Source organism: Oenanthe melanoleuca, chromosome 15, assembly GCF_029582105.1.
Source record: "Oenanthe melanoleuca isolate GR-GAL-2019-014 chromosome 15, OMel1.0, whole genome shotgun sequence".
Classification (NCBI taxonomy): domain Eukaryota; kingdom Metazoa; phylum Chordata; class Aves; order Passeriformes; family Muscicapidae; genus Oenanthe; species Oenanthe melanoleuca.
In genome coordinates, this window is record NC_079349.1 from 9,642,776 (window position 1) to 9,887,324 (window position 244,549).

Sequence of the window (244,549 nt, forward strand, 5' to 3'; positions counted from 1 at the left end):
TTTGAAGCTGTTTCCAACACGAAACGTCTCGTCAGAGGAAAAAAACATTATACTAAATAATCTTTTTTCATTTCCTCTCCTCATTGTCAGACCTGGGAGAGGTGAGGGATGTGGCTGCTCCCACATGAACCGAGCAGCAGAAGAGAAAAGGCAAACCAGGATTCAGCTTAGCAGCCGAGGAGGAAGCTGCTCGTGCCGGGTGGGGTGGGAGGAGTTGTGCTGGAGACATCCTTCCCAGGAGCACAGTTGTTCCTCAGTGTCTCAGAACGGGAGAAAACCCTGAGCTGGGGAGCACCAGCCATCTCCCAGGGGTGGGGAATGGCCCCATCCCAAGGGAGGAGAGGACATCCCTCAGACTGCTGCTCCCAGGAGACAAAATCACAGCTCCTCTGGATGCTCTTGGGAATCAGCTGTGGGCTCAGCATTCTGAACATCCTCCAGGAGTTTCTCTCCTAAGAGCTTGCCCAGTTTCCTCTCAATCCATTCAGGAGTTCTGGAGATAACTGCTTGCAAGAAGCACAGTTTGTCTTAAATCTCACTTCTGCCACCTTCACCTGAAGGCATGAAATGGGGTTTGGTCCCCCCTGTCTGCTTGGAAATGCTGCCAAAGACATCACAGAACCTCAGAAAGGAGGCACAAAACTCCTGAGGTCAGCCAAGACATTCCCCTGGGAATGCACAAGTGCACCTTTCCATCCTGCAGCAGCCCTGCATGGGGAGGGAACTGGGAATCACCCCAGGTGAGGGCACAGGGACAGAGCCCTCGGCTTGTGGCCACCAGGCCACTCCTCAGCCCCCATCCCAGTCCCTGAGGCACTGCCCTGGTCCTGTAAACCCATCCCTGGATCCCTCTGCTCTCCGGATTTCTGATGCCCGGTGCTGGGTTGTCTCTTCTCCCACGGCTCTCAGGTGACTCCCTTCTCATGAGGGACAAACTGAAGTTCATCCAGTTATTCCTGGTTTTCCACTGGATAATGCCTTTTGTTCCTTTCCCACATGTTCAGCAGTAGACACAGGGTGATGTTCCTGCAAAAAATCTACTTTCAACTGGCTTCTGCTTTAAAACTTGAGTAGGAAGTTGGATTCAGGCTCATGCCAGGGGATTTGCAGAAAGGCTGGGGAGCCACTGGTTTTGGGGCTGGCACCCCAATAAAAGGCACTGATCAGGATGGGAGGGCAATGGGGGACAGAGCTGCTGTCCCCAAAATCGGGGGCAGAGGGGAAAACAAAAGGGACAAACCCCTGCAGGAAGGCAAACTCAGCATCTGATCCTGGCTCACTTTTCAATGAGGTTTTGCCAGGGATTTGGGGATCAGAGGTGGTTTGAATGATAATTACCCATCTTCAGCTGTCACCCAGGAGGTGTTTATGTGAAGAATTGTTGTGACCATAATATAGGACTTTCAGCTCTTTTTATTTCGTTGATTTAGTGGATTTTCATTCTCTTTTATTTTCTGGAAGCACTATAAACCCAAAGTCCTCCAGCATCACCCCTCTCTGCAAAATGCAGATTTATTTTTTATTTTAAACAAAGACTAAAGCTGAAGTGCTTACAGGCAGGGAATCACCCAAAATTTGAACACTTGCCAGGTACCATTTCTACCCTTAAGAAGTACCAATCCTTTTTCCAGATGACATTCCAGGACATTGATTTTTTTTTTCTTTTCTCCAACATCTCTGCTACTTCAACAAAAGGGAGAAAATGGGTTTTCTTATACAGAGGCAACCCAAGAGGTGGAAAGCTGGATGTACACAAGCTGAGCTTTGAAATTAAAATCTGCCCTTTTCAGATTAACGAGGAGAGTGATAAAACAAGGGGACGAATTTACAGAGGGAGACATCAACCCTCAGCTGGCAGGCGGCCACAGGGGAGGCTGCTGCCTGCCCACAGGTTGTGGGGCAGGATGCAAAAATCACCCCCAGCTCACACTCCATGGGAGGTCAGGCTCCACACTCGCTGGGGTCCCTTCTGGCCCTAAAATCTATGAATCTATTGAGGCTCTGAGGCTTAAAAAGCAGCAGCTGCTCCTACGCAGCACCTAGTTCTCATAAGCATTTGGAATAATGGATCCATATTGTGCCAATGCATACTAATGTTAATATACATTTGCAGCACACAATGTGAAGGCTTTGGAGACACCCAGGTGTCAGATGGAATCAGTGTCACTGCCACACCGTACCAGGACTCTGCCCCAGGTCCCTGTTGGCTTCTCCAGGGGAAAGCTTTTGCTTCTTGGAAATTATTGTGTTTATCTCTCATGTTTCTGTAGGGGAAAAAAAAAAATTAAAAATTGTAAAGGAATTGTACCAGGCCCACGGCAGGATTGGTGCTGAGGTTTGCAGCCAGCCAAAGGCTTGCACGGGGTTTGGGATGGGGATGGGAGGGAAAACAAGGAGAGGAGCTGTACCAGGTGTGCCCAAGGAGTTCAGAGGTGCAGCCTTCTGCTCTCCCTGGTAATCTCCTCGCAGGCACCAATGTGAAGAAATTCGGAGCTGGGGCTGGGCTGCTCCCAGCTCTGTCCCTGCTGAAGTCTGGAGAAGTTGTACAAAGCATTTGAGAGCCAAAGACCTGAGCCCGGGTTTAACCCCTCCAGGTGTCCAGTGCAGGCTCAGGTCAGACCCTGCAAAGGGGAAATGGGTCTGTAGTTGGTGCTTTGGGATTGTGGGGGCCCAGGAGGAGCAGGGTCCCCCTCCAGCCCCACTCCCTCCACACAAGCCCTGTGTGGGTGTGCGAGTGAAGCACTCTGAGTGTGGGGGTGTCAGGGGCAGCTTTGCAGCCCAGACCTGCCCTGGGTGCTTTGTGAGGGTTTAGGGCATGTGTGGAACACCTTCACATCCATACATACCCACAGATACCTCTTCTTCTCATCATTAGCATCAGCCTGCCCTAAAATCCCTGCTCAAACTCCCTTGTCCTGCTGATATGAGCCCACACAGGAAGCTGCCCATTTCTTTGGGGGAACTCAGGACAGCAGCACAGCACCCAGCAAGCCCTCAACTGTTTGAGTGCTCATTATTCCAGTTGTCCAGTCAGTCCCAGTGCTCGGGACAAGGGGATTTTGTCATCACCCAGGCACTGCAAGGGTTAAGGCTGACCCTGCCTTGGGGCTCACCCAGGCTGGACTGATCCTTGGCCATCCCTTTCTCCCTTTGTGAGTAATTACTTCCAATGGAAAAGCTAAACCTATGTCCTTCTCCTACTGGTTTGGTTTTTTATTTTCTCCTTGGTATTAAAAAAAAAAAAAAAAAAAAAAAAAAAAAAAAAGTAAAACCTATCAGAAATATTTTTTTAAAAAATTAAAAAAAAAAAAAAAAAATAAACCAACAGCATCCCAAATCCCTAGGGACTCGGATCCCTTTTAAACCCTGCACAGCCCCACAGAGTACCCTGCTTCTGGATCTTCTCTCCTGTCTTCCAAACGCCCTGGGAAGCCCGAGATATCCAGGTATCATTGGGGTACCCCCTCAATCAGAGCATGCGGAGCTGTTTCCGTGGTCCTGATTAAAGGAGGCAGGTGTGCATTTCCAGCGAGGACCTGTCAGCAGAAGGGAGCGGGGATGGCGGAGGGGAACGGGGGAGAGAGAAGGCAGCGTGGCCCTGTGCCCAGGTGACAGTGGCAGCCCGAGCACAGCCAGCACAACTGCACATTAGGCAGCTGATGAGGTTAGGGAGGTCCTGTGCAGCCTTCCCGTTCCCCGAGGCAATGGAGGAATTATCCCATCCCTGCCCAGCACCAGGCGCTCCTGCCCCGGCTTCTCAGCCGGGCTGTGAAAGCGGTGTTGGAGCGATCCAGGCCAAACTCTCAGCCCCATTCCCGGTCCCAGGACAGCCCCAGAAAGGGCTCTGTCCTCTGACCCGCACAGAAGAGAAAAACCTCATCCCCCGACAGCAAAAGATGGGGCTGAGGGATGGTTCAGCTCCCCCGGAGCCTGGGTACGTCAGAGAAGGCAGGGCCACTGCGATGGGTGTTGCAGGGGGAATGTGCGTGTGCAAGGGCTGGTTTTGTGTGTAACGTGGCACAGGGATGTGCTGCCGAGGATTTGGGGCGCGCAGGGAGCGCGGGTGTGAGCAGGGGCCGTGCACACGCGTGGACACGCCTGAAGGAATGCGGGGAACGTGCGGGGCGGGCGGCGAGCGCAGGGAAAGGAGATGCGGGAGAGGACGAGGCAGACAAAGAGCTCTGCGGGCGGGCAGGGGGACACTTGGGGACACCCCAAGCCCTTCCCCGGTGGGGGGACACCCCGCAGGAGGCCCCTGCTCGCTGTCCGGGGGTGCTTTGGGTGTGTGAGCGTGTAAGGACAGGAGGTTTGCACAAGTGCCCGCGGGTCGCCTCTCCATGACACTCGGATTTCGCTGCTTCGTTTTCCCCCATGGGGTTCCCCCCCTGCGCAGGCACCGCTTGGGGAGGGCCCCTCGGCTTTTGGGGGGTCGTTTTTAATCGCAGCTGCTGTAAAGCGAAAAAAAACCCGCGCTGAGATCCCGCCTGCGGGGTCCTGGGCAGCGCAGCCCGCTCCCCTCGGGATGCAGGACTGGGGGATCACTGCGGGGGCCCAGGGGGTGTCTGATAATTTAATCGAGGTGTCGGCAAAATTTCCTGATTTTCTGGCCCAGGCGGTTTTCTGTGGGAGAAGGGAAACGGGAACTGAGAGAAAAAGAGAGAGGGACAGAGAGATCGGAAGGGAATGTGTGGGGTATGAGAGGGGAAAACGAAAAATAGAGCTGCAGAGGTTGTGGGGAGGGAGAAAAGAAAAGAGAGAAAGGGAGAAAGAATGGAGAGAGGAAAAGAGAAAGAATTGAGGGAGGAAAACGACAAGGAGACAAATAAAAAAGAAAATTAGAGGAAACAAAAGCAGAGAAACAAAAAAATTAAATGAGAAAAGCACAGGAAAAAATATGAGAGAAATAGGCGGGAAAAGAAGGAAAATAATAACAACAAAAATAAATACAAGAGAAAAACCGTGGAAACAGAAAAACAGAGAAATAGAGAAAATCAGGAGAAATAAAGGAAAAAAAAAAATAAACAAAAAGAAAAAAGAGAACGACAAAAAAAAATTAAAAGGGGATAAAAAAGAAAATAAAAGCAAGGACGAGAAGATCGAGGCGGAGAGGACGAAGGCGATGGAGAACAGGGCAGGGTGGCGGGGCAGCCGTGCCCAGAGCCCGCAGGACGAGGCGGGGCGCGGGGCCGGGCCCGGCGGGGCCGCGCGGTTCAGCACCCTGGAGAGCTCCGGAGGGACAGCGGGGACACCGAGGGGACACGGCGGGGACACCGAGGGGACACGGCGGGGACACCGAGGGGACACGGCGGGGCCGGGAAGGGCTCGGGGCCGCGATCCCAGCAGTGCTCCTGCACCCCGGGCTCTGCCCTGCCGAAGGCATCGCTGTCAGACCCGTCCTGGCTGCTTCCACTCGGGACGTGGAAGGCAGGGAGCGCCGCTCCTGCTCAGCTTTCCCCCTGGAAACGGCCCCCTCGCCCCTCCCGTGCCGCTGCTCCCCCTCCTTTGCCGGCCCCCCTGGCTCCGTGTGGCTTCGGGGCGCGCTCAGCCCCCCCGTGTGTCCCCCCGTGTCCCCCCTGTCCCCCCGTGTGGCCCCGCGAGGTGTGAGCGCTGCGCTCCCCTCATCCCGCCCGCAGGTGCGGGCCGAGAGCTCCCCCCTCCCTAATTCCCAAACAAACCCCAGGGAGGGAGGAGCACCCAGAGGGGCGCAGATCCCACTCCCCGACAGCTTTGGGGGTACCCGGGGTGAGCCCCCTGCCAGTGCCTGCTCAGCCACGACCCCCGAGGGGAGCAGTGCGGCGAGCTCCTTCCCCTCGCAGCTCGCCACCAGCCCCATGGCCAGCCCTGCCCCCCGTGTGCCCCCCGGCCCCCCCGCTCCGGGGGTTTCTCCCACCAGGGCGGGCTCCCCACGCACCGGCTCGCTCCGTCCCGCCGCTGCTGTGCGGAGCTCCGCGGTTGCCGCCGGCTTTTCTCATGCAGATTCCCTCTTTCACACCTCCCAAACAAAAGCAAACGGGGGCATCGCCTCGCCGTGTCAACACACACGCTCATTAGCGGGGAGGCGGCGGGGGGAGCGGCTGGGAACGGCTCGAGCAGCCCCTCCGGGGGGGCGGGCGCATCGACGGGAGGCTGGAGCGGGCCGGGGATCACCCGAGGAAATTTGGAACGAGTTCTTTGCCGCATCCCCCTCAAGTCACTAAGTTTCCGAAGGTCTGGGTTTGCCCGTCTCCGGCTCGTTCCTATCGACACGCTCTGCTCGCGGCCGTGCTTTGCCCACCCGCGGTTCGGTAGCCGAGCGGGACCCCGAGCCAGGGCCGGCTTAACTCCGGGGAACCCTCGGGGAGGTGGGAATGAGTCCCGGGATCGTGCTGGAGACAGGAAAGGCTAGGGGTGCAATTAAAGCTTCGCCAATTACGGCAAGCCGCAGGAAAAAACCAAAATAGGATGGTTAAAATGGCTGTGGAGAAGGTAGGGGTGGCTGTGGAAAGGTCGAGGGGAGCAGGGAGAAGCGGCCCCAGACCAGGCCGGGGTCCCCCGGGGTCTCGGGGCGCTCCGGGGACCGAGCCGCGCAGCGAGCTCGCACCGACGGCTCTCCGAGCCCCGGCGGCACCCGCTGCTCTGCCCCCGCTCGAGATTTTATACCTTCACATTGGTTTGGAATTTATTTTCCGGTTTTTGGTTTTTGGGGTTTTTTTTTTTTGTTTTTTGGGTTTTGTTTTGTTTTGTTTTGTTTTGTTTTGTTTTGTTTTTGTTGTTGTTGTTGTTGTTGTTGTTTTCTTTTTTTCCTGGTGGTGTGGTTTTGTTTCCCTTTTTTCCCGTTAAACCGCCTCAACAGAGCGCGGTCCCGCGGCCGTTCTCCTCTCCCGGGGCTTCTCCCTGCCGCCGGCATCGCCGCTCGTTTTGTGCCTTTTCTTCCACCGAAACCCCTTGCCGAGGCTCGGAGGGAAGAAAACAAAATTCGTTAAAATGAAGTAAAAGGGGTAAAAACCCGAATTGAAAATCCCCCGGTTGTTCGTTTGCATTTGGGCTGCGGTGCGGCGGGAGGGCTTGATTTGTTTGTTTTCTTTTTCTTTTTCACACCCCGCGGCGATTCCAGCAACACCCGTGGGGAGCGAAGAGCTGGGGCATCCCCTGTCCCCCCGCCACCTTCCTGGAGCCCCTTTTGCGGGATGGGGAGGAGAAGGAGCCGTGGGTGGGGGCCCGGCTGGCTTTGTGCCGGGCGGGGGGCCCGCATTGTTCACCGGCGCTGTGCCCGCTCGCACTCACACTCACACTCACCTCGGGTCCCCCCCGCCCCAATAACACGGAAATTTCCATGTCCCAGCTGCCTTCCCCTTTTAACCTTGGTATTAATTTAGGACGGATCTTTTTAAACAGCCCTATAATGCATTCAGACGCTGCTGGAGGTTTATCTTTTTTTTTTTCTTTTCTTTTTTTTTTTTTTTTCTTTTTTTTTTTTTTTTTTTTTTTTTTGTACCGTGGGTTATATTTACACCCAAAACAAAATAATTACACTTTTGTTGGCGAGAGAAAGCTGGTGATTAGACTGTGGCTCTTTGCAGCAAACCCTTTCTCAGTGGTACACCAGGACAATTTTTCACGGCTGGGTGAAATCAGACGCGGGAGGTAATGAATCCTGTGAGCTATTTAAATTTACAATTTGTAACGCAGTCACTCAGAAACGCCTATGGCCCGGCGAGGAGATGCTTGCTGGGTTTGTTTAATGTTAAAACCTGCCCCGTCCCCCCTCTTACCAGGGGAAAGGAGGGGAGCGCGGGGGGAGCGGCCCCGCGGAGGAGCCGCCGCCTCCCACCGCGCCCGGGCTCGGCATCCCCGGCCCAGCCCGGCCCCGCTCCGCGCTCCTTCCCCGGCGTGATCACCGCCTACAACCCCAAAAATAGTTGGGAATATCTACAAAGTCGGCGGCGGAGCATCCGAACGGATAGATAATTAATTACAAAACACAGGGGGAATATGCAAACCGCGTATTACAAATTCTACAGGGCTTAACTGATTGGAAACAGATTATTATCTTGTTTGTCTTTTGTCTGTTTCACTTATCCCTCTGCCGTCTGTTGTGTTGTAAGTTGATACACTTTATTCTTGAAAGGGGATTTTTTTTTTCTCCTTTAATAATATAGTAAATTCCATCAACATCTTGTATAAGCGACGCTGCTTCTCCACGCATTACCCTGTTAAAACACAAAAGGTTTATTAGTTACATATAGGCGGTCTTATGGGCCCTGAATTACCATCTGTTACCATAGGGGAATGTGGCTGGGGGGAGTTTCTTGGGGCTCGGGGTGGTTTTTCCCCTCCTCCCTTTCCTCTCGGATTTATTTATTCCTTGACTTTCAAACGAAAAAGGAGCCGAGGGCGACCGCGGGGAGCTGGGGTCCCCAGCTTGGGGTGGCGGCTGGGTGGGGAGGAGCAGAGGGTGGCCGGGAGGGACCCACTGGGGTGTGCGGGCACCAACAGCAGCGCGGGAGCCGCTCCCGCAGCCCGCACGGACTGTGCACGGGGCCCAGATCATCCGTGGGTTTATCCACTCGGGACACACAGAGCGCACATCCTCCCCCGGGACACGCGGCTCTCCATCTCTTCCACATCCCGGATTTCTCCGCCGTGCCGGGAGCGGGGCCTGCCCCCTGCTCCCCATGCCCTGGCCCCGCTCCCGCCCTGGATCCTGCCCCCAAATCCGTGGACGATGCGGTGGGAACCGGCTCCGCTCATCCCGCACATCCCGCACATCCCGCACATCCCGCACATCCCGCACATCCCCGCACATCCCGCACATCCCGCTCATCCCGCACATCCCTCACATCCCGCACATCCCGCACATCCCGCACATCCCGCACATCCCTCCCATCCCCGCACATCCCGCACATCCCGCACATCCCCGCACATCCCGCACATCCCCGCACAACCCCGCACATCCCGCACATCCCGCACATCCCCGCACATCCCGCACATCCCGCTCATCCCGCTCATCCCGCACATCCCGCACATCCCTCACACCCCGCACATCCCGCACATCCCGCACATCCCGCTCATCCCGCACATCCCGCACATCCCGCTCATCCCGCACATCCCGCTCATCCCGCACATCCCGCACATCCTGCACATCCCGCTCATCCCGCACATCCCCGTCATCCCGTACATCCCCGCACATCCCGCACATCCCGCACATCCCGCTCATCCCGCTCATCCCGCACATCCCGCACATCCCGCTCATCCCGCACATCCCCGTACATCCCGCACATCCCGTACATCCCGCACATCCCGCTCATCCCGCACATCCCGCACATCCCGCACATCCCGCACCGCTCCGCGGCTCCCGAATTCCTCTGAAGCGCTCAGGGAATGCCGCAAACTCTGGCAGAGCGGCGGGAGCGCGGCCGCGATCCTTCCCGTGCCTTCCCTCCTGCTCCTTCCCGTGCCTTCGCCTTTCCTGCTCGTTTCTCCTCTTTTTAACTCGCTGCAGTTTTCATTTCCTTTCTTCTCTCTTCCCTTTTTTTTTTTTTTCCTTCTGTCTTTGTTTTCTTTTCTTACTCTTCCTCTTCTTTGCCCCCTCGCCCTTCCCTCTTGATTTCCATTTTTTTCTATTCTCACCGTTCTTTTTGTCTTTTTATTTCTTTCCTTCGTTTATTTTTCCTTTTCCCTTCTTTTTCCTTCATTTTCCCCCATCTTCTTCCTTGCCTTCTTTATTTCAGTGTATTTTTTTCTTTCGTTCATTCATTTCTTCTTTCTTTGCTTCTTTACCTTTCTCTTATTTTTTCTTCGTCTTTCTGTGTTTTTCCTGTCTTCTTAGTTCCTTCCTTTTTCTTTTCCGTTAATTTATTTTTCCTCACTATCTCTCTTTTCCTTTCCCTTTCTCTATCTCTTTTTTTCCCTGCATATATTTTTCCCTTTCCTCCTGCGCTTTTTCATTTTTTTATTTCCCTTTTCCTTCTCTTTTATTTTTTCTCCCTGAATCCCTTTTCTCTATGTATTTTCTTATTTCGATTCTCACTCTTTGCAGAGACATGGCTACACACAAAACCTCCACTTCCCGCCGATGCCCTCGTGCCGTGGCAGATTTGTTGGGATTTTGAGATGGGGGTTTTTGAGGGATTTTTGTTGGGGCTTTTTGCCGCTCTCAGGAGCATTTCCCAGCACTAAGATGCTCCGCAGCCACGGGTTATTTCGGGCTAGAGAGAGGGAAAATAAAAAATAAAAATAAAAATAAAAAATTAAAAAGGTATATTATTTTAATATAAAAATTCAGGGATTTTGGCTGAAAGAAACTACGGGGAATGGGAAAGAAGGTTCGGCTTTCACCTGCCCCGCCGCTTTCCTCCTCCTCCCCTCATAGCCAGACCCCAGTGCTGCCTCGACCCCTCCTGAAATCCCCAGGAAACACAGGGACCCTGCAGCAGCCCCCGGCCCCGGGCTGGATCTTCGTCCCCAAAACCCTCCCTGACCCCAGGCCGGGGCCGCTCCTGCCCCCGTCCCTCCCGCGGGGTCTCAGCTCCGCCGCACCTGGAATTAAAGAGAAAACTCAGTGTGGGGAGGGGGAGCGGCCGCCGCCCCCCGGGACGCCCCGGGCCCGGGGGACAAAGGCCGGGGGTTCGGGGGGGCCGCATACCTCCGGGGGAACTTTTCATCCCGCTCCGCTGCGGGAAGGAGCCCCCGGCCTCCTCCCCATCCCCACCAACCCCTCCCCCTTCCCAAATACATCCCCCTCCTCTTCTTTATCCCACTTGTTGCTCTTCCAGACAAAAGCATCTCTTCCCCTTGTGCAAAACATAAAAACCCCCAAAAACCAGATGATGCTGTCTCCTAAAGCAACTCGGGCCCCCCAACTCCTCCCCGAGCATCCCTTGAAAAGAAAGAAACGCCAATTAAAATTAAAATTAAAGGAAAAACGGTGGGCCAGCGGTTTTTTCGGCCGTGCCCCCCCGGCCCCCCAGCCAGGTGCGTACTCACTTCTCGGCCCAGGTACAAGCCACCCTCAACAATAGAGGCGCGTTGTTTTTTTCCCTCTGTGCCAAGCACAAGGCTGGAGCCAATTTAGATATGCTATAAATTAAGAGGTTGCCATGGTTACCTTCCTCCCATTGGCCGCATCGCGGGTGACGCTGCCCTCGGCGTCACCAAATCTGAATAAGGATGCGCGAATTACTAAGGCGGGGGACAAAGCTGGCGATGGGGACAGCATGAGAGTGGCGGCGCGGCGGCGGCGGAGCACAGCGAGGCACCGGGGCTGCCGGCTGCAGGGGGGGTTCATGCACCCCTCCCGCCGCACAGCCCGCCGCCGCAGAGCTCCGCCGGCCCCCGGGCCGCTCCGCAGAGCCACTTCGGGGGGCGCTTCGTCTTATTGTTGTTATTATTTCTCGGGGTTGGTTCGGATTATTTTTTTGGGGGGGGCATCGTTTTTTTCCCTCCCGTCGTCGAGGCTGCGGAGAGAAGAGGGGGAAGAACTTGACAGCCGCCCCGCTGCCCTCCCCTGAATTTTTTGTTATTCCGTTTTCTATATTTTGTTAGTTTTTATTTTATTTCGTTCGATTTTATTACCTTTGGCGGTTTTTTATTTTTATTTTATTTTTATTCTCCTTTATTTTGTTCCGTTTTAATTTATTTTATTTCTTTCCATTCGATTTCACTTGATTTGATTTTATTATTAATTTTTCCTGCCTTTTTTCCCCTTTTTTTATTTTATTTTTGCATTATTTTTCCTTGCTTTTTTTTTGTTTGTTTGTTTCGGTGGGTTTTATTTGTTTTCTTTTTGCTTGTTTGTTTTGGGATAGTTTTTTTTTTATTATTTGCTTTGTTTTCTGGGTGTTTTTTTTTTTTTTTTTATCCATTCTTTTTTTGCCGCCGCCGTGTGCCGGCGCGGGGCTGGCTTCTCCTTTTGAGCGTCTCCATCCCCCGGCGGAGGTTATGATGGTGCATTGTGCGGGCTGCGAGAGGCCGATTTTGGACCGCTTCCTACTGAACGTCTTGGACAGGGCATGGCACATCAAATGCGTCCAGTGCTGCGAGTGCAAGTGCAACCTGACCGAGAAATGCTTCTCCAGGGAAGGAAAACTCTACTGCAAAAATGACTTTTTCAGGTGAGTCCTCACTCCCACCGCAGCGGGGAGCGGAGGGTGCCTGGCTGGGTGTCCCCGGCGTTTTGGGGAGCTCAGGGGTGTCTCGGGGTCTCTGCGGCCGCTGCTGCAGCCTGAGGTGGGGGCGGCGAGGCTGTGCCCCCCTCCCCATCACCCCATCACCTTCCCCATCGGGGGACCCGCTGTATGCCCGGCTCTGGGCCCAGCCTGGCGCCCCCATCTCCCCTCCCAGCACCGCAGGCCCCGCTTAAAATCGGTGGCCAAAACCTTCCCCCCATCCCCCCTGGGGGCCCCGCACCTTAAACGCCCCTAATGACCGCGATAAGGTGCCGCGAGGAAATTAGGGGCCGGCATGGCCAAGGGGGGCCGTGACTTATGGCTCCTAATTCCCGCACTACATCAACGTCAGGGCAGCGCCAGGGGGGCACAAGTTGGGAGGGGAAAAAAGGGGGGACCCTGCGTGGGCGCCCCGCGGCCTGGGAGCCCCCGGGGACCTCGGGGACCCGGCGGCGACAGCCCCCGCTCCCTGCTCTGGAGGCAGAATTTTTGTTTCTCTAGAGTTTTTTATTTATTTCGAGGGATTTGGTTTTATTTTTGTTTGTTTGTAATTTTTTTTTCTTTTATCATATAATTTTCTTTTTTGTTTTTCGTTTGGTTTGGGGGTTTTGTTGAAAAATTTTGTTTTATTTCGCTGTGGGTTTTATGTTTTGTTTTTCATGGGTTTTTTTGTTGCTTTTTTTTTTTGTGGGGATTTGGGGTTTTTTTTGTGGGGTTTGTGACAGGTTTTGGTTATTTCGTTTTGTTTCTTTTTCTTTTTCTTTTTTTCCCTTGGGAGATTGTTCCCAGCCGATAGGGATTTCTCAGAATTTTTTTTCTTTCTTCCTTTCTTTCTTCTTTTCTTTTATTTTTTTTTTTTTTTTTTTTTTTAATGAATTTAAATCTCCTGGGGAAAAAAAAAAAAAAAAACAACAAAAAAAAAACAACCAAGAACAAAAACACACCTAAACCCAGACCCGCTCTGGGAAGGAAAGGAAACCCGGAGATTTACAAAACACTCTTCCCACCTGGAAAAATTCCCCCCTCGGGAGAGAGGGACGGGCTGGGGATCGGGTGCGGGGCTTGGGACCATGGGACGCTTTGGGGAGCGCAGCCTCCTCCGCCGCTCGTTGTTCTCATCCCCGCACTCGCCGCTCCCTTTTTCCGTCTCTCTGGCCGTGATCAGCCCCGTTTTCCCCAAGGGAATTTTCAGGCCGGAGCTCCGCGTTCTCCTCCCGGGCTGAAATGAAATCCTGCCCCTCGTAGTGCGGAGGGGACCCCTGGCCACTCTCCCCACCCGCGCGTCCCTTCTGGGGCCAAATCCGGGCGAGGATGCTCGTGCGTGTCCCCCGCGGGTGGGGACACCCCAAACTCGCGCTTTGCCCGCAGCCCAGCGCCAGGGCTGCGCGGGGATGAAGGCTCTCCTCATCCTCATCCCGAAATGCGGTTCTCCCGCTCCCCCAAATCTTCCATCGGGAGGTGCTGGAGAATCAGGGATTTGAGGAGGGGGCTCGGTACAGCACGCGCACACAGCCCATCTTTGCCGGGGCTCCAGCTCTCGCTTTTCTCCCCCTTCCCAGGAGGTTTGGTACCAAATGCGCCGGCTGCTCCCAAGGGATCTCTCCCAGTGACCTCGTCCGGAAAGCCCGGAATAAAGTCTTTCACCTGAACTGTTTCACCTGCATGGTCTGCAACAAGCAGCTCTCCACGGGCGAGGAACTCTATATCATCGACGAAAACAAATTTGTTTGCAAAGAGGATTATTTGAACTCTCCCGGTTTGAAGGAAGGCAGCCTCAACTCAGGTACGAGCGGCTCAGCCCGCCCACCGATCCGTCCCCGCCGTCGGTTCTTCCCGGCGGCGCCTCCCAGGTTTGGATTTGTGGGGTGAGGGGCTGCACCCCGCGGCCAGCCCGACCCCCGGCATCCCTGCTAGCGGCGCCCGCAGCAGCGGGCAGCGCCCGGAGCGCCGGGCACAAGCCCCGAGCTGCCGGTACCTCCCGCTGGAGGCACCTCCCGGCCGGGCAGGAGGTTTGGATTTGTGGGGCTACGGGCTGCATCCCGCAGCCAGTTGATCCTTCCGGGGAGGGAGTGATTTGGGGTGAAAGCCTCCGTGACACCCGCCCGTGGAACGCGGACACGCGTGGGATGAGTTCCCCTCTCCAGCCTTGGCTCCTGCCCCGCGCACGGCCCCTCCGGCAGCGGGGATGGGGACGGGGGGAGCCAGGATCCCCTCCAGGCTGCCTCGGGAGCCCCTCACTCCCCAGAGCCCCCTCTGCGAGTGTGCCCGGTCCCCCCGCGCCGTGGGCCTGATCCTTCGCCTCCTTTCACCCAGAGGCAAAGCTCCCATTTGACTTCCTTGGAAGCTGTCTCTGCGTCAGGAGAGCAGGGCCAGGCCCCCTCCTGCTGTCCCAGCCATGCCGGGCGCCCCTGCTCACCCCCTTCCGTGGGCTCTCTCTCCGTCCAGCACCCGGGGCCGGATCCTGCCACGCCAGTCAGTGGGGCCGCTGCTGTGAGCGAGGCGAGTAGAGCTTGGCCTTGGGGGGGTGCTGGCTGCAGGGTCCCCGGGGGGAACACGGTGGCTGGGGGCGGGGGGTGAGCCAGGCCCGAGGCAGTGACCGGGGCACTCCTCAAACCCCGACGGGGACCGGTTGCACTTTTTCCCAGTGGCGCATCCCGCTTCCCGGCACGGGGGGTAGAGGGGGAGCGCGGGGGGCAGCGGTGGGCATGGGGGTCACCCCCTCCCCAGCTCCCCGCGGCCGGCACCGCACGGGGCACAGCGCTGGAGCTCCGCGTGGTGTTGGGGGTGATGCTCTAGGGGAACCAGCGGGGTCGGCACCCCTTGCTGCTCTCCAGCACCCCCCAACCCCTCTCCTGGAAAGCAGGCGGGCCGGGTGGGCTGGGGAGGACACAGGAGAGGGGGGTCAATCTCGCCCCTAAGTCATCCACCCCCCCTTTCCTCTCTGGGTCTCCTTTACAGTGTCCTCATGTACAGACAGGAGTTTGTCCCCGGATCTCCAGGACCCCATGCAGGACGACACCAAGGAAACGGACAACTCGACCTCCTCGGACAAGGAGACCACCAACAACGAGAACGAGGAGCAGAACTCGGGCACCAAGCGGAGGGGGCCCCGCACCACCATTAAAGCCAAGCAGCTGGAGACCCTCAAAGCCGCCTTCGCCGCCACCCCCAAACCCACTCGCCACATCCGGGAGCAGCTGGCCCAGGAGACCGGCCTCAACATGAGAGTCATCCAGGTAGGACAGTCCGAGCCCGGCGGCAGGGAGGAGAAGGGGTCCCGATAGGAGCACAGACGGTTCAGGGCTGTGAGAGTCTCCCCCAGGTGCCGGGAAGGGGTTGGGACACCGAGCTTGGTCCCTTAAGGAACGGGAACCGACCAACCCCGTTTGTCCCTTCAGGCCACGCTCTCATGGGTGAGCGGGGATCCCGCAGCCCACGGGAAGGGATGAAGACTATTCCCAAAATAATGAGGCAGCCTGGTTTTGCGCGGGGCCGAGCGGGATCCCCGGCGCGGCCGGAGATGGATGCTCCAGCCTTGCGGAAGCGAGGAGCATCCACGGCGCTCTGCAGGCTGCCGGCATCTCCTCGCCGCACTGCCCCCGAGAAGAAAATCCCTGCGGAAATGGAGGGATTATTGGGCTTTAATAGAGGCATTAATAGGGGAGGACTCTCCGGCTTTGCCGGGAGCGGAACTGCGATTCCCGTCTCCTGGCGGAGGGGAGCACAAGTCCCGCAGGAGAGCGCCGTGCTCGTATCCCTGAGCTGCCCCATCCCTGGGGGAGTGACACAATTATCCAGACGACCCACCAGGCGTGCGGTTCGGAAGAGGCAATGCCCGCGGAGAGGCATCTCCCCTTTCCCTTTTATTCCTATCCTCACCGCCGGCTGCTCTGACTCCCTGCCTGCTGCCCTAGGTGCTCATCCCCCCGCTCCCCTCTTTCTGCCTGCCTCTGCCATGATGCAGAGTCCTACCCCCCTTTTCCTTCTCACGTTTCCTCCCTTCTTTCCCCTCTCCATAGGGGAAATTTCTGCCTCCTGTATTTTCCAGCTGCAGGGACAGAGAGGCTGAGGATGTGCATGAGGAGATGCTGCCGGGGGAAGGAGGGGCAGGATTTTAAACAATTATTATACGATTATTTGAGGGGTGCGGTGTTCCCATGTTCTTTCTGAGGTAGCAGCAGCAGGAAGCGAGGGGGTCGGTATCGGTAAAAAAAAACACCCAAATATTGGAAAACCCGTGTGGGTGCTAGATTTCCCCGCGCAGATTTTGGGGGGCTGGGATGTCGCTGACCCAGAGGGGTCCCTGCTCGCCCATCCGCGGTGGGCGCTGACACCAGCCCGGCCACAGGTGTGGTTCCAGAACCGTCGGTCGAAGGAGCGGCGGATGAAGCAGCTGAGCGCGCTGGGCGCCCGGCGGCACGCGTTCTTCCGCAGCCCCCGCAGGATGCGGCCCCTCGGCGGCCGCCTCGACGAGTCCGAGATGCTCGGCTCCACGCCCTACACCTACTACGGAGGTGAGGGCGGCCCGCGGGGTCCCGCCTCTGTCCCCCCCGTTTCTCCTTTGTTCCGTTCTCCGCGGCTTTCCCCCTTTCCCCCCGCCCGTGCACACACGCGTGCCCACAGCCCGCTCCACGCACCCCCACGCCCCCCCGGCATTGCGGGGCCCCTCTACCGCGAACAAAGCCCCAGCTGCGGGGCTTTTGTCCCCCTTTCAGGCCGCATTTGTTCCAATTACCTCCCGGGCCCGCAGCATATGGGAGGTCAGTGCGGCCCGACGGGACGGGATGGGCGCAGTGGGGCGGCCCCGCGCCTCCCCTGTCCCCCCGCTCCCCGCACAGCCCCCCCAAAAGCCGCATTTCCAAAGCCTCCCGTCTGACCAGGGGCTTCCCAGGCACCCCTTGTTGCCCTGCAGTTAGTTTCTAGATCCCTTCCGAGCTAATTAAACACATACATGAATCCCACGTTATATATATATATTATGTATTTTCCCTATTATATATAATTTCCCCAATGTACATATATATTTTCTCATTATATACATTTTTCCTGTTAGATATTCATTTTTGCCCTTTCTTTTTGTATCTATCTTTCCCCCATTCCCTTTTTATATACATATACATAAATAGATGCATGGGGGTTTTTTCCCCCATTAATCAAGCACTAACCTGAGCCCATTCTCTCAGCCCCCTCACCTCTCCCAGCCCGGATTTCTCATCCTCCTTCAGTCCAGAATGGGCAAAGAGAGGGTGACGGGCAGTGCAGCTCTTAGGACGGGCTCCTTTCTCTCAGGTTGGGCTCAAATCCCACCTGCCCTTTGGAACGTTTTGGATGGGACAGTGCAGGGCTGGTTTGGGGCGCAGCGAGATTTCGGGAGGTTTTTAGCCCCAGGAGACAAGATCCATCCTTTTCCCCTCCCTCCCCACAGATTACCAAGGTGACTACTACGGGCCGGGAGGCAACTATGACTTTTTCCCCCACGGGCCGCCCTCCCAAGCCCAGTCCCCGGCCGACTCCAGCTACCTTCAGAACTCAGGACCCGGCTCCACACCCCTGGGACCCTTGGAGCCCCCCCTAAGCGGACACCACTCCTCAGAAAACCAAAGGTACACGGATATGATCTCGCACCCCGACACCCCCAGCCCCGAGCCGGGGATGACGGGCTCTCTGCACCCCATTCCGGGGGAGGTCTTCAGCGGGGGGCCCAGCCCGCCCTTCTCCATGTCCAGCAATAGCGGCTACAGCGGCGCTCTGTCGCACCCCAACCCGGAGCTCAGCGAGGCGGCGGTCTGGTAGGCCCGGCCTGGGCACGCGTGTGCGTGTGCGCAGGGGGAAACAAACCCCCCCTGGTCCCCCCAGCCCACGCGTGTCCCCCCGAGCCCCACAGCAGGGCGCCGTGGCCGGACCGAGCCCCTCAGCCCGATGCCAAAACGCATCCCGGCATCGCCCGTCCTCCCCGTCCCCGCACGCCCCGGGACTTTGGGGCCACCCCGCTACCTCCCCCCACTCCCGGCACCTTCCCCCGCACTTTCTGGGGGGCAATGAAAGGTGCCCAGCCCCGCAGAGCCCGCCGGCGTCGGGACCATCGCCTCTCGGACCAAAGCTGAACTCGCCTGGACACAGGTCCCACCGCGGAGGGGGGCTGCGGCAGGGCTCGCCCCTGCTAATTAGCATCCTTTTTAATTATCCCCTACCACAGGAATAGGGGGGGGGGAATGGGGAATAGCAGGAATAACCCCCCCGCGGCCCTTCCCTGCCCTCGTTTTTATTGTTCCCGTTTTACCCCCGAGGAGAAGGTGGGTTCGGAGCCGGTTTTTGGCGGTGGGGAGGAGGGGGCTGTGCGGGGGGCTGCCCCACTGCCCGGCTGGGATTGGGCTCCCAAGTGGTGGAACAGACACCAGAAAGAGGCAGAAACAGGAAAAAAAAACCCACAACAACAACAAAATAAAACCCCAAACAAACAATAAACCCCAGAACTAAACCGACCCAACCACAACAGCAGAAATTTCACCCGAGCCTCGACGCCGAGTCCCACCCCAACGATTCTCAGAGGCTCCGCCAATTTAAGGATGTATTATAGTTTTTGCTTCTAGTTTCTTTATTTTGTATAAAGGAGAAACAAATAAAGTATGTTTTTGTGTTTACTGATTATTTATTGTACTTTAGTCATCGGAGGCTCCGAAGTTTTCTATTTTGAAGGCAGGGAGGGGATGGCACCGGGGAGGGGGGTGAGAGCATAGAGAGAGGGGGGGAATAAAAGGAAGGAGAATGGAAAAGGAAAGGAAAAAAAAGTTGTTTTCTGAAAGCGTCGTGGGTTTCCTGTCCCCGCTGCCTCTTGCGGAGGCTGTTAGTGTGAATGGCTCTTGTTGTTCAATGTGAATAAAAAACCTTTTAGTTACCTACTGTTCGGTCACCTGGTCCCTTTCATTTTATTTTATTTTAATTTGTTTTAACACAAGCCCGTGAGAAATGCTGGCCGGGCTCCCCCACTGTCCCCCAGCCCTGCGTGGGGTCTGGGAGAGCAACTCCCAGCGCTCATCTGGGTGAGAGATATGCTGCATCCCCCGGCACCCCAGTGCTCCCCTTTTCCCCCCAGTCCCACAGCTCTCTGGCACTGGGAAGGGCACATTACCCAGCCCCTTCCCCCACAGCAGACAGCACAATGCACGATTTCTTTCTGCTGGGGGGCACCCAAGACCCTCCCAGAGCAGCCCAGGGGCACCTGCAGCCCTGCTGGCAGAGCAGCCCCAAGGGGCAGCTTTGGGGGACACCAAGTGGGGGTTCAGCAGTGCCACCAGCAGCTTTTGCCCCATTTTCCCTGGGCATACTGGGGGCAGGAAGGGGGGGCCTCCTCCCCAGCACCCCAGCACCTCCCTTCTCTCTCCTGCTTTCGATCCCTTGAGATACAAAAATAAAAGGTCCCAGGCAGACTGCAGCTCTGAACTAATATTTAAAATGCAAAATCATGGCAGAGTTTTTCACCCCCCCTCCTTCCCCCTGCTCCTTGTCTTGCAGTAAAACGATATAAACAGAATAAATTACCTTCCCTTGCTGGCTTACGAGAGTCCCTCTCTCCTGACCTGAATTTTAAGTCCTGGCTCGGTTGTAGCACGGAGCACCGATGATTTATGGAAAGCCAGCCACTTCTCTGCATATTTTCTCTGTTCAGCCAAGTGGTGGAATTTATCCTTCCTATACCATTACTGGCACTAATAACGGGGTGGCCAAGGAGCCAGGCCAAGCCCCGAGGGAGCCCTCAGCCCCGAGCTGGGGCCAGCACAGACACTGGTGTCCCCTCAGCCCCCCAAGGAAAACACTCCTCCCCTTTTCACAAATGGGGAAACTGAGGCAGGAGAACAGCTGGCTGCCTCTCTGGGCTTCAGCACCTCCAGGCTGCCGGTGTCAGCAGATAACAGGGACTTCTTATATGGACAGGGAGATGTGCTGGTAAATAGCCCCCTCACAGCATCATTTTGAGGAGTATAAAATGGTCAATCACTGGGGGACCACTGGTTGCTATTGTTATTATTATTAATAATAATTCAAAAGACAAAGGCGTAGAGCTGAGGCTTGTTTTTAGGCTGCTGGGACATCCCATCTCTGAGACCAGGAGAGAAGAGGCTGCGGGAGGGATTGGGGATGATGCTCCAGGCTGGAGGCTTGCAGGAGGACGGGACTCAGCAGGAACAGCCACCAAAGCAGGGATGATCCCAAGCAATAATCCCGTGGCACAGAGGAGCTCTGCAACTCCGAGCTGGGTGCAGGAACCAAACCTGGGTCCTCATCACCCCAGAGGTCCGGGGAAGGCAGCAGCACTCAGGATTGCTGCCTGTCTCCAGCTGCAGAGTGAGCACAGGTCACAGGGCTGTCCCCAGCCACCCTGCACCTCACATCCCTGCCAGGGGCATCCAAAGTAATGCCCCGGCTGGCACCCAAGTGCCCAGTCATGAAGGCAAGGAGGGGAAAAGCTCCCTGTGCACCCCAAACCCCACAGTCACGGCCATGTCACCACCAGCAATGACCCTTCTGTGGGACCGTGCTGAGGAATCACCGTCCTGACCTCCTGACTCCCCTGACCCCACCCCGAGCAGAATCGCGGGAATAAATTCCTTTTTAAAAGCTCTTGGGCAAACATCAACGCTATTCGTTTTCTTTTTTTTTTTTTTTGTTTGTTTGTTTTCCTGACCTTCTTGCCTCTTTTTTTTTTTTTTTTTTTTTTTTTTTTTTTTTTTTTTTTTTTTTTCGGAAGGGGAAGGTCTGCAGAAGGTGGAAAGTAATCAGGTTTTGGACCTGGGATAAAAAATAGCTGGAGTAGGTTGGGCTGACTCTTTATAATTAATAGTGTGCCTCGTAATAGGATTCTCCAGCCTTCGGTGCTCCCTGGAAACACCTTTTTACATAAGATATTGCTCACGATGGAGTGGCAGAGTTTTGATTTATGGGGGTTTGGGCTCCACGAAGCACCTGGGGAGGTGTCCTGGCCGGTGGGAGGTGTGGGGCAAGGGGCTGAGGGCAGGGAGGGGGTTCTGGGGGTTGGCAGCCAGGTCGGGAAAGGGCTTTGTGGGGGATGGGGGTGAGCTGGCCCTTCTGCTCCAAAAGGGAGGAGGATGAGAGGGTTTTGGGGACAGCAAAAGGCTCCTCTCCCTGCCCAACATCACAGCTCACAAGGCACAGGCTCAGCAAGGGAAACCAGATGGGGCTGGGGAGCAGCAGCAGGAGCAAAACCCCGCATCACCCGGAGTGGGAGGAAGGAGAGGGGAGAAATGTTGGGAGGATACAAAAAAAAAAAACCCCAGGAGGCGCCACAGCAAAGGGCTAAGAGCGAACACAGCACTACAGAGTGGAAATGTGGGAGAGCAGGAAAGCTAGGGGAAAGGGAGAATGGAAAGAAGAGTGGGATGGGGGGAAAAGGGATCTTAGGGGTCTGGGATGGGGTATATCCCCTCCACAATGCAGAGCACCTCGGTGTTAAACCCGGCCGGGGATCCCCGTGGATAAATCACTGTAACGAGCGTTGTTCTCGTCTGGCCACAGCCAATGTGGCAGGAACGGGAGAAGATTGTATTAATTAATAATCATTACAATAATAACGCATAAAGACAGTAGCAAAGCAATTAGTCAGAGAGGGAGCGTTTGCTAATTGAGGCGGGGAGCTGCAGCCCAAACAGCCCGGGGAGGAGCAGGGGGAGGGATGTAGGGGTGTTGTAGGGAAAAGTGGGGTGTCGGCACCCTAGTCCCGCCCTCGGCACAGGCAGCACCCAAACTCCCTCCCTACCCGCAGTGCGACCCCCTGCCTCAGTTTCCCCACCCCTGCATCCCTGCGTGCTGGAAAAGGCTACGTGAGGAGCCCGGCCCCGCGTCCCCAGGCTTTATTTTGGTTATTTCGAGCAGGGTGTGCCAGCCGGGCTCTGTCGCACGCCCTGCCACACCCGGGCGGGGTCACTCCATGCCCAGCTGGCTCTTCAGGGCCCGCAGCTGGGCCATGTGCGTGTTGCTGCCCCCGCACACCACGAGCACCACGGAGTCCAGCGGGGTCCGCAGCCGCCCCTCCTGCTGCAGCCGCTGCAGCCGCCCCGAGTAGAGCACGGCCAGGGGCGCCCCGCACGCCGACTCCACCAGCAGCCGCTCGTCATCTGCGCCACCAGAGCAGGGCGACATCGTGGCCATCAGAGCTACAGCTCGCCCAGCAGCCTGACCCAGAGACCGCCAGGGTCAGCCCCGCTCACCCAGGAACTGCTCCACAGCGCGCACGGCCTCCGCGTCCTGCACCACCTGCGAGATCACCGCGCACTCCCGGGCGCACTCCAGCGCCCGCGCCGCCACCGTCTTGGCTCCCAGGCAGGTGGCCACGCTGGCACACGGGACAGGGCGGTCAAGGCCCTGGGTGGGCCAAGGACACCCCAGCGAGCGCTGCCAGCTCTCCGCACGCCTGGCTGCTCACCTGGTGATGTCGGGCAGGGTGACGAGCCGGCCAGCCTTGAGCGCCTCGTGGAAGCTGTGGGCTCCCAGCGTCTCGGCGGCGATGATGGGGACATCCTGCCAGCCCACCTGCTGCAGGCCGGCCACCACACCGGCCAGCAGCCCCCCGCCACCCACCGCCACCACCACGGCGCCTGGTTTGGCCTCCAGAGAGTCCTTCAGCTCCCGGACCAGGCTGGAGTGACCCTCCCTGCGGGGTGAGGGGCAGCAGGATGCAGTCTGGGGGCTCCCCGGGCCAGCCTGGACCCCGGGAGCGGGGGCAGGAGCTGAGTCTGGCAGCACTCACCACACCAAGGGGTGATCGAAGGGGGGGATGTTGACCCAGCCCTCTGTCCTAGCCAGCTCCTGGGCTCTCCTGTTGGCATCATCCCACACCTGGGTGGGGTAAGGGGGCGCTCAGCAGGGCTCCACAACCCCATGATGTGTGTCCCCTGTCACTGCGGGGCTGGGGGACGCCCGAACGGGTGAGGGTTCCAGGTGACCCTGCTGTGACGTGCAGGGGATGCAGGAGGGGGACATTTCGGGATGGGGTTTGCCAAGCACCGATGAGCAGCTGAGGTCAGGCTCAGCCCCCTCTGGAGCCCCCAGACCCCTCGTTTGGGGGTACCTTGCCATAGACCTCGACTGTGGCCCCCAGTTCCTCCAGTTTGCGCACGGGGGTGGGGCCGCTGCTGCTGGGGACCACCACGGTGATGGGCAGCCCCAGCTCCCGAGCTGCGTACGCCGCTGCCAGACCCGCGTTTCCTCCTGGGGAAAGGCAGGGCTCAGGCGGGGCTCGACCCTCTGCACATCCCCAGATTCCTCAGGAGCATCCCCCCAGCTCGGGACGGAGTTACCTGAGGAGCACACGAAGTGGTGGCAGCCCTTCTTGGCAGCCTGAAAGGCAGGAGAGAGAGAAGGGAGGGGACGGCTGTGTCTCCCCAGTGTGCCCCCCATGAGGGCAGGAACAGCCCCCTGCACACGCCATGCCCACACTCACATCCTGGCACAAGTGCCCGATGCCCCGGATCTTGAAGGATCCCGAGGGCTGGACGTTCTCCAGCTTCATGAAGACCTTGGTGCCCACGGCCTTGGAGAGGGGCAGGCTCTCCAGAACGGGTGTAACGACGTGGAAGGGCTTCTGTGCCCTGACAGGCTGGACTGCCATGGCCTGACAATGGAACCTGTGCCAGGGAGAGGCGGGGGAGTCACCACGGGTCCCCCCGGAGCCCGATACTCCGGGCTCGGCGCGGAGCACAGGAGATTCCGGGGAGGGACAGGGCTGTCCCCAGTGTCCCCTCCCATCTCTAGGACGCGGCAGCATCGATGGGCTCTCCCTGGAATATCCCAGGACAGGCTGTGCCACCCCCTCCTCCATCCTGCCGGTCCCCGCAGCCGCTGTGTCCCCAGGTGTCCCCTGCCCTGTAACCCTGTCAGGATGGGGAAATGGGGAATACCTGCTGTCCTGCGGGCTCACTGCCTGTCCTCAGCTCCGCCGAGCCTGCGGGACACGGGAGGCAGAGGTGACGTCCGGCGGACCGTGCCGGTGTCCCCAGGTCCCCGTGCTCAGTCACGCAGCAGGGCAAGGGGCAGGGGTCGGACATTGCCCCGCGGGGCTGTTTGCTCGCCCTGGGCGGGTTTTACAGTCCGGGGCTGGACTGCAGCCGAAGGCGGCTGGCCACGGCCGGGCACGCTGCCGGGGACCGGCGGGGACACGTGTGGCCCCGCCAGCCAGATCCCAGCAGCTTTCACATGCCCGGGAGATGGGATGTGGGCTCCCAGGAGATGGGAGAAGAGGAAAGGCAGCTCATAAATTATTTTAGGGATCCTCGAGTGTTTGCACTGGATATTAGTCCAATCAAAAAGTCCAGTCAAAAACATGTACCGGCAGATTTTAGGATTTTGTCCCTGAATGCCTGGTGTAGCCAGGACAGCCCCAACTCCCCAGCCAAGACACTCCTCACTGCCTCCAAACGAGCCGTCACACCCCTCTGCTCACCCTGCCAAGCCCCCGCCCCATGGCAGCCCTTGGATCCTCTCCAAGTTTCACATCCCAGGGGGCTCAGCCCCTCCAGCTGGAGGGGACCCTCAAGATGAGCTCCCCCCACTCCAGCTGGCCATGCCAGGCACCCCATGGAGAAAAAGCACCCCTTGGAGAGGGGCTGTCCCAGACCCCAGCTCCAGCAGCCCCCAGGCAAAGCAGCAGAGCCCCCTCCTTTCCTCTGGGACCCCTCCTTGTCACTCGGCCCTGGTGACACCCCCAGGGGAAAGGTCCTACCTCTGCTCTGAGGAGCTGGTTCTGTCCACAGCAGGCAGAGAGGAGGAGGAAGGTGGGATCTGGAGGAAGGAGCAGCCCTGGCCCGCGGCCCCGCAGCCGCAGAAGGCTCCTCTGCTGCTCTGGTCAAGCTGGAAGCAGAGGGCACAGGGAGTCCCGAGGGGGGGACACTGCACTGGAACCAACACACACCAAACAGGGTGCACTGGGAACCCCACACTGTGCCCAGCTCTGCCCCAGTGCCAGGCAGTGAAACCAAAGTACGGAATTTCAGTTCCCTGACTCCAAACTGTGCTGCAAAACCCCCCAGAGCCCCACTGCTGGCAGGGGGAGAGCTCTGGAGCTGCTCTTTGGTGCCAACAAAGCATCCCTGCCTCCCACACCATCCTTGGCCTCCCGAGTGACCGGCACAGAGCACAGCACTGCACCTCTGCACAGAGCCACGCTGCTTTTGGGATACTGGGGCCTGGAAAGAAGGGGAATGAGGAGGATTTCTTGGATGGGGGCATCGGGAGGGACACAGCTTCTGTCCCTCTGGAGTCCCTTCTGGTCCCTTTGGAGGGACCCCCATCACCTCACAGTAGGCAGAGACTGCAGCCACTTCCATGAAGGTGGGACAGTAGCAAGAGCTGGGAAAGAGGTGCAAGAAGCCTCCCCCAGCTCACAGGGATGAGGCTGGAGATCCCCTCGGGGAGGACACCACATCTCAGCTCAGCCCTGGGGTGCTCCAGGCCCCTTTCCACCCCATACTCACCTCCCTGTCCCCTCTTCTGTTTCCCTTTTGGCTCCACCCCTGCCATGAGGAAGGTGTGCCAGGCTGTCACCTGGTCACTTCCCTTGGCCAGAGTCCCTGGCTGACACTGTGGCAGCAGCTGGGATGATATTTAACAACTTTTTGTTTTTCCGCTTTTAAGGAAACAAAAAACGGGAATCAGCAGCACTGTGGCATTTCCAGTGTGCCCTGTTCCTCCTTGCTGCTCCCTCAGCCTTTGATGGTGATCTGGGGAAACTGAGGCACGGGGACCCCAAAAGTAGCCCACAGACCATGGGGACATGAGGGGACACAGGCTCTGCCATCCCTAACTCACCTGCAATCTGTTACAGAACAACAGGGTATGGACACCCCCCACCTCCCCCAGGACACCCATCCCAGCTTTTGGGGTGCCAGCACCCCAACAGCCCAGCTCTGCTCCCTCCCACCCCCCGCAGCCCTCGGGGAGCCCCAGGGGCCCCAGCCCCGGTGGGAACCTGGCGCCTTCAAAGCGCTGCCGAGCCGCAGCCCATTAATCCCCCAGTAATGACCTCGTTACTCCTAACGAGGCAGAGCGGATCAAGGGAGTGCCTAAGAGGATTTTGCACCGCGGGTTTTGGGGACGGGGCACACAGGTGCCAGAGGAAAGGAGGACAAAAGGCATGAGGATGGTCTGCCTCTCCTGGGGGGTGAGCAGTGGGGCTCCAGCAGCAGAGAACCCCTCACAGCTTGCACCCCAAAAGCCTCACTGGCTTCACAGCCTCCCACCAGCAAAGCAGATCACCCTGTTAATGGGGAGGGGGCAAGACCCCTGCGTGAGCCCAACCCTAACAGAAGCCACCAGAGAACCTCAGCAGACAGCAAAGCACAGCCACCAGCACAGAGCACTTTATTTACCACAGCCAAACCAGCTCACTGCCCTCCTGTCTGTGCCCCAGCCTCCCAGGATGCCCCCTTTTCTGGGAAGAGCCCCCCCAAACCAGGCATCAGCACCCAGGGATAGTCCTGGGATTGGGACTGGGATTGGAGAGCCCCATGGCAGGGAGGAGCCACGCTGGGCTCAGCCCCTTGTGCAGCACAGCCAGGACCCTGAGAGGCAGAAAGAGCAGGGGGTGGGTGTGTTACAGAGCTGAGACCCCCCACACGCAGCTGCCCCCACAGAGGGATCCCCCAGGACAGACGCCCACGGATGGACGGACGGACAGACGGGACCAGCGCCTGCTCAGTCCCAGTGGACCTTGACTGGGGGGAAGGTCCAGAGGTCGGGGTGGCCCATGTGGAGCAGGGAGCTGCAGGGGGACGTGCTCCAGCGGAAGGGGGGCACGTCGTCCCAGGCGGGGCCGCTGACTGCCACCAGCCCGAAGGTGGGCACCATGGCCGAGGAGGTGACCTGCAGGTGGGGACACAGAACAGGGGGTCAGCACCAGGAATGGGCTGTACAGCCCAGCAGAGATGCTGGGGGGTGTATCCTGTCTTGGGTTGCAATATAGGATGTGGTCAGAAACGTGTATTCTGTCACCATCTGTTGGAGCTGGGTGGGGCAGTGACCCTGATCTCCATGGCACATATTATCTGCTAATGGCCATCTTTAAACCAGCTGGGGCAATCATCTTGATCTTTCCCACAACCCACCCTCCCTCCAGGAAGATATCATCTGCTGCTGGCCCACTGAGTCCCACTGCATGACTGATAAAATTACATCATCCCACTGGGAGATGCTCCAGCCAGGGGGAGGAGCCAAGCCTTTCCTACCTAGATAAAAACTGAGATTTTGGACACCAATATATCATCTTTCCACTGCATTCCAGAGGAAAACCCAACCTTCTACATCATCCCTGGACCTTCACAGGGAAACTGCACCTTCTCCAGGAGCACTGCTCCAGCTGAACCACATCTGCCCCTGCAGGAGGATGCAGCCACCATTGAATGGGACTGCTGCCAACACCCTGACTGACTGACGGGTGTCAGCTTGGATTCTGACTCTGGCAGTGTTGGGATTGTTCTTTGTAATACTGCATTTCTATTTTAATTTTCCTAGTAAAGAACTGTTATTCCTAATTCCCATATCTTTGCCTGAGAGCCCCTTAATTTCAAAATTATAACAATAATTTGGAGGAAGGGGGTTTACATTCTCCACTTCAAAGACAAGCTCCTGCCTGTACTGGCAGACACCCATCCTTCAAAGCAGGACAAAGGGGAGCCCCTGCAGGGCTGGCTGTCCCACCTTCGTGTCGATGCCGCCGTGGCAGCGCTGGCGCAGCGCAGGGAAGGGGTAGGTGCCGTTGGCAGGGTTGAGGTCGGAGCGGGCGGAGATGGCGTTCTCGGCGTTCTGGGGGGGGTCACAGCCCTTGCACCACGACAGGGGGTCCTGCAGGTAGTTGTTGGACCTGGAAGGGTTGGGAGAGAGGCAGGGTGAAGCAGCCCATGGATCACAGAAAACGGAACAGCCGTGTCTGGTGCCCAGCACGCACCGCATCAGGCGGATCATGGAGTCCAGGTCCTGCACCAGCGTCTGGTTCCGCCGGAAGATCTGGGCACGTGGGTTCTTGTCGTAGGTGAACCAGTCCCCGTATTTCCTCACCAGCTCCAGGTTCCCACTGGCATTGAAGATCTCCTCGAAGTACCTGGGTGGGGAAACCCAGCAAGGTGGCACCAAGGGGGTGCAAGGTGAGCACTGCTGCCCCTCTTCCAGGGCAGGCCACAGGGAGAGGTGGCACTCACGGCACGTTGTAGCTGGCCCAGTAGCCCTGCTGGTACAGCAGCTCTGTCTGATCAGCCACCACCACCAGGCCCCTGTGCCAGGAGGAAGAGCACTGGTCAGAGCAGAGAGGGAAAAAGCCACTGGGGATAGTGGGGGACATGCTGGGCTGGGGGGAACACATGCTGGGGTGGGCACACCCCTCAGTACCAGCATCCCCAAAGCCTTTAGCCACAGACACACCCCATCACCACTGGGCTGGGCAGGCACCACCCTCAGGGCTTTCCCAAACCCAAAGGGATGGGAGAGGAGACAGCAGGGGCTCAGGGAGGAACGGAGCCACTCACGGGATCTGCTCCAGCACTGTCAGCACGCCCGGTGCCGGGCTCGCTCTGCCCGGTGTGAAGGCCTTGTAGTCCACCACCATCCACTGGTTGTTGTACCTGGCATGGAGAGCCAGGAATGCATCCCTCTGGCAGCCTGGGCACCCTCCATCCATCCCACCCCCCCCAGAACCAGCTCCCAGCCCCACCCCACCGCACTCACGTGCCGCTGTTGAAGCGCCGGAACACGGTGGCCCACTCGGGCCCGCTGCGGGCCAGCCGGTTGGCCACAATGTTCCTCAGCCACTCCAGGACGCTGCCCTGGGGCTCCAGGTACTTCCACAGGGCTGGGTTGTTGTTGCCAATGGTGGTTTCCAGTGCAACCTGCAGGGCAGGCAGTGATGGGGAGGGCGGCAGGGCCGGGCAGAGGCCCCTGAGGAGCAGCCCCACTCACCAACCCGCTGCTGAGGATGTAGAAGTCATCCATGGAGAAGATGGTGCCAGGGTAGGAGGAGAACACCTGGATGCTGCCAGGGATCTGGGACCTGCCTGGAGGGGGATGCAGAGGGATCAGGAGGGGGGTGTGAGGCGCAGCCCCCCCAGCCCAGCGCACGCACCGCCGGCCGAGGTGCGGAAGGGCAGCGTGTACTTCTTGATGATGCGCAGCATGGCCTGGTAGGAGCTCCAGGTGTCATGGGCCACCAGCAGGTCCTGCTGGCCTGGCAGCAGCTTCACCAGAGCCGAGCAGGAGCCTGAGCCCAGCACACGCTGCGGGGATGAGCGGTTCAGGGCAGACTCCAGGTCCTCCAGGTCACCCCCCAGCTGCAGCAGCCTGGAGGAAGCAAGGTGTAAGATGTCAGCTGAGGGATGTCCCAGGCCTGGAGCCAAGCTGGCTCAGAGCTCTCTGCCTGTCTGTTCATCTCCACCACACCCCAGTGCAGGCACTTGGGCTGGGAGCCGCCTGGTAGCATGAGCAGGGAGGAAAGGGGGAGCACAGCAGTGGGGAAAATGAGGCAGGGGCAGTGGGGGGAACCTATCACCCAGCCCATGGGGTGGGGAAGAGGACAACCTGCCTTGGCTCCGTCCTGCCCCAGCAGCAGAAGACAAGTACCCAGAAAAGGTGGACAAATTGAACTGACTGTTCTTGGAATGCAGGAATTGTCCCCACAGCACTCCAAACACTGGGACAACCACCCCCCACCCTCCACCACGTCTGAGAAGGAGCTCACAAGAAGCCGAAGGGTGCCAGGGTGATCCTGCCCCTGGGGAAGTCCAGGCGCCCGTTGTAGCTGTCCTCCAGCCCCTTCAGCTGCAGCAGGGCCAGGCGCACCTGGGGACAGGGGACAGAGCTGGCACCCGGCTGAGAGGTTTTGGGGGACAGGCTCCCTCATTCCCCCAGGGGACAGAGCAGTTCAGCTGGGTCTCAGCGCTGCTGCAGAGGCACAGGGGGTTAGTGTCACTGTCAGCAAGGTCATGACTCAGCACCCATGGCCGAGGGTGACAAAGCCATGTCCCGTGCACCCCAACTGCAGCACGTGAGGCTCTGGCGAGGAGAAAGTCATGAGTCACCCCAGCAAGGAGGATGACCACATCCCTGCCATCCCACCTGGAGCTGGGCCAGCACAGCTCGCTGCCCTGTACTGTCCTGTGCATTAAAGGCCCAGCAGGATCCAGGGGGTTCCCTAGGATGGGGGTTCCCCATCCTCACCTGGTGCCAGTACTCGGTGTCCTGCCCTTTCGCCATCTGCTCCTCCATCCAGGCCAGGTTGGCCTCCAGGTAGTCCCGCAGCTTCTGGCAGTACTCGCTCTCGTACTTGAAGGGGCCGCAGTATCCCACCATGGTGTTCATCCAGTGCATGTACATCAGCTGGGGGACAGGCCCGCGGTGTCAGCGCCGGGACAGTCCGGGGGGCACTTGTGGAGGGGTGCCCCTTACCTGCTCGGTGACAGCAGCCTCGGCGAGCCCGGCAGCGTAGGCCTGCAGGCTGTCATTGTACGAGGCGTTGGTGGCCACCTCCAGGAAGGCCCAGCTGTGGGGACACGGGCACGGCGGGTCACGGACACGGCTGTCCCCGCCGCGGCCACCCCAGCCCCGCTGGGCTCCGTGCGGCCCCGGCCCGCCCCGCCCGGGCCGTACCCGACGTGCGGGATGCGGTCATCGAGGCTGGCCCAGGCCACGGCCCCGGGGTGGCGGCCGGGGAGGACGCGCAGGCGCTCGGAGCCGGGCTCCAGCAGCACGGAGACATTGCGGGGAACCGGGGACGGGGCTGAGCCGGCCGGGACGGCGGAGAGCAGCGGGGAGAGCAGCGGGGAGAGCAGGGGGGAGAGCAGCGGGGACAACAGCGGGGACAGCAGCGGGGACAGGAGCCCGGCCACCAGCAGCGCCCCCGGAGCCGCCATGGCGGGGACACCGAGGGACGGGGACGCCGAGGGGCGGGGACGCCGAGGGGCGGGGCGGGGCAAGGGCGCGTGGGAATGACGGGACTGGGGCGGGGCTTCTCAGTGACCACGCCCCCCAAGGTGCCCGGTTATATTAGATGGAGAGGGTTGGGATTGGGGCGGAGCGATGGTGTGGCCACGCCCCCGGCGGTACTGGCGCGCACCAATGGGATAGGTTGGTTTGGGGGCGGGGGCGTGGGCTTGGCCACGCCCCTCAGAGCTGACATATATTAACGCCTCTCATGGGGCGGGGCTTATGGAGCGGCCACGCCCCCACTCACCCTGAGGCCGTGAGGACCCCCTACAGCACCCCCGTGCCCCCCTGGTACCCCAGACCCCCGCTCGTATCCGCGCCCCCATCTCGCCTCTCCCAGCGCACGTTCCTGCTCCCCACACCTTCCTGAAACACGCGTGGAGCCCTGGCGTGAGCAGCCGGGCCCCTGGCGGGTCCCTGTGTTCGGGGGTGCTGGTGCTTCCCTTGGGCCCCAGACCCGCGGCAGCCCCGGCCCTGCTCAACTCCTTCCACCTCTCTCCGCGAAGAGCAGAATGTAGCTTCGGGGAGAAACTGGCCGCGGTGGGAAATAGGTCCTTGAATCCCATCAGGATCCCGGGCCTCCGGCCATGAGGGCCACCCTGCTCCCCGCAAACAGGGCATGGCGCTTGCACGGGACGCGGCTGAGGCTGGGCTGTCCTGGAGCTGGGGACACCGGCGCGGAGAGGGGCACGGCCGCTGTGTGGGGTGTGGGACCACCGGCACGGGGTCTGTACAGCCCCGGTGTAGGAGCACCGGCACGGGGTCTGTACAGCCCCGGTGTGGGACCACCGGCACGGGGTCTGTATAGCCCCGGTGTAGGAGCACCGGCACGGGGATCTGTACAGCCTCAGTGTGGGGTGTGGGAGCACCGGCACGGGGATCTGTACAGCCTCAGTGTGGGGTGTGGGAGCACCGGCACGGGGATCTGTACAGCCTCAGTGTGGGGTGTGGGAGCACCGGCACGGGGTCTGTACAGCCCCGGTGTGGGAGCACCGGCACGAGGGTCTGTACAGCCCCGGTGTGGGGTGTGGGAGCACCGGCACGAGGGTCTGTACAGCCCCGGTGTGGGGTGTGGGACCACCGGCACGGGGGTCTGTCTGTACAGCCCCGGTGCCGAGGCTGCCCCATCCCGGGACACCATCCCCGGCTGGGCGGCGCTGAGCTCCCCGTTCTCAGAGGGTCACCCCAAAGCGGCTGTCGGTGGGCACAGCCCGCAGGGCGCTGCTGAGAGCAGCGTGTGTCCCCTCTCCGCGGCCAGCCGCCAGCCGCGCGGGGAAGTGTCGCTGTCGCTTTAAGGGCGGAGGGCGGCGGCCCCTTTAAGGCGGGGGGGCGGCGGGATCAGCTGCCCGCGCACGGAGCGGGGCCGCGCCGACACGGTGGGGCCCGGGTACCCCCATCCACCCCCGCACCCCCCCGGGATCCCCCACATCCCCCCGGGCTCCCCGTCCCCACCCGCACCAAGCCTCTCTGTCCCCCCCTGCCCTCGGGGGTGCCCCCAGGTCCCCTGCTCCCTTCTCCCTCTCCGCTCTGGGTGACCCCGGGCTGAACCCCCCCGGCGGGGACGTGGCGCGGGTAGCTCTGCTTTTTACCCGTTTTATTATTTTTAGCATTAATTCTATTTTCCAATTTTATTATTAATTTTTAACCCCTCTTCGCCCGCCCGGGCGGCGCGGGATGGGGGTCCGGGGGCAGCCCCCGCTCTGTGTCCCCGGGCGGTAGGTGTCCCCTCGCGGGGCCATGGGGCAGGGGGCCGGGGTGCTCAGCCCGGCCGGGGCGCTGCCGGCCGGGACCCCGCTGCTGCCGGACCTGGGGCACACGCTGCCTCCCGGGGAGGATGCTCTGAGCCACGGACCGGGCCTGGATGTGAGTCTGGGGGTGCTGCCGGGGTGGAGGGGTCCCGTCCCGTCCCTGCTGCCCTGTCCCCGCCATCGCAGCGGGGATCTCTCCGGGATTTCCTCCGCTGCTGGGTTTCTCCTCTGCAAACCTCGCCGCTTGCCAGGCCCGCGGTGGGTTTGGGCTGTGTGGGGACACGGATGGGCTGGGGACAAGGGTGTCCCCCTCTGCGGGCCCTGGCACTGCCCTCGGCCCACGCACATGGAGCACGGGCGGGGAAACTGAGGCAGGGGTGAGAGCGACCTGCCAAAAACAGCCCCACGGCAGAGCTTGTGGGGACAGGAGGTGCTCGGGGTGAGCAGTGTCCCCTCGGGGTGTCCATAGCAGCCCTTGGGGACAGGGGGTGCTCGGGGTGAGCAGTGTCCCCTCGGGTGCCCCATGGCAGTCCCCATGGGGGCAGGGGTTGCTCGGGGGTCCCGCCCAAGCAGCTTCCCCTCTGCCCCGCAGTGCTGGGAGGTTCGGGAGCACAACAGCTCTGAATGGTGTCACTTCATCCGGAGCAACCCCGACTGCCAGCTGGACGGGGGCTTCCTCGACTACCTCGATGGGGTCTTTTGTGTCTTCCCGCCGCGGCTGCTGCCCCTGGCTGTCACCCTCTATGTAAGGACTGGAAAGGGCGGTGCTGGGGATGCTCTGCTGCAGGGCAGGGACCCCACTGACCCCTCTCTGTGCCCCCCCGACCCCACAGGCTCTCTGGCTCCTGTATCTGTTCATCATCCTCGCTGTGACAGCAGAGAAGTTGTGAGTGACCCTGCAGAGGAGGGGACTGTCCCCAGACTGACCCGTGGTCGCCAAGTAGCCCCATCACCTCTCTCTGTCTCCTTTTCACCCTTCCAGCTTCTGCCCCAATTTATCAGCCATCTCCACCAACCTGAAGCTGTCCCACAACGTGGCAGTATCCTTGGAAATCACAGGAGCCCTCAGCCAGGAGGGATGTGGGGACAGGCAGGGGAGGTGGCCATGACAGGGTCACTTTGTGTCCCCTCGGCACCGTGCCAGGAGAAACCAGTTCTGGGGGAGAGCTGGAGGTGAGAGCAGGACATGTGCTGGCACTGGACAGGAGCACACAGCACCCATGTCCCCACGGGGAGGGGACACCAGGTGTTCTCCTTGACGTGCCCTCTCCATGGTGTCACCTTCCTGGCCTTTGGGAATGGGGCACCTGATGTCTTCAGCGCTGTGGTGGCCTTCTCCGACCCCCGGACAGCGGGGCTGGCCATCGGGGCCATCTTTGGTAAGGGCAGCCACTGCCACATCCTCATGGTGCTGCTGTGGGGCTGTGGGATGTTCCCTGTCCCCAGACAGCCCCGCTGTCTTGGCAGGTGCTGGTGTGTTTGTCACCACTGTGGTGGCCGGGGGCATCGCCCTGGTCAAGCCCTTCACGGCCGCCTCCAGGCCCTTCCTCAGGGACGTCATCTTCTACATGGTGGCCGTGTTCCTCACCTTCGTGGTGCTCTACTTGGGCAGGATCAGGCTGGGAGAGGCTCTGGGTGAGCACAGTGGGGTTGGGGATGGTGGGGGCAGCCTGGGAATGGTGGAGCAGCCTGGGGGTGCTGTGACCCCCCCTGTCACTCCCCCTCTCAGGTTACCTGGGGCTCTACGTGTTCTACGTGCTCACCGTGGTGCTCTGCACCTGGATCCACCGGCGGCAGCGGGGGGACGGGCTGGCCCCTCCCAGCCCCTGGGAGCCAGGTAAGGGCTGCCCAGCTGGGAGGGGATCCCCGGGGTGTTGGGGTCCCCTTCCACTGCCTCTTCCCCGCAGAGATGCCGACAGATGTGGAAGAGCCGGAGCCCTCCGGCACAAACAGTGGGGACTATGGTACGTTGTTCCCTGTGGGCTCAGGGCTGGCTCTGCTCCGTCCTCAGGGCTGCCAGAGCCCCCAGGCCGCTGCAGGTGTCACTGAGCCGGGGGATGGCCGAGCCCATGGGGCAGGGGGAGTCCCCAGGGACGCACACCTGGAAGGGATGGGGAGCACAGGGAGCCCCCACCCCGCTCAGCGCCGTGGCTCCTCACAGGAGAGGAGTACCGGCCCCTGCTGCCCTCCCAGGAGAGCTCCCTGCGCATCCTCACCACGGCCCTGAGCCCCCTGGACTACCGCAGGTGGAGGAGGAAGCCCTGGTACTGGCGGCTCTTCAAAGCCTTCAAGGTGAGCAGGGGGAGCAGAAGCCAGGAGGAGCCCCCGAGGGGCATCCCCATCCCCCTGTCCCCGGGGCTTTGCAGTGGGGATGGTGGCAGCAGGTCGTGGGGCACTCGCAGGGTGTCCCTGACGGGTGTCCCCTGTGCCAGGTGCCCGTGGAGCTAGTGCTGCTGCTCACTGTTCCTGTTGTGGACCCCGACAAGGATGACCTGAACTGGAGAAGACCCCTCAACTGCCTGCACATTCTCACCAGCCCCCTGCTCTGCGTCCTCACCCTCAAGTCAGGCACCTGTAAGAGCCTGGGGCAGTCCCAGCTTCCAGAAGGGGACAGGACTGAGATGGCCACCACACCCTGGGGAGTGCAGGAGCCTATCAGAGCTGGCTCCCCATCGTGGGGAGGAGGGACGGGCAGGAAGAGCCAAGCACCCCAAGGGTGGGGGGCTTGGGCCCCCCAGCATCCAGGTCCTGGGGGGGAAATGGAGTTTCCCTGCCTGGGGAAACTGAGGCACAGAGGGGAGTGGCTCTGTGGGGGTGTAGGGTAGAGGTGGCTTTAGATGACAAGGCTTTACCTCCTACCTCAAGCCTGGTGGGATCCTGTCCCAGCCTCTCTGATGCCTTCTCTCCCCACCACATGCAGATGGGCTGTACCAGATCCAGGGCATCTTCCCAGTCTGGGGACTGGTCACACTGGTTGCCTCTGCCCTGGCCCTCACTGTCTTCATCACCACAAGCAACGAGGAGCCACCCAAGTATCACTGTGTAAGGTGTCCCCCAGCCCTGGGCACCCAGCAGGGACCAGCACAGCCTGATCCGGGCTGGGCTGAGGCTCCTGGGGCAGAGCAGGAAGCTGGACCTCTCGCAGTTCCCAGTGTCCCCAGGAGGGATGCCAGGAGGTGTGCAGGGTCCTGTGGGATGCACACAGGGACCAGCTTGCTGCTCTTCCTGTCAGGTGTTTGCCTTCCTTGGGTTTTTGGCCAGTGCCATGTGGATCAATGCCGCGGCCACGGAGCTGGTGAACATCCTGCGGACCCTGGGCATCATCTTCCAGCTCAGCAACACCGTGCTGGGCCTGACCCTGCTGGCCTGGGGCAACAGCATTGGTGGTGAGGGCTGTGCTGCTCCCCAGTGTCTCCCTGGCACAGCCTGGGGTGGCCCTGCCATCCTCAGGGTCTCCTTTTGTCCCTGCAGACACCTTCTCTGACCTCACCATGGCGCGCCAGGGCTACCCCCGCATGGCCTTCTCCGCCTGCTTCGGGGGCATCATCTTCAGTATCCTCTGGTGGCACGTGGGGCAGGAGCTGCCCGAGTGTCCCTGCCTGCAGGGAGAGCCCCTTGTGCAGGATCCCTGGAGAGGAGCTGGGCAGGATCCATCCCAGAGTCCCTCCAACGCTGGCAAACCCCACAGTGCTCCCACAGTGCAAGGGACAGGGACAGAGCCAGCAGCATTCCCCTGTCCCCACAGCTGCCCAGCTGGGTGGGAACGTGGGCTGGAGTGTGGCAGGTTTGGGATTTGCCAAAGGGAAGAAAGGGAGGGGGCCCTGGGTGGGTTTTGAGTGCTGAAGCCTCTCCAGGAGTGCTCAGGGTTGTATTCAGCACAGAGAGAATGCTGTAGCAAGGAGGAGGAAGGGGCAGAGGGAAGTGCTCAGTGCTGTGTGTGTGTCCATCCTGAACGTGCTCCAGACATCCTGGTGGGCGTGGGCCTGGGCTGCCTGCTGCAGATGAGCAGCAGCCAGCCGCTGGTGAAGGTAAGGCTGTGGTGGCACGGGCACACGGGCCAGGCTGGCAGCAGGGTGCCAGTGTCACCCACAGGCCCTGCTGTCCCCGCAGCTGGAGCCTGACAGCCCGCTGGTGTGGGTGCTGGCCGGGGCGCTGGGGCTGAGCCTGGTGTTCTCCTTCGTGGCGGTGCCAGCGCAGTGCTTCCAGCTGGGAAGGGCCTATGGCGCCTGCCTGCTCACCTACTACCTGCTGTTCCTGTGCGTGGCCCTGCTCACCGAGTTCAGGGTCATCCACTTCCCCACCCCCTGACGGCCCCAGCACATCCAGCCCTGGGTCTCACTCGCCACCCTTCCCTGTCCCTGGCAGGGGCACAGGGCACCTCGGCTCACCGTGCTGCCAGAGGTGCCAGCCCAGCCCTGCTGTCCTTTGGGGAAGGACTGCCACTGCCCACATCCTCTCCTCACTCTTTAACCTAATTTAAGGAACTCTGGGCAGGAGCAACATGAAACCTCAGCTGTGTCTGGTGGCAGTGGCAGGGCCAGAGGATGGGGAAGCTCCAGCAGGAGAGGTTTTGCCCCCTCAGTTCCATGTGGGGACAGAGCTGGGGCAGTTCTGCTGCATAGGATGACATCTGTCCTTGGGAAGGACTGTCCCTGTTGGCACCATGGGCTGGAACAGCAGACAGGGCACAGCCACACAGGGTAAAGGGGACACAGTGCTCCAGGGACGCAATGGGCTTAGTGCAAGCAAAGCCTGAGGGAAAAACAAACACCAAACCAAGGGAGGCTGGTTTCCCCTGCTTTTTTTAGAAATGTTTTTCAACCTGAGTTTCAGATCCTACTTTTCTCCTCCTCCTGGGGTGGGCAGAGCTGTAGGAAAGGACTTGGAGGTTTCCACACACAGTGTTGACCTCTGGCAGGACTAGATTTAGGCACTGTAAAAAAATTGCAATAAAAAAAAAAACAACAAACAAAAAACCCCATAAACCCAACCTTGACTTTTGCCTGCTGCAAAGGCCACTCCTCCTGCTCTGTGCTGGTGTGACAGCCCTTACTCAGCACAGAGCCTGTGGAGGGGAGAGGGAACAGCCAGGGCTGAGGACCTGGACAGCCAGCGGGGTTTTTCCCCAGGGAGTGGGGAAGTGGTTTCCAGCCTGATGTCCCCAGAGCAGTCACGTGCTGTCACACTGGGAACAACCACAGCATGGGGTCAGCACGGCTCCTCCTGGGGACAGGGAATCCTGCAGGGCCCACAGTGCCAGGAGAGTGGAAGGGGTGGGCTGGTGGTTCTGCTCTCAGCTGGAGGGTCCACAGGACAGGCTGGAAAGCAAACTGTCACTCCAGAGGGACACCCACATCCCTGCCCCACGGGAGAGGGGGTGTTGTGCAAACAGCACAACTGTCAGACCTGCTTCCTCCTCTTCTCCTGGGCCTGGACCATTTCTCCTTTTTCTAACAGACACCAGCAGCTTTCACAAAAAAGAACACTCCCTTGTGCCTGCAGCCACTGGCTCTGCCCAGACCTTCCTGCAGCTGCCAGAATGACCCGGGACACAACACCCACTTCCTGCCACAAGCAGGGCTAGAGCAACCAAACCCCAGCCAAGGTCCCAGCACTGAGGGGCAGGGTCAAACACCCCTTCTGGCCTCACCACTGCACCAGGGCAGCTTTAAAAAAACCTAACTCTGAAAGCCTTATCTTGATGTTTAGGGAAAGGGGGAAGGGTGAAGGGAAGGCTTTGCAATGTCCTGGAACAGGAATGTGGAACAGCTCAGCAAAACACACACTCAAAATATTCCCAACTTGCCACTGGAGAGGGCAGGCAGGCTCCTCTTCAAACACTGGAAATGCTCCAGCTTGGCCAAACCCCACCTCTGGAATAACACAGGAAGGAGGAAAGGAAGCTGCTCCTTTACGAAGCCGAGGATGCTCTTTATTAGTGCGCCTGAAAAAAATCTAGAGAACATCTGACAGACACGTCCATAAAATCGGGTTTTTTTATAAACAAAACGCCAGCATACAAAATCCTGCAGTGCTTCCTCCCGTGCTCCCTACAAAATGATTGTCTCCGTCAGTCTGTGTGTTGGGGGAGGGAGAGGAGGATAAATAGAAGGGGATGCCCCGTACTCAAACTTTGTTTCCTTCCAAAGTCATATGGAAGAAGCAAACTCCTGCCACCTTCCTTGGTTCTATAAAAATAATGAACACAGGGGGTGTGTGGGGGAGGATCAACACCTTGGAGGCTGCACCCTGACCCCCAGCCCTCCAGGGAGCCCTTTATTGCATGGTCAGTGGTCAGTGCCTTCCTCAACACAGCTTAAAGCCACAGCTCCTTTCACACCCAGAAAACACCCCAAAAAAGTCACTGACAACCCTGCCAGGAAAAATCAGCTGTAAGGGAATGTGGAGATTAAACACAGCCACATTTTTTTCCCCCACTAACCTTCATAATGCTCATTCATGCTGCCCACAACTTAAAGCACAACAAACACCATCTCCTGCAGCCCCAGGGCTAATCTGGATCAACCTCCTGGGCTGCCACTCCACACAGAGCAACTGCAAGAGCAACAACTGCACTGCTCCTTAATATGTAGCTGAATTTATGGTTTGGAAAACAGCCCTTTAAGGTCCTTCACGGGTCAGCTCAGAAGTAGTTTCATACCTGCAAGTATCCAGAAAGGAAACAAAGAGTTGCTGTGAGGCACCCGGGGAATTTGGCAGGGGTTGGGAGCAGCCACTGGTGTGTGTGTGTGCAGCTCTCCCCCTCCTTCCAAGTGCTCCCACTGTGCCATGGAGGGAGAGATTTCCAGAAACAGCTCTGTCTTGCCTCCCCCTGAAAGTCTCACCCACCCAGGAAATGCTCCTGAGCTGCCTGGGTAGGATCAGCCCTCTCCTGCTGTCCTGGGGCCACCAAGGAACAGACAGCCATGTGGGACAAAGGGGATGGGGACACATCTCCCACTGCCTGCTGCACCTGGAGGAAGGGGGGAAACCTCCCCAGGAAGCTCCACTCTTAGTCTGAACCCGAGGAAAGATCAAACAGTGAGAGGTGAGGGATCTTCCAGCCCTGACAGGGAAAAGAGGGACTTGGAGAGACAAACGATGACAATGGATGACACAAAGCCACAACCCCACAAACAGAGCTGGGAAAGGAGCCCTTTTCCCCCTTCCTCCTCGTCCCTCAGCTCTCAGGTGCAGACAAGCAGACAGGTGAGAAGAATCCTCTTCCACATTCTTCCTGCATCCAAAACCAAGGGAACAGCAGAGCTCTTCAGTGGATCTTCCAAGATCTGACTGAGCTGATGTTTTCCAGCCTGAGCAGCACTCCTGCCAGGGAGGAGCCCCATTCTGTGCTGGGATTTTCTGGACTGAGGGCTGACCAGCAGGACTGTGTGATGCCCAGGAGTTCTCCAGGCAGAAAAAAGCCAGATATGGAACTGCCAAACCTTCTACTCTTCTTCCCAGTCATTTATCTGAGCTAAGGACTGGCCAGAGAGGTTTTCCAGAGCAGGTGGCCACGTGGCAGAGCCTAGCAGCCATGCCACCCTGCAGAATGCCCCTCCCTGAACAGACACAGGGGCTCTGGGGTTTGCAGAGGTGACCCAAGCCCAGGCAGTGACAGGGGCAGGATGACCAGCAGTGATGCAGATACAGCAGAGACAGTGTCTCCAAACCCTGTCCCACCTACAGCCATAACATGATGAGGCACTGGTGCTCAGAACTGCTCAGGGACAGTGAAATTCAGCAATCAGAGCTGGAGCTACTACTGGGAGTGCATCTAGGAGTGCCAAAAAGGAGGGGGAGGGCAGGCTGCCCTTCTAAAAGTGCTGAGATTTCACAACACCTCCCCTTTCTTTGTATAAGGAAGGTGGAGAAGAAACAAAAACTCACTCCCTGATCTTTGTCCCTAGGTTCATGGTACCCTTTGAGCAACAGGGATCTTCCCAAGGTTTTACAGTGAAACAGGTGACTTCAGTGAATTCCCTGCTGTTAATGGGTTACACATCCCTTTCCCCAAGGTCTGTTAGTGGTGAGACAAGCAGCAGGAGCTGGAGCTTGGGAAGGGGCTCAGAGGGACCAGGGCTGGGCTCTGCCCAGATGTGCTGAGCATCACACTCAGCCTGTGTGCTGTAGCCTTCCCCAGAGCCCCTGGGCCTCTGGCTTCTCAGCAACCTCTGCTGGGGGAGAGCTGGATCCCTACACTGGTACACAGATCTATATACACCCTCCCAAAATACAGCCTGGGGAGGAATACTCTAGGTTATTGCATAGAAGGTGGCTTGCATTAGCTAGGCCTAAATGACAGTCTGGGAGCGCTGCCGGAGGCTCAGGGGCTTCAGAGAGCTGCTGGGAGCAGGTGCAGGCTCTTGCAGAGGTGTCTGAGATTCTTCTTTCCTGGAGTGCTCCTCGTACCATTCCTGCAGCAGGGAGTAAACAGGCAGGATCAGGCTGTGCCCCACACACCTCAAAAGGGCAGAGCCTTCTGTCTCTGCCATGTGAGGGCACATTGTGAGGCACAGAGGGCTCTTTCCAAAGCCCTGGACACAGCTTAACCTCCTGCAACAACCCAGCTGACTGCAGCACGGCTCTGCTGGATGCACTGAGACCCAAGGAAACTTCTCTCCCTCAGGATGTCCCTCTTGAACACCCAGGGCTTGAGTACAGCTGTTCCCATGATGTCTGGGACTTGAGGGCTGGGTAGCACCCAGGGTGTCCCAGGATGTCACATCCCTCAGTCACAGACCAAGCAGAACAAGCAGGGAGTTTCTCTGCAGATGACCCAGCCCCATGGTAAATAATGTGCATTTTCCTTAGGGGACTCAAGGCTCATCCCCAGTCTGTATGCTCTGGGGACAAAGGACACATTCAAATGGCTACAAGATTAATTCTTTCAGCACTAATCATTACATTAGACCACGACCTTCAACTACCTTTGGCAGGACAGTGACCAAACCCATGGCAGAAAGCTTTTCACCATGGATGGCACTGGCAGGAAGGTGCTAAAACTCCAGGGAATCTGCTGATTGACTTGTCTCCCACCTTGCTCAGCCTGCAAACCAGGCAGCCCTGCCTGGGACATGCCTTGGTTTTTGTGTCAGACAGACACGCCTAAGCTCAAACACAACCACATTCCAGAGGTTTAAGAGCTCTGTGCTCAGCAGCCAAGCCCAGGCAGCACCACACTGTGCTCACAGCCCCAGCAGACACATCAGGGCAGCTCAGCAGAGCCCGGGCACACCCCCAGTGTGGTTACTGTGACTGGCCTGGCACACCTGCAGCACCGAGGAGCTCTGCTGTGCTCTGTGGTTTAACAAGGTCTCAGAGGAGAGCAGTCCCCAGTGTTCTCACCACAGGCTTGGTGGCAGCTCCAGCTCAGGCCCACATACCTGTATCTCCTCCTCATACATCTTCATACTCAGATCACTCTTGGTCCTCGACCTGCGTCCCAGAAACACTGTTGACATTTGCTAAAGAGTTGGAGAAAACATCAAAAAAAGACAATAATCAGTCACTGAGCAGCTGGATCTGTCCTGGAGCTTCAGGCATCCTCCCTGTGGACATCCATCACCCAGTGAAGAGCTCAGACTACCCCAGTTCCTCCTGCTGTCCCCTGAGAGGCTGCAGCACCTGCTCTGGGCCATGGTGACACAGGGGTATCATGGCCACGATTAAAACAACCACTTCAGCTCTTCCCAGATGCATGAGACAACAGTGCTGAGACAAGAGCTCATTTTCCCAATTCAGAGTCTTTTAGAATGGAAGCATAAGCAGTGGAGAAAGGAAGGACCTGGAGTCAATGCCATCATATTGCTGCATCATGCTCCAGAACTGTCCAAGCCTCAGAGTATCATGGCACAGAGAGAGGCAGGAGAATATGGGATAGTGGCTTCCTTAGTGGAAAAATAAATGTGAATTTTTTCTGTTTGCAGTCAGCACAGGGCCAGGACAGCTCTAACAGAAGTCTGCAGGCAGCAGGGACCAGCCTTTGTCAAGACTATGCAAGGAGCAGCTGCTGCTTTTCTAGAGCAGCAAAATTTTGTGATGCTGCAGAGTCCCCTCCAGCACTGAGCTGAGCCCTCAACACTACAGAGGCAGGTGGATGTTGTCTCTCCAGACAGACAAAGTGGCCCTGCACACCTCCCTCTCCTCAAGGAGAGAACTCACAGTGGTTCCTCTTACCCCGTATTTGTCCATCTGCAACACGATCTTCTGCAGCTGAGCTGTTTCAGGGGCAGCTGAAATCCTCTTGTACAGCTCAATTATGCCTATCACCTCCTCCTTGGAGATCTCCTTCTCCAGCACAATGCCATTATCTTCTGGAGAGGCAAGAAACAGAAAGAGGAAAAAAAAAAAAAAGTCTTCAAGGTGAGCATTACTTCAACAGCTGCTATGATAACCCTGGAAAGCAAAGCCTAAAGCACACAGGAACAAGCCAGAGGTCAGGTGCAGTCTGGACCAGCTTTTGTGACTAGAACATGGATATGCTTGACCCCCAACAAGGCAGGGAGAAAGTAAACTGGTGTGTAGGGCCAGCAAACCTTCTGACTCAAACTATTCTCATCAGGCTCCTTGGTATCTTAAAAAAACAAAACAAACCTTGTAGCTTTTTTCCTGGCCTGTAAATTAAGAAATCAAATAAACACACAGAAGTTGCTGCCTTTTGACCTTCACCTATAAGAGCTTGGGAGTCCAGGGCTAACCAAAGTCCTTCACTGCTCCCTTCAAAGTCCCTTCAAACTCAAGTGTTTCCCTAATTAACAGCTCCTGGGCCAAACAAATTTGATTTTCTGGCACTTAAAAAACAGGGGGCTGGGGCCTTCACCTGAAGCAATACAGGAGAAGGGCTGTAAGCCATTAGTGTGGCTTTGGCACCTGAATTAGCAGGTCAGGAAGGTGCCTGCAGTTCCAGACCCCCCAGCTCAGGAGGAAAAGGACAGTGAGTAAGTGATGAGGGGATGGAGAGCCCAGTCACTGCCAGTTCCTAGAGGGAAAGGCATGTCCAAAACGAGCACAGAGTCAGCAGCCTAAGCACATCCAGAAAATGTGGAAGAACTGGACAGGCAGTGTTTGTGGTCCCCCAGGTCGTGGCAAAAAGTCCTGGCAAATCACCTTGGAGACACATCCTGCCACCAGTGAGTGCATTAGTGAGGAAGTTGGTTTAAAAAAAAATTACCAATCTTCTCTTCCTGTAAGTCCTCGTTGAGCTTTGCTACATCATTGCTGCAATGTTTCCTAGAAACCTTGCATGAAATGCACACAGACTTCCTATTTTCAAAGAATTTGGTTGAAACAGCTCAAGTGGTTGAAGTTGGTATGTGTATGTGCACATAAACACATAGACATCTATAAAACCCACATAAATACACCCACACATGCTTTTTGGGGAATTCTGGGGCAAAGATGAAGGGCAGAGCAGAAAAAGGCCAGACAGAAATATCACATAAAAGAATTAGCTCAGGATGTCAGGCAAAAAAAAAAAAAAAAAAAAAAAAAAAAAAAAAAAAAAAAAAAAGAAAGAAAAAATTCTGTTTTATCCTGGTCAATCATTCATTCTGTCCTAGACACATGAAGCACCAGGGAGAGAGGACACAACACTGAGGCCAGGCAGGCCCCAGGTCTGACCTTCTGAATCCTGGTTCTTGCGAGTGTAGTTCATGCGGAAGACAAAAGCGTCCAGGATGAAAGCCACGATGATGGTCATCACCACCATGGTCACAATGTAGAAGATCATGAAGTACAGACGGCTCCAGTGAGTGGTTTGGGAGGTCACCCCTTCCTAAAGAGGAGAGGGAAGAAGTGAGCAGTGCACAAAAGAAGGGAGAGGCACCGTTAAGTCAACAGCACAAAGCAGCATGAACACTCTGGCCCCAGGGACTGCTCAAAGCCCCAACAGGTCCTTGCAGCTAAAATGAGATGTTCCTACAGCTAAACACACAGAACATCCAAAGCTGGTCGCTGTAAGAGCCACTGTGCCACAGAACACAGCTTGGACAGCAGGGTAACAAACTGGAGCACAGGGTTAATTCATTTGTCCAGCCTGTGAAGCCTGAAAACATGCCCAGCAGCATGGCAGGGTCAAATGCCTCCCAACAGCCAGGACCAAAAGATAACCTGGCAACAAAGTCACCATGGGAAGCAAGCAGAGGTGAGGGGAAGGTGTGCCTGAGCTGAGTCTGTGCTGCCTGCAGGGCTCACTCACCATGATGATGTACCAGTCATTGACCACCGTCAGCTCAAACAGAGTCACTGCACACAAGAGGGAGAGAACACACACAGGTCATTGTTTTATCCATCCTCACCTGTTTTACAGGTTTAGACAAAGTGTTTGACAGGGAAGACTGACACATGACAGCAAAGTTTGAATAAAGGCAGCAAATCCACAGAGAATGCAAACCCTCCCCACTGCAATTCCTTCAGACAAAGGGGGTCAGACCCACAGAACCTGCAGCATGGCTTCATCTCTGTTTCTTAAAGAAACCAGACCTGTCTCTTCACCAGAGAGCATGGAGCCCTCTGAAATCTCCAGGAGATAAGCATTCTGCTCACACATTAAGAAAAATCACAGAGAGTAATCAACACATTCAAATTATTCTTCATCAGAGGATTTAAAGAGAAGCATTGCTGTCGGTTCTTTAGGAGAGCAATGACTTAATGCCCTCCTTAAACACCTCTGCTCTGATCACCAGCCAGAACAGATCTGCTGGCTTCCAGCTGGCTCTGAGAGACCTCTGCTTACCCTGCAAAGCAGCCCTGGCACAATTAGTCAGCTGGAGCTCTCCAGACAGAAAGAGCAGGATGCTGAGTGAGGTGCATTAGCAGGACACCCTGGGAGAGTCCCAGGCTCACATGAGCATTACAGCATTACAGAGATATCCAGCTCTGCAGGAACACAGGATAATCTTTCCTAAGGACAAAAGTGCCCTTACCAAAGCTGTTCAGAATGTTGTCAAAGTTGTTGAGATAGTAATAACCTTCTTCCACAACTGTTTTGTTGCCAACTGTGTGGTTCACCCAGCGGTAGGAATCTGCAACTGTGCTTGTGCTGGTTGGAGAAAACAGGACAAAAAAAAAAAAAAAAATCAGCAGAGACTGGGAAAGCAAGGAAAATTTAAAAAGTTATAAATACCAGCCCCTCCAGAAGGTGGTAAGAGGAGTGGCAATTTCTACCTCTTGGCCAACACTTGAAGGAATCCTCTCTCCACAGCTCAGCACAAGCCCAGGAAGCACATGGAGTCTTTCCAATCATTCAGCAAATATTATACCAGAGAAACTGAGAGTTTGAGTTCCTTGGCTCACACCCTTCAAGCCTGGCATTTCCAAGTGGTCTGTCATCATTAAAGGTGAAAAGAGCACAGGACTGCTTAGAGTCCAGGACCAGGTGAATTTATGTTGGGTGAATTTGCTGCTGGACAAGCAACTCTGGCATCATAGAAACAGAATGGTTTGGATAGCAAAGAACCTTAAACTCATCCAGTTCCACCCCCTGCCAGGGGCCAGGGACCCCTTCCACCATCCCAGGCTGCTCCAAGCCTCATCCAGCCTGGCCTGGGACACTTCCAGGCACGGGGCAAGAGAAATGAAGTATCTCCTGGATTTTTGCCACATGTTGCCTTAGCTACAAAACCCCATCCAGCCCCATCCTCTGGCCACTTCTCCACAGGGAAATGGAGCTGCCAGAGCTCCCTGCTGCTGGCTGAGCACCAAAAGCACTTTTGGGGAGGCTGGATTTGAGGTACTCACTTGCAGCAGTTGGGATAGACCACGCCAGCGAAGAACTCCATGCCAACGATGGCAAAGCAATAGTAGAAGATCAGCAGGGTTAAACCCAGGCTGGAGGCAGAAACAGAAAGAGTTCTGTGCTGCTGGAGAGTTGCTAAGGCAGGGAAACACAAAGTGCTAGGCTGGTTGCTCTGGGGGCAATCTCCAAGGGATGGGAAGCAGCAGTAGGAAGCCCAGCCCACCCTCGGTGCTGCTGGGGCTCTGCAGATCCTGGCCTGCTCTTGTTCAGGGAGTTCTTGGACAAGGAGCTTGCCACTCACTGCAGAGAGAAACCACAGAGCAGCCTGGATTCCCTCCCAGCCTGTCCTTTTCTGTTAAATAAACGTCTCTCCACAGTTCCTTTTATAAAGAACACCACACACTGTGCGTGCCCTCTCCACATCCTTGGATGCAGGGACTGTGCCAAGAGCAGGGCTCTCCAGCCAGCCCAGGCCTCCTGCAAGGGAAGCAGGGCTGAGGGGGCCCCATTTAAGCACCAGAAACTCCTTGCACCCCACCATTTCACAATAATGCTCTCTGGGGGATTTGCTGAGGACAGGGGAACAGCTGGGGATTCCTGTCATGTTCTTCCCACTGGGCTTTGCCTCTCTACAAGAGCTGGGATGGGGCAGAAAAATTAAAACAGGCAGGGACTCTGAGTTTTCCTCAACACAAAAGCAGGAGGAGGCCCAGGGTGCTGGGAGTGCTGCTGCTCCAAGGAAATGCTAGATGAACTCTCCACTGGTTAAGAAGAATCAGTAGCTACCCCTGACAGATCAGAGCACAAATCCCTTCAGCAGGTTGCACAGGTCCCTCTCCTGACCCCAAACCCTCACTCCCCACTCCCTGCCAGCACCCAAAGAGCAGGAGCTGGTACCTGGCCATGCGAGGGAACAGCTCAAACATGGTGTCCAGCACGTTCCTGTAGCGCTTCTTCAGCTTGAACAGCCTGAAAGGAGAGGCCAGGAGTCACCTCACCCTGCAGCTTTCCTGGTGCTGGGAGAGAGCTAAAAGGAGATGCCAGCTCTCTCTGCCTCACAGGTCAATGCCAGTGAGGGTTCCTGACACCTCACTGCCCTTGCTCAAGGTCTCTGCTCACCTCCCAGTGTCCTGCTGTCCCATCTGAATGTTTATGACACCTTCAACTGGCTGTCTTTTACATGGCATAATCAGCTATTTAAAACTCCTAAAAACTGTAAGAACTTACACTAGTCCCGTGTACAGGGTTAGGATTCAATCCTGCTTCCCACAGACACAAGCTTTTCTGTGTTTCCCCCATGACCCAGTAAAAATTGATGAAAGAAAACTGCACTGTGCCTGCTAATTTAAGATTTGGCAACCCCATCAGCCTTTACAGAGAAACACAGCTGCCAAACAGGCTTGGCCAGGGGAGGAACAGAGAAAACATTATTTTTTTTTTCCCTCTTGAGTGTCATGAAGTGTTCTTAAAATCCTCACTGAAGAGCTAAATTACATTAGCTTGTTTTTAATGAAACATTTTGCCTCAAATCCCTTCCCCCTGTGGCTCTGGAGGTGTTTGTGAGGGGGTTAATCAGCCCCAGCTCCCTGAACTGCAGACAGGGTACAAGCCATGGTCTTGCTCAAAGTGTGAGATGCAGTGAGAGCAGGGCAGTACTTCACCCTAGAAAGCTGCATCCTTTGAAAACTGCAATTTCTGGTAATTCAATGGAAATTATTAAACTGGCTCAGACCATCTCACCCTGCCAGAAAAGCTTTTCTCTGAACAGCATCAGACAATTTAGAGGAGGTGTAAGAACCCCACGAAGGCAGACACAGGATAATCTGCCCCCAGTAAATCCCTTGATCTCTCTTAGAGATCAGCTTAAGCTCCAAAGCACGGGGTTTTCATATCCCATCCCAAGTTTTTGTTATCGCTCATTTTGATAACTCGGGCTAATCTCATTACCCCACGCAATTCCTCTTGGCCATGGTCACATTCCCACAGAGCAATCCCTGCCCTCTCCTGCTAAGGAGATCAGTCCCCAGTGGGGCTGATGGAAAACAAGCCTGTTTTCTCTCTGGAATCCCCCTTTCCCACCTCACCTCAGCAGCTGGAGGGGGCGCAGGACCACGATGAAGTAGAAGGGCTCCATATTAAATGCCAGTGCCATGAGCCCCAAAAATGCAAACAGGGTGACTGAGAAGTCAAAGCTGGAAAGAAACAAAAATGAAATAAATGTTAGAGCAATGATTTATCAGTATGCTTCAGCAGAGGGGAGGGATTGGTGCTGCTCCAGCCTAAGAAGATGCATGAAGCCAGGGCAGAAGAACTGTAGGAGCTGGCTGATGGCCTTCTCTCTACAGGCCTGGCTCAGAAGTTGGTGTTTCCAACCCAAAAAGATGAATGTGCACTCACAGATTCCAGCCTGAGGACAGGTACTCCACAGGCCCCAGCCCAGTGGTCTTCAGGAGCAGCTCCACACCATAGACTGCAAAACAAGGGGGGTCAGGAGTGAGCAGCATCACTGTCAAGGCTCATGGCAAGGTTTGCCCTCCTGGACCTGTGGTGGTTTTAAAGGATTTCTGACCCCACCCATCCTCCTCATTCTCACTGAGGTGCCAAAGAGAACTTCCCCCTCCAAATCAACACATTTTCCTGTGCTCATGGAGATTTCTCTCTGGAAAAGCCTACAAAACAATCCCTGCCAGGCACAGCATTGTTCTGGATGGAGGCTCTACACCCATGGTTAAGTTATAACTTCAGTTCCCTTCACAGCTCCTCAGGAAATGACACAGCTCTGTTGGGAAGCATCAGCTTACTTGTGAGGAAGACTATGTAGCTCCATGGGACATTCCTGGAGAAGAAATTCCCTCCTGCAAGACACAAGAACAGCTTTCTCAACTCTTTCCTTTTTTCCAATCCCCCAGCACCACAGTCAAGGAACAAGCTGTAATGTTTCCTACCTTGCAACATGAAGGTTTCAACAAGAATCCAAATTCCATTCACAGCCACCACAGTGTCTGGAAAACAAAGGATATACCCATAGCAAAACCACTCCTGGATATCCATTTATTGGGCCAACAAAAAGAGTACAACATAGGACAAGTGGCAAGGTCATTGGTTCCAACTGAATGAACAAACTGAACTCAAAAATTTGGAGTCTTCCCCCATGTCTTTCTCCAGGTCTTTAACAGATGCAGTGCCTTTATGTTCAAAAAGAATCAAAACTAAAAAGAAAAACCAGCCAAGCCCCAAATTACTGAGCAGGAATAGATTATTTAGCAGGCAGCAGGCAGCACCAGGAGGAAGCATTCCTTCTCCTCTAGAGGAGAGAAGCACAGACTCCCTCTCACAGGCAGCTCAGTTGCCAAGCAATCCCTCCAGCAGTGAGGACGAGCTCACAGCTCCTCAAGAGCAAACAGAATGTGGCTGACTGGCAAGGCACCTCCTTATCCAGCATCCTTCAGCTGCAAGATAAACCCCCAAAGGTTTGGGAAAGCTGATCACCAACCCACCTAAATGCAACAAGGACCAGCCCCACAGGGGTGTGCAGTGAGCCAGGGAGCCTCTCCAGAAGGAGAGCTGAGAGCCCAGGCTGGTGGCACAATGAAGCAGTTCCCTCCCTCTCCACTAAAACTCCCAAATTTGTCCATGAACCACAGCTCAGGCCCCACCAAGTCCTTGGAGGGCTGGCAGGCACAGCACACCAGACCCACATGAACAAGCAGAGACAGCTACTATTCCTACTCACACATAGTGTACTGGAACACACGGGATTTCACCAGGATGTTGATGCCTGTGTGAAGGAAAGGATGACAAAATAAATGTTTACACCACCCTCCACACACACATCCTCTATCTTCTCCTTAGAGACATTCTCCATACCAATCCTTGGCACAGAAGCTAAACAGATCAGCAGATGATTAACTTTTACTTTTGAGGAACAAGTTTATATATCCTTTAGAATTTTAGCAGCAATGAAGTCATTATCCTTAGCCCCCAAGATGTTCTATGTGCTAATTCTGGGGTGGGGACAGGGGTAAATGCAGCTGCTGAAGCATGGTCTGTGTTTGGAACAAGGAGGGCTGGGAGCATCAGCAGAGCTCTGAGGGCTCCTGTGGCAGCTGTATTTGGATCACAGCTGTTCCCCAGGAGCACACAACACCTCAGAAGAGCTGCAGGTTCTTAATTCTGAATGGCTACATCTAGTCAGGGAACTCGGGACACAGGAGGTAAATTGGCAAGATTTTACTCTGATGGTTTCAAGCCCCTTTCCCTCCCCAAACTGCTGCCCTTGACCTGAACAGGAGCTGCAACCACATCTTGGGACCAGGCAGCCTAACAGCTTTTGTGCCAACCCAAATCCCACTCCACAGTCACTGCAGGAATGGTTACAGGACAGCAATCTTCCCTGGAGACTCTGAATGCAAGCCTCTGGATACACAGGGAGCTGGTTAGAAGGCTTTCCCTCAGGTCTTTGTCAGGGACATAAGAGAAAGCCCCTGCAGAGTGTCCTGTCTTTGTCCTGTCAGCTGAGCACAGGCTGCCATGAAATAGAGTGTCACCTTTGAAAATAAGGAATGCAGTCCGTGGCAGGTCATCAAACCAGTGCTCGCGGTTCCGTTTTGCCTGGAAGCAGAACAGCCACGTCAGCAGCAGCCAGAGAAAAAAAAACAAGGCAGGGATGGAGACCCACCTCACCCCCATCACCTGCTTTTCTTGGATTGCCTTTGTTTCTTACCCAGCTCCTCTCCAACCACTCCTTTTCTCTCCCTCCCACACAAAATTCCCTTCTCCTCCACCCAACAAACTCTTACCTTCCATTTTAAGCCAACAACTTCATAGAAATTGTAAAAGTCCTTTAGACTGCAAAACAGAAAGAAACATCTGATCAGAGCCTTGAGGGTGACCAGATCCTTAATAGTCCTTGTCACCAGTGGAGAGTTTCTGTAAGTTATTAACTCCTCATCAGAACTGCAGCCACAGCTGACAGAACTCCCCAGTGACCTCTTCCCAGCCTGGCCAAAGGTTCCTGACTGACAATAGCCAGAATCTCCTTTCTATAATGCTTCAGCCTAAAGGGAAACTCTGACTCTACTGAACTCCAGAACTTTACCACTGAGAGGAAAGACCTGAGGCTTAGATGCCAACTCCAAGGGATGGAGATTGCACCGCTCTTCATGAAGTCTTAATTACTCGTACAGTCCTTTTCTAACATCTTTGCACATTTTCTTTTCAAGGTGAAAATGAAGTTTGAAAAAGGACACGAAAGCGAAGAAACTCACAGAACTTGAGTGCCTGTCTAGGTGCTCAGGGTCAGGCCTGTAACAGGTTTTATGTGTCTGAAAGTGAGGATGCTGAACTTCTCAGACTCTTACTGGTCACATCAGTGCCTAAATTTCACAACTCAGTCTTTCTCCCTGTGCCATTTCCAATACTTCTCTGTGGCACTTGACTTCAAGGAGAAGCATCAGCACTAGTTTCATAGGAGAGTCACTTGGAACCTGTCTGTGGCCAGAACAAAGGAAAAGGAAGAGAAGGTCTCCTGCTCTAATTCCCTCTGCTCCCTTGCTGGCTGGAGATCGCTGCACCCACCCCCCACCAGAATGGCAATTCTCTGCCTCATAACACAGAGGATGGCAGCCCTGAAAGCACCAGCAGAACCAAATTTTAATTAACAAAACCCTGGGGGGGACAGCCAGCTGTTGGAAAAAAGCAAAACTTGTTAAGCTGCGAGGCTGTGCTGTGTGTGAAGTGCTCCTGGCAGGCTGCAGCACTGCTCCCCAGCCCTGGCTCTGCTGTGGCAGGGCACTGGGAAGCACAACCAGCCTGGGAGAGCCAGCACAGTGCTGAAACCACAAGGGGGCACGCAGCAACTCCAGCACCTCCCAAGGAAATCCTCAGCTCTCAGGGCACCCTCCCAGAAAAACCCTTCCTGTGACACACAACGCCCATTCCATAAACACAGAGCACAGCCCAGCTGCAGGCAGTGCAGCAGCAGCACAGTCCTACCTGACTAAAGGGGTATTGCTCTGGTTCAGTGCTTTGAAGGTGAGATATCTCTCCCTGGCACACATCCGAGGCTTGTAGAACCGCAGCAGCCCTTCGAAGTGCTTGAAGGAAATTCCAGACGGCCTCTGGCAACAAAGGAAGGCTGTCAGAAGCAGCAGCATCAGGCAGGAATGCACAGAGGCTTTTAATTCTCACTCTGGATTTGTTTTAAGCAGGATTTCATATATTATAACTGAGCCTCCTAAGTACCCAGAGCTATTACTTTAACATACCAAGCTGATCCCAGGACACAGAGATCAGAAAGCCTTCCTGGCAATTGGTCCCTCCAGCAAAGGCAGAACTGTTCCCTGTTGCCCCATCACCTGAAAACTGTCCAACCAGACACCCCAAGCAGAGTTCAACCCCTCTTCTTGGGAAATTAGCAGGCAGCCTAACAGATCCCACTATGGCACTTTTTAAAGACCATCAGCCATGTGCACTAAACATGAACTAATCTTCTACAAGTGGGTTAGTTATTTCTGGGTCTGATTTCTCTAGCTGCTCCAACAAGTTAAGCAAGAAACCAACCTTCTCCCCACAGTGCTTGTCCCTCTAAAAAGTTCTTTGTAGGTGAATTTCTTCTGTCTCTGCACTGTTCATTTGTGCAGGATCTAGAAAATGGACTCTATGTTCAATTGTATGACCCATCCCTCCTCTCAGTAGTGATGCTTGGAAAGCCAAACGAGTCCTCAAGTGACCCAGACTGATTCAGGGAGCAATCAATGATCACATGCACTCCAGAACAAATTCCCCTCATTTTACCAAGCCACAACCTCACACAGGGCTGAAATTCAGAGCGCTCTGCTTTTTTTCTGCGAAGGTGAACAAGTTAAACGAATGAAACAACCAGCAGGCTGTGGTGAGTCTGATGACAATCAAGAGATGAATCCCCTGTTTTTGGAGGGGCAGTTGGAGCAGCCCAGCCCAGGCTGGCTGACACAGCTGTACCTGTTTGGTGACCAGCAGCCGGTACGCGTGCTGGATGGCCGTGCGCTTGTGCAGCAGCAGCGACTTGAACTTCCTCTTCTCAATGTCATTGAAAGTGTCAAACACAACAGCCAGAAGCTGAGAAGACAGGAAAAAAAATTGCTGGTTTGACCCTTATACTCTGCAGGGTTTCAGGGAAGCAAGGAGAGGAATGCTGATGGAGGCAGGACAGAGTTGGTGAGGTTATAATGGCAGGAGGGATCCCACAAAGGGATCCTCAAGCTCACAGCTCTGATCCACTTTTTGGAGGAGGTCCAGATGCTCCTGGCCTCTCAACACTTGCTAGAGGGTTTTAAGAGCTGCAGCTAAACCACACAAATGCCAGAAGAAAACCAGATCAAAAGATTTATTCAAATGCCCTGATGTGTTCCTGGAAAGCAGGGTTTGGGGGCTGCTCTCTGCATTCACCCTTCCTGGGAGCTTTGGCTACACATAGCAGACCTAATCCTCCATCTGGGAAGGCAGTGAAATCCAACCACGAGCATCAAATCCCTCCCCTTGGGCTGCAGAATTCCTCAGCTCCTTTGGCAAGCCCTTTTCCAGCACTCACATCCTCCCCTGGGCAGCCATGCTCTCACTCTGCAGTGATCAGCACTGCAGTCCTGCCATATACTCAGTAATTCCTTCCCCTTCAAACTGATTTACAAAGTATTTCGGGCAAGTCCAGATAATAAAATGCCATTTTATGATAAATAATTAAGACAGAGAAGGATAATAAATTTCATGCAACTGAGTATGTCACTCCAAGCATGATATTAATGGGAGAGCAGTTGAAAGATGCTCATATAATTTGGTTTTCTGTGATTTAGTTCAATTCCTCGTGGTTAGACATTAAAAGAGTTCTATCTGTAGCCAAGCTGCCATTTCTAGAAGTATTCTGCCAAAGGGTCTGAGATGATTGCAGAGCAGTTTTGGGAATGGGGAAGGCTCTGCTGAGCAATGAGCTCCAAAAGCAGGCAGAGGGAAGTGAAGTGCTGCCCTGGGGACTCACCAGGTTCATGATGAAGTAGAGCTCGATGGAGAGGTACACGATGAAGAAGACACAGGACCAGGGGTTCCGGGCGTAGGATGGCATCATCACATCAGGGAAGCTGCACCCAAAGGACACAAGGGAAACACCAATAACTCATGGCACACATCCCACTGCGCAGGCAGGAGGCACAGGGCACACCTAAGTATTTGCACATTTGTGGAAAACTCGTGGAAGAAAAATAAACATCACACATCCCAAACACCAAACAGGATTTGTGCTGTGGTTAAGGGCTATGCTTTGATACTTAACAGCAGTACAGCCTCATGCAGGTGTTACAACCTCAGATTTATTCTATCCTTTGCTAATTTCCTAATCCTCAGGGCTCTCCTTGACAGCAGATCAATATTTACTCACTGCTGCTATCCAAATTTCCTAGCAGACAGGTGAACTGCAGCACAGGAATAGGAAGTTATTTCTCAACAGCGAGGTGCTGGCTGACAAAGGAGCACAAACACAAATTTTCCCTTCTTGGACCAAGGCCTAACAAAGCTGTTTCCCCCTTACTGCCCTCACAGTGATGAAGATGTCTGAGTCCTTAGAGATAACTCTGCAGCTGAGGTCACACTGTCCTAAAGGAAAATGAAATACCAGTTCTTCCCATGCAGGCTGACCCTGGACATCTCTCTCTGTCAGGCAGAGGAAAGCAGTCACACATTTGGAGACAGAGCATTCCTGCAGATAAACTCTTGGCTCTGCCAGACTCCTTTGGGACTAAGGGAAAGACTGAGATAGAAGAGCATGAACTTACTTTGAAGTGGTCAGAAGCACAAAGAGATTCACCAGGCTGTTCTCTAAGGTATTGAAGTACTGGAAGAAATAATTCCCACAATAAAATGTAAGCAGGAATTCATAGGGACATTTTGTTCAATAAAACAACCAGTCCTGTTCCCCTCCACTTTGGATAAAGGCACTCCCACAATCCCCTGATGCCTTCCCCAGGGAAAAGTACTTCATCATTGGTCCTTTTTAAAGCACCCTGAGAAATGCTGTGTGAAGGGTTAAAACAAAAGCACATTTTTAGAAGTACTTTCTCCCAGCCAGCCACAGCCTGGCAGGAACCAGTGGCTGTGACCACAGCAGTGGAAGTGGCCAAGCTTTGCCCCAGATACCTCCTCCCCTGGGGACAGTGGCAGGTGGCTTTTCTGACTGAACTAAGGCATCAAGAACAAGGAACAACTGTGAGAATGTTCCCTTTGGGACATCCTGTCTTGGAGGAAGCTCCTTCCAGAGTGTTCCTCCCCAGCAGAGGGTAAAACAGGATGACACTGCAGCCTTGGAGCAGGCAGCACTTGGTCTCACATGGAATAAACTATGACTGCACTGCCATGTTGGATTCTTAATGAAGGAATCAAGATACTCACTGGATCCGAGTGGTTAGGAGAAAACAAGTAAAAACCTAAAGAGGCAGCAGAGAAAATAGAGGAAGAGGGAAAGGAGAAAGAACAAACAAAAATAAAGTCAGTTCAATGTCGAGCAGTGGAGCAGCTCCCAAAGGGAAGGTCCCACTAACAGTAAATCCTCTCTGACACCATGAAGATTGGAGTACCTGGAAGATTTTCTCCACAGAGATTTGCCAATAGGTGTCATTGGCATTTCTCTGTTCCTTTTGGAAAATAAACTTTCTGGGGATGGTTTGGACTGTAGCAGGTACACTCCAGACATGTATTTGTGGGGATGCACAGTAAACTGACAACACTGAGGAAGAGTTGGTGGAACCAGAGCTTGAAAACGCCACTGACTGTGCTCTGGAAAAGGTCAAAAGGACTTTTATCTCAAAATCAAATACCCAGCTTTCAGATAATTTGGATGTTTTAACTCTGCCTTCCACATGACTGTAGATTAAATGGGACAAATGGAAGATCCTGGCAACACTGAATATGATCAGCTTTCTATTCATCCAGGCTGTTCACATTGCTTTTGGACAATCACTGTTTAAGAGCATCACTTCTCCATCCATAAATACAACTCACCCAGAATAGCAAAAATCACCATGAAGAAAAGCAGGAGGAGAAGGATGTCAATAAATGGTGGGAGGGACTGGAAGATCTGTCGCAGATTTCTGAAAAATCAGAAAACATTAATAAACTAAAATTTGCACGTTCACTCCTCCAGGTTGTCAGGGGAAAGAAAAAAATCCCACCACCACCACCCCACACTTGAGGGCTTTCTTCCCACTCCCTCCAAGGATTAAAAGTAGAAAGCTTGCTAAATTAAGATCATTTCCAAGCTCCCCATCTGCTCTTTGCAGTCAGCTCTCAGGTACTGCAAACAACACTAAAGTCATGCTGTGACTTTCCTTCTCCAAAGACCAGCCCTGATTCACTGTGCAGCTCCCAGGCCAGCCAAGGAGCAGAGCCAAAGCAGCCACACCCCTGTGCTGCCTCTCCGAGGTGCTTCACACACCCAAACCCCGCGCACCACCAGCACATCCACACTTAGGTCACCATGGAACCAACACAAACACCAGTGAAAGACACTGATTTTCCTGGGATGCCTGCAGGATCCGAGTGCCTCCCTCCAGCCCAGCCCCAGGAAGGAGGCAGAGCCCCAGCATCACCTTCTGACAGCCCCGCAGTAGCGGCAGTCGACGAGGAAGATGCAGCGCAGGGCGCGGGTGATGCGCACGTGCGAGGTCTGGCGCACCAGCACCACGATGGCCTCCACGAACTGCACCAGCAGCACACACGTCTGCAACAAAGGGGGAGCACAGATCAGCCTCAACACCTCTTTGGCTGCATGTCTGAAGGGTGGGAGGTGTCCCTGAGTGTTTAAGGATCTCATGTGAATCATCTGGCAGCTGGGACATAGTGGCTACGTCACCCCTGCTGCAGGGCAGGCCAGTGTTTAATCTGGCTCTTTGGAGAAACCCTGACAACCAAGTAGATGAAACACTAATCTTAGAAAATTAGGATTTTAGTTACCTTGCTGAAAATAATTTAAAGTTAGAAGTTAGAAGGGAGTAGTTATTGAAACTTAAATAATTGATTGTCTGTCATTTTATGTTTGCTCAGCTGCGCTTACAATGGGAAAAGATGAAACTAGTGAGCAGATCCAAAGAAATATAGACAATGCAACTAGAAACCCATTCTGTGAAAAACTGGACTATCCCCAGAAATCATTTGTATTATCATTGATAGAAAAGGTCAAGAGTTTAGGGTGAGGAAGACTCGCCTTACTTCCTCCTATTAAGACCCTTCCCCATGAAAACAAATACAACCCCAGACTTAATTTAAGAAGTCAATCAATGCTTAATAGCTATCAAGCTAATTACCATAAGAAGCAGGGGATAGGAGGGGCTGTTATAATGAATATGTATTTGTTTGAATCCTTTGCCAATAAATAGACTCTGTGATCACCTGTGATTTTGCAGAGTGTATTAGAGGATTACCTCATGCTGAATAAACACACTTTGTAACTTTAAATTGTTAGAGAGTCTTTTGTCCGTACAGTTGAGTATCAGTATTAGACCAATACTCTTATTTTGGTAAATCACAGATAACTCACCTTGACCATAGTCCTTTTGTGCCTGATAAAGGTTTGGAAGCCCAGCCACCTCATCTTCATGGAGAGCTCAAAGACGACCACGATTAACGCGAACAGCTCCAGGGTTGCGTGGACCTGTCAGAGCACAGGTGAGAACAGCAGCACAGCACAGCCCACACTCCTGCCCCTCCTTTTGCAAGGAGCAGGTGGGCTTGACAGAGGGCTGAGCATCACCTTGTGGCATGCAGGAAAACCCCAAGCCACTCTTTTACTGCACTGTTTTTCAAAATTTCTATATCTATTGCTTTGTGCTTTTATTAAAACCTATAAAAGTGCAATTTTCCTCAAATACCAAGCCAAAATTCCCTGAAATCCATGCCCCTTCTGGGCTTGAGCAACACAGAAAAAAACTTATTGATACATTTGAAACAAAAGGCCAAGGCATCAACAACTTGAGCAGAAACACTTTGAAAAAAGATGGAGACTATATTTTTTCAGTGAAACACAGGAGAGAGAGCTGCTGGACAGAGAGAAGGGTTTTCTCTTGAATTTATCATTCTGGACAATCACAGAGGATCCTGATCTGTGTTCCAGGAACCAGTGGTGGTTCTGGGGTAATGGCACCAGCCATGACAAAAACTTTGAAACCACCCCATCAAAGCACACAGACTGCTAAATTATCTCACAAAAAAGGGAAAAAACACCCCTTTCTGTTACAAATGAAGAACTGCACAAACTGATAACATGAAATGAGTGTCACTTTCATTGTGGTCTGCTTAGATCAGATGGAAAAAGGAAGCTCTGCTGTCTGGCCTATCTGCTCTCAACCATTTACAGAACAAGCCAGGTGGATTTTTTCCTTTTACTGCCTCGTCCTTCCTCTCTGTTTGGCCATTTGCTGTCAGCCACACTGCAGAGCAAGCAGAGCTCCTCCTGAAGCCCCCAGGTACTCACAAAGATGCCCAGACGGAGCATGGGGACCGCTGGAGCCTCGCAGAGGGACAGCAGCAGCAGCAGCAGGGCTGTGCTCAGCTCCATCAGGTAGAAAAGGTGGTTGTGTGCAAAGAGGTAGGCAGCGAGTGCTTTGGCATTTTTGGGGTGAGTGAAGAACTTGTCATTGTTTTCTCCTTCCTAGGACAGCAGGAATGAAGAAGGGACCAGCATCAGTGACTCTCAGTACTATAAAAGAGTGAAGAGTGCAGACTTTTATAGGGATTAGATACAATTCCCAACAGGCTATTCCCATTTTCAGCCTTTTGTTGATGTGTTTATTGAGGAGTGGATTCTGCACACATGGGACGTCCCCTTCTGCTCATAACCACATTTCAGTAATGAAACTCTTTAATATGTACAAACTCCTGCTTCAGAAACCCCTGAGCCTTTTCACAATGAGGCAGAGAGCTGGGAGAGTTTATAAAGGCAGGCAGAGAAACTCCAGCCAACATCCCAACATAAACACAGCACTTCATTTACTTGCAACTACTTCCACACGTTTACAGACTTATTTGATTAAACTTCTCCAGGACAGAACACAAAAACACCCAGATAAGCTCCAGGGCACCGGCTGACAGTTGTTCCTCCTTATCTTGGCCTTGCAAAATGTCTGGGAGAAAACACTGGAGCACACACAGTGTTTTCTGCTTCAGGAATGTAAGACAGACTCCATGAAAAATTAACAAGGCTCTTTGCTGATTTGTCACTCCCTCTTAACTAGAAAGCTTAATTAACATTAAAAGGTCAAATACTCCATCTTAACACTTTGCCTACAACTGATTTTCAAACAGCTACATCGTGACTATCTTTACCCCTAGGATGAAACTTAGTTTGGGGAGATTTTAAAGGGTTTTCATGCAGAACCACCCAACAGCTTCTCTCTTTCTCGAGTCAACAGTTTTGGCAAGGGAGCTTTTGTCACTCACAGGAAACTTGCTGCCCCTTGGGAACTGTCTTAAGAGATCACTTTCCCCCAGCAAGGCCACATGGGTGCACAAGTGGTGAGGTTTTATTTAAATTAACATCTTTCCAGGCAGGCAATTGCTGCAAGGACAGAGGAGCTATTGCTATCAAAGCAGAATAGCTGTGATTGCAAATGGGTAACGAGGTCAGGGAACTCTCCTTTAGCAAGTGAAGACTTGCTCAGGGGAGGGTTCCCAACGTTTCTCACTCACTCCAGCTCACACTGGGATTCAGAACAAACACTGGTTGGTCAGAACTGGGCTGGAACAGGACAGAGCCAGCCCTGCAGAGAGCCCAGGCTGAGATCAGCAGGGTCATTCCCATCCACGCCTGGCAGAACACACTTGTGGAATGACAAACAGCCTAATCCTGCCTCTTGGGAGCCAAGCAATTCCAAACCTGCCTGGACAGCAAAGCCCTCTTATCCAGACCCAGCACTTGCCTGCAGCCACTGCTCACAAAGCTCTCTTTAAGTGATTCTACCTTATTTCAAGGACAGTGTCATCGTGGCCATTGGTCCAGGCAGCAGCAACAATCATCCCCATGCAAAGGGCCAGGCCTGCTGTGTCCATTACCATCAGACTGCAGCAGCTCAATGAACCCCTGCAGAGCTGCTCCAATAATCAGCAGTTTAAACAACAGCCTGGGAGAGAGGCTGGAGCCACCCTGCCATTGTCAGGGCTGCCCCAGCACACCATGGAGCTAAAGTGCTGCCAAGGTCTAGCCTACACTGTTTTAAAAAGATTTAATTTTAATTTTTTTTAAATAAAATTTAGAAAACTTCTCACTGAGAAGTGAGATTTCCCATTCCTGTGGAGTCAGAGCAGAGAGGAACAAATCGTTTCTGTCACCTTGCAGTGGCTTAAACAAAAAAAACCAACCCAACTGGGTCCAAAGCTGTAAAAGGGAACAAAGAGAAGGAAGGATGGACAGTAACAGAACCACAACCATTTCAGACTGGACAGCTCTGGGAGAAGCTCAGTTTTGGTGGCTAATTCCTCACACCAGATGTACAGCAACCTCAAAAACACAAATACTTTGTTGCAGTAAGGATGGTGTTTCTGGTAATTGAAGCATGGGTGGAGTTTGATTCTTCGTTGTTTTAAATGTGATAAATTTTGCTCCTGGGCTGATTCTAATCCCAGCATCCTTTAATCCTGTAGAAATCAAGACCTGTGCTTTCTCTAGTACCTCACATGACTGACACTAACTGGGCCACCCACCCACCCCATGGCCAAAGCAGGAGTGGGACCTGCACTTCCAAAACAGGAGACATCCCCAGGAGAGCACTGAGTGTCAAGATGAAACAACCATCCATGACTATCCTCAAAAACCTGTTCTGACTGTAGAGATGAAATAACTATCTATGACTATCCTCAAAAACCTGTTCTGACTGTAGAGATGAAATAACCATCTGTGACCAGCTACAGAAATCTGTACTGACTGTAGAGATGAAATGACCATCTATGACCAGTTAGAAAAACCTCCATGCTGACGTGGCAGAGCTGTGCACGTGCTGAATCCCCAACCACTCCAGTCCTTGGGAGAGGCTATTGGCTATTCTGTTGTTCATTTGTTCCAAATGGCTTCCTAAGCCTATCTGGAGGTGCCTCCAGCACCACCCCACTCCTGAAGCAGAACCCTTGGCAAGGCACTGAATTTTCAGCCTTTAGAGGAGAAGCTGCTTGTTTCCCAAAACCAGGAAGCACTGTGGTTCCTGCAGACCATTCCCCCCCACCCAGCAGGGCTCACCTGGAGGTAGATGGCTGCCTCTTGGTAGTTCATCTCCCAGTTGTGGCGGGCAGAGCTCTGCTGGGCACAGCACTCCCTGGCTGCGGGGCTGGAGGCATCGTTCACAACGTCATAGCTGCCTCCATCTGCACCAGAGAAACACACAGGGACCATCAGGAATGCTGGGATGGAGCAGGAGGCTCTGGGATCACACACAGACATCGTTCACAACGTCATAGCTGCCTCCATCTGCACCAGAGAAACACACAGGGACCATCAGGAATGCTGGGATGGAGCAGGAGGCTCTGGGATCACACACAGGCAGAGTAGCTGGGAAAGTGGCAGCTGTACACTGACAAATTGACTCCTGGCAGGCAGGAGCTTTAAAGAGACACTCAAAGCCAGCACTTCCACACGGGAACGCTCCTGGAAGATCATCAAAAGAGACAGCTTCCCATTCAGTCCAGCAGCAGCTCTCCTGGCTCAGAGGTGTGTGCTGTCATGCCTGAAGCTTGCTCTCAGCATCAGGAGCTATCAGGTAACAGCCAGCAGCCTCCCAGGATGCCCAGCCCAGTGAAGAAAAGAGGGTTTGCTGAAGGAGCAAGAAGCTTTAGCACATGTCCTTGGAGCAGAGGCCATGGAAGGATGGACACAGCACTGCCCCTGCCACGGGGAACAATGCCAGGAGAGGAGCTGTCAGTACTCTGAGCAGAAAGCCCCATTTCTCACATTTCAGAGGCACTAAATAACACATTTTCACAACACTCTGAGGTGCTGCTAAGTACCAACACCCCTCTGATGCAAACAAACTGCAAGATGAATTTTCTGTTCACGCTCCACACATTAATTCTGAAATTTCTGAGCGCCTGTCCTTCTCACCAGCAAAGAACTATAGAATAATGCCACACTGAACATTTGAATCAGATTCTGTAAGTAAAGATTTTGTTTTAAAAAAACCCAGAACAATTCAACTGCAATAAAGCAACTCCCAAGCAGAGCTACACATACACAGTGCCATTCCCATGGGAGAGTCACACAGGACATGTATGTGAACTCCAAAATAATTGCCATTTTTGCATTCTGCAGCCTCAGTGCTGTTAGGACAGATGAAAACAAAGCAAGAAGACAATTACTGTACAAAAAGGGAATGTCACTTGGTTTCTTCTTCTGGGACTGGGAGTTTTATTTTACCTTTGACAAAGAACACTGAGCAGAGAACCCACAGCAGTGAGATCTGCTTAGGGCCTGTGGTGGAGCTAGCCACACTCTCAGTTCTCCAGAGTTTCAAACATTTCCCACATCACATGGCTGTTCCTGCTCTCAGAAGAGACTCCCCTCCTCCAGTGCCTCATGTTCCCAAAGTGGGTACATGTAAAACTGAGCTTGCCAGCACAACAGTGCTGATTTCCCCCGTTTTTTATGAGCACAGGAGCTGTGGTGTGGCAGCTCTTTCTCTGAGTGTTCCAAGTTGTTATCTGAGAGTGGGCAAAAAGCACCAGGAGGTTCTTTTCCCCTCTCATGACAGCCTGCTGAAGATTTGCTGTGACAAAATAATCCTGGATGAATTACTGATTCAGTCTCTCCAGAACACCCTCTGGAGTGGAGAGGGAGCCCATGCCAAAAACTCTGCACCCGCCAAGAGAAATGGCACCATGTGCTCCTGGCAGAGGCATGGAGTGGGAAGAAATCAGAACCCCTTCACCAGAGCACAGCCACAGCTGCCTCTTCCACCCCCAAATCAAATCAAGATAACATTTCTCTGGGGTTTGTGAAGACCTTCCAGATTGCACACTCAGGTTGCTGAGCATTCTGCAGCACGAAGCCTGTTTCTCTTCCTTGCTTCCCCCACACCCTTAAAATACCACTCAAAATCTGGACAAATGTTTGAATGAGGCCGGTTCCTCCCCCACACCCCTTGATTTAGCACAGATCTTGGAAAAAAAAAACTGAATGATGGAGTTTTTATTTATCCACGGAGCTGGAATGGCAGCCTTCTGGTTTGTCTGCTTTTTAACTAAGAGATGACAGCCATATGCAAAAATCAGAAGCGTTATATAGCAAGCTCTAAAAAGTTCTTAAATGTTATTATTTACAGAGCTTTTGCTGGGGATGTGTCTCAAAAAGACAGACTCCCTCAAACTGCATCCTGAGAGCAAAACCTTTTCACATTTGATGCTTGACAGTTACAGGAGGAGTATCTCTCATCAGAACCTGGACTTTACGTTACAGAATATATAAAATTTAAGAGAATCAAAACAGCAAAGGTTTGTAGCATTAACCTAAACACCAACACACTGGACCCTGCCAAAAGATGCCAAAATCACCTTTAACCCTGAAGCAACTCTTTTGCAAAAATTTACCTCTCTGGAAAGGATCACACTAGGAAAAGACACACCCCAACAAAAACCCAGGACAGGATCCCGCTCTGTGCTGTCCCAGCTCTGAGACCAAGGTTGCAAACACAGAACAGCACTCAGAGATGCAAATCAGAACCAAGAAACAGCTCTAGAAATCAAGATGCTTCCCTGCTGTCTAAACCAGACAACAGAAAAAGCACTGGAGTGCTCCAGTGGGGAGCTGCATTTTGTGGATCAGCTCCCTCCCCATCAGGTACCAGAAGGTTGATCTAGCATCCCCGAGGCAACAGCATCATCTGGGTCATAAATAATAATAAAAATAATAATAAATTTGAAGAGCAGCCCTCTGACTGTGTGCTTGGCAGCCCTCCAGCGAGCTAATTTCCTCAGCTGCTCCCATGATAACAATGACACAGACTAATGCAAGCTGGGCTCGGCTCGTGCTGCACGACATCCCCGCCGGCGTTTACCATCAGTATGGAGCTCAATGAGATAGGAGGATCTCTCCACAGGGCTCCCAGGCTCCTCCAAGTAGATGGCAGGCAGCTCTCTCCACTGCATGGCAGCCGCTGGTGCTCGCAGATTCCCTCCCTTCCCAAAGCTGCTCCTGGATTTCGCGGCTCCCTCAAGGGAAAGCTCCGCACAAAAGGCTCCGCTCTGCTGCCTGCAGAGCCGAGCAGCTTCTCCCCTCCCCTCCCCTGGGAGGAAGGTGGCTCAGAGCTCAGGGAGATCCTTTCCCTGGGTGTTTCCGAGGGTGAGCTTTTGGAAGGAGCTGCCAGGCACACGCGTGCTGCCGGAGCGCCGATTCGTGTGCTGCGCTCTCGTGTTCTGGCATTTAGAACAACTTGCTCACCAGCAAGCACGATGAGCTAAAGGGAGAGGAGGCAAAGTGCTGAGCAGGCACAGCAAGGGAAGGCACAGCAAGGGATCTCCAGCACGAAAAAAAAAAAAAAAAAAAAAAAAAAAAAAAAAAAAAGAAAGCGGAGATTTTGTGAAGTTCGCAGCGCGAGGGGCACGCCAAAGGAAGTGAACTGGGCTGGTCACAGATGGCAAAGCTTCCTTCCTTACACTTGTGTAACTTATCCCAGTCATTCCCTGAAAAGAGAGAGAGGGAGGGAGGCAGGGGAAAAAAGAAAAGAAGGGGGGAAAAAAAAGAAAAAGCAAAACCAGCTGGCTGCTTCCACAAGGCATCCGGAACGAGACTGCCGGGACTCCAGCATTTCCATTCAGTGCAGTGGAGCATGCTCCTGTGTAAATAGTTTCCATATGTCATCATTACAATAAAAAACAAAAAAACAAGGAAGAAAGAGAAGGAGCATAAACTTTCCAGAGCCCAAACCTCTCCCTCTGCAAAACAAATTCCCTGCTTAGGGGAAGGAAAAACTCTCCATGGGCCGAGAGCAAACAAACTCCTCTCATTTGGAGAAGCTCATGCAGCCATGGGGGATCTCCACGGCAGAGCTGAGAGGAGAGTAAGGGACAGAAAACATCCACAGGAGGCTGGGATAAATCACCCTTCCCAGCCAGGTATTATATATCAAACTCAAGTCACCCTGAAATTCCATTGTGGTGTTTGCACTTCTTTAAATAAATAATAAAATTTTAAAAATTCCAACAAACTACTACAAATTCAAAGAGTTATAAACCAACCTACAGGGCAGCTCTTCCATTTGCCTCAGAGTTCCCCCAGTCTGGCTCTCATTAGACAGTTTGCCAGATGTTCTGTTTTCCAGATAGCACACACTTTTTATGGCCCTGCACTGAAAACAGCCTGAGATTCCTGAACTGGCTCACTGCCTGGCTCCAAAGCCTGTGCTGGACTTACCAGGGCTTTCTCCTAAATGGCTGAGGATGGTTTGGATGTTAGTTCCCACCCTGCCCAGATACTGCTATTTTAGCAACTGCACCTGTGATGACAGAACACTGCAGAATATGTGAAGGCAGAAGTGACTCAAATCAGAAAAACCATCCTTATTCTGTCATTCATACTGTTCACACATCACGTGTGGAGTCAGTGTAAGTTGCAATAGGCAAGTTGCTCCAGTGAGTTCCATGTGTGAGTGACATTTCTCTTGACAGGCAAAAAAAGAAATGCTGAGGACACACGGACACACCTTCATTCACATGGCCTTGCAACTCACCAAAAGAGGGAAGAGGAAGGAAGGCATCACCTCCTGCACTGGGGAAAGGTCAACCTGTCCAGGGCACATGGTCTGGGCAGCTCCAGCCACCAGTGTGTTCAGGTGTTCAGGGCTGGATGGGGCTTGGAACAACCTGTTCTAGTGGAGTGTGCCTGTTCCTTCCCATCCAAAGCATTCTGTGATTTTACCATTCTACCATTCAGTTGGAGCCATTTTTTTCAGGCTTTCCATTCCTCAGTGCCATAACCCCCTCTATTTCTCACATCCTCCATCCTCACTGGATCTGTAATTCCCAAACTCAGCCACAGAGCCCAAGCTTTACAAACATAACCAGGCATCCCACAGCACTGAACATGAGCCCATGGAAGAAGGCAGATCCCAGCAGGATCAAAGGTTCTCTTGGTGTTCCTGGATCTCCTGAGCTCACATCCAAGACCTGTCCCAGTGCAAGATTCCTATGCTGGCTGAGGTTCCTGGCTCTCTCAGACATTGCTCCCTAAGGCTGTACTGAGGATGGACAGGAGAAGGAGGAGAAGGGGGAGAAGGGGGAGAAGGAGAGCACTTTTCTCTTGGAAAGCCTCCTCAGCTGAACCAAGGGAACAGTAACTACAGAAGGTGCAAATCCATAAAAAAACATGGAAACAAGGTAGATGCCCCACCCTTCCTCAACACAATATGTGCAGGCATCTTCCCAAAGCCAGGATTTTAGTCAAGTATTGGAGTTGTCCCAGCACCAGTGATGACATTTTCCTTTCCAAAGGCTCACAGGCCATGTAGCCTCACCTCCAGAGGATTATCCTTCTCTCCCTCCCCCAAGGAGGCTGATAGGAAACTGCTCCTTCCAAGCACTGAGGCACAAACACACAGGCACTCGACTCTTCAAGGCCAGGCTCACCTACCCGGCAGAAAAAAAGCTGGAAGCTGTCTGGAAAGCACAGCTGGTCTGGCACTTGGCCACACATCTCAGAGGTGAGACAGACAGACAGACAGGGAAATCACTGCCTTTGCTGCCTGATTGCCAGTTCAGTGCCATGCCAACGGGAGCATGGCACGGCTGCTCTGTGCAGCCCAGAATGTCTCGGTGCCTGCCCTGTTCCAGGGGACACTGTGGGAAGGAACAGAACTGCCATGGGGAAGTCTAAACAATTTGCTGTCAGTTTGTTGCCTAGGAAAAAAGGGCATCTCTAACAGAGAGCAGTGCCAAGCCCTTCTGCTACAAGAGAAATAATCTACTTCAGAATATTTCCAGCCAGCGTAACTGAGTCATGCTCTTCCTCGGAGACAACGGCACAGCAGAAACATATGCAAAGGCCTCGGGGCTCTTTGTGTTACTGTACTCTCACAGCACTCACTTGCTGTGAAGCTCAACAAATAAAGTCACTTCAGCTTCCTATTTAACACAGGAAAGATTTTTTAAAAAATACGGATGTTGCCACTTCCTGTTAGTGGTAAAAGGCGACTTGACTCGAGGATGCAGCGAGTTCCTCCAGCACCAACACAAGCTCACATCATGCCTCCATCACTACGGGGAGCTGAATCCTGCTGAAGGAGGAGCAGATGTCCCTCAGCATGGTAAGTCACATTTTATATATCACTGCCTCTCCTCAGTCTCTGGAAGACAGCTTATGCCCAGCGCTGTTTAATTAGGGGAGCGCTGCATCCTTGCTAACATCTGCACTGCACACATGTAAAACCCCCGTGCACAAGCTGAACACGATGCCAGCAGAGCCAAAGTGTGCTAGGAAATGGTTTAGCCCCAGCAGAAAGCCTGGCTCCATCCAGCTCTTGCTCTGAGTCAGGCAGAGCCAGTTAACCCTTTGCTCTGTGGCTCGGGAGAAGAGCCACGGTGGTTCACTTGGATATTCACTTCCTGCACCACCTCCTGGGGACAGAGACATTTGTAAAGAACAACCAAAAGAAAAAATAAAATTAAAGACTTCCAGGAAAATAAGGATGAGGATCATTTTACCCATCTACAGCAGCCAAGCTTGGTTGGTTGGAGATCCTCATCTGTGCAGTTCACTGCCTCGTCTCCCCAGGACACCTGCTCTCCTCTGATCTCATCCCTGAGTCACTCTTTTTTTTTTCTCCTCTTGAAATATTATGTGGGAAGTTTTGGCCCGGAACTGGGATAACTTTCACTCCTGAATACACAGCAGCAAGAGGCAGAGGGGCAGATCCCTCCTTTTTGGGATGTCTGGGATCCATAATTAGGTTAGCAAGATTTCAGGGGCTGAACAGATGCAAACCACCCCCGTGTCTAAGCCCTGTTCCACAAAGCTGCCCCCTGACAGATGTGGGATTAAATCCTCCTGCATTGCAGAGTCCATGAAATATCACAGGGAGAGCTGGAACCAGGCACTCCTTCAATATAAAACTGGGGGACACAGGAGTTCCTGCTTCTTAACAGAGCTGCAAAGTCCAATCCAAAGCATTTTTATTCAGCAGAAGTCCCACAAAATTAAAGGTTGCATTAGGAAGCTATAATTAAGAATCTCACTTGTGTCAAGCCAAATTGCTGCCAGCTTCATATCCTTTATTCTTATCTTAACAAATGAACCACAACACCACAAAAAGGAAAAGCCAAAGCCACAACAGAAGGATCACCTACAACTCACATTATCCATCCTTTCAGCAGCCAATATGCTCCAAAACCTCATCAGTCTGATCGTATCACAGCAACAAAGGCTTTACACACACTGAGATAAAATTATCCCATAACTGGAATCAAATATCTGAGTCATTGAGGGGCTCTATGCAACAGCTAATGAATGGAAAAAACAACTGGAAATAGTTAAGGTTTTGCTGAACCAAACCAAAAACGGAAAACAGAAAAGACAACTCTGCCTAAGGCAGAGAGAAAGGCCAGACATGAAATACACACACACATTTTTAATTCAGAATTTTTGAGGAAGTAATGGAAGGAGACAATATCAGAGTCCCTCAGCTATAGCATTTCTTTAACATATCCTGTTACACAGAGGAATTTCCTCTTTTTGTTCCAAAAAGGGAAACCAGTGTCTCCTGCTTTTAACACATAAAGATCTGCTTTGGCTCTGGTAACAACACAATGTCAGCAGTTTGAGAGCACGTTCCTCATTTCAATTCTCCAAAGCAGAGCCTTTGGATTTCCCTGATGCAGTTTGGAAAGATGTTTGATTAAGCTGCAATCTGGCCTTTTTAACGAGAGCAGTGTGCTGCCAGGACTGACTGCCAGCTCCAGCCACCAGGGCTCTCCAGGGAAGTCACAAAGTCAGCACTGGGAAGCACAGAGGAAGCTCTTCCCTTTGGGAGAAACCAGGATTAATTTGGGTAACAAACCTCCAGCATGGCCAAAGCAGCACTAGAATAAGAAGCAATAATAAGGTATGTGCCTTACTGACCTTTTTTTTTCCCTGAGGAAAGAGGGATAGCAGGAAAACAACATAAATTTAAAAGTTAAATAACAAACTCTCAACATCTTACCACAACAGGCTGAGACCAATTAAAGTTATTTGTTGTGGTGCAGCAATGATAAGGAGGTAATTGTGTTTTGCAGTGTTAGAACACGACTCCTCCACACTGATTCCTTTGAAATCCAACACTGCCTTGTCCTTCAGACAGGAAAGGGAAGCTGCCAACTTCAGAGGAAGACATGTGTAAAGGAGCAGGGAAAAGCCCAGCCCCAAGTGCTGGAGCTGTTCTCCATTAAGAAAAAAGGCTTCTGCACATTTGGTGGAAACCACTGCTGGCAGGAACTGGAGTTTGCATTTAATGGCTGGAGAGGAAGGAAGGAGTTAAACATTAATGTGACATCTGCCAAACAGCTGATTTTCCCTCAGCTGGTCCTTACTTCAAGTCCTACAGCCCTTACACAGAACCATATCTTTAATGAAAATGGACAACTTTGACTTCAAAAGTCTTCCACACACAAAAAGATTGTTCTTTGAATCCAGATTTCAGAAGAGCTACTGCTGGTTTCCCATTGTTTTCCTGGAAATCTTGGCTGGCTGGCCTGCAATATCCTGCCTGGTGCAAAACACCTTCTGGGGCTGGGAGAAAGTCACTCTCACAGCCATGTACAGACTGCCTCAGCTGCTGCCTTAAAATCAAAAGTCATCTGCTGATTTTTAAATGCCAGCCTTTAGAATCAGCTGTTTAATCTCTATTTACTGTGGGGATGGAAGAATAGGTCATACAATGATTGTGTCATCTGGCTTTTCAGCAAATATAGAATACATTCAGTATTTCTTGAGCTTCCCTGCAGAACTATTGGAGTGTTAAACCCTCAACTCCTGACAGGCTGCAATCATTTAATATGTTTTTTTATTTCTCAAGTCCTTTAGAGCACCTTTAACTCTGCTGACCACATTTCTCTTCAGGATTTTCCTCCACACCCAGGTGGAGGAAAATTCCTTCATTTGATATAAATTCCTTCATTTGATATAAATTTGTCTACATATCCCTATATCTTTAGTGTTAGCCAGCCCAGGCATGCTGGCACTGTGATTTTTTGCTGCCTCTCCAACAGCTTTAAAGTTTCCATGAACATTTCTGTTTTCTATGCATTTGTGCTGCCTCAAAGTATAGAAAATTCTGAATGTTTAAGTTTTCTTCTTTGCAATCACTAGAGATAAGGCTGCCACTAGCCTTGTATTTGAAAGGAAAAGGCTTTGACTTGGTCACTTCATCCCTCTGACCCAAATGTCAAAATTTTCCTCAGTGCTCCCACTTCCAAGATTGATCACTTAGTCCTAATTCTACAGGTATTTCTTCATTTGGTTACTAAAGACCAGGAACATATTTGTGCATTCTAGTGAAATCCACTTTGCTTTTGTGCCATAAACTTTCCCAAATCTATGGGGGATAGTGAAAATGCTCTCTCTCTGCAAAATGGTTATAGCTGGAATAAAACACAGGCATTCCCAAGTGGCAATACAGAAACACACATGTTAAGGTGAAAAACACAAGTGTAGCTGAAATGTCCAGCCCCACAGAACCAGGGGGTTTAACACAGCTGTGCACAGAGATACACCCCCAATTTTCTAAACACATAAACATCCCAAATCCCCACACATAAGCAGGATTAGAAAAGCCTTTTGTTCCAAACAGACATCACCAGATCGTGGCTGTAAAAGCAGCACAGGATGCTCCAAAGCAGCACAGGATGCTCCAGACCCCCACAGCACGATTCAAACCGTGCAGTCTCCTCTTGCCACGCTCAGGATGTGTCCCCAAGGCCAGGGTGCTGCTGTGACTGAACGTGAGCTCAGCTCTGCTGTCCCTGTCCCCCAGGTGAGGCTCAGGTGCCCGAGATCCCGCAGAACCGCTCACGGCGAGCAGATGGCCCCAACCCCAACCCCAACAGCTCCTGCAGCTCCCCATAAAGAAAGCAGCCATGTGAAACCCAGCCTTCTTCTCCACATGCAAAAAGCAATTATGCTAAAGACACAGAGAGAGCCCTGCGAGGTCCAGATCAAAAGCCAGAGACATGGGAGGCAGGAGAAAAGACCGATCTAATTCACCGCGCTTTCCCCAGCTTAAGGATCAGAAATGGAGCGTTCTGGCTCATAAATTCTACTTCCAGCAAATTCAAGCCTAAATCCCCTGAAGGCAATAAGGAAAAGGCAATCAACAACAACTCTAACCACTTCACAGATGCTCCTGTTTAGTTTATACAGCACTTCTTACAGCACTGAAATGGGTAAAATGGGATTTCAACGCAGGGGGGCTGACGGCAGCAGGCAGGATTCCTCAGTGAAGATACCAAGGGCAAAGGAAGTTCTGAGAAGCATCATATTGGTTATGATGAGTGAACTCAGCGTGCTCAGCCTTTGCTCATTTTAATCTGCCAGTACGCAGGCTTGGCTAAACTGAACATCCTGCATCTACAGTGCCTTAAAAATCCACAGGAGCCACAAAATGAGGGGGGAAACGAACAAACTGATGCATTCCCTGGGAAGCCATGAAAAAACTAATCACTATTTGTTTCCAACTGTTGTTCCGCTTCCTGAGCCAAATGTTTCCAAGTCAGCTGTGGTGGCTGAGGAGTGACCGGTTCGAGCTGGAAAGTTGTCAATTTAAAATTGCAGCTCAAACATTTTCAAACTCCTTAACATCTTTTATAATTCCAGGACCACCTGTTCAAAAAAGCAGAGCCCTCTGATGACACGACACATGCCCTTATCACACATTTTCCAAATAAAGCAGTCAGCTCAGGGGGGAAACACCTAAGACTACCCTGTTTTCTCAGCCCAAAAAGATGGGAGTTGTGCTGGAGAAGAGATACACAAAGACACTCCCTCCCTCAAAGCATCAAGGTCATCATTCCCATCTTCAGGAAGGGAATGTGGAGCTTCCAAACTCCTTGCCCCACTCTGCAGTATCCCCCCTGGATTTACAGTGTGAGATGATCTCTATCCCCAGTGCTCCAGGAGATGACAAAGGAGAAAGAACCATTTGACTCCAGGATAATGGAACACTAACCCAAGTCTTCTCTACCTTGTAGACGCAGTTACCAGCTCAGATTTGAACAGCATGGGGCATTCAAGACAAAAATCACTGGGATTTTTCTGTTTTTCGCTGCGTGAAAGAGTCAACAGTGGCGAGACTCTGTTTGACAGAGCATCCTACTGTGAGACACACAACGTGTGCATTGTGCAAACCGCTCTCCTGCAGAGCTCAGAAAACAAGGCAGGCTTGGAAAAAATACCCACAATGACTGCAGCCCTGATACCTCCCGGTACTTTACTGTGCTTGGGGCTCTTCCTCTGCAGGCACCACGCTCACAGAGAATGTGAGAATGTCTCCACACAAATGCTTGTGAGTTTTGGGCAGCACAGGGCTCTTTCTCATGAAAGAAAGGCAACAGCTCCACCCAAGTATTTAAGGACAGCCCTGCCTTAAAACCTGAATTCTCAGGACAAGGACATTCTCCAAACCAGAGGATAGATCAGAGCAGAAACATATTTTTCACTATTTCTAACATCATAGCAAAAGATCCCCAACATCTTCTAAAAAGCAGCATTTCCCTCCTTCCTCTGGGCTTCCAGAGCTCATCACCCAGGGAAACGAATTGTACTGAAGGAGAAAACAATAATCTCCTTATGTTTTGGGTGTTCGTTTCCCTTTCCAAGATTTTCACCCCTCACTCATCTCAGAGGCAGTTTTGCTTCGCTTTGCTTGCTTAAAACATTCATTTTAAGTCATCTAGGCCAGGAAAGGATTAGAGGAGCCCTGGCAGAAGTTGCAGAATGCAGGGCTGTTAGGTCAGAGAAATGAGACTTTCAGAGGCATAACCAACAATCCTCCACAAAACCACCACTTGTGCTTTGGAAAAAATCCCTCTCTCGATAAATTTTAAGCAGGTGCATATTAAGAAAAATGAATCATGCACAGCAATGCAAAGCAGCATCTCTCATAACAAAGGAATGAAGTGAAGCCTACCTGTCCACTCCCACCCAGGAGTAATCAGCACTTCCCAGGTGAGATTGTGACCTACAATGACATTACCTGACTTACCCCAGGTGCAAGGAGGAGCTGCTCCAGCAGCAGAACCAGACTGATCCCCAAAATGAGATCCCAGTCCTGTGCTCTGGCCCTGCCTCACCTCTAAAGGCAGCAGCAGAAGCGCTGCTGCTGGAACTAATTAAAGGCAAATTGGTAGAACTAGGGGCCATGATGTGAGAAAATATCCTGCAAAGCATCCAAGAAAGCCACCAGATAATCCAAAAGGCTGTTTAAGAGCCTGGCTGTCAGAAATCTTGGAACCTGCCAGGTCCAATGCAAGCAGTTGCTTGTTCCCTCATCCCCTTCATTCCTTCACCTTAATTAGCTACAGCATTTCATACCCAAACAGCCACCTCTGAAACCCTTGCTTCCACACAGGACCAAAACCTACAGATCCTGAAGGATTTATTCAATCTACCAGGGGGCTGACATTTGAAATCCCTCTTCTCCTCCAAAGGTAGCAAAACCAGAATGCCTCCCCAGCAGTTCAGTTCCACAAGAAGCACAGGTCCCAGCAGCTGGTGTGGTTGCAGCATTTTCCCAAAGGCCAGGTGTTTATTCTCTGCTTCCTCAGCCCTCCAGGAATTGTTTAACACCTGGAAACCTCACCCATAGCAGGACGGTGGAATAGGATGAGTTTGCAGGCCCCTCCAACCCAAACCATTCCAGGATTCTCTGAGATGATTCCTTGACCAGATGGGTTGAAGCTGTGAACTGCATGGACAGACTTAACTCTCTCACTGCCAATACAAACATGTTCTGGAACCAGACCCAACACAGAAGAGATTTCTGTCACTTTGGGCTGCATTGGCTACTAAGCACATCAAAATCCAGGTAATTCACATGCCTCAAAAAGAACACTAACTGCCACAAATCCCCTAACCTGGGGCTTAGTAAAGGATTTTGTTTTTTTAATTTTAAAGATGAGTTTGGTGTCTAGAACATCCATTAATGGTGTAATTAGACTCTGTGCTCAGAACCAGCACCTGAGTCTCCACAGCCAGTTACAAAAGGAGCAGCTCTGCTGAAGGCTCCTTCCCACACTCATCAGGGAACTGTCCCAAAAGGGCAGAGGGTCCCTTCCAGCACACCCCACACTCTGTTCTACAGGCACAACCAACAGGCCCTGGGCTTTCCTCCCCCAGAATGTCTGGGGCAGCCCCTCCAACCTCACCAACAGAGAAATCTCCTTTTCTTCACACACCTGCTCATTCCCAGCAGTGCCAGGCACATATTCACCTTCCCAAAAGGCCAGGCTGGCTCTGGTTTTCCTGACAATTCATTTCTCAGGCAGCAGAAAGTGAGATTGCAAAGGCACCTCACTCAAAGTTATAACTTCCCATTTTCCAACAATCCTTCTAGAAAACATCGCTCTTGGCTGTTGCAGTTGCTCCCCCACCTCCCTAATAATTAGTTTTTACCTCAATAGCAGATGCAGTTGATTTCTTGTAAAAACCCAGAGTTGAAAGATGACTTCTTTCTCCCTGCCATCACCCATTGTGTGGGAAAACAGACAATATCCCATTGTTCTGTGTACAACACTCTGAGCTTTACTTTCTGCTCTGAACACACTGAAACTCTACTTGAGGCTACAGCAATTTCCATGCAGGAGGCAAAGGAGAGTCTTGTATCTGATCTAATACAGGATAAATCAATGTGCACTCATTATTGTTTATAGCTCCCATCAGCTCAAGGAGAGACACTGTCCTAGAGTTTCAAGGCTATCCATGCTGCCTTTGTAGATGGAAGAGACTTAGGAGATGTTTTGAGAGCTCTGTTCAAACATTTCCCAGGAGTTCAGGAGGGATGGGAAATCACTAAACCCTGGCAGGTTCTCATCACTCTCAGGACAGGATTTTGGGAAAGGCCACAGCCAGGTTCACATCTCCCTTCTTGCCTTCTACAGAAATACATTTCCTATCAGTCACTGCCCTCAGGCAGAGGCTGGGGAGCTGAGCTGGAGATGCTCAGATAAGATGAGCCAGGGAAGGGCAGAGTCACATTCATCAATCTGGATCCAGGTGATGCAAGAGCTTCTCCCTGGCTCTTCAGCTGCTGGAGCTGCAAAGGAAAATCACCCAGCCCCTACACAGCACAGTCAGAAAACCAGCAGCACCACATTTTTCTGGATGTGGTCTGAATTCCTGTCAACTTTGCAGGATTCTGACCCTTTGTGGTGGCTGCAGATGGGAACTCCCTGGAAGCCCTGTATCCCAGCACAAGCCAAGCAAGGCAGTTTTAATATTCCTCCCCATGCAAGTATTTTCTCTCATTAAATGCTTAAGAGCTGGAGGATTTGGGAGATTAATTTTTGCAGCTGGACATTTTCTTTAAGAATGCAATTTTCCACACAATTTTCTCCTTTAGCTCTCTTTTATTCTAACCCCAAGACACCCACTTACCCAGGAGAGGACTTTTCCGCAGGATTTGGAAAGGAATTCACTCCTGCACTTCAATCCCTTCCTTCTTTTTACATCTGCTACAGGCTTGCTTTCAGAAAACCCTGTTTCTACTTATTTCAACCTAGAAACTTGTCTCCAGTTCCAGGAAATCAACACCAAGAATCCACAACTACAAATTCATTTATCCAAAGACCTGACTGGAACAAAGCCAGACCATGGATAGGTTTTTTGGTAATTTAAAAGCACAAGAAGTTCTTTAAAAAACACAAGAGCTGATACACACTGAATCACACAGGTACACAGCACTCAGTGACATGGTTGTGACAGGCTGGAGAATGGACTACAATTTAGAGGAGTTTGTGCACAAAGGAACACAAAGCAAGAGTGAGACTTAATTATTATCAACCTCAAACATGTGATTGAACAAGGGGCAGCTATGCAGCCACTTTGTCTTTCCCCAGGTCACCTGGAAGAGGATGGTGGGAGAGGATGCAAACAGTCCCAGCCTGTTCTGGGGACACACCTCAGTAAAAGTTTTGTGTTTAACCTGTCATTGAATCCCTCAGAGTTGATGGTGGCTGTTCCTCCAAATTCTGGCTGAATATTCACATATGAGAGTTTAGGCAAAGGGAAGACAAAGCCAGAAGGAAAGACCCTCCTGACCTTCCCTGTCCCCATGTCCTCAAATTCACCCTGGCAGGCTCTCTCTCCCCTGACAAAGACTTCTCACACACTTTTTCCCTGGAAAAGAAAAGCTTCTGACTGAAAAAGTGACATCACACAGTTCTGTTAATGCCATTTCAGTGCCCAGCAGCCAAGGGGAGGGAGGCAGAGCAGAGGGGACACATTTGATTCCTCACAGCCTCCACGAGACACAACTTCACTGCATTTCACAGCAGATTTTCTGTGCAGGCAAAGAGCAAAAGCTGGACTACACGTCCTGGTTTTTAAACAAGCTTACTTTTGCCAGTGCTGGTGGCAGTGGGCTCACTCCCTGATTTAAGCTTCCCGCTTCCCAGAGATAAACCTGCCTTTCAAGTTGTTGATGCCAGCCTTCCCCTCCTAATCCTTCATCCCACCCTGACTTCAGAAGGCTCATTCCCCATTGCTTCCACAGCAAAAGCTTTATATTGCTGCAGCAAATCCCACTTTAACAGTGATTAAAACATACAAATAAGAGACATTTCATTTGAAGGATCCCAGGAAATGAGTTCTCAAAAACCACACAGCGATCCTGTAAGAAGCACAAAATTGGTCCCTAAAGAACTTCCCTGTATTTCAATGTGGAGAATTTTATTTATTAATACATTCATTCTCATGGCTGTGCTTTAACACAGTCATGCTGGCTTCAAGCAATTGTTAAGCCTCACACAACTTCTTCTTTGAAGGGATGGGAGGCGGGGGAAAGAAAGAGGGAAGAGTGATTAAAATTAGTCACAAGGAATCCTATAAATATACTTGTGGATGGAGGAAGAAATCTCTCTTCTATTTAACTTAAAAATAGAGGACTAAACTTTAAAAGACAAGCAGATGGGATGAAACAAGGATAAAAGAGAGCTTAGAGAAAGTCAACTGGGCAATTTTGTCAGGGATCTGCACTGTGGGGTGGCAGAGGAGGAGGAGGGAGGGAGAATCTTGATTATCCAAAATTAATTCCTGAGTTGGGAAGGCAAGAATGAGAAATTTAAGGGAACACATCTTACTGCAAGAGGAATCAAATCTCAGGGGCAGTATAGCACAGAGGGATAATGTGAAAAAAAAAAGGGATGCCTGGCCAGGAAATGATGCATTTGTTCCAAATGTCCAGCCTGTGGCAGCAAGGGCTGGAACAGCATCACAAGCCCTGTGTGTGTGCACCTGCAACTGGAAATCATGGGGATGTGCTGGACAAAAGTGCACAGATACATCCAGTGAGGTGTAACAGCAAGCAAAAACTCTCTGAACACACTCAGACACATGTGCTGGCCACATCCAACCTGCTGCAGGGTGAGGGCTTTAACGAAGACACACTGAGGAGGAAAGCAAAGCTGCTGAGGGATGGGGGCTGCTGTTTTCCCCCTCCCAGTGCTCACAGGCTGGCTGTGCCCCACGTGAATACATTGTCTAAAAGTACTCCGGGTTCTTTGATAAGAACACAATAAAGATGTGGAAGCGATTTATCAACACTTCCCTTCTTGCAAAAATCACAATGTAAACCAGAAACCTCACGAAGTGCAGATGTTTATGGCGCTGGGAAAGCTCCACACGAGATAACTGCAGTGGGACAGTGCCAAGGGAAGGAGACGCTCTGGGACAACGAGCAGGAAGGGGACAAAGGGCACAGGTTGCTATGGGGAAACCACAAAACTGTGAGTTAGAAAGAGCACTGGGGGGAACCTGCCCGGCCCCCAGTGTCACATAGAGCTGAGAACAACAAGCGGCACAACAAGCGGCACAAGAAATGACTCCCTGAGCTGCTTCCACCGGGCAGCGCCAGGCACGGAGCGCCAGCTCTGGGGGTCTCATAGCGTTCACCCCAAGAGACAAACAATGCAGGCAATGGCAAAGGTTCTTACTTTCGTTGGGCAGCTCCTCCCGATCCAGCTCGTCCAGAGGGGCTGAGGCGCTGCTCCCGCTGTCGTCCAGGGTGAGGATTAGGGGAACATCATCGTCCATGCTCACCGCCATGCCGTCCCTTCCGCGGCCCCTGCTCACGGAGCCTCCAGCAGCGCTTTGAGCAGCTCGGCTGGGCAGCGCGGGGCTCAGAGCCTCTCCCCGCACAGTCCCGGCCCGGGGCTGTCTGCGGGGCACAGGGGCAGGGCAGAGCGCGCAGCCATCTCCGCACAGCGCCGTCGGAGCCGCTCGCTCCCGCAGGCAGCGCAGGACACGGCACTCGATGGACGCGGGCCAAGCTCAGCTCACAGCGCGGGGCCGGCGCTGCCGATCCCGGAGCGATCCTCGGGCAGCTCCTGACCCCGCGGCACCGGCCCGGGCCGGCATGGCGCTACGTGTGCCGGTCACACATGGCTCCGAGCCCCGCCGCGCCCCGGCCCCGGCACCGCAGCTGCGGGAGAGAACGCGGGAGCGCCGCAGGCCGCCCGCAGCCCGTGCACATCAAGTTCCCGGAGGGATTTTTCAAACTGCGCGATGCCACAAGGTCACGGGTCTCTGTGGAAGGTGATGGAAAAGGCAAATGAAGCAGGCCCAGGCCAGCGCCACGGGGACACTTCACAGCCGCTGTCCCCGTCCAGGGAGAGGGACACCGGCACGGCGCTGACACCGCGAGGGGGAGGCCTGGCCCGGCGCCCTCCCCGCGCCCCCCTTCCAGCTCTGCGTGAACCTGCTCCTCACCAGCCCCCCGTGCCTGCAGCCCGGGACTCCCCGCACCCTCCGAACCCTCCCGGGACGGCCCGGCCCAGCCCGGGACCCCCGCACCCCCGGCCCGAACCAACCCCGCCGAACCGGCGCCCGCAGCGACGCGACTGCTCCGCGTCCCGCCCCTCGCCCCCCATTGGCTGCTACAGCGCGGGCGCCGCCCCAAGAGGCGGAGCCTCCCCGCTCCCGCCAATCCGCGCTCCGCGCCCGCCCCCAGTCCCTGCCTGGGGCTCCGCGTTATTCCCGCCTCCCCTCCCCGCCTCACGCACTGCGCCTCGCCATTGGATAGAAGCGCTGTCACTCAAGGCACACGGCAGTGCTAATTGGTCTGAGATGGCGGGGTGGGCTCTGGGGGAGAGAACCGCGGACTGCCATTGGCTGCTATGAGGCTCCGCCCCCGGGTCGGGGAGGAGAGGAGCGGTCACCGGGCAACGGCGGAACGCGGGCGGGAGCGGCTCGGGGACTCTGAGGGGACCCGACCCGGGACCCCAATCCATCCCGGGCGGGAGCGGTGCGGGGACCCTGAGGGGACCCGGCCCGGACCCGAATCCCTCCCGGGCGGGAGCGGCTCGGGGACTCTGAGGGGACCCGGCCCGGGACCCCAACCCCCTCGGGCGGGAGCGGCTCGGGGACTCTGAGGGGACCCGGCCCGGGACCCCAACCCCTCCCGGGCTTGGCCACCCGCGTGTCCCCGCTCCGGCCGGACACGGCGCTGTGGGCACGCCCCGCTGGCGGTAGGAATGGGTGCAACCCAGCCAGTGAGGGGTATCCAGGAGCTCTGGGTACAAAAGGTCCTGCAGGATGTGAAACCTGTTAAGGTCAGGCTGCTGCCTCCACCAGCTGAGCACCCGGCTCCTGCCAGCTGGGCTGGATTTTGGGGTGTACCTACTCCATCCCAGTGCTCTGCTGATTTCAGTGAGAAGCAGCCCTGCAGCAACACTTCAACCCCCGAGTGAGCAACAAGTAAGGGTGGAGTCGAAGGTGGAGAGTGAGATTTATGTCAGTGCTGAGCACGCAGAAAAATGAGAGCAGCAGCAGGGAGGATCCCCAGCTTGATTCAGGCCTCTGTATCATCAACTCTGGCCTGAGCTAAGCACAAGTGACACTGGACAGGGCGAGGTAGGAAACAACTGAACATTCCCCCACCTCATTTTATTCACATTTAATATAATTTTTTTTTTCCACGGGAGCACCGGTTCCAGCAGCAACAGAGCAGCTTTTGCTCTCATGCTGGGCTGCACAGCTCTGGCAGAACAGGACAGGGCAACAGTAAAGCAGCAATGTGAGTGAGCATCATGGAACAAAATGCAAACAACCAATTTATACTTAAGCAACATTGTCCGCACATATAAATAGCAAGGAAATTCCAGTTCTGACCTCCTGGAAGCCCTTGGTGACAACCTGGGCCAGTGTGGGACAGAAAGTGTGGCTGATGACATGGGCTCTAGTTTCCCCCACTGATTCCTTGGACCCCAAGCACCAGTGAGGGTAAAGTGGCCAATCCTGGCCACACAGGCTACTGTCAACTTAATTTTCAGATAAAATCCTTATTTTAAGAGGCTTCCTCTTCCAAGGACTCCAGCTCTCCAAGACTGCACTGGTTCAGTTCTCTGCTGCCTAGATTCCAGGGCAGTTCCCCCAGTTTGCTGAGGACTTGCCTGGCTGGATCTCCCACCTGCTGCTGGAGAACAGCATTTCTGCTCCTGTGTCAATCCTCAACCCTCGTGTCTCCACCTAGTGTCCAAATCACATCTGGATTCTGTCCCAGCCCAGTGATTCCTGCAGCCTTCACAGCTTGCCCATCACTGTGCCCACACCCCAAACACAGCTGATCAGGCTGGGATTGACAGCAGCACTCCCAACCCCTCCTCTGAGAAGGCCACAATTGTTTCATGTCCCTCCGATTTTCCTCCAGCTGGAGAAGAGCTGCTGGATTGTCTCAATGGGAAGCATAGGGAGAGCTCTGAGAGCTTGGAGCTAATCACTCACCTTCTCAGGTTTTTATAATGTCAGGTTATTCTTGCTTCCTATCAGGCCAGGAAATTGGCAGAAATTCCTCTCAGCTGGCTGGCTCCAGCTCCACGTGCTGGAGTGGGTCAAGGCCTGATCCTGCTGCTGCTCAAGGTGCAATAAAATAATTTCTGGGGACAGAATGATGCTCATAACATGGTTTGGTGTGTCCTTGGATGAATTTGAGTGTTCCCCTCAGCATGAGAATTGCCAAACTCTCAGTAACCTCAGCAGCTCCTCACCGCAGCCTCCCTCCCCAGAGAGCAGTGATTGCAAACCCCAAGTCCCCACCCCATATCCTTTATCCACCTCCACACAGACAAAGCTGCTCTTTCCCACCTCAGCAAAGGAAGTGGAGGAGCTTTGGAAGCGCCCAGATCACTCACAGCATCCCACAGATCCCAGATTTGTCTTGGAGCCCCTACTTGGTGACACCGTGGCACTGCTGTGAGCAGCTCACAGCCCTCAGCACCAGCCACACAATTATGGATCTACTCAGCACCTCCTCATCACCACGAGCTGCCAAAATCCCTGCAAATCCTTCTCTGTCACAAACCAAATCCAGCTTGGGACCCTCCCACTGCCAGCAGGATGCAGGGCAGTGCTTTCCTCACCTCTGTGCTCATCCTCCCTTGTCCTGCTTTGTCAGAGGAGTCCATAAGGCGTTGGTGACACAAAGCAAGGACAGCAGGGAGACACCAAGGCACATCCTGTGCATGGAGGCAGAGGGAATGGAGCTCATTTCCTGGAGAAGGGAACCTTTTGGGGGGCCTCAGAGCAGCCTCTCAATACCTGCAAAGAGGAGGTGGACGTGAGGGTTGGGCCAAAGTTTGTGCTCAGGTGCAGAGTGAGAGAACAGATACAAAATCAAACTAGAAAGGCTCTGACTGGATAAAGTGAGAATTTTCACCCTGAGGACAGTGCAGCAGAGGGAAGGAGGCCAGAGAGGCTGTGCAATCTACATTCCTAGGGGTTTCCACCACCTGACTGGACCTGCCTGCAGGGATGTTCTGCATTCCCACAGGCACAGGCAGGATGGAGCAGGACTGCTCTCACTACACGTGGTCAGCCAAAGTCCCTGTCAGGGCCCTCAGGACTCATCTGGGACCCCACCCCAGCAGCACCTCCTGTCCTGGGAGCTCCAGGGGGCTCAGCCCCTGCCTGTCCCCACAGAGCTACACTGCCCATGTACCTGTGCAGGATGGGCCCTGGACTGTGGGCATTCCTGTCTCCTGCTGCTCCAACTTCCCAGCTAGATTTCCCAGACAGCAGGAACCTCCTCTGACAGCCACTCGACACCACGGGGAGCAGCTGTTCCCACCAAGGCTGTCCCACCCTGGGGCTGTGGGGTTGTGCCCTGAAAAAGGAGGAGACTGTCCCCAGCACTGTGGTCACCTTTGGCTCCTGGCTTGTCTTCCAGCATGGAACAGCTCCATTCTTCGTTTCCAGCCATGGAAAAGCCCAGGGTCCTTGTGGGCTTGGTCCCAGGGAGGCCTCAGGTAGACTAAGGCTGTATGTACCTCCAGAGGGACACTTTGCATCACTTCCAGGGGGGTCTGGCTCTGGAGCCACCTGCTGCCTTGGCATTGTGGAGCACAGGAGATCCGGACACGCTGTTGGACCGACCCCTCACCTGAGGGCGCTGGGGGGCAGCAGGGGTGGTGGGAGCGCTCTGGTTCTTCCACCTTTCCGTGCCGAGGTTGGAAGCCAGGCGAATCCTGTCCGGGGCGGTGCTCAGCCGGCTGGCAGACTGGGAACGGCCTCTGCCAGGAGCACCCCAGCCTCTGGAGCAGGCATCGCTCCTGGGCTGCCTCCAGCCGCACAACCCCTCGGTGCGGCCGGGCTCGGGTGCGGCCGGAGGGGCAGAGGCCGGCGGGTGGACGGCTCGCAGGGGAGTGCCCGTGCAGCGCGGGGAAAGGCCCGGCTGGCTTCGGGGGGCAGGCGGGGGGCTCCAGAGCAGCGAGTGGAGCTTGGCCACATCCTCCTTCCTCATCCGCGGAGCTGCCCAGGCAGGACCCTGCGGCTTGGCACCAAACAGGGACTCGTCACAGAAGGACGGAGCGTGGCTTCGGGACCTTGGAGGGCGACAAGCGGAGAAACGTGTTGGTTACAGCGGGGAAATGAGAGCCGGCGGGGCAGCCGGGAACCGAGGGCTCCGTAGGGACACCGAGCGGAGCGAGCCCCGGAACCCGCGACAGGAGATGCGAGCAGCGCCCCGAGCCGCCGCTCACCTGCACTGAGCGCCGGGCCGGGAGCCGCCCGCTGAGGGAGCCGCCCAGGGCGGTGGGAAGGCGGGCGGCGGCGGGCGGGCCCCGGCGGGGCGGCCGAACAGCGACTCATCCACGAAGGACGGCCGCACCCGGCGGCGGCCCCGGGGAACCCGCGGAGGGCGGGCGGCGCTGCCAGCGGAGCCGCCGTGCGGGACCGGGAGCAGAGCCGGACCCGCCGCCCGCATGGCCGCGGCCCGGGGCGGGACGGGACAGGGACGGGCCCCGCCCCGCCCCTTCCGGGCCTGCCCCGACACGTGGTTCCGCCCCGGCACCGACATGGCGCCGCGCGGCCGCCGCCAGCCCCGCGGAGCGCCGGTACGGGACGGGACAGAGCGGGACGGGACGGGACGGGACGGGACGGGACGGGAGGGAGCGGAGCGGAGCGGGCCCGAGCGAGCTGTGTCCCTGCACCCCGTGCTGCTGTGCCCGGTACTGCGGCCCCGGTCTCCATGTGCCGGTGTCCACAGTGCCCGCATTCCTGGGCACTGTACGCGTGTCCCCACTATCAGTATACCAGTGTCCCAGTACCAGTGTCTCAGTACCCGTCTCCCAGTGCCGATATCCCCAGTACCCGCGGTCACCAGCACTGGTGGCCCTGCCTGCCATGCCAGATGTGCAGAGCTGCAGTGACCCTGACACAGCCATGTCCCCCGCTGTCCCCAGGTCCCCGTGACCCCACTGCCCGCCTTCCCTACCACCACTGAGGAGGATGATGATGGCGCCGATGCTGAGCTGGACACTCAGGCCATGGTGCGGGCCCAGAACCAGAAGAAGAAGAAATCTGGAGGATTCCAGTCCATGGGTGCGTGTGAGGCAGGGGACAGCTGTCCCTGGGTCAGGGACTGTCCCCTCCTGCCCATGCCCCTCACTTGTCCTGTTCCCCTAGGCCTCAGCTACCCTGTTTTCAAGGGCATCATGAAGAAGGGCTACAAGGTGCCCACGCCCATCCAGAGGAAGGTGAGCACGGGTAGCGGTGGGCCCCTTCCCCAGGGGGTGGCAGTGGGACAGTGATGGTGACAGTGGCGTCCCCCAGACCATCCCTGCCATCCTGCGGGGCCGGGACGTGGTGGCCATGGCTCGCACGGGCAGCGGGAAGACGGCGTGTTTCCTCATCCCCATGTTCGAGCGGCTGAAGGCGCCCAGCCAGGCCGGGGCACGCGCCCTCATCCTCTCGCCCACCCGGGAGCTGGCCCTGCAGACCCTCAAGTTCACCAAGGAGGTACAGGGGACATGGTGGGGAGTGGGAACATGAGGGCAATGGGATTGGTTTTACATCCCACCAAAATATTTCTTCCTCACCTTGCAGCTGGGCAAGTTCACTGGCTTGAAGACAGCCCTGATCCTGGGAGGAGACAAGTAAGCTGTCCCCATGTCCCCTACAATCCCTGTTTCCTGAGCTTCCCAAAACCTGGTGAAGGGCTGAGCTGCCTGGTGCCACCCCAGTTTCTCCCCTCTCTCACAGGATGGAGGACCAGTTTGCTGCTCTGCATGAGAACCCTGACATGTGAGTGGGGGACAGGGAGGGGATCCAGTGGGGAAATGGACGCCAGCCATCTGGGAACATCACTGGTGTTTAGAGCTGGTGTGCCTGAGGGGCATTCCTGTTCCCTCAGAGCAACTTCCTGTGGGACAACAGGGAGTCTGTTGGGTTGGATTTGGGACTGCTGCCAGGATGGTGTGGGTACACTGTCTCCCCCTTGGTCTGGTCCTGTCACCACCTCTGTCCCCACAGAATCATAGCCACCCCTGGGCGCCTGGTGCACGTGGCAGTGGAGATGAAGCTGAAGCTGCACACCGTGGAGTACGTGGTGTTCGACGAGGCCGACAGGTCAGCGGGGCTCAGGGGCGTCCCCAGGGCTGGCAGTGTCCCCACGCGGGTGAGAGGCCCAGGCAGTGGCAGGGAGGGCCCTGCCATGTGCCATCTCCCCTCCCTGCAGGCTCTTTGAGATGGGCTTTGCTGAGCAGCTGCAGGAGATCATCGCCCGGCTCCCAGACTGCCACCAGACCGTGCTGTTCTCCGCCACGCTGCCCAAGCTGCTCGTCGAGTTTGCCCGGGCTGGTGAGGAGCTAGGGCGGTGGCACTGGGGACAGGGACACAGCACAGTCCTGCAGCCAGGCTGAGCCCAGCACTGGGAAAACCAAGCTAGATTAATGCTGGGCCAGGTGAATGTCCCCAGCAGCACATCCCATGTCCTGTGTCACCACAGGCCTCACTGAGCCCATGCTGATCCGCCTGGATGTGGAGTCCAAGCTGAGTGAGCAGCTCAAGGTGAGACAGGCTGGGGGAGCTCAAGGCAGGCTTTGTGCCCCCTACCCCTGCAACCCACCAAGGAGGGGACAAGGGTGGCAGTGGTGGCACAGGGCTGAGCACTGCCCTCGTGCTGCAGCTGGTGTTCTTCCACGTGCGCGGGGACGACAAACCGGCCGTGCTGCTGCACCTGCTCCGCAGCGTGGTGAAGCCCCAGGACCAGACAGTCGTCTTTGTGGCCACCAAGCACCACACGGAGTATCTGAGGGAGGTAAGTGGCATTTGGGGGTGCCCACGTGGAGTCGGCAGCTGTGGCAGGTCCCTGCTGGAATGTCTCCCTCTGTTTCACTGGGTAGAAGGAGAAATCCCAGAATCTGTGGTCATGGAGGTGCTGGATCCATTCATCCCTCAGAGAGAGGAGGGAGCACAGTGGGATTTGAAAGTCCAGGTGGCCACCCTGGAGTCTCTTGCCCTGTCTCTGCTGAGGGCACATCCATCCAACCTCTTTTCCCTGTTCCCAGCTGCTGACAGCACAGGGCATTCGCTGCACCCACATCTACAGCTCTCTGGACCAGACTGCCCGCAAGATCAACATTGCCAAGTTCTCCCAGGGCAAGTGCCCAGTGCTGCTGGTCACTGACGTGGCCGCCCGGGGGCTGGACATCCCCATGCTGGACAACGTCATCAACTTCAGCTTCCCTGCCAAGGGCAAGCTGTTCCTGCATCGTGTCGGTGGGTGCCAGTGCCCTTGCTGTGCTGTGATACTGATGGACAGACTGGGGACAAAGCAATGTCACTGTCCCTGATGTCCCAGCTGGACTGGTACCTTCCCCTTGCCCCTTTCCCAGCTACCACAGCCCCTTGCCAGCCATACCCCTGTAGTAAATGCCATGTGTGAACTGCCGGGGCCACCAGGGAGTCCCTTGCCTGGGTAGGGCTGGCTGGGTGTGGTTGCCCATTCTCCTCTTGCCCTTGCCAGGCCGTGTGGCCCGAGCTGGCCGGAGTGGCACTGCCTACTCGCTGGTGGCTCCCGATGAGATGCCCTACGTGTTCGACCTCCACCTCTTCCTGGGGCGCCCGCTCGTCCTCGCCGGAGCCCAGGAGATGCCTGCTGGTGAGGGGGGGCTGTGTGGCCACTGGGGTGTCATCCTTGGCCAGTGCTGGAGTTTGTGGTGGGGTGTGGTGGGCTGTGATACACCCTGTGTGTGGGGGATGCTGGCTGAACGGTGCCGAGCTCCCTGCAGCCATCAGCTCTGCTCTGATAAATGCAGGGTGGGTGCTGGGCAGGTGACACGGTGTCCCCTGGGCTGCAGATGCTGGCGGGGTCCTGGGCCGTGTGCCCCAGAGCCTGGTGGATGATGAGGAGTGCCTGCTGCTGACGGACCACGAGGGCTCCCTGGAGCTGCGCAGCCTCCGCCGCGTCGCCGACAACGCCCACAAGCAGTACCTGCGCTCCCGGCCCGGCCCCTCGCCAGAGTCCATCAAGAGGGCCAAGGAGCTGGATGTGTCCCAGCTGGGCATGCACCCCCTCTTCAGTGAGTGCTGAGGGGATGCTGAGGGAGGGGACCCCACTGCCCTCCCCAGGAAACTGATCTGTGCCACTCTCCCTGCTGCCTTCCCCAGGAGCTCGCTTCGAAGACACCGAGCTGCAGAGGCTGAAGTTGGTGGATAGCATTAAAACCTACAAATCCAAGGCGGTGAGTTGGGACAGATGGGACGGGATGGGATGGGACGGGACGGGATGGGATGGGATGGGATGGGACGGGATGGGACGGGATGGGATGGGGTGGGAAGCCCATGTGGCTCACTGGGAATCATGCTCCTGCCCTGGGCACAGACCATCTTTGAGATCAACGCCACGTCCCGCACACCGGCCAGCACCGTGATGCGATCCAAGCGGCGCCACGACCACGCCCTGATCGAGAAGTTCCAGCGTGGGCAGCAGGAGAAGAAGGCAGCAGCACTTAAAGGGCAGGGGCTGTGCCCAGCTGTGCCCAAGCCCCAGGATGGGGAAGGAGAGCAGGAAGACCTCCAGGTAATGGGGTCATGGATGCAGGAACTGCTGCAGAGCTGCCTTGGCCTGGTACTGGCAGCACCAGGGCCCCCATATTGTGCTGGGGGTTGGTGCAGAGATATGTGGGGATGTTGGGGGCATGTGGCTCCTGAACTCTTCCACTGTCCCCATCCAGGATGTGTTCTCCAATGTGGGGTCCCAGAAGCGCAAATGGGGCCGAGGAGGAGAAGATGGTCCCAGGAAAAAGCCACAGCAGGTGGCACAGCAGGACGAGGACTTCTACATCCCATACCGGCCCAAGGACTTTGAGAGTGAGCGGGGGTAAGTCTGGGGGGGCTCCTGCTGCTGTCCCACCCCAGCTGTGGGTGTGTCCCACCCCCAGTGTGGGGGCTGCTCTCATCACCCCCCTTTGCAGGCTGAGTGTGGGTGGCGAGGGCAGCGCCTTCGAGCAGCAGGCGGCCGGGGCCGTGCTGGATCTCATGGGCGACGAGAACCACAACCTCAACAAGAACAAGCAGCTGCTCAAGTGGTGAGTGGGCTTTGCCCGTGGGCAGGAGGGAGAATCAGGGCTGGGGGTGGCACTGCTCAGTCCCACCACCCTTGTGTCTCGCAGGGACCGCAAGAAGAAGCGCTTTGTGGGGCAGACAGGCCAGGAGGACAAGAAGAAGGTGCGGACGGAGAGTGGGCGCTACATCAGCGGCTCCTACAAGAACAACCTGTATCCTGCCATGGGCACTGCGGGAGCAGGGCTGGCCCCACGTGTCAGGGCTCCATCCCCTGCCAGGGCAGCAGCCAGGGGAGGGAGCACAGTCAGACAGCCACAGCAGAGGCCAAGTGAGGAGTCACAGCTGTTCCCTTAACCCGCCCCTCCCAGCTATGAGAAGTGGAAGCAGAAGTACAAGGTTGACGAGCGGGATGAGGATGAGGAAGGGCCACGCAGCAGGGAGCAGTTCAGAGGGAAGCACAGGCGTGGGCACGGTGAGTAGCTGAACTGTGAGCCCTGCATTGTTCCCCTGAGCCCGGCGCTGTCCCTGAGCACAGCCTGTCCCCTGCAGGCCCCACGCAGCCCCCGGCGCAGGGCAGGGTGCGCTCGGAGCTGAAGAACAAGCAGCAGATCCTGAAGCAGCGCAAGCGGGCGGCCAAGCAGCGCTTCCTGCAGAGCGGGGGCCTGAAGCGCCTCAAGGCGCGCAACCGGCAGCGCGTGCAGGAGCTGCGGCAGATGGCCTTTGGGCGCCGGGCAGGCACGGCCAGGAAGGGCAAGCTGAGGAAGAGGATGTAGGGGACACGTCCCCTGTGCCTGGGCTGGGGAAGGGGACAGTAAATATTGACTGGTTTTGTATCCCAGCTCCTCTTTTGCCTGGAGTAATTCCTCCCCTAGAGACACAAGAACAAGCAGGTGCTGCGGCTGCACAGCTGGATGTATTTTGATGTGAAACACCTTCAGGGATGCTAACAGCAGCTCCCTCCTCCTTCTCCTCCTGCCTGGGGTGGTTTGTGCAGGAGGGAACCTCAGAAGTGCCCTGGCCCTGCCTGGGTGTGGTGCCACGCCAGTGTGCCTGTGGCACTGCCATCCATGTTGCCTCTCAGCATGGGGTTTCCAGACTTGCAGGGAATTATCTCCTTCCCCAGGGGTCCTGTGGCTCCATGCTGGCCCTGGCAGCCTCTCCCCAGCCCCAGGAGCAGGCAGGTGTCCCCAGGGTCTATTCCTGGCCCTGAAGCAGCCTGGCACTCGTGTGGTTCTGTGGGTATGTGCCCATGGCACGGATGTCAGCCAGGTCCTGCATGCAGCGCAGCACCTGTGGAGATGGGAGCCTGATGCCACAGCCATCCAGGGATGTAAATGTCCCTGTGTGTCCCCAGCCCCACTGTCCCAGGAAGAGGGTATGCTGACCATGTCCAGCTGGGCCTTCGTGTCCTCCTGGGCTCTGTCCATGGGAATCCTAAGCTGTGCAGTGGTTTGCTGGAAGAGGTTCAGCACAGCCAGCTTGATCTGCCCCAGCAGCAGGCTCTTCTGGGTGGCTGTGCTCTGGATGTGGGCCCAGCGTGACTCCTAGGGGACAGAGCGAACCCCTGACCACGGCCCTGTGTCCTTCTGCGCTTCCCAGGCCAGGCCAGGGGGAGCCAGGAGTCCTGCCTGTGTATCCTCCCCAAGCAGAGCTGCTGCTTTTTGAGCATGTGGAGATCCTCAGCTCAGCCCAGAGGATGCAGCCCAGCTTGGCACCTCCACCACACTGGGGGTGTGCAACACACCCGGGGTCTGCACTGCTGCCCCTCTGCCCAGGGGTCCTTGGGCACCCCACACATCCCTTACCCACTGCAGCACATCGTGGCGAGCAGCCTCCAGCCGTGTGTGCAGCCGGGCCAGCTCCTTCCTGGTGTCCAGGAGCTGGGTGCTGCTCTCCTGCCGGTACCGCTCGAGCTGTGCCCTGCCCTGGGCCAGCAGCTCCTGCCCGGCTTCTGCCTCCCGTGCCAGCGCTGCCCGCACCCCCGCCAGCACCCCGAAATGCTCCAGCATGGCCGGCACGTCCTGGAACTGGGCAGGGGGAGGCGGCTGAGAGGCCAGGGGCTGGAGGGATGACCGCTCCAAGGGCTTGGGGCACACAGCTCACCTGCCCCGTGATGGCCAGCACGCGCCGCAGGTAGTCCCCGAAGGGCCGGAGGCTCCGCAGGCGACGGGCCAGGCGCTCCCTGCGCCGCAGCAGCTGCTCCAGCTCCCGCTGCAGCCGGGCAGCCTCAGCCCGCTCCGCCGCCCGCTGCGAGTCCGCCCGGCGCAGCGCCCGCTCCCGCCTGGCGGCCACCGCCTGCCTGGGGCACGGGGTCAGCGGCCAGGGCCCCCTCGGCCACCCCCAGCCCGCGGGCATGGGGTCAGCGGCCACTGCCCTCCGGCCAGCCCGGCCACCATCCCCCGGCCACCCCCGCCACCCCCCTCCGGCCAGCCCGGCCCCGAACCCCCTCCCCGCACCTTAAGGAACGAGTCAAAGCTGAGCACGGCATCGCGGTGCTGCTCTTGCCTCCGGGCCAGCTGCTGCCGGCGCTGCGCCAGGCGCTGCATCCGCTGCTGGAACTCCTGTGGGATTGCCGGGTGCTTGTGCAGCCCAGGGTGCCAGCCCGTGGACAGTTGGGGACACGCTGCCAGCCGCCGTGTCCCCAAGGCACACCTGGGGCAGCCTCACCTGCCGCCGGCTCTGCAGCTCCCGCTCCAGCTCCGCCAGCTGCCGCCTCTTGAGCAGCACACGGGTGGATGATGGCAGCAGCGTGGCGGGGTCCCGCGCGGCCCCCGGGCTGCCCCGGGCTGCGAGCAGCTCGGCTGGGCTGCGGAGGGACAGCCTGGGCACGGCATGTGCCACCGCGGCACGGGCAGGGCCCCTCGGGCCAGCGCTGCCGCGGGGAGCCTGGCCCGCTCGCCCGCAGGGATTGTTCGTGTTCTTGCCCACCCCTCCCACTTCAGACCCGACTGGAGACCCCCAGCACCAAGGAAGGACAAGTCACACCACAACCTCAGCTTTCCTGTCAGAATCCAGGGAATGCCCCCGCCTCCCCCCAGTCCTTGGCTGCACTGTCCTCTCCTCCCTGGGAGCCTCGGTTGGGGACACTGCACCCACTCAGTGACACCATCCTGGCAGCGACACCCGGAGATGGGAACCCAAACCGAGCTCACGGGGCACACAGGATATGCTGGGCTGGTTGCCAGCCCTTTGGTTCACTTGCCAGGGGAGGGCAGAGGGGTCTCACTCACAGCAGCCGCAGCTTGTCCCGGAAAGTCGCTCGCAACCGCTTCTCCAGCTCCGAGTCCATCTCGGCCGGCGCCTCCTCTTCGCCCAGGGGCCGGGACAGCCGAGGTGGTGGCAGCGGCACAACAGAGTTGCCAGGGGTAGCCGGAGGCTCCCGCAGCTCCCCGGGATTTTCCTGGCTCGGCTCCGAGCGCCGCTACGAGGGCGCGGTGCTGGGACCAGGGAATGCACCAGGGCTGCTTGCAGGGAGGCTCCAGCTCTCAGCGCTCGAACCATCCCACCCTTCCACCCACACTCCGCTCCCTCCAGCCCCCAGACCCTCCGCTCAGGCTCCACGGCCCTTCCCCACCCCTCCCTGTGCCCTTCAGCCTGCTCCAGCTCACACTGTCCTGACACTGCACGGATGCTCAGACCACCTGACCTCACCCACAGCGCAAACCTGCCTCTCTCTGCGTGTCCCAGGAGTGCTTCCTTAACACTGCATGACCCATCAGATCCCCTGGGATCCCCTGTGTGCTGTCAGGTCCCCTTTGTGCCCCCATATGTGTGCTCACGTCCCCATTACCCTACACCCACACTTGTTAACTCCTGACTTGGACACAGAGCAATACTGCAGAAGGAATAGGGGAAAAATATTTATAATACAAACAATTCAGCCTCCCCAGAGTCAGTGTCACCCATGTCCTGCCCACACAGCCCTTGTTTCTTCCCTTGCCCAGGACCACTGTGGCCCCCTGGTGACTTTCTCCCACCCCAGAGTTGCTCAGGGGACTGAGCCAGAATCCCACACGGGAATTTGAGTCTGTCACAGGCATCAAAGTGAGGGGGTGTTCCCATGTTCTGCCTGTGCTGGGTGTCAACCTTGTTTTAGGGACACCCAAAACAAGGAGGAAAATGGAAGAGGAGAGAAGAAATGGAGAAACATGGCTGGGGAAGGACCAAGTGAAACTGTGGAAGGGGCAGATGGAGAGAGAGGTGGGAAGGCTCTGCCTGAAGTATCCTGGGACAGGACACTGACAGCCTGCGCTCAGCCACACACAATGAGGGCCTGCTTGATGCTGGATTCCAGCTGGAGCTCCATGTGCTTCCTCAAGGAGGGACAGAAGCTATGAGCCTCGTGTCTCTTCTCACTTCCTGCGGAGACACCCCGTCATGGAGCTCATCATCGTCACCTACACAGGGCACAGAGCAGCAGCATCTCAGCTACAACAGCCACCACGAATTCCTCCCTCCCTGAGCTGCTCTGGGAAGGCCCACAGCTCAGCAGAGGTGGCTCCTCACCTCCTGTGAGGTGGTTCAGGTGAGCAGCCTGGGCTCTGCTCCCACCGACCAGCGCCATGGCCTCGTGCTCGCTGCAGCTGCTCAGGGCCTCCTCAGACCCCTTCCCCTCCTCGTCATCTTCAGAGTCCACCAGCACCAAGACATCCCCTGAGTCTGCATTCCTGGGAACAGCAGAGCAAGCTGGATGGAAGGCTGGGGAGAGCCTGCTCCCTTGCCCTACAGGAAGGCTGAGTGGTGATGCCATAAGGGACTGGGCTGAGGAATGTCAACTCACCTGAATGCAGCACCTGAACGGGAGAGAAAAGAGAGACAGCATTTGAAACTGCCCCTCTGGGAGTGCCACTGGTTTTACTGGACTGCACAACCTCTGCCAATCCTGCCTCCACATCTGTGCCTCCCCCAGACAGTCACTGGCAGCCACATACAGATGTGGAGGTGACCTGCCCAGACATGGCACAGGCAACCCTGACTGACTCCAGCATGCAAGTGGGTTAGGGATAAAGATCACTTTAGGGCTTTTAGGGAAGGAGGAACCCAATCCCTACCTCTGAAGCACAGGAGGGGATTGTAGTACAACACAACCCCGGTGACAGTGAGGACAGTCAGGAGGGACAGGGCCACCACAGCCCCCACGACCCCAACGATGTTCACTGGCTCTGCAGAGAGGGGACACAGGTGGGTGAGGAATTCTCAGTGCAAGCCAAAGAGCAGGTACCGTGTCCCCAGGCCCTTCTGCCACAGCCCCACTCACCTTTCACCGTAAGGCACACAAAGAGCTCCCTGAGTCCCACGGGGTTCTGGGCCTTGCAGACGTAGCAGCCGCCATCAGTGCCCTGGGAGCAGTTCTGGATGGTGAGCCGGGACACGTTGCCCTCCTGGGAGATGAGGAATCTCCCCCCGGGCTGGATCTCCTCCTCGGGCTGGGCGATGTCCCTTAGCCAGCTGAGCCGAGCTGCCGGCGTGCTCTCGGTCACCCGGCAGGTCAGGGTCACGTTGTCACCCACAAAGCAGGTCTGCGGGGGATCAGATTCCAGGGAGGGGAGCTCTGAACAGCCCCGGGGGAAAGAAAACAAAAACAGGAGTCAAGGAGGGAATGGAGGCAATTAACGTAACGAGCAATCAAGCTTCTGGCTGATTAATAATCATTAACAGAAGGGAGGCAGGCAGGAGCCTGAAGTTGAGTGCTATAGGTTTGGCATCTGGCTAACTCAGGAGCCTCCCAAGGAGAAACCTGAGCAGCTTCCATGGTGCTCAGTCCCTTCGGACACCTGTCTTCCTATCCCCAGGGAAAAATGGTCTGAGGGTAAGCCAGCAGGTAGATGGCAGAGAAGAGAAGAGCAGCCCAGGCATTATGTCCCATGGGATCAGCTCTTGTGAAGCCTTGGCAACCCTTGGAGAATAAATAGCCCAGATTCTCATCAGCCACTCAGATCCCTGAGATGCCTGAAGGGCACACACAATCCTTAAACCCCATCTCAGGCTGCCCACAGCCCCCAAACCACCTCTCACTTTCACACAGGTGTGTGAAGCTTTCCATAGGTGAGAACACTGCTGGGGTGATATTTGTTAGTCCCTAAAGATGGGCCCAAAACACAGCTCACCAACAAGTCTGCCATGATGGATCTCAGCTGCAGGACATCTGTGCCTCTGCTGCACATGTGTCCTGCCATGCTTTCTCCTGGCTTCCCTCAGTGCTCTGGAGAGCACAGAGTGACCAGGGTACCCACCTGCCCCACGTTCACAGCTTCATTAGCAGTTAATGAGGCAGCAAATCCACTCACTGATCTCCACAGTGCAGGCAGGCTGCTCCTGCTTCACCACGTGGCTGCCCACACACTTGAAAACTTTTCTGTGGGAGAGGTGGGAGCTGTTCAGTGTCTCCACGTGGGTGTCCGAGGAGCTGGTGGAGCTGATGACCCAGCTGGAGTTCTCCAAATCCTGCCCCTCCTCTCTCCAGTGCAGGGTGGGGTGGGGGTACCCCCCGGGCCAGCTGCAGAACAGCTGCAGCATCTGCCCCGACGAGGTCTCAGCCCAGCACTTTGGGGTTGCCTGTGGTGGATCTATTAGCAAGGACAGCACATGGTCAGAAACACTTGCAGGGCTGGAATTCATTTGTCATCATTCCCCTTGAAAAATTTTTGCTGTTTCCCTGCAAGTCTTGCTCCCTGACCTGCATCCCACAGCCCCAGGCATGCACAGCTAGCAGGGAGCAAGAGGGGCTGTCAGAGTCCCCACAGCCAAGCCCTGAGGGAGGGAAAATATTAATGCCACAGCTTTATCTAATGGAAATGAGACAAACACAGCAGGAGAATGAAATCCCACTGCCCTGGTTCTCATGGCACCAGGGAGGGACACTGAGTCATCACTTGAGAACAAGGCACAATTCTGGCTCTCTCCCAGCTGCTCCTGCCACACACAGATCCACACACGTGCAGATTTAACAGCCAGAGGGATTCTGGACTCTGATCCAGGCAGAATTAACAGGCCATGCCCTTGTGTGTGCCTAATGCAGTGCTGAACAAGATGCCACCAAGAGATCAAAGCAAGCTGCACACCAGAGGTGTCAGAGGGGTATCTGAGGCTTACTGTGGGGAACATATATTCAGGGGACTTTGAAATGACTTGAATTAATTAAAAAAACATCATGGCAAACCCTCGTGGGAGCTGCAAGGACACCTTCCTGGGGCTTGGCTCTACAGGAACTGTACACACACCTCAGGTGATCTTTGAAACCACCCAGCTCTGGCAAGAAAGTTCTCTGCAACACTCCCTGTGTCCCTCCTCTGGGGAGGATCAAACTGTTCCCAAACCCTGGCTGTGGTTAATAGGGCATCCTGTCAGCCTGAACCAGCAGAAACTGCCTCACATCAATGGGGCACAGCCCCTCCAGGATGTTCAGGTGGACACAGACCCTCCAGGATGTCCAGCCAGAGCTGTGCTTTCTGTGCTGACCTCAGGAGCAGTCTCCTGAAGCCATTTACATCCTGAACTCCCAGGCTCTCCCAGCACAAATCTGCTCCCCCAAAGCTAACAAACCAAAAGCCTAAAAATCTCCACCCTCCCAAAACACCAGCAAAAAGGACCTGTCATGGTTTGAGCCACAAAAGTGTTTGCATCAACCCACACATGATGTGCCAATGAATCCCTGGAGGTGTGGAACTGCATGTTTCCTTCACAGGTGCTTTCCATCCAAAACAAACACAAAATCACAGCCCAAGGCAGGGCTGCACCTTTGTCCTGTCACTAGAATGTTTACTATACTTCTTGTGGTGTTTTCAAAGTGCAGTTTTAAACAAAAAGAGAACTTTTTTTGGTACCACCCTTGGGACAGGTTGAAGGCTGTCAGCTTGTTATTCCCACACAAAACCTCTACATATCCTGGGAGGCTCTTCCACAGCAGTGCCAAGTCTGTGTCCAGAATTTGCTCCAGCCCATGATAAGAAGTTCTACCAACAGGGATTGTGAAAAAACAGGGCTCTGCTACAGGTCAGAGGTTAAACTTCTCACTTTTGCTGATGCTCCTCCTGCTGACCTAAAGCATCTCCAGAAATCTTCTCACCTATCAAAGGGTATGCTAACATCACCTCTGTTGTACTTGGAAATTAGTTGACACAATTAATTCCAGACTAATTAATGAAGTTCAGAGTGCAGCAGCAACACTTAGCACCTCATAAATTTGTTTTGCTCCCGAGTGTTCTGCCCCAGTGCTCCTGATCTGGGGCTCCCCAATCCTAAGCCCAGTGCCTACATATCTATTCCCTGAAGCAGCCTGGGGTTCAATCCTTCCACACCCCATCTGCATGTTCTTTGGTGCAGGAAGAGAATTTTTATTCCTGTAAACTTTCAAAAGGTTAATCTGTACAAAACAGGTGCACTGTTTACACACAGGTAGAAGGAAGGAACACCCTGAAGGCAAACAGGTCTCATACATGGGAAGAGCAGCAAGAAAGGAAGAGGCCAAGGGAGTACAGAGGGTCAAAATGGGAAAGGCAGCAGATTTTCCCTCTTCTCAACTCTGAAAGGACTAAGAGTGGCACCAGGCATAGGACCTGGGCTCCCTGGTAATCTGGAGGGGGCTGTTCCCATGGAATACATGAGGCATCAGGGCAAAATAGTGGTTCCCTGGCAGAAGCAGGAAGGATTAACTGGCCTGAATGCTTTCCAGCCCAAACTTCCACCTGTAGTCTGAACATTTCTATGGGAATGAATGGATGAAATAGAGATGGAAAAGGGAGAGAAAGCCAGAAGACACAGAATGACTGAAAGAACTGGCCTGTGCTGATAACAGGTATGCTTTTGGGACACTGCTCTCACATAAACCTGAAGAATTTCATGCTTCTATCAATGTAAGACTCCTCAGCTGGGAAGAGCTCTCCCACTAAAGGATGGCACCGAGGAATGGCACAGCACTCCTGTCCCAAACAAAAGGGAAAGCAGAGAGCAAGAAGCACCCCCTACCCCAAGGTTTACGGAGACTCAAGTCAGCCAGATTCTGAAGCAGAGGGTCCCCCTGGAATAGCTACAGGGAATGGAAGATGTGCCCAAAAATTCATTTATCACCAGCAATGAAGAAAAGACACAGTGAAGACTTGAGAGCTGGCATTTCCTCTGCATATGCCAGATCTGTGACACACATCTTGCTGCTTGTGAGCGGATGTGAGAGAGATTCTGCACGATAAAGCACTAAGTATTATTTTTCCACCAGTGCCAGATGAATTTGGGGATGTGAAAGGCGGAGGGAGGAAGCTGAGCTGTGGGGATGACTTACTGGCCACCAGGAGCTGCACCCTGTGCTCATGGTCCGTCTTGTTCAGCACTTCCCTGCAGGTGTAGTTGCCCTCGTCCTGCACACGCAGCTCGGTGATGCTCAGGGAGCTGTTGTCCACCAGGGAAAAGCGAATGTCCGGGGGGAAGGAGACCCTCGAGGAGAAGAGAGGTGGGAAGGCGTGCGGGTCCCCTTGGAACCAGACCACCTCGGTGGCTTCCTTGGACACGTTGCGGCATAAAAGGAGGATGTTTCCTCCCACCTGCCCAAAGACCACTTCATCTGTGCCTGCAAGAGAGAAGGGACGGCGTTAGGGATGGAGGGAACGGGCAAAGCCGCCGGATATCGGATCTGTGTCAGCCCTCTGAGGTGCGTGTTAGGGGCTGCTGCGGGACGTCTGAGGTGCCTACACACAACTAGGATCGGGAGAAGGGACGCAGCTCCCTGCTCCCCCCTCAGCCCGCGCTACCTGCGGCCTCCCGGCGCGGCACCAGCCTCCAGACGCAAAGCGCGAGCAGGAGCCGCGCCGGCGGCAGCGCGCCCCGCAGCTGCATGGCCGAGTGCCGCTGCACAGCCCCGCGGAGGCGGCGCTGCCTGGGGACGGAGGGCGGGCGTGCCCGGCCGGGGGGACCCGCCCGCCAGGGCCCGTGAGGGGCCCGTGCTGGGGTCGGCCATGGGGTCCCGCCGCCTCAGGGCCGCCGGTTCGGGCGGCCGCCATCTTGGGACCCCGCAGCAGGCGCCGCCATGATGGGGTCACCTCAGTGCCCCCTCGGCGCTGGGGCTGGCACAGCGGAGCGGGACTGGGGCTGGCGGTGCCGCCCATGGGCCGGGAGGGTTTGAGCCGCGCTGAGTGGAGTTCGATGAGTGGTGAGCGACCCCCGCGTCCGGAGCTGCTCTAATCCACCCTCTTAGAGACATCCCACAGGCAGCGGGGCGGGAAGAGCAGAGATAAATGGTTATTCCTCTGTGTAACGCCACAGCAAGGGCCGTAACCACGCAACTATCGTCAGGTTTGTCCAGGACACCTTACACGTGGCAGCCTGGAAGCACAAGGCGTGCGTGAAGCAGAGCGCTGAGTCCCACAGGGCTGCCCCACTGGGCCTTGGCACATTAATTGTTAATTAACCTAATTAAAGGTACGGATAACAGTGCTGGCCCAGGTAACCGGGGCTCGGCCGGCCCCCCTCGGCTCCGCCTGGGGGCGCCATAGAGCTGGCGCAGGTGCGTCTCTACCAATGGGAGGGGAGCATAGCGGCGTCTCCACCAATGGGAGCGGAGCATAACAGCGTCTCCACCAATGGGAGCGGAGCGGGGCGGTGCCTCCGCCAAGGGGCACGGGGATCGGGCCGCCCGGAGCCGCCGCAGCCACAAACGTCGCCATGCCCGTGGATCTGGCGAAGTGGGACGGGCCGCTGAGCCTCGCCGAGGTGGAGCAGAAGCCGGCGCAGCCGCTGAGGGTCAAGTATGGCTCCGTGGAGATCGACGAGTTGGGCAAGGTGCTCACGCCCACTCAGGTGAGCCGCGCCGGGCGCTGCGCGCGGGGGTTGGCGCGGCAAAATGGCGGGATGCGGTCGGGCCTCTTGCGCTGCCGCCGGAGCTCCGCCGGGTGCGGGGGCAGAGAGAAGGGCTGAGCTTTGGGGGCGGCCTTGCTGCGGGGGCAGCCGTCCTTCGGGAGAGAAGGCGCGGGGCGGGCTGGCACGAATGGCCTTGAACCGCTCGGGTGTCGCCGCCAGCGCAGGTCGTGCTGGCACTGTGTGCAGGGCAGGCGGCCGGCGGGGACAGCGGGGCTGCCGCTAACGCTGCTGGGCATCCCTGCAGGTCCAGCATCGCCCCACCAGCATCGAGTGGGACGGCTGCGATCCCCAGAAGCTTTACACCTTGGTCCTCACAGACCCTGATGCGCCCAGTCGGAAGGACCCGAAGTTCAGGTAGCGGGGATTGGACAGCTCCGTGTTTTGCGTGGGGAAAAAGGAACATCTCTCTGAGCGAAGGCTTAAGGGGGAGGTGGGACTGTGCTCCGCCTAAGATGAAGCTATGGGGCTGTGGCTTGACATTGAAATCGTGTCCTTGCATCTCTCCCATAGCCAGGGACAGCATGGTAAGAGCATGGTTGCCAGGTAAGCATGATAAGAGCAGCTGCTTTTATCAGGGATGTTCGAAGGTCTGTTACAGCTGGAGCAACAGAGCATTTATTGCTTGCTTTAATTTAGAACATAGGAGAGTTGGAATTAAGTCTTTGCTGGTGGCAGAATCTTAAATCTGGGACCAGCTCACCTTCCTCAAGTCAGCCTCTCAGCAGTGTGTGGAATGCCCACTCTCGGAGGTCAGCTGTGGGTTTCCTGCAGCCATGTGGAGCTGGTTTTGGCAGGCTGTGCATCCCAACGAAGTTGTGCCTGCTCTGAGACTGGTGCTCTTCGGGTTTGGCAAATCAGGAATGGCAGCTGTTTGTTTACCCCATGCTGACAGCCTCATGGAGAGGCAGCAGCTTGGAGTGACAAAGGGTCTTCTTGTCTGCAGCTCTGCCGGTTTGATTGTTCTTTGCCTTCTCCTTTCAGGGAGTGGCATCACTTTCTGGTGACCAACATGAAAGGCAACAATGTGAGCAGCGGGACCGTGATGTCGGATTATGTTGGCTCCGGGCCTCCCAAGGGAACAGGTCGGTACCTGTAGCAGCTCCCACACGGTGCTGTGTGGGTCACACCCAGTGCAGAAGGGTGGGGGGGAAAGCCTGTGGAAACAATCCATGCGGGATTGCTGGGGGCTGATGTAGCAGGGATCAAGCCCAGCTAGTGCATCTTGCAGGGGGTCACCTGGGTGACGTGTCCCTCCCCGCAGGGCTGCACCGCTACGTGTGGCTGGTGTACGAGCAGCCGCAGCAGCTGGCCTGCAGCGAGCCCGTCCTGTCCAACCGCTCCGGGGACAAGCGCGGCAAGTTCAAGGTGGCCGCATTCCGCAGCAAGTACGGGCTGGGGGCGCCGGTGGCCGGCACCTGCTACCAGGCCGAGTGGGATGACTACGTGCCCAAGCTCTACGAGCAGCTCTCGGGGAAGTAGGGCCAGGGCCCTGGGGCACTGCAGCACCCGTGGGTGGGGCCGGGCACGGGGCTGTAGTTCTGTTTTGTTAATGAGTTGTTAATTGTCCCGCTCTGACCGCTGGAAATGTCACTGTCACTGTCCCTGCTCCATGTGCCGATGCTTGTGGTATCCTAGCTAGAGCTGCTGATGGGTGTCCCTGGAAGGGCCACTCCCTCCAAACTGACCTGCTTAAGGGAATCAAAAGCTTTTGTGGATTAGTGTCAGTTCAGGGGGTCTCTGCTGTCTTGGGGTGGTTTGAGGTGGCAGGGATGTGGGTACACAACCACTTTGGAGTGGGTGCTGGCTGTGGAGACTCTTTCAGGAGAGAAGAGAGCAGTTGAAGGGAAGCTTCCTCCCCTTTTTTTTTTCTTTTCTTTCTTCCTTCCTACATTTAGCCAGTGCCTCCATAACACCACTACAGTAGTGAAGGTGCAGCTCGAGGGGGAGGCAGGAGCTGACCTAGAACACTTCTTCTGTTCTCTGCTGCCCCTCAAAGCTGAGACCACTTTGTTTTGTTCAGTCCTGTGGTGACCTTCCCCGTGCACACAGTGCAATAAAAAACTTCCCAAGGCCCTTGGTGTGCTTGTTGTCTTCTTGGGGGATGAGGGCAGTGCTCAGGGAGTGGGGTGAGCAGTGGGGTGGTGCTGTGTTCCAGGGATGAGGTGGGACCCAGTGCCCAGGGCTCCCCATTCTGGGACTCACTGATGCTGGCAGGACACAGCTCAAAGCCATCATGTCTTTCTATCTTAAAAACATTCCCAGCATTCTGTTCCTTCCCAAGGGGTCTCCCCACACTCCCAGACCTGTGGAGGCTCCTTCCCTCCACAGGAGCCCCCACAGCAGATCTGACACCCCAACAGTCAGTCTGGGCTTTGACCACCAGCTTTACTGACCTGAAGCCACTTCCCAGCCCAGCTGCAGGTCCCAGGTGCTTCCTGCTCCTCCAGCAGCTTTTCGGTGAGGCCTGGAGCAGAAATGAGCCTCTGGTAGAGCCTGATGGATATAAAAAGGTGAAGCCAATGCAATTCAATTCCATGGAATCAGGAGCCTTCCCCCTTTTTTGCAAGCTGCTGTATCAAAGCTCTGCATGGTCTGACAAACAGCAATCAGCAGCATCCCTGTGAAAATTTGGGATTCCACATCCCAGGTGGATGGTGCTGCCTCAGGGCAGTTTTATCAGCCCAGCAATGAAAACATTTCAGCAGGATCAATGAATTTCCAGGAAAACATCCCCATCCTCAAGACCAAGGCCCACCAGAGTTAAGGATGGAGCAGTGCTGATCCATCCTGGGACTGCTCAGAGGACATAAAACAAATAAAAAACCCGTTGCCTAAACTCCACTGTCAGGAGACCAAGCCCTGAGGTTGCTGCAGCCCCAGGCTGAGGGACACTGGAATGGGACACCTGTGGAATGTGTCCCCTCCCCATCCCCACCTCACACCTGTGCTGGGCCACGAGCCACCCCTCCCACAATGACACAGCCAGGCATTGTGATGAACACTTTTATTTACAAATATAATTAAAAGCTCTGACAGTTATTCATGCTCTTCCCTGGAACCTGAAAAATGTTTTTGTTGTTTTGTTGGTTTTTTTGTCCTTTTTTTTGTTGGTTTTTTTTTTAAAGTGCATGCAAAAGAAGTAAAGCCTTTTTTTTTTCTCTTTTTATTGTAAGAAAATACACAGTTTGAAAGTGTGAATAATGCAATATTTATGACCAAGATCATGGGGTTGGGGGTGGACTTGGGGGAGGAACAAAAAAAAAAACAAAACCCCAAAAAATCAAATGAAAGAAAAACTGAAAAGGGCTGGGATGATCTAACAGACAGTGTTGAGCTCCAGAACAGAACTGGAGAGTGGGGGGTGGCTGGAGCAGGAAGGGAGGGAGGGAAAGAAGTAAAAAAATTTTTGATCAGAGAAACAGTTAAAATACAATATGAAAATAAGTAAAAGCTCTCCTTAAATTCCTTCTATACACAAAATACACGATTTGACAAAGCCCAATTTGTGCTACTGGGATCCTGTGGGCTCATTTAAGTGTATTCACATTCTCTGCGACAGCAGAAAATGATTTATGATACAATCAAGAATATGCCCAGGGGCCAGGGCTCGTCCCTGCTGCCCCTGGCATGGTTCTCCTAAAAATCACCACGTCATCACCCACCCCTCCCCACCCCCAAAAAAGTAATAATATGTCACCACTGATATGTACAGCACGATTAAGTTTTTTTTTCTGTAAAATGTATCAAATTTTTTTTTCAATCTTTAATAAAATTTTTTTATTATTTAATTATTCCTGATGAATAAATACCAAAAAAATAAAAATAAAATAAAATTATGCAGCAGCTAGTTAAGGTAAGGCTGCGGATTCAGTCTCTCTCCCCCTGGGATCGTAGATATCTTTTAATTATTAATATTTTTTTGCTTGTACTTTCATTGATTGGTGGTAAAATGAGTGATTGCTCAGAAGCAACATACATCCACTTGGTGGTTTTTTTTTTTAATGTTGTTTTTTTTTTTTTTTTTCTCCATTAAAACTGTCTCCAAAGTTTTCACTGAAACATTTTTAATCATTGCACAGAGACATCAATACTGTGACATACTATGGAAAAGACTGCCAGGAGCTGTCCTGCACCGGGACGTGACGGGGGAAAGGGGCCCCTGATGGATAAGAATATACAGGCACTGGTCCGACACGATGTCAGTAAGAGAGACAGAAAGAGAGAGAGCACGCCCGTCAACATGGGGAATGTTGGGTTTGCAAGTTTCATCCTTACTCTGCTTTTTGTGGTTTTTGTTGGTTGGTTTTGTTTTTGTTTGTTGTTTTTGTTTGTTTTTAAATGGCAAAGAAATTTAACCTCATCTATAGTCCTCCTTGGGATATTCTAACGAGACCAAATTCCCAAAGCCCATCCGCAGGCTCTCCATGTCAAACGTCTCAATCTCCCGCTCCTGCCTTTCCAACAGAAACTTGATCCTCTCGCTGCGTTCCTTCTGGAGGGCGGCGAGCTCCTCTTCGATCTGCAAGGAGCACAGTGAGGAGGCGGGCACAGCCCTGTCCCGAGTCACACAGCACAGCCCTGTCCCGAGTCACACAGCACAGCCCAGCCCTGCCCATGTCCCACAGCACAGCCCTGTCCCGAGTCACACAGCACAGCCCAGCCCTGCCCATGTCCCACAGCACAGCCCTGCCCCGTGTCCCACAGCACAGCCCTGTCCCGAGTCCCACAGCACAGCCCAGCCCTGCCCATGTCCCACAGCACAGCACAGCCCTGTCCCGAGTCACACAGCACAGCACAGCCCCGTGTCCCACAGCACAGCCCTGTCCCGAGTCCCACAGCACAGCACAGCCCTGCCCGTGTCCCACAGCACAGCCCTGCCCCGTGTCCCACAGCACAGCCCAGCCCTGCCCATGTCCCACAGCACAGCACAGCCCTGTCCCGAGTCCCACAGCACAGCACAGCCCTGCCCGTGTCCCACAGCACAGCCCTGCCCGTGTCCCACAGCACAGCACAGCCCTGCCCCGAGTCACACAGCACAGCACAGCCCCGTGTCCCACAGCACAGCACAGCCCTGCCCGTGTCCCACAGCACAGCCCTGCCCGTGTCCCACAGCACAGCACAGCCCTGCCCCGAGTCACACAGCACAGCACAGCCCCGTGTCCCACAGCACAGCACAGCCCTGCCCGTGTCCCACAGCCCAGCCCAGCCCTGCCCGTGTCCCACAGCACAGCACAGCCCTGCCCCGAGTCACACAGCACAGCACAGCCCCGTGTCCCACAGCACAGCCCTGTCCCGAGTCACACAGCACAGCCCCGTGTCCCACAGCACAGCACAGCCCTGCCCGTGTCCCACAGCACAGCACAGCCCTGCCCGTGTCCCACAGCACAGCACAGCCCTGTCCCGAGTCATACAGCACAGCACAGCCCTGCCCCGTGTCCCACAGCACAGCCCTGTCCCGAGTCATACAGCACAGCCCAGCACAGCCCTGCCCCGTGTCCCACAGCACAGCCCTGCCCCGTGTCCCACAGCACAGCCCTGCCCCGAGTCCCACAGCACAGCCCTGCCCTGCCCATGTCCCACAGCACAGCCCCGTGTCCCACAGCACAGCACAGCCCTGCCCCGTGTCACACAGCCCAGCCCAGCCCAGCCCTGCCCATGTCCCCACCCCGTGCTGTGACACCCACCTTCTGCTCCAGGTGTGCCCTGCGCAGCGACACCCGCTGCTCCAGCTTCTGGAGTTCCCTTTCGTGCTGTGCTTCTGTCTGCATCTTAATTTTGCTCTGGTACGCGTTGAGCAGCTCCATCTCCTGCTGGAGTTGCAGTCTCAGGGCTTGGCATTCTGCTTCCTGGGCCTCGTCCAGCCGGAGCTGTGAGAGCATCGGGAAAACAGCACTCAAACCCCCGCTGGGAATCCCTCTGCTCCCACACAAGGCACACACCACTCCTTCCCAAAGCCACTGGTGCTGGTGGCAGAGGGAGAAAGCAGCAAAGGTTTAATGAGCAGCAGCTTTGCTCACTCTGAGGCAGAGCCTCAGAAGATCCAATCCTAAACACCCCAGCACGCGAGGGGAGCAGGGGAAGGACGTGTGTTCTGCAGGACACTTACTCCAAGAGGGAAAGTGCCACCTGATGTGTTATTTAATCAGATTTTATAATTCAGTGGCTGGAGAAGTCCCCCCAGGGTGCTGCCAGGCCCCAGAGCCCCCCGGCCCCTGCACGTACTGCCTGCGAGGCCATCATCTCATTGATGCTCTGCTCGTACTGCTCGGCCAGGATGGCGAGCTTCCGTGTCTGCTCGTCCTTCAGGCTCTTCAGAATTGTCTTGTGCTCACTCTTTGGAGTTACTTCCAGCTGGTGATTCTTCAGTGCTTTGTACTGCTTAGTTTGCACTTTGCATGTGTCCTGGAACTGCTTTTTGATCTGCATTTCCATAGCCTGCCAAGGAAGGAACGATGTGAAGAGCGCGAAGGGCTTTGGGAATGGAGAGATTGTGGTAGGTCCACACGGGTGGGTGCTGGGAACCACAGCCCCCCTGTGTGTGCTTCCCACAGGGATTCAGCAGCAGCAGCAGCTCAGGCCCTGCTGCAGCCTGGCCAGGAGCAGCACCCACTCAGCCCAGGGCACTTCCTGCAGATCACCCAGCCCATCACCTGCCTCCCAAAACATACTTGCTTTTCCACAGCATCGTTCCCCTTCCACATCCTTCCCACCTCAACCTTGCACTAAGTGGAGGCTGCAGATCTGAGAACTAGCAAGGGTGTGAGTGACAGCAGTGTGCCTTCTCTCTGGTGACCAGTGACCCCAGGGAATGGCTGGAGCTGTGTCAGGGAGGTTGAGGTTGGGTATCAGGAAAGGTTCTTCCCCCAGAGGGTGCTGGGCACTGCCCAGGCAATGGGCATGGCCCTGAGGCTGCCAGAGCTCCAGCATTGGGACACCTCTCCCAGGGACAGGGTGGGATTGTTGGGATGTCTGTGCAGGGCTAGGATTTGGACTGGATGATCCCTGTGGGATCCTTCCAACTCAGGATATTCCCTGATTCTGTGACACTGGGAGGAGGACCAGAGAGCAGTTCACAGGTCTGTAACCACACTGGGATTTGCAAAGAGCTCAGCACACATTCAGAGTGCTCTGTGTTCTCACCAACCCCTCTCCTCATCACTTAACTGACACCAGCCAGGGCTTGAAGAACACACAGCTTGTCAGAAACAAGTTCTGTAATGCTTTGCTTAGGGCTGGACTATTTTACCCAACAGCCTCAATTAGCACAGCACTTAAAAAACCCTCTGTGAGCTCTAGGCTATCCCAGCCCACAACTGCTCTTATCCAGAGCTGCTCTGTGCGAAGGGAGGGGATGCAAGGGAGAGCATGGGGCGTGGAGAGCAGCGGTGCCACAGCACGGGTGGACAGAGGCTGGAGGAGGAGGGAGAAAAGCTTGCAGCACCTTCAGGTTCTTTGGTTGCTGCCGGAGCTCCATGAAATGCTTCCTGTGCAGCTCCCGCTCGCGCCGCTTGTTGTACTCCAGCTGGTTCTCGAGCTCAGTCTGGTGCTGCAGGCGGATGAGGTCCATGCGCAGCTTCTGCAGCGTGTGCAGCTGCCGGTACTCCAGCTCCCGCGTGGACTCGTCGTGCCGGATCAGCATCGCGTGCTCCATCTCCTTCTGCGTCCGCTTCTTGTTCAGCTCCTGCACACAGACAGCCCTGAGCGGGAGCTCTGCCTGTGCACACGCACACACACACACACACACAGAGCCCTGACCGAGAGGGAGCTCTGCCTGTGCGCACACACACACACAGAGCCCTGAGCGGGAGCTATGCCTGTGCACACACACACACACACACACAGACAGCCCTGAGAGGGAGCTCTGCCTGTGCACACACACACACACACAGAGACAGCCCTGAGAGGGAGCTCTGCCTGTGCACACACACACACACACAGAGACAGCCCTGAGAGGGAGCTCTGCCTGTGCACACACACACACACAGAGACAGCCCTGAGAGGGAGCTCTGCCTGTGCACACACACACACACACACAGACAGCCCTGAGAGGGAGCTCTGCCTGTGCACACGCACACACACACACACACACAGAGCCCTGACCTGAGAGGGAGCTCTGCCTGTACACACACACACACACACACAGACAGCCCTGAGAGGGAGCTCTGCCTGTGCACACACACACACACACACACACAGAGACAGCCCTGAGAGGGAGCTCTGCCTGCGCGCGCACACACACACACACACACACACAGACAGCCCTGACCTGAGAGGGAGCTCTGCCTGTGCACACACACACACACACAGACAGCCCTGAGAGGGAGCTCTGCCTGTGCGCACGCACACACACACACACACACACAGACAGCCCTGACCTGAGAGGGAGCTCTGCCTATGCACACACACACCTGAGCAGGAGTTCTGCACATACACATACACACCTGAGCAGGCAGCTCAGCACACACACACCCGAGCAGGAGCTCTGCCTGCACACACACACACACACACACACCTACCTGAGCAGGAGCTCAGCATACACACACACCTGAGCAGGCAGCTCTGCTGCAGGCTCCAGCTCCCCAGCCTGAGGGTCCTGCTTGCTGCTCTACACAACTGCAGGCCCTGCTCATGTCACAGGGAAACACCCATCCAGCAGCACACTGAGATGCTGAGTGACCACCTAGTGACCATCCATCCATCCATCCATCCATCCATCCATCCATCCCTCCCCTCCCCTGCTCCTCTGGCAGCTCTGGGATGGCCCCAGCAGTCCCCAGCAGGTGGCACCAGGACCCCACACAAGCCCTCTGTGCCTGCAGGAACTCGCATCAACTTTCAATGAACACGTCAGGGTGCTCAGGAGACAGAATCAGGGCTCTTGTCTGGTTTAAATTCCCCTGTGCCCCTGGTGGGTACTGGGAATGAGCTCCCCCACCACCTGCACTGGAGTGGCCAAAGCAGAGGTCAGTGGCTCTATCACCACCTCAGGTGAGAAAATGAATTGTCCAGGTGGGATTTGGCCCAAGGTGCAGCACTCGGGTGGAACCTGAGGCTGAGGGTTTTGCAGTGTTCACCAAGAGCTCCTGCACAGGGTGTTCACAGTCTGGATAACCTTCTCTAAGCTACAAGGAAGGGGAAGACACCAGTTTCCTCCATGATTACTGCAAATATTTGTGTCTCAAGGTGTCAGTCATATCCTGACACCAGCTGTACCCTTGCACAGTGCTGGTATATCCCTGATCCAGGCTCAGGTTACAGCCTCAGTGCTGTGCTCCTGCTGCAACAGCCAGGCACAGCAGGGCTGCCCCACCCCACACTGTGCCCAGCCCAGGAACAGCCCAGTGCTGCCCCAGCCTAACGAGTTTCTGCAGGAGAAGCAAAAAAATGTCATTATTCTGAGCTGCTGCTCACATGTACTCCTGTTGTAATGCTCCAACAGGAGCACCTGCAAACTTCAGCCTCTGGGGCTGCTACACCTGGGACAGGTTTGAGCTGAGAGGATGGGGAAGGAAACAGGGGCAGAGTTTCCTTCTGCCCTCTTGGCCCTAAGGGTGCAGCATGTGTTTACATTTAAGCAAAACTTGGTCCCTGAAAGCCAAGTTTAAAAATGACATGCACTGGTGTGCCACAATGACTTCCCATTGGCACAAAGCAGTTGGGGCACTGACCAGGCAGGCAGGGAGCTGTGGCTCATGTGCCTTCATTCCAGAATAGCTCAGCCAGCCTCTTCCAAACCCATTCCACACCTGATTTCAGTTCACACAGCATAAGCACATGCAGTCATTCCCACTTCCCTCAAATCACTTTCCCATTTGCACAAAAACAACATCTGTGGTTAGTTAAAATATGGAAAACACATTCTTAAACTGTTATTTACTTTAGGTGATCTGAGTAGTTAGTACTGGCACATTTGAATTATTAGAGATGTAATTTTCAGGGAATAAAAACTCAGATCCTTCTGAAAATTAGGTCTCTCATAAGAGCTTAAATGCAGGACGTCAGAAGTGTGTTCCTGCTTAAATGCCATGCTAGGTAACTGAACTCTGTTCTCATCCCTGCCACAGAGCTGACATGCTGTGATAAGGGTGCTTAAACCTGAATTTTTGGAGTCAATCATTTTCAGGGTGCCTGGATTGATATCTGGAACTCAGCAAAGCAGCTAAGCAACCCCAGGTACATCTGCACCCAAGGGCAGCAAAGCTCTGAACAAGTACAAAATATACTGGAAAACCTGAGGGTAGCAGGCTAAGCACAATTGGAAATTTTTGACCACTCCTCATTCAGTTTTCACTAAAACACCCTCTCATCTGACAGTCTTTAACAAAAAATAACATCAATGAAGAATTCAGATACTACAGTGATAGCCACAGCAACATCTCCAAGTGAGAACTATTTCTCCAAGGGGGTGTTTGACCACAGGCAGCCTTGAGGTAAGGGGCAAAAAACAACGAGGGGAAGCAGGCTGTGCAAAACTGCTCCTTGCCAACCCATATCTCCATCCCAGAGCTCTCCCTGGCCCTCCCCACATCCCAAACTGGGCAGGACCCCAAACCCAACACTCAGGAGCTGGGATGAGGCATCAGGCCCCGAGGAGGGGCCCACAGGGTGTTTCTGTCTGCAGTCAACACTGCCATCCCTCACCTGATCAAAGCAGCCACAGCTGCATGGAAAACAATTCCCCAAACCTTCTTTCATTTTTCTCAGCTCTATTTAGCAACTAGAAACATGAAGAGCTAACTTCAGCCAAGACACGAAGCTAAAGCAGTTAAAGAAGTGCTGGAGAGGAAGTGAGGAGTGCCATACTTCCCGAATGTTCTGCTGCTCCATCTCGTGCCTCTTGATCATCGTTTTTCTCTTGAAGAAACGGCAGTTTTTGTCGTAGTAGAGTCTCTGCTGGCTGAGAAGCTGGGCCTCCTCTTCAGCCTGTGTGTGCTGCAGGTTCTCTTTGTGTTTGGATATCCTTTCTTGCTTCTCTTTCTTGGGTGTGCTGTGGTCCTCATTCATTTCCTGCAGGGTGAAAACAAGGCTTCCCTTAGCACCACAGTGACTTGGGGACCTACCTGGCTCCTCCTCTGCATTCAGTTCATGAAAGGACACCAAAATCCCACTACAAAACCAACAGATCCACACCTATCATCTAGCCATGCTCAGCCCTGCTGCCTCTACAGCTGTACCAGGACCCACAACAAGAGCAGGAGAAAAAGTGGTCATTGAGCTCCTTGATATTCATTTTCTCACCTTTACCTTAACAGCAATATGCTGGAGGCACTACTTAAATAATGCATTTTATCACAGACAAGCTACATATGAAGTTACTTCTCTTCCTAATTTATGTAAGTGATCACAGAGCTTTTAGTCAAGGGACATTGAATGGCTGCTCTGATTACTTGGAAAAAAAAACAGATGAGGAGAAAGGGGGAGAAGAACTCTCTGTGAAGTCCCATTTTCCCTCATCACCCTTGGTTTCAAAGATTCTGCTCTACAGCAAATTGTGAAAGCACCTGTAGCCTCCCTCACAAATTGTTCTGGAAATGCTGCCAGATGCTCCCAGTTCCTGCAAATTTACTTGCTGAGAATCCAAATTCGCTTCCAAGCCTGACAGTATCCCTTAAACCTCTGGGCTGGCCCAGGTTTATCAAAACCAAAGACTGGTTCGTGTCCATTCCACACCCCTTCAGCCCCAAAAATGAGGGTTTCTTGCCTCTTTAATCTTTTCCTTGCAAAGCTTGTATTGTTTCTTCTGACTTTCTAAAAAGGTCGCCAGGTCTTTCTTTTGCTGAGCCAAAATCTGTTGCTGGAATCTCTTTTCATCTGCTGCAGCTGCCTTTGCCTGCAATGTACAGAGAGGGAAAAAATAACAATAATAAAAAAAAAGTGAGTGAGCAGGTGCAGAACCCAGCATAAATCAGTGTTGTGGTTTTTAGTCAGTCATTCTGGTGACTGTGCTAGACAAAGCCATGAGCACTCAGCCACAGAAAGCTGCTCACATAGAAAATGCTCACATAAGTCTGAGGGCTTCCTTGTGCTTCTTATCTCCCCACAAAAACATCCCAGAGGAACAACCACACAGTTTATTATGTGGATTAAAGTGCTGGTTTTTAGACTGAGTGACAGCTTTGTCACCCCTCAGATGAGGCAAAGCTCCCCCCAAGGTCCCCACAGCCCCTTTTGTGCAGCTGTGGCACTGGTGGATGCCAAGAGAGCCATCAGCCAGAAGGTGACTTGAGGCTGCTTCACCAGGGAGCACAAAGTCACAGAATCACTGGCCTGGAAGAGACCTTTAAGATCACTGAGTCCAACCCCTGCCCCAATACCTCAACTAAACCATGGCATCCAGTCTTTTTATAAACACATCCAGGGATGGTGACTCCACCACCTCCCTGGGTATTCCAGTACTTTATCACCCTTTCTGTAAAAAACTTTTCCCTAACATCCAACCTAAATTTCCCTTGGCACAGACTGTGCCCTCTCACTCTGCACCTCAGACCATGGGCTTGAGCAGCAACTCCCACAGCCCCCCTTGGAGACCCGCAATCTCCTGCCCACTCACCTCCTTCTCCATCACAGCCACTTGCTTCTTGGCCAGCTTCTCCAGCTCAATGGACGAGTTGTTGGCGTGTGTCTCCACCTCCTTCTGCAGCTTGAGGCGGTGCTCGTCCATCTCGGCCTTCAACTTGTTCTCCAGGGCGATCAGCTGCTTCTGGTGCTGGCGCCGCATCCGCTTATATCCTGACATCTGTTCCCGCAGCTCGTTCTCCTGCTCATGCTCATGGATCTGTCTTGTAACCTGGGGCACAACAGGCAACAACTGCTCCATGCACTGCTTCCACTCAAGCTCTTGCCATGCTGGCTGCTCAGTGGAAGCCAAGCCCTGCTCTCAATAATCAATCAGGGTTTTGGAGGTGCTGCTGTTCAATTTCACAAAGCCACGAGGTTTCTCTCTCCCAAATTTTAGCCCCCATCTTTTCCTGAGACTTTTATGTGCTTTCATTGACACAGCAGAAAATGCCATATTACAAATAAGGGAAGGGAAGGTTACTTATCACTCCAGGACACACTGGAGGAGATCTGGAAACAAAGGTGGCTGGTGGATAATGTTCTTCAGACACATGGGACAACCTTATTCAGACACAGGGCTCAGATCCTGAGGGTGGCATGGACTCCCAAGATGCAGCCAAAACCCCCCCCCCCCAAGCCACCTATTTTTTCCTTCCTCCTCAAGTCACCCCCATGCCAATTCAATCCCTCAACATCTATTTTCTGCTACGAGGAGCCTCCTTCAACATTTCCCCTTCAAATTCAAGATGATGGCAGACTGAGCTCGCTCCTTCCCAGAATTGAAAGTTTTCTAACAAGGGAACACTGTTCTGGAACTGTGTGCTCTTAACAAGACTGATCAGATGGTCTAAGCAGATTTTAAACTCTGCTCAGCTGAAACAAACTCACAAGTTCTACATTCATTTCCATGCCCAAGTGTATCCATGTGAAAGGAAGAAAAAAAACCCAACATGCTGTGCCAAAAATGTTCAGAAGAAAATGCAAATGGTGATGCTTCCATTTCAAAAGAAGAAAAGTGTCCAAGACTGGTTTTTATTTTTTTAAAGGCAGTTTTAGGAACTTCACTTACGAAGATCTGCTGATCATTTATACGACCTGAGAACCAAAAACCTGGTACGTGTGTGGAACTGCAGCCACTGATTCTGTGCAAGGGAATCTTTGCTTTCACATTTAAGTGTGAAGAGCTCAGTCCTTTGATCACTGAAGCTTTAAGAACCAAGAGTCCCTCCTGCAGTCTGCAAGAGCCCAGCCTTCCTGATGGGTTTACAGCAGCCCAAAAACTGGCCCCTACTTCGGCGCTGCTGTCATTTGAAGGCAGTTTTGTGGAGATTCCTGAAGTTCACATGTAGGCTGGGATACACCTACAGACCTGGGAAGGTTCAGGTTCAACAGGAGACCAGCTGCTGTAGGGAGCTGCCATCTCAGTGCACTTGCTGGCTGCAGGGCTGGGAGGTGACAGGAAACCATGGCCAAGTCAGAGCTCCAAAATCAACAGATGAACACCCTGAGGTCACCCAGGGCAGGCAGCAAGTGCCACCTGCCTCAATTCAAATGACTCCCAGCACTTGGGAGGAGTGTGGACACAAATGTAGGAAGAGCCTCCCAAAGACTGAAAAGGAAGCAAAGAACCAGCCTGACCACAGCACTGTCAGACTGGGGCTGAACACTTCAGTGAGGCTGAGAATCCACCAGGAGGTGATGATGCACAAACCTCCTCCTTCCTACAAGGAATTTCAGAATGCCATTTTGGAGTAGGCTGGATTAAATACACTTACACCTCAGCAACTGGTGTAACAGAGCAGCCTATAAATGCCTGAGACCCAAACAGATCTAAGGCAGCCACAGGAGTATGTGGGATTGTAGGAATGACCACAGAAACCCAAACACTGTGTGAGCCCTGTGTTCTGCTACAGTTCAAAAAGCTTCTGGCTTTTCCAAGAGTACCAAGGACAGCCAAACATGGAAGAAGTTGGGAAGTGTTCATAGGAAATTGCTCACTTTAGTCAAGTTCAGCCAAAAGCTTCCAGGTAAGGAAAATTTCTCTGAAAATCCAAATTAATGATAAGAGACAGATGCCAGGTAAGACAGGCAGACCCTCAACACTTCACATGTTGTCGTGGCATTGACAACATTCAGTGACATTCAGCTGGGAGAGAACAGCCTTGGTCAGGCACTTGAAGAGAAATGGAGATCTGGGAGCCACCAGCAGTACAAGATTTTCTAGGATGTGCTATTTTTGGGGCCAGGCCCTTTTGTGAGCAATGGGATGTTCTGCACGGCACACTCCGTTCCCAGACCTTGGCAGAACAAAGCAAACAGCAAGAGCCTGAGAAAAAAAATGGATCTAAGGATCTTCCAGCAACTTTGCCAGTCTCCTCTGGTCTGATCTCTAATGAGACGTAGAATGTGCACTTGTTTTATTTACAGCAAAACTCATTAACTTATATCCTTGTTTTTTCCCCTGCTCCTCTGCACCCCATTTCCAATTTTGCTCAGCTTTATCATGACAAGAATTCCATCTTGGAAAGATTTCCCATGAAATCTAGGATATTTATCCCTGACAATAGGATGCAATTGCTAATTACAAGCCTAGCTGATAAAGCCTTCCAGTCACAACAGAAGATGAGACATTAAAAAGTCAGAAGAAAACAAATGCAGTGTCTCATCCTAAAGATGAGAGAGGAGAGCAGCAGACTTGGTGGACACCTCATGGATTTAATGTCTGTGCTCAACAAGCTCATGATAAAGACTTCATTTATCACCACAATCTCCAGTCAAGTTCAACATCCCTCAGGACAGTCCTCAAAGACAAAGTCTGCACATGGTGATCTCAGGGATGGAAGAATGTGGAAGAAATGAACATTAGTGACTGAACATGTCCAGTTCAGAACCAGGGAAGTCCTTCAGACTATGAATGAAGAAAGGATTATGGTTTTAAAGACTAAGCCCCTAATGAATGAACAGCTCCAGCAACCATTTTATCAAGAAAATTTGGGGATGTTTCAGTAATCACCTTTCTGGTGTTCTTAGACAAAGACTCTTGGAACTCCATGAACAATTTGGAATATCCTGCAAGGATCATGGAGTCCAAGCCCTGTCCCTGCACAGACACCCCAACAATCCCTGGGAGAGGTGTCCCACTGCTCCTGGAGCTCTGGCAGCCCTGGGGCTGTACCATTCCCTGGGGCAGTGCCCAGCACCCTCTGTGGGAAGAGCCTTTCCTGAAATCCATCCTAAACCTCCCTGATGCAGCTCCAGCCATTCCCTGGGTCCTGTCCCTAGTCACAGAGATTGGAGCTGCTCCTCAGGAAAAAATCCACAAACATAACCCCACAGATTATCATGAGGCAAAAGGTGATAACTACAAAATTTGTTCTCCACATAACCAGGAAATGCCAGGATCTTTCACATCAGAGATCTCCCTGCAGCACACAACAATCAACCAGGCCATCAGGAGAACCAAAAACCTGTATAAGCCAGGACAGCTTTTATTAAGGTATGACATTTTCTCAGTTTCCTATCTCTCTGTATCTTTGGCACACATACACAAATGAGAACAGAGGTATCTTTTCCAACCTACTCCCACAGGCAGCTCATTTGCCATAAAATCCAAACTTTCTTTCACCCCTCCAAGATTGTAGCTTTATGTAAGGAAGTTGAGCTCACAGTTTCTCCTCCAAACCAGCAGCTGTTTAGAGTTCCCTTTTCTACACTGTTTATCCAAAATACTGCACCTCCTCCTAAAGGACAGGAATTCTCACCTCTTGATTACCAAATTTCCAAGCTCCTCTGTGCTGGAGGAAGCAGAGATCTGAGCAAAAAGCTGCCAGCTGCTTCTCACAGCAAGAGGAGATGAGAAAGAGAAAGTCCAAATTTTAGAGGAAAGGTCTAAAAAGGCAGAATCCAGATGAGTCCATTGGAAGAAACTCAACCCTCTGGAATAAAACATCAATGCCTCAGCAGCAGAGGGTACAAGGGAACAGCTCCATGTGAAGGTACCTGCTTCTGGAGCCAGGCTGCCCTGGTGCCATTTTCCTGCTCACACCCAGGGACTCCTGCTCACATGGACACAGACACTTGGCTCTGCAGGCCCTGGATGAGATCACATCATCTGCTGGCATTTGGATTTCAAAGAGAACACCAAGGCCTTTGATAGAGCCCTCACTCTCTGAACTTTCTATGAAATGAGATGTCACAGATGTGAGGGAGGAATTCTTCCCATGAGGGTGGGGAGGCCCTGGCACAGGATGCCCAGAGAAACTGTGGCTTTCCTGGATCTCTGGAAATGTCCAAGGCCAGGTTGGACAGAGCTTGGAGCATCCTGGGATAGTGGAAGGTGTCCCTGCCCATGGCAAGGGGTGGAATGAGATGAGCTTTAAGATCCTTTCCAACCCAACCCATTCTGGGATTCTATGAAGTTTTAACTACTTGATCATTGCCTTTGAAAACTGTTAAAGCAGCTGTTGAGGAGATGCACGAGGCAGGGGGGACCTAAGGGGTCAAGCTTGAAAGACACCCAGAAGTGCAGATCAATGCATCTCTGGAGAGATTCAAAAAACAGCTTTCCTTGAAAACATGGGAAAGTGTAGTCTCATCAACATGCAGAACCTCTGCCCTTCTTTTCAAACAACAGCTTGCTGAGCTTCAAGAGATTTCTGGTTGTAGCTTTTAATTAATGGATCACTAATAATCTGTGAAATAATATGGAGATGTAGGTGCTGGGTCTCCATTTCAGATGACAACTTTTACTCCAACAGCAGAAACATGCAGGGTATTTCCCATCACTGTTCCAGGTGAGTGATGGTTACTGTTACCACCCAAAATTGATGAAAAGTGTTCCAGGAAAAAAATGACTGCTAAAATTGCTGATTGAATTATGACCTGAGTTAAGCTTCTTCATCTTTCTTACCTACATTTGCTCATTTTCATTATTTTCTTTAATCTGAGCAATATTAAAGCAGCACTGCAAGACTGATATCCACAGCCTGTTTCTTTGTGGATAGTTCATGTGGTTATTTTCTCTGGAGGTCTGTCCAGTTCCCTTCATATTCACATGATGCTTTTGCAGAGTAGCAGGGCAAGGGAATCACTCTTCAAACCACTGGGTCACCCAGAGTGTTCTGATGTCTAATGTAAGTTCCTCTGTGACCTCTGCACTCCCTGAAACCGCTTCAGATTGTTTTTGGAAAGAGATCCAACCTGTAGGTTGGATTACTTTTAGGAATTGCCTCCATCTGCAATATCCTGAGCTATGGGGAGAAGAGCAAGGACTTGAGGGCCCCATATCCTGGGCTGCACCAGACTTTGTGCTTTTCTTCTAAAAACACTGCCCTGGTCTCATGTTTGGGGGTGGTTTTCAGCAAATCCCATAAAACAAAGTTTTTACACCCAAGTATCATCCCATATCATTGAATTTGGGGCCAGAACCCCAGTTTTTGATTCTCTGCACTATTGCACAACCCTTCTGTGCCCAGGCAGATGTTCCCAGCTGCTGAGAAATGGGCAGCAGCCAGAATGTAGGGAACCATCAAAATTTGGTGGTTTGCTTTTCAACCATTGAGCACCCATTCACACAGGAAAAATCTTTTCCAGCTGCCATTGAAAGAATAAATTAACATGGAGATATGAATAAAGCCTGAATTTCTGGGTTTGCACTACAAATTCCAGGTATGTTCAGCTCTCTCTCCTTGTATCAGCTCCATGACTGACCTTGCCCTCCCCACAAATTCTAGACAGGGTAGCAGGAGGAAGTTCTCCCATGGCCAGAGGAGCAGCAGCATCCAGCACCTCTCCCCACTGACACCTCCTAGGCACTGAACAGTGACAGTGATAAAAAGTGCTCCAACACAAGCACTGGCACCCAGATTCTGTGCAATGGGTTTAAACTTTTCTTGTTTCCCCTCATTTTGGAACATGAAGAGGTGATGGAACATGAATAGAAGATTATTAAAAGGAAGGCTCATCACCATGAAATATTTCTGTGGGAAACACAGGGACAGTTCTGTCCCAGCACACAACCTCAGGTGGTGTGTTGAGAACTTCCCTCTACAGTGGGGAGATGTGTGTGCATGATGGAGACAACAGAGCATGTTCCACAGAAAACCCAAAAAAGAGAAGCTCTCCAAACAGCTTTCCATCTTCCCCACCCAAAATTAATTTTATCTTTTTCATCTCTTGGCCATTGAAGCAGAGAGATTCAGCAAATCTGAGTAAGGAATTAAGGCAGACACAATCCCAGCCCCACAGGAGGCTGCCATGGGATTTAGGAGTGACCTTGGGATATCAGCTGCCTTCCCCAGAGCTCAGGGATCTGGGAATACCTCACAACCCATATTTTCACTAGCTCCCAAAGAGGCCTGGCCATGCAACCCCTTCCAGCCACCCAAGTAGCCCAAGGGGTGACATTTCCAAGGAAGACACAAGCTCTGGGCTCTGCTGCTGAAGGCAGGCCACAAGGTGCAGCAGCTTTGCACAGGGAGTAAAAGAACATGAATATATTCATCACACATATCAATTTATCAATGAAATTGTATGTCTGGAGTATGATACATGAGTCATTCATCATTTCTGCCCTCCAGCCAACCTAACTGGGTCCTACTTTCATCTGCTCAGTGCAGGCAGTAGAAGAGCTGGCACTACACTGGGTGCAAACACACACACACACAAAGGAAAAATTCCTAGGGCAGAGGGTCTCCAGGAGAGCAGGGATCCTGCCCTGTCAGGTGTGCTGCATGAAGTCCTCTAACACACACATTTCTAGGTCACTCTAAACTGGGGGGAGCAGGGGACACCAGCCTGGGGGGCACTCAGGGTATGGGCATCCAGAAATACACCTGCAAAAGATGGGATTCAGATACTCCCAGGAAGCATCTGGGCAGAAACCTGAAAGCCACAGCATCATTTTAGGTTTTAACAGCAGCAGCAGCAGCAATCACACAGAAAAATGTGGGCTGCTGGCACTGCTGCTGCAGCTTCCCTCCAGCTACAACCTTCAGCTGTGGGCACACACACACACCCCCCGTGCAGGCAGGAGTGGGAAGCGATTCTGGGGATGCAGAAATGGTGGTGTGGAAGGAGAACCCCCATGGTGGAGGCAGGAGAAGCGGGAAGGGGAGGGCTGGCTGGTGTCATTTCGGGGTTGGTCCAGGATGATGTCATAGCACTGAGCAAGTGCCATGGCCAAACCGTGGGGACTTTCTAACGCTTCCCGTCCATCTGACCTCTAATACCAGCGGGCTGAAATATTGAACAGGACATTCATTTTCCCTCTGAAGGGCCATTTTTCACCGCTTTCCCTGGAAAAGGCTGCTCCCAGCCCGGTGGATGCGGGGTGGGGGAGGCGGCACACACCAAACTCTTCCGGCACACACCCCTTTCCCTACTACAAAGGCATCCACAGCAATCACATTTGCAATAGTACAAATCTTGATGGATTCATCCCATCCCCCTCCCCTTTGTAAGCCCACAGCCCGCTGTAAACCCTCTCTCTCTCTCTCCCTTATCGCAGCCCAGCAATCCTTCCAAGGGATCAGGCTGGAAAATGCAGTCATGGTACGGTCGCTTGAAATAAATGAATGAATGAAAAAAAAAAAACAAAAAAAACCCCGAAAAAAAAATCCAGGCAGCAGCTCAGGGCGGGCAGTAGCGATCTTATTGTTCCCAAAGCCATCTGCATCTGCATCTCCATGGCATTCCAGCAGCTCTCACACACCTCACACACACTTTATGCACATGCAGATAAATATATTAACAAAAGAGACAGGTGGGAAATGGAGGGGGAGTGGGGGAATGAGATGATATTAACTTCACCCAGGAAGGTGGATTATCTCACCCTGGAAATGCACAGAGAAATTAACCATATTTCACATTTACATCTCACACACACACACAGAGGTAAAATCTCTTTCGGTGCAATATCCAGTTGCTATGCCAACAGCACCAACAGCACGGGAGGCGATGGCAGCGAGGGGCCCGAGCGGTGGGATGGGGTGGGGTGGGGTGGGGTGGGATGGGGGCTCTTACCAAAGATGCTGATTTGATTGTGGCAAAGCGCTCTCGGTTCCGGTAGTGGAGGGCCTGATTCTGCACTGACTGGGTAGGCCGCACCTCAGGCCTGCGATCCCTGTGGCCCACCTCATCCCTTATAAATACATGATCCTGCAGAAATGGATAAAAACAAGGAGAAAGTCCGGCTGTGCTCTTCCCGCGGCGGCTGCCTCTCTCTCACCCCTCTGTCTGCACAAGCGCGGCTGTAGGAGAGGCATAGTTCAGCTCTGCTTAGCCCCGGCAGCTCCCACCGTACAAAATGAATAAGCAACACATTGCAGCTCGGCTCGGCGCGTCAGCTGATCGCTAGCAGGATGCCTCCGAATCCCTGGATCGGGCTGCCTTCTTTTTTTTTTTTTTTTTTTTTTTTTTTTTAAATCTCCTTTTTTTTTTTTTTAAACCTCCAGTATCACATATGTGCCAGAAAAAAGCGAGGCGGGAGCAGAAAGCAGAGCAGGGCGATCGGAGTCCTCGGGAAGGTCGGGTTCAAGCACTGCGAGCCAGCGATCCTGGTGAAAACGTGATTCCCATGTCTAGGCACGGCGATCCTGTTCCCTTTTAACACCACAGCAACATCCTGCCTCATTCCCTTTGCCGAGCCGTGTGTCCTCGATGGGGTTTCTTTGTCCCTCGTTTGCTATCTGCTGTGGGGGACGAGCATCCTGCCTAAATCCACAGCAGGCTGGAGAGGACCAGGAAAGCCTCCGTGACCACTCAGGGATCCTGCTTTCCAGTCATGATCCTGCACAGTTCTAGCACTTTCTCTCCACAGCCCACAAAGGATTTTTTTTTTTTTTTTTTTTTTTTTTCCTTTTTAAAGCAACAGCTCCCAGGTTTTAGCAGGAATGGTTCCCGGTGCAGCTTCCCTCCTGCTCCCTGGTAAGGCTTTGCCAGGAGCAGCTGTGCCTTTCCCAAATGGCATGGGCAAATTTGGGAGTGGAACAAAGCTCCAGGAGAAGCCCTCCTCAGAAAGGGCAGCAAAAAAACCCCACACCACTAGGATTTTCCCAATTGGAATGGTGACTGCCAAATGGCATCCTTGGGGATGGAGCAGCCCTTGGACACTCGGCACAGCCCGGCAGCCTTGGCTCTGCAGGGCCACACTGTCACCCACAAGGTGACATGACTCCCATCCTCAACCTCCAGCTCCTAAAGCCTCACAGGAAGAATGAGATTCTTCCCGAGTTAAATCAAGTTCTCTGGGGTGCAAAATAAAGGCTGCCAGTGCCTAGAAAGCCCTGGAAGGGAAGAGCTGCCCCCATGAGCAAGAGCAGCTCTGCCACCCTGCCATGGCTTGGCAGACACCAGGAAGGTCAGAGAGCCCCACAGTGAGAAAGCAGCCACCATGGAATGTGTCCCCATCAGGACACTGCTGTCATCTCCATTGTCCTTTCCCACCCCACAGACACCTGTTTTCCCCTCTGCTGGCCTCCATTTCCAGCTGCTTCTCACCCAGACCCACACACACTCAGCCCTTTTCAACAGGATTCTGGAACCGAGTTCAAGCAAAAGCCAATTAGGTGCAGAAATGCTGATATTAAGAGCTGAACACCACATTGATTAAAAGTGCTTTAACCCCCAAACCTTTCCTTATGCTTCCTTTTGAGTGTTCCCAGTCCATGCTCACCTTTCCCTCACCTCTGCACAGTGCCCAAGGCCACCACAGAGCCAAGTGTGCACCAGCTCCTCTACACTCACACAAGGGACACAGAATGAGCCAAAACAGCTAAAAATGACAGTCCTCCATAGAAATATGGAGTTTTACAAGAAGCTGCACTTTCATTTCATATTGGTCATCCTTATACTGGGATTTGTTGCACTGTCTGACAAGAAAAGCAGAGAGACCACAAAAGAAAATCACTGAGAATTGGGCTGATCTCAAATTTCCAACTTGTGCATGCTGGTGTAACAGGCAGGGCTCTTGGACTTGCCCACATTGCTGAGAAAGGCACATCTGAGGCCCTAGAACAGCCATCCCCAAAAAATCCTGGTTAAACATTTCAAGTCCAACAGCATCACTCAGTTTAACCTACCCATGGCCTCACCAGAGGGATCTCAGACCCTGTAGTGAAAATCTACACCAGACTCACCCACCTGAAGCACAGAGGAAACAACAGCACACAGGAGCTACCAGTGCTGTACTCCAGCCATGAAATGAAGGTGGGGACAGGACAAATGTCACCCCATGTCACACACAGAGCCTGCAGCAGCACCTGAGTGTGCACAGGGCTCCCAAGGCTTCCTGAGCAATACCTCAATCCCTGCATCATCCTCCTCCTCTCCATTATGTTGGTATGGCAGGGGCAATGGGAAATACTAAATCCAGAGAAGCTGCACACCACTGTAAAAAAACCCAACTTCTTAAATTGGCATTCAGACTTTTCACAATGCTCCAAAACACCACCTAAAATAACAAGTTTAAGTTGCAGTAGCTTTTTATTCTGGAAAATTAATCTGTGATTTGCTTTTTGTTATCCAAGAGGTAGAGTTTTAGAGGGCAGAGTGTCACTCTGGCCTTATTATATGGGATCTCTGGTTACCTCAGTTCACATGAGAAGCTCAGAGCAGAATTCAACTGCCCCTCAGGAATGTGAATTAACCACATTCTGCATTTCAAACTCAGCTGGGCAAGGAATGGGAAAATTCCTTTGCAACTGAGCAAGCCAAAGAACCAATTTCAAGGGAACAAAAAACTCAGTGGGTTGTCTTTGGCACCCCTTAATCTGGGATCTGAGCATTCTGCCCCCACCAACTCCCAGCTAAGCCCAGGGAACCTTCACAGGCACAACATTTTATTGGAAAAGCTGATCCACCACCAAAAATAAAACACTTGGCATGAAGAGTTACCAAATCTAACAGGTAAGAGAAATAAACCTGTGAGTAGCCACATCTCCACCAGCCTTCCTCAGATGAGGAGACTGATGGCACAGACAAACATCTTCCTACAAACCCAGAAAAACAGAAATTTTATACTTTTATTTTAAAACAAATTCTTTTTCTCCCAAAAACTTGCTAAAAGATACTGCAGCTGCAACTGTTGGCACAGATAAGGAAATTTTGTTTCCAACTTTAACCTTCAGATGTGTGGGAAACAAAGACCCAAAACTGGCAGTTCAGCTCAAGGCACCCAGTAAGCAAAATCTGACTGAAAGCACCCCAGAAACTCATCAGGTTTGGGTCAGGGTACCTCTAAGGCTCAAATCTGCATTTCAAACCCTGATTTGTTTCTAAAGTAATATTTCTTCTGTATATATGTAATTTTCCACTTATTTTATGTGGGTTTTTTGCAATAGTTGCCTTAAGGATGCAACTTTGGGCATGCTCAGCTCACAACTCACTCATTAAAATCCTTTTATTCAGGGCCAACAATCCAGAATCTTCAATCTCCTACTCAAGGAATAATTTGTTCTCCTGACTGTATCATCCACATAAACAGTTTATAGGTTGATCAGAACAAAGGGAGGGATTTGGCTGGGACATTGCCAGGACAAAACCTTTCTCAAATATTCCCACAGCATTCTCTGACCAGAGCTGGAGCTTCCAGCTGGATCTCAATGGCTGCTCCAGGTGAATTGTCCAAGCACCTCACAATGGGTTTGTGCCAAACCATGAGTTCAAAACCCACTACAGAGCAGATTTTGCTCCAAGTCCCATCCCAGTTCTGCCACACACTGTCTTTCCATCCTTCTCCTCACTGAAAAAAGGGCTTTATCATCCAAATTCTGCCCAGCCCAAAGCTGGGAAACCTCCACCTCCTCCTCAGGAGGAGCACTCCCTTTCACACTGGGGTTTTTGGCTATGCACACCAAATAAAACCTCCACAGACACAGGACTCATTAACTGTGAGGGCTGCCAGTCTCCTACACAAACAGGAAAGGCAATTTCCAAGCCACACTAAGGACTCCTATGGAATTGCAGCAAATCCCTGCTTTCCAGGAATTTAAAGAGCAAGGAAAACAGCAGTGTGGCACTGTTTGTCCAAACACACTGCATTAAGTGCCTTGATAACCAACAGAGCTCTCTCCATGCACAAAATTCCCCACAAATGCTGAAATTAATTGGAGCAGCAACAGGAGACATGCACAGGTTAATGCACAGGATCTGGGAAGTCACTCAAGTTGCAGCAGTTACTGCAAAGGTACTTTATTATTATAGAAATTGGGCAAGAATTTGTGATGATCAACTACAAACATCTCTTTTCCATCTTTTTGTTACAAACCAGATTTTAATCACAAGATTTCCCTGACATTTTACTGCCCAAGTCTCAGAAAGCACTGATGATTTTACATTGAAGCAAGAAACAGCAACAACTGAGTACTGCAGATGAAAAAAAACAATATTGTACTGGCCTTTTGTTTAGATTAAAAGATTACAACATATTATTATAGTTTTGTGGAAATAAAATAGTAATAGATTCATTGAGGACAATGAAATAATATTTCTGGGAAACCACCTGTGCTCACACTGCCATTTACCACCAGCTGAACAAAACAGGTGCCAAAACATCTCTGATGCACCAGCTGATGCTTATACTCACTTTGTCTTACTCTGGGAGCAAAAAATCTTTATCCTCATTTTTAAGATGAATTAATTAATTGATATTTATCTGATTTTAAAATCTGGGTTGTGTCTTTGAAGCACAATGTATTGGGAGTTTAACCCCCTGCCCCATTTTGTCATTTTTAGGGGCTCTCAGGCACAACTGGGTTTGTATCAGAGCTGTCACTTACTCTTCAGCTCTCAACCTGTGCAGCTGAAGAACTCCTGAAGGGAGATGGATGTGAGAATGTGCATCCATGGGCAAGATGATCCTTGCATGGTGTAGCAGAGTTATTTATTGTATTCAGAAGAGACCCAGAGTTCTTACACTGAACACTTACACCAACCTGCAACCTGCAGCAGGGCAAGGAAAACTTCCTCATCCAAGCCAGACATCTGAATTGTGATTAAGGTGCCCTCCTGAGGGAGCAGGGTTTGATTCCAAGGATGGGCTTCCTGCCTGAGTAGCTCACATGATTGCCATTTTTTTCCTCCCAGGAGCTCAGGACACAGCTATAAACTAAATAACACATAAAGCTCCATATTCAGTTATGGCTTGTTATAATTTCCAATCTTTTATTCCTGTCCAGTGATCTTTCTTCCAGCCTAACCAGTGTACTCTGACAGGTGGGAGTCACCTTAGTTCCAAGCACAGGTTTAAAACCATGGAGCTCTGCTGTGCTGTGGAAGGGATAAGGCTGTGCCTGTTTTCCACACAGGATTCATCCCAAATGCAGCAAACCCCAAGCACCTTGGCTGCCATGAACTAGCATAGCCAGTGACAATTAACCAGATCAGAACAGGTCATTTCACTTACCCTGTGACCACAAAACATTTTTGGAAGTTACAGCCAACTAGCAGCTGTTAAAAAAAAGAAAGAAAATGAGTTGTTTACAAGTGCTTTTACTCCATCAGCCTCTTCCCTAAGCCTCAGGGCTGCTGGTCACAGGACAGATGCCAGGAGTGCTCCTTGGAGATGCCTGAGTCTTCTCCCAGCCCAGCAGTACCCAGGGATGGGCTGCTCCTCATTTCCTCCAGGCCAAGGCCACCCCAGCCTGGCTCTGCACAGCTGGCAGCAGCTGGAAGCACTGAGGCTGAGAACAGCATCTCAGCACCACACACTCCTCCATCCTGCATTTCACTCGCTTGGGACATTCTGGGGCTGTGGCCCAAAGCACCAAAGGGCCTCTGACACTTTAGACCTTTGAGCCATAGAAAACACCAACACTCCAGGAATTCTGACATCCTGGACCTTTCCACTACCTGGAGCTTGTTAATTAACACATTTGAGGAATAGCACAATTTTACACAACACTTTAAACTTCATCAATGTCAAAAACCATCTCTTACATGACCCTATACCCACAAAATGTTGCTTATGTTCATCAGTATTTTCTTTCTAGCCTTTAAAGGCTGATTAAATGCAAAACAAGAGATTAAATTAAACCTCAACCCCAGGTTCTTCTCATTTTGTTTACAAAAGGCTCAGAGTGATACCCAGAACTCAGCTTCATCCCAGCTTCCAGAAATGCAGTTAAAGCACAAACTGAAATCTTGGCAAAACAGGGAACTTTACCTTGAAAATAAAGTGGGATGTATGTGGATATAATCCCCCCTAAAATGTCCAGCTCCTATTTTATTCTCTTCACATACATTAATACACACATGAAGCAGTTTTCCATTTAAAACTGCATTCCCCAAAGCAACAAAGAATTTAAAAAATAGTGTACTAAATTAAAACAATATATTTACAGACTGGAATATGTCCTGCTACACAGAGTCCAAATCTGCTTTATGAATTACATACAGCAGAAGGGAACATTTTCCAATGGAGAAGGAATCTAGTCCAAGAATCAGCAGTCCCAGCCAATCATTAACTGTTTTGTCAAGACCATCAGTGCAGACCAGGGCTTTCTGCTCCCCAAATTACCCTAAAACACCTGTGTTAAGTGATCTAGACATGACTTCTATTATAATACTTCAGTCAAAAGTGTGCAAGACACCCTGGGTTTTTTTCAAACCAGATAAAACTTCCATGTGGTGTCCTGTTTGTGCACCCTACTCAACTGAACAGCTACACACAAGTCTAGGAGGACTGAATTTATAGCATCAGAAATCCTGCATTTGTACTTCACAAGTGTCATACAACCACTATAAAACATAATATTAGTCTTAAAACAAGCAGGAACTCTACTCCTTTCACTAATGCCATTTGTGTCTGATAGGGGCAGCTCATGTTTTGTTTTTATCAACTGTAACAACTCTGAGCAGCCATCACAACCTATGAACTCTGTGTAAATCAGTCCCTCAAACTTCCATTTTAATGCACCAGTAAATATAGCTATTTAACAACATGAAATTAAAGTCAACACACATTTTGAAATCCTATACAAAATAAGAGAGAGCTCCAAACATAACCACCCATCCATCAGTGGTGCTGCTCTTCATTCAGGACAGTTCCATGGGCTGGCATTTGGTACCTAACACCTTATTTTCCCCTTTCTGAACAATCTTCTCTAAAGAGTCTTCAGGAAAGAGGCAAATATCTAAAACTTTTGCAACTTCCCTGCCAGTATCTTTAAATATGTAAGACCAGGTTTTGTTGAAGACAAAATTTTTCAATAGTTCTTAATATTCAACAACACAAACCCTGCACTTCAGGAGGAAAAACTGCTTACAAATATTTAGTTAGTTACAACCAAGCTTTACTGTAACCTTACAAACAAGAAAGTCATACTTTTCATGCTGCTGCAATGTTTTAGCTCCTCTGGCAAAAAGCAAATGTACACTTTGAAGTTCCTTGCAAATGAAACCAACACAACCAACCTACATTTTGCTGCCCACTAGCAAATGACACTGCTAAGGCCAAGCCAGAATTATTTTAGTCAGACAAACAGTGGAGAAGAAATGCTGGCTTACAGCTAGACAACCTTAGCTCGATATCCAGCCCTAAGAAAATGAAAGGCAACAGATCACAGCATGCAGCAAAGGAGCAGGAAAGCATCGAGTGGAGCTTGACTCCAAACATACCTCATGGGAAGGGTCCAAAGTGCTGCACACTTCCACTCCTGACAGGGGAAATCCAAGTGCAGGCAGGTTTTAATCACACACTGAGCCTGGCAGAGGGTTAGCTTGGCTGCCAGGACCAGCACAGAACACAGGGCAGGCATTCCCAAGGAAACAATGATGGCCCAAGCAGAGAGAAGAGGTGCACATGCAGGGCTGGGCATGCGGGGAGTTGGGGTGACCCTGCCTAGGCACTGACAGCTCTTTCAGTAGCAACCCTTTTCATGGGCAGAAGTTGTTCAGATGCTTTTAAAGACAAAAAACTCACAGAACTTGACTCTGGTAAGCCCAGCAGCAGCTCCTGCTCTCAGCACAGAGCACCAGGGCACACGTACCTTCTTGTGAACAACGGAGGAGGTGGAATTAATGGTGCTCTCATCACTATGCATCATGACCAGCTCAGGGCTGCTCTCATCCAGGACCTCCTGCATGCTGCTCACACTGCTGCTCTGGCTGCCTGTGCTCACAGACATGCTGGGGATGGAATGGTTGCTGCCCAGACTGTCCATCTTCCTACTCAGGTTTGATCCATGCTCACTGTCCTATAAAACAAGGGGCATCAGTTACAGATCCCGCAGGAGATCACTGCCCAGCACGTGCCTGCAACGCCCAGAGCTTGTTTTAAAGGTGACTCTGCAGACTTCAAGGGTCTTTGGGCATTATGTTGCCAACTGCACATCTCAAAGGGCTGCTTGGGTTCTGGAATGCTCCATATCAGGCAGCTCCATAAAGGCAGCTTCTGCCTTTCCCCTGCAATCTGATTACATCAGGTTTCAAGCCAGTTTTTTTCCACATAATCCATAAGTCTGGGCATGGCTCTTGGCATGATAGGAGACATCCAGGAATACTGGATGGCTGGTGGAAGGAGCTTCATAATTAAGAGAAATTATTTGTTTTAAATTAAAACAACGCTTCAAGTCAGGATCTGCTATAACACATTTCCTGAATCATAAAATATGTAAGACAATGAACCCATTTATTATTTGATACATTCTACATGGTGTAGAGGTCTAAACCTCCATGTCCCAAGCAGTCAGCAACTTGATTTTATCAAGCTAAAAACCCCTTGAACCTTGTGTTTTTTCATCCAAGATAAAGGTGAGTGAAGAATCTCAGCAGTTGACTCAGACAAGCCTGCATTATAGGGGTTAAAACTTGGAGATATATATATATATATATATGTAAATAAAAATTCCTTGTGTAGGAGGTATTTTTGATTCTACAGACAAATATTAGGAGTTAGCAGCCTTTTTTCTTCTTCCATACCTAGAGGAGTAGAGTAATGCCAGAGTATGCACTTAGTCTGGACTGATTCAGAGAATTTATGGAGTCCTTTGTAATTAACTAGTGGCACCAAAGAGGCTTGCAAGGAGCTCACAGTGAGGACAGGACTCTGAACATCCTTCAGCAGCTCCTGGGGTGAAGCAGCCTTGACTCACTAAAATGAGCAGCCTGCTGCTGCATCCAGTTTGCCCTGGCCTCTGAAGGGAGCCTGGAGAGAATTCCATTACAAATCAACTAACAGAGACCTCATTTTGTTGGAGACCGACAGAAAGATAAAATTAAAACTTGACAGATTTGCCTTTGATTGTGTGATTATTTTTTAAGCAATCAGCAGATCATTCAGAGCCTGCATAAGAACACTTAAAATCCAGAATAATACTGTTTTACAGAGAACATAGGCACAGGGGAATGAAAATATTTTCAGGATGCTTATATAGAGTTGCAGAAGAAATCACATAATGAAGGATCTGAGGCTGTGTCATTAATGAATGTTTATGCAGGAAGGACAGAGATGAGATTGCATATGCAACCTTAGCACTGGCTTCCTGACTTCAGCTTTCTATTTCTTGGAAGGCCTCTGAGGAAAGCATTAGTAATATTTTGCATGTTAAAGATTTTTAGGGCTTATCTTCCTCCTTAGAAAGGCCAAGGTGGCATTTCCAGTGGGGCAGGTTGTGTTCCCAGCTCAGCAGGAACTGCAGCACGTGCTGGGTCTGCTTTCCCTGCCCAGTTAGTGACACACACGAGCAGTGACACCTCCTGTGGTGGGACAGGGCTCAGGGGTCAGTGCAGAGCATGCTGTGCACATGCAGAGTGTCAGCTGCATCCCTGCCATCCCTGCAGATCCAACACCTCTGATCCCTGCTTTCTTCAGGAACAGAAGACACACCTTGGAGCCAAACACTACCACGTGCTTCCTGTGGAGCTTGGAAGTGCCCAAGAGCCAAGTGGGAAGCCCCTTCCCTGGCACTGTGCTGCCCTGTCCCTCTGCTGACAGCTTCTCACAAGTGGGGAGAGAAACTGAAGGTTTCAGTGCACAAATCTGACAACCCAGCCCCCAGCTAAACTCCGGGTCTGGAAGCTGGAGGGACCTTTAACCACTGCAGGTGCTGTTCTTGCTCCTCTGAGGAATCTGCACAGGGAGGGGGAGCACCAAGTGCCAGTCCCCTCATCCTGCAGCTCCACCTGAGACCCATGTGCCCATTTTTTCCAGTTTAACTTTAGAGGAGCATCTGCCATCCCCAAACCTCCAACCCAAGCCCCTGAAGATCCTCTGAGCTTGGGCACCTTGCTGTGTGTTATTGCCCCACTCCACTGGAGCAAAAGGAACACAGACATTGATCTGTCTGTCAGTGCTTTTCACTGAGAAGCAGTCATGGATTTATTTATGCATTGTGCCTGCATCAAGTGACATTAATTTCCATCTAAGCTCATCAATTGAAAAATGACTGGTTTCCTTCTCTCAGCCACAGGGTCAATTATCATACACTGATTAAGTGGGTTGTTTATTACAAGATTTACACTGAAGCTGCATTTTAGGTCTTTAACATTTTTCTTCTTTAACATTAAAGAATTTTTTAAAAAATAAGTCTTACTAATTTGGTGATTTGCTTTTCAGCTCATGAGAGGCCAATTACTTTACAGTAAAGTTATGGTAATTGAAAAAAATATTAACATTAATGGAGTTGTTTTGACTGTGCAGATGAGAAAGAAAAGCTTGGGCTGTCAAAGACCCTCCTCCACACAGGCTGGAAACCACTTCTCACAGAAGTGAGAACTCATTCTCCCTCAGAATCAGTTTCTTCCCTAAGGCTTCCAGAAGAAAGGGCAACACTGGAAAAAATCCAAAGTTTCACATGTAGAGTAATTGGCAGCTTTAACACCGAGCAAGGACTACTATCACTCATTATCCTCTCCTGTCTCTCTGCTGATGCAGATGAATTCCAACAGCTCTCCTCACCTAGGCTGTGCTTGCTCTCCACCCCAAGGACAGGAACATCTCCCTGGCCCTAAAATAACGGTGTAAATGGGGCAGCAAAGCCCGAGTACCTCCTCCTCCTCCTGGGACTCGTTGAGGGGCCCGTTGCGCGTCTCCTGGAAGAGGATTTTCTTCATCTTGCGGTACTGCAGGTTGTCCAGCTCCCTGACTGCGTCCTTGGTCCTCTGGATCAGGTCCAGCAGCACCCTGGGCGGTCGCTCCCGGCGCACAAAATCGTGCTGGGTTACAGGAAACAGAACACCCTTCAGAGCCCTCAAGTGACAGATCCCATTCTGCAACTTATCTCTTCATATCCAGGAACTGGTAACACCCTTTCTCAAAGACTCCACACTGAGCTTGTGCTAGGGTTGGGTTTTCACAGAAAATTTGTCCCTTCCTGAGCTGGTTCACTCAAAATACACGAGGTGACATTCAAACCTTGGAAGGACAGGAACGAACAAAATGCATCTAGAACAAAGAAGAATCAACCTGCAGAGATTTATCCTGCATCCATCTACTCCAATTCACACATAAAACCAGCAAGGAGACCACAAAGTTTATTTGTACCTAAAGCTTTTGTAGCCAGAGCTGAAATCAAATCAGGCTCTTGCCAACACCTGCACAGGTTTTAAGTGCAGACTTAATAAATTCTTTAATGGTATTTAAGAACATGATTAAAGCCTCTTATCTGATTTATCACACACATTCTCCTGAACTGTACAGCTGGCAGTGGATATAAAAGCCTCCAGCTTTCCCATTTAACCTTGGCTAAAGCAGACAACCTGAGGGTACACTTGCCAACACTCTATATGGGATCCCTACAGCTGGGTGTGCTGCTTAGTAGTTCCCAAGGGGGATGGCTTTAGAGCATAAACATCCTCTGCATGCTTGTAGAAAAATCTACAGTGAGAACAGAAAAATTTGCAATGGAAAAAAAAAATTTGGGCAAAGAAAAGTTGTTCTCTACTGCACATTGTAAATGCCACAAGGGGCTTTTTGTTAGAGCCTCAAGAGCTGGACCCACCTGCAAGGAAATCCTCAGGAAATTCCCAGGAGGGTCACCTTTGCCTGCTCAGCCTCACAGCTCCCCTGAGGGCTCAGCTCAAGAGTGAATTCATCCCCTGGAGCTGGAGCAACCAGCACATGGAGCCCCTGCCTGCCCTAAGACAGGAGCCTTCAACAAAAGAGCTGAAAGGATGAGCTAATCATCTTTTAATGATTTGTAAATAAACAAGGAGAGGATCATGCCACAAGCTGATTTCTCATTTTTAATTGAATTCAAACTGTTGTGCATTTGAGTTTTGCTAGTGGGGACAGCCAGTCATTTCAGTACCCATTTTTTTGCTTGTAGTGATGGTGTTTATTTTTGAATCAGAGCTAAAAGTTCTAAACATCATTTCACACAGAAACAAAATGAATCATTTCTGCTCCTAAACACAGATAACCACCATTTATTTCTGAACAGTAACAATCTGCAGCTTATTTATGATTAGGAAAAAAAGGAAGCCATTTTTATCTCACTGTAGATCATTTTTAGAAAGCAGCAAAGCATTTGGAACCATGATCCTGAACCTAAATCCATTCTTTGTGTGAACTCAAATACTAAAATGTGACCACATGAAAACTGTAAGGCAGACATAAATATAAATATAATACAAATATAAAATACAGAATATACAGATTTTCAGACTCAGATCTCAGCTCTAATTGTTTGCACAGACTCCAACCTAAGGTACTACTGAAATCACATCCTTCAATGAACTCAGCCTGTTCCTAGAGAGCAGCAAGGCTGCCAATCCCCAGGAGTGAATCATTCCAAAACCCACAACATAAACCTATTAGCTGCTCAGGGTGCTACAAGTAGAACCAGGGAACAAAACACTGATTATTTGCCACAGCACAAATGTACCACAGGAAATAAAAAAATGCACTTGGTGCCAAAAGGAGCACAAACAGCTCCTTCATCATTTACCTGGAGAGGACACTGGCACCAGGAGCCAGAGGGAGAGCAGGGCTAATAATCAACTTTAAAGAAAAGGAACACTTAAAAAAAATGCCAAAGCCTGATGGAAAAGGGGCTGGACAGGACTTCACACTCCCCTACCTTCTAATGGAAGGCTGCTCCTGAATTTCCCAAAAGCAAAGCCCTTGGAGCTGTAAACAGTTCCTCTATTTCCCAGGTAAACTGAACCCAAATGACTTAAACTGGAACTGATTTATGATTCACTGACAAAACCTTGGCAAACTCTACACACATCACTCCCAGGTCCCTCTCCTACAGGCTCTTGGCAACTATGCACCTGTAAAAATCCCTTCCAAAATGATCCAGTTATTTCCAAAACAAGTTTAATTAATTGGGTTCAGTATAGAAACCATTAAAGGGATTTAAACAACTTTTGAGTCTGGTGGTTTGATTAAAGTCAGCCTTGGCCTATCCCCTTAATGCTACTTTTAACTGCTAAATGTGATGCATGAATGGAGGGAAAAAGAAAATCAGTAAAACCAACCAAAGAGTGGAGTTTTGTAAGGGCAAATATTTGTTCACCATCTTTACAATTATTTTGGTAGACAAACAAGATTTCCCTCCAGATTTCTGAAAAAGATTTAATAAATTACCCGTAACAAATCTGTTGATGATGGCCTTTCCTGAGGTATTTTCTGTAAGCAGTAATCAACAAATCCCCTAAAGGAATCTGACCTGCAAATGAAAAAAAAAATAAATTAAGAATTAAAAAAATAATAAATGTAAAAATCTAAATGAAAGAAAGAAGCTCAGGGTCTGTAATATATGCAAACTTATCAGTACAAAGCAGAAGGAAACACTGACTAATTTGTTCTTAAGTTCCAAGGCAGTGAAAGTAACTGGATTTTTCCCAAATTCCAAGTTGATCTCATCAAGTCTTTCCCAGTTAAGGGCTGTTGAAACAACATGGACACAGAACCATCCCCAAGCACAAACTGAAAACCAAGTTAGAACTATGTGTACCAGTCACTATTTATGATTTTACTTCAGCTGCTTAAAAACAAATGGCAGTGGAATTATTGGGAACTGCAGAAATGCACTCACTGATCTCTGGGAGGTTACAGAGGGAACCCTGCCTCAGTAAACCCCCTCAACACTTGAGGCTTTATTTGAGGTTTTATCCCAACTGGAAAGAAGGAAACTGATCTTTTCAGTGCCACTGGACTCAAAAGGAGCACAAAAGGCACCTTGGTGACTCCAAGAGAGAAAACAGGGCACTGTAAACTTGCAATCAAGAACACTGAGATGGTGCTGTGTTTATCCAGCTGTCTGCTCTGCACTGCAAATCCTGCACAGAATGTGGGGACCACGCTGCAGGCAGCACAGCAGGCTCCTGGAACCTTGAAAAATGGGCAAAACAGAGGATGAAATAAGGAAAGCGGAGTGGTCTTGATAAAATGAACAGCAATTAAACACTTTTGCTACTCAAATGCCCAGCAGAGAAATGGGGGAACTTCACACCTCAGCAGGAGCTTTTGTTTCAAGCCTTCTGCAGACTTTGCCAAGCATCACCCCACAGCAACACTGCAATCTTGGGTACAGGGAACAGCAATCCGTTGCTCCCACAGAATAACAAAGTGCTCTTGTATCCAAGCTCAGATTCTGGAACAAGCCTGGAGCACAGTGAGTGCTCACTGGCCATGGAGCTCTGAGGGTTTTTGAAGTTCCCCACTGACAAATATACCCAATTACCTCAACTTTCTCCTCCCTTTCTCCACGTTTCAGCTGCACAGCAATGCTAACAACTCTTCTGCCAACAGGGATCTTTTGGAGCTGGAAACTTTGCTGATGCTGAGCCATGGCTGGCTTAACACATCTGAGAATATTTTAATTCCTACAGCTGCTACACCCCAGAATTAACACCTCCACACTTCTAGACTGTAGAACTGCCAGAGTGACAGAAGGTCAAAACTGAGCCAGCCTACACAAGATTTGAGAATACACACAAATCACTGCACTGCAACCAGCATGTTCATTGTCAGGCTTGAACTGTGCAGTGTCACAGGGCATTTCCATAAAAATGAACAACAAAAAATAAGCTGTCAATGGTTCTCTTACCATTCATTTGATTGTAACCTAGGGGAATCGTTCTGGGCTATGTGATATAAGGCACTCATTGCATTCATGTTGAAAAGTGGAGGCTTCCTTTCAGCTGGAAAGAAAAAAGAACAGAAAGGTGTGATAAGGCTGTCTGGAAAGAAAGGAGAAATGTATGGAAGTATGAGCAGAGTATCACTATTGGGTATCACTAAATCAATACTCAGTGCTGTTCTCATCACACTTAGGCCTATTATTTTAATATTCCAAGTTAGACCAGGACACCCACTCAAGGAAAGCAGCTGTTCACTTGGAGAGGGCTGAAAAAATCCAAAGAGAGCAGGATACAAATTCTAAGGAAGAGTCTGCAGTAAATTTTATTTTAACTGCAACACCTCACACCTGATCTTGTGGCAAAATCAGCTGAAACTGAGTAAAACTTATCTTAGGCACAGTTAGGGCCAGGACATGCTGTATCAGTCCCCACAGATCTTTGCTGCACTGCTGGAACATGTGGATTACAGGAAAAAGTGGCTGCCTGCCTCATTTGTCACTGCAAGTGGGACAGGTTAGCAGATTCACTGGCCAGATGCCATGAACTCCCTTTCACTGCAATCCTTCCCAGTCCCTGCACCAAGAGGGCACCTGCCCAGCAGCCCCTGACCTCTCAGGAGGGCAGAACTCAGAGTTCTGGGGGAGGCTGGTTCTTACCAAGGTCAGTGGTGCCAGGATTTCTCAGTTCTTTCAGGCCAGAGCAGTCCCTTACCATGCAGGCAAACCACCACATCTGCTTTTCCTTAATCACTACTTCAGCTACACAAGGAATTAAGACATCAGCACTCAAAGAAAACCAAGTGCTGCTTAACAAGAGATTTCCTCCCATTGCTGCCTGACCTTGTGTTCAGACTGGGAACCATGCAAAGTTCCAAGTTTAAAAAAGTTTAATACTTCTCAAAAGGGTTTTTTTAAAGAAAGTAAATCAATCAATCATCTCTGTAAAGTGGCTTTGATATTCCTCAGTAAAAAGCTCCACAGAAATTCTGGTACCCAGACTGTGTCCACATAGAGCTGGCAGAGTCTCCCTCCCACTGCTGTGATTTACTCCTTGAGAGGCTGTGACACGCCTGAATTCCACACAAACAAAAATCACTGGCCATGCACAACAATAGAAAGCTAAAACTTCCAATTCTGGCATTCTTTATGTCAAAATACAGACTGTGTCAGCATGCTGGCACATGAAATACAGCCATGTTAGTTACTGGTTATCTCAATTCTGGAGACAACATTTCTTCTGCACATCCCCCTCTTTGTTATCTCACACATTTCTGCTGATTAAACATTCACCAATGACATCCTCAATGAACTCACCCACACAACAAGTTATTAGTGTACTGCTGTTAAGAAGAATCCGTATCAAGACTGATTTTTGAAAATAACCTACTCAGCACATGCAGTGTCAATATTCAGACTTGAAACACACACTCAGAGTCTGCTCTGTGTACCTGACATCACATCCACCTCTGCTCCAGGCTCTGTGGATGTGCATCATCTGCCCTTTGCAGTGCAAACCCTTTTCTTCTCTTCTTGTACAGAATCTGTCCACAAAGATTTGGCACAAACTTTTCAGCTGAGAAGATTTTTGATTCAGAGAGCAGGGAAGTAAGAAGAATTGAAAAATAAATGTAGGTCCCTTCTAACACACAAGCCTTAGGACACCAGTTCCATTGACACAACAGCTGGGACAACCTTCTCAGAGTGCAGCTTGGAAAACACAGATGACAAATCTCTCACTCAAAAGCAAAATGCTCTGGTTCTCCAGGGAATAACTGAGCACACCAGACTAACATGAAAGCACAGTGCATTAGTGGCTTGCTCTTGATTTGCCAGAAAGAAAAAGATTTGACTCAACTGTCAGAGTTTTCCAAGTTAGATGTTTTCAAGGGAAAAGCTGATGAGGAATAAGGATGTTTCCTTTTTGCAGGAGCTCCTGACACACTGCAGAGTCAATGACCCAGCTCAGCTGCTGTGTGCACTCACCTAACTCGATGCATGTGATCCCAAGAGACCAAACATCCACCTTCCCATCGTACTGCCCCTCGTCCATTGCCAGGATCACCTCTGGTGCCATCCTGCCAACCACAGAGCAAAGGGGACACACAGGGTCACTCCAAGCACACCAACTGAGCTGCTTCACCCCCTTCAGCAAAGCCACAGGCCAGGAGAGACAGCAGGGAGCTGAGGAAAAGTGTGCTGGAATGGAAAAGGCACTGACCACAATAGCAACTTCTCAGAGGAAGGGAAAAAATCAAAAGAGGAAAGGGAGAGAAAAAAAGAGCAAAGTGGAGAGGAAAAAAAAGAAGAAAGGAGGGAGAAAAAAGGGGAAAGGGGGCAGGAAGGAAAAAGGGGAAAGGGGGCAGGAAGGAAAAAGGGGAAAGGGGGCAGGAAGGAAAAAGGGGAAAGGGGGCAGGAAGGAAAAAGGGGAAAGGGGGCAGGAAGGACAAAGGGGAAAGGGGGGAGGGAGAAAAAAGGGGAAATGGGGGAGGAAGAAAATAGGGGAAAGGGGGCAGGAAGGGTCAACCCGATCATCTTCCTGTTAGCACAGTACACTGGCACATGGGAGACCCTCCTATTTCCAAAGGCATTGTAGCTGCAGGCTGACAGCAAGGGCTGGGAGAGCCCTGAAGGCACCTTTGCACCCTCCCCCAGGCCTCCCCTTGGCACTTTGGAGCATTTCCAGCAGACAAATGTAGCCTGTGGGTGCAGCTCTGAATGGAACAGAGCAATTGGGAACAGTGGGGATATACAGTGGTCCAGGATAAAGGGATGAAGGGAAGAGAGAGAAGCAGCAGGCCCAGCCTGCAAAAATTCAGCCTCTTAATTTGTGTTCTTCCAAAAAAAGGCTTCCTGCCAAACGGCCTCATTCCAAGGCTGGGCCATGGTGACCTCCCAGCACTGCCTGGGGACTCTGCCACAAAATCAGTGGAGTGTGGAGCTGTGCTGGTCCTCAGTGCTGGGAATGCCAAGGAACTCGGGTGACCCTTCAGCAATTCCTTCAAAACAGGATTTAAGTAGCTGTGTGACTTCCAGTCAGACTAACAGGATCCCCTTTCTCCACCAATGTCTCAGTCCCATCACCTGTGGCAAGTGTGAGTTATTTTTAAGCCAAAGGAACTGCAAGAGTGGAGCCATTTCCAGGCACTGCACAGCCTAAACATCTCCTTATGGACCCTGAGGAAGGGCAGACTTTCTGAAGATCTGGACACAGGGATGGCAGGAAAACTGCTTGGCTGAGGAAGATTTTATCCAGGTATTATTACTGGATTGTGAAGCACTGGAAAGGGAAGAGAGCAGTTTCACAAAGGACTAAAGCACTGCAGGCTTCACTCACCAGTAAGGCGTTCCCACAAAAGAGTTGGCAGGGGAGACTATAGATGCAGACCCAAAATCAGCAAGTTTCACTTGACCTGGTTCTGTTAGAAGAATATTTCCAGCTTTAATATCCCTTTAAAAGAGAGAAAAAAAAAAAAAAAAAAGAGAGAGAAAAAAAGTAATTTAGCATGATGCAAACTCTGGTGAGATGCCTTTGTCTGCAATTTGTAATGCTGGAACAGAGAGGAATTCACTGAGAGTGTTTCAGCAGAAAGCCCAGAGTAACCACTACTCCCCCATTCCCTGGACAGCACGGCTTCCAAAGTAGTATTATGGAATATTTCATCTACAAGTGCTACTTGTACATCCCCACACTTCTGCTGCAGGACAAGTGCTGAAGTCTTGTGTGTGCAAGAATGAACACCTCAAAAGTACAAGACAGACAGCACAGGCTGTCTGTCCCCTTCATTGTCACCTCCACTGTCACCTTCCCTGTACAACAGCCAAAGGGATGGAGCCCCTGTGCCACAGGGAAAGGCTGAGAAAACTGGAATTGTGTAGCCTGAAAAAAGGAGGTTTCAGGGTGACCTAACTATGGCCTTCCAGTACCTGAAGAGAGCCTGCAAGAATGATGGAGAGGGATTTATTCCCACTTACTAGGGATGGAGGGACAGGACACAGGCAGTGGCTTCCCACTGATAGAGAGCAGAGTTAGATGGGAAATTAAGAAGGAATCCTTCCCTATAAGGGTGGTGAGACCTTGGCACAGGTGCCCAGAGCAGCTGTGGCTGCCCCTGGCTCCCTGGCAGTGCCCAAGGCCAGGCTGGACAGGGCTTGGAGCAACCTGGGCCAGTGGGAGGTGTCCCTGCCATGGCAGGGGTGGCACTGGATGAACTTTAAAGTCCCTTCCAAGCCAAACCATGCTGTGATTCTATACCACGGCTCAACAGCCACATCAGCAACACATCTGCCAGCCTTGTGCCTGCAATTAAACAACAAAACCAACAAGAATTCCCTCCTTTTCCATCCCCAGCGGGACCGGCCGCGCGGGGCCTGCAGCGCCGCTCCCTCGCCACCAGGTGGCGCCCCCGCGCCAGGACCCCGCGCGGGGCCGGACCCGCTCCCAAAATTGGGACCCCGACCCCCAAAACTGTAAACCCGACCCCCAAAATCTGGCTCCTTCTCCCTTAGCCTCGCCGTTGGCACTGGCAGAGGAGCTTCTCCCCGGGGCTGTGCACAGCAGCACAGCCAGGGCTCCCTCTCCTGCCTCTCCTTTTCTGCCACAGCAGCCACAAAACCAGGGATGTGCCACTGCTCATTTCTGGGTGAGCACATTCATCTTCCCACCTCTCAGGTAAAAGGTGGAATACCCCCTGGATGAAATCCAGAGGCACAGGACAGTCAGGGTTGGAAGGAACCAGCCCAAGCCCCCTGGAGCAGATGACACAGGAACGTGTCCAGGTGGGTTTGGAATGTCCCCAGGGAGGGAAAATCCAGGGCTCTGCCACCTTCTATGAAAAAGGGCTTTGATCTCTCCTTTATCCTTATCAATTTCTATCCTTGACTTACACTTCCACCACCTGATTGTGATTCTATCCCACCTCTGTGACCACCCTACTACCAAAAACCAGGCTGTGCAAAACCAATACAGTCTTACTTATTCACATGTAAATGTGAAAAAATATCTAGTCTTAGAAATAGTCTAGCTCAGTGAACTCCAATTCATTTGTCACATTTAAGGTGGTAGTCTATTAGTGTTTAGTGCAACATTCCTGTGTAGCCTTTGTTAGCAGGGTCTGCACAGAACAATTGCCAACAAGGCAGAGAAAATGTTGCTGGAGTAACTTCTTCCAAGGCTCTTGAAAGGCAGTGAAGCAGCTTTGAGACTGCAGGGAGCAGCAGATGGAAGGGCAGCAGCCCAGCCTCACCTGTGGATCCTACAGTGGGAGTGCAGGTAGGCCAGCCCCTGCAAGGCACCGTGGGTGATGGCAGCAATCTCCACTTCCTGGAGTGGCTTCTTGTGAACTATTGGGATAAAAATAAAAAAAAATAAAACAGAAGAAAATAAATGGAATGTTCTTCTGATAAAGTGGGGTTTTTTTTAAAAGAAAGGAATCCCACCAATATGCTACAAAGAAAATTAGGGAAGAATTCACTGTGAGGGTTTTAAGGTCCCTCTCAACCTAAACCATTCTGTGATCCTGCGATCTTGGCCCCCAAGGAACTGGTTTTTGTAAACTTTGACTTTGATTCACTGTTTTGACTTAGATTCCCCTATTTCTTTGCAGGTGCTGCTCCAGGTGCTTAAGTCACATCAACCTCCTGCTCTAAAACCCATCTGTAATTATTCCTGCACACTGCAAGGCAAGGAAAAAGGAGATCTCTGCGGGATTTTATTATGGCAGCCTAAAGAGGCACAGATTACAGGAACATACCTGTACAATTTTATACCTTCATTTGGCAAAATTAAAATGTGCAGGCCAACTATCTATAGCACTGGGAAAGCCTCAAATTGTTCCTAGAGAATGGAGCAGGACAGAGAGATCACCTGTGCCACCTGCAAAACCCCATTTTGTGAGGAAACAGCCTCCCATCAAACTTGGGGGGCAAAAAGAAGCAAAAATAAAATCCAAGATATATCAAACTTACCTTCTAGTAAATCAGAAGCTGATCCTAAACAGTACTCCATAACCAACTGCAAGAAAAAAAAAAAGAACATAATGCCTTCAAGTATCTCTGGAAGCATTTTGAAATTAGAAAACATCTTTACATTCCAAATTTTTAATCACATGGTGGCTTTAACAACCTGATTAAGGAAAAAAAAAAAAAATAGTAGGTTTTGTTAGTTTTCCATAAGAAGATGTAAAATTTGACTTTATTTTAGCACTGTTCACCACAACCCCAAAGCTATTTCAGTGCCTGTGCTGAGGATTTGAGTGCTGCAGGGTCCATCTGCTCACTCACCCATGCTGTGTGCTCCTTCAGGTAACAGCCCTTGTACTCTATGGTGTTGGGGTGCTTCAGCTGTTGGAGAAACTTGACTTCTTTGATGATATCCTGCCATTTCTAATGAACAAACAAGGCAAAAAGTATAAATACATTTCTGTTCTCGAGCCTCTACATCCTTTCATACACCACACACAGTAAAACAGTCAGAAAAGTGACCATAACACTATTTTACAATATGAACATGGAAAGTCAGTGTAGCAAAAGCACAAATCAATTGTTGGGGTCCCTATTGCACTGAGATACCCCCAAGATACATTTAACAGCTTGAGGAATGCCAAAATATTTTTTTTCTCATTTTAATACCTTTTACTTAAATGCTGCTGATTTGTAAACTGAAGTGTCCAGTGGTCTCAAAGTCAGTAAGAAACTACAGAGAATAGCAGTGAGCTGCTGCTCACCTTGTGTAACACAGCACAAAACCACTGACATTTGGGAGACCAATAAGCAAGCAAGGAAAAATGAGTTTAAACCACCCCTGTTTGCTCTCAACAAACAAACACACCCTGCACATCCACACACCACTCCAAAGGAACAGTGGGTCCAAGTTCCACACAAAAATAAGAAGAACAATTAATAAGCAACAACTGAAATGAGACTGAGATCAGCAGGTCTTAGCAATTTGATTGATTCTCAAGAGTTTCAGAGAGATGTGGCCAGTGTGCCCTTAACACACTTCTTAATAAAATTATTTCTGAAACAAGCCCCATCCAGGCATTCTGAATCCCCACTCACTTCCTCAAACTGAACTATTTGTCCAAATTTGCATAAACTCATTTTCTCTCCCCAGACCTCCACGATTCCCATGGAAGGGAGCAGCAGCTCCTGCATTAAAAGCTGCTCTGTTGGGGTCACCCCAGAGCTGCAGCTCATTTCCCTGCTCAGATCTCCACTGGAGCTGAATGCACAGTTGCTTTCATTCCTCTCACCTCGTTCGTTTGCTTTCCACTATAGGACATCTTCTTGACTGCCACCACCTCATTAGTGTGGGAATTCGTAGCCTGGAGCAGGGAAGGAGAAACATTGAAAAAAAGCAAGAAATAGATTGAGAAAAGTTTCATTCTGCACCCCCTCCCCACAGAGTGAGCTGTGCCTGTGGCAAATACAGTTTTTTTTCTCCTATATCATTGCAAGCTCCTGCACCTCAGAGACATCTTCCTCAGGATAAGATTTACCACACAACTATTAGGACATTTTCTCCTGATTTTTTCTGTCCATATCCACTGTTCCTCCCTCAGACTTTGTGCCACTTCTCTATTGATATGTAAAAAGCCCAACAGTGCACCTACTGTGAACCCTCAAAATATAGTTTTATTGGAATTGCAGTAGAAACAGTTTTAGATGAACCTTTGGCAAAATGTTTGTCAAAGAAAAAAATAAAGAGGTGTATCAAAATCTCCATGACTTCATCCAAAAACTCCATACAACACTGACATTCTTAAATAGTTCAATTTCCAGCATCAAGAAGATAATTCAACCTGGAATTTATCTAAATTAAAAAGCTTTCCTTTCATTGCACTAGATCTTAGTTTTGTGATGAAGATTATGCAGCCATCAAAATTCTACCTTTCTGCAGCCTGGATGATGTAGGGATGGTAAATGGAGGCTAAAAACTGAGCTTTGGAGAGATCTCTCCTTGCCTGGACTGGAACTGCCCTCATTTCTACATGTTAAGGGTAAAAACCATCAAGTTCTTGGTCTTAAAACAGTTGCTGAAATCTCTGTACCTCCAACCATTTTTGGGACAAAAAAAAAAAATTAGTGACAGTTAAAAGCTTAAACTATAATAGGAGCTAAATGTGGTAAATCCTCCTTTCAAGTATTAACTAATGACATTTTTGAGGCATGTGGGGACTTCAAAGAAAAATTGTGTTGGGTGAAACTAGTGGAGAGCAGGAATTTCTGAAGGGAGGTGACAGCACACACTCCTCAAATGAGACAGAGAAACTGGGAAAAGGCAAAGCCCTTCCCCACCAGTGCCACCCTGATTCAGCACAGAGAAGATCAAGAGTGTTTCACTCAGATTATTAATGCTTTCTTTCTGCCTGTCACATTAATTCCAAGTATTTCCCTGACCATGGTGTGTGTCCTTCCAGCTGGGATTTGTCACTGAAGGACACACTGCCACCTCCCCAGAGCTGTGGGGGAACTTCTGGCTGCATCCAGAGCTTGGGATGCTCCTGGCTGAGAACTCCCAGGTCTGTATGAGCACACCTGGGAACAGCCACTTGCTGAAGCAGTTCTGGGCCTGTTTGAGATGATACCTTGAGAAATTATATTGTTATCCCTCAAAATACTTGTATGACATAAAATTTAAGGTTTCTCTCCTTACAATAGTTCCACCAACACCTCCATCACCTCAAACAACTCCAAACAATAAACTGGAATGTTTAAAATATCTCATGCTACCTATGGCCAGGGAGGTGTCAGGGATCTAACCTTAATACTTTAAAGTCTGATATTCAGAAACCCAGTTCCAGTGAACCTGATCCTCCTGAGTAGCTGACCATGGTTCCAAGCAGCTTTAATTTGGTTTAACTGATTTGTTCAATATTGATTCTATTTCAGTCTCACTAATGCCAACTGGATTATAATTATTTCCAATTACAGTACTTTGGATTTGGCTTTGTTTGATACCAACTATAAAAGCACCATTTTTCTCATTTCCAGATTAAATTCCCTTGCTTGTATCAATGAATGCCATACATCCTTCCTGCTTGAATTCCCATTCCTCTGAGGACTCTCTCTGCTTTTGCCATAAAGGAATTTGCAGTGATTTCCAAGCATCTTGACATTCCAGTTTGGCAAATTAATTTTCAGCTGTTTAAATTCAACTTTCAGCATCAAATAGCACAAAACACTGTACACTAGATCTGGATAGCTGGGTGAACCATTAAGACTATAGTAAACTGCTACTATTAAAGAGATCAGGAGTGGTTTGGAAACACTGATTTTTGAGATGTGTTTTCACAAAACTAATGTACACAAAACACTAAAATCTCAAGGAACTTCTGGAGTTTTTCTTCTCCAAATGCTCGAAAGCCTCCAAAACGTCACTTGAAATGATTCCTTTTTCCAAAAAAAGAAAGAACTCTACTTACAAAGTAAACTGCTCCAAAACTTCCATGTCCAATTTCGTGCAAACCCACGAATATCTCCTCAGGATCATCCTTGTAGAACAGGTCAGCTATTTCTGGGTCCTTTGGCACCCCTTTGCGCATGTTGAAGCGTGTTAGGAACTGCTCTGTGCTCTCAAGTCCCAGCCAATTTCTTCCTTCATCGACAAAGCTGTGTGCAGACAGCTCTCAGCACCTGCTGGGAAGGTTCATCTTTAATCTGCTTCCCTTGCATGTGTTTCTGTTCACACTTCTCTGACAGCAAAATGAGAGGAAACACTTCCAGCAGCAATAGGCTTCACCATAGCTTCCTCCCTCCAGCTAATTCTTTTTAATTATTAGTCCCATTTAGATAGAGAGATTAAAATGCATTCAGGACACAACAGCTCTTTATCTCACACAGGAAGCAAGTGCTGCAGTGACACTGAAGTCCACTTGAATTCAAGAGTCCTGTTGCTATGCAAAACATCCTGTGACAGGAGTTTGTTATTCTTCACGCAGGCTCCCCATGTGTCAGTTTTTAGACTCTCTCTGTTGTTCCTCCTACTTTCCTGGGCTGTTTGCTTTGTTTCTCTACTCCCAATTGCCAGCTGGTGCTGGTGGAAAAGTCAGCTGCTATTCCACAGCAACACTCTGCAGCCATGTAACTGTTATTTCTCTATTTATTTACTCAGAGCTGCGTGACAGCCAGTGCTGCTGGATTGTGATCACTCCCAGCACATGGAATTGCTCTTGAAAAATCCTAAACTCCATCCTATAAGGCAGATCTTTGCCTCCTTCTTTTAGCACAGAACTGAGCTGCATCTATATGAAGACTTTCAATATTTATCCCCAAAATTTCACTTGAGTGGAAAAAAAAAAAAAACCAAAAAAAAAACACCCTTATAATCCTAATAGCAGGAAGTTTTCCATTTCTTAACAAAACATCTTGAAAAATCTGCCTTGACTTACTAAATACTGGTATGCAAAGCATTGATGGGAGCCTTTGCTCATCTGCTTTTGCTTTGTGAAACACAGCAGAGGAGCTGCAGCTGAGTCACCTGGAGGAGTTTCTATCAGTCTGGAGCAAGTCTCAGAGCTGCTTTCACACCTGTGGTTCAGCACCTCATTTACTGAGGTCACATTTTGTCTGTGCACAACAGACTCCTGCAAACACACTCCAGAACCTTCAGCCTATGCCATGATATAAACCAGGGCAACATTTAATGGGTGACCAGCTGAAATGTAAAAATCAGATAAATTTGTAACTAAAACCCACACAGAAAAGGCTTTAGGTGGTTTTGGACTCGTGGATGAAAGCAGAATGTTGGGCTGGGGCTGGGACAGCCTGCCTGGCTCAGGGTCAGGGATGGAGCAAGAAGAGGAGCCCACCTGGATAAATGTGGCACCAACCATGCTCCGTGGCTCACATTCCTTCCAGCAGCATTGTCCTGTGCTCCCAGCCCTCCAGACTCTCCTACTCTGCAAAGAAAAACAAGGAACCATACTTAGAAAAAATGAGTTTGAAGTTTTACACCTTATTTTAACACAGAAAACCACCACACCCAGTGACTCCAGGGCTCCACTGGAAAGCACAAGGAGAACTGGCTGAGAACGCTAATGGTGTCTTTAGGTGAGGGTAAAACTTCCTGTGCTCCAAAGCCCTTGGATTATTTATCACTGGAGGACAGAAAACCAGGAAAAGAGGTCAAATGCCAAGTTCTTTGGCTTTTTAAAAGACTCTTAAGCTTGCTAGGGCACAGGAAGCTCCCTCTCAGACCCTGATTTTTAAATCAACTATAAAAAGGACAAAGCTCAGAGAAAATCCCCATCCCTGGAAGTGTCCAAGGCCAGGCTGGATAGTGATAGTGGAAGGTGTCCCTAGTCATGGCAGGAGTGGAATGAATGGGCTTTGAGGTCCCTTCCAACCCAAACCATTCCATCATTCAGTGAGAAGCTGACAAGGTCCCTGTGCTCTACCTGATGACACACAAGATTCCAGGGAAAGTCCTGGGCATTAGTACATGACTAAATTCCACCAGGGAGAGTATGAGCAATGAAAAGATGGCAAGGGAGTGCCAGCCAGAGAGCCCCACCAGCTGCAATCAGGGATGTCACCCAGTACAACCACCCACTCCCATGGGTGTAGGAACACCCCCAAAGAGCCACTGCTGTCCCCTCAGGGGAGGGGGACACAGGGAGAGCTGGGGATCAGCCTGAACTCATGGAAAATGTTATCATGCAGCTACAGGCACAGCAGAAATGCTTCCAAGTTAAGCATCGAGCAATAGTTACACTGCCAAAATCTGAATTATTAGGCACCTGATTTAATGACACACTAACTCATGCTCTCCTTTATTAGGGAGAAAATAAATGAGCAAAAACCTTCCTGCTAATAGCTAGCATTACCAAAAATGTTATTTTTGTTACTTTATCTCACCACAGGCCAATACTATTGAGCTGTCAGAAGGCTATTTGAAGAGCACCAAAAAAAGGTTCTGCAATGTTTTGCTTTAAAAAAAAAAAATCTCAAGTATAAACAAAAGCCAGATGAATGAAATGAGTATTCATTTTCAGCTGATTGGCCTCGCCCAAAGGTGCTATATTTACTACAGCCCTGCAGACAGGGCAAAGAATGCAGTATTTCAGGTCTGGCACTCTTCAGCCAACAGAAAAATCCATCTGGCTTTAAAAAAAACGAAAACAAACTGATGGAGAAAACAATTTATCCATCCCCAGTCAAATAAACCACTCTGCCATAAAGAAAGCCTGTGCAGCTCCAGTATTCAAGGTATTTAAAATGGGAGGCTAAATGTCAATACTTAGAGTTAAGCCCTGAGTAATAATGTCATTTCCCAATTAGGGCAGACATGAGTAGTGAGGGAAGTAAATCTCAGTAAATCTGCTCAGCAGGATTGCCAAGTAATGAATATCAAAAACCTCAGGATGGAAAGTGTATCAGCAGAACCTGAGTCCTGTGGATTGAATATAATCAGAGAGTGATCCATAGGATCCCACAAAGAGTGAGAGTTCTCTGCACTGACACCAGCACAGAACCAGAGCCACAGCTTGGGTCTTGGGCAGTAGAAAACACCACAGGTACACATCACACCACTTCCATTAGGCTGGCAAGGTCACAAATCCTCAACGTCACAACTCTCCTCTAGACACGTGGAGACTGAAATAAAAATGGTTTAAATCAAGGCAGAGCACTCTAAGAGTTGAGTGCCATTAATAGAAAAAACTTAATCAAGGTATGGTCAGTTTGAGCAGGTTCTTTTCATTACCAGAGTGCTGAATTAACGCAGCAAGAAACAATTTCTATTAGAAGCCTGATTTCTGCTTCTCATCCTGAGACTGAGTGTCCTGAAGACCTCAAAAGGAAACATCATTAATAACACTGGCGGTGACTTAGGGGAATGACAAGTGACTTAAGATTTTGAGGGTTTGGGAGATCAGCATTTTGCTCAGACAGCAGAGTTTCCTCAATGCTGAGCAATCCTCCCATTTAAGAACCATGAATTAACTGCTTTTGCTACAGGTGTCTGCACAAAGGTTCCCTCCTACCACTTATGACTTCCAGATACTGAATTAATAACAACAGAAAACACTTTGACCTGAATATAAAGAACAAAACACAACTAGAAGCATTTTTAAGAGGAGCTAAACTACTGACATTTCCAAATAGTCCATGGATCTAAAATTATGTCAATGAGATAAACTTGAGAACTCAAAGTGTGTGGCTTGTGAAAACACAGTCTGAATTGCATCTCACAGCATCATAGGCTGTTTCAAATGTGCCCAGAAACACACAAAATTAATTTTAGTTCCTAACTACACCAGGGTACTTCCCAAAACAAGGACAAAGTTTTCCACTCCATGCAGAAAAACAAACTACAGGAAACAGGGTGGACCAGCAGCAGATTCCACTCAGAGGAGGAGCAACATGACATGGCTCATGCACCCATTTTTAGATGCCTATTTTGAGGGGAATAAATTCACACCAGAATTTTCCCAAGAATGGCCAGCACAGAGCCCCATTTAATCACTTGAGTCTCTCCAAAACCTGCAATACAACATAAAGAAGGAAATTCTGAGATAAATTCAGCTGATAACTGTCCTGAGTAAGAAACCTTTTGAACCTGAAGTAAGGAAGGTGGGCAAGTTCCCCTGCAGTCCTCAGCCACAAACTGCCACGGTTTTGTTGGTTTGATTTGGGCAGGTTTTGTGTTGTTTTTGAGAAGGTGGAGCTCTTCCCCCTCCCTTTAATTGGTACATATTGGCTGGTCAGGCCAAACACAAACACTTCATCCTGGGCTGAGCCCTCACACAAAGACCACAGCCTTGGATGAACAGCCCATTATTTTAGAGGAGCTTTTTGGAGAACACTCTGGAACCTCCAAATTTAAAGCTGTTCAGTGTCATTTCTTTATTGTTAAGAATTACTTTCCCAGCTAACTTGATATAAGTGAACACCACAGATGTGTTTTTTCCAGGCACTTCATTAATTTTAATGCTTAAACCAGTCAGATTCACATACCTGGCACAGAAACTCAAGCTATGGACAAGGCATACAAAAAGCACCTCCACTACAGCCTTTGTTTGCTTGAATTAATCACCAATTCCAAGACACTCAGGATAGATTTCTCTCAGGTCTAGAAGCAGCAAGTCCTCTCAGGTCCTTCCCTCAGATTTCTCTGAAGCACAATGATTCAGTGTGGAAGTGGAACAGAAGGCAGGCAGTGACCTTCAGCAGCAAAGACAAATATTCCTGAGCATTTGGGGCTCTGCAGGTATCAGGGCACAGAGCAGGAGGAGCAGGCTCAGGACATGGGGACACAGTCTGCCAGCAAAGCTGGACAACATGAACAGAACCACAACAGTGGTACCAGCAGCAGCTTCTCAAACACAACTCTACACTTTGGCTTTTCCAAGGAAGAACCTCCCAGAACATCCCAGGCAACCCACACACCATTCCCATCAACATCTGGGTGCAGGCACAGCTGTTCCCCACCTCCAGCTCCTGAAGGGAAGAGCAGGAATTTCCCTTTGGAGTGCCTGGTTCAGCAGTGCACCTGGAATTCCACCCCAGCTCTGCACTCAGGGCTGTCCAGAGTGTGCATCAGGTCATGTGGAGTTCACACATTACTCATGCTAATAAAACCCTGAATCACAACTCTTCTGACCCAGGCCATGGCTGCATGCTGCCCCTGGGGTATGAAATCCAGCTAATAACTTGCAGGGCTTGTTGTAGATAAATACCTCCACTAAAAAAGCTTTTTTTCTTCCTGATGAGGAGCAGTTATTTTAAAGGAAACATTCAATTTATAATCCCCTATGACCACTATTTATGCAGTAAAAGACAATAAACTCATTAAAAAACTAAAATATAAGATAATCTCATTAAAAATTAAAAAAAAAAAAAAAAATCAGTGGGCTTAAAGTCAAGAAACAATCAGTTTTAGTCATCAGAAATGTTTCAACAAGTATGAAATCAAGCCACAGGCCAGCCCTCCCCAAAGGAATAGTCCCAGTTGTGCTCTGGAATTCCACTGCTTTGCTAAATACGTATAATCACAGCTACCCAAAATCATGGGGTGCAGCCTAGGCTTTAGTTTAAAAGTCAAACAGCATCATTCTCACAACAGATATGTAATGAAAAAGAAAGTGGCATTGGGGGTAGCTTCTCAATAGTTTTCCTGTTGAATTTAAAACAATTTAATGAAATATATGTGCCCTTGTTAATTTTAAGGGTAATTAACACGTCTTGATTTAGAACCTGTATTTTACCATAAAACCTAGAGAGCGTTTTTAGAGTTTCTCAGGTTTATTTTAACAAGATTAAACACTTTCAGTCATGAAATAAACCTTGCCTAATTAAAAATAAAGGGAGCAAAAAATGCTTCCTGCTCCCAGCAACAACATTTCATAATATTTCATCATGGCACACTTGAAATAATTCAGCAGTACATCTGGAAGGGAGGAAAGAGCCATGAATCATTTTAAAGCCTAACATACATAAGCCCAAATAGCATCATACACAGAAATACAAATTTCATCAGATCTTCTCACCAAAACATCTCTAAAAAGCATCACAGATGGGTCATGAAATTGAGAAAATTGCCTCCCTATTTTCATCATTTTTTTTTTTTCCTTCTCTTTAGTGTTTTTATCAGGCTCTTCATCATGTTGCTTAAAACTCCAGACCATTATAAATTGATGAGTATTATGCTGTGTGTGCTACTCAGAGGCACAAATAAGTCATTGGATTTGTTTGTCTCAAGAGACATCAGCACACTCAGAGTTTCCTACCTATTAATGTAATGGCTTCCAAAGAGCTGGATGCATTTCGTGGTTTAAAGCTATTTTTAGATACATTTTAAAAGGAGTTTATATTTTGACCATCACATAATCAAGAAAAATAAAACAAAAAACAAAAAAAAAAAAAAAAAAAAAACAAAACAAAAAAAAAAAACAAAACAAAACAAAAAAAAAAAACAAAAAAAAACCCATCCAGCAACTGACAAATCTATTCCCAGAGTTTTCCAGAGTGCCCAGGGTGATGCTGCAGTGAGATCTGAGTTACTCCTGAATTACAACCAGAGCTGTAGGATCCCCATGGGGGACACTGAAGCCACCACAGTGGCCACCACGTCATTTAAATAACAAACAAGGCTGAAACCTCATCTCCACCTCAAATATTCCCGGAAGTGACTGCCACAGTAACTCTGAACACAAAAAAATTCTTTGTATTTTAGAAGTAGTTTCCTTATCATGACTTAGGTGGCCTGACTTCTGATTTGTCCCTTACAGCCAGAAACTGCAGGGACTGTTAGACTTAACTACCTGAGGTTAATATATAATTATATTACTGGACAGTTGACAGTTACTGTGGTCTAGTCAAGGAAAAGGTATGTTTTAGGAGAGGCACATATTTATGGATATATTATATTATATATAACACACCAATATATATGGATATATTTATGCAAGGAAAGCCTGAGATGCCATTTGGGGCAAAATGTGATTTCATTATGTAAGTGCAGGGCAGTGAGTAACAGTCCTGTGCAGCTACATGGATTTTGTCATAACATTAGCTGACTTTGAAAAAGGAGTTTTCTATTTAAAAATCCTGTTTATTCTCTTTGTGCAGAAAATGTCAACTCAGGTACTGATTTTCTGGAAGCTGCATCACAGTAAAAGTGGCCAGAAGGAATCATGCAGGAGGTCCTTCCACAAAGTCAGGGAACAGATACAGGCTGTGTGAATGAGGGAGGAAAAGAAAAGACATTCCCTGGTCACACAGGGTGAGAACACCTCTCACAACAAACCAAACTGCAGGGTTTCAACTTTTTTATTTTTTTCTTTTTGAAGGGACATGTGTGAAGCGTGTTCTTCATGATTCTAAGAAGGTTCAGGAATGCTCACCATGACTGATTGTTAACAAAACAACCCCAAACATCAATTTTACAGAAGATGAGCTGCACAGTGTATGTTGTTCCTCCATGGATAAAAGGGAAAGGTTTCTCATCCTGACCTTGCACTGCTGCTGGTTTGTTAAGCACAGAAAGCCACAGCACTCCAACACATTTCCACAACCTGGCTTTCCACAATTCCATGATAAATATCCCCCAAGACACCTCATTTTCACTGTATTATATACTTCCCCCTTTCTCTGCCCCTGAATCTCTCCCTGCTACAACTTCTCCTTTCTGCCCTCCTTCCTTCCTGCCTGCTCTGTGCCAGCCAGAGATAACATTTTAGGAAACAGCCTTTTGGGCTGTTTCAGTTTATCCTTCTGCTCTGCCTGCCCTCAGTGACTCCAGCACACCCAGCTCTCCTCCTGACCTATTTATAGGCACAACTGCAACCATTAACATAAATAACAGGAATTTGTTCCATGCTGCTACCATCAGAAATGGCTACACCTGTTTTATTCAGGTGCCAAAGGCTGCTTCAGGAATGGGGCTAAATGAGAAAAAGTTTATTTGGGAAAACCCCAAAAACTCCATTTCACATGGGAATATTATTATTATTAAAGGATGACAGACTTAGTCTAGCAGGTACCAGCCAAGGAAATATCAGTCATTAATATTACATGACTTACCCACTGGCTTTCTAAGTTTATTCTTTTACAACCCACAATTTTTATGGCCATTAACAAGAGCCACGGAGAGAGTGAAATGTGAGTGGCTAACATCCAAAATCTCCTTATTATGATCTAATAGCTGTGTCCAAGAAGAGAGTGTTTATCCTCTATGAAAAGAGCACTGGATGGCTGGAAGTCTGGACAGAAGAAAGATCACGTGCTGCCTTTATTCACAAAGAACTCAAAGTTTGCTGTATCAGCCATCACATGTAATTTTAAGACAGCCCCCTCATGGATCCCTCTTCTTCAGGATCATTTTAACACTCTTATGACAATTACAGCCCTGAAGTGCATGCACAGTTATCATGAAAATACCAAAGTATCATGATTAAGAAAGTAATAAATAGGTATTTTCCTGCCACAGGGCAGCAAACCACCTCCAAACAGCATGACAGAGACTGTTGAGATGAAAAGAAAACCCACAGTGAACAATGCCAGTTTTCAGGCAGGGGTATAACTGGGAATAATGAATAGCTCTTTCCAGGTAGGAGGCTGTAATGGAAATCACACATGATTGGGGGGGGGGGGGGGGGGGAAGAAAATTAAAATGAAAATTAAGAAAAAATAAGGAAGAAAAACCTTCATATATTGTCAAATATATCAATTACAAGTCCCAGAGTAAACCTAAGAATACCACCACCACCAAGAACAACAACAACAAAAAAATAAAAAAAAAAAAAAAAACCAACCAAAAATCCTACAGAATTCTAAACTAAAACAACTATTCAGCTTTAGCAGATAAAAAAATTCTGAGTTAAGACTGAAATGAAGCTACCACACCATGTCATTATTCCCATTATATGAGAATATACAGCACCCAGAGACTCTTTAAATAACTGGATAACTGAGAGGTGATTTCAGCCTTAAGTTTTGTCATCTTGGGTTTTATCAGGTCAGAAAAGGCCCTTAATTTTGCTCTAATGCATAAAAATTGCAATTTAAAATTAGAACTGGAAGGCAAACAAAACTTTGCTTCACTGAGCACTGGAATCAGATGTGTAAAATGAACCTAACATTGCAACTCAAAGTCAGAGCCTTCTTCAGGCAAATGGAGTTTTGGTTCCACCAAAAGGAGATTGGCAGAGGCAGGGACAAGGAGAAAGTCACCTCAGCATACTTTCTTCTCTATTTTTTAAATTAGTATTTCAGCATTGAAGAATCACTACATAGTTTGAGCTGACTTGAATTCTCATTCTAAATAATCTATGCTTAAATTTCATTTTTTCACTCGAAATTCTGAACTCAAGTTTCAGCTGCATCCTTGTGCACAGGGACATCCTCAGATGAGCTTTACTGTGCTGAGATTTAATATTTCAGAATGTTAAAGACAGAGAGAAAAAAAAACCAGTAAACTGGAATTACTTGGTGTAAAGAAAACAAGGCAGAACTAAGAGGAAAATAAGGGATGTGACTAATCTTCTCACAGGCAAAGAAAGTGGAGTCTGTCTCCCAGGACCTAGTGGGTCCTTTTAGGAAAAGTGGAAGGTAGATCACCATGGAAACTGAGTATTTTATGAGGTACTCAGCAGTGCAATTTGCTATGATATGAACATAATCAGGCGAGCAGCAGTTCCCTTCCAACCAACTAGAAAAGCTTTTAGCACTAACAGTGAGTGCAGTTCTGTCTGCTGCAATTCCCAAAAAATGAAAACCAGATGCTGCAAAAGACACCACGGGTATCAGCTGGAGAACACATTATCAAAGCTTCAATTCAGTGTTCTGGTCACTGCTGGGGACACCTGAAGGCCCACAGAGCCCAGGAAAGGGAGCCATCAGGAGGGGAGGGTCAAACTCACTGCTGGCCCAGCTCCTGAGCCAAGTCCCCAAATCTCATCAGATCACTGCACAAAAATACCAAGTGACATCCTTTGGCAGGGGGCTGCAAGGACAAGGGGAGCTTCTGTGGGTGGCAGCGATGGACACTTATGGCATTTGAGGGCAGGGGGACAGGCAAAAGAAATTCAGGTCAGAGACATCATTAAAACAAGGAAATACAATGAAAAGAATGGCAAAGCAAAATTAAAAGCCATCATAATTTAGAAACATCTCTATTTCTGCATGAGAAGCCAAGGAACTGGCAGCTGATGTTGGAATGTGTGTTCAATGGCTAACAAAAATTCAGGTTTATTGGCAAACACTCCACAGGAAGAACCCTGTGGAGATTGCTCTAAGATATGACTGAGCTTTATTTTTGCTCTAATGATAATTTACTATTTTGAATCGCCACCAAAAAAGCCATTGAGCAGTTTTCTATTTTTGAGATGGCTGCTGGAGTAATGACACAGATTTATGTATATTGAATTAGAACCACCAAAAGGGTTTGTCACTTATCTCAGATAACATCAATTCATAGCAGAGGTGATAAATCATTATGTTAAAAACACACACAGGTCCACCTTGAGTGACTCAGACCTGAGAGATCTCAGCAGCAGAACAGGGGCTGGTAAAATGCATTTTGTACAAAAATAGGCTAACAGACAGCAGCAGTAATATTTTCAGCTACTCTACACATTGCTGAATTTTGAATTAATTGTAACCACACAGGGAAAAGACCTGGGGGTTGCTGCAGATAGCTCCCTGGAAACATCTGCTCAGCAGGCAGAGGCAGTCAAAAATGGGCAAATGGAGCATTGGGATAAATGCAATGACAAGAAGCTATGGCCAAATGTAAGGACAGGGACAAAAATATTACATTTTTCTGATTATAGCAACAAAACCTTATAAATCCATTAATTCACCCCTTTGCAATACTGAGTGCAAAGCTCAAGTAACTGATAACTGCAGTGGAAAACAAAAATTTCACTTCAGTGAGGAGCCCTCGTGGACCTCCTGGGGTTTTGTCCCCATGCCTGAGGAGATCCAGCTCAGCACTCCCTCAATCACACACAAGTGCACCACACCCCATTTCCCCCTGGATTTACTTCAGGGGTTCTCTCTCCATCCAGAATTTCACAGTAAATCCCTGGCACAGTCCCACAGCAATCCAGCACATTCCCTCCTCACTTCCCTCTTTTCTTTCCTTCAAACACACCTGCTCAAAACACCCAACTCCAAACCCCAACAATTAACACAAAACCTGTTTCAAGCCACATTTATTATTTCTGGTAAGAAATTATCCACGCCAAGTATCATAGTTCCATCTGATATGGCACTTCAGTGTATTCCAATGTCTAGAGTGACAGCTGAAGATAATAAATAAAAACTCTTGATCTGTTTCATATTTCTGTGGCAAATTTCTGTAGCAAGGAGAGGAAAAACCTCTTTTTTCTCTCTGTAGATTTGTTTTCATCTAACAGACAAATTCCAGTTATACTTTCTAGGGCTCTTTGGAACTGTCAAACTTATTAAGGATGTTCTGGGAATCAGAGCCATTTGAAGCATGGTTACTGTAGATAAAATACTGATCAAAACCTCAAGCAGCATTCTGTGGATCCTGTCACCACCAAGGCTGTTCAGGACTGGTCCCCACTGACAAAAAACTACATTTGACCACGGCCAGAGCTAAAACATTACAAATATTGCCATGAAGCATCCCAGTGTCCCACAATTTCCTAATTTGATTTAAACAACTTTCTCAGAGCCACTTGAGCAGCTAAAGCCCAGTGCTTTCCAGAGAAAGATGTTCAGGCATCACTTGACCACTTAAAGCTTTGTTTATTTGGGCAGATATTGAGATAAAATAGCTCCAAGCCACCATGACTGTGTGAGCAAGGCCCTGGTTACACAAGTTCTTATTTACATCCACTGATGCAGCAAGGCTGTTTTTGCAGGGGAAAAAATCCCAGAGCTCAGGACCACCAGATGAGGCTGTGCATCCTTGATTTTCAGTCTTCACTTTTGACAGAAACTCCCCATTTTCTATTAAAAAAAAATGCTCCACTACATTTTCCTTCCTGCAAACCTTGCCTTGAAAGCAATGCTAAACAAAGCAGGCTTTGAAGGCTGTAGTAGAATTTCAGCATCATAATCTTAAATCTCATGCAATTAAGCAATTAAACTTTTCTAAGAGAAACAAAAATGGTCTTTTTGCTGAATAAAACATCTATAGTTCATTGACTGATATGATCTCCATGCCCTACTTGTCACCTTTTTAACCAGGGGGGAAAAAAAGCCTGAATGGAGATTAAATAAAACATGAGGTTTTTGTCTAAAGACAACTAATCTTAACTGCTACAGTAAAGCTTTCATCACCAGGAATGTCTCTGCCAACAGTGTTTTCCCCTGCAGGCGATGTTGTTGGACTTAAATCAGAAAAATATCAGTCATTTACATCAGTCTATTCCAACCCTGCTTTCTATTAAGACAGACTGAAGTCCTTCCCCAGCAGCAGGGCTGCATAAACCTCCTGTTTTCCCACATTTCATTCTCCTCTCAGCTCATGATGTGAACCTCACTGGTTAGGGGGTGGATACTCAGCTGAAATTCCTCTAAGAAATCTATTTATGTGAGATGCAGGGTTCTAAACCACAAAAAATACACACTTCACAGCATTAAAAGCTGAAATAATCCAACTTTTTTTCCCTCCCAGTTAAAAATATACAAACATCTATTCAACCACTCCCACCTTGTGATTAGAGTTTCTTTTCCATTTACCTTTCATAACTTAGATTTTGGGGAAGTGTGTGTTGAGCAAAAAGAGCAGGGAAATGAGGCTTGATACCTTTGTTTAGCAAGATGTCAATAGATGAAGCCAATTTTCTCCTGATAAAGAATATCACCCAAGCCCACTGCAGCCCCAGAAGCACCAGACATGCCCACAGGATAAAGGGTTTCTGCTGCTTGATGATATTCTGCATAGTTCTGAAGGTATTTCTGCAGGGAGATGAGTGCTCATGAGAAAATACTCATTTTTGGATCCATAACAAGTTTATGTACAAGAAAAAGATGTTCAGTTTCCCAGAGAAATGGTCCCCTCACTTGACCCTTCAGAGAATATAAATATTATTTTGTTTTGCAGATGGGAGAAATTAAAGTGTTTTGCCTGCTAGTGAATATTTTCAGAACCATTTTATCAGGCTCAGCCATCCTCATACAACAGCAAAGAGCCTTTTTTTTGACAGATATATACTTTAAATAAGACCATTCTGTGTTGTTATAACCCAAAATAGCTACAAAAAAATCCATGTGAATGATTCTGAATAAACACCTGTCAATTCAACACCCCAAATAACAGTAACTCTCTAAAAAACACAAAAAGGGTATTTTTCAGTGAGAGAATAGACACAAATTTCCTTAACTCAAATGCTGGTACATCCTTTGCCTTCCCATTCCCCAAAGCCAAATTCCCTCCTGCCTCCCCAGGCTCCCTCAGAAGAGCTTCTCTTTTCATGACATGTTCTGTACAAGAGTCTTAAACATTAATTAAGCCTAACAGTCCTCAGAGATGTTAGCACAGCTATAAAAAGGTTTCTGGATCGAGAGGCTACTGAAGGAACTGGCATCTGATCAAATTTTCAAGAGTTATGCTCCCTGCTTTATGAATAAATCAAGGAATTAGCAGTTTTTGAAAGTCTCCAGCACTACTTGGTGCCTCGTGTACATATTAACAGCCCTATTTTATGGATTCAGCATCCAAGGTACAATGAACCTAAGGGGATATATTTGTAGTAAAACTATGAAAGAATCCAATCCCATGGTCTAAGGGAGGAACATTTTTAGTTGGGGACAGCTTCTCAATTGCAGAGCTCATTATTTGGTTCTGGTTAATTTTAAGTACAGCTGAGAAACTCTATGAACGAAATATGTTTTTCTGCAGACTAAGGCATATTGCCACTAATCAAAGAAATGAAAAATTCTAGTATTAACTGATAAATTCATGATAGTTCAGTCTTTTACTTTATGGTCATGTCAGCCCAAAATGCTCAAGGAGCTCAGGGGACTTTAGAAAGTCACCTGGATCAGGGTCATTACTGTACAGGAGCTTCCAGGCTCCTGGAAAAGCATATTCCAGACAGGAAGAATGGGGGAAAAAATTCCTTTGTCAGTCTTCCTAACTAATAAATCCCCAATACAAATGTATAACTAAATCTGACAACAAGAATGGTCTTAGAAGAGCCACCATGAGTTTTACATATATAATTTTAAAGTTGTTACCTCCAAGAAAAGAAAGCCTTCAGGGGAAGCTGCACTGAACTCTTCTGCTAAAGCTTTTTGTATTAAATAACTATATATTTTCATGATTCTTCTTTATAATGCTGAAAAGAATCAACACTTTCAAAAGTGTAACTGTGGGGGAAAACACCAAATATTTGATAACAAACAACACACACCTGAACTGAATACTTCTAACCCAGCCAAATTTAAATACTATGTGACTTTGGGAAAAAAATAATATCAGAAATAACCACAGAATTTATCTTGCATGGAAGCTTTCAACCATTTGGGATGATGCTGTTGGAAAAACTCAGCTGCACGTGTCTTTGGTGGGAAGCAAAAAGAGAATATGAGGAGCACAACAAGGTTACAGAGCAAGCCTATACTGTGCTTAAACTGTCCATGAATCATAGATGAAGCTCAGCAGAGGAACTGCCTCTCTCATCTCACTCTCTAGGGAAGTGCAGCACAGCAAGGTTCAGCTCCAGGCTTCCTCTTTCCCCCTCCCTGTCCCACCTACCCCAGGCTGGGGCTGGGAACCACCAGCTGAGCCTGGCTTTGCAGAACTGGCTCCTTGGCCCAATGCAGGGCTGCAGTTTGCCTCTGAGAGCTGCTGCTCGCTCCAGTGCCACTACAGCAAAAGCAAATTTCTGCAATTTCTGCAATTCCACTGCTCAGCATGATCAGGAGTAGGAAAAGCACCTGAGGACTGGCTTTTCTCCCAGGAAAACTTCAGGTAACAATGTCATTCCATCCTTCCTCAGATATTTCACTGTGTGCCCCAGAAGATAAGGCACACATTTCCCATTTTGTTTTTCTGAACAGAGGAAGTGCCACCCAAAATCCAGGGCTGAGTAACTCAGTCAGTGTTTTTCTGTCCACTTCCAGATTAGCCCCCAACACCAGCATAGGGCATCTTCCAACTTGACAAGCCCCACACCCAAACACAGTCACAAGACCAGATCGGGAAGATAAATACCAAACATCCTGGGCATCCAAAGGAGTGAATTCAGGGAATATTCCCCAACCATGAGATGGTCTTACAGCTTCTACACAAAGGAGGTGGGTAAGGGCACCCCACAGAGTACACCAACAGCCTGCCATTCCACTGCTTCCCAAAGCTTTACCTTTTACTCTCAGCAAGCCAGCCCTCACTTAGCTATGGAAAAGGGCAAGCCAAGAGGATCTCTTGAATTTGAAGTGGGTCTGGACATGACAGCACTCCACTGACACTCTGGGGCTGCCTCCAGGCAAGATCCATCCCCGCGTGGGAACCCAGACTTCCACACAGGAAGAAAGAAGCACATCAGCTGCTGAAGCAGCAGGTTGGGTTTATTTGGTTAATGCTGAAATGAGAAGTGATCCAAGACTCCCCAAGCCAGAGCTGGGTATCTCATCTGGCACGCTCAGCTTGCAGGAGAGCCACTCCCTTCCATATCCCTTCAAACCACCTCTGCCCTCTCCTCCTCCACCCTCCACGGCAGAAGGGAGCTGTGCTCCACACCAGGCACCCCCAGCACCTCCCTGTCTCCTCAATTCCAGCATGCTGGACATGGACCACTCTTTAGCTCTCAAGACAAAAATTTTGGTGAATTGTGACACCACTCACTCATCTGCAATATTTATACTGACAATGAATTTCTCCAAGCATGAACTTACATATGTATTTCCACCTAGTTTAGCTAAATGTGGCACCCCATTTGAATAGTCTGACATGCCATTATAACTACAGGGCACAGCTCTGGGATGGTTAATCCCATCCTCCTTGTGCTGCTGCACATCCAGTGTGACCCCACTGAATGCAAACCTGCACAGGCCCCCGTGGTCCTGCTGGCCATGGCACAGCACTCCCAGGCTCATTCCTGTATCTGGGATCAGCAGGTACCCAGGAACTCCCCAGGAGCACAGACCCACTGCCAGCAACACAATCTGCTGCTGCTCAAGGACTGGAACTGCTTGTGAGTGACATGTGGCTCAGGGGTCACCTTCAAGAGCATAAAAATCAAAAAAAAGGAAAAGAAAAAAATATGGGGAAGGTTTCTCAGAATTATAAACTACTAAAAATAGAGTCACACCCCAGTGACAGCAGGGTAAAACTGAAATTTCAAAGCAGAAACATGTTTCCACAGCAGTGCCACAGGACAGAAAGGGAAGAAAGCACCATCACCTTTATAAATATTTTGCTTAAGCAGCCTCACTAAAAAGGGATAAATAGTAGCAGTGTGTAATCATTACAGTAATCCAATATATTTTTGTGTCCCCAACACTCAATTAAATTTATTGAGACTCCAGAGCTACCATACACAGCTTGAGAGCGTGTAACATCTGCTACTTCCAAGATGAGTCATGGTAAGAAATTCCCCTGTATTTTCTAGGAACCAGTCAGGCAGCCAGTGATTGAAACAGTGATGTGACTGTATATAACACCCACACAAATGAGAAGAAATAACTTCTATCAATAAACCTACATTATATTTAACATACTCACTGCAGATTTCAAATAAGAGATTACAATTAGAAAGATTGTTTGGGGAAAATATTCCCCAGTTTAATTTGAATGCAATGTAAATTTTGCCAAGAAACGTTAAAGGTCAGAAGAGACTGGAAGAGAAACTAATTTAAATAAATTGCAGGAATTTGAGGATATTTTGAAGAAGGGAAGTAAATATTTAAAAAAGCAACACCCCTCAGCACTTGCCTCCATTTTCAAGTGCTGCATCACTAACTCTATAATCTCTTACCACATCTGTCCCTCCCCAAACTTTAAATAATCCCAAATCTCCCCCTGCACCTTCTGTTTTAGACAAAACTACAGAGGACCAAACTCTCTCACCTTCTGACTTCACTCCAAAACACCAGACTAGAAATGCCTCATTTTCAACAGCCACACTGCATCCCCAGATGTTCCAAATCAGAGATGCTTGGTGTTCACTCTGCCAACAGCTGGATCTGTCGCTGTCCCCTCACTCAGATGTGTGACAGCCCCACAAGAGCCTCTCCAAGGACACATCCACAGCAGCTGCTGCCTCTAGACTGGCCTCTGGAGTAAACCCTGACCCTAAAAGCATCCTGGTCATGTCCACCTCTCACTTCCAACAAGGTACCACTGTAACAGAGGCACTGTGATGTGCAAAATTTACTCTTACCTGAGGTTTGAGGTAAGCCAGAGTAATTTGGATTTTAAGAGTCAGGTCACATTACCAGATGGCCTCTAAGGAAGGAACACAGCCTCACTGACAGCACAGAACTAGTTCTTACTTAGCAGGTACTGAGTCTTGCTAGACAAAAAAAAAAAAAAATTCAAGGTCCAAACCAAACTTAGAAGTTATTTTATACTGTGTTGATCAATTTCAATATTTTTAGCCCATGATCAAAACAGCTGCAAAGAAAGCAAGTGGATGTAGGACTGTGATGAAGATTCACACAGTTTTGGAGCACTGGTCATATATTTCAAGCTAAAGACACATTTTTGGGTTTGACTTCTAATCTGACAAGAGCTCAGACATTTGTGTGCAAGCAGCCAACTAATAACCCTTCCAGATAAGGCCTGGGGCTCCTAGAATTACCAAACAGCAGCAGCCTTACCTTCAGAGAGTACACCATGGCCTTCTTGAATTACCAGGACTCTTGATAAAAATCCAGTAGGACAAAAGAGAAATTCCACCTCACTTTTGAATACCTGAAAGTCACATCCTCATTCATCAATGGAGAGAGCCTAAAACAAATCCACCACAAAGCAGCAACAGGAAGGATATCTGCTTACACAAGACCATGGACACAGAACAAGAGTCACTAATTGTCACCAAGGAAGGGACTGCAAAGAGGGTCACAAGCCCTGGGTTTGAGGACAAAAAACTATTTGCTATGCCAATAAAGGGATAAATGCAGAAGTGAGAGTTCTGTTTTACTGAGAATGAGTCCCCAGACTCATGCAGGCTCCCTCTGCAACCCCAGACCAGTCTTCAGCTCTCTTAAGACAAAAATTCTGGTGAATTATCTGCAACATTTATACTGACAATGAATTTCTCCAAGCATGAACTTGAATATATATTTCCACCTAGTTTAGCTAAATGTGGCACCCCATTTGAATAGTCTGCCATATTATTATAATAAATTAGCAGTAGTATGTCAACAAGGACAAAGAGAACTACCAGCACTCACAGAACCCCCTTGCCAGCATCAAATGTCACCTAAAATGATTTTTGTTTTCCCCAAGACATTGAATTTTCTCTAGAAGATTTCTGGTCAGGGGCTTTTCAAGAAACACCTGATGTAAAGGAAAGCTGGAACTCTTTGCAAGTATTTACACTAAATTAAGGGTTTGTTCTAAAGTATCAGATCACTACAGCTGGCAGCAATAAATTAAGGCACAGAGCAGGCTGCAGGAATTCATAGCTGGTTTTAGTTTTGAAGGAGAGTACCAATTTTATCAGAATTTCTTCCTTTTCAGATATCACGTGGCCTTCAACAGTAGCACTCATTCAATACCAAAGCAGAATCCACAGATGTCAACATAATCATACTAATATAGTGTCTTGCTTCTGCAATCAGCGCTACAAAGAGGAGATGAAGACATAAAATCTGAATATTATAACCAAAACTTATATGTTCACAAGTCTCCTCAATTCCCAGGGCCCTCCTGCTTTCCCAAAAACACAAATCCAAATCCCCTGAGGCAACAGGAAGGAGCACAGACAGGCCTGTGCATACAATGGCCTCCATCTGCCCTTATGCATTTGAAGTTATGCTACAGGAAGCACTACTGAAACACAAACCAAACCAGATTTGTCAGAGGTCTCAGGGAGTCTGAAGAGCAGCTCATGGGCAGGAAACCTGCTCAGCAAAATGGCCATAACACATTTGTCATGTGTCACCTTTCTGGGGAAGCTGCATGCCCAGGAGTTGGTGCCAGTGTGAGAAGTGTGGGTAATGGCATTAATTATGTGCATTATATAAGGTGTGCTTGCAACACTGCCATTTCCTTCTCCATAAAGATTAAAACTCTGCCTTCTAAGAAGCTTAACTGTTTGATGGAGACAAGCACAGCACTGCTGCTCCCAAGAACTGCAAGAACTGATTTTCCAAACCAAGGTTTAAGATCCAGCAGTGCCTGCAAGCAATAGGGGCTGCTGGGCTCACGAGGTCAGTCATGGCCAGAGGCTCCACCTCAGGAACATCTGCAGAATCCATGCAGTGACCTGGCTGCCCCAATTTCAGCTTTGCTGCCAGTGCCCAGGAAGCACAGCATCCCTGAGGGGCCCTGATGGGATGCAGAAGGAGCTCAGCTCTCAGCACAGCATTGCACAGCCTGAATTACACTCACAGGAATCCTACATTACACTTCAGCACTCACACAGCCTGGATAAAGGAAGACCTAAAGATTTTACCTGTGCTGGCACTGGATGAGTAAGTAGATTTAAAATGCTCTTTTCCACAGAGAATTCAGCTACCCCACTATACACACACAGAACATTATAGCTTCAAAATGTTTCTTAAAAAACCAGCAACCCATCCCAGAAATATATCTACACAAATCCTTCAATGTACAGACCACCAGCTCTCAGCACTGCATCATTCATAGCTCTGGGAAAGAGCTGAATGTGAGCACTGCCATTTTTATATCACGTTTTAAAACCCATTTCATGTCCATTACTGTTGTGTGCTACTCAGGAAAACACAATTCCCACAGCATGTGCAGAATAACACACAGGCAAACAACCCCCAGCCTGCCATGGGGATAGGAACCAACCCCTCCACTGTAAATATGACCACTGACTTCTGTGTCTGCAGGGCAAAACAGCTTCCAAACCTGGAAGTGAAAGTCAATATCAAGCTTAAAAATTAATAAAGGAGCTGAGGAAGTCCCTTTGCTGTGCAAGGGCAGGACAAGGAGTGTTTTGTCACCAAAAATTAGCCAATACACAAGAACACCAAGGGAAGTACAAGCAGAAAGGACATTTCACATTGAATGATTAAGACATTTAACCATTTAATTAATTTCCATCATCACAGTACCTTTACAGCTCTTTCAATCATAGAATCAACACAAAGGCTAAGGAAAAGAATCCAAGTGAGCACCCTGAAGTGCAGCATTCCAAACACAGGCTCCCAGAACTTCCTCATCCTCCCCTGCTATCACTCATGGCCAGAAGAGACTGGACTTGCTGAGAAAGTGAGATAAAGTAACAGTCAAAACAAACACAAACCACCCTGTAAATCTCAAAGGGTAACCCAAGGCAAACACTCAACAAACCTGAGAGATTTCAAAGGCTGCACAGAAAATGTGTCCTTCTGAAGGCTGCACTATCTTCCAACCAGGGACACACAGAGCCCAAGCACTTTAAGGACAAGGAACAAGATGACCAGAGCATAAAGAGAAGTACATTGTATTCATTTGAAGCATGTTTTTGACAGCCAGTTAAAATACATCATCATTAAAATTAAATACAAGCCAGTAAAAGCTTTTCAAACAAATTTCACAGCAAAATCTGATTTGTGTTCTGGTATGGTTTGGGATCTGGGTTAAGTCAGTCCCAACACAGGCAGCAGAGCTCTTTAACTACCTGCTCTGAATTCCACATCTCAGCAGATAAATTTGGCAGCTTTACACACGTGCTCAAGATTTCCATTTGAACCATCAGAGGTTTCTTGATTCAATTCAGTAAATGCATCATTTGGCATCTAATTTAGGATGATAAAATTTTAAAGCTCCTTCTGAAAACAGTGGAATATGCCCAGATTACTAGAAGGATCCTGGGAAAGCTCCAGGGAGTTCAGGTTAAAGGTACTTCTGCCACAATCAGCCTGGAAATGCCTTTTTGCCCTGTCCTTCCTTCCAGCGTGGATTTATTGAACCCATAATTGAAAGCATTTCCATCAGGTCTATCTGATTTCAGACACTCTACACTTTATTGCAGCTTCTTAAACAGAAAATGTGAAAGGGCCACCATCAGTGCTGGCAAAGACAGACTGATCCCACAGCTCAGTGAGTTAAATGGTATTTGGGGAAAGCAGATCCTTCAAGATCAACATAAAAAATGTTACAGAAAAACTGATACACCTGTTCTCCCAGCAGAAAAAACACTTGCTCTAGATCACAAGACTACAGCCTTTTACAGCCAAACTGAGTCAGCATGAGACAGTTTAAAGCTGTACAAAAATAATCTCAAAACTGTATGCCCTGGTACATAAACTGCTTGTGAGGTATTTACTGTACCAAGCAGAAGAGCTCAATTTATGAAAACATCCTTAATTTTCCTTGAGAAAGCTGGAATAACCACCACTAATGCTGCAGCAAATGCACATGGCCATGCACTTGACCTAAGGATTGCTGAGTTTTGGTGGCATTTAATCACATCAATATGGGGGGAAAGAGACAGGGAGCCAGGAAAACATCACTGTGTGCCTTCAAAAAACTTATTATTTTTAACACTGCAGTTTAAGATCAGCAACCCTGAAGCAAAACGGTCAGAACATTTTCTTCCACCAAGAGCTTTCAGAGGGCAAGTATTTTAGGCCAGTGCAGCAAAACAGAGATCCCAGGAAGGAAAGCTCGCCCACTGTGGCAAAAACCAGCATAAGAAGGGTGAGTTTATTCATCCATTATGCTGAAGAGCTTAAAATAGAAACATTCTATATGTCTCACCTCAGGCCAGGATGAGCAACTGAACAGAAGTGAATCACTGTTACAGCAAATGACTGGAAAACACTGATGGAAACTGAGGCTGTCTTCTGCCTCTTCCTCCAACCCAGGAAAAAGTCCTTACTGCTGCACATTTTAACAAGGGAACAAAATCAGATCCATTATTTACCCTTTTTTTTTTTTTTTCTTTAATTAAGCTGGAGAAACAGAGATGATTTATAAAGTCTCACTTCTCCCTACAGCCCCCACTATGCCTCTACCCTTATCCTTATGGATGCACAGCTGCAAAATCCAACAGCAGACAGACACACTTGGGAAATGCATCACACCCAGTCCTGCAGCTTTGGAGGTTTTAAAAAAAATTTAAAATCTTTAATGAATAAAATTGGGGAGAAGAACTCACGTGTTTAGTGTTTTTTGGTAGAAAAAAAACCCACCTCTTTAAAACAGTAACTGAAAGCTTAATTTACCAAACACTCTAATTAACACGAAAAAAACAAAATTCACACTCAAAATTAGGTATTCTGAAGCTAAAAATACCCAGCCAGCTGCAAATCCCACCTTAATGCAGGCAGAAGTGCTTTGCAGTCCCCCTCCCCAAGCTGACACACACTCACTTCCTTCTTCATTGCAACATCAGAGGCTCAACCCGATGCTAACAAGCCACAAGTCCTGCCCAGAACTTAAAGTCATGCCCCAGTAATTACATAAAATAAGCTCTAAGTACAAGAGGTTAAAAAAGAAAAATCAATTTACTCAGCTTCAGTTTTGTTTTTAATTCCAAAATATTTTGACTTGTTGTAAAACAGAAAAGCAATTTTCATTTGAGGTTTGCTTCCTCCACCCAGTTGTCTCATTGACTCTTTTTTCCAATCTCATTGTAAAACATCAGCACATTCATTTATCTCAGTGCTATGCTAATACAGGGATCAAACCCCTCAACGTGCAACCTCTTAAGGATATTTTATGGGTATTTGATCTTTACTTTTTGGATGATAGCAATAGTGGGGGAGGAGAAAAAAAAAAAAAGGCAATGTAGAATAATGTAAAACTAAAACTCAGTTGTGCAGATGTCCCAGTAAAAGGTGGTCCAAGACATCAGAGTAACCTACAAAAGTGCAAAGATCCTCCAAAACCTTTGCAAGCTCCCAATAAAAAGGCAAAGTGTTTTCCCCTGACCTAAAAAAAAAAAAAAAAAAAAAAAGCAGCACACAAATTCCTGAACAAGAAAACCCCTGTACACTGCCTACATGTTTTCCCCTGAGAAAACAGAATAGATCATGTGACAGTTTACGGAAACAGAATTTTTAAAATAATAATTTCTGTTCTACTGGTGCCCTGACACCAAAAAAGACCAACAAACCCCCTGCCAGCCCAGGAGAAGGCTCCAGGTCATGGAGCTGGCATCATCCTGCTCCAGAGGGAACAATACCTGCTGGGCACAGCAGCCTGGCAGGGTGTGGACATCCCCAAACAGGAACCAAAACCTTCCCCACTGCACACACACACAGCTCCCTGGCCACCTCTCCCCACCAGCTTCTGCTCTTCTGCCTCAATGCCCTGCTTTTCAAAAACCAGCACAGATATTCCTTCAGCCATTAAGACTGAAGCTTTGTGAGGTTTCTTCCCTCCCTGCTCAGCTGGGGAGGCAGATTCTGCCCCACATCCCCAGCAGCAAACCCTTGTGGCTCTGCCACATCAGCACTCGGAAGTTCCTGCTGCCAGGGTGAGTGGGAGCTCCTCACCTCCACCATCCCAGCCCTGGCAGTTCCAGGCTGCTGGAACACAGAGCACACAGCACACACAGGGGCTTTCATCCTGCCCCTCAGCCTCCCAGCTCTGCTTTGCAACAGCTCCTCATCTATGGATGATGACACCAATTAAGCATCTCCTTTGTTCACAGACAGAGATCATAAATATGAAAGTTTCTGACTTCCTCTCTCCACACCCTCAAGCCTTACCCACAGCCTCACTGACAGCAGCTGCAAACACTCTCTGGATGGGGAGGCCCTGCCACCAGGAGCCAAATGCTCCTTAAACTGAGATGTTTTATTCTTTAAACACCCACCACAAATTCCCTGGATGCCTCTGGAAGCCAGGTGGGCTCACCAGTGCTCAGAAAGGCTTCTCTTGTGCTGCACTCTTTACCCAAAATAATGATCTTCCTGAAGAATAAATAAAAAAACTCACCTCATTTGTGTTAATGAAACAGTTTGTTTGTAGACAATGAACATAAATCTGTGCTTCCTTTTCTAACTTTAGGATCTTGGATATATGTTGCAAGTAATTCTCACTCTTGGATTTAAGAATACAAATAACTTTTCACCTTCACATGACTCCTGTCTTATGGGGCCATGGCCTAATATTTTAAAAAGCCATTGTATATCTGAAATATGAAATACAACTTCATGTTTGGGAGTACCTGTACCATCATCTAGTCAATATTGTCAGTGCCTCAACTAAACGTTCTGCTCAGGATTTTTCTCCACTTTTTAAGACAAGGATACTTGCCCATGTAGATAATAAAACACTGAACAATGAACATACAGCAAAGTGTGCCAGTCTTTCAGAAAAGCCACTCCTCGGTTAAATCTGAATCACAAAAACCTTTTAAAAAAGCAGTGCAAGTAATACAAAGCATCAAAATTTGGATTCCTAAAAAAAGCACTTCAAATAAATAAAACCCAGTGAAAGGAGGGAGTGCTAACAACAATTTGAGTCTTCCCCAGGTGAACCCAAATGCTGCCATGCCCAAGAAACAGAAAGTGAAACTCATTCATTTACTCACTAACTGAAATCCAACAGTGGCATGGGAGAGGTTTTGGTTGGTTTATTTTATATATTTTTTTAGAAAAATACTCACACTGTAAATTAGCAGGAGAAGTTTGTACTGTCCATCCTCATCCTCTGTTCCTATCTCTAAATCTCTGGTTTTGCTGTCCCTGGTTATTTCACAGCTGGACCAGTTTGTTAATGTGAAACACCCTCTGGTAGCACAAAGGTTTGTGACAACCCAGCTCACTGGGAGAAAGGAGAGGTGGAACAACAGCTAGCTTTGATTTAGCACTAAAATCAACTCAAAATTAATATTAATTTGCAGACTCATGATTTTAAATTCACAACAAATTCATTTCCTGCTCCCAACCCCTGACTGTGATCCCCATCTCCTCCAGCCCTGTGTTTCAGTAGGAACCCAAGCTTCTATTCTTCTTTCAGTCAATACATTTCCAATCTGCCAAGACACAGAAAACAACTTTTGTATATAATAATGAAGAGATGAAACTGCAAAGATAAAACTGTCTGGATTTGGACCTCCAGCTGTCAAGGCTGCATCACGATATTCAAGTGAGTGCAAATTTTAAGTTATTAAAGTTTAATAAGACACGATTGCTAATGACTAACAAGGTTACTTGGTTTGGGAAATAAACACTGGTATCTAGCTTTCTCAAAAATGGGAATTTTGCCTTTCTTTTCATAGTTATGTTACTATAATGGTGACCAGAAAGGAAAAAATTCTGATAGATACTTTCTAAATATACTATCAAATTAATTTTAAAAGCCACAACATGAGCATTCACACAAAAGTAGCACAGATTATCAAAAGACCTTAGCTTGAAGATCACCAGATCTAAGAGGTTTTTAACAGTTGGTTTACACTCTGTAATACTAAAACTTCTGTTGCCTAATACATTTTTAAAGGTTTTTTTTTTTTTTTTTTGTTGGATTTACAAAGCAAAAGCAGGGCAAATTCCGAGCTAGGAGGGCACACAGGAAAAACTCAGCTGATTACACAGCATTTCTTTTGGCAGGAGGGTGCTAAGGGCTCACTAGTGGCAGAATAAGTCATCATCACGATGCTGAACTGCCAAAATTCACTGGGGCTACAGCATGACCTGCATGCAAACCCAGCCGTGAAATCGCAGCGAAGCGCTCCAGGCATGCTCCAACATCCCTGACATCCCTGCATCTGCTCCAGTTCTGCTCCAGACCCCTGGAACTGCAGCAGCCTGCATCTGCCAGGGGTAATTGCAGGTGAAGCCAGGGAACAGCCACTATCAGAGCTTCAGCTATTAAGGCTCCTTAATGAATGGTCTAACAATAAGCCAGGCTTAACCAGTTCTCTCATTGCAGGACCTTAACCATAATAAGCCCCTTGAACATTCCTGCAGTGTTTTCCAAAGATCTTACAGCATGAGGCTCCTAACTGTGCTCTCTCAGCCTGTGAGGCAGGTATTAGTCACCCTTTGTTGTTTTTTTTTTTATTTAAGTACAGATAAAAAGTGAGGCAGAAAGCTGGCAAACAACTTCCCTGTGGATACACAGCTGACGAGTGGCATACAGAATCCAGATCATCCAGATTCCAGCCCTGTCATCAGCCAAAAGGCCATCATTAGGAGGAAAGAAATTAGTCTGGTCTTATAAATAGCATTTGAATATAAGCCTTGCTAAAATATTTGCAAGGAGTTGACCTTAAACACCAGCAGAGCTGCACTGGTAGCCTGGGGCTCCAAGCACCAGCTTGCACAGGACTGGGACTGGGATCCCATCCCTCTGCCTCCCTGAATGTCTCCAGAGCCTGGATCCAGCACAAACTGTCCATCAGATCAGACCACAGTCTCATCTGACCACCTTTGGTTTGTGCTCAGCATATCCAAAAATGTAAGACTGCTCTAAAAATATAAACAACGTTGCTCTAAAATACTCAGGTAGGCAGGAAAAAGCAAATTAACAACAAGCCTGAGTCAGCAGCTTTCTCTTGCTTTCAGGCACCAAGTCAGACTGGCAGAAATTTTCCTGTAATACAAAAACTGAGACCTTGTAATGTAGAAAAGGTGCCCAACACACCTAAAATCTGGAGCAAGTTAATCATTCAAACTGCTCAGAGTGCATTATCACTCATTTACCTGTAATTTCTGCAGGTCTCAAATGCCTGAGTGAGATACATTTTGATTTATGGCATATCCATATTGCACTACAAAGAAGCAGATCTTTTTCTGAACTACAGCTTCAATACCTGAAGAACATCTAACTCCTGGGCTGCAATTCCTGCATCAAAAAACTAAGCCAAATACTGATTTTTGCAACAAAAATCCTCTTATGTTTAATTCTGTAAGAGTCTAACTTCACTTGAAGTAATGAACTTTCTAGTAAGGCAACCCTACGACACCAAGTGGAAAACTACAAAAGCAGAGTTAAACCAAATAAAAGAAAAATAATACTTTGTGTAGCAAAAAAGTAATTCCTGTAGTTACTCATTTATTCTGGTTTTAGGTACCTGTACTTGCTCCCTCCCACCCATGTGGGCCATGCCCAAGTGCTGAACACACAACCTCCAAACCTCCAAGCCACAGCAGGAGCTCTCAGTCCAAGGAAGAGCTGGAAATGGAAAATTTGTTATCTTCTGTGGGCATCCTCCACACCACAGATAAAAAGCACACAAGAAATTTTGAGAAAAAGCTGCCTAAGTGGAACAACAAGTTGGAAGGTTTTTTTTATTTCTATTCCTCACTTTAGCAGCTAACTGTTGTTACAGGCAGGAGAGCTATAAAATCCTATTTTTGGCTGCCTGCTTCCCAAATGACAGAAAAACTCCTGACTCTGAGAACATGAACATCTCACTCTGGAACTAAAGGCTCGTGTCTCTTAATGAAAAAGCAGCAGAGAGAAAATTCTCTGTGTCCTGCCCAGGAAGACCAAACTCCCTGGACTATTATGCATGGGCTGTGGCACAGAGGATGAGATCTGACTCTCAACAGAGCCTGTTTCCATCCCAGCTCACATTTAGGGCTCAATTATCTTATCTGCTCTGCCACTCACATACTTTCCAGATAAGAAATGTTTTTCCCCTCGTTTGAAGAGTTAAAATTGACACTACTGCCAGTGTTGAGATTAGAAATGCTGGAAATTAAAATTCATTTGGGCTAATGCTTTTAAAAAAATATTTAATGCGCAGGCTAGGGCTGGGAATTAGAGATAATTGAGATGCTGTGAGTGAGTTTTAACACACCAGGATATTCCACAAGGGGAAAGGGAGTGTGGTGCCTGCTTCAGTTTCCTCACAGGGTTTAGGTCAACCATCAGTTCATCTCCAGTTGAGAAACTGCTCAAGAGTTGGGAGGGAGGGAGGGAAAAAAGCCTGTTTTCCTCTTCCAAATCTATGACTAAGGATGAGGCAAGCAAAGGGAGGATCTAAGATCCTGAAGGCGATGGTTAACAAGAGGTCATTAGTTAATTCCCTCAAGGGTAGATATGACTTCCTTTTATTAAATAACAGCAGTTTTTAATGATGTCAAATATCTGTTGTCATTCTAAAGGACACAGCATACTCAAACTTCACCTGAACCGTCAGAATAAGCAGAGACACACAAGAAACCCTGAACTGAGAGGCAGATTGCCACTAACCAAGTAAGGAGGAAAAAAGGGCTCATCTGATTTTTATCCCAAAAATTTACAATATATATTCTTTCTTAATTGTGTATTTTTGGCCTAACAAAAGAAAATTTACCATGCAGTCTGTTTTAATCAGTACTTTAAGATGTACAAACAAATCGAGTCATTAGCAAAAATGACCAACACAAGCACCACTCTAAGGTTTAAATGAAGTTTCTTGCTTAAATCATTTCTGAAAAAGCTTAATCAATGATGATTTATGATCAGCCATTAATTACCTGTATGACCACAGCACCTGGAGCTTCAGTTACCCTGCAGCAAGACCCTACAGGGCCAGAGCAGAAGCAATGCCTGCTCTGGAGAGATTATAATCATCCAGAGATTAATTGTGAAGAAACACAGGAGAGCACAAGGAAATAGGTGACTGGAATTTATGTTCTTTGCAGCTGCACTTTAGTCCACTTTCCCTTGTGCACTGCAAGGACCAAGGTGTGTGTTTTCTCTCCCTGCCTTGGTTAAAAAAAACTAAACCTCCAGAAGTCACACAAAGACACAAAAAACCCCAAACAAAACACAGAAAGAAGGTGTTTTGCATAATAAGACTGAAAAAAAAAAACTATTTACACATTTCAACGCCTCTGCTTCCCATCTGAGAAAAGATTTTTTTTTTTTCCCTAGGTTTTTTAAGCTGTCATCCCACAGAGCAAGACTGTTCCATAGTAAATGGGCAGACACACAACTTTTGGAAGCATTCTGTTGCCATTTAAAGGAATCCTTTGAAATTACCACACAACAGAGTAGTGCACCCAATACAAACCAACAGCCAGAGCTGTTTACAAGCTTTCTGCTCAGTGTTAGACTGAAAACCCCAACCCTTTCTGCTGTGTAATAAATCAGTGCTCCACGTTTAACAATTTTCAGTGGTACCATATGCTACGTAGTCCCATATGTTCCATTACAAGGGAGAAAAACATCATCTCAACATGAATCATCACTGACTGTGTTCCTGTAAATCTGGCTTAAACACTCACAACGTTCAAGGGCAACCCTAAATAAATCTGCTCAGTGTTATGCCAGATTCTGTGCAACAGAATCACAGCTCATATATAAAAATTAGGAGAAAATGATGTTTAATGTAGGAAGTGAGCACAGTCTGCATCTCTAAAAACACTCATCACAACATTTAGCACACATTCATCAGCTCCAATCTAATAATGACGTCCTGCTCACAAAATGTTGATGGTATCTGGTAGTCTCAACACCTTTCATCCTAAACTGCTTGGTATGTGTGGAAATAAATACACTGAGTCCAAGATTCATTCCTCCAGTGCCAGGCTCTGCACCACAGTGACTCTGGGGAGTAGTTTGTAGAAATGTAAACCCAAACCAAATCCACATGTGTGTTTTAGACTCCTGGGAATGCAGCTGGAAGTGTATGGTCAATCCAGGATTTTGGATCAACATCTCCACTCTCACAGTGACAATTTCTTAGGGAACTACAAACAGCTTTTTCTCTCTTCCCAAGGATGTCACCTGCAGCACAAAACCTGCTGATCCCAGATCAAACTCATGGAACACCATCATCTGCCCTTCTTCTGAGGAATTTCTTGGGCTCTCAGGTAACCCAGCATCATAATTAACAATGACAGCAGGAAGAGGTGCAGATGGAGGCCAAACTGGGAGAATGCCCCTATTTGAAAGCCCTGAGTAGCCAAGAAGGGACCATGAGTGACCACACACTCCCACAGAATGACTGCTTTCATTAAATTCTAAACCAACCAGAGTCCAGTTTGACCTAATATTCAGGGTGGGGGAAAAAAGTAATTACATCAACATCAAGCTATTACCTGTCCAAGGGCATAAGTGCCTAGTTCATTAGCAACTCAGACAAACTTGTTTTGTAAGCTCCCTATATTAAATTTGAAATTTCCCTGCCCTTACAAATTAAACTAATGATTTGTGACACAAATGTGAGTATATAAACAAGAAATCTTCCAACCTGCTCGAATCCAATATGTTGCCATCCTGAATAAGGACAAAGTTATTAGCCAACATAATTTCAGTATTTAATTCATTTAAATAAATATAAAAATAATTTTAAAATTAATACCAGCAGTACTCCAGTTTTCTCAAATCATAGAGCAAAACCTACGAATCTTTAAAAATATTTTTTTTTCATATTTCCCACAGGATGCCAGAAGTTAATTCCCATGGTTTAGTTTTACAGAATGAAGGCAACACTTCATGTTAGGAACACTGCTCTTTAATGCTGCAAATGGGGCTTTATAAAAATTAAGAAGTGCCACAGTGCCATTAATAACTCAGATATCCAATATTTTTCAGTAGCTCAGGAGATGGATGAGAACACCCAATTAATTTACTTTAATTTCTATTTCAACTTTCCTCCTCGTTAGGGAGGAGCTGAGGCTCTCACAAATGAGAGTTCCTGGCACACAATGCCTGTGATGACTTTTAAATGATGCCCACTCCAAGATCACAAAGCCACAACCTGTGCTGCCCACGTAAAAATCACAGGAGAGATTTCCTTCTTTTTACCCAGAGGGAACCCTAAATTTACCAAATCAATACTTTCTAAAACACACTTCACTCAGAAAATGAAAACAAAGCTGCCAGAATGACTTCAGGGAGTGATAAAAAGACTGTCAGGGAAACTCACTGAGCTGCCCCTGGAAGAACTGATGACCAAGCAGGCACCAGGCAATTGCATCATGTTTATTACACAGCCAAGGGCGATCAGATCCTTCTGCTTTAATCAATGGCCTTCAAATGAGGAAGTAGTTTGAAAGTAATAAGCATAAAACAAAATACTCTTTTGGGTTCACTTTTGAAATTTTTCCCTGATGTGTGAAAGCATGTCTATTAATAAAGCTGAGCACGTGCTGAAATAGAATTTTATAGAAGTCTACTTTGTGAATACCTTTGATGTCAAAACTGCACTTTTATTCAAACTCAGTTTGCTGTAAATGCTGTGACTGAACTGTAGAGGGGTTTTGTTAGAAGACTCTGAACTCTGTCTTAAAACAAAAGATGCATTTCTTACTTAGAAACATTAATCTTAGACACCTTTTTTGTGTAAAAGCAACAAATAAATAAAATTTAAAGTGCTCTACAAACACCTCCTTCCCTGGCATTTCTCATAAACCTGGATGTTGCAGCACCTCACGAGGCTGCAGAAAAACCTGGAACAAAAACCTGTAAGAGGAGAAAACAACAAGTCTGTGTTCCTAGTCCAAACTCATTGATCACTGCCCTGTCCCTGCTCCTGCTCTGCTTCCCAGCAGTTCAGCAAACTCCAGCCCTGCTTCTCATAAACAGGGTTTTTCCTTTACTCACAAGGAACAGAGCTCATTTCTGCTGAAAGTTTTCCCCATCCATCAACACATTATGGAAAAGAAATCTGACAGTAAAATGCTGTTGATCCAAGAGCCACCTTTAAAATACACACAAGTAGAAATATCTCATCTTTAAAAGCTTTGCTAAGATCCTTTTTAACTGATAATGATGCAACACTGTAAAAGGGAAGTACTTAGAGAGAATCACTGTAAGTAATACACACAAAACAAGAATTAGTTTGCAATCTGAAAGGCCTTGTACAGAGAAGGGTAGATGGAAACAACCCAGCTCAAGGTTTCCTCAAATCAGATGCCAGAGGAAGTTATATGATGAGTTGGACAGCAAATAAGAAATCTGGATTTGATAAATGAGACATTTACGTAGATAGGAACAGTTTGCAGCCTCACTGTGGGTGCATGAAAGAATCATCAGATATTTGTATGAAGCTCAGTGTTAAAAGAGAGATTACAGACAGGTGTTTACATTTAAAACATGTCCTATATTGTTATATTAGCCCCTGAGAACACAAAAATAGCTACCTACCAGAAATAGCACAATTTTAACCTCTTAGAGAGGAGAAGCATGGTGTATTATCTCTCTCCACGAACAATCCACTATCAACACAGAAACCCCAACATGTGTCCTCTCATAAATCTGGTACAGGATGCACCAATGACCACTGGTAAAACAAGCTGCATCACTCCCAGCACTGCAGCATTCTAAACAATTGCTAAAATATGCCAGCAGACCTTGGGGAACAGACTGGAGCCCACTTAAACAACATAAGCACCATAAACCACAGCCAGCACTGCTGTGCCCAGCAACTTTAAATCACCCTGTGATCCACATGGATCCAGAACCCTGCCTCCAGCTCCTTACATGGATCACTACGCACAAAGATGGGCAGAGGGATTCCAAACCCTTCCAGCACTACCAGGGCCGGAATCAGCACCGCCTGCTTTGCTGCTTTTAAACAAACACAGATCTGCTGCTGGACTGTGTGTGAGCCCAGCACTCCACACACCTCCAGTGTGTCCCACCCTGGGGAGAAGAGCAAACCCAGCACCGAGCTGCCCAGTCCTGCCCAGGCTCAGGAAGTGACCACGATGCTACCAGGGCTACTCAGTGGCTACTGAAGTTTAGAGCTGCCATAGCTGTAGGATTAGGGAATTCATTCCACTCGTGTTCCTGGGGAACAAGGTGAGGAAACACGAGGAGATGTATTCATAAAACAACATTCTGAAGGCTTAGTACTTGCCTCGTGTTCTCCTTCCTTCTCCTTCCCACGCAAGTACGAGTGCTGCTCGATGGCATCCAGCACCTACAGCGAATCATTTCTCCGTGTCATTAAAAGGACAGAGACATCTGCTCGCACAGACCTACGTCATTGCTTCCAACTCCGCTCAAAGCTGACAGAAGCGCAGCTCCCTCTTCCCCTGAATTCCGCAGGTCACATTCCAGCTCCCGGATCGCGGGCTAATCCCGACGGAGCAGCGCCGTGCCCGGCTCCAGGTGCGGGCATCGGCCGCTCTCCCTCCTCTTCCTCCTCTCCTCTCCTCTCGCTCCCACCGGGGCGTTCCCGTCCGCTCGGGGCTGCTCTGCTGGAGCCCGCACTTCCACAGTGCTGCCGGCGACAGCTCCCGGCACTCGGAGAGAGGCACGGAGCGAGGGAGCGAAGGGAGCCGGGCAGGAAGGAGCGGCTGTTTGCCCAGCACGAGGTGCGGGGCAGCTGCCCCGGCCGGGCTCTCCCAGACCCCACACCCCACACTCGCTGTCCCCGCCATAAGACACCCCGGGACAGCCCGCACCGAGCGCCCCGCGCTGCCGCAGCACCCACAAAGTGCCTTTGGCAGCCCCGAACGCGCTGCCAGCCCCGGCGCTGCCCCCTGCCCTCCGCGCCCCGCTGGGACCCGCCTGTCAGCGGCGCCGCTCCCTCTGCCCGTGCCTCACCTGGTGCCGGCCGGCGGCAGCGGGCCACGTCCGCGGGGCCCGGGCAGGGAGGGACGACGAAGAGGAGGAGAAGGAGGAGGAGGAGGAGAAGGAGAGGGGGACGGAGCGTGTCCGCCGGGCCGTGCCCGTCACCGCCGCTTCCTGCCCGGCCCCGCTCGGCGCTCGGCTGCTCCGCCTGGCAGCTCGGGCCGGGCCGCTGAGCGGCGCCGCCTCACGGAGCGCACCGCCCGCGCCATCGGCGCTCGGCTGAGCCGCCTGAGGGAGGGGAGCGGCGGGATGGCGGAGTGAGGGCACTGCCCGGGCGGCGTGGGGCTGCCGGGCTGCTGGGGCTGTTTGTGTCGGGCTCAGGGTGCCTCAGGGGTGTTAGAGCCACAGCGGTCTCAGGTGCTATGGGGGTGGTTGGCCCCGCAGCGGGCTCAGGTGTGTGTGAGGGGCTTAGGGACCTTGAGTGGTTTCAGCGGGATGAAGGGCTGACCGCTTTAGTAACCTCAGTGTGTATCGGGGATATGCGGTCTGCCGTGGTCTCGTGTATGGAAAAGGGATGTTGGGGATGTAGGGGGGTGTCAGGGCCCATAATTAGTTCAGAGGTGTGTGTGTTTCCGTCCATTGGCAGGATCTGTGGTGGTCTCAGGTGTGTGCGTGTGGAGGTGTTGGGGCGCACAACCAGCTTTGGGCCCAGTGAAAAGGCAGCTCTGAGTCTTCAGTCCCATGTGCAGGTGTTGGGGAAGCCCTGATAGGGACTGTATGTGTATGGAGAGGTCCCTGGTACCCAAACAGGAGAAGCTGTGATTTGGCTGCAAAGCCCTAAAGGAAAAGGAACTGCAGCAGGGGTTGAGAGTTCTGGGTTAGGAATTTCTCAGGGTAGAGGCAGGATAAAGTGAGTTCGTGCTGTTTCTGCTACACATGGTAGTTCCCCACAGCCTCTGAACCTAAACACTTCATACTTGTAGAGACTTAGTTGGTGGGGGGGGTGGGTAATTACTTCATTTTTCTAAATAAAACTGAAGGAGGAGAGCTTTATCTGCCAGTACCTTGTGCAGCCTCATTCTGCCAACTTTCTCCTGACAGCTGTTCCCCTTCATGTGCTTCTAGAACCGCCCTCAGAGAGCTGTGTGAGAAACCACAGGTACAGAAACCTGAGAGCCCTGAGTCCCAGGTGAGGGCTGTTGGTGTGTCCTGTGCCTCAGAGGCCAAAGTACAATACCAGCTCTTCTCATTTTAGTCGAGTAGTTCCACACAGTGAGCTTCCTCTTCATAAGATGAGCTCCATAACCTTTTTTTCCCCCCCTCTGTTTCTTACAAGTGGAAAGAAGAGCACAGTGAGCACGACTCATCTGTCAGCAGCTCTGTGAAAAGCTGATGCTGAGCAAGCAGGAGGCAGAGATCTCTCCCCAAAATGAGCGTGTGCAAAGTACTGAGTGAGTTGTGACGAGAACAGCTCCGATGGAAGCGGGAGCCAAGAACAACAGCTCGGCAGGGAACTTTACACTTTCCCTGACAGCTCCTTGGGGCGGAGACAGTTAAGTTTCTGCGTTTGTAAGGGAAACATGGCATTCCTTAAAGCTGAGCCTCCTCCCTCGGGTTCCCACTGAATGCCTGAGAGATGACAGCAGAGGGTGTCTCCAGCAGGCTCCTATTAAACAGGAGGAATTAGCACGGGGGGAGCAACAGCAAGATCCCAGTTTTGACCACAGAATGAGCTAAAAAGCTTTGCACAGCAGCAGTTTGCAGGTTTTTTACCCCCTGGCTGCACGCAGCTCCTGCTCAGGGGGTTCCTGTGCCCTCGTGTTGGTGCCTGCACCTGCCCGATGTGTGACAGAGGGCAGATCAGCTCCAAACAGAAAGTGCAGAGGCAGCAGTGAGGTAGGGCAGATGATCCTCGGGAGGGCAGCTGCGGTTCAGACACACTTAGAACTGGTTTGGTATCCCCAGCAGCACAAACCCGGCTGGCAGGGGAGCTGGTGAGCCGAGTACGTGGACAGATGGAACAGATACAGACAGGAAATGGGGGAGAAAGGGGAAATATTAGTGTTTGCAAAGCTCCGAGGGGACTCTGGTTCTTGAGTCCTGCAGTCCCGTTTCTATTTTCAGCTCCGTGACTGGATGGCTTTGGGGAGTGACGTGAGGAGCTGAAGCCAGGTGCGAGTGTGGGGAGAGGACAGAGCCGTGGGCACCAGGCAGCTCATGCGATGTGGCAGCCGCCACCACGCCCTTTCCTGTTCACCCCGGGGCCGCGGGCAGCCGTACCAGCCGCGCTGCCTGAGCGGGGAGAAGGGAAAAGGAAGGGTTTCCAAAGTGCTGACATTCCTTGGGAAAGGAGAAGTGGTGAGCAGCTCTGGTGGTGTCTGTCCCCTGAGACAAAAACGCTCCCAGAAGTTCTGCGAGCTGCCTGGGTTGGGGGGGGAGGGTGCCGACTTTTGGCCGTGCCTCAGCCTCGTCCCCTGTTAGAGGCAATATTGACTTAAGGAAAGAGGCACGGAGCATACTTGGCACGGGTGTTGCGAGTTAAAAATTGTCAGTCTGGGCAAACAGACCTTTGGGGTGGTGGGCAGGACAGCCGAGTGGCTGTGCTGCATTATTACTGCTCCTTTCAGAGCACGGTGTGACCTGGTGCTGCTCTGGGTGCTGAGCACCCGGCTCGGCGGGTTTGGAGAAGCGCTGCAGGTTTTGGAGCTCAGTGCTTCGGATCAAACCCATTTCCTTCCCCTCGGTGAGGTGTTTGTAGTGCACAGTGAGTCAATAAGCCGTGTATGTGAGGAATGCACCTCAGAGCTGAAGGTGAGCGATTAGTGTGGCTGTGCTGGAGGTGATGAGATTAATTAGTCCTTCCCTGGTGAATTAGAGCTGCAGAAATAAGATACATGAGATATTTAGTCTAAAATACCACTGTGAGGCATTTTCAGATGGGAGTGGGATCCTGCGTATGACTCTCACCACAGGATATGTATCTTGATCCTTAATTTTGTAGCAGTGCCTAGTCGGGAGGATAACCAGTACCTGGCAGATGTCAGGCACGTGTTCTACAAAAGCTGCTGTTCACTGACACCTGATTAATCTGGCTGAGATCACAGTGCTGGCTGTGGTGGGGCTCTGCTGAGAGTATGGAGGAACAGGGAAGTAATTTGTCTATTAAAATATAATAAAATTCAAAAGAGTACAAGTGTCCTCATGAGTCTGTCCCCACCGAGGCAAGGTCATGCTCATGGACAACAGCTCTGCTGTGTGTATCACAAAATCACACAATGAATCAGGTTGGAAGGGATCATCTGCTCCAGCAGGGTCATCCCAGAGCACGTGGCACAGGATTGTGTCCAATTGGTTCTGGAATATCTCCAGAGAGGTTCCACAGCCTCTCTGGTCTCTGTTCCGCTGCTCAGTCAGTATACAGCAAAGAAGCTCTTCCTCATCTCTCGGTGGATGCCCGTTGTTCTTGTCCTATCTTTGGACACCTCTGCCCCACGAACACGAGCCCAAGTGGCCTCAACCCGCTGAGGAGTTAAACCCCGTGCCGCGCATTGGGCGGGCCGGGACTCGAACCGGCAACCCTGTGAGCCGCAGGGCCCGCGTCGGCCGGGCGGGGGCGCAGCGGCCCCGGCGCCGCCCGGAAGCGGAAGCGCGGCCGCGGTTCCCGCCGCGGTTGCCGAGCGGCGGCCGCTCCGTCCCGTCCCGCCCGCGGCCATGAGCGCGGCCGGGCTCGTGTCCGCGCCGCCCGCAGCCCCGCCGGGGCCGCCCGCCCCCGCCATGGCCCCCGCGCCCGACTACTACGAGGAGGAGGAGCTGGAGAGCGCCGAGGAGGAGGACGGCGAGCGGAGCGCCCGGGCCCGCGACTCGGACGAAGGTGTGTGGGGAGGGGGCGGGGCAGGGGGATGGACCCCTCTCGTGGGGCTGTGGGGCGGCGGGCACCGCTCCGCACGGTGTTTGCGGGAGGGCCGCGGGCTTTAAAGGGTTCGGAGCGGCGAGGACGCCAAAGGAACAAGGACCTGTCGGGGTGCAGCGGTTCCCCGAGGGAGAGTACAACAGCGAGGGCGCTGGAGAGGCGGAGTTGTGACTCCTCCGGTGAGCAGGAGGCAGTGGACAGAGAGTGAAAACAGTGGAGAAATCCTGTGTGTTGGTTCTGTTTCCGTGGTGTGAAGGGGGAAGGATGCAGCTAAGGGAGGAGAAGATGTGGACAGAAGTGTAGCAGAGCAAGAACCAGAGAGTGGGGAAGAGGAAATTAAGTAAAACCCGGAGTAGCCAGGAGTGTAGAGGACATAAAATGACAGATAAGAGGGTGTGGAAGGACTCTTGGAGAGCGGCTGTTGCTGGCAGCAGAGCCTTCCATGCCCTCTGGCCTGGTTAGAGATGGGATGGTGTTAAATATGCAGAGGGTGACAGGGTATGGAAGTCCTTTGTGGTGGCCCAGACATTTGAGTACATTTCTTGCAGTTAAAAAACTCACTGGTTTATCTTTGGTGCATTGAATTTTATCTTAAGTTTAAACTGTGCGTAGTTTAAGAAAGCTGTGAGAAAGGTTTGATTTAAGGGGCTGGGTCCCCCTTCCATGTGTAAGGAATTAGCTGTGGTTTAGGTTTCTCAGCTGTACCCTGTAAATTCTGGAGGCACTGACCCCTCATTGGAAACTTAATGGATTCTGGGCTACCCATGTGTTACAAGTAGAAGCCTGAAAAGTCTTAGCAGCAAACTAGCAACACCACAGTGGTTTTATTTATTCATAGTTTGTACTGTCTATTTATAAAGTGCAGCTATCTTTATGTCACTGCTGGTATTTGTTGAAGTACTAAGTGAAGCGCAGCTGAGAAATTCAGATCCCATCCAGTAATTGCTCTCTGGTGAGACCTTTGTGGTCAGCCTGAACAGCACTGAGTGGGTGGAACTCCAGCAGCAGGTTTGTGAAATATTTTTTGTGAAGAGTCTTTTGGCTGTTTGTGTCTCACCTGTGTGTGAGTATTAATGTAGAGCCCCTTGTTTTAAATTGGAAGAAATTCCCAGGCTCTCTGAAGTTGAAGCTGTTCATGTAAAGCTGCACTGCAAAACTCACAGTTGCAGGAAGATGTTTCATTTCCCTCCTGAATTCATCTCTCAGGTTGTCTTTGCTAAATTGCTTGAGGTTTGGGGGATTTCGGTTTTGTTTGCCTGTTTCCTTGTTTTTAAATAATTTCCTACCTAGTTTGGGTTTTTTTTTTTAAGTGCTTTTTAAATTTTAACAAGTTGTTTTTTGCCTTGTTTAGACACTGAGGATGCCAGTGAAACAGACCTGGCAAAGCACGAGGAGGAGGACTTTGTAGAAATGAAAGAACAGTAAGTAACCCATTCCAAATCCAAGTTCTGTTTATTTGTGAGTTTAGGCTTTTTTATTGCCTAAAACTTGACAAAGTTTTGGGTCAGGATGGGGAGTTTTAAGTGCTTACCCCAGTGAAATAGCTCCTGAGTCCTTCCACTTGCATTTCTGCTCTCCCCAGTTACTTTCTCTGTTCCATATGAATTCAAGGAATTAAGGGCTGCTGCTGTTTTGGGCAAGGAAATAATTATGAGTTCTGGGAGCAGCTGCAAATGGATCCTGCTGCAGACAGATCCTTCAAATAAAATAAAGGCTCTGCTTTAGATAAGCTAAGGAAAAATAAGATGCCTATCCAAATGCCTCAAACAATTGAATTCTAGTCCTGAACCAGAAATGGACTTTTGGGAAACTTGAAATAGTTTCCCCATGGTGTTCAGAAGCATTTGCAGTATTTTGAGTTCTTGCTTACTGGCAGAGATCTGTTTTTATACAGGTCAGGAAGACTTGGCCAGTGTTAAACCACAGATGTGTGATAAAAGAAATGCAGGTTTGCTGCAGCACCAGGAATAGACTTTGGTGGAATTTTAAAGTAGTGTGGGGAGCTAATACACAGCTAATAAAACTTGGCATAGTGCAAGAATAGTTCTACTGTACAGTTTCTGATGTTTGTAGATTTAAATGTCTTTTAAATTTCAACATTAAAAAAATTCTTTTTTATCCCCAATTTTAAACCCATTGTAGAACCAAAGAAGTGCCAGAATTCTTAAGACAGAATGAGAACCTTTCATTGGCATACAGTTCTTTTAGTTTATAGTTGTAGTTTTTAGTTGGTAATTCTTTTAGTTTGTAGTTCATTTGTTTCCTGAAGTTCTGAAAAGTTTTTGATTCTGTGTAAACATGTAACATCAAGAGATGGTGGAATAAACTATTTGTTCTTGGTAATTAAAGTTTCCTGCTGTGTTTGCAGGATGTATCAGGACAAACTGGCATCTCTGAAGAAGCAGTTACAGCAATTGCAGGAGGGTAAGCTTTGAAGAGTAGTTTTGGTTTTTATTTTCAGCACTTTTCAAATGTCATGGAAGGGTGGGGGTTCTCAAAGATAGGAGCAGCATCCTTCACTGCATGTTGGCTCTCAGCTGTGCTGCAGAGTTAAAATGTCATCTGCTTCTCATCTTTTCTCTATCTTAACTCTGCTTGTAGTTAAGCTTCTCTGCTAAAACACTTCTTAAAAGGAGTAATCCACTTTTTACAAAAGCAGGGAATGTGCTTTGTGTGGTGTATGATTCGTTGAGGGTATTTAATACTTGGGAAATAAAAATACAGTGGGAATCTACAATTTATTTCCACTAGGCACTCTTCAGGAATATCAGAAAAGGATGAAAAAGTTGGACCAGCAGTACAAAGAAAGGATACGAAATGCAGGTAAGTTGAATTTCTCTCTAAGACACTGCAAATAACTTAAATGTGTGTTTTGGATAACACCTGAAGTAAAATAGAGGTAATTCTGTCCTTTAAAGAGAAGGAACTTGCTGGAGCAAAGGGTTCTTTGGGTACATTGTAGGGTTTTTTCAGAGTCCACCAAACATGACAGGATCTACCTTGATTGTTTTCTTCCTTTGATCAGCATTGTTTGCTGACTGATAAACAGTTTTAGTCTTCACTTGAGGGAAGCAGCACAAGTAAAAAGATGATTCTATTTTTATCTGCCTAACTCACAGTGTCCCACTTTGGTTTGTTGTTTTGTGGCCCTTGCTGAAGCCTTTGGGTGCCCTGTCTCCTCCAGTTTTGCAGAAATGGCAAGTTAGGAGCACATGCTTTCCCAGAGATCTGTTTGTGCACAGTGAAAACAGAGGATTTGCTGCTGGAACTGTTGTTCTGCATGGCTGTGACATGGAATGGGCTGCCTGGACTTTGTGTACTGCTCTATCTCAAGGAGCAAAGTCCCAAGTTAATTTTCAAATTGCCCAGTGCTCGTCCTCCTGGGTGTTTTGGTTGTATTGCTGCAGAGGAATGGCTTGGGAATAAGATCCAGCTCCTTGCCCTCTCTTTTTTGTTCCCTTTCAAGAAGTTTCTTACCTTGGATATTGAAGCAGGACCTTTTATAGAAGGCATTATGTGGATATAGGAAATACAGCTGCTCCTCCTTTAGCAAAACAAAGCAATTCTGTATTTCTGAAAATACTTGGGAAGGTAAAGGATTTGCCTGAGGAACTAAAGTGGTTTGAACAACTTCTGGTTAACAGGAGCCTGTCTCCTGAGATGAATTTCACTAATGGTTGAGGTTGGAAAAGACCTCCAAAAAGACCTTTCATATGCACTAGGGCTGCATTCTGGCAAGCCTGGGCTGTTTTAATAAAATTAAGCCTAAGTGCAAACTAGTATTTCTGGCTGGCCATGAGCAGTGCTGCAGCAGCAGAGTTCTTCCACAGGAGGGCAGGTGGTGATCACTTGGAATTTTATGAGTAAAAAATCCAGCTGCCTTGTACTACAGGAATAAGGGTCCTTTATATTTGTCTTTGGCATGCTGAGATTTATTAAAACAGCAGTTTAGATTTACCTGCATTTGGTTATCTACACAATGCTGCTTTCATGCTTTGCAAATAGAAAGTTTGTTTTTTGTTGCAGCATTCTTATATTTGGTGTATATCTATTACAGTTTTAAAATTTTTTTTTTTTTTTTTTTACATAATGGAGTAGTACAGTGCTGCTACTACAGCCTTCTCTGAACTGAATAGTGTGGAGTAGTGGAAGCTTTTCAGTGAGGTGACAATCTGTAAAAAACCTCTAGTAACAGTGTATTTTTGTGGAACTTTTTCATAGTCACTTTATTTTCAGCATAAAGCTGTGAAATCAGAGTAGAGGTTGGATAAGTACATGCATTATTTGTTTCACTGCCTGTCTTGGCTGCAATATTCAATGGCTTTAAATGGTAAGGAAGTAATTTTGTGCAGCTTTGAAGGTAATAAATTAAGTCTTTTTTGTGTTTCAGAACTGTTCCTGCAGCTGGAAGTAAGTACTCTTAATTTATCAAAAATATGCATTAATTAGGTGGAAGAGGCATAAACCTTGTTTCATCAACCAGCATTTGGGCTTGTTTTCCCAGAAGGCTTAAAAGAAATTTTCTTCCTCTAGCTGGCTTGTTACACTTGAAATGCAGTAGAGCTTACTGCTGGCATTGCCTCAAGTAACTTCTGCATTGTGTTGTTAAAATAGAATTAAATATTTGCTGTTGGCCTCTTGTATCTGGCTGTGCATTGGGCTGGTCAAAAAAAGGGTGTTTAAAGTGATAAGTGCTGTTTATAAATCAGCAGAGCTCTCTGCTAGGGACTTGATTTGTTATGCAACATTAAAATTTCTTTTTACAAATAGTTATTTTGCCAGTATAATAGCACTAAGTCATGTTTAGATGTTTTACTGTAGATTGTGAATATTGATAATCTTTAGAACTTGGACCAGTTGTTGACTGAAAAGCTGATCAATAAAGCATTTGAAAATTTGTTGTGATATCATTAACTTGAGTCCTTAATTAACCTTCTTGCTCCTTGGGTTTGCATTAGACAGATCAGGTGGAGAAAAATTATGTGAAGGAAAAGAAAGCAGCAGCAAAAGAGTTTGAAGATAAGAAAATTGAGCTTAAGGAAAATCTGATAGCAGAGTTGGAAGAGAAGAAGAAGATGATTGAGAATGAAAAGCTAACCATGGAACTAACAGGAGGTAAAGATGATAAGCACCTGTCATTTGTGTTATCCACTCTGCTCCTGCTTAGGGAAAAAGCTGTAAAGATGGCAGTGCTGGTTTACACAGCTGGGAAATGCCAACAGGGGTAGAGCATGAATTGATGGTCTTTTGATGGAGAAAGCAGCTCAAAATTCAGTGAATTGTTAACAGGTGGATCAGGCAGTGCCAGTGCAGCAGCAGAGGGGATGATGGGCTTGCTTACATGCAGGAAAAGAGGCTGCTTTGGTTCCCTGATCTAGCAATAAAATTATTGAGATATCACAATATTGACCTAACCAGTGATGCCAGCTTGTAAAGCTGTGTCCTTTTCTTCCTGCAGGAGTGAGTGGTCAAGTAGTTGAAGAAAGTTAAACAATAAAAGTTGAAATTTACTTAAAACCAGAAAAAAGTATTTGTGGGTTACATTTGTGTCCAGGCTCTAGAAAATTTATATTAAATGGACAGATTTTTTGGTGACAATTGGTACCTTGCAGTACAATTGGCCTTGCAGAGCTCTGGTAATGGATGCAGGGGAGCTAAGTCAGGAGTTAATAATTCCTGCAGAATTCTGCTGCTGTGGCACTGAAGCAAAAGTCTGGTTTGATGCTCTTCCCACACTTCATGGACTGATAGTGTGGTTTTGTTGCTGAGGCCTGTCCATGAGTTACACCCTTCATATATTTCTTGCATAGTATCTCCATGTTTTATATAAATTAATAATTTAATTAATACTCAGAAGTGAGAATTAAACCCTGCTTTGGTGTATTAAATGGTTCTCTTGGCTTAGTACAAACTCTTAGGGCTGATGTGGACTGGAAACCATCTTGAGTTATCCTGTTTTTCTGGTAACTTCTTTTATTTATTTATGAAGTCTGGTCTCATGGTCATCCTTGTTCACCTTGAGATGAGAAGGGATTTGGTCTGTTTTGCACATGCAGAGCTGCTCAAGGTTTTCACGTGTAGTGGGAGCTTCCCAGATTGCAGTGCTGCCCAGGGGGTGATTCAGGGGTGCTTAGAGATGAACAAATAAACAGAGAAGGGGAGTTGGCCTGATATGTTTGGCATTTATGATGTGGTCTCTTGGCTGCAGTTCAACATATCTTGATAAATTAAGAAATGAGTTGTGGGAGTTTCAGTGGAGTTGTTCAGTAAAGGTTGCTGTAGGCATTTGGACAAACCAAGTTCAGATAATTACTTGGTGATGAGACTGGTGTTTAAGTTTTGAACAGACCTTCTTCTTTTTCCCCAGTGCATATGCTGCAGTTTACTTCCTATCACCTGCTGCTCTGTGTGTTATTAATTAGGCTCATTTCATTAATCATTATTAGATAATCTGAATTTAAATACTGTTTGTTTGAAATCACTCCAGCAGACTTGTATCAGTCTTCAGTGCAGAAATTTTCTGTAATCTTTTGACAAAGCTGCTTTTCTGCCTTGAAGATGAGAGAGCAATTGATTTGTAGCTGATGTTTTACATGCTATTAATGATCCAAATTGGGTTGGAAAAGAACTCTGTGAGCTTGGCCTTTTAAATCTGTTCCCAAGCAGATAGAATGAGCATGAAAGGAATTTACCTTGAATCCTTGTAGCATCATTGTGCTGCTTATCTGTACCTGGAGCAGCTGTAACCATGGCATTGCAGCACTGGCACTGAACAGTGACCTGACAGGAGAGAGAACTTGGATTCACTGGCAGCACTTCCATGCTGGAAGCTAGTACAAAAAAAAAAAATCCAATTTGCAGTATAAAAGAGGAAAGATTATTTTCCTCGTGTAGAAAGCTGCTGCTGCTTACTCCTTTCCCTCTGGTCTTATCAGCTCTCCAACTTCATTACTTTACAGACTCAATGGAAGTGAAGCCTATTATGACAAGGAAACTGAGACGGCGACCAAATGATCCAGTTCCTATCCCAGACAAGAGGAGGAAACCTGCCCCTGATATCCTTTTGTGGAGTCACTGTTGGGTTTGCAGCCCTGGGCTACCCACACTTTTGTTGTTTTGTACAGCAAGGAAAAGGAAATGAAATGCCAGGATCAGATTTTAACCTGGGAAATACTGAAGCACAATTGTTATGTATGTGTGCTAAGGCAATACAGCAGTTATACAATACAATACATATATAGAAACCAGTGTTTGGAGATCCCTTGGTATCCTGACTTAATCCTCACTGTATCATGAGATAATTTATTTTTTTTTTGTCAGTGAGAATGGTTTGAATTGTACAGGCAATTTATTTCACAAAAGGAAAACTTTAAAAGAACATAATATATATATATATATATATATGCTGAGATAATTGATTCCATAGATGGTAAATGGCTTTTTACATGAGCCAGAGCTTTTCTCATTTCAAGACGTGACAAAGCATTTACCAGAAAGATCATATTTGTCATATCAAAATAGTTTTTCCATTTCTGATAAAAGCTTCAGATCTCTAATCCAGAGATGCATAGCAAAAGCAAGGATGCTAGATTTGTTCTTTGAATAAGGAAAGATGAAGATTCATCTTGTTTTCATGTATCACAAGAGACAGAAAAACATCTCTGTGTAATCCTTAGGATCTGCCTTGCTGCATGTCTCAGAATTAAAATGTTCCTTGGCTTCTGGAAATATGTTTTTAGCTCCTCTGTGATGATAGGCACTTTTTCTATTTGTGTATTAAATTCACCTGGAGAGGAAGGCAAGGATATTTACTTTGCAGGGGCTTCTTAATAGATTCTAAACTTGCACGTCTTAGATTAAAAAAAACTTATCTGAATGACTCTCATTTTCTGAAGGCAATATGAAACCTTGAACTTTTGGAGTTCCTGCAGGATGGTCATGAGCATCTCCAGTTTCAATTAACCTCTTTCTGGTTGGAGATGCTGTTCACTCTTTCAGGGAAAAAAAAAGTCATTTATTAGTGCCCCTATCTCATCCAAAAATAAATGAGTTTCATAGTGAACATGACCTGCTAATTGAGCATGCTACAGCAACCACACCATGAAACTCTGCCTTTGCTCACTGGGAGAGGATTAAAGTCCATCAGAACCAAAATCCTTGAAATGCAGCCCAGCAATTGTTAATTTCAGTTTAATACTTTGAATGTTTTGGCTAAACGCTTGCTGCAAAGAAACAAAAGTACAGCAGAGCTTTAATAAGACTGTAATACACTAATTTCTATTTTCAAAGGTTTTGGGTTTGTTTTCAGGTGCATTATGGGCTCTTAATTATCCCCAGCCACACAAAATTTTATTTAACTAGGTTTACCTGGGATTTAGCTTCATTGTAGAAAACCTGAAATGAGTCTGTTGTTTCAGCTCACAGATTCTTTTCCACAGAAATACAAGATGAAAAACACTGAAAATTCTGGTGCTTGATCCTTCCATGAAGTAAATGTCAGTGCACTAAAGGTTTTTCGTTGATGGTTCTGTCTGAATAAGTTAAAATGATTTTGCACTCTGTGCTAAGATGGTGTGGATGGACTTGTATTAATTCCTCTGCCAAAAAAGAAAAAAAGCTCAAGTAAGACATTTATTAAAATCCTGGAAACCTTTTAGCTTACATTGACTCAAGTGAAATGTCATTGACCTTTAATTTTTAGCCTTTCTTGTCAAGAGCTTATGGAAGCCTTAATTCTGGATACCTCAGCTAAATTATTTGTTGACTGATGAGCAAATAATGGAGGACCTAAGAACACTGAATAAGGTAGGGATTGTTGCTTGACTGTTATTTCTTCATTTTAAAGAGGAGGCAAATGCTTTCTCCTGAAGAGAACAGAGCTCTCTTTAATGTTCATTTTGGAAATGTGGGGCTATTTCATCCCCATAGGTTTTCTGAAGTAGCACAATAAAAGATTTAGCAAGATGGTATCTCCTCTTTTTTTATTGAGGTTTAATTAACCTAACTTGAATGAATGTCATCTAAAAATGGTACCTTTTGTGTGAACCAAGGGATGAGCTATGTTAAGGAGTTTCTTCCTCATGGCTGAACAGATGTCAATGTGTTTTTTGGGAGATCCCAGGCTGCCTTTGGTTCAGGCCTTAGTGTGGGATAGGATTTTTTTGTTAATTTTTTCTCTCCCTGCTGTCACAACATTTCAGCAAGTTGGATAGGGGGCAATGTGCACATTTATAGTTTTTCTAATTTTGATTAACATATTTTCTTGCTGAACTCTTGCAGGCTGATCTAATTTCTTAGAATATAAGTTGCTCATTAAGGCATTTTGAGGATGGTAGTGGAGCACTGTTTTTGTGCCAGCTGTTGAGGTTTCTGTAATGATTTATCTCCTGTATTTTGTGTACTCTGAGAAGTGTATCACATTCAAAAATAGTGTGTTAGATGGGTTTGACTCATTGGAGTAGGTTTCTGAGTGCTCTCAGCTTCAGTTTTTTGGCCTTTTGGATTATTATACTGATTATCTGCACCTTTGGCTGCTTAGAGCACACTGCTATGGTTGTGTTACACCACTGAACAGAGCATTTAAAATAGAAATATTCAGAGTGTGGACAGTAAGATATCTGAAGTTATCACTGCAGCTTCTGTGGCTCCTGTCAGATCCCTAACACTGCTTTGTTCTCTTCCCATGTAGCTTAAATCACCCAAGAGACCAGGTGAGTTGCAGGTGCAGTGGAACTTGTTCTGAACAGAGAATGGTGCTGTAGATGTTTGGCTGTGGAATTGCTGTTCTTTGTGTGGTGTTGATGTTTGTGAGGGATGGGAAGGGGGGCAGGAGCACATTTGGTGGCTGAAACACTTGGGAAAGGGGCAATCCAGCTGGGAAAAGAGGTTTTCCATTATATTCAGGTGCATCTGGGTACCTTGTCTGCTTGTCAGCTCCACTGAGGGATTGACAATTTATGATTTGATGCCTCCAGCTCTATAGATGTGCCTGTACAGCTTATTTCAAGACAGAGTGGGACTAACTTGCCTCAGTAATTTTAACCATATTTAACTGTGGATTATAACTAAAACAAAATCAAGGAGATATTGTCCATCACTTACCCATTAATGGTTTCTCAGATAAACACTGTATTTTAGTGAATATTTTAATTCAAGGCAGAGGTCGAGTTACTTACCACAATATATAATATTTTCCTAATGGGTATTTGAGTTTGCAACTTTCTCTGCTTGGTACTTCTGCACACAAGACCTTATGCACTGCAGTTTTGCAGTCAGATGTGCTGCTGTGGGATGTGCTGATCTTTAACCTGAGTGTGTCTCCTGTCCCCAGCCTCCCCCTCCTCTCCTGAGCACCTCCCAGCTACACCAGCAGAGTCTCCAGCTCAGAGATTTGAAGCTCGGATAGAAGATGGCAAACTCTACTATGACAAGAGATGGTGAGGCCTGGCAGTTCCTGTTTCCAGCAGTCTGTGGTGTGCTGTGGTGTGTAGTGAGGAGGCAGAGAAATGGCTTTGATCAAAGAATTGGTGGGCAGAGGTTTGCTGCTCCCTCCACGAGCTCATCATGGGTCCAGTAAAGCAGGGGTGATGATGGAGTGTTGACACCCTGTAGGCTTTCAGAGATAACTGGTGGCTCCAATAAAAGGAGACTTGAATTTTTTCCATGTCCCACTGTGGCACTTAGGAAATCAGACCTAATATGAGGTAGGAGAGGCAGCAGCAGCCACAGTGGATGTGACTGAAGCTGCCCAGCTTGGATACACACACTCCATGATTTGCTGTCAGCAACACTCCCATTCCTGATGTTCAGTTCTGTGGAACACGAGCCCAGCATTCCACAAGGTGGCAGAAGAAATGTCATCCACCAGCTGCTCAGGATGAAAAATGCTTCTAATAAATCCAAATAACCTTTAAAGATCAAACCCAGCTGGGAGAGGCAACTTCAGAATTGTTGATTGAATTTATCTCTGTAGAGTTTTATGGCCATACAGCTGTACAAGCTTCACAAAACACAAGGAAAATATTAAATTCTGCAGAGAATCTTAGTAGATCTTAAACTTAATCCATGAGACTTGCAAACCTGGATAATCAAGGGGGCAATCTTGAACTCCTTGAGCTGAAAACAGCTTGCTTTCAAAAAGTCATCTGCTTATTTGTAGCCTACTTCAGTGTTCTGGTGGCTCAAAACAGCAAGTGATGAGGCTGAAAATTTATCACAGAAGGAGGTGTGAAGCTGGTTTTTTTACACAGCAATCCCCTTGGCCAGTTGGTCAGTTTTTCCTTCTGACTGAAATTTGAGAGTTCAGTGTACACAGCTCTCATTAAAGCTGCTCTCTGTTTGAACATCCATGAAGCATAAAGCAGATAAGAATTGAACAGGCTACTTATTCCACAGATCCATCAAGGTTTTTTTCTTCTTTCATAATTTTTTTTTGTGTGTAAAGTGACTATCCTCAGGATATATTTGGATGAATAAACTCTTCTTCAGAATTTTGAAGCATATGGAGTACTTGAAAAGTGTCATGAGTAAAAAAAGAAAGGGGGAAAAAAAAGGCATCTAAAGTAATCTGTCAGTAAAGCTCAAAACTTTGCATTAAATTTAAACCTGGAAGAGCTTCAGAGGGCTGGTGCTTTGGTGAGATTCTGAGCTCACTGAAGTGTATCTAGCATTATATAAAGCATTTAAACAGATATTTTCATCTGGCTGAATTCACTTGTCATGGGGGTCTTGCTGTCTGGAATTCCAGCTGTTGTCTTTCCTGGCTGCCTTGTTCTTAGGCTGTTTTAAGATCAGTATTTTATGGTTTTTTGACTGTGATAATCCTGCTTAGATTTTTTTTTTTTGATTGATAGTAATAGTACTTGTGCAAAGTAGATGGTGTTTTAAAATAATAAAGCAACTCTTGGTAGTGGGAGGGTAATTCTTCCTAAGGTGCATGAAGAATGCTGGCATGCACAGAATTCCTAAACCTGACAGCCCAGGAATGACTTTTGTGTTTCCTGATGCAGCCCTGCATCACAATTACCTGAAAACAGGGAATGTTTAAGCTTAGTAATGAACCCCCTGAAGTCTTGCAGAGACATTTCACAGACATCTCCAGAGTGGAATGGTTCAGGTGAATGTGGAATTAGACTCAGTTTTTTATCCTCAGAGCTCTGTGCTTCTCCATCAAATCTTAAACCACAGTTCACTGGAAAGCAACCATCTTTTAGCTCTTAGTTTTGCTGCATACAATAATGCAGAGGATTTCTTTCAATCTTCTGATGGTGTTGCAGTTAGAAATCTTGGCCTTTCAGTAAAATATTTTATAGCAGGACCTGAAATTATTTCTGCTTGCCTCACTTGGTATGTTCTGCCTACTGCAACAGTGAGAGTTGTTTGGCTCTTTGCTTTCTTAAAAGCCAACTTAAAATCCCATTGCATTTTTCATCTGAGGTAATTTCCTTGATCCTGTCCCTCTCTGAATAAATAAATTTGGCTAAAGGGTGAGACATGACCAGGTAGCTGATGCAGCAGGGTGCTGTGCCTTCAGCTGCCCTGTCTGTGTGAGCATGGAGTGTGAGACAGCTGAGACAACTCTTCAGTGAAACACTGCTGACCTGGTTCTTTGCCTGTTCTGGGCACAATTAGCATTAATTTACTGATGGAGATTCATTCATTATGTGAAATCCAAGGGCTGAATGAAGCCTCTGACACGTGTGTCATCAGCTTTGGAATTCATTGGGAATCAAAAATTGAAAGTGAGGAAAAATATTTCCTTGTCTGTGTGGGCACAGCTAGCACTTGAGAGCTGTTGTTTGCACTGGTATCTCCTGCACTCCTGCTGATTGTGTCAAGATCAAAACTCTTGCTTAAGTACTCACAGCATGTCATGGTGGGGCACTGCTGGACTGAGATTTTGTCTCATCTTAGTGAGGCCTGAGGTTTTCAGTAGCTTACTGAGTTCCTCTGTATCATTTAATGACATCTGAACTTGATAAACTGAGATTTTTTTGGCTCAGATCATTGCTGCTGTTGCATTGCCCTGGAACCCACTGACATTGTTTCTGTCAGAATGAAGGATAAAGACACCTGTGTCCAACCATTGTTTTAAAGGTTGCAGGATTTGGGGATTTTTTTTTTTTATTCCCTCACTCCCTTCATGGGTAATGAGCATGTTTGGAATGCTCAGAGCTGACACTCATTCCAGTTACTGGCAAGCACTGTGAAAATTCTGAGTGCATAAGCCAGTAGGAAGAGACTGTGGAATAAACCATTGGAAGACTTCCACATGTACAGTATGGTTATTGTAGAAATAACTGTGAAGTTTAAATAAATCCATTTTTGCATTTTGCAAATGGCAGTCAGGCTGCAGGGGTGTTGCACTGGGTAGCTGCTGAGGCAATATCTGCAGGGATTCTGCAGCTTGGATTGCCCAGATAAAATCATGATTAGGGGAAAGGTGGAAATACAGACATGCTTTTATAACTGTACAGTATTTTGTTGTTTGCTTGATTAAGATGATTTACTTACAAATCACCTGTTCCAGTGTCTTTAGTTCTGCCTATGGAACAGAATGATGCAGAATTAATAGAAATGAGAATTTTGGGGCTGGCACACTGCAGCACTTGGAGAAATGTGGGCTGTGAAAGAGGCGAGTCCACAAAATCAAACAATTCAGAGTTATGAATTTGTTTTATACACAACAAATTAAGAACAATATACAGCTTAAAATATGATCTAAAATGGGATTAAATTTATGTGTTTGGTCATGGCCTCCTTATGGCAGATATTTACAGCTCATTATAGTCAGTTACCCATTAGTTACAATTTTGGGTATTTTCACAAAAGAGGACAGCATTAGAAATTTGAGGTCTCATTAAACAATGCACAGGCTGCACTGATTGAGGGTAATTCAGTTTGATGGTGCTCTAGTAATTCTGTATTGGGGAATAACTTGAGTATCTGTGATTTGCTCTGCCATATTTTGTCAGGCAAATTAAGGAGTTGCCTTCTGAGATCCATCCTGTCTGAAGTGGGAAAGGCTGCTTGGATTAACCCTTGAAGTCTGGGTGTGTTATCAGGCATCTTCCTCTGGGCTGTGGCTGGGGATCTGCCTCTCCCCCTTGCAGTTGTGCAATCTGTTTTCAGTAACCTTCAGTGCAGAGTTGAATGTGAATTAAGATCCTCCTGCATTTCAAAATATCTTTAAATGCAGACTGTGTGTGTGTGTGATCAGATCACCCACTATCTTGCAGAGATGGAGAGAGTGGTGTGGAGAGAAAGGCAGACTTCAAATTTACCCTGTCAAGCTTTATCAATAATGGATTCATGCATTTCCTATTTTTTCTTTTTTTTTTTTTTTTTTTTCCTTTTTTTTTTTTTTTTTTTTGTTTTCTTTTTGCAGGTACCACAAGAGCCAAGCTATTTACCTGGAGTCTAAAGAGAACACAAAGATCAGCTGTGTGATCAGTTCTGTGGGTGCCAACGAGGTTGTGGCTGCTTTTATTTATCAGCTGAGGGGGGAAAGACATGGGTCTAGTAAGGGCTAAAGATAGATTCCTGTCTGGTGTGCAAAGAAGCTGAAGCCAGGATAAAACTGACTTGAGAAATCTCTTTTTGAGATGGGAAGGGACTTGCTCTCTTTCTGAAGGATAATACTGTGTTTTGCAAGCTCCTGCAGCACTTGGGCAAAGGGAGCATTTTGTTGTTTGCTTGCAGATTCCAGACACTTCAGGGAAAGAAATAATAGATTTGAGTGCACTTCTCCTCAATCAGCCAATAAAGGAACTTTAATTTGTTGTGGCAGCTAAGGGAAAACACTTTATTTTTCCCCAGAATGAGTTGCATGTGGGATCTGTTTGTGTCACAGCTGTTCCCTTGCAGTGGCAGTTGTGGCACTTGGTTGGTTGGTCAGATAAAAGCAGTGGTAGTGTGCCCATGGATGCATTAAAATTTGTTAAAAGTTATTACTTGAATTTTGCAAAACTAATGTATAATTCCATCATCCTGTGGTGGAATATAAAATTGTATATGTTTGTTTCGTACAGCTGCTCAATGTTTATGGATTTTTGAATTCTTTTGGCAAGCAAAACATGCCAAATCCTTGGAAATGTTGCAGTTGGGAGATGATTATCAATGAATGTTGATTTTAATTCCTCTGGAGAAATAATTGAAGTAGAAATCCAGGCAAATACTAAATTTATTTTATATGGAGGCATCCTGTTAATAAAATCAATTTATAATTAAAATAATGTAGTTAAATCAATTTACTTGCCAGGCCTGTCGCTAATATATGGGAGGAAAAAGAAGTTGAGGGTAAATCATAGGCCAACATAACTTTATAATCCTTTACAGTAGGAAATATTGGACTTCCCTCCTAAAATACTGCAGTACTAAGGAGTGGATAAGTCTTACTCAATGCATTTATTTAAATATGTTGAAATGTATTAGAAGAATATAATGCAGAGGAAATTGCACAGACTTGATTTTTAAAGTACAGGATTTTAGATCTAAACACCTTGAAGGTGATTTCAGAAGCTCTCTGGAGGGGCTGCCTCAGTGGCAGCAGTTTGTCCTCTGGAACACCTGGTGTGAATCCTTCCATGCCAGTGTTTAAAGAGAGGCCCTTTTATCTCCAGACACAATTTCTGTGCTACATTGTGGGAAATGCTTCATGGAACAGAATCAGAACAAGCTTTTCATTTGACTAATAGTTCCTTGTCTGGGCAAATCCCAGGACAGATAATTTTATGATCTGTGGATCTAGAGAGACTTAGTCTTGATTAGGCAAAGCTCAGTGCCACGGTTCTGGTGTGAGCTGTAGCAGGAGGAACCTGCTTTCCTGATGGTGCTTGAAAGAGTCATTTTTCTTGAGGACTATTTTAGGCAGGAAGTTAAGGAGGTGAAGTTAGACAATTTATTTCATTTTCTACTCAGGTTGCAAATGCCTGGTGTGGGGAGGGAGAGGGGATGAACCTCATTGATCTGTGCCCCCTGAGGAGTTCAGCTCCAACACTGAGACACTGAGCTAATTTGTCTGTATATTGCTTGCTGTGAGTTTTCCCTTTTTCTCCCCTAATTCATCTCCCTGCCCCATTCTTTTTTCCCTTCCTCTCCTGCAGATCTGGGTGAGGAAAACCAGTGACAGCACCAAGATGAGGATCTACCTGGGGCAGCTGCAGCGGGGCGTGTTCGTGATCCGCCGGCGCTCGGCCACCTGACTCTGCTCGGCCCTGTCCTGGTTTTATCAGATCTCCAAACCTCTGCCAGGGGCTCACAGGCTGCTCACTCCTCCCAGCAGCAGGGAACAGTCCTGACCTCTGAAGAGACACTTTGTGGCTGGCCACATAATCCCCAGTAGTCCTTAAACCTTTAGTGATGCCCAAGCACTGCCCTGGACTGTTTCTGGATTTTGCATCAAGCTTCTGTACGCTCTCTTTGTATTTTGGGTGACTGTTTGAGACTACTTTGCATCATCCTCCTTCTCGTTGTTTCGTGGTGCACAGATGGGACTTGTGTGTCAAAAACATCATCATCATGTTTCTGTTGGGAGTCAGGCCAGTGGAAGAAGCTTTGCTTGTCAAGACCTGAGGTTATCCATGCTTTCTGGCCTCGTTTTTCCTGCAAGGCTCAGGATTTTGGGCAAAAGATGAATCCTGCCAGGTTTCAGCTGCAGCTAAGAGATGCCTCCAGAATAACTGGTGCACAACACCAGCTTTATTGGATGGACTGTTGAAAGACTGGAGACTTTTTTAGGATGGTGTGAACAGCTCAGAAACTGCTGAAAATACAGTGATTTTAATGTAGCTCAGAGTCACGCGTGGTTAGTCAGAAGCTTCCGTTTCTCTTCACATTAAAAAACCCTTCAATGAACAAGCAGAGTATGTCTGTTTGCTGATATAATTACTGGGATAGGTGGATGACTAAATTAAAGGAATAGTTACCTGGATTTTGCAGATAGCAAGGCTGTATGAACTCTGTGTGTGTCTGTAATCACTCACAGATGTAGAGAGCAAAAGATCAATTTCACTTTTAGAGTCACAGGTTATGGTGGGATCCTGCTGACAGGAGATACTGGGTCTGTGGTATCCTCCCAAGGAGCCTGGTACACAGTAGAAAGTGGCCTTGATGTGCTGTTAGCTGCAGCTTTCATTGCCTGAAATGTTCTGCAAAGAGCTCCTCTTGAAGGCTGTTGTAATTGGTGGAGGTAACGCGAGGTTTCTACACTTGCCCTCCTGCAGCACAAGTGAAAATGCCCAAATAATGCCATTAAGATTCTCCCTAGGTGTTTAAAGATCTGACTTTGGCATTCCTTAATTATTCCCAGTCATTTGCTGATGGCTGGAAGCACCAATGCCATGTGTGACTGCCTTGGCAGGAGCCACACGGTGCCCTGGCAGTGCTGTCACATCTCTGCCTTCTGTGCAGAACAACTTTCTGCTCCTTTAGATTACTGCTCAAAAAGTTATAAACTCTGTCTTTCTCAATATCTGTCACTTTGAGGCATCTTGTGGTTTTGCTTTTGAGCTGCCTTCTTGTTAACATCCACGCAGCCTTTCTCTGGTGTCTGGATAAATGGAGTTGCAATGGCTGTGCCCATTCCTTTCCTGCAGTTGGGTGGCAGTCACACCCCAAAAACTGATGCCTGTACGTGGGTCTGGAGTGGAGTGTGATGGCTGAGTTCCTGGTGTGACTGGCACACCTGACTTGGTTTTTTTGCTGTGTTTGGAGCTCTGAGTGGCTCTGGAGCTGTGGCAAGGAAGGAGAGGGTGTTTCCCACCCCTTGACAATGTGCCAGCTCTGCTGCAGCTCAGGCAGGCAGAACGCAGCAGGATGGATTCTGTCAAGTTAACAGCTTACTTAATATAACTTAACATTCTCTGCACATGTCACAGGTTTTTGATAAGGTGATGATGTACCAGACAGGATTTGTCACTGAGTCTCTAAATGAACATCGTTCTATTAATAAAAAGTGCTAAGGAAGTAGCAGGATTTATTTCCTGTCTGTATCACTTTATCAATCTATGGGTTTGTGGGAATTGCTGGCGACTTGTGCTCAGTTTTGGGGAGATGCTTTGCCAGCAGCCATTTGCTGCAGTGGTGTTCCCTTTCTGGGGTAATTTTGGGAGTTAACAGAAGTGTGGCTGGGATGTCAGAGTGTGTTGGACAGGGAGAGGGGCTCCATGAACCCATAGTTAATCATAGTTGCCTCGTGGAAGTTGGCAAACCCTGATCTCAAACTCTTCCACACCAATCCTATGCCTCCAGGAAGGATGTGTGAGCTTTGTACAACTTCCTTCTGTCAGAATTTCTTGCCAGTGCCCCTGGGTCAGCCTTTGAACTGTTAATTTCTGCTTTTGGCAGCCCTGAGTAGGGGTTGTACTGCTGTAAATGGCTCAGACTTAACTGCTACACTGAAGGAATTTTGTTTATAGGCTACTTCATCCTCAGTTTCTTAATGAAATGGAAGTCTGCCTTGCCTCTGTCGATCACCATAAAGAGTAGATGTGTCTCACAGAGTACATGAATATTGTATCCAGTTTTTTTTGATCCTGGCAGGCTGTTCTGTAATGGCCTGAGCCATTTGTAAGGCTGGAAGAGATATAGTGCAGTGCCTTGCTGTGCACTCAGGGAAGCAAGTGCATTTTATTTTTATTTTTTTTTAATCCTAAAAGGATGCACAAGTAGTTCTGTGGTGAGGATGAGGCATGTGGAGATCAAGAGTGGAGACATCAGCTGTAGAATTGAAGATTTCCTGCCATGGGTTGGAAAAAATAGAGACAAGTTACTTAAGGAGATGGACAAGGTCTTGCTTGAATTCTAGGAGAAAATTGGCTTTTCTGTCAGCTCTTTTCCTGCTTACCATCAGTCTTGAAGGATCCCAACCCTCTGAACAGAAACAGCTTTGCTGCAGGTATGAAACAATTTAATCCTCATTATGAACAGCATTCAAAGTAAATTTAGGAAATGGCTTTAACTCGTCATTACAGTAATTTTAAAGAAAGGGGAACCTTCTGCCAAAAATAGACTTTTATTGAGAGTTAAATTGCAGTTGGCTGAGTCGTATTAAGCATTTTTTTTATTGCCTTGAGAAATGGACTGTGATGTTGATATGTGTAAAATAAAAAAGACATTCCCCCCCCCCCAGCCATTAGATGTTCCAATGGAAGGAAGGCAGATCAAGGAGCCAACTTCCAGGGGGCTTTTGACATAATTCTCAACAGAAAAGTTTCCAAAGAGGCTTTTTCCAAGGACAAATGCTGATACACAAAATTGGCTTTTTTAGTTTATGTGCTCTGCCTGGGACTTTGTAAAGAGACAAAGGGGTTTAATGACAGAAACCTTAATTGCTTGCCTTGTTTTTCTGAAAATTTCTGGGGAACTTAAAGAAAAAAAAGCCTAAAAGAGAAAGAAATAGCTTTGTGAATAACTGAGGTCCTTCCTCCTTCAGAAAAAAAGAAAAAGCAGCATTTGTATCCTTGTTCCACAGAAGCAAACACTGAAATATTCAGAAAATCTGAATGGGTGTCTGAGGTTTGCTGTTACTATTTTTACTTTGCCAAATTCTAAAGTGAATTTAATATACAGTGAGTATTTGGAAAACAAATGCACGTTTCTGTTTTTCTAGATATCTTGAAAACCTGTTGTCACCGAAACTTCAAATTTCATACAGTTAAAGAAGTCCACTATTGTAATGTTCTGCTGAATGTGGAAAACCTCTTTAACATCAGCTCAAACTTTGGGGATGCCAGAACATCTTGTAATACTTAAGTGCCTGTCATTTTACAGTGGAGTAATACTGTTTATTTAAATTCCTTCTTTTAAATCAAGAATATTTTTCTGTGTAATACTGAGTTTAAGTTTTAAATAAGCATGAAGAACAGCTTGCTTTTATAAAATCAAACCCCCCCCCCAAAAATATTTGGGGTTTTTTTTCTCTCCAATGTGATGCTAATAAATAAGCAGAAGGAGGAGAATGGCTCAAAGAAGCCTTGGGACCAACATTTAAATAACATTTAGGTGACAAAAGAAATGCAAAATATTCTCCATGGTGTATATCTAAACAGGATGGGTGTCTGAAGTCCCCTCACATCATTAAAATGCTGAACAGCAGCACAGGAAGAGTTGCTTAAGCCTTTGGTTCTAAAATAGCAATGCTCTGAGCAAAGCCAGGCATTTGTAGGGCTTTGGAAGCAAGAGCTGTAACCCACGGGAAGCAGCTGCTGATTTATTCCATCAATCTCACATTTGAAAGCTATCAGTTCTCTGGATGCCTCAGGTAGCTTTGTCATTTTTCATTTAGTTCTAATTTGCATCCCCATGTTCTGCCCCAAATCTTGAGAGGGGGGAAAAAGGCAAAGTAGTGATGAAATGTACATTTTTCATTTCACTTTATTAATGCTCCTTATTTTTATTCAGTTTAGGATTCTTTGCAGGGAGGTCTCTGCCTGCAGATCTCTGCAGGTTTAATGGCCAGCCCAGGTCATGAGAGCTAGCAAGCTTTAACAAAAAATAGATACAAATGCAAATCCAGGTGCAAAATTGGTGGCTTCAGTCAAGGTTTCTGCTTGATGGTTTCAATCCTGTTTGGAATTGGTGACTGAAGGGTTTTTAAGTGCACAGGCTGGTGGCATTGGCTGGCAGGTTTGGAGGACAGGCTCAGGACACATGGATGGAGCTCCAAGTCTGCTTCCATCATTAAATGAGGAGGTAAGTCAAGTTTTTAGTTTGTTTTGGGCTTTTTCCTTTTTTTTTTTCCCCAGGGTGTTTAATGAACGATTGATTTCTGTCACACAGTTGAAGGAAGCTGCTGATCGTGTCAAGTTCCTGTTAACACTGAAAAATTACTCATTTTGGAGAAGAAATAACCTTTTGCCCATGATCTAAAATTTAGTAACACTGCCTAATAGCCACAGGAATATTTTTTTTCTGATGTGATTAGAGAAAAAACATTCCAAACCTCACACATCACGAGGCATCACATAATGGGGAAGGCTCTGAATACTGATGATACTAAATCATGTAAAGCAGTTGCACAAAATGAGTATAAAAGCAGGAGGCAAAGATTGTGTTGGAAAGTATTTCTGGGGTGGTGAAAATCTCATCCATTCAGATTGGGAATTGCTAAAATAATTTGTCTGGAAAACTGAGACATGAAGGAGAGCTTGACCTGGAACCCATGGATGCTCAGTCTGTAATGGGATCTCAGTATCAGAATATTGATTAGATCTCATTTTGGACCAAGCCTGGGGTTTTGCAGTTCAACAGAGGGAAATAAAACATGGCAGGGTTGTTACCAGCCCTGCCTCAGCCTCTTGGTCTTGTTCTCCCCTGAGAGAATTCAAAACTATTGATTTGTTTCCTCTTTGACTGAAATAACAATTTTAGGAAGAGCTTTGAAAGTCTGGGTGAAATGCAGAAACGCAGTGTCTATCCCCTGCAGGTGGATAAACCCTTGTCTGTTCCAAGGAAGGGACTGCTGGCAATCCAGTGAGTGGCTCTGCCACAGCAGGGCTGTGCTCCTGGAGGATTTCATCCACCTGAGTAGACACAGGTGCTTCTCTGCCATTTCCAGGTGCTGTGCAGTATTTAGCAGGGATTTTGGGCTGCAGAGCTGCAGTGCTGGTGCTCTCATACCTGGCCTGCCTGTGTGGTGTGTCTGGGCAAGGGCAGGTGAGGCTTGGAGGGAATCATGGAGTGGTTTGGGCTGGAAGGGACCTTAAAGATCATCTTTTACCCCCTGCCATGGGCAGGGACACCTTCCACTGTCCCAGCTGCTCCCAGCCCTGTCCAGCCTCGCCTTGGGCGCTGCCAGGGATCCAGGGGCAGCCAGAGCTGTTCTGGGTACCCTGTGCAGTGAGGAGTCTCTGAGCAGGGCTGAGCACTTCCCAGTGCTGATCTGCCTCTCCCAGAGAAGTCTGAGGGTTTTGTTTGCTCTCGAATCCCACGAGGGCCAAAGGGAGCATGAAGGATGTGCTGGACTGGCTCCTGCCAGCCTCTGATACCCCAGCACTGAGGGGGAACCTCATCCAGTGCCTTGTCATGGGTGTGAACAGCCTCAAACACTGCCTGTGGCCCTGCAGTGCCTCTTTATCTTGTCACCCATCAGGTATCAATAACCTGCCCAGCCTCTGAGCAGGGGGTTTCTGCCCATCCATCCTGCCTGGCAGGTGCTCCATCTCGATTATGCCTCAGCTCTGCTCCATCTGTCATGTTCCTGGGCTCGGTGGCAGAGCAGGAAGGTGCTGCTGGTGGGAGCGTTTCCTGCCTGCCTAATGGGGGTGTAATTAATGCAGGCAGCCAGCCGAGCAGAGGCAGAGCCCTCTCCTTCAGCCACCCAGCCGTGCCGTGTCACACACCCTGCTCAGTGCTGGTGTTGCACTTAAATCCTGAGGCATTGCCACTTTAATTAATGTGTTATAGCCAACCTTTTCACTGCTGCTGCAGCCTTTTATTGCCACGTGCCTGTTTGGATAGATGTGGTGTCTCAGATGCAGAGGAATGTGGTTGTGAAAAACGAGGTTCACTCTCCTGGTAATATTTAAAAGTTTAATAAAGGACAATAAGAGACAAAGGTAATAAAGTAAAGTTTAGCAGCTGGGTGCTTGGCATTCAGCCAAGTGCACACCTGCTATTTTGGAGAAACCCTTTATATACCTTTTCTATTGCATCAGCCTGCTGCATATTCATAAACAATTATTTATATTTAAACTTTTCCCCAAACTAGTTTATAAGTTTCAAGAACCGTTCAGCATGGCTCCTCCTTGGGTTTGCTTTTTTTGAGCATGCACTTTTCTTGGCTGTGGTTTTAGTCCCTTCTTATTATCACCTCCAGCTTGGGCTTTGGTTCATACTTTTTACAGACAGTAGGTGCTGATTGTAACAGGGGTCTTCATCATCCATTCATTCGATGTTATCCCAACCAAGCATGCAGTTCAATTACCACAAGCATAACTGTATCACTTATTTCACTACTATGTCTAAGTTTAGCTAATAGCAGAAATAAAAATGATATCTTTATATCAAAGTTACTTTAACATTATAGACATAGCATCTATTTTAATATTTGCGAGTTTTGCTGCTGAGTGTTTAACCCAGCCATCATCATCATCATCAGAGCACACGGAGAGCTCACTGCTCATCGAAAAAGGGGAATTTTACCTTCTGTGGTTTTTGGGATGTGCAGCCCACTCTCACCCCTGGCACAGCTCCTGTGCACTCCTGGGGTGTCCCTTGGAGCTCCAGCCAAATGCTCGAGTCCTTCGGGACGTTGTTACAAATGAGATTTGGTGGCACAGTGTCAGTGCTGCTCCTGCACCATTAACTGCTTTAATGAGCCTCCCAAATCGTTTGGGGCGGAGCACAGGCTCCTGCTCGACCTCCCTGCCCCTGCTGCCATCTGGTTACACGGCTGGGGCTGGGGCTGGGGCTGGAACTGCAGCACGGGGGTCTCTTTTTGGGAAGGCAGATCAGTGTGCTCAGCATTGCGGTGGAGTTTGGGGACCGAGGGGGTGAGCAGCCACAGCTCGGGGTGCAACAGTGACAATGTTTCCAGCGCTGGGGCTCCGCGGATCCACACCTGGCTCAGGTGTTCCATCCCCTCCCCCAGCCAAACTCCTCTCGCCTTTCCAATTTCACACCGCCCTGCTCTTGACGTTTATAAACAAACTCTCCGGTGTTCATCCACTTAAGAGCAGCCCAATCCATTCTGGAGAAGCGCTTTTCTGCTCTCTCCTGTTGCTGTGGCAATGGCTGGCTGCTGCGCAGAGCGGGCGGGAGGAGCCAGCCCAGCACCAGCGCACAGCATCCTCCTTCCCTGCTTGGGCACCGCTGTGAAGGGCAGCCAGTGCCTGCTCTGCCTGTCTCGCCGCTGATTTTACCCCCGTGGTGGTTCTGAAATACAGATCTCCAAGGTTTCTACAGAGAGAAGTAATGAGAGCAAAGTCGGTGACTCAGTAGAGGAGGCTGAGGCACAGGAGAGCAATGATCAGCTCAAGGCTGAGCTGGCTCTGTAACTTGCTAGAAATTGCTTTGTCCTTCATCAATTTAGCTTTTACTCTGGGCTTGAGGGCAACTTAACCTTCCTTAAGGCTTTGCTGGAGGTTTTTGGCTATGTTCATCTACCCCTCATCATCTCCTCAGTGTCACACTCTTGCCCCTTCTCCATCCAGCTGGACAGGCCAAGGCTCATTGTGGAGCTGGTGACTGACTGATTTCTGCATTACCAGCTACTTTTGGTTGTGAGTGTGAGAAGCTGGTTGTACAAACCATTGGAAGAGAGCACGTTTCCCTTGGCAGTGGGTGGAGATCAGGGGATGTTCTGTTAATCAGATCCGTCCTGACAGATGGCAGCTCCCTGGGGATAATTAATCATTTGTTTGTCCAGGATGTTGAGTGTGGAATGGCAATGTCCATACAGATTCTTGGTGAAGCTCAGAGAGGACCTGTGGCCCTTGGAAAGGGAGGATCTCACTCTCTGAGGTGGAACTCATTAGCTAAAGACAATAAAATCCATCCTGAAGGGATCATGGGCTTTGTCCCTGCCACCTTTGGCTCCCCAAGGGCATCAGACAGCTCAAGGATTGCAAAAGGAGAGGAAGAGAAACTGTCTGACATCTGTTGCCTTTGATCTGCTGTGGAAGACTTCTCCCCTCAGCTTGGGGGGAGAGGGGAATGTGTTCAAAACCAGAAAGTAAATGCTTGTAGGAGCAATACCCTCAGCTGAATTTTCTCCTGGAGAATGAGCAGCAGCAGAGTGACAAAGCTCTGCTGTCACTGTCACTGGGGAGCTGAGCATCCTCTGCCAGGGGCACACGTGGCACAGGTGCCATCTGCAGACACCTCCAGCCCAGGAGGGAGCGGAGAGGTCAGGCAACCTCCCTGTCATGGTTCTTTTTGTTTTGTTTTTGTAAGGCTTTCCTCTTCTCCAAATCCTCCTTTCCAAAGGCAGCTGTCTCAGCAGGGAGCTGGAAGCACAGGCAGGATGGGGATGATCAGTGAGGGGAGCCCTCTCCCTTCCTCTGAACTCTGTGGCTTCTGTGTGCAATTTAAAGTGGGGAAGGAAAGACATTTCCACCAAGGATTTGTCAGGCTTGTTCCTGGCAGATAAGCTGGTTTTACCCAGTGGCTTGACATGTCATTCCACACAGTGTGTAGATGTTTGTCTTATGTTTACTTAGAGGAAGAGATTTTCTATCAATCCTAAAAAAATTAACCTCGTGTAATGGTTCATTTCCTCGGTGAAAAGGAGTGTGAAGATCTGTCAAAATGTCTGGCCTGCCTGGAATGAGGGTCCTGCAGAAGACAAGTGGCATTAATGTCTTTGAAGATGTTTCATTTAGGAATAATGGAGTCCCCAGGCTTTTGGGGGCCCCATTAATTGAACTGAGAGGTTATAAAGCCTAGAAGGGAAATGCTGTTCAGAGCTGGACAGGCAGTGACACTCTCAGAGGGAGAGGGTCAGATAGGTTATTTCCACTGTAAAACAGCATCAGAAGGATGTGAAGAATTGTTCCTAAATTACACTCTGCCTGGATCATTTTAGGGAAGTCAGTAAGACTTGGAGGTTTGCTTCTAGGGGAGAAAAGGGCTTGGGTCTGAGTTTTAGTTTAATGGTGTTCATGGAAAGAAACATAACCTTTCTGCTGTCTGAATCATCAGGCAGGTTTGCAGGACCACAGAAATGAGTAATAATAATAATAATGATGTCAGGAAACTTCTTGAAGCTTCCATATTTGTAATGCTGCAAGTCAGTACACAGTGTCTCCTCTCTGAGGAAAAACTTGTGTTGAGAAGGTGCCTCCCTTCAGAACCTGAAAATGGATCCTTTACAATGAGTATTTTTCCTATCAGGGACAGAGTGTTTGGATGGAGTTGTGTTTTCTGCCTGAGACACTAAGCAGAGTGTTCTTCTTGACAACTTCATGTTGGCATTAAAATGATTTTTGAAATAATGCCCTTTCTCTTCTGAAGGCTCTCAAGCTCTTACAAAAGTGGAGAAATTACACTGTGAGGAAACAGGCAGGAGCTGTGGTGCCTGTACTGCTGGCAGATTCTCACTGTTTGCCCCAACTTACAATAACCAAATAAAACAACATCTGTTAATTACCCTTTATTTGCAAAATCCACTTATTTCATAAGCACCAGGGACTAGGAGGGTGAGTCTGTGTTGCTCATGACCTTGCAAATCCAGGTTTCTTGCTGGAGATCTGCTGCTGGTGTCAAGGATCAGTAGGAACAGTGTTTAGAGTTTGCTGTTTCATGGGAGGGGCTTTGTGTTGTTTGAAATGTTGTTTTGGCCTTGGACACCTCCTCTTAACAAGCTCATTTGTCCTTCTCCAGTGAAAACTTTCAGACTCCTGAGGTTCTGAATTGGCTCTGAAAAAAAGATGCTGTGAGTCTGAAGTGCCTGGCCCAAGGGCTCTCCAGCAATCCAAACAGCCAGCACACAAATCCATCAAACCTCAAGTGCCTGGCCATGATTATCTGGAGAGTTTGCAGCTGAGTCCTGCAGGAACCAGCTTGGTTAAAAAACCACCTTTGGCAGGTGGGAAAAGTCCAGGTGGGTCTGGTTGATCCATCAGGGTGGGTGGTTTGGTCTTTTAGCTCAGAACAACATGCAGAACATGCAGAAATGAGATTAGGAGATGTTTTAAAGGGGATTCTGTGCTTGCCTCTCTGCTGAGGCACTGTGTCCCTGCAGGGTGGGTCTGAGCTGAATTTCCAGCTCCCATGGCAGCCCTGGTGTCCTGAGAGCAGCCTGGAGGAGCCAGACCTGACCTCCTCAGCTCCACTGTGGATTGAAACCCCAGAAATGCAGCTCCTGTGCTGCCTCTGGGCTCCTCCATCTCCTGGCACCTCTTCCACGAGGAACTCTGAGCTTTATTTTACCTCTTGGTACCTCACCAGCTGGAGCAGCTTCTTCCAGGGTGGGGAGTCCCCTGTGCACACTCTGCTGAGCCAGGAGACTGCTTGGAGTTGAGTGTGCTCTTCCCTCCTGTGCCTTAGAAGGCTGTATCTACATTTTCAAGGATTTTTTTTTTCCTCCAGCTTACTGAGGTACGAAGGGAAGATTATGGCACTTGATGATTTAATCAACATAATCTCTAGATAAAACATGCTTGTGTTATACTACTGGGAGATACTAATTTATGCTGGTTTGCTTCTCCAAAGGTAAATTAAATCATTAGTTTTAAGACTGGATTAGTTGCACATGTGCCCTGCCTCTTAAAAAGGCTGTTTAGGAGTTCTTAAAAGCTTCTTGGCTTGGCATTTCTCAGGAGTCACTGAACCCCTTCAGTGCAAGTGCCATGAAAAGTGGAATTGTGGTGCTGCTAAAGGTGGGACACAGAACCTGCTCCTGCCTGTGCCCCTTTTTGCCCAGGAGCAGCATTTTACCAGCTCATTAATTCACAGAGAAGGCTTTGCCCCGGCTCTGGGAAACCAGAAACGCTCCTTAGATCCAGCCTGTGCCTTGAGCACTGGAGCTGGCTCAGTGTGTGCTGAGGGAGAGCTGCCTGGAGCAGTGCCCACATCCATCTCTGGGGACAGTGGGACACCCAGGCTGTGCCAGGGACAGGCTGGGCTTGGAGCAGCCTGCTCTGCTGAAGGTGGCCCTGGAGAGGAAGGAGATGTGAGGTCCCTCCCAACCCAAACCATTCTGGGATTCTGTGTAATGTGCTTGGGTGGCCTTGGAAATTCAGTCAGCATCTCTGAACTGCCTGAAAATCCCCCTAAATGTATTGCTGAAGCTCTGTGAGGGCAGAAGAAGAATTAAGAGCAGGAGATGTTCACCAAGGTGGGTGGAAGGCGTCTCAGCTCTTCCATACAGGCAGGGAAACTGAGGCACAGTCTGGCTGTCCTCACAGAGGGAGCAGCAGCCTGCAGCACTAAAATCCGGGTGCTTGATGCCAGCGGCTCCTCCCGGAGTCGTTGGATTTGGAGCAGATGTGCTGAGCTGAGCCAGCACCATTCCCTTGGGAACGCCAAGGTGTGGAGGCGCTGGTCCAAGCACAGGGGTGCCCTGACAGCGGCTCCCCACGACCCAGGGAGACCAGAGCTGCCAGAGGCCCTCGCAGCAATGTCAGGGCTATTAAGGATGTGCTAATGAGCTTTCTGCACCGTTTTGCAGCACTTCACTGCCCTGGCTCTGCCCATGCATTAACACCTCCATCCCGGGAGGACCAAACACTGCAGGGAGCTGTAACTCCATTTCTCATGGAGCTAGGCATCAGCAGGGCTGGGACAGCTGGAGGGGCTGAGGAGAGGGACAGCAAGTGCAGGTCCCCCAGATCTGGGGGAAAACCTCAGTGAATTAATGAGCTGCTGAAATACTGCTGTGGGTGAAGGGAGAGGCAGAAAGTGCTGCTGCAGGATGCTCTCAGCCATCCACGGGCTCTGTGCCTGTGGAGGATGCTGTGTGGGATGCTCTCTGCTCCCAGCAAAGGCCACATCCATATGCTGTTTGCCAGGCGTCCCTGGTGCTGTTTTCCCTGGTACAGTCAGTCCTTGGGGCTGGTTGTGCACAGCACATCTCTGGGATGGAGGGTGGCATCTTCCCCCGCTCCGCTCTGCCTCGCCGCATCCCGGGGCCATCTGCTCCTGCCTGGGCTGGGAGTGCTGGGGGCTGCTCCAACAGCCAGGATTGCTGTTCCCGATGGGACAGAGCCAGAGCAGGGGCAAGGAAACTTCCAGATCTCCATGGAGGTCAGGACAGGGATGGATTCACATGAAGGGTGGGAAGCAGGTGTGGAGCTGCCCTGAAGCTTTTCCTGCTGTAGCTGTTCCCATTGCACTGCTGGATGTGGGTGCTGTGCAGAGAGCACAGAGAGCCCTTCTTGCTTCACCACTTCATTTCTCCCTTGTGAATATTCAGAGGCATTTTTTCTGCTTGGCTATTCAGAGGCGAGTATCTCCTGTGCACAGTACCCTTGGACCTGATTTATCATGTGATGCTCTGGGATTAAATGTTAAGGCAGGAGGGCTCGGTCTGCTCTGAGCTGGGCACCTCCTGGAGCTCCAGAGGCATTTTGGGAATTAAATCATCTAATGTGGCCCTTTGTCACCCTATAGATTTGCCTGGTGGTGTGTTCAGCTCTTTTCCAGCTCCCACAGGCACCCTTGAGAAGCATCTCTGGGGCTGAGCTCTTGCCCTTCAAATGGCAGCCCCTCTGTTCCTGTGTGTGTCCAGCTCCTCAGGGCTGAGTTCTGGGGCTGTGCCTTTCCCCTGGGTGATGCCCAGGCAGGGAATGCCCCACACAAGGTGGAGATCACCTCCCTGCTGCCACGAGGGTGGCTGTCTTACCAGGAGAGGAGATGGAAAGGTGCCCAGCTGGTACTTGTCACTTCTGACTGCAGGCGTCAAGGATGTGTCACTGGCAGAGCAAAAGAGGAATAATGTTATTTTTGGCTGGATCAGGCTGTTTTCTCTCTCCAAGTACCACGAGGTGCTGCTGAGCACTCACTCTGGTTTATCTTTGCCTTGGTGAACAAGGAGGAAAAATACTTTTTTTAATTATAAAGAAAGTATTTGTAGTCTTTCATGCTGGCAGAGCCTTGGCAACAAAGCAGGTGTGCAAGGTATATTTTGATTTGGTTTTTTTTTTTGTCTCTTTCAGGCTGCTGATGGCAGCCTGCACCTCCCATCCAGCCATCCAGGACTTGTCCTGCATCCACAGAGAGTCCAGCTCAGTGTTTGGGAGCAGGGGCTGTGCTGCCACAGGGATCTCCACACTCCAGTCCTTGCTCTGCAGCCTGGGGGACTGAGAGCCAAGGCAGGTGGGTTTGGAAGAGCAGGAGAGGTGGGAATTCCTGGCTGCCAGGAGGGCAGGCACAGGGAAGCAGCAGTGGGAGGGGGGAGCCATCGGTGGCTCTGCCTAGCACAGAGAGATCCAAACCGAGCCAGCAGCGTTATTAATTGAGGTGTTTGTTTGAAGTTGAATGGACAGGAATCACATCTCCAAACTGTAAAGAATGAGCTTTTTAGCCCTTTTCCTTGCCACAAAACAGCAGCAGCATCTCGGCAGGGATGTCAGGGCGAATCTGTTTCACTGACAACAAGATTGTTCTGTCTAGACGGGGAAGCGCCGCCAAACCGCGGGAGGCTGTGGAATCATTTAAAGCCAAAATACTTCACAGACTTTACATTTAAAAATAAAAGCTGGCCTGACACAGAGGATGCTTGATGGATAGCTGGTGTGAGGGAGGCTGGCTCTGACTGAGTGTGGCAGGGATTGGCAGGTGTCACTCAGGGTGACCCCGTGGCTGTGACCTGCCACCTTTCCTGGAGAAGTTTCCACCAGACTTGGTCCATGGAGGCATCTGAGTGGCCTGTGGAGCTCAGTGCAGGGATTCTCTGCAAGATCCTGAATTCTGGAGCTCTGAGGCAGTTGCCCAGCCCTCCCTGCCCCCTCAGTGCCACCTCCTGCCTGGCAGAGCAGAGAGGTTTGGGTGGGTGGGAGGTGAGCCTTGCACTCCCTGTCTGCCTGGAGGGGCTGGCAGCCAGGGCTGCCTGAGGCTCAGGGGTGGGGTGGGCAGGTTGCAGCCCAGCCAGCATAAGGAATTTCCTTTCTTCTGGCAGAAAAAGAAAGATGAAATACTAAAAACATGGCTCAAAGGCTGCTGTATATATACATATATATATAATATCTTTTTTTCCCTTCTGCTCAGCACTGCTTTGGTGTTGCTCAGAGACAGCAGCCAGTCAGAGCAGGAGGGTTTGCCAGACTTCAGGAGACAGCAGGGAGTGGGGCTGAAGCAAGAGAGAGAAGAGGATTGTCTCAGGTGGGCTGAATCCTGACACTTCAACTCCCCCACAGCCTTTAGGACTTGAGTTTTTTGTTCAGCATCAGGAAACAAAACCTGTTTTTTGTCTCTGTCTCTACAGGTGAGGGCAGTGCCTCTGAAGCAGGACACCTCCATGTGGGCCCCTGTCCTTGGATGAGGGTGGATGGAAGGAGAAGAGAGCCAAGGCTCTGCAGCTCCCTCTGGAGAAGTCCTGCAGGCTCCCATTTGTGCCATCCTGGTGAGTTCAAGGGTATGAGGTTTATGTGAGGTTTCTCCCAGGGCCAAGCTGTTCCATTTGCTTCTTCTGATGACTTTGGGATCAGCTGTGGGGCAGCAAGGCACCTGCTGTGTCCTACACACAGGAAATGTGAGCCTCACCCAGCCATGCCAGCTGCTGGTGGGCAGCAGGACCAGCATCCCAAAGGATGACAGGAGACACTGCAGGGAGGGGGAGCTGGGTGAGGGCTGCTATCTGCTGAGGGAAGAGTTGGAGACATCCAGTTCAGGGTGTTTAAAGCTGTTCCTTCCTCATCTGCTCCTCTGATCCTCAGGGATGTGGGAAAGGGAAGGTGCAGGGAGTGGGCTTGGGGCAGGATTGACTTTACACCTCTGCAGGCACTGGCAGCAAGGGCTGTTTATTTGCTGGTCAAGGATGTGTCCAAACAAGGCTGGGGAGAGTCACTTGCTGGAGCTCACAAACTGGGAGGAGAACAGAGCTTGACCTCAGCTCCAGCTCCAGCTGCTGCCTGGCCTCAGCCCTCAGCTCCTGTGCCACCTCTGGCAGGGCAGGGTGGGGACAGGCAGGAGAAGGGGGACCTCATGTCCCTTTTCCCACAGCCTTGTGCATTCCCCTGCCTCCTGCTGCCTGTAAAACACCCTGTGATTAATTACACCACGAAAATGTATTTAGAGTGTTGTGTTTGCTGCTGCTGCTGCCACTTACACAATGGCAAATGTGCCGTGGCTGCTAATGGGTCACTGAAGGGGATCACACCACTGGAGCTTGGAGCAGGGAGAGGGAACACTGCCAGGAAGGTGAGACAGATCTGTTCTAGCAGAATGGGCTGTGGTGCTTGCAGGAAATTGCTTGCTTCCCTGATAGCATCCAACTACTTTAATAAATCAATTTTTCCACTAGTTTGTTTAGCTTAAGCTTTCTCCTCCCTGCATCCTCAAAATTAGTCCAACAGGACCTTTTTTTATCTCTGAGAGGTTTGGAAATTATTTTCCTTCGAGCATTTCACTTTCCTTGGGGTGCTCAGAAAAAGAGGGGCTGAGGGAGTTGTCAGCTGGAGAAAAGAGCCTCAGAAAAAGCCTGCCTAAAAATGCTCCCAGAGACATGCAGAAATCAGCCCAACCTGAACCAGCTGACAGCCCTGCTATTGAATTTTAATGTTTCTGTGGGGCTGGTTTGTGTGAACTGAAGCAGGTTGTGTTTATTCTATAGATCTCTGTGGGTATCTTGCACTGCATGTCACCCCCCAGTGCACTGAGAGCAATTCAGCTCGAGGAACCATCACCAACACTGTTATCTTTATTGCCAGTCCTGCCTGATAAATCTGCTCTCTCCAGGATGGCTGAGCCCAGTGAGCAGCCCAGACCTCTGTGTGTGTTCAGGAGAAAGCAGAGCTCTTGCTCAGGAGCTGCTTGCTGGGATCCCAACAGCAGGTGCTTCAAACAGCCCCAAGGGCTGCTTTAAAAACATGGAATTTGCAGAGCTCTGCACCAGCAGTCCCTGGGTTTTTCCAGCACTTTGGGATTCAGATGGTTCTCAGCTGGGAGGGGCAGAAATGTGCTGTAATTCCATGAGCCCTGCTGCCCTTCCCAACATTTCACTGCAAATTCATTGCAAAACTCAGCATGGAGCCAGTGCCTCGTGCTGGCCTTTGGCTCTATGACCCCAGGGGTGCTTTGCTGAGCTGTGTCCCTGTCCTGGTTTGAATAAAGGCAGAAGCTTCTCTTTGAAATGGAGAATGTAAACCTCCCTCTTCCAAATTATTATTATCATTTTGAAATTGAGGGGCTCTCAGGCAAAGATATGAGAATTAGGAATAACAGTTCTTTACTAGGAAAATTAAAATAGAAATGCAGTATTACAAAGAACAATCCCAACACTGCCAGAGTCAGAATCCAAGCTGACACCCGTCAGTCAGTCAGGGTGTTGGCACAGTCCCATTCAATGGTGGCTGCATCCTCCTGCAGGGGCAGATGTGGTTCAGCTGGAGCAGTGCTCCTGGAGAAGGTGCAGTTTCCTCTGAAGGTCCAGGGATGATGTAGAAGGTTGGGTTTTCCTCTGGAATCCAGTGGAAAGATGATATCTTGGTGTCCAAAATCTCAGTTTTTATCTGGGTAGGAAAGGCTTGGCTCCTCCCCTGGCTGGAGCATCTCCCAGTGGGATGATGGAATTTTATCAGTCATGCAGTGGGACTCAGTGGGCCAGCAGCAGATGATATCTTCCTGGAGGGAGGGTGGGTTGTGGAAAAGATAAAGATGATTGCCCCAGCTGGTTTAAAGATGGCCCATGAGCAGATAATATGTGCCAGGAGATAAGGAAATCACTGCCTTACCTAGCTTGAACAGATGGTGACAGAATACACATTTCTGGTCACATCAACCCCACACAGAGGGGCACAGGGCTTCACTGCCAGGCTCTGAGCAGGCACTGAGGAGGGCAGAGAGCTGCCTCCATGCTGCCTTCTGAGACAGAGAAAGTGACTTTTACAGAAATAAAGGAGACTCCCTTTTGGGTCAAGTGCTGTGGAAGGGAACGATTTTGAGATGAAAGGCTTTTTGCTCTGGTAATACAGATTCACATTGCCTAGAGGGAAGTCTGCCTTGTGCTGGGGTGTTTTTTCCCTCTGGGGGCATTGGGATTGCAATTGAAGATGAACTTTCAACATACAAAAGAGAAGAAGAAAGCTGAGAGAAGGTTTTAAAACATATCAGGGGTTCTCGTGCTCTGTTTTAATTTGTCAGCTTGTCTGTCTCGCTTGTAACATCCCTGTTGGGTGCAGGGATTGTTCCTGCTCTTCCCTTTGTGACTTGCTCCTTCCCTCTGGCATCTTCATCAATCCCAGGCTCTGCTTTTAATATTTTTCAGATTTTTTTTCTTTTTCTTTCCTTTTTTTTCCCCCCTTTTTGGCACCCGAGGCTGGTTGACAGAGCAGCAGGAGTTTCTGTGTGCTGCCCTGGGTGATCCCTGGGCTGGAAGAGATCAGAGAACCACAGGATTGTTGGGGTTGGAAGGGACCTTAAAGGCCATTTAATTCCAACTCCCTGCTATGGGCAGGAATGTCACCCACTGAATCAGGGTCTTGGTTAGCAGGGGGTGAGGAGAAACCAGCCCTCAGCCTGGGGAGCAGCAGGTGAAGCCCTGAAAGGTCTGGCACGGACCTGACCCTGTCAGTTTGTAATCTGAAGTGTCTCTTGTGAAAACATGTTACATTTGGCTTTGGTGAGGCCATGGGAAGCATCAGAGAGTTTAATTTCTGTGCTTTCTGCTCCCCCTGCCCTGCAGGGGTGAGGCACACGCTGGGCTCTGCTGCTGCTTGGTGTGAAGTGCTGTAAAACCCCAGCATTGATTTCTCAATCAAAGGTGTCTGTTTGCTCCTCGGTCTGTGCTTTAATGCCCGAAAATCCATTTTTCACTCCCCAACAGTTTGCTGTAAGGTTTTTAAATCAACTGTTGTGCTCCAGAGCTCTGGGAAGGGAATGGATTGGGTCGAGCTGGCTCACCAGTGAGTTTTGAACCAGACAGAAAGCAGCCAGAGGCTGTGGGGGCTCTCCAGTCTCAGGTGAAACCTTGGCCTCTGCATCACTGTGCTTGGTGCAGGACAACACTCTTCTTATTCAGCTGTCTGTCTCTGGAAAGCTGTGGGTCTCCCTCCTGCCCCAGCAGTGACCCTGTCCAGCAGCTCTGTGCTCCCCAGGCTTTGGGGATTGCAGGCTGAAGTTTCAGGGTGTCCTGAAAACAGATGCCAGAAAAACCTCCAGACTTTATTATTTTAAAAAGGAACACCATGTTCCCACCTGCACTTCCCATGTTTTCTTGGCAGTCACAGCATTTGCTCACTGTTTCCAGGGCACTGCTGCCCTTCAGGGGCTGCTCAGCTGCCCCAAGCCTTGCTGAAATGCCTTTGGGGAGGAGCAGAGTGGCCTGGGCCAGCAAGGAATGCTGTGCTCCTGCAGAAATTGCAGCTGGAGACTGAGTGGGAAAGCTGCAGCAGCTCCTGCCGTGGCCTCTGCCCCCTCCTTCATTACAGTAATACAGTAAAGATGTTTAACCCCATCTTTCCCCTTGCTAGAGGAGGGCAATGCCATGGAAAATCCTTTCCAGAGGTGGGAGTGGGGGTGCTCTACAGCCCTGGGAGGTGCTGGTGAAATGCAGGTGACTCCTGGTGCTAATTGTATGCAGCAGATTCATCTGGAAGGAGCTGAAGGATGTGCATCAAGGATGTCTCAGCCATTCAAGTGAGAAATCAAATTAAACTTTGCATCAAACAGGGGAGCTGCTGTGTGCTGGGAATTGTGTGGGATCCATTAAGGTTTCTCTGGGCCAGGCCCCCAGGAGTTAGAGGAGAGGAAAACCAGTGCTCAGTGCCAGGGGCTGTGCTTGCTGCTCACCTGGGTGTGTGAAGGATGTGGGCAGCAGAAAAGGGGTTAGTGCTTTAACCTTTCAGGATACCTGTGTGGGGAGGGGGAGCAGTGCCTGAGGGATCCTCAGGGATCAGCCCCAGGGAGCTGGAGGTCTGGAAAACACCCTTGTCCCAGTCAGCAGCAATAAACTGGGACATGGAGCCCCTTGGGAACCCTGGGGTGTCTGGGAGGCAGCTGGGAGAAATTTGGAGGAAAGCAAAACTACCAGCATCACACATCAATGCTTCTCACCAGGCACATGTGCTGCAGGCAGGGAGAAGATCTGGACAGCACACTGCTCCCTGCACAGGGACAGACTGCTCAGGGGTGGATGGAGCAGGCTTGGCATGGGAGAGGTGGCAGCCTGGGGGAAGCTGCCAGCCTGGTGCCAGGGGAATCATCTGCTGGGAATCTGTGCAGGATTTTGGCTGCTGAGTGATTTCCCCACGCTGCACCAGAGGCTCTGAGTGCTTCCAGGTGACCAGAGCTCATCCAGCTCTCACCATGGTGATGGTGGGACACACCAAAGAGCTGTCAGGAGGAGGAGGAGAGGAGCACTGAGCTTCCTCCAGTGCAAGAGCTGGATGCCAAAGGGTCTCTGCCTCATGTACAAAGCCCAGCTTGGCAGCTGCTCCCTGCTTTGCTCTCCCTTCATCCCTGATGCTCTGCCTTGGAAGCTCTAGCTTGGTGCTCAGAAGCATCAGTGCTGCTCTGCTGGCCTGACCCTGGGATGTACAGACAGATCCTGGGGCTGCAGCAGGGCTGAGTCTCCTTGGGTGTCCTGCCTACTGCTAGGGCTGGATTAGAGCTCTCCAGCCAAGCAAATATCTTCCCTTCTTCCTTTTCTGTCATCTTACAAGGATTTTCAGGAATTTGAGATGCTAAACCCCAATTAGGCAACACTCATTAATTTCCGAGATGTAATTTATTTACAGTGTTGCCATTTGCAGCAGCAAGAGCCGGTAATTGCTGCAGTTTGCTTTCCAGGCTGGGATCTGAGAGGCTTCAAAAGCCTGAGTGTGGCAGCAGGGGCTGGGTCCTGCCTCCCAGGGGTGCAAGGAGCTGATTCTCACCCAGACACACTCTGCTGAAGGCAGTCCTGTCCTGGGGCATGGAAACAGCCAGGAGCAGGAATGGCATCCTTTCCTCATGGCTGTGGTACCCACGGTGCCTTTGCTGTCTCACTCGTTCCCTTCTGTTTGTCCTGGATGTGTCCTCATCCTGTCAGAGCTCCTGCAAGGCTGGACAAGCTCACTGCAGAGCTGCAGGAAATCAGTGAGGCCAAAGCCAATGAGCCCCTACAGGCTCATCCTCGGGCTGCCAGCACCAGGGATGGCATCTGTGCAGTGTGATGGCTTCAGGCTGTGCTCTTCCCTTCTCTGCTGGCACAGGCTGCTGCTCAGAGCTGCTGCACCCAGGCTCTGCTGACGTGCAGCCCTGTGACCAATTCCTCCAGAGCTGGCTGAGCTGCTTGCCTGGGGCACCAGCTCCTCCTGTGGGGCAGAGCCCTCAGCCCCACCCAATTTTATCCTCATTTTATCCCCAGCTGGAGCCAGGTTGAGAGAAGGGAGCAGCCTCCTGTGTTTTGGGGGTGGAGAAGCTCTCCCTCTCCTTCATGGACCACTGGGCTGTGTCTTGCCACTACACCAACAACTCCTTCAGGAGAGCTTCCCCAATGGATCTTCAGGGAAATAAGCTGGAGGTCCATCAAAGTGCCCTCAGCTTGTTATGCTTCCCACTGGAAAATGGGGAAACAGAGCTTCCCCTCACATAGGATGGGATCTGCTGGGGTGAGTGTGTTTGTGTAGGACTGTGAGGTCCTGGTTTTGGTTTGGCTCCAGAGGCACTGCCAAAACTCCAATGTTTCCTGCAGAATTTAACAAATAATTGAAAAATATTCTGGTTTTTTCTTGTGGCAGCCTCCTGAGAGGCTCCTCCTCCTCAGCCCTGCTGAGCCTGCCAAGGAAGCAGTTGTGCCTAGCCACTATCTCAGTTATCCATAGTTCCTGTTTGTGGGCACAGGGAGTGTTCCAGGCTCCCAGGAGCAGCTAGAGATGGAAGCCTGGATGGATTTGCCATCTGGAATGCTGCTGGGCCATGTGGCACAGAGAACCTGGGAGGACGAGCCTCGTGCTGCAGTGAGCTCTGTGCTGTTGGGATCATTTCTGGGAGCTTGTGCAGGCAAGTCCTGGCTTCTGAAATGCTGAAACCAGTGAGCTTGGACCACTGCCTGCTGCTGTGATGATCCTCTTCAATATCCTTGTCCAAGTATCCATGGGGAAGTGTGACCTGCTTTTTCCTGGGCTGAGCATGCCAGGATGCTGCCAGAGGGTGTGTGGTTCTGTTTCTTGATCCTCACCTCTTCCTTGTGCACTTGGTGATGCCTCATGATGTGGAGGGAGCATGTCTTCCCTCTCCATGGCTGACCTGCACAGCAGCAATGTGGCCCTGGAGCATCCCCTGCCCTTTGTAGGGCTCCAGTTCTGCAGTCCCCAAATTTAAAATGCAAATGAGATGGAAATTGAGGGGCAAAGGAGCTTCTGACTCCTTCAGTGCTGGGCTCTGCTGCCTGCAGGAGCAGAGTGTTGCTTGTGTTCTTCTTCCCCAGCTAGCCTGGGCAAGGCACTGGCATGATAAAGGAAGGCAATTTCCTCAGCTCCTGCTGAGATCTTATTATGCATTTCCATTTAGCCAGGAGAGGAGGGAGCAACCCAAGCTTTCTGGAGCTGTGCTGCACCACAGCCCTGCCAGTCCTGGAGGGGCTGAGGAAGGGTCACCCAGTCCCAAGGAACCAGGTTTGTGTGTGGGGCTGAGGAAGGGTCACCCAGTCCCAAGGAACCAGGTTTGTGTCCTGGGGCTGAGAAAGGGTCACCCAGTCCCAAGGAACCAGGTTTGTGAGTGGGGCTGAGGAAGGGTTACCCAGTCCCAAGGAACCAGGTTTGTGTGTGGGGCTGAGGAAGGGTTACCCAGTCCCAAGCTGGGATTTGGGCTCTCTGCTGGCTCCTGGGGTGTGCAGGCAGCTGAGGAGCAGGGGCTGTGGGTACACAGGAGCTGGTGGGGAGATCAGGTCAGGCAGGGTCTGCACAGGGGTGGAGGGCTGGGTGTTTTCCTCCCTCTTGTGCCTGGTTTGAGTTGTTTTCTGTGTGCCTGACCAGGGCAGGGCAGGGTCTCCTGAGAAGGGTGGCAATGGGGGGTGATGAAGGTGGATGCTCTCAAGGGGTGACAGGGGTAGTTTTATGTGTTCCCATGCTCCAAGGGTTTTTTCAGAGGTGGCTGGATAAGGTCTGTGCTGTCCCTTGGGCAGGGATTGTCCATCACCCCTGCTCTGCAGGGCTGCACTGTCCCAGCCTCAGCTGCTCCCACAGCCTCCAGCCCAGCTTTGTCCTGACCTCAGTCCCAGCCCTAGAGCTGCTTTTGGGCTCTGGAATCCTCTGGAATCATGCAGGAGTGACTTCAGCCAGGAGCTGGTTCCTGGCTGAGGGCTGTGCTGCTGTGCTGCCTGTTCCAGTGAGGGGATATTTCCCTGGCAAAGGGCTGATCATGGAGCATGGATTTGCTGCTCTGTGCTGTGCTGGTTTGGAGCTCAGCTGTAAATGGGTCACTCATGAAAAAGCTCTTCTGCAGCTCATTGCACTTTACAGGAACAAATGTCTGTGGCTGGGGTGGCTTTTGCAGCCTCTGACCATTGTGTTCTTCAGCAGCTTAAGCCAGACACGATAAACCCCTGAAACGGGGATATCAGGATAACAGGGAAGTGTGAGGTTGGAATGATCTGAAATGGGAGAAGCCAGGGGCTGGTTCCTCCCAGTGTGATTCTTTCCCCAGGCTGATGGGCTGGAGGGAGCTCTTGGCTTGGCTAAAGCGTGAGGGCTGGGGTTGGGGTGATCAGTGTTTCACAGCTGCCTCCCTGTGACCTTATCCCAGGGCTGCTCAATGGCAATGTCAGCCTGATCCAAAATGAGTGCAGCTGCCCAGAAACCATCAGCATGGCCGTGCCATGAGGACAAGCCCCTCCTTCCTGCTGTGGGGCACACGGTGCCTGGGGCAGCAGAATCCATGGGTGCTGCCTTTGCACTGTGCTAGAGATCAGAAGGGATATGTGGCTGCAGAGCTGTTCTCTCCCTGGCAGACCCATGGAGACATTCCTGCCTTCAGCAAGGCCTGGGCAGGCAAGGCACACCCTTCCCTGGGCACATCCCTGGCATATCCCAGGCACAGATGGCCCTGGATATTTCTTTTTCCTCCCATTCAGACCTTGTCTTGCACTGCTCCCCTCAAGGCTGCAGCTGGCAGAGAGTGATGCTTTGTTTGGGGTTGCCTGGATTAGCCCTGGCCCTCAGGAGCAGTGGCTCAGCTTGGGGATGATGGATGCTGTGCCCTCCCAGCTGTGCAGCTCCTCACCTGCAGGGCTGGGATTGCCCTCAACCCATCCTGGCTGGTAACCTGCAAGCACCAGGAATGGAGAAACCACGGGATTTTTACAAGCAAACAGTCCTGTTGTGCTACACAGAGAGCACTGCCCTTTTTTTCTCTGGTGTGATGCCTCTTAGAGCTCTGAGGCATCTCCAGACCCTGTGGAATGTGCTGGGCTTGCAGCCAGAGGTGTTGCTGTGACCATGTACTGTTCATGCAGCACAGCTGGGCTCTGGGCTGCTGCTGGAGCTGACAATTTCTAAACTTGCTCAGCTCCTACTTCTTTGTCAGCTGCTCGTGGCTCTCGGCAGCTCATCCCTGATGTCATGCAGCAGATCCTGTGTTATGGTCAGCAGTGGGATGGAGAGACCTGTTAGAGGGTTGAAAAAGGGCTTTACACAGAGAAAAGGAAATCTTGCTCTGCCAGGGACCTTGTTGGGTCTTACCCAATCTTAGCCTTATCTCATTAACCCGGAGGTGATTGCTCACAGTGCTCTTGTGTGAACCCAGGAATTGTCTCCATCTGGTGTCTCTTCCCTTGGAAATCCTGCAGACAAGGGGGGCTGAGCCAGCAAGGCTGTGGGGGCATTGCCCATCCAGATGTTTGACCCAGAGTGCAGGGATGTTGTTGCACAGCTCCAGGTCTCTTTCCTGGGTTGGCAGAGCCTCCTCAAAACTCCCTCCAAGTGCTTCTCCAATGGATCCAAGCACCTCAGCTTCTCCAGACCCTGCTCTCTGCCCTCTGTGGTTTGTGTGGGGAGCTCCAGGCAGGAGGAGGTGGATGGGGGGGTCTGGCTGGCTCCTCTTGCAGTGATCCAAGCTGTGCCTGGCTCTGGCAGCTCTTCCTTTCCCAGCAGGGCTGTGACTGCTGGAGCAAACACCTGCAGCAGCCAGGAACAAAGTGTGTCCCAGCCCGTGGAGCAGCTGTGCTGCACACCCCACACCTGGCTGAGCCCAAAGAGGGCACTGCTGCCACATCCTGCCCAGCATCCTCCCTTCCCACAGAGTGCCTTCCCAGCCCCAGCTGCTGCCTGGGAGCAGGCTCTGCTCTGCAGAGCTCAATGGAAACACCCAGCCTCAAGGATTTCTCCAGGGAAAATCGTCTTGGCTCATGATAAGGCTTTTTTTTTTTTTTTCTTTTTCTTCTGAGGTGTAGCAATTATATTAAATAAGAAGCTGTCATTGCAATGCCTGTCCTGCCTTCTGACAACCTGCTCTTCTCAGGGGTTTAGGTGAAAAAACCACATACATCAGACGTGCTTTTTCTCCTGTTTACACTCCTTCATTGCCTTGACTCACCTGTAGGGAGGGCTCCAGGTTCATCCCTCTGCTGAGGTCCCCTGGAGCTGTCAGTCCCCAGGTGTGTCCCCAGCAGCTCCCCCTTGGCACACACCCTTGGGTGGCTTCTGCAGGGAAACACTTCTGATTAAATCTTGCTTGTCCAGGGAGAAAACCAGGCAGAAATAGGCTGGGAAGGCTGTTCTGACAGAGAGCTGTCAGAGAAGGGAATGGCATTCTGAGGCTGCTGCTCTGCTCTGTGGGAGGAAAGGCTTCAAACAGCAATTAGCCTGCACTGCCATTTCCAGGGAAACAGCTCTTGGTGCCCTGGACAATGGGCTGCAGGAGGCAGGCAGGTTAAAAGCCCTAATTCTGGGAGGATATATTTAGGTGGGCTTTTTTCCTTTCAAAGGAAGGTAGGTTAGAAAGGCTCTGACTCCTTTAAATAGATGCTCCTTCCATAACCAGCTCAGAGCTGTGTCAGGCACTGGCTGTTCCCTTCCAGCTGGGGTGTCTGGGAACCTGCCCTGGGGTCTCAGAGCAGAGGGAATGGAGGAAAAGGGTCTGGGCTCCCTTGGCAGCTGCCACAGGAAGAGGTTCTCTGCTGCCAGCTGTGCTATTTATTCTGTTAGCTGCAAAAGAGCAGTGGAAATGATAATTTAGTCTGGGTGAGTGCAGCACAGTGCACAACTCAGCACTGAGAACTGTGTTCTCCTGCCAGCACCCCTGAGTGTCCCTGACCCCTCTGGTGGCATGTGCTGGGTATGGGGGCAGCTGTGGGATGCAGAGGGGAGCTCCTGGCAATAAACAGGTCTCTGTTTCACCCAAGGGGCTTCCTGTGGGATGCAGAGATTCCTGAGTGAGGAGCTGGGCAGTGCAGAAGGAGCAGGGCTGCTCTCCAATGCTGAGCACAAGGAGTTCTCTCCAGCTGTAGGGCTGTTGGTGTCTGGGAGGTGTCCTGGTGGTGTTTGGGCTGTCACACCAGCTGCTGACACACTGTGCTGGCTGGCTGGGTGTGTTGTGCTTTCTCAGAAATGTGTTTTCCCCCATGTGGCTGGGCAGAATATGATCCCAGACAAGGAGCTGCCAGGGTGGTGTTCACAGAGGGTCAGAGGAGCTGACAGAAGCTTCTCCCATCCTTTGCTTTGACATACCCAGGCCTGCTCATTTCCCCAAATATTGCTGCTCTTGGTTAACTTGTGGTGTCCCTGCTTGGGACAGAGGGGTTGGAAATAAATGATCCTTAAGGTCTCTTCCCAGCCAATCCATTCTGTGTTTCTGTGAACTCTTGGCAGCTGTTTCTGTCTCCCTGAAGTGCTCCTTCCTCCAAACAAATGGAGTGTCCATAGTGTCCATTGCTGCTGCTGTGCTTGGCCTGTTCTGCTCCCTCAGGTGTCCCAGCTCACCCACAGCTCTCCTGGCCAGCACAGCTCATTCCCAAGCTGGGAAGCTCCCCCTGTCACGCTGTGGGGCTCTGTGTTTGTCCCCTTCCCCAGAGCAGGGGAGGGTGAGGTGGCAGCAGGGCCCTGTGGCTCAGGGGGTGCCATGAGCTGTGCACAGGCTGCTTCCAGTGGTGCTGCTGAGGAGCTGCCTCCCCTCTGCCAGCCCAGGAGGGCTCAGAGCAGGCTCCTGCACACCTGCCCTCCCTTTTGAAGGGTGGGGAGAATTTACTGAGGTTATTCTGCTGTCCCTGCTTGGCTGTTGTTTGCTCCTGTCTGTGCCCCACAGGCTCTTGCTGCCCTCCAAACCCCTTTGCCAAAGTGCTGCAGGGACAAAGAGAGCTCTGCCCTGGCAGAAAGGAGCCTCTGGCCATGGGTCCTTTCCCCATGGCTCCTCTGGGCTGTGTCCAGCATGAGTGGTGCTCTTGGCAGGGATCCCTCCCTGCACGGCCTCGTGCTTGTTTTGAGAGGAACCAGCAGCTCATGATGGTTCCAGAGACAAATCGGCTCCCAGGTGTCAGGGCTGAAGTAAAGGATCTGGAAATCTGAGCTTCACCTGCCTGCAACTCATTCTGGGCTTTGCTGGAGCAAAGCTGATCAGCTGCTGTGGTGCCCAATTCCCTCTGCCATGGAACAGAGAGCTGGGGCATGGCTCACCAGCTGCACCCAGGGGCTGGCAGTGGGAGATGGGCTGGGAGGTGGTGCCAGGGCAGCCCAGGGGCTGTCCCCATGTCCCTGAGGAACAGGGGACTGGCAGGTTCAAACTCTCCACCCTGGTCTGGCACTGCTGAGTGCCTGAGCTGCCACGGGCTGATGTGCCACCAGTGACTCTGGGGACAGTGTGCCTCGTGGCCCTTGGGGAGGGGCAGCTCCCTTTGTCCCTGCCCCACCGCAGTGCCCACCCTGCTCCCTTGCCCGCACTGGTGGAGGATGAAGTCAGGGATATTTCTGGGCAGTGATAGGATCTCCCCAGCCAGCTCTCCTTTATAAGAGAGATCCCAGGCACTGGAGGTGGCCTGCTCCCTTATCTCCCCTCTGCACATGGACAGTGCCCCTCTCCCTCCAGACTGGCAGGAAGAATCGCTGCCACAACCCCTTCTCTGCTGTAAATAAAAGGGGAGGTTGGATGCCAAAGCAAGGCATGAACACAGCACTGCCCAGGTTTCTGTGGCTCCCAGGGCTTCCTGATGACAAGGGGATGTTCCTAGCCAGGGAAGTGAGTGCCAGAGCATGTCTCCTGGCCACTGTGAGCCAAGAATGTGGAAAAAAAGGTAAAAGATGGCTAAAGAAAGCACCTCATCCAGTATAGAGACTGGAAAAGGCAGAAATGGTGAAGGGAACAATGGGATGAGAAACTTCAGTGGAATTACTAGTGGTGCAGAGGAGGAATTGATTTTTAGCATATGAAAAAAGAAAAAGGGGGGAAAGGAAAAAGCTCTCAGCAATGCTAGTGGACTTGGAAAAGCTGAGTGTGTGGTGTTCTCTTTGGAGAAGGGATGATGCCTTCAGCTCATCTGACCTGTGGGAATCTGTCCCTGTTCCCTCCAGGCCCAGGGCAGCAGCATTTGGGAGCGTGGGGGGCTCAGGGCAGGCAGGTCCCCAGCTCCTGCCCAGGGCTGGAGAGGAGCCAGGAGCAGCTCTCTGGATGAGCCCTGGGCTGCTCTGCAAGCTGGGTTCCTGGGAAGCACTTGATGAAGGTTCAGTGTGAGGCTCTGCAGTGACTGACCTGGCAGGAACGGCTCTGGCTGGGGCAGGGAGGCAGCTCAGCTGCCAGCCAGGTCAAGCTGTGCTGCTGATCCCATCAGTGCTCAGAAATGGAGTTTCCTTTGATCAGAAAGTCCTGAACGTGGCACCCTGCTGTGGAATTGCTCTGGGTGGAAGCTCTGTGCTTCCCCAGGGGTGTCCCCACTCCCCAGGCCAGGCTGAGCTGCTGGAGCACCTGCAGGGCTTGCAGAGCCATTTGGGGTCTGTCCACTGGTGTGAACCAGAGGAGCCCCCTGTCCCCAGGTCCCTCGGTGTGACAAAGAGCAGCCCACACTAATTACTGTGAGAATTCCCTGTTGCTATGGCAGCTCCCCAAGCGTGATGCTCTTGGTGCTGTCTCCACTGCCAGGTCTTGCATCCCAGCACAGAGCTGTGTGTGCCCCTCAGGACATCCACATGCTCCATCCCAGCCTTCAGAGGTGCTTCATAATCCCCTGGGGCGTGAGCAGAGTCTCTCCTGAGCTGTGAAGGGTTTAGTGGAAGGTCTGATAAGAAGGTTAAGGAGAGGCCAGCAGTGCTCACAGCTAAACTTAGCCCCTGAATCACTCATGAGTCAGCAATTCGGGGGCAGGGAATCTTAATTTCTCTTTTCTTCCTTTTTTTCTTTTTAACAATGATGCACCCAAGGTAGGCTCCAGATTGGATTGATTTTGCTCCTGATCCAGCAGTCCTTTCCCCTGGAGCATCCCTGAGCTGCTCCACAGGAGTGAGCTCTGTGCTCCGAGGGCTGCCAGGGCCTGTCTGCAGCTGAGCATCCTCCTTGCCCATCAGTGGCCAAAGATGTGCAAAGCTCTGCCTGGCCAGCGAGGTCTCATGCTGGGAAAGCCCTGAGCCAGGCTGTGGGCAAGCAGAGCATCCCTGGAGCTGCTTGGAAACACAGTGAGTGAAGATCCATCCAGATGCTCCTATCCCAGCATAGTGCACTGTTGTTGCTGCTGGGAACCAGGGAAAAAGCAGCCTTGAAGTTTTGCCTTTCTCAGCCTTCAGGATAAAAAATTTTAACAATTATTATACACCTGCAGGGTGAGAGCTGTGTGCGTGTCTCGTGATGTTTTGCAGAAAGCAGGTTTTCAAAGAGGTGTTGCCTTCTTGGACCAAAGAGTCTTTTCTATTTTGTTTTTCACATACTACCCTATATATATGTGTAGTTTCTTTAAATAAAGCTCTTTCTCTCCTTTGCTTCTCCATTGCACGAGGAACTGTGTTGCTTTATCCTTTTTTGCCACTCACCTATATCCTAAAATGCAACAGGGCACGAGTGCTGCAGCTCTGCCAACAGCAGCAGAAGTGCTCTGATAGACCCATGTGAGGGTTACAGCAAAGAACACTGGAGATGCAGGTGTGCTGAGCCTCTGGAGCTGCTCTGTGTGATGCTCCAGCCTCCTCCAGACCAGCCAGCCCTGGGGGCTGTGATGGAGCAGAGCTCTGTGCTGAACACCCTTTGCCAGGATGGAGCAGGCTGGCCAGGCAGCTTCTCACAGTGCCCAGAAAGTAAATCCTGGGAGCAAAGTCCCCACTGTCAGCCGGCTGTATCCATTTGTTTGAGATCCCACTGAGTGTGTTTTGCATAATTTGTTTCCCAGAATGAAGTGTTTTACAAGTGCAGCGTTTAATCACCTTGTAAAAAAGGGATGAAAAACCATCCCAGTGCCTGGGGCTGGGAAATGGCTGGAGAGGAATCTGGAAAGGGACCATGTGCTCACCCCTCCGTGTTAGCAGGGCTGGAGAGCCCAGGGGAGCGGGTGTGTGCTGGCTGGGCTGGGCAGGAGGGCTGGAAACACGGGGCATGGACACACCTGCCCAGGAGCTGGATGTGCTCCCCAGCCCCTGCCTGCCCTCCCTGCCAGGAGGAGGGGTGATGTGCATGCTGCACCTCTGCAAGCCAGCTCCATCACAGCTCCTGAAACACAGCTCTTCCCTGGGGCCTTGGCACTCCTCCACCTCTGTTTCAGCAGAGACACCCCAAAACTTGGCAACTCAAGTATCCTCCCAGCTGAGCATGGCAACAAGGTGAATCCAAGCCAGGCTGACAACACCTGAGCCAGGAAACCACTTCTGGTCCTGCACAGAACCTGGCCCTCCCTGGAGGCAGAGGTACCTGTGTTTTGATTCAGGCTTGCTGGCCAACTTCCTTCTTTTTGGCACCTGGGGATGAGTCAGTGGCTTGTTGGACCATGCAGGGCACAGTGAGCAGTGGGTGCTCCTGGCCTGCCCTGGGGGGACAGTGGCTGTGGGGTGCTGCTGCTATCACTGCCACTTATTTTTATTCACAGCAGGTGAAGGATGAAAAAATCAAAGTAATGGCCACGGATCCAGCATCCACTTGGCTTCCCTTGCCCATGGCAGAGTGATAAATCCAGTTAAGGCATTGCAGCGGGCGAGACCAGCCCGGAGCTCACATGCTGCAGAAGCTGAGGATGATGCTGGCCCAGCAGCCTGAAGTGTGCTGTCCCTCCCTGTCCCTCCCTGTCCCTGCCTGTCCCTGCCTGGCCTTTGATCCTCTGCCGGTGGGGATTGCTTCAGCCGGGCAGGCAGAGCAGCAGGAGCACCCATGACTGATGGGCTGAGTCTGCTGCTGCCCACACTGGGCTCTGAGGGTCCTGCTGATAAACTGAGAGCCTTCTGCTGCAGCCTGGCCCCAGTTCCCTCTTAGCCAAAGGATCTGAGCGCTGCTCCTGCCTCTAGCATAGCACACCCACTCTGAGATGTGGTGCTGCTGCTGGGCAGTGTGAGCTGGGGGTGGCTCTGAGTGTGAGTGTTCCCTGTGCTGAGCCCTGAGCAGGGCAATGGGCTCCAGCAGGCAAAAGTGTGACTGTCACACTTGTGTCAGCTTCACAGACAGGGTCTGAGCCTTGAACTGTGGCTCTGGCAGATGCTGGAGGAGAGCACCCCTCACCCAGCCATGTGTCCCTCCTCTGGCTGTGAAAAGGTTAATAGCAAGCAGCTCGAAGGATGGGTTTTGCTGTGATGCCTGCAGTGAACAGGCATCACATGAATAGGAAAGGGGAGGAGGCCTTGGGAGCACGGCCTGCTGTCCCTCAGCCACGTGTGCAGAACAGTATCTCCTGCATGGAGCCTTTCCTGCATGGAGCTGTTCCTGCATGGGGCTGTTCCTGCATGGGGCTGTCCCTGCATGGAGCTGTTCCTGCATGGAGCTGTTCATGCATGGAGCTGTTCCTGCATGGAGCTGTTCCTGCATGGAGCCTTTCCTGCATGGGGCTGTTCATGCATGGAGCTGTTCCTGCATGGAGCCTTTCCTGCATGGAGCTGTCCCTGCATGGGGCTGTTCCTGCATGGAGCTGTTCCTGCAAGGGGCTGTTCCTGCATGGAGCTGTTCCTGCATGGAGCCTTTCCTGCATGGAGCTGTTCCTGCATGGAGCTGTCCCTGCATGGAGCTGTTCATGCATGGAGCTGTCCCTGCATGGAGCTGTTCCTGCATGGAGCTGTTCCTGCATGGAGCCTTTCCTGCATGGAGCTGTTCCTGCATGGAGCTGTTCCTGCATGGAGCCTTTCCTGCATGGAGCTGTTCCTGCATGGAGCTGTCCCTGCATGGAGCTGTTCATGCATGGAGCTGTTCCTGCATGGAGCTGTTCATGCATGGAGCTGTCCCTGCATGGGGCTGTTCCTGCAAGGGGCTGTCTCTGCATGGGGCTGTTCATGCATGGAGCTGTCCCTGCATGGAGCTGTTCATGCATGGAGCTGTCCCTGCATGGGGCTGTTCCTGCAAGGGGCTGTTCCTGCATGGAGCTGTTCCTGCATGGGGCTGTTCATGCATGGAGCTGTTCATGCATGGAGCTGTTCCTGCATGGGGCTGTTCCTGCAAGGGGCTGTTCATGCATGGAGCTGTTCCTGCATGGAGCTGTTCCTGCATGGAGCTGTTCATGCATGGAGCTGTTCCTGCATGGGGCTGTTCATGCATGGAGCTGTTCCTGCATGGAGCTGTTCCTGCATGGGGCTGTTCATGCATGGAGCTGTCCCTGCATGGAGCTGTTCCTGCAAGGGGCTGTTCCTGCAAGGGGCTGTTCCTGCAAGGGGCTGTTCATGCATGGGGCTGTTCCTGCATGGAGCTGTTCCTGCAAGGGGCTGTTCCTGCATGGAGCTGTTCCTGCAAGGGGCTGTTCCTGCAAGGGGCTGTTCCTGCATGGAGCTGTTCCTGCATGGAGCTGTCTCTGCATGGAGCTGTCCCTGCATGGAGCTGTTCCTGCAATATCTCCTGCATGGGGCTGTTCCTGCATGGAGCTGTCTCTGCATGGAGCTGTTCCTGCATGGGGCTGTTCCTGCATGGAGCTGTCCCTGCATGGAGCTGTTCCTGCATGGGGCTGTTCCTGCAAGGGGCTGTTCCTGCATGGAGCTGTTCCTGCATGGAGCTGTTCCTGCATGGAGCCTTTCCTGCATGGAGCTGTTCCTGCATGGGGCTGTTCCTGCATGGAGCTGTTCCTGCATGGAGCTGTTCCTGCATGGGGCTGTTCCTGCAAGGGGCTGTTCCTGCATGGAGCTGTTCCTGCATGGGGCTGTTCCTGCATGGAGCTGTTCCTGCATGGAGCTGTTCCTGCATGGGGCTGTTCCTGCAAGGGGCTGTTCCTGCATGGAGCTGTTCCTGCATGGAGCTGTCTCTGCATGGAGCTGTCCCTGCATGGGGCTGTTCCTGCATGGAGCTGTTCCTGCATGGAGCTGTCCCTGCATGGAGCTGTTCCTGCATGGAGCTGTTCCTGCAAGGGGCTGTTCCTGCAAGGGGCTGTTCCTGCATGGAGCTGTCCTTGCAATATCTCCTGCATGGAGCTGTTCCTGCATTGAGCTGTTCCTGCATGGGGCTGTTCCTGCATGGGGCTGTTCCTGCATGGAGCTGTTCCTGCATGGAGCTGTTCCTGTGGAACATGCAGCCAGCTGGCAGAGGGTGGCAGTGAGCACCTCTGCAGGGGGACAGGCCAGCACACAAACCCCCAGGACATGCAGGGAGGCAGGGGTGAGGCTGGTGTGTGTGGCCCACTCGTGGCTGGAAGCCTGAGCAGGCACTGACAAGCTGGACATCAAACCTGGGTCAGCCAGGAGACATAAATCCTGGTATTTGGGATTAGTGCAGGTAATTTGTTCTAAAGACAGACAAATCCTTTTTCCTGGAGGTGCCTGCATGTCAAGGGAGACATTCCTTGTCTCCAGAAAGTTCCTCCAGTTGAACAGCTCCTGCTCTTTTAAGTGAAAGGGACTCTGGAGTTGCTAATCACTGGGCTGGAGGATTTTTTCCCCTAACACTTGTTGGTGATTGCTTCCTCCTCCTCCCTTTTGTGTTTCTGCAACACCCCAGGCTTGGGAAGAACCATCTGCTGATTTGATTAATGGCCCTTTTCTGAAAAAGCAACAGAGACAAATGTCCTCCTGAACATGGCAGAGAGAAATGGAGAAACAGGCTGGCTAATTTTCAGCCATTACTTTGGAACCCAAACTCCTTCTCAGTATCAATTTAGCTATTATTTCAAAAACTAATTAATCTTCACTCAGGCAGCTCCAAGCGACCTCAGTTTAGATAATTAACAGCCCATAGATTATGAAAATTCCTGCTTCTGGATCCCATTGCAGTTCTTGCCTTCAACAACACTCCTGCTATCATCCTGCTTACCAACTCCTTTCATCAATCCATCACTTTTTTGACAATCGCGAGTAAATAATTAGCTGTGATGGATTTTGCTTGCTTTCTTGCAGCTCCATTCAATTTTTTTTTCCACTCCTTAAATGTTCTTCAACCAATTTTTGAGGTGGTTTTGTGGCTAATTACAGCCAAGCAGAGCAAGCTGCTGCTGCTGCCTGGAAGAGCTGGAGAAAATTTGGATTTGGAAAAGCTGGGAGATAAAATATGAGAAGGGAGATCCTAGAAAGCTAGGCATGGGATTATTTTTCCCTTTTCAATCTTGCATTATGTAACCTGAACTTAAAACATGAATTGCTGGGCTGGGGCTGGGCTGACCTCCCATCCTGGCCTCTCTTGCTGTCACAGCTCTGATCCTCTTGCACACCCAGTCCCTGTGAGATTGCTCTCACCTTTCCAAGGTAAAAGGGATTATTTCCCAGGCATTTTCCTGGAAGTGTGCCATGGGGAGAGAGCTTTGGGTGTGGGAAGGGCACAGAGGGGGGGTGCTTCTCCCTCACCATCCAGTTTATCTCTCCAGATCTCGAGTTTAACAAGGCCCTGCCTAGGGAAGCTCACTAACTATTTCATTTCCATCGTGCTGTGGATGAGGAGACAGCCTGCAGAACAACAGGCTCATCAGCTAATTACTGTCCCCATGTCCCCCAGTGCCACCGCTGCTGCCCGGCCCTAATTGCTCCCTGTCCTGATTGCATTTCACATTGCTCCATCCACAGCTCTTGCCTGGCTCTCAGTGGCAGCTGCTGCTCTCCCTGCCTCCCCCACCTCTGTCAAGTTTATTAATGAAAACCTTATCTGTCTGTGCAGATAATGCCGGGAATAATTAGCACTCAGTGAGCTCTGTCGGGCTCCCCAGCTCTCCCACCCCTCTGCCCTCTTCTCCTTGCTATTTGCAGTTTCCCAGGTGCTTGCTGAGGATGTTTTGGTTGTTTTTTTGAGGGGGAGGAGGGGTTTAGATCTCCCTCACCCTGTGCAGTTTTCAGTCTTCCTGGCTGCATCCACAATCCCTGCTTAAAATCTGTGACAGTGGGATTGGTGTCTGTGTTCTCCACCCAGGCTTTAAGCAAAAGCAGTGCCATGGTGGGCTGGAATGAGATGATCCTTGAGGTCCTTCCCATCCCATTCTGTGATTCTGTGAAGTCATCTGAGTTTTCCTTGCACGAGGGGAGCTGCAGCCAGGTAGGGTGGATGGGTTCAGTCCCAAGAGACCTGGTCCCATCCCTGCAGGGAAGAAAGGGACAGCCCCACCTCTGCACCAGGGACCTGCCCCAGCTCGGCTCCAGCTTCATTTTATTTTTTTTTTTTTTTTATTATTGTGTTTATATTCGTTGTTTCTTGGCTCAAGTATTTCAGCCTGATAAGGGATGACAGCACTTCTTGAGTGCCTGGGATGGCATAAATAATTCTGGTGCTGAGAGCAAGATTTACAGTGATATAAATGTCAGGAGTGAGCCCACTTTGTATTAATGGCCTTATTAGTTATGTTGCTGTAAAATACTGATACTCCAGTTGTTAAGCAGCCATGGCTTTGCTCTGCAGCATTAATTCAATAAATTGGGCCTTTTTGATATAAATCTTAGAGTCTGCTGAGCCCCATTAGAAAATCCTTCATGATGTGTCAGAGATCTTCAAATGGCTTTGGCTGAGGCACACCTGGCAATAAAAAAGGTGCTTGATGTGAAAACACTGAATTGTGTGCCTGGCTCACAGCTCAGCATCTCAGGGGGCTGGGGATGTGGCACAGGGTGTCACACAGGGTGTCACACAGGACCCTGAGCTGTCCCTCTTCCTGGGCCCTGCCACTGCTGTCCCATCCTGTCTGTCCCTGCTCCTGCCAAGGCTCTTCTGTAACTCTGCAAACTTTCCACCAGTGAGCTGTGCAGGGAGGAGGGGAAAGCACCACGATAATTGAAAATAAATGGTGCATTCTATGAAAGAAATGTTCTGGTGCAGCCAGCTTGCTGCAGAGGGGTATCTATCTATCTATCTATCTATCTATCTATCTATCTATCTATCTATCTATCTATCTATCTAGTTAGTTAGTTATTCTTCCCAGAGTTCAGAGGTGCCTGGGAAAAGGGGGCTTGGTAGGAAAGGACTGGCACACCCAGGCTAGTGGGGATTGGGCTTCCACCTGTGGTTTGGGCTGTACCCTGCAGTGGTGGCCTCTGGAGTGGGATATGAGCATCAGGTGGGAGTCCAGAGCAGGAAAATCATAGTTCTGAGCCATGGCAGAGGTGCCTGGGCTCAGTGCCCACACCAGGATGAGGGAATGGCAGTCCTTTCCCCTCCTCCACTGCCATGTGAGGCTGTCCCAGGTCTGACAGTGTCCCTCTGTTTAATGTCCATCCTCAGGCCATGGCCATGCCATGCTGAGCCTCCTGCCCCAGGACCTGCCTGACCCTGCAGCTCTGACCCACCAGGACCTGTCCCCCAACCCACTGTGAATATTTGGGTTGGCCCACAGTGAGCAGAGCTCTGCTGCTGCCCTGCCTGAGCTTAACACAGGTGAAGCAACAGCCCCTCTGCCCCAGGTGAGTTTGCTTTGAAATGCTCCTCTGGTGAGGACTGACTCTTGACACAGCTGTTTGTTATGGGAAGAGGCTGCATTTTCCTGGGAGATACTGGATTTAACCAGGAACATGAAACTTTCTCCTGCCTTGGATCCTATACATCACTGGCTGACCATGTCGTGGCTCTTATGCCTTGGTAAGACTTATCCTGGATTATTATTTAGCTGCTAATTAATCTTGAGAGTGATGTAAAGGCTTTGAACTGCTGTTTGAAGATTTGAGTAGATGGTTTTTGCTCTTGTCAGAGAAGGAGGGATTTGGAGGTGAGATCCCGGCTCTGAATGACATTAAGTTGCTCTGCCCTGACAGGTGGGAACAGCTCCTGACTCCCTCTCCTGCCAGCACCTGCAGGGGCCCTGCAAGACAAATCAAATCCCCTTGGGAATCAGGAGCACAGTGGAGCTTGGGGAGGGGTGCAGGCAGGGTGACACTGCCTGGGGAGGGGACACTCCCTGCCCCACGAGTCAGGCACCAGCAGGAGCCTCCGGGTGAGGTTTGGAGTTACAGCCCAGCCCATTTCTTCTCCCACGGGCATTTTCCCGGCTCTCTCCTGGTGCTGAAGGACAGCTCAGACCTCTCATGAATCACTGCTGAGGACGGAGCTCAGGCACCGAGGGCCCGATGGCTGCTGCTTCCCCAGACAGGGATCTTTGCCAATGCTGCTCCCTGAAAACTGGGGAAAAAACTGAGCTGTAGCTTTTGGAAGATGCTCCTTCTCTGTTCCAGCCTCTCATTGCTGCCCATGGGGCACACAGTGAGTTGTGCCCTTGCAAACCTGCATCTTTTAAAAATACATTTTTCCTTTCTTCATGCTTATCAGGACTGAGGGCAGCTCCGTGGTGAGTTGATCTGCTGCTGCATCGATCTGGCAAAGGTTGGGGGTGAAAACCCCACAGCCTCCAGACAAGGCCATAGATGTTTTAGGATGCAGTTTTTCCAAACTCTGTCCATCACAAAGCAAACAAACACCCCCAGCCTGGAGGCAGCTGGCTCAGGGGTGAGCGTGGATCGCTGGTGAGACCCAGGCAGAACCCCAGCGGTGCCAGGAGGCAGCTCCAGCCCTCCCAGCTTCCAATCACGGCGCTGGGAAGGAAACTCATCCTGCTCAGGAATCAATCATTTGACATCTGCTGTCAGGCTGCTGACACCCAGCCCCTCTGCTGAGGACCCCAGCAGGAAGCCTGGTGGATCTCAGCTTGTTTTGGTCTTAATCTGACCTGGTTTTGTGATAATGTCATCATCCATCACTGCCTGGGCTTGTGGGCAGGGGAGGTTAAACTCCTCCCTCACACTCCTGCACTCCCCTGCCACTGCTTTATTCTCTGCAGAAGCTGCATTCGAGTGCCATTCACTTTGTTATTAATTCCTTCTACACAGAGGCGTTTCAAGTGCCTGGGAGCGGGGCTGGAGTCACGGGGAGCTGCACAGCCCGGCAGCTGCAGTGCTGGAGGGCACTTTGAGCAGCCAGCTCCTCCAGGGGCACGGAGCCGAGAGCCTGCTGGGCAGCCCCCACTCCTGCAGGCTGAAACAGCCCCGTGGAGGTGGCTCTGGACTGCAGGACTTCATCCTCAGCAGCTGCCAGGGCTGGATCAGGGATGGGATGCGTCACCCCCGCATCCCACGGAGATCTGCTGCCCCAGGGGCTCGGTGCACCCCGCTCCAGATCAGTGCCAGGGCACATCGGGCTCTCCCTTCACCAGGGATGTGCCTTGGAGATCCCAGTGCTGGAGGAACATCTGCAGTGCTGCCCTGGCCCTTCTCAGCTGCGTGGATCCCCCGTGCCTGCAATGCCAGGGAATCCACCCACACAGCATTCCCAGCTGGAGGAAAGCTGGAGCGGGGCCAGCAGCTCCTGGGAGGGGGTCCTGAGACACCCCAGGGCACCACTGTCCCCCCAGCCCACCCTGCCACGGCCGTGCTGGCTCTGGGGACTTGCTGTGCCGGGACGCTTCCTGTGGGTTTTGTGTGCGTTTAATCTGCTAGTGAAACTATATTGCAAAATGTAATAAATGAGAGGTTTAATCAAACCCAGCCAGCCAGCACTGATGGAAACTTGGTGGTGGAAGAAGATACTGCATTTTTGTTTATCTCCCCCTGCGCTCCTGGGACCATGTCCTGACTCTCGTGGGGGGCTCCTCGTGCTCGGTGGCACCGGGGACACGGGCTGGATGTGGGGCCAGCGCAGTGGGGTCACTGCCAGCCACCAGCTCCCAGCCCCATGCCTTGGCCAGGCTTCCCAGCAGTGGGATTTTCCTCCTGACACACTTCTCAGCTCCCTTCTCTTCAGGAAGAGGGTCTCACATGGTACCCCCGTTCCAGGAGCTGGTGTGGGACTCAAGCCCTCCATCCCACATTTCCTATCACCTTTGCTGGCACCAGGATCTGGTCTGAGGGTGTCTCCAAGTTTTGTCTTTCTAAATCTTATGCATCATGTGGGAAGGTTGAGCATCTCCCCAGGCTGGGAACAGCCCTGCTAAGGGTGGAAATGATAAAACCATCAGGTTTCACTGGCTCTGAATTAGGGGCAAAGCATCCCAATATCCAGCCGTTGACATGCCTGCGAATGAGGAGAGACTCCACATTTTCGCTGTGCATCCAAGTCCTGGAACGCACCGGATCCCGGAGCCGCGGCTCCGCTGCCGCCTCTCTCCAGATGGCTTTTCTCAATGAAGCCTCTCCCAGAAATAGCTGCGCACTCGGCTCTGCAAATAGCTCCTCTCCCGAGCAGAGGGGGCAGCGCGGCCGGAGCAGCGCCCTCGGTGTCCCCTCCGCCCTCCAGAGTGCCCCGGCACCGCCTGCGCTCCTCCTGCGCCACCTCTGCTCCAGGGAAATGGGATGTGCTAGGAGCGCTGGCACCCACCCAGCCCCGGACATCCCCCGGGAGGGAGGGCTGGTGGCCCTGGGGACACAGCACATGGCCAGGCATCACCACCCGCAGCTGCTGTGCCGCCTTATGGCCCCTTTTTATTTGCTTATTGTGCCATCGTAAAATGGGCGAATACAATCTTCTCTGTAGGTTTAACAAATTTATTAATAGTCTGTGATGTCAGTAATAGCTCATCCATAAATCTGATCTTAAGAATTTATGGGGCAAATATTCCGGCGCCGTATTAAAGACACAATTCAGAAATGCCTGCGAGTAGCAGCTCGGCGGCAGCAGGAGAGAGTTATCCTGGGGGAGGGAAAGGTGGGGAGCTCAGCCCACCGCACGGAGCCTCCACAATTTCTGAGAAGCGGATTATGTCAGGGACTGTTCCCTCCAACCGGGGACCCCTGAGGGTCCCATCCCTGCAGGCTCCCGCCCCCCCAGCCCAGTTTCCCCCCGGGGACCCCAGAATCTGCCATCACCCCATGCCCAGCCCAGGCTGATGGTATTTACCGCTGGAGTGCGCCGGGTGTAATTGCTAATCAGAGTCAGGCAATCAATGCACGCTGCCGTCGCTGGGGAGGGGCTGCTTCCCTGCTGAAGGTGACTCCTGCGGGAATTCAGATTTAAAAATAAAGCCGATAGTCATCAGCAGTTCATTAAATTGGCATCAGGCTCATTTGCACTCGGTGAGGGGATGAGGCCGGGGCGGCTCTGCCGCCTCCCCTGCCCTCGCTCCGGGTCTCCGCAGGACACTCTTCCAGTGCCGTGGGGCTCCTGGGAGCCCTCCCTGATTTATTCCTCCTGTCCCGGCGCTGCTGCAGCCGTGAGCCGAGTGCGGTGCATTTCAATGCAAACCACCATTACCCATCATTAACAGCTCTGTCACCACCCGGACTGCTCGGACAGAGTGACCCCGCAGGGATCCGCCGGGTGCCCGCGGTGGCCCAGGGCCCTCCGGGGCAGGTGGCATCCCATTGTCCCTCGTGGTGGCCTCAGAGCTCGACGGGAGTGCAGGAAAGCAGGCCTGGAGCGCACGGGGGTGCCCTGGTGCAGGAGGGATGCGGGGACAGGCACCACACGTGCCAGGGATGCTCGAGGGTGGGATGGGATCTGGTGGGGGCTGCAGGGCCTTTGTGGACCCATCGTTCCCAAAGATGGACCGTCCCAGCGGGGCCCAGGTGCTGTTTCCAGCAGGGTTTCCCATCCCTGAGAGCGGGCACAAGCAGCAGAGTGACGCCTCTCCAGCTGCCCCAAGTCCTCCATCACCTGCCAGGGACAAAAGTGGCTGCAAAACCATCCCACAGCATCGCTCCCTGCTCCACACCTGGGCCTGGCTGTTCGTGTTTCCTCTCCATCAGCCCAGTAGGATGCAGCCCCTGTGCTCCTCATGAAGTCCCAGCGTGAGCAGAGCTGCTGTTTTCCTGTCACTCTTGGCGATGCTTCTTGGAGGAGGGAACGGAGTGAGGCGCAGCAGCTTTGGCAATGGTGTTGATTCACGGCTCGTAATTTAATTAAGAGAGAAACGAGATCAAAAGGGGACAGTATTAAAATATAAATCAGATGAAGGGAGTGGAGTTCCTTCCTTTAATTATAGCGTGGATTTGCAACGGAGAGAGACTCAATCACAAAGGAAAGAAAAGGTGTCAAGTGGAGAGACACCTTCATTACTGCTAACGGGGAGGGGATGGTTGGGCTGAGTGTTGGTGAGCTGGAAACCTCCGACCTTCCCAGTGATGGTGATGGTGCCTGGTGTGTGCAGCCCAGGATCCTCGGGATGCTGGGCAGTGGAATGGGGTGGATGGGCTGAGAGCTGTGGGGACAAACAGCTCCGGGCCGGTGACCACGGGCTGTGCCACCAGGGACCGGGGCCGGACTGGCAGCAGCCCGATCCGTGCAATAATTAATTCTCCTTTGATCATCTGCTGTGTAAATCATCAGTGGCCAGGAGTTAATCATGCATATGAAATGCATCCTTCTCCTGCCTTAATGAGCGCTGAATCGTGACCGGCATCTGTTTACTCCTGACACTTTCATCTCTTTGACAGTCTGAACAATCAGTTGTTTCCAATAATCTCCTTTTTATTCTATCAAATATACATATATACACGTCTGAGAGCAAGCATCCTTTTACTTCGTACTCCTGCTCCCAGCCTCGTCCCCCTGATCTTCGTTTTTTCAGTCTCAGGCAAGGATTTGTTTCTGGGAGCGGCTCGAGGGCTCTGCAGGCACCCAGCTCCTCCCTGTCCCACCGAGGATGATGCTGGTGGCAGGACTCCTTCCTCCCCAGCTGCTTCGAGGTTGGAATTTGCCCAGCTAACAGCAAACAAGAAGCCTGTGTGAGCGTTTCCGCCTCCATCTACCTGGAACAAACCGCAATTAATCCACCGGTTGCGCCGCCAACGCAGTGTTGTAATTGGATTAATTAGAGCGGAGCTGGCGGCCGCACTGGGGAGGTTTGGCCCTGGCTGCAGCCTCCTGCAGGGGTGGGAGCCGTGGGATCCGTGCTGGATCCGCTGCACCGCCAGCACGGGGGGTGAGCCGCCCGCTAATTGGGGTTGATGAGGCGTGCCCTGGTTAGCGGGCCCGCGAGAGCAGCAGGAGCAGGGGGGCTCTGGGTGGGCTCTGCCGTCAGCTCAGGGACCCCCAGGAGCAGTGGGTGGGTGCTAAGGCAGGTGGGGCACGGAGTCACTTTCCCCATCACCCCTGGCTGGCTGGGGCAGTGGGTGGTGGTGCCTCTGCCCCAGGATTTGGGGAGAAGCACGGAGGGAGATGAAAGAGGATTGTGAGTCCTGCAGCAAGGCTGAGGAAGGCAATGCTGGCCATGCTGGACCCTGCCATGCTGCTCCTGTGCCTGGGGGACAGATCTGCAGGGACCTGGTGCCCCTAGCAGCATCCCTAAGGGCTGTGGGAGGATGTCAGCCCTGCTGTCGCTGAGCTGAATTTGGTCTAACCTGGCTCAGCTGGAAACCAGTGGCCACAGGGGATTTACAGCAATTGCCTAAATCAGCTGGAAAAGCCCTTGGGAGAGGCAGCAGTTCCTGTGCCGGGGGCTGCAGGAGCACTGAGCTGCCTGCTGGTGCTCTTGAAACCCTTGGAGCAATCCTCACTGGAGCAGCGCCTTCCTCAGCTAGCCAGAGCAGTAAAAACCACCCCCAAACTGCTGAGAACAGGCTCTGCACCCTAAACCATGCAGGATCCATGGCTGTGGGACTCCATCCCTGCTGAGGGAAGCCAGGACCCAGCAGTGCAGCACCAGCCCAGCTCAGGAGGTGACACCAGCAGGTAAACACAGCCTCTAGGTATTCTATTCCTCCCTTTACCCAAAAGGAAGAACAAAATCACACCAGCTCCTTCATTCTCCAGAAAAATTAGGGTTTGTTTTTTTTTTTTTCTGACATGCATCAGCCTCCCCAAGAGGCAGCTGGGGTGAGGTGTGGGATGCAGCCTCAGCATTCTCCAGGTAACTGGGGGCTGTGAGATGTCCCAGGAAGGGCACCAGGGCTGCTGCAATGGGGAGTGGGGGTCTCTGGCCAAGCAGGAAGAGTTTGCCCAGCCCTGGGCTCATCCAAGCTCTCAAAAACAGGGAACAGAACTTTTCCAAGATCCAGGCACACCCAGATACCCCCAAAACCTGTGGGAGGTGTGGGGCCTTTGTACCACCCCATTGTCCTCAGGGATCTGCTGTGACCTTTGGGTGAGCTCCAGGAGCTGTCAGCTCTGGACCCAGCTTGCAGAGCAGTCTGGATGATGACAGCAAGGTCAGCAAGATTTGGGGCCCCTGGACATGTCCCTTGTCACATCAGTTCCTGCAGAGTACTTGGCTGTAATTTAGCCTGGTTTAATTGTGCTTAAATTAGCCACAAATGGAACAGCACTGCAGCTGCTCTCAAAAAATATATAAAATTACAGCACACTAAAACATTTTCACGTTTCATTAGTGCATCTTAATGGGAAGTGTCTGCTCCCCAAACTCTCTGTTTACTCTCCAGAGCAGTAAAAGTTTACACATTAGCAGTTGTGCTGCCCATTAACGCTGCAAAATGCTCCGTGTGTTTTGCAGGTGCAGCGCTGCTCCCCACACGGATGGGGAGCTTAAAATTTCGGGGAGTGGGTGCTCTCCTGAGCTCTGCACGGGTAGGAGTCAGCTGAGAAGGAATCCCTTGTGGGAGCAATCCTGCACGGCAGGAGGAGCACAGAGCCCCTTTCCCGGGATGCTGCTGCCTGACCCCCGGCTTTATCCAAGCTCCAGCTTCTCCCAGGCAGGGTAATGTCTCCAATCCAAATCAGGAAGCTTTTTCAGTGGAAGCAGCATTTTAGCAGAAGCCTATTTAACGCTTAGGCTGACGCCCTGGAGTGCTTTATTTTAAAGCATTTTTGTTCTTCTCCATTATCAGTAATAGTCTATAAAAGCTGAAATGCAGCACTTTTCTCCCCCCTGCTCCATCCCTCCTGTGGTGTGGGCAGACCTGCATGGCAGGGGCTGAGGAGGCTCCTCTGTCCACTGCTCCCACTGCCCCAGCATGATAATCCAGGACCAAAAACTCAGTGAGAGGTGATTGCATGGGGTCAAACCACTTGTCCCATCATTGGTCCTGGGCAGCATCTTCCTGGGGGCTCATATCATGAAATGAGTTTTAAGATCTGAATCCAAAGTGAAAGGGTGGGGATTGTCTCTTGTCCCACCCCCACCTTATCCAGATCTCAGCTTCCCCAGGGAGATGGACTTTTGTGCCAGGGTGACCAAGGAGGGGTGAAGGGTGAGCTCGAGCAGTTTGGGGAATTCAGACCTTCTCCTGCCCTTGCCCTGGCTCGTGGGTTCAGTGCAGGGAGGTGCTGGGGGAAGGGAATCAAGAGCTGGACTGTCACTGGGTGAGCCAGGAATGGAAACATCTCAGCGCTGGCTTGGAGGAGGATGCATATCCCGTGTCTGACCCGTTTCCCAAAAAGGCAAGAGCCCGATGCCTTCCCGCTCTGCAGCCCAAACTCGTGCTGAGCATCCCCAAACTCCCGAGCTGGATGCTGGGGTCCAGCCGAGCTGTCAGTAATTACCCCAAGGGGCTGCGGTGCTGTTCTGTGATTACAGGCCGCTAATTGCCAGCGGGGAGGGCAGTGGGAGGAGAGCAGCCCTGCTCTGCCAGCTCCGGGCACATCCTCGGGGCTCTGTCCCCTCCTGCCCGCTGCCTGCGCCCCCCGCAGCCCCGCCAGGAGCCCCGTCTCTTCTGCTGGGACACACGTGGCTGCGGGCTCTGTCCCCTCCGTGTCCCTGTCCCCTCCCTGGTGACCTTTCGGCGGTGCCACTCGGGCAGCAGCGGCTGCGCAGCTTTGCCGCATTGTCCCGGGGGCCGGCTCGCCTCCCCGGCCACTGCCACTTCCCAGGGGAAAAATCATATTTTCAGCTCCAACCCTCCATCCCCCTTTCCAGTCTGGAGCTTTTTTAGAGCCAAAGGGAAGAAAAGGACGTGGCCTGGCTTCCCTGCCTCGCTCTGCTCCTGTTCTTTCATTCCGCTCTTCCCGGCGGCTGCCAATGGCTTTGCCTGGGAACGCTCGCAGTGTCTGTCCCTTTTTGTCTTGTGCTGCCTAAATATCCGGGCCGAACGGCTTCGGTGGGTGAGCAGGGAGGGTAAAAGGCTTTTGTTGGAGTAGAGCTTCCTCCTGCCCACAGAAAAGCCGGGAGGCCAGCACAAAAAACAGGGGTGGGACACACCCGGTCCTAGGGAGGGGGACACAGGCTTGGCAGGTTCCTGATGTCCATCTGGAGATGATGGAGAAGCATCCAGTGTCCATCTGGAGATGATGGAGAGGCACCCTGAGATCCAGGGGCTGGCTGGGGGTGTCCCACCCTGTGCTGGTCCCACACTCATCATGGTTTTTCACACTCCAGCCCCAGGTTTCCCTCTTCCCTGCACAAGCACAGTGGAGCCAGTGCTGATGTGAGCATCCCCATCCTTTATGGACCCAAACAAGGGGAGCACAGGTCCTGCCCCTCAATATCAGCCCCTGCAGCTCCCTCACACTAGGTCCAGCGTCCTGAAGCTCCTGAGCCCTTTGGCAAGTGCCTTGACCTGGAATGCACCTTGATATGGGGACAGGCAAAGTGGGACACTTGGGTGCTGGGCTATGCCCAGGCTGAGGGGTCAGCGAGAAGCCTTGCAGGGGAAAGGGCCATAAAACAGGTATTTGCCCCTAGAAAGATGGTGAATTCCCTCTTGCAACAGTTTGATTCTGAAAAATGCATTTGCCAGGCTAAAGATGCTGCAGCAGCAGTGTCCTGTCACCGTGGGAGGGCTTTTCCTAGCTTGGCACACTGTACCCATTGTCCCGTGGCTGCTGCTGCTTCTTCACCCTGCAGGCCACTCCCCACTCACTCCTTTCTTGGGAAAACCAGCTTGGATCCAGCCCCACTGAGCATCCCCTGGTCAGATCCATGGCCAAACCAGTTCAGTGTCCATCCACATCTGCCACAGCTTCCACAGCAGAGCATCACCCCTCCTCCTCCTTTTCCTCCTCCTCCTTTTCCTCCTCCTGCCTGGCCAAAGCAGTGTCTTGCTCCCCTCCTGCCAGGCAGGGCTGGCTGAGCCAGGGAATAATTGGTAGGTTCTTCTGGAGTGCCACGAGCAGAGGGCACTCACAGCCTTTGTTTATGGACTCTTGATGATAATGAATACTTCCAGAGATAATTGCTGACTTTCTGCCCTCACAGTAAACCTGTTTGGCTGGGGAATGGGTGAGGGTGGGAATGGGGTGGATTGAGTAAAACCAGGCTCTGGCTCTTCCCACCAGGTACAAGCCAAATAAGAAAAAAAGAACAAACAAAAAAACACAACACTCAAAATTTATAGAAAAATATTTGTGCAGCTCCAGGACAAGCCCAGCTTTCTTCTCTCTACTAGGGGGGAAGAGATTAAAACTTAATCCTTGCTAAATACATTTTCTCCTTTCCCTCCCTTGGGGTACCTCCTGCACACTCACAGCTTCTTCCTGCTGATCCCTGCTTCCCTTGGCCCTGGGCTTGTCCTCAGTAGCAGCCCAATGCCCACAGTGGGTGTTCACCAGAGCAGGGATTCCTCTCTTCTCTCTGTACCCTCAAAATCAAAGTTATTGAGGGGATGAGGGAACTCTGTCCTAAACTTGGACAGAGCCCTTTAAATGTGGGAGAGGGAAAAGCAGAGAAGGCATGGCTGGAGTTCCTCTGTCCCTGAGCCAGGTGGGTTCCTCTCACATTTCCCAGGGGGGTGTGGATGCTGAGGGGAG

The 244,549-nt window shown here is 50.4% G+C and overlaps 12 protein-coding genes across 28 annotated transcripts; 5 read left to right on the plus strand and 7 right to left on the minus strand.

Annotated features, from left to right (window-relative positions):
- The first annotated feature begins 11,168 nt into the window (after nt 1–11,168).
- LHX5 (LIM homeobox 5) lies at nt 11,169–19,187 on the plus strand. Of its 3 annotated transcripts, none has more exons than XM_056504390.1 (6): nt 11,169–12,092; nt 13,706–13,929; nt 14,592–14,645; nt 15,105–15,382; nt 16,495–16,660; nt 17,572–19,187. In XM_056504390.1, the coding sequence occupies exons 1-6, from the start codon at nt 11,920–11,922 to the stop codon at nt 17,937–17,939; spliced, it is 1,263 nt and encodes a 420-aa protein (XP_056360365.1). In that variant the 5' UTR covers nt 11,169–11,919; the 3' UTR covers nt 17,940–19,187. The 3 variants fall into 3 exon arrangements, with proteins under 3 accessions (XP_056360365.1, XP_056360364.1, XP_056360366.1); XM_056504389.1 differs by having other exon boundaries at nt 11,172–12,092; nt 14,460–14,645; XM_056504391.1 differs by lacking the exon at nt 14,592–14,645 and having other exon boundaries at nt 11,172–12,092.
- Nucleotides 19,188–21,996: 2,809 nt separating this feature from the next.
- Nucleotides 21,997–26,213, minus strand: SDSL (serine dehydratase like). 3 transcript variants are annotated; one of them, XM_056504221.1, is made up of 10 exons: nt 25,631–25,794; nt 24,880–25,007; nt 24,059–24,102; nt 23,602–23,785; nt 23,459–23,498; nt 23,230–23,369; nt 22,909–22,997; nt 22,585–22,812; nt 22,370–22,494; nt 21,997–22,276 (listed from the first exon to the last, which is right to left on the minus strand). In XM_056504221.1, exons 4-10 carry the CDS (start codon nt 23,767–23,769, stop codon nt 22,083–22,085), a joined length of 984 nt encoding a protein of 327 aa, XP_056360196.1. In that variant the 5' UTR covers nt 23,770–23,785; nt 24,059–24,102; nt 24,880–25,007; nt 25,631–25,794; the 3' UTR covers nt 21,997–22,082. The 3 variants fall into 3 exon arrangements, with proteins under 3 accessions (XP_056360196.1, XP_056360195.1, XP_056360194.1); XM_056504220.1 differs by having other exon boundaries at nt 24,880–26,213; XM_056504219.1 differs by having other exon boundaries at nt 24,059–25,638.
- Nucleotides 26,214–26,499: 286 nt separating this feature from the next.
- On the minus strand, nt 26,500–31,143 carry PLBD2 (phospholipase B domain containing 2). The gene is made up of 12 exons (XM_056504218.1): nt 30,786–31,143; nt 30,585–30,678; nt 30,357–30,515; nt 29,878–29,978; nt 29,266–29,480; nt 29,103–29,197; nt 28,872–29,032; nt 28,673–28,768; nt 28,349–28,420; nt 28,099–28,251; nt 27,852–28,014; nt 26,500–27,017 (listed from the first exon to the last, which is right to left on the minus strand). The coding sequence occupies exons 1-12, from the start codon at nt 31,046–31,048 to the stop codon at nt 26,850–26,852; spliced, it is 1,740 nt and encodes a 579-aa protein (XP_056360193.1). The 5' UTR covers nt 31,049–31,143; the 3' UTR covers nt 26,500–26,849.
- A 1,159-nt stretch (nt 31,144–32,302) lies between these two features.
- SLC8B1 (solute carrier family 8 member B1) lies at nt 32,303–37,845 on the plus strand. 3 transcript variants are annotated; one of them, XM_056504167.1, is made up of 15 exons: nt 32,303–32,984; nt 33,462–33,614; nt 33,703–33,755; nt 33,852–33,909; nt 34,116–34,248; nt 34,337–34,504; nt 34,599–34,706; nt 34,777–34,833; nt 35,031–35,161; nt 35,302–35,443; nt 35,790–35,911; nt 36,102–36,255; nt 36,341–36,421; nt 36,833–36,897; nt 36,980–37,845. In XM_056504167.1, the coding sequence occupies exons 1-15, from the start codon at nt 32,859–32,861 to the stop codon at nt 37,175–37,177; spliced, it is 1,749 nt and encodes a 582-aa protein (XP_056360142.1). In that variant the 5' UTR covers nt 32,303–32,858; the 3' UTR covers nt 37,178–37,845. The 3 variants fall into 3 exon arrangements, with proteins under 3 accessions (XP_056360142.1, XP_056360139.1, XP_056360140.1); XM_056504164.1 differs by having other exon boundaries at nt 32,895–32,984; nt 34,144–34,248; XM_056504165.1 differs by having other exon boundaries at nt 32,895–32,984; nt 34,144–34,248; nt 36,102–36,240.
- Nucleotides 37,846–38,773: 928 nt separating this feature from the next.
- On the minus strand, nt 38,774–79,361 carry TPCN1 (two pore segment channel 1). The gene is made up of 26 exons (XM_056504163.1): nt 78,774–79,361; nt 61,852–61,976; nt 59,098–59,274; nt 58,165–58,278; nt 57,218–57,348; nt 56,631–56,719; nt 56,022–56,056; nt 55,409–55,467; nt 54,619–54,718; nt 53,589–53,705; nt 52,602–52,726; nt 51,407–51,455; nt 51,155–51,218; nt 50,341–50,385; nt 49,553–49,609; nt 49,409–49,462; nt 49,005–49,077; nt 48,692–48,799; nt 47,505–47,576; nt 46,610–46,699; nt 45,796–45,911; nt 45,069–45,115; nt 44,492–44,645; nt 43,049–43,185; nt 42,256–42,336; nt 38,774–41,286 (listed from the first exon to the last, which is right to left on the minus strand). Exons 1-26 carry the CDS (start codon nt 78,883–78,885, stop codon nt 41,164–41,166), a joined length of 2,454 nt encoding a protein of 817 aa, XP_056360138.1. The 5' UTR covers nt 78,886–79,361; the 3' UTR covers nt 38,774–41,163.
- Nucleotides 79,362–83,122: 3,761 nt separating this feature from the next.
- Nucleotides 83,123–84,037, minus strand: RITA1 (RBPJ interacting and tubulin associated 1). Its single transcript, XM_056504639.1, has 2 exons — nt 83,814–84,037; nt 83,123–83,657 (listed from the first exon to the last, which is right to left on the minus strand). Exons 1-2 carry the CDS (start codon nt 84,035–84,037, stop codon nt 83,123–83,125), a joined length of 759 nt encoding a protein of 252 aa, XP_056360614.1.
- Nucleotides 83,935–89,458, plus strand: DDX54 (DEAD-box helicase 54). The gene is made up of 20 exons (XM_056504162.1): nt 83,935–84,167; nt 84,516–84,654; nt 84,739–84,809; nt 84,886–85,071; nt 85,159–85,208; nt 85,315–85,356; nt 85,585–85,680; nt 85,790–85,911; nt 86,060–86,121; nt 86,240–86,371; nt 86,622–86,832; nt 87,080–87,214; nt 87,414–87,635; nt 87,724–87,797; nt 87,938–88,135; nt 88,290–88,435; nt 88,530–88,643; nt 88,728–88,832; nt 88,989–89,092; nt 89,170–89,458. Exons 1-20 carry the CDS (start codon nt 84,036–84,038, stop codon nt 89,391–89,393), a joined length of 2,565 nt encoding a protein of 854 aa, XP_056360137.1. The 5' UTR covers nt 83,935–84,035; the 3' UTR covers nt 89,394–89,458.
- A 94-nt stretch (nt 89,459–89,552) lies between these two features.
- Nucleotides 89,553–92,132, minus strand: CFAP73 (cilia and flagella associated protein 73). Its single transcript, XM_056504170.1, has 7 exons — nt 91,851–92,132; nt 91,288–91,426; nt 91,077–91,181; nt 90,724–90,915; nt 90,426–90,647; nt 90,006–90,164; nt 89,553–89,910 (listed from the first exon to the last, which is right to left on the minus strand). Exons 1-7 carry the CDS (start codon nt 91,907–91,909, stop codon nt 89,815–89,817), a joined length of 972 nt encoding a protein of 323 aa, XP_056360145.1. The 5' UTR covers nt 91,910–92,132; the 3' UTR covers nt 89,553–89,814.
- Nucleotides 92,133–92,202: 70 nt separating this feature from the next.
- VSIG10 (V-set and immunoglobulin domain containing 10) lies at nt 92,203–98,550 on the minus strand. 2 transcript variants are annotated; one of them, XM_056504169.1, is made up of 8 exons: nt 98,361–98,550; nt 97,895–98,179; nt 94,908–95,186; nt 93,878–94,171; nt 93,672–93,782; nt 93,401–93,413; nt 93,127–93,287; nt 92,203–93,017 (listed from the first exon to the last, which is right to left on the minus strand). In XM_056504169.1, the coding sequence occupies exons 1-8, from the start codon at nt 98,443–98,445 to the stop codon at nt 92,935–92,937; spliced, it is 1,311 nt and encodes a 436-aa protein (XP_056360144.1). In that variant the 5' UTR covers nt 98,446–98,550; the 3' UTR covers nt 92,203–92,934. The 2 variants fall into 2 exon arrangements, with proteins under 2 accessions (XP_056360144.1, XP_056360143.1); XM_056504168.1 differs by lacking the exon at nt 93,401–93,413 and having other exon boundaries at nt 93,127–93,306.
- On the plus strand, nt 97,052–101,538 carry PEBP1 (phosphatidylethanolamine binding protein 1). Of its 2 annotated transcripts, XM_056504172.1 has the most exons (5): nt 97,052–98,260; nt 98,902–99,405; nt 99,710–99,819; nt 100,447–100,547; nt 100,727–101,538. In XM_056504172.1, exons 2-5 carry the CDS (start codon nt 99,271–99,273, stop codon nt 100,942–100,944), a joined length of 564 nt encoding a protein of 187 aa, XP_056360147.1. In that variant the 5' UTR covers nt 97,052–98,260; nt 98,902–99,270; the 3' UTR covers nt 100,945–101,538. The 2 variants fall into 2 exon arrangements, with proteins under 2 accessions (XP_056360147.1, XP_056360146.1); XM_056504171.1 differs by lacking the exon at nt 97,052–98,260 and having other exon boundaries at nt 98,695–99,405.
- Nucleotides 101,539–102,454: 916 nt separating this feature from the next.
- Nucleotides 102,455–178,229, minus strand: TAOK3 (TAO kinase 3). 9 transcript variants are annotated; one of them, XM_056504155.1, is made up of 22 exons: nt 178,045–178,229; nt 177,353–177,415; nt 145,859–145,948; nt 144,473–144,683; nt 142,301–142,372; nt 141,330–141,431; nt 141,015–141,060; nt 140,294–140,390; nt 138,385–138,498; nt 137,034–137,125; nt 135,018–135,111; nt 133,553–133,634; nt 131,008–131,175; nt 128,010–128,216; nt 120,046–120,180; nt 112,016–112,252; nt 111,167–111,295; nt 110,269–110,472; nt 106,907–107,146; nt 105,688–105,900; nt 105,150–105,332; nt 102,455–103,984 (listed from the first exon to the last, which is right to left on the minus strand). In XM_056504155.1, exons 4-22 carry the CDS (start codon nt 144,590–144,592, stop codon nt 103,823–103,825), a joined length of 2,697 nt encoding a protein of 898 aa, XP_056360130.1. In that variant the 5' UTR covers nt 144,593–144,683; nt 145,859–145,948; nt 177,353–177,415; nt 178,045–178,229; the 3' UTR covers nt 102,455–103,822. The 9 variants fall into 9 exon arrangements, with proteins under 9 accessions (XP_056360130.1, XP_056360129.1, XP_056360127.1 ...); XM_056504154.1 differs by having other exon boundaries at nt 145,859–145,943; nt 178,045–178,215; XM_056504152.1 differs by having other exon boundaries at nt 144,473–144,686; nt 178,045–178,192.
- Nucleotides 178,230–181,637: 3,408 nt separating this feature from the next.
- On the plus strand, nt 181,638–198,778 carry SUDS3 (SDS3 homolog, SIN3A corepressor complex component). Its single transcript, XM_056504184.1, has 12 exons — nt 181,638–181,882; nt 183,273–183,342; nt 184,290–184,345; nt 184,673–184,744; nt 186,312–186,331; nt 186,880–187,036; nt 188,881–188,976; nt 190,665–190,726; nt 191,610–191,631; nt 192,252–192,357; nt 196,308–196,392; nt 198,025–198,778. Exons 1-12 carry the CDS (start codon nt 181,723–181,725, stop codon nt 198,121–198,123), a joined length of 1,005 nt encoding a protein of 334 aa, XP_056360159.1. The 5' UTR covers nt 181,638–181,722; the 3' UTR covers nt 198,124–198,778.
- The last annotated feature ends 45,771 nt before the right edge of the window (nt 198,779–244,549 follow it).

Bases quoted from the DNA above. Each gene is read 5' to 3' on its own strand.
- CFAP73 (XM_056504170.1), bottom strand. From the start codon at position 91,909: ATGGACTCGGAGCTGGAGAAGCGGTTGCGAGCGACTTTCCGGGACAAG. The intron at 91,427-91,850 runs GTGAGTGAGACC...GTCCCTCCGCAG, and splicing joins CGGGACAAGCTGCGGCTGCT to CCCAGCCGAGCTGCTCGCAG. The intron at 90,165-90,425 runs GTAAGGGATGTG...TCTGTCCCCTAG, and splicing joins GCCACGATGTGCTGCAGTGG to GAGTCACGCTGGGCCCACAT.
- RITA1 (XM_056504639.1), bottom strand. From the start codon at position 84,037: ATGCGGGCGGCGGGTCCGGCTCTGCTCCCGGTCCCGCACGGCGGCTCC. The intron at 83,658-83,813 runs GTGAGCGGCGGC...TCGCCCTCCAAG, and splicing joins CGGCCCGGCGCTCAGTGCAG to GTCCCGAAGCCACGCTCCGT.
- SLC8B1 (XM_056504167.1), top strand. From the start codon at position 32,859: ATGGGGCAGGGGGCCGGGGTGCTCAGCCCGGCCGGGGCGCTGCCGGCC. The intron at 36,422-36,832 runs GTATCCTCTGGT...AACGTGCTCCAG, and splicing joins CTTCGGGGGCATCATCTTCA to ACATCCTGGTGGGCGTGGGC. The intron at 36,898-36,979 runs GTAAGGCTGTGG...CTGTCCCCGCAG, and splicing joins GCAGCCAGCCGCTGGTGAAG to CTGGAGCCTGACAGCCCGCT.
- TPCN1 (XM_056504163.1), bottom strand. From the start codon at position 78,885: ATGGCGGTGAGCATGGACGATGATGTTCCCCTAATCCTCACCCTGGAC. The intron at 45,912-46,609 runs GTGAGTACCTCA...TTCTCCAACCAG, and splicing joins GTCTATCCCAACTGCTGCAA to CACAAGCACAGTTGCAGATT. The intron at 44,646-45,068 runs GTGAGTGAGCCC...TCTCCTCTTTAG, and splicing joins ATGACTGGTACATCATCATG to GAAGGGGTGACCTCCCAAAC.
- LHX5 (XM_056504389.1), top strand. From the start codon at position 11,920: ATGATGGTGCATTGTGCGGGCTGCGAGAGGCCGATTTTGGACCGCTTC. The intron at 13,930-14,459 runs GTACGAGCGGCT...CCTTTCACCCAG, and splicing joins GGAAGGCAGCCTCAACTCAG to AGGCAAAGCTCCCATTTGAC. The intron at 14,646-15,104 runs GCGAGTAGAGCT...TCTCCTTTACAG, and splicing joins GGGCCGCTGCTGTGAGCGAG to TGTCCTCATGTACAGACAGG.
- PEBP1 (XM_056504172.1), top strand. From the start codon at position 99,271: ATGCCCGTGGATCTGGCGAAGTGGGACGGGCCGCTGAGCCTCGCCGAG. The intron at 99,406-99,709 runs GTGAGCCGCGCC...GCATCCCTGCAG, and splicing joins AGGTGCTCACGCCCACTCAG to GTCCAGCATCGCCCCACCAG. The intron at 100,548-100,726 runs GTCGGTACCTGT...CCCTCCCCGCAG, and splicing joins CGGGCCTCCCAAGGGAACAG to GGCTGCACCGCTACGTGTGG.
- TAOK3 (XM_056504155.1), bottom strand. From the start codon at position 144,592: ATGCGCAAAGGGGTGCCAAAGGACCCAGAAATAGCTGACCTGTTCTAC. The intron at 128,217-131,007 runs GTACTCGGGCTT...CTTGTTTTATAG, and splicing joins AGTCCCAGGAGGAGGAGGAG to GACAGTGAGCATGGATCAAA. The intron at 120,181-128,009 runs GTACGTGTGCCC...CCATTTCTGCAG, and splicing joins CCTCCGTTGTTCACAAGAAG to GATCATGTATTTATAAGGGA.
- VSIG10 (XM_056504168.1), bottom strand. From the start codon at position 98,445: ATGCAGCTGCGGGGCGCGCTGCCGCCGGCGCGGCTCCTGCTCGCGCTT. The intron at 95,187-97,894 runs GTAAGTCATCCC...CCTTGCTAATAG, and splicing joins GGTGCAGCTCCTGGTGGCCA to ATCCACCACAGGCAACCCCA. The intron at 93,307-93,671 runs GTAGGGATTGGG...CCTTCCATCCAG, and splicing joins TCCCCTCCTGTGCTTCAGAG to CTTGCTCTGCTGTTCCCAGG.
- SUDS3 (XM_056504184.1), top strand. From the start codon at position 181,723: ATGAGCGCGGCCGGGCTCGTGTCCGCGCCGCCCGCAGCCCCGCCGGGG. The intron at 186,332-186,879 runs GTAAGTACTCTT...GGTTTGCATTAG, and splicing joins AACTGTTCCTGCAGCTGGAA to ACAGATCAGGTGGAGAAAAA. The intron at 188,977-190,664 runs ATATCCTTTTGT...AATTCTGGATAC, and splicing joins GAGGAGGAAACCTGCCCCTG to CTCAGCTAAATTATTTGTTG.
- DDX54 (XM_056504162.1), top strand. From the start codon at position 84,036: ATGGCCGCGGCCCGGGGCGGGACGGGACAGGGACGGGCCCCGCCCCGC. The intron at 84,655-84,738 runs GTGCGTGTGAGG...CTGTTCCCCTAG, and splicing joins TGGAGGATTCCAGTCCATGG to GCCTCAGCTACCCTGTTTTC. The intron at 86,372-86,621 runs GTAAGTGGCATT...CCCTGTTCCCAG, and splicing joins ACACGGAGTATCTGAGGGAG to CTGCTGACAGCACAGGGCAT.
- PLBD2 (XM_056504218.1), bottom strand. From the start codon at position 31,048: ATGGCGGCTCCGGGGGCGCTGCTGGTGGCCGGGCTCCTGTCCCCGCTG. The intron at 30,679-30,785 runs GTACGGCCCGGG...GTGTCCCCACAG, and splicing joins GACCGCATCCCGCACGTCGG to CTGGGCCTTCCTGGAGGTGG. The intron at 29,198-29,265 runs GTGCGTGCGCTG...ATCCCCCTCCAG, and splicing joins CTTCCGCACCTCGGCCGGCG to GCAGGTCCCAGATCCCTGGC.
- SDSL (XM_056504220.1), bottom strand. From the start codon at position 23,769: ATGGCAGTCCAGCCTGTCAGGGCACAGAAGCCCTTCCACGTCGTTACA. The intron at 23,370-23,458 runs GTAACTCCGTCC...GCCTTTCCCCAG, and splicing joins CCACTTCGTGTGCTCCTCAG to GAGGAAACGCGGGTCTGGCA. The intron at 22,813-22,908 runs GTGAGTGCTGCC...CTCACCCCGCAG, and splicing joins TTCGATCACCCCTTGGTGTG to GGAGGGTCACTCCAGCCTGG.